General features: G+C 38.8%; 1 protein-coding gene across 6 annotated transcripts; it reads right to left on the bottom strand.

Annotated features, from left to right (window-relative positions):
* Positions 1-123,353: 123,353 nt before the first annotated feature.
* Positions 123,354-250,599, bottom strand: IL15 (interleukin 15). Of its 6 annotated transcripts, XM_065904415.1 has the most exons (9): positions 250,453-250,599; positions 250,101-250,144; positions 187,434-187,555; positions 138,585-138,683; positions 137,357-137,454; positions 135,971-136,055; positions 128,795-128,839; positions 126,687-126,824; positions 123,354-123,758 (listed from the first exon to the last, which is right to left on the bottom strand). In XM_065904415.1, exons 4-9 carry the CDS (start codon positions 138,594-138,596, stop codon positions 123,648-123,650), a joined length of 489 nt encoding a protein of 162 aa, XP_065760487.1. In that variant the 5' UTR covers positions 138,597-138,683; positions 187,434-187,555; positions 250,101-250,144; positions 250,453-250,599; the 3' UTR covers positions 123,354-123,647. The 6 variants fall into 6 exon arrangements, with proteins under 6 accessions (XP_065760487.1, XP_065760485.1, XP_065760484.1 ...); XM_065904413.1 differs by lacking the exons at positions 250,101-250,144; positions 250,453-250,599 and adding an exon at positions 217,541-217,681; XM_065904412.1 differs by lacking the exons at positions 250,101-250,144; positions 250,453-250,599 and adding an exon at positions 217,035-217,230.
* Between the last annotated feature and the right edge of the window lie 37,759 nt (positions 250,600-288,358).

Below are 288,358 nucleotides of genomic sequence, written 5' to 3'. Positions count from 1 at the left end.
TGGTATTGAAACTGTAAATATTTTTCTCTTAGATACAATTCTGTTTAAAAAATAAATAGAAAAAGAGAGAGAGAGCAAGCAAGAAAGCCAAGTTGTGATTACCGCATATTGGTTGCAAAACTCCAAAGGACAAACAGTTGCAAGAGCTCTTTGAATCATATAAGCAAGGAAATGGAAGCTGGTTAAACAAAGTCGTTAAGGCAAATGCCCACTCAAAGCAGACACAGTGAGCCCTGTAATAACTCCACTAAATGTTATCTCTGAAGGAAGTTGTGTTCATTGTATTTAATTTACCTCAATGCTTTTAAGAATAAATTCCCTTGTACTGAGTTTATGGAATGTGGAAAGTAAATAGTCCTTAGAGAGCATATTGGAAGTTGTTATATGATACACATATCATCTTAAACTAAACCTTTAGCATCTGTTTCAGGCTCCAATACAAATGATGAAACTGAAAATAATTTACACTTACTCCATAAAAAGGAAAGGTGGTGATTAAGGACATTGTGTGATCTTTATTCAACACAAATTACATCTGTTGTGTTTTCCCTTCTATCTGGCTGTCTGGAAAACAGGTCGTTGTTCTTCCATAAAGGGGAAGGGGACTCTTGTGCCCTTTGAGATATCTAACTCAACTTCTGTGCTTTCCCACTGCAGCCTAAACCAGATCATTTTCTTTTTTCACCATAGACCATATAAAATCTCTAACAGAAACAGTTTACCATTATTAAAGTTTGAAATGTAGCTCTCCCACACGTGAGAGATTTCTACCTTTTGAGGAAAGATTATCAAAGCCGCTCTATATGTTTCTCAATGTGTCTGCTCACCCCCACCGTATACTGTTCTCCAAATCCAGGGTTTTGCCATTTTTAGGTGAGTTTGAATAACAGTAGTAGCTGAAACCTCTTGCTGTACCTTGGAATCATCTGGAGAGTGAAAAAAAAAAATAATGCCAGTGCCTACATTGCTGAAATTCTGATATAATTTTCTAGGATGCAGTGGGAATAGCAGGTCTTTTCAGAGTAGCTAAGTTCGAAAACTACTGCATATATAGCAACTCCCTGACTTCATTCATGTTGCTCATTTGAGATATTTCAAAAGATATTAATCATTCCACTAACATACCACAGTCTAATTTCAGCCCACTATTATCCTCCCCCTTCTTTGCACTCACTATTACTGTCTAAGTTATGCCTGTGGCAACAGTTGCTTTAATTTACCTGCTGATTGCCTGCACTAGATCTAGTCACCTGAGTAGCATACATTTAGCTGATTTATTGATTGCATAGCATTTACTATTTACAAATGGTTTGGTAAAATTAAATTGTAATAAGATGTCAATCTCAGCATTAGCTAGAGTTTTGGTTTACAAAACATATAATACTACAGATTTTAGGTAAATACAGTCAAAACTTTGGTTAAAAAGAAAGCATGTAAATTATTTTGCAAAGATCCCAATGACTGAAAAGGAAGCCAAAGGAAGGAAAGAATGATGACTCACTGATAAGTTGGTTCAATGAACCAGCCTATGAGTTGGTTCATTAAGTCTTCTGAAAATGTCTTCAATATGAATCATTGCCTTGTGCCTTGATAATGATGAAGAGTCCAATGACACAGAATATATGCTCACATGTTATTTCTAAAATGTACCCATTAAACAGATATTTATTGCTTGTCTTTTATATATAAGACCTGTTTCTAGCTACTTGCTGTGCATGCATGAATAAGATATTTCCCAGGTGCTCAAAATTTGTCAGGAAATATGTGTGCATATGTGTAAGTCTAGCAGGCATTCTAAAGTTAAATCAAAGATTTAACATAATAAGTATGTTGGGAATAGTAGTAGTTTGAAGAGGTTTCAAAAAGCATATGTAATACTGTATCCCATTATATTTGTAAACTTTTAATAAGTTAAATAAAATCTTTATGGTATTGATAGATTGTAAGTATTAAAAGGCCAAGAAAGATTGCTGTAAGATAAATCATAATTATTCATCCAATGGGGTTAAACACAAGATAGAAATCAGAGTAGAAATAGAATGCATTATTTGGGTTACACACAGAAGGGTCAAGCCAAGACGATGTTACAAACTCACCTCATCAATTTTGCCCATCAGTGAAGTTTGATTCTTTGAATAAACATCTAGTAGCTCTTGGTTGATTAGGGTTAAACAGAGCCTATAACTTTCCCCACCCTCTATTACACTACCAGGTGGTATATTAGGATGAAAACAAATCTTAGACTACTGTTGACTATGGCATGTATTGACAAGTAAGGGGACGACAGAGGATGAGATGGTTGGATGGCATCACCAATTCAATGGACATGAGTTTGAGCAAACTCTAAGAGATAAAGGACAGGGAAGCCTGGCATACTGCAGTTCATGGAATTACAAAGAGTTGGACATGACTGAGTGTCTGAAATATAGCAATAAAGCGCAAAAGAGTAATACAGCTTATTCCTAGGACTTAAGCATTGGATAAAAGTTCCACTCTAAAGGAATAAACGTATCTCAACTGTTAGCAGGACTAGTCAGCCCCTGAAAGGTAGATGATCATAAGACCAACTGGGCACTAGAACTTAAACACTGCAGCAATGTGCCAAATTTTTTATTTTATACTATTTTCATCCAAGTACAGTGTGGCCTTTAGAAATTGCATTAATTCACCACCTATCTTGAGATGCATTGATTTCATGGAAAAGAATTGTACTATCCTATAAGTGGCTTCCCTGGTGGCTCAGCAGTAAGGAATCCGCCTGCCCTTGCAGGAGCTGCCGGTTGGATCCCTGGGTCAGGAAGATCCCCTGGAAGAGGGCGTGGCAATTCACTCTAGGATTCTTGCCTCGAGAATTCCATGGACAGAGACACCTGGAAGCTACAGTCCGTGGGATCGCTAAAGAGTTAGACGTGACTGAGCGACTAAACAGCAATTACCTTTCATGCTGATTTACAGACTCTCTGGTATAGACTCAAACAACAACATATGAAGTGCTAAATGTCTACCCCTGTTGTGTCCGTTATTTATTAGGACACTTTAAGATGCTAACTAACCACCCCTATGATATAGATTAAAAAACATATACATCTGTTAACCAAAATTTCAGAAATCAAGACCTGATCAAACTAAAAAAGATGTTTACCTGGGGTTTGTTGAGACTGCAACTCAGGAAACAGATTCAAGAAACACTTGAATTGTGTTCCACCACACTAAAAAGGGAAGACCAACACTTATGAAGACAAAAACTACAAAGTTAGTTACATGAGTTGTTTATCAAGAATTATAATTGGAGCTGGCAAGAAGTGAAGACGCTTGTTAAGTAAAACGTGGTGGAGGTCTGAACTGGTTGCATAGTTACAGGAGAAGACCTGGAGACCTTCAGGTTGCATGCATCCAGCTCGTGTTGTTTTGAATATGTGTGAGTATCCTTGGGTTTCCCAGGTGGCACTAACGGTAAAGAACCTGCCTCCCAAAGCAGGAGACATAAATGATGCAGGTTCTATCCATGGGTGGGGAAGATCCCCTAGAGAAGGACATGGCAACCACTCCAGTATTCTTGCCTGGAGAATCCCATGGACAGAGAGGCCTGATGAGCTACAGTCATTAGGTTGCAAAGAGTCGGACAAAACTGAAGAGATTTAGCACAGAAGAGCACTCACATCTATGTATGACATCTTGGAAAGAAACTGCTATTTGTAGAGACATGGATGGACATAGAGACGGTCTTACAGAGTGAAGTCAGAAAGAGAAAAACAAATATCATGTGTTAACACATATATGTGGAATATAGAAAAATGATATAGATAAACTTATTTACAAAGCAGAAATAGAAACATAGACATAGAGAACAAATGTGCAGACGCCAGTAGGGGAAGGGGAAAAGTACTGTGGGTTGGGAGATTAGAATGAGCTGATGAACACTGGGTTTCCCCGGTGACTCAGGTGGTAAAGAACCTGCCTGCAATGCGCGGGATCTGGGTTTGACCCCTGGGTCAGGAAGATCCCCTGGAGAAGGTAATGACTACCCATTCCAGTATTCTTGCCTGGAGAATTCCATGGACAGAGGAGTCTGGCAGGCTACAGTCCATGGGGTCACAAAGAGTCAGACACAACTGAGCGACTAGCACTTTTACTTTCACTTTATACACACTACTGATGCTATGTGTAAAATATATAAGTAATGGGCACAGGGAACTCTGCTCAATGCTCTGTGGTGATGTAAATGGGAAGGAAATCCGAAGAAGTGGATCTATGTATACATATAGCTGATCACTTTGCTGTACAGAAGAAACTAGCCTAACATTGTAAAGCACCTATGCTTCAACAACAAAAAATTATTTTTAATTTCCTTGTTGTTAGACTACTAATTTTCACAACAGAATGTCAAGCCTATCCTGAAATTTGAGGGTCACTAAACAACACTCAGGGCTTCCCTGGTGGCTCAGTGGTGAAGAACCCGCCTGCCAATGCAGGAGACTGGGGCTCAATCCCTGGGGCGGGAAGATCCCCTGGAGAAAGATGGCAACCCACTCCAGCATCCTTGCTGGGAAATCACATGGTTAGAGGAACCTGGAGGAATATAGTCTATGGAACCTCGAGGAGTCGGAAATGACTGAGCAACTAAATAACAAACAACACTCAACAACATCCCACAAGGGCTGTACTCCAGGTATTCTTCTGAGTACAACCTGGGATTTTCAGCTATTTAATACTTACTTAAGGGTCAGTGAAGGGTGATAATAGTTACAGTTGGTAGATTAGAATTTAATGCATTTGTTTAACTTGACCCACTCCCAGTAAATTTTGTAGCACTTTCCTCTAGGAACTTTAAAATATATCCTTTGATTAAGCCAACAGGGAAAACACTGGATGCCTTCAAGGTGTTTATAGAACTGTGGTTCCTGTCAGGTGTAATACCACTGATCAACACATAGGAACGTAACAAAAAGCCCTAGGAAACGTATTGCTGTATTTATCTTAAGGATATTTTTCATTGTTTTGCAAGGGAACTACTTGCTCAAGCCCTGTAAGAACAAATCCCCTCTGGTCTCAATATCAAGATGAATCACAGTTCTCCTTATTAACTAGATATGTTTTTCCCTTCCAGAAAACTGTGAGTTACTTAGCCAGTAATGTACATCTCTTTGTATTTGCTGCTAGACCATTTAGAACCAAATCTGAGGCCCACTCACGGCAATTGTACAGTTTCACTGGGTATATCTCAAATGGGTATTACTCACTCTTAGCTTCAGCTTATTTTTCCTACTTACATTTCTCTCCATAATGACTCTACATCTATCATTTCTTTGGTAGTAGTATATGTACTTTATGCATGCATGCTCAGCTGCTAAGTCAAGTCTGACTCTTTGTGACACCAAGGACTGTAGCCCACCAGGGTCCTCTGTCCACTGGATTTCCCAGGCAAGAATACTGGAGTGAGTTGCCATTTCCTCCTCCAGTGTATCTTCCCGACTCAGAGATCAAACCTGCATGTCTCCTGCATTGGCAGGTGGATTCTTTTACCACTGAGGCACCTGGGAAGCCCTATTTACTTTATAATTGTCTTTAAATACTTTCTGGAAAAATATCAGGCAAATATATATATATATATATATATATATATATATATGTAGTATTGCTAATTAAGGGTCTGAACTTATTCTTCAAGGCATTGGGGCAGTATCAACTATATTTTTGGTGGACGTTGACGTTCTTAAGTTTGCACTATGGAATGAGTGTTCTGGGAAGAATGGACAGGGAGAGGTGGAGTTAGTAATTTTATAAAATTTATAGTTTGAGATCTTACATCAGCATTTCCTTGGTGTTCAAATTCAAACATTTTTCCCTATTTCAGTTTGAGAACCACTGGAAGTCTTATAGATTCATCAAGAGATCATTTCACGATGCCGTGCAAATAACAGGTGATGAGAATCTGAATAAAGGAAGTAACTGTAACTTTGGAAAAAACATCATTTTTGAGAGATGTTGAGTTCTAAACTAATTGTTTCCCCAAATTCTGAGCCAAGTCCATTGTTGTTGTTCAGTCACTAGTTGTATCTGATTCTTTGCAAATTCTGAGCCAAGTCCGTTGTTGTTGTTCAGTCACTAGTTGTATCTGATTCTTTGCAAAACCCCACGGACTATAGCACACCAGGCTTCCCTGTCCTTCACTGTCTCCCAGTGTTTGCTCAGATTTATGTCATTGAATTGAGTTGGTGATGCTATCCAACCACCTCATCCTCTGCCACCATTCTCTCCTCTTGCCTTCAATCTTTCCCAGCATCAGGGTCTCTTCCAATGAGTCATCTCCTTCTATCAGGTGGCCAAAATATTGGAACTTCAACTTCAGTCCCAGTCCTTCCAATGAATATTTAGTGTTGATTTCCTTTAAGATTGATGGGTTTGATCTCCTTGTTGTCCAAGGAACTCTCAAGAATCTTCTCCAGTACCACAAGAGGTAACTATTTAGGTCTACAGAGCTCAGTCACTCAGTTGGGTTCAACTCTCTGAGATCCCATAGATCGTAGCCCACCAGGGCAGCTTGAAACACTTTGGCAATTGTAATGGTGCATTTAAATAACAAACATGCTATCAGAAAGAAAATAATTCCTTTTCTGAGTTACTCCTTTCCCCTTTGTTTCCATAGAATCCACTCACTGCTGGGTTTGGTTCTGTCTCTTATCTGTCAGAAGCAGAGAGCTAAGGAAAACTGCTAAAACGAGAGAAACTAAACTCTTGGAACAAGCAGTGAAGCCCAGAAGGTTTGAGTTTCTACCAGAAACAATTCACTGTTATCAGAGTAGAACTCTGTTTTTGCCTGGAAGCTACAGAGGATGCCTAAGGCAGTGGGTGAGCTGACTGTGTTAACAGTCTCAGATTTTTGGTGAGATAAAGGCTAGTCACAGATGGGGGAAATACAGACAGGCTTCTGAAAGATCCTGCCCATTTTAATCCTGAAAGATTCTTTTGTAGGAATGACTGGAGTGATTGCTCTTCAAAACCAGTTAGAAAGTTAAGAAATCATTCTTACTCCCACCCGGCCCCCAGGGAGGTCCCTGCAGGATTTTCTTCCTAAGTAACGGGCTTTATTAGTCATGACATTTTCCTTCTTCCCTAGATGTTCTTTCACAACAAGAGATGGTCCAATCTGAATTATAGATAAAGCAAGCTTCTGACACTCCTTTTCTTTTCCCCTTTTATTTTATATATATGCTGCCTACTCACCATGTTTGTGATTAAATAAGCCTCATTCTTGCACTTCTGTAGATTGAATGAATGTTTGAATGGCATAAAGGATATACATTTTTCTTTACTGTAAAAATCTTGAAAGCTGTGTTGGGAGGACTTCCCTGGTGATCGAGTGGCTAAGACTCTCTGCTCCCAAAGCAGGGGGCCTGGGTTCAATCCCTGGTCAAGGAACTCGATCCCACATGCCACAACTCAGACCCAGTGCAGCTAATAAATAAATAAATATTTTTTAAAATCTCATTGAAAAAACTGTCTGATGAAGAAGGAATCAAAATCTTTTTCTACTTAACCTTTGAGAACAATGATTTCCTTCTTCAGATGCCAAAATTTTAAGCTGTTTTTACTTATAAAGGGAGTCTCATTGATTAAAGCCTTTCTCTGTACATGCATAACTGACCAAAAATATCTTTGAAGAATGTCATGTACAATAATATCACATCAGTAAGAAACACAAATTCTCTGTCACAAAGATGTATAAAACTACATCTTACCCCCTGAGTAATGGAACAGTCCTCAGACCTTCTGAGACTGTTTCCTAGGTAATAATTCTCAATTGACTCAAATAAAAATCTCTTTTCTTTCTTCAAAAAACAAGCAAAAAAAAAAACTGTGTCAGTGACTCTCAGAGAAAGAAAATAGAGAGGGGATTGAGAGGGTGTTGGAAGAAGAATTGGTAAAACAAAAGTATTGGTAAAACAAACTATTTTCTTATGAATTCGAGGAAAATTTTGTATAACAAAAGTACTACCGTCTTATGAAGACTTGAAAAAACTTTAGGACTAGAATAACCATTTGTCCATCCATTTGTTTTTCTCTATACTTTCTTAAGGAAAAATATCCAGTTTGAAGTTTACAAAAATTAAAAGCAGAGATGGAAAATAAGTGAAGTCTCTTAGTTTGTGTTTTCTGTTGACTGAATCCAGTGTTGGAGGCTGGAGGGGTATACATCCTCAAAACTGACCAGATGGAGCTAAGTGACCCCTCCAATCAGTATCCAGTAGGTCAGGAAGGACTGCATTCAAAGGACTGGTTTCTGTACCACCAACCCTGAATATTCACTGGAAGGACTGATGCTGAAGCTGAAGCTCCAGTACTTTGGCCACCTGACGCCAAGAGCCTACTCACTGGAAAAGACACTGATGCTGGGAAAGATTGAAGGCAAAAAGAGATGGGCAGCAGAAGATGAGATGCTTAGATAACATCACTGAGTCAATGGACATGACTTTGAGCAAACTCCGGGAGATAATGGAGGACAGAGAAGCCTGGCGTGCTGCAGTCCTTGGGCTCACAAAGTGTTGGACACGACTTAGTGACCGAACAACATCTGGCTCAGGAGACTTGAAGATGGGTTAAGGAGCCAAAGCCCTAAGTGGCCGTTAGAGGGTAAATCACCAGTAGCACAGTGACAGAAAGCCATCTCCTGCTCATAGGCTGACCCTCTTCTAGTCCCTTCAGTAAATGGCTGCACCACCTAACAGAGTACTGCATTTATTTTTTCCAAGAAATAAACCTAAAATTGCCTGCTAATTATTTTCAATCTTTTCAGAATAAACAACAATTTCCCAACTAGTAAGGAACTATTCCTTTGACAAAGAGAACTTGAATTGATTTCCCAAATGAATGACTTCCTAGGTGGAGAGGCCAGTTAACTTTAATTCCAGAATCTGGGAACACAGTTCTACTAGTGGCTAGAATTCTTATCTCAGACTCTGTTCTCGTCCTCACAGGGATCCCTGGATTCTTGCAGTCTGTATGATTGGCATTTAATAAATAAACTAATTTGTGAAATGGTTAACATTTTCTGTCATGTTGGCTTGAGTTGGTAATTCCCAACCTGGGATGTATAAAAGGGACGTGGAGGATCTCTAAATGATTTTCAGTAACAAGGCTCCTACCTAACATTTTGGAGCACTTGCCATGCACCATGCCATATGTTTGTTGCTTTGCGTGCACTTTTCACTGATTGGAAAATAAACTGTAGAAATGTGATGGTTTGTCTCTAATCTAATCAAACTTTCAGTTACATCCTGATCACCTGGAGGGGTTTTGAAAACAACTTGGGACTTTCTAACTCAGTAGGTCTCCAGTGGAGTCTGAAAATATGCATTGCTAAAATATTCCAGGTGATGCTAATGATGCTTGTCTGGGGACCACTCTTTGAGAATGACTGCACTTACATGGGGTTATCCAAATAACATGCCCAGTACAAGCTCCCATAGCGAGCAATGGGAGGAGATGATTCTAATACAAGGTTGTGTACTGAAGAGCTTTAACAAAATAAAAAAAACCTTTGCATTCATCTAAATTGAAAGGACCTCGTGTATGCATATACTAAGTTGCTTCAGTCGTGTCTAACTCTTTGCGACCCTGTGGACCGTAGCCTGCCAGGCTCCTCTGTCCATGGGATTCTCCAGGCAACGATGCTGGAGTGGGTTGCTATGCCTTTCTCCAGGGGATCTCCCCCACCCAGATATTGAACTCAAATACCTCTTGGGCAGGTGGGTTCATAAAGACCTTAAGGTTAACTAAAATAGAGAGTCTCTTTCCTCTGTGTGGGAAAGAAGAGACTATTTCCATCAATAACATGTTAGGTGCAGCTAACCAAAGACTCTTTGATGAATTACATTTGAGGAATGCATGGGTGCTAGGTTGCTTCAGTCCTGTCTGACTCTTTGGGACACCAAGGACAATAGCCCGTCAGGCTCTTCTGTCCATGGAATTTTCCAGGCAAGAAAACTGGAATGGGTTGCCATTCCCTTCTCCAGGAGATCTTCCCAACCCAGTGATTGAACGAACCCATATCTCTTATGTCTCCTGCACTGGCAGTTGGGTTCTTTACCACTAGCGCCACCTGGGGAGTCCTTTTGAGAAATGAGCTTTTATTTAATATATGTCCAGAAAAAAAAAAAAATCCAAACCTGAGGTCCGAGAAAAAGGGGAAAAAAATAGAGGAACTTAGGTAGTGATAATGTTCGAAATTTGTGCCTGGAGGCAGTTTGGGGCCTGTTGCCCTATTAGAGTCCTTTTGAGCTGAAACATATATTTGCCAAGCTGATGTGTTAGGCAATAAATTATTTCTTAAGGAGGAGGTTAGCATTGCCTAGAGACACTCTAAGATATGAGATTCATTAAAATTTAATTCTAATGTTTTTCTGTTGACTACCTTGAGTTTTCTTTTACTTTGGAGTTGACTAGATTTTGGGTTCAAATCTAAAACTCTGGTGACTGATAAATATCTCTTATTAGGAAGAGGTGAGCCAGAAAGTATCTGCATGTCAAAGTCAAAAGAATATTTCTGCAAGACACAAACCTGCCAGTTCAAGGCACTTCAACTCTATATGTGTGTCAAGATAAAGACAGAAACTACATACAAAAATCGAAAAAGACATGCTTGGCTAGAGAGGAGAGGTGTTATTTTTCAATTGCTCCTCTTCCCAGCAGGTGGGATCTGAGGTTTTAATTTCAAATCGTCCGACTGTCTTAAGGCACAGTTCTGAAGAAGTGAAAGACGGACATCCAAATGTCATTGGTGTGCCTAATAATGCCCACTTCAGAGGTGTGTGGTCTTCTATGCTTTCAGAGTCACCCTGTGAGATGGTTATCATATTTCCTTTGCACAAATAGGAAACTGAAGCTCTGGAGGCTGGTGACTGCCAGATAGCACCCTGTTAAATGTGGCAGAGGAGTAATTTGAGGGTATATCTAAGTGACTATAGATCCATGCTTCTGCTTTGATAGCCCATGGACCAGGATCTGTCAGAAATTCCATCCATTTCCCCTGAAGAGGAGGGGTTGAAATGTGCAAGAAGTGTAGACAGCTACTGCAACCCACCCTACTCTACCTTTGCACCTGTCCTAGCTTCCTGCTTTGGTCTACATGGATTCTGTGAATTCTTCAGGAATCACAGGCTTTTGATCGAACTCTATTGACTTCTCTGGCTTTTGCCTTTGCAAAAATTCAATAAAATATTCTTGCTTAAATACCACCAAAATAAAATTAAACATAGAAATGGTTTAAAAAGGAATTCTTAAGATAGATGTGAGAAAGTGAACAAGAATGTTATTAATAAGTAGGAACCTCAAAATACAAAGCTGGCTTAGTAGAACAGTGAAATTGGGGTGCACAGGGCAGAAGAAGAAGAGAAGCGAGGAGATAGAGCAGGAAGGAGAATGGGAAAGTTAAAGTATCTGTGTGGAATTATTAGTTTGTTTTTTTTATGTCACACTAGATAAATCTGTGTGAATATCAGACAAGACACAACATTTGATGGTATGAAAGAATGAACAAGAAGGACAAAAGAGATAAATAAATTGATGGAATCCTTAGAAATAAGGGAAAAAGAAAAGAATTAAAATGAAATAAAGATATACAAGTAAAGTGAAATAAATAAAATCAAGTGAATTAAAGTTCCCTTTAAAGAGGCAGACCAAAATAATATTAAAAAAAAAAAATAAAATAAAAAAAATAAAGAGGCAGACCATAATATTTTTACTTTTTAAAAAAATTACGTTGTTTATGGAAGACAAAGCAGTTTTTCTGAGTTGAAATTAGAGATGTTAAAAGAGATATTATTCAAATGTAGCTGCAACCACCAAAAAAAAGCAGGAGTGGCTGTATTGATATTATATAGGGCAGGTTGCATTCACTTACCAGAATGCAAACTGTAAAAATACTGGAAATTATGTAACTATGAAAAGCAGTGTTTATTTTTAAAAAGCATAAATCTGAATTAATCCTACAGAAATATAAAATTAAAACTGTTTAAAAATTAAGGGGACTTACTATAGGAGATGTTAATATATTTGCTTTAAAATGGAACAGATTTTATAAATAAGAAAGAACACTCAACTCTCAAATTTGCTAGCAATTTATGGAACTTTGGCTTGAGTTAATAGTATTTTGTGTATGTTCACCGAATGTCTAAAAATCTTATTTACTAACTTAAAAACAATAAAGTTTAAACTTTAAAAAGTGTAAATCTTACAAATCAGTTTTCTAATCCAAAGATATAAAGTTTAGGGGGGAGCTCTTATTGCATAAAAATTAAAAAATTCACCTTGAGATAGTGGTTGAATCAAAGAAGCATTTAAACCTAAAAGGAAAAATTATCAAAAAAAATATAAAGGAAGAATGGGGTAGTAGACATATCAAAAGCTCTTCTCAAAGAAAAGTACAAAACATTACGTGTAACTTGCATTCTTAAGCATGAAAGATTAAATATTAAAATAAAACTGGTACTTGTGGCAGTCAAGATTTTAAATGGGAATCATAAAAATTCACAGAATCTACTGTAGAAAATGGAAAATAAATCTATAAAAGCATGATGATTGTTAATTTTTGTTTGTCTATTGATTAGCTGTACTGGGTCTTCACTACTGCTTGGGCCTCTCCCTCACTGCAGGAGCCAGGGCTCCGGTCTAGCTTCAGTGAGCAGGCTTTTCCCTGCAGTGGCTTCTGTCACAGAGCACAAGCTCCAGGGCCCGGGGCTTCAGTAGTTGCGGCTCAAGGGCTCAGTAGTTGTGGTTCCGGGGCTGCAAAGCACAAGCTCAATAGTTGTGGCCCAAGGGAACTGCTCCTCGGCCTGTGGGATCTTCCCGCATCAGGGATCAAGCATGTGTCTCCTGCATTGGCAAGCGGATTCTTTACCACTGAGCCACCAGGGAAGCCCTATCTATGACGGTTAGTTTTATGTGTCAGTTTCACTGGGCCCTGGGGTACCCAGATACTGCGTCAAACATTATTCTGGATATTTTGCTAAAGGTGTTCTTAGATGAGATTAACATTTCAATCAGTAGACTGACTCAAGCAGATTGCCCTTTCCAATGTGAGCGAGCCTCATCTAATTGGCTGAAGGCCAGGATAGACTAAAAGGCTGACTTTCCCAAGAGGGAGAATCCTTTCTCCCTAACTGCCTTTGAACTGGAACACCGATTTATTTGCTGCTTTCAGACTCAAACGGATACACTGGCTCTTTCTGGGTCTTGAGCCTGCTTGAATTACATCATTGAGGCTGGAATCACATGGCTGACTCTTCTAGTTTTTGGACCTTTGCACTCAGATTAGAACAAAACCACTGGCTCTCCTGGGTCTCCAGCTTTCTGACTCACCATACAGATATTGAAACTTGCCACCTTCTATAATCACATGAACTGATTCTTTATCATGAAACTCTTTGTATGTGGAGAACCCAGACTAATATCATTACCCAAACTAACACTATTCCTAGGATAGCTTTGAGAATCTTGAGGAGGTCCAGAGAATCAGGTTTGGAAGATACAAAATCTCATCCTCAAATTACAGTACTGGGCTCTTCCAGCAAAACGCTATACCCTCCGGTGGAGGTGGTGATGGCTGAGTCACTAAGTCAGGTCTGACTCTTGCAAACCCATGGATTATAGCCTGCCAACCTTCTCTTCCTCAGTCCATGGGATTTCTCAGGCAAGAATACTGGAGTGGGTTGCCATTTCCTTATCCAAGGGATCTTCCCCACCCAGGGATTGAACTGTGGCCTCCTGCGGCTCCTGCATTGAAGGTAGATTCCCTACAACTGAGCCAGCAGGGACTAGAAACTCCCAAGCTTAAGCCCAAACTCTTTCACATCTGCTTATGTCGCTGCTCTGTTGGAAAGCTGATGACTCCACTCTAATACTACACAGGTGCTGTCTTGGCCCAGTATTGAAGTTATGGTTAAAAACTCTCAGTTCCTCTTTGTGGGCAGTTTATTAAGCCCCCAACTCCACCACTTCCCTTCTTGAGCTCCCATCTTTTGGGACTACTAGGCACAATTTACCAGTTGCCCCTGGACCAGGTATCATCACTTCTATGCCCCAGAACCTGTGTATTATTAGAATTAGTTGATCCCCAGGAAGTCCAAGAAACCAGGCTATTCTCTTCCCATTCTGTGATAAGTCTGCTCCTATAGTTCCAGCATGCAGTTGCTCTGTCCCCTTGTGTGGCAGCCTTTTCTCATTTGGAACTGTGAATAGCGAAGTGTTCTGCTTTTCATCTCTCCCAGGGTCATTGTCTTTTATCCTGCCATCAAAAGGACCTTCAAATCTTATAAAACAACTGTTCAGGTCATCCTCACCAGGAAGGAGTCCATGACATGGCTGCTTTTAGCATCAGTATCTGCTAATTGAATTCTCCTTTAGGTAATTCTAGCAGATAACGTCTAGCTCATCTGACTGCTCCCTTGCAGCAAGAGGGGCTAGATATGTTACAATTTTAACTCTAATTTGTCTTCTAATTTAGAGACTTCTCAAATATGGCAGTGGTATTAGGCAGATATATAGGTGATAAATACCTATCTGGATATCAACCCGAAATATTTTCATTAGGTAATAAGCAACAAAATAGTAATGCAAAAAAGGAAGGAGGAAATGAAAGTGATAAAACCTGAAATTACTAAGATAGCAAAAGCAGAAATGCGTACATGCTAAGTTGATTCAATCCTGTCTGACTCTTTGCAACCCTATGAACGGTAACCCACTAGGCTCCTCTGTCTATTGAATTTTCCAGGAAAGAATACTAGAGCAGATTGCCACTTCCTACTCCAGGGGATCTTTCCAACCCAGAGATTGAATCCATGTCTCTTCCATCCCCTGCATTGGAAAGAGGATTCTTTACCCCTACTGTCACCTGAGAAGCCGCTTTATGTAACGTATCTGCAGAAATTCTGGTGGCATGGACTTGGCATTTTGAAAGAGAAAAATACTGGGTTGACCAAAAAGTTCATTTAGATTTTTCCTTCAGTTCAGTTCAGTCGCTCAGTTGTGTCCGACCTTTGCGACCCCATTAACTGCGGCATGCCAGGTCTCCCTGACCATCACCAACTCCCGGAGTCCATCCAAACCCATGTCCATCGAGTCGGTGATGCCATCCAACCATCTCATCCTCTGTCGTCCCCCTTCTCCTTCTGCCCTCAATCTTTCCCAGTATCAGAGTCTTTTCAAATGAGTCAGCTCTTCGCATCAGGTGGCCAAAGTATTGGAGTTTCAGCTTCAGCATCAGTCCTAGTGAACACCCAGGACTGGTCTCCTTTAGAATAGACTGGTTGGATCTCCTTGCAGTCCAAGGGACTCTCAAGAGTCTTCTCCAACACCACAGTTCAAAAGCATCAATTCTTTGGCGCTCAGCTTTCTTCACAGTCCAACTCTCACATCCATACATGACCACTGGAAAAACCGTAGCCTTCCTTAAAAGCATATGGGAAAACCCAACCAAACATTTTGGCCAATCCAGTACTTTTCAGAACCAGCCTAACTTGAAACAGCATTATAACAATAGTGAAGAAGAAAACAGTTGTTTAACATTTTCTTTCCAGGTGTCTTATTTGCATAGTTTTACTTATCTATCACAGCCATTTTATATACAGTAATACTATTGTCCTAATTTTACAGATCAGAAAACAGGCTGAAATTGGTCAAGTAACTTATCCAAAGTCATGTAGCCAATATAACAGAGTAAATATTCAAACTCAGTTCTGTGTGGCATCAAGCCACTTTACTGGAGTTGCTGGTTTTACCAAAGTTTGAATTAATTTGGCAAGAAGAGGCTGTCTTTTAGTTTCATCTATAACTATATTCAGATGTTTCCACTGTCAGGGTTTTTTACAGCTTGCTGGGAAAGTTTGCATTGGAGCCCTAAAATTTCACTTCCTGGGACTTGGACTGTGTTTTGTTTTAGTAAATGATTCAAGTGAAAAGCAGTTAAGAGACCAAACTGAGATACAGCCCTAATTCAAAAGAAATTGCTGAGGTCAGTGTAATCATATGAAAATGATTTTCTTCTTTCTGTTTGCACAGACAGCATGGATGGCTTGCCCTAAATCTTTTACTAAATTTATGTACCTTAAAGTAGATTCCATAAATCTGATGGCCTTAGATAGGTATTAGTTGGAATCCTAGCAGGAGTCCTGGCATAACAAATGAAGTGTTAAAAAGATCCGGAGTTTAAGAAATTGGACAAAGGATCTGACTAGATATTTCTCCCCCAAAAAACAGAGTCAATGACGTCCATGAAAAAATGCTCAGCATTATTACCCATCAGGAAAATGTAAATCAAAACATTATATATCCTATTCCATGTATTCACTTATAACATTTACTGTTTAGTATTTTCTTTGGGGAAGGGAATTTAATTTATTTACTGATATGGCTCAAGTGCCTAGAACAGTGCACAAGCAGCAGACATTCCCAATATTTTTTGTAACAAATACAGTTTAGAAAGACTGTAATTTTGTGCTCTGCTCAGTCGCGTCTGACCCTTTGAGACCCACTGGACTGTAGGCCGCCAGGCTCCTGTGCCTATGGAATCTCCAGGTGAGAATATTGGAGCAGTTTGTCATTTTCTACTCCAGGGGATCTTCCCAACCCAGGGATTGATCTAGCATCTCTTGTGTCTCCTGCACTGGCAGGCGGATTATTGCCGCAACATCACTTGGGAAGTCCAAAGTTCAGTGGGTTCAGTCTCTCAGTCGTGTCTGACCCTTTGTGACCCCATGGACTGCAGCACATCAGACCTCCCTGTCCTTCACCAACTCCTGGAGCTTGCTCAAACTCATGTCCATTGAGTCATCCAACCATTTCATCTTCTATTGTCCCCTTCTCCTCCTGTCTTCAATCTTTCCCAGAATCAGGGTCTTTTCAAGTGAGTTAGTTCTTCACACCAGGTGACCAAAGTATTGGAGCTTCAGCACCAGTCCTTCCAATGAATATTTAGCACTGATTTCCTTTAGGATGGACTGATTGGATCTCCTTACAGTTCAAGGGACTCTCAACAGTCTTCTCCAACACCACGGTTCAAAAGCATCAATTCTTTGGTGCTCAACTTTCTTTATAGTCCAACTCTCACCTCCATACATGACTACTGGAAAAACCATATCTTTGACTAGACGGACATTTGTTGGCAAAGTAATGTCTCTGCTTTTTAATATGCTGTCTAGATTGGTCATAGTTTTCCTTCCAAGGAGTAAGCGTCTTTTAATTTCATGGCTGCAATCACCATCTGCAGTGATTTTGGAGCCCCCCAAAATAAAGTCTGTCACTGTTTCTATTGTTTCCCCATCTATTTGCCATAAAGTGACGGGACCAGATGCCATGATCTTAGTTTTCTGAATGTTGAGCTTTAAGCCAACTTTTTCACTCTCCTCTTTCACTTTCATCAAGAGGCTCTTTAGTTCTTCTTTACTTTCTGCCATAAGGGTGGTGTCATCTGCATATCCTCATATCTTTCTCCCAGCAATCTTGATTCTAGCTTGTGCTCCATCCAGCCCAGCATTTCTCATGATGTACTCTGCATAGAAGTTAAATAAGCAGGGTGACAATGTACAGCCTTGATGTACTCCTTTCCCAGTTTTGAACCAGTCTCTTATTCCATGTTCAGTTCTAACTATTGCTTCTTGAACTGCATACAGATTTCTCAGGAGGCAGGTAAGGTGGTCTAATATTCCCATCTCTTGAAGAGATTTCCACAGTTTGGTGTGATCCACACAGTCAAAGGCTTTGGCATAGTCAATAAAGCAGAAGTAGATGTTTTTCTGGAACTCTCTTGCTTTTTCAATGATTCACTGTTAGTCTTGCGCATTCTGGTTTTGTAGTTATATTTAGCTGCCTTTTATTCTTGTGAAACCATGGCTTCTGTTGTCGAAAGCAGGTAGTGTGCCTTTTTTTTTTTTACCTGCCTCTCTAACATGCCTGTGTGTGCTAAGTCACTTCAGTCATGTTCAACTGTTTGTGACCCCATGGACCTTGTGACCTCAGGAGTCCATCGACTGTAACCTGCCAGGTTCTTCTGTTCACAGAATTCTCCAGGCAAGAATACTGGAGGGGGTTGCCATACCATTCAGGGATTGAACCTGTGTGTCTTAAGTCTCCTGCATTGCCAAATGGGTTATTTACCACTAGCCCATCTCTAATATGCTTCCTAACAATTGACATATAGTAGATGTATCAGTTATCTATGCTTGTGTAACAAGTTATCCCCAAACTTAGTACCTTAAAGCAATCCCCACTTATTACTCCTCATGAGTTCTTGGATCTTCTGGGTATTTCTGCTTCTCTTAATTAGGCCCACTTACTTGCCTCCAAGTAGCTATAGGATGGGTGGCACCATACTGATCTTGACTGGGCTCCATTCATCTCTGGGGCCAGGGCTTAGACATCTGGCTGGCTGACTGGTCCATGTGGCCTCTCATCACCCAGCAGGCTAGAATGAGCTCTTTCATAGAATGCATGTTCACAAGACCTCTTGAAGCCCAGGCTCAGACTAGCCGAACTTCTCTTCTGCAGCCGTGTTTTATTGGTCAGAAAGATTGACAAGAGCATCCTGGATTCAAGGGTAGGGGAAATGGGTTCCATATCCTGGCAGGAATTACTGCAAAACCACAATGCACAGAGGCTTAGTACAAGGGAGGAAAATAATTGCAACATTTTTCTAAATAATCTGTCACATTAGGCAAGCAAAAGATTGTCACTGGAAGTAATAATAGCCTTATCTAACAGTGTGGGATTGCTCTCCTCTGAGTCTTATGCTACGTGTTTTATAAGCATCAGTTTATTGCATTCTCTAAAAGTCTCTTGTAAGTATAATAATAATAATATCTCCACATTTCAGGTGAAGAGAACAAGGTTTAGAGAAGCTAAGAGATAAAGATATACTGAAAACCTGCCTGCCAATGTAGGAGACATAAGAGACATGGGTTCAATTCCTGGGTGGGGAAGATCCCCTGAAGAAAGGAAAGGCAACCCACTCCAGTATTCTTGCCTAGAGAAGCCCACAGCAGAGGAGCCTTCTGGGTGACAGTCCCTGGGGTTGTGAAAAGTCAGATATGACTGGAGAGACTTAGCATTCATGCACAAATGAATAACATTTTCCGTTGGGGTGATTCCCCAAAGACCGTATTCGCATATGGTTTAAGTATTTGTAGACCTCAGAACTAGGTAGAACAATGTTTCCCAAACTTGTTCAAACATAAAAGCACCCTGGGGGCACAAGTTCAAGATACAGAACCTCAGCTGTATCCCAGATGTCCTGATTGAGAAGTTCTAGGGAAACTCTAGGAGTCTCTACTTTTAACTAAAACTTGGGTGACTCATAGTGATTAGCAGGTTTGGGAACCACAGAGCCTGAACATTTTCTTAAATAAATAACCCCAGAATGTCAGGAGAAGAAAAGAATATTTCCTCTCTAATTTCTTAATGTACACAAAGAACAATTAACCCCTGGTGCTTTAGTCACCACTCTTCCTGGGTGAGAGCACATCATTTTATTTATGTATATAGACATATGGTAGTGGTGGTGATTTAGTTACTAAGTTGTGTCTGACTGTTGTGATCCCACCGATGTAGCCCCCCAGGCTCCTCTGTCCATGGGATTTCCCAGGCAAGAATCCTGGAGTGGGTTGCATTTCTTTCTCCAGGGGAGCTTCCTCACCCAGGAATTGAACCCTCATCTCATGCATTGACAAGAGGATTCTTCACTGCTGAGCCACGAGGGAAGCCCATATATACATATACACATACCTAAGTATATACATGTATACAGATGTATACGTACATATGAATACATACACACACATAAACACCCTCCCCGCAACGTGAGACTGTTTTGGACCCAACACAGAACAGGACACTTATGAAAAGCAATAGGAGTTCACATTTTCATAATCAGGGTGTCAGGGTGAAGTCAGAGTTGTTGAACCATGCAATGCTTTAATGGAGTGGAAAATAAGGATGTCTGCCAGGGTTTAGATTTAACACAAATTAAAGATATGGAAATCTAAGCTAAATATCTTTCTTCCGTCCCCACAAAACAAGGTCTGCTCTTTGGGGAGTGTAAGACTCTTGCTCAATGATGGGATGAGAGTGTATTGCTGGTAAAGCCTGAAGTAAGACAGTGCAGCTCCTGACCACTTTTCCTAGATGGCTCAGCAGTAGTAGTGCCTAGCCTTTGGAGGGCCTGTATTTAATGGCTTCTGATTTCTCCAAATTTCATTTTTCTCTGCAAAAATGAGGTGGTGCATGGGCAAATTAAACCCTTAGAGGAGTGATTTCCACAGGAGTTCCATGGGTACCATGTGGGCAGGTGACTCTGACCCCCCACAACTTCACTCTTTGTTGCAGGGTGAAATGGCAGCAGACCCTGGAAGCAGAGGATAGAGCTAACCTTGAGGAAAGGGGAGAAATGGAACCAATTTTCCTGAATAACAGAAAGATTGGGAGAAAAGCTCTTTTCTTCATTTTGGTCATTGTCTCCTTCTATATGACGTGTTTTCTCTATAATCACATTCTAGGTAAAATAGCACCTCTGCTTTCATTAATCACAACTCTTCTTTTTATCGTCTTTTTCCTTTTCCATTTTCTTTGGTTGACTCTAGTATTCATTTTCTAAATTCTAAAATATGTCTTAGCACAATTGATTCAAAATATTTCTTCTTTTCTAATAAATAGTTAAGGCCATACATCCCTCTCAAAGGACCACTCTGACCACAACTCGTAGGTTCTGCTGTATAAGCTTCAATTTACCAGCCCTTGGAAATTTTGGAAAGGAACGTGTTGGAAAGTGACTATGTAAAAGTTGTTCTTTTTTTAAATCTGCAGCTCATGGCACAAGGCTTCTCATCTGGCATAAATTTACATTTGATGACAGCTCAACTGGAGCTTTGAGTAGCAGCCGGTGCTGGGACGGGCACTGTTTATCCCTAGGCAATTAGGCAATGTCAGGGGACAAACAAAAGCAGAACTCCAACAGCTCCTTTTTTTGTTTCATTTATTTTTATTAGTTGGAGGCTAATTACTTATCAATATTATAGTGTTTTTTGCCATACATTGATATGAATCAGCCATGGATTTACATGTGTTCCCCATCCTGAACCCCCCTCCCGCCTCCCTCCCCATCCCATCCCTCTGGGTCTTCCCAGTGCACCAGCCCCGAGCACTTGTCTCATGCATCCAACGTGGACTGGAGATCTGTTTCACACTTGATAATATACATGTTTCAATGCTGTTCTCTCAGATCATCCCACCCTTGCCTTCTCCCATAGAATACAAACATCTGTTCTATACATCTGTGTCTCTTTTTCTGTCTTGCATGTAGGGTGATTGTTACCATCTTTCTAAATTCCATATATATGTGTTAGTATACTGTATTGGTGTTTATTTTTCTGGCTTACTTCACTCTGTATAATGGGCTCCAGTTTTATCCATCTCATTAGAACTGATTCAATGCATTCTTTTTAAAGGCTGAGTAATATTCCATTGGAGAGGGTGTGGAGAAAAAGGAACCCTCTCACACTGTTGGTGGGAATGCAAACTAGTACAGCCACAATGGAGAACAGTGTGCAGATTACTTAAAAAACTGGAAATAGAACTGCCATATGACACAGCAATCGCACTCCTGGGCATACATACCGAGGAAACCAGATCTGAAAGAGACACGTGCACCCCAATGTTCATCACAGCACTGTTTACAATAGCCATGACATGGAAGCAACCTAGATGCCCATCAGCAGATAAATGGATAAGAAAGTTGTGGTACATATACACCATGGAATATTACCCAACAGTTCCTTTAAATTGTATCCTCCTAACGTCTCACCTGCCTCTTTCTTTCCCCAGGTAAAAACTGGGAAAACTGGTCAACCATTTGTAAAAAAATGAAACTAGAACACTTCCTAACACCATACACAAATATAAGCTCAAAATGATTTAAAGATCTAAACATAAGACCAGAAACTATAAAATTTCTAGGGGAAAACACAGGCAAAACACTCTGACATAAAGCATAGCAGGATCCTCTATGACCCACCTCCCAGAGTAATGGAAATAAAAGCAAAAATAAACAAATGGGACCTAATTAAACTTAAAAGCTTTTGCACAGTGAAGGAAACCATAAAGTAGGTGAAAAGACAACCTTCAGAATGGGAGAAAATAATAGCAAATTAAGCAACTGACAAAGAATTAATCTCAAAAATATACAAGCAAATCCTGCAGTTCAATTCCAGAAAAAAAGCGACCCAATCTAAAAATGGGCCAAAGAACTAAACAGACATTTCTCCAAAGAAAACATACAGATGGCTAACAAACACATGAAAAGATGCTCAAAGTCACTTATTATCAGAGAAATGCAAATCAAAACCTCAATGAGGTACCACTACACGCCACTCAGAATGGCTACTATCCAAAAGTCTACAAGCAATAAATGCTGGAGAGGATGTGGAGAAAAGGGAACCCTCTTACACTGTTGGTGGGAATGCAAACTAGTACAGCCACTATGGAGAACAGTGTGGAGATTCCTTAAAAAACTGGAAACACTGCCGTACGACCCAGCAAACCCACTGTTGGGCATACACACTGAGGAAACCAGATCTGAAAGAGACACATGCACCCCAATGTTCATCGCAGCACTGTTTATAATAGCCAGGACATGGAAGCAACCTAGATGCCCATCAGCAGACGAATGGATAAGGAAGCTGTGGTACATATACACCATGGAATATTACTCAGCCATTAAAAAGAATGCATTGAATCAGTTCTAATGAGGTGGATACAACTGGAGCCTATTATACGGAACGAATTAAGTCAGAAAGAAAAACACCAATACAGTATGCTGCTGCTGCTAAGTCAATTCAGTTGTGTCCAACTCTGTGCGACCCCATTAACGGCAGCCCACCAGGCTCCCCCGTCCCTGGGATTCTCCAGGCAAGAACACTGGAGTGGGTTGCCATTTCCTTCTCCAATGCATGAAAGAGAAAAGTGAAAGGGAAGTTGCTCAGTCATATCCAACTCTTAGCGACCCCATGGACTACAGCCTACCAGGCTCCTCCATCCATGGGATTTTCCAGGTGAGAATACTGGAGTGGGGTGCCATTGCCTTCTCTGCCAATATAGTAGAGTAACACATATATATGGAATTTGGAAAGATGGCACCAATGACCCTATATGTGAGATAGCAAAAGAGACACAGATGTAAAGAACAGACTTTTGGACCCTGTGGAAGAAGGCGAGGGTGGGATGATTTGAGAGAATAGCATTGAAACATGTATATTACCATACGTGAAACAGATTGCCAGTCCAGGTTTCATGCATGAGTCAGGGTGCTCAGGTCTGGTGCTCTGAGATGACCCTGAGGGATGGAATGGGAGGGAGGTGGGAGGGAGGGTCAGGCTGGGGACACATGTACACCCATGGCTTACTCATGTGAATGTATGGCAAAAACCATCACAATATTGTAAAGTAATTAGCCTCCAATTAAAAAAAAAATGTCAAAAAACCACATCCCTCCACAAGGCTTCAAAACAATCCCTGTCACACCAGGATGTTTTAAATTATTTTCTACATTTTGTTTTCTTTGTCCCCCACCCCAGCCCTGCCCCACATATTTGTTCAGAGATTGACTTTGAGAGACAAAGCAAGCAGTCTTGCTGGTTCAACATTTTAATAGGGTCATGGACTTTGGAAGAGATCTAAAAAATGGAATGTTGCACCATAGTGTTTAAATTAATCTTTTAATTTTGATATGATTGTGTATTCACCTGCAGTTGTTAAGAAATAATACAGAGAGACCCCAAGGGCCCTTTGTCCAGTTTCCCTTTATGCAAACATCTTGCAAACTATAGAACAAATCACAACCAGGAAACTGACATTAATACAATTAAGATCATTACAGTAGAGACATTTGCATCCCCACAAGTAACCCTCAAATTGCAAGTTTGTGATAAAATGAATCTTCATGACTTTTGTTCTGTTTTTAGCCAAATTATTTGATTTTTCACTGTTGTGTTGTTGTTATATTCTAGATATTAATATCATATTGTAGATATTAGCCTTTTGTTTGGTATGGAATTTCCAAATATTTTCTCCCGATCTGTGACTTGTCTTTTTATTTAAAAAAATCTTTGCATAATAGTCATTTACTAAAATGGCCACTAAAACTCAAGAACAACTCTTTTTTTCCCTTTTCATCATAAAGACCTGAGCAACCTATTTGTACAAAATAGTCCACTGATTTTTAGAGATGGGCCTTCAAGATTAAAATTGGTGAAGCTGCAGAGGTTGCATATTAGGGGTCAGAGATGATTTCAGCACTTCAGTGATGAAATAAAAATTTACTCTTGGGAGGCCTTTTGTTTACATTGGAAGGGACCACACTGATAAAATATTTTCTTGGGAAAACTCTGTGCTGGCAAAATAACAAGAAAGGCTGAGCATTAAAGATATTTGAAAGCTGTGAGCCAAACAAAACAACACAAACATTATGCTTCAAACTGAATTGTCGAATATCATAGGCCTGGGACATATCAGAACTGAAAATTGAGGTTAATTTCAATATTTTTATATCTTGGTCTAGGGCCAGATAAGGCTGTTTAGGGCTTTGGGCTAAGAGCTATTCAAAAAGAGGCTTCATTGTTGTTGTTATTTTCCTAGTTTTCAGTTGTGTGAGACATGACTTCCTTGATGATTAGGAATCCATCTGTCAAAGCAGGGGACACAGGTTTGCTCCCTGGTCTGGTAGGATTCCACATGCCATGGGGCAGCTAAATCTGGGCCTGTAATTGCTGAGCACACGTGCCACAACTACTGTAGTCCTTACTCCTAAGGCCCGTGGGTGTTCTGCAACAAGAATAGACACTGCAATGAGAAGCCTGTGCATTGCAACTAGAATAGCCCTCACTCGCTGCACCTAGAGAAAGCCTGTGCAGAGTAACAAAGACCCAGCACAGCCAAAAAAAAAAAAGAGTGATAGAAACTATCAACAAATTAAGGACTGAGAAAAAAGACTCATAGAAAGAAATATTCTAGGAACAAGTATCAATAAAAGATTCCAGAAATATTACTACTTCATACTTAATTTTAAATTTTCCATGTAATCAGTCCATTACTATTATTATGCTCAGTCGCTCAGGCATGTCTGAGTCTTTGCAATCCCGCAGACTGTAGCCCACCAGCCTCCTCTGTCCAAGGGATCCTCCAGGCAAGAGTACTGGAGTGGGTCACAGTTTCTAACTCCAGGGGATATTCCTGACCCAGAGATCAAACTCCAGTCTCTTGCATCCCCTGCATTGTCATGCAGATTCTTTACCACTGAGCTATTAAGCCTTTAACACAGTTTCTTTAAATACTCCAGCTGACATGAGTGATATTTGGGGGAAATTAACATGAGAGTTACTCCCTCAGTGAAGTAAAACTTTGCAGAAGGAAAACAACTGCGCAGAGTTTAGGTCTGGCTTCCTCAGGGTGATCACCAGAGAAGCTTACAGAAAGAGCTGGAACCAGAGAACCATGTAAAGAAGAGTTTATGTTATTCATACTGGCACACAGGTTGTCATTCTGTCCCTGGAATAGAGGGAGGGAAAGTTTCCTAAAAGAACAAAAAGGATTCTCAAGTTATTCCTCCTTTCCTTTATAAGCTGATCTTAGCGTTTTAGCCACTTGGGCCATATCTCACTTCTATTAACCAGTCATAGCAGCTCCCAGAAAACTACAAGCCTTTTTCAAAGGTCACAGCATTGACATAACTGTTCTTTTCCCTATTGAATATTTAAGAGTGAAAAAAGAATTCTAATTGCAAATTAAGACCTCTTTTTAAAGAGTAAAACTTTTCAACTTTTGAGATTAAAAAAAAACAAAAACAAAATAAACCATTGTTTGTCCCCGATTTTAGTTTTCTGCTCTACTCTTGACTTTGGGATTTCTGCCAAATGTTTCCTTCTTGTTATCTTTCCATTAATCAGAACCTGGAATTGTGATTGTGCTACTCTTGAAAACATGCTGGCTTGATGATACGTATAAGAATTATGAGAAAAGTAGCCTCTAATCATTATCAAGGTAAGGGTTTCCTAAGAAATATTCAGTGCTCTTCTGTGAAATATGTAAGGTGAGGCTAGTCCTTAAATAGGCATAGAAATTAACAAGAGTAATATCAATCTCCTGTAGCTAGCTCAATGTAGTACAATGAACTCTTCATTTCACAAGCATGATTCTCTATCATCTGGTACAATGAATGGCAAAGAGTTCTTTTTCTATTTTATTACACTTCAGTTTGTTGAGATGTTATGATAAAGTCAGGGTCATAAATACTAGATGTGCGTTCATGCATGCTAAGTCATTCAGTGGTGCCCGACACTTTGCCACCTATGGACTGTGGCCCACCAGGCTCCTTTCTGTCCGTGGGGATTCTCCAGGTAATAATACTGGAGTGGGTTGCTATTTCCTCCTCCAGGGGATCTTTCCAACCCAGTGATCAAACCTGTGTCGCTTATGTCTCTACATTGTCAGGCTGAATCTTTACCACTAGCACCACCTGGAAAGCCCAAGCAGGATTATAAATGATATTAAAAATCTCTGTTTCTGATTGGATTACAGAAACAAATAAAGTATATATCATTTGTTTTTATTTTTTAAATGCTACCTTATTTCAGTTTTGAGGCCCTGGCTAGAAGCCAGTCAGTTCCCCGGCTTTGAGCAGCTGATTGTCTGCATAGCGACCACTTCCCTTATGGGGCTTTCACACTCCAGGTCACTATACATCTCTCTGGATCACTCTGGGGCCAGGTACCAGAAAACTAGGGACAATTTCTGTGTGCTAAAGGCTGCCAACATTATTCACATTAGCCAACCCGCACGGGAGTCTGTGAAGCCTATGCAACCCCACCGAGCTTGCCATGTTCTTCCCCATATAGCACCAGCCTGCTGTCCCGTGTCCCCAGGTACAGCCTGCGGCGTGGCCCTGCCTGGCGGTGCTCTTCTGTTTGGAATTATAAGTGACAAAGTACTCTCCTTTTCATCTGAGCGTCATTGTGTTGTGCTGTCAAAAGAAAACGTAAGGTTTATGTGAATATTTTAAAGTACAAGAGTTCCCAGGAAAAAAGTATACGCTCTTACTGGGTCCTTCCTTTCTACCAGGGACTAAATCCTGATTCTTGTAGGCATCCTTTGCATGCAATTTCTTAACTTCTTTCTAATGCATTTTGCAGTGGTACTAGCTAAACACTAAACACTAAACACAGACTAAACACTGTCCTTGAGAGAACTGAGAAAATAGTTACTCAGTCTTCTATGTCCTGTGGTTCAAATGAGGAATCCCAGGCTTCTAAAGGGAAAAAGAAAACTTATCTCAGTAAAAAAAAAAAAAAACTTAAATATTTTATATAAAACTTTAAGTTCATTTGCTCAAAATGAACCCTTGGAAAAATGAGATTGGTTGGATATTTGGGGGTTTAGAAACAGTTGTATGTATTTTTCTTGTATTTTGTCAGAGTGAAGTATAAGAACAACAAGTTTTTTAGACTTTGGTTGGTTTTCTCATGAGACTGCTAGTGTGAATGTCCTAAAATTTATACTGGTTTATTGCCCTGATTAACTAATATTCTTCCATATTAATTTTTAAAACATAAAATTATATGTTCAATTAATCAAATTGTAATTTTAGCCAACTTTTAAAATATAGATAATGACTGTTTATCCAATGCAAAGATACATTGTACAACACAAAGAATATAGCCAACATTTCTAATAACTATAAATGGAATATAACCTCTAAAAATTGTGAATCACTATGTTGTACACCAGAAACTTATCAACTATAACTTAGTTTTTTAAAAGGGAAAAATAAATAAATAAACACACAAAAAAACCAAATTGTTGCCAATTTTTTTTTTTTCGGTCAACATAAACAGAATTTCCAAGAGCTTGGTTAAATTTAAGACTTTGACTAATATCAGAATTAATTAATAGAACTTTTATTTGTAGGCATAGATTATAAGTAATAGAACAGTAAAAATTTTATTATCAAGGGTAAGTTTTATTTTTAAATATTATAATGTCTATACCTTTGAGATGTTTTAGTTAGCATATTTATTCTTGTCACTATAAAAGTATAAAAGCATGTGATTTTAGAGTTTATAATGTGTGTTCACAAACTTCTCTGGTCTGCCAAAATGCTTATATAAGACAGTTCCCAATTACCTACCTCTCAATTTTTGCTGTGAAGCAGAACTTGGTACTTCGGTTAAAAGTGGTAGTTAACATGTATGGATTAGACTCTATGCAGAAAAATAACAGAAAATAAATACAACTTGTGTATACAAGTCAATGGAATGTGTTTTTATATTTTTGAAAGGAACTAGAGAATAGTTTATCTTAAAATAAAGTGTCAGGTCATTTTAGAATATAAAAGAAAATAATGGATGACAAAATTTGAATGACTATATCAAGTTAAGGAAAGTGAATGTTCTTTGACTTGGATCATAATACCCAAAAGGATGTGTCTAAAAAGAAACAATGCAATGTGTCGACACAGTTTCAATGGGTTTGTTCACAAGTGGAAAAGAAGACTTGTGAATTCTTTACTGTCAAAGATTATACTAATGCAATGCTAGAATCTGGACTTTCTCTCTGCCAAACTGATCTCAAAGTATTCAACTCCTCTTAATAAGAAATAATAAAAAAGGTTACTCTTTATGTTCTGTGTAATTTTTTAGACAGCAGAGACTCTGTGTGTCATCAGAATAATTTTTTGGTTTGTTCTGCTGTCTTTATAATGCCCTTGATTATTTAAAAAAAAAAATCTGAAGAATAAGAGTTACTTCTGAAAGAGGGAAGGGATCTTACAATTAGGGTACCTATTGCTATAGGTTTTAAAATATTTTTTGACATTGTATTTGCTAGGTAGTCAGGTTATAATCATTTTTTTAGGCACTTCTGTTCCTCTCAATTCAGTGTCTAATCTCCTCTGATGATTCTTTTGACTTTGCCCTTCTAAAATAAGTTTCTAGATTCAGAAAAATTGTTTTCAGGTATCTTTAACATGTAAATAATGTGTGGAGTTTTTCAGAGGTCCTGGGGACCTACAGGTTCATATTTCATCTTATTAAAGAAGGAATACCAGTAATAATTAGGTTGTTTAATGTTCTCAGCATTTCTTAATTAGCTAAACACTATTATAAGAGCTTCTTGAGAAGAGATGTCAAATCCAGAGAAACTATACCTTCCCTAAGTTAGTTTTGTACAGGAAACTATTATTAATACAAATATGAGTCAAGGGTTATCCAAATTCCAGAGAGAATCGGAAGGCTCCAGGATTGAGGCAAGAGCCTTCTTGTTCACAGTCTGACTCACAGGGGAAACCTGGACTAAATCCATCCTTAAGATGTCACTTATGCATTATTGACCCAACAGAGACCCAACAGAGATTCCTGTTGAATCTCCTAGGGTTCTGCTTTAATAAACTGGGGCTTCCCTAGTGGCGCTGGTGGTAAAGGATCTACCTGCCAACGCAAGAGACACAAGGGGCAGTTTGATCCCCGGATGGATAAGATCCCCTGGAGTAGAAAAGGGCAACCCATGCCAGTATTCTTGTCTGGACAATCCCGTGGACAAAGGAGCCCGAAGGGCTACAGTCCCTGGGATCACAGAGAGTCAGACACAACTGAGCATGTCCATGTGCATGTACACACACAGACAGACACACACACACCCCTAATAAATCAATCAATGTCATTTAGTCTTGTCATCAACAGATGGTTTATACTTTTCTCTCATGTTTGTCCAAAGTCTCATTATAAGCTACAGTCTAGAAATGTGATCTTCAATAAAGAAGCATGTTCTTAGCACTGCAAAGAAACACTGTACTATGACACTTCAAGGGAAAGACTTTTGAGCAAAGGCTTCTAAGCCAACATCATTTAGACTGGGGACAGATTCACTCAAGATTTCAAGAGCTCTTTTTCATCAAGAAGCATGTGTTATAAAAGCAGGCTGCTGGTCAAGATCCAATGGGAAATTTGATTAGGACTGATGAGGACAATTTAATTGTGGTTATTCATTTTTAAAAATATGCTATATGTATATAGTATTATATATATAATATTTTGTATATGTAATATTTTATATATAATATTGTTCAATATACTGATTTCTGATGGCTATATGAGCAACAATTTCTATTTAATGTTTTTGCAAATTGAAATGAAATTTTTTTAAATGTTCTCTTTTTCTCACTTTTCAGTGGACAGGAGCAGATACTGAATCTCTATTGTTCATGGCAATGTAATTATTTACATAGATCTGTTGAGGTTCTGTTCTCTTTCCTTTAACCAAAATATAATTAAGTAAATCAGTTGTACAATCAAAGACATGGCTAGAGTGTCATGTTTCAGACTAAATCTTATTTGTTTACACATTAAAAGTACGAATGGCCATTAAAACTAAGTAATGGCACATTAAAAGTAAGTATGACCCACAATTAAGTAAAAAGTGCCATAGCTTATATATGACCAATGTCTATACAGCCCTTCCAGGGACTAAAAAATAGGGTCTTTGCCTTACAGATATCAAGGAAGGTCATTTTCTGATAGTCCAGGAACCTCAGTAGATTTTTTAATTGCAGTATAATTGCTTTACAGTGTTGTGTTAGCTTCTGCTGCACAACAATGTCAATCAGCTACATGTACACATATCTCCTTCCTCCTGAGCCTCCCTCCAACCTCACAGGCCACCCTTCTAGGCCATCATAGAACACTGAGCCCTCAGCAGATTTTGAAAACCACAAGGAGAAAGGAATTAACCAACATGACATGTACTGCAAGCAAGATTTAGGGGAGATTAACCGTTTTTGTTTTGTTTTTGTTTTTGTTTTTTTGAGTCATATACTGAATAAGAAGGGTAAACAATGGAAGCTTTTTAAAAGTTGATTCTTCATGAAATCTCCACACATTTGAATTCTGTGAGGTTAGTAGTTCTTGTATAACTTTGTGTAACTCTAGATTAGAAGACCAAAGGACATGTACATATGTTACTTAAAGTCTCTTTCTAAATCTATACAGATGAAACATGAGACCAAACTTCCATGATAAACAATATAACTTCTGATGGCTATTTAGGATCATAAGGAAAGTTTGTTAAAAAAAAAAAAAACTACCCTTATATTTGTAAATAACAGAAAAGCATGCCTTTTCAATATCACACTGGAAATTGTCTAATAGACTTACCCCCAAATTGCTTCTCTATATGATGTGCTTATGGAGAAGGAAATGGCAACCCACTCCAGTATTCTTGCCTGGAAAATCCCATGAACGGAGGAGCCTGGCAGGCTACAGTCCATGGGGTTGGAAGGGTCAGACACGACTGAGCAACTAAACCACCATGACCATGGTATAGTTAAGTTGATTCACTACTTAACTCAAGATCAGTCTTGTGCAATTATATGTTTAACAAGATTTTAGTCAACAATTGTGTCTGTTGTCAGAGAGCTTCTGTTAGTGGTGCAAATGACTGCTAACTGTTAGAAAAGTTTACTATTTTATTGTCCTGTAAGATATTAACCAGTCTTGCATCTAACTTCCATTTCCACATACCATTCTTAGTTGACCATATAAATATTTTTTTTGCTTTTGCCTTTTAACAGGGGTATAATTGTTTTACAATGTTGTACTTTCTCCTATACAATGAAGTATACCAGCTCTGTGTTTACATACATCCCCTCCCTCTTGGGCCTGTCTGTCACAACCCTATCTATCCCTCTAAGTCATCACAGAGCACCATGCGTCAACCATAGTCCAAAAGTAAATGGAAAATTCCAGAGATAAGCAATTCATAAATTTTAAACTGTGCACCATTTCAATTATCAGCTGCTGCTGCTAAGTTGCTTCAGTCGTGTCCGACTCTGTGCGACCCCATAGACGGCAGCCCACCAGGCTCCCCCATCCCTGGGATTCTCCAGGCAAGAACACAGGACTGGATTGCCATTTCCTTTTCCAATGCATGAAAGTGAAACGTGAAAGTGAAGTCGTTCAGTCATGTCCGACTCTTGGCAACTGATTACCAGATCAACTATCAAACATACCCTGAACTTCCTGTGCTTTATAACAAGTATTCACTAGCTATTTTATACTTTTTGATGTAGCTTAATTGTTCTAGCGGTTCCTTCATTAATGACTTAAGTATATATGATGTGTTCTTACTATATATTTAGGTGATTCATGATTTGAACTTTTTAAAAATTATACTTTGAGTAACATATTAGTTTGCAAATGTAACAATGCAGACATAGTTATTAGTTCCTAAATATATTTGTAATTTAAGTAAGATGTCATCTAGTATACCGGAAACAGCCCTTGATTGTTTTTAAATTTTTTGTATCTATGTAGACATCTTTATTGAAGTTGCCAAGCACATCACTCACCAATATATTTGGAATCTGTGCAATATTTGATAAAAGACAAATACTTACTGCTAACTTAATGCCCTAAATATCTTCTCTCTGGTTTATTACCAACATCACCATCATAGAAAAACTCTACATTTATTTATCATATTCTTCCAATGAAGAATTATTCTCTACAAATTCTTTCTTTTGTGTAAAGTCCCATTAAAAAGACTTGGGGCTATTTTTGTCTCTGTTCTTTTTTACATTCTCTGGTTTACTTTTCTAGATGTTATCTGTTTTTCAAAACTCAGTTCAAAGCTCTGGGTCTATGAAACCAATACTGAATCTTTTTTAAAAAGTTACTTGCTATATAGCTCTAATCATATACCTCTATATGATTGATTAGCAGTTCTATTGAAATTTTTTCTTCATGTGTTTTCCCTAATTAATCTTGGGTATCAAGATGGTAACTGTGTTTAGTAACACAGAAAAATTTGACCTATTTCACAAAACCTACTAAATTGAGTTAATCACTGCCTTTCCAAAGTATTCTATAATAATGAAAGCCTCCTCAATTATATTATTAACCATATCCTACCTTATGATAGCTACTAGATTTTTCTCTTTCCCTAATTTTTAAATCATATAGAGTCATTTAGCTTACCCCCCTTTTCTTTTCAAATAAACTTTAAGTTCATTAAAGGCAAAGTATGGGACTTCCATTTGATTTTTGTACTCCAAGACATAATCACATTGCTTTTCAAAATGTGATACTCAGTATCAGTAAATGCAGATACTCAGTAAATGTTAGTTCATTTGATTTTGTCTTTTGAACACTGTTAATTTTGATTTTTGCCAAATTTAAGTAGAATGTAACTTTATAAATTGCTCATAAATATTTTTATGGGACATGTACATTGTCCTGAATATAAAGATGGTTTCTCAGTGTTTTATATTTATGTTTTCTAACTTTAAAACTTTTCATTTTGTATCGGGTTATAAGCAATTAACAATACTATGGTAGTTTCAGGTGAACGGTGAAGGAACTCAGCCATGCATATACATGGATCCATTCTCCCCCAAACTCCACTCCCAGTGTTTTTCTCTGTGACTGTTTTATTTACCGCTTTTTAAAATTAATTTTTATTGGAGTATAGTTGACTTACAATGTTATATACATTTCTACTGTACAGAAAAGTGAATCAGTTATACAAACACATATATCCACTCTTTTTAACATTCTTTTCCCAAACAGGTTATCACAGAGTATTGAGTAGCATTCTCTGTGCTATACAGTCGATTCTTATTAGTTATCTGTTTTATTTATAATAGTGTTCTTGGTTTTTCTAAAAGTATGCAGAGATGTCAATATAACGCTTTGCTGGCTATAATCTCAACTTTCAAACACAACTCAGTCTCGGAAAAGCTTAAAATGCTGCTTCAAGCCAATCTCAGTAGGTTAATTTTCCTCCACACCCCGTGCTGATATTAGACCCTGCTTCATCCCAAAGAATATAAACAGAACTCTTTGACCAACATATGTCAGCAGTGTGAATTCTAGTACAGTTTTGTCTTGTTTTCCCAGACAGCAGTTTCATATATACTTCATCTTTTCTCCCAGCATGTTCCTAGCTGGTGGATGACAATTAATATTTATCACTTGCAGTGATTGTTTATTTTCCACTTACAATATTTTGTAGCCTACCTTCTGACACTTTTTAAATGATTTTGAGTTAATAAATTGTAACTAGTCATGAAGTTTCATATTTAAAATCTCTTTAAAATAGTTTCTAATTGGTCTTTCATCCTTACTATTCTACCAAAGCTGTTTTAGCAAAGTCACCAATTTCCTACCATGTGCTAAATCCCATGATCAATTTGTCATCCTTGTCAAACTTGACCAAGGAGCAGCATTTGCTGCATGCAATCCCTTCTCCTCTTCACTTTGGCATACTTTAGCTTTTTGTCCTACTTCCCTGGCTCACACATCTTCATCATCTCTCTTCTCTGTTAATGTATCAATGTCCCCAGGGAACTGGCTAATTTCTACTTACCATTTAGGTAATTTCACCTCATTTAGTATCACAGTTTTAAATGTCATCCATGGACCAAAAATTCTGTTCCTCTCCCCAAACAGTTTTCATCCATGTGTATGTATCTTCAGTTTAAAATGTCCAAAACTACCCTTGAGATTTTCCTTCTAAGTGCACACCCCTTACAATCTTTCCCCTCTCTGTTATCGGCAATGTTACACTTCCAGTTGCTATAGTTTCTCTTTTCTATGGTTGCATTTTCTGTGATTTCAGTTACCATGGTCAACCGCAGTCCAAAAGTAAATGAAAAATTCCAGAAATAAACAATTCATGAATTTTAAACTGTGCACCATGCTGAGTAGCATGATAAAACCTCCTGCCCTCCTACTCTGCCCCACCTGGAACGTGAGTCATCCCACATTCAGGGTATTAATCACTTAGTCACCACCTCAGCTTCCGTGGTGGCTCAGACAGTAAAGAATCTGCCTGCAATGCAGAAGACTTGGGTTCAATCCCTGGGTCAGGAAGACCCCCTAGAGAATGGAATGGCAACCCACTCCAGTATTCTTGCCTGGAGAATTCCATGGACAGAGGAGGCTGGTGGGCTACAGTCCATGGGGTCACAAAGAGTCAGATATGACTGAGCCACAAATACTTTCAGTTGCCATCTTGATTATCAGATCAACTGTCAAAGTGTTAGTTCACAGTGCTTCTGTTCAATTGGCCTTCATTTTACTTAATAATGGCTCCACAGCATATGAGTAGTGATGCTGGCAATTTAGATAATCCCAAGAGAAGCTATGTGCTTCCTTAAGTGAAAAAAAGGGAAAGTTCTCAACTGAACAAGGAAAGAAAAAAAAAGTATGCTGAGACTGCTGAGGTCTATGATAAGAAGCCTTCTATCTGTGAAATTGTGAAGAAGGACAAAGAAATTTGTGCTAACCTTGCTGTTGTACCTCAAACTGCCAATGTAACAGTCACAGTGCTTATAAGTGCTTAGTTAAGGTGAAAAAGGCATTACATTTGTACAGTGACATCTTGAGAGAGAGAGAGAACCATATTCACACAACTTTTATTACCATATGTTGTTCTATTTTGTTATTTATTGTTATTAATCTCTTTACTGTGCCTAATCTGTAAAGTAAATTTTCTCATAGGTATGTACATCTAGAAAAAAAACATTGCATACATAGAGTTTGTTAGCCTTATCCCTTCACTAAACTGTAAGCTCCCTAAAGTCAAGGCTATTGAATTTTTTTTTTTTTTTTTGGTGCTCTATTTCCAATATCAAGTACCCAGCATATAGAGTGTATCGAGATGTGTTTATAGGACTGTGTGCTCAATCACTCAGTTGTGCCTGATTCTTTGCAACCCCATGGACTGTAGCCCACCAGGCTCCTCTGTCCTTGGAATTTTTCCAGGCAAGAACACTGGAGTGGGTTGCTATTTCTTACTCGAGGGAATCTTCCTGACCCAGGGATTTAACTTGTGTTGAGTGGATCTCCTGCATTGGCAAGTGGATTCTTTACTACTGTGCCACCTGGGAAGCCCTGTTTATGGATCACCTAGGTAAGTAGTAAAAAGAAGAAAAAAGAAATCACATAGGACCAAATGACAGCAAGCTTTGATATAAATATATCTGTGTTTTCGATACCGATATGGTGACATTTGGAAATAGTGAGAAACCATCAAAAATTATGGCATATTTGTATATGACATTATATTTAACCTAAACTGTGTTTATCTTATTTCTATTATATATGCTTCAATTTGCAAAAGATTTGTAACAGTGGTTTCAATTTGGTAGTTGACAGGTATTTGAATAAATCTTAAATTGTGGAGAAAACTATGGGTTCATCCTCTATATTGTCATCTGGTCATGCAAGAAGCATACAATCAGCAGGACATCTATTTCAATTTCAAATGATCTCTGTGGAAAATTATCTCTACAATGGCATTCACTTGAATGTCATTATGTTTTCAGAAATTTCTTTTTCAGATACTAAATTGAAATCTCCAATATTTTGTTAATATTCATTTCCTCTTGCCCTGGACTCATTGAGGAACAACAATTGGTCATCATTCACATTTTAAGAGAGTTAATGACTATCAGTAGATGTATTTTTGCTGTTGTTCCTCTTAAAGCTAATATATATGTATAAGATACATACACACACACACACACACACACACACACACACATAGAATGGCTACCCATTCCAGTGCTCCTGCCTGGAGAATTCCATGGATAGAGGAAACTGGCAGGCTACAGTCCATGGGGTCAGAAAGAATCAGACGTGACTGAGCAACTAATATTTACACACGCATATACATTAATACATATATATCCAGTTGTACTTATATTTTGTACTTAAATCCTCAAAATAATCAACTGCTCTGCAAAAGTCTTTCTCCTCCAAGCATCAAATATTGCTCTAATATTTAGAGAAGGTATTAAAACAAAAAGAAAATGCTCAGTGATTCCTCAGAATATTAGACCCCATCATTAATGGATATAAAGATTTGTTTTCCCTTCAGATCTTTGAAAGTTTTGCTGCATGACTCTCCAGCATCAGTGTTACTGATAAGAAGTGAAGTGGAAGTCGCTCAGTCGTGTCCGACTCTTTGTGACCCCATGGGCTATACAGTCCATGGGTAGCCTATCCCTTCTCCAGTGGATCTTCCCAGCCCATGAATTGACCAGTGTCTCCCACATTGCAGGCGGATTCTTTACCAGCTGGCTGTTTTCCTAGTTGTGAGAGTAATTACAGTTGTCTGTAAAATGACCCCAATTATAATTGCAGGAACATAAAACTTACTAGACTTTTTCTCAGTGTTCCCTTTGTTGGCTGAAATCATAGAATCTTAGAATTGGAAGACACCTTAAAGTTACCTAATTCAATGTGTGAATGTTTGTATTGGATGGTTTAAATGATTCTGTCAGTTTGTGCCAAGCTGATACAAAGGAAAGTGACAACAGGGAAGAGATGTCACACAAATAGCTCGTCTTTGGAGAACAGCTATCATGCCCTGGATAAAAGATGTCCTTTTAAGCTTTGTCCCTGTCTGAGAGCAGAGAGAGAAAATTCAAGCAGAAATTCACATCACCTTGTATTACTGTCAGAAGAAGAAGGGTAGTTTTGTCCCTTCATACTTTAACCCAACTCGAAGCTTATTTGAATTGTACTCAGTTTTCTACTTCTTCCTGGATAATAACAGATCCCAATCAGCAAAATCAGCCCAACAGACACACCAAAAACAAAAAATCATAGTTGCAACTGCACAGAGGAACAAAGGAGATCCAACACTTCAAATACCACCGTGTTTGCTCGTCCCTTACAGGCTTATACACGGCTCTTGATGATCAAATGTGCCTAACAAAAGCCCAAGGAGCTTAGGGACGTCATCTCACTTTTAGACACCGGGGAATGTTACACCTTTAACACTCATATGTTCACTTTCATGTTTCACAACAAATTTAATGATGGTGATGAATTATCTCTGCCAGACCAAGTTCTAAGTACTCTTCAATATTAACCCATTAGTCCTCCCAACACTCATAAGAGAGCAGTGTTATTGTTAATTCCCATTTTTCAGACAAGGAAACTTAAGCAGGGGGAGATTTGAAATTTGATAAGACCAGAAGATTCAGATGAACATTTACATAACTTTTTCCAACACTTGAGTGCACAGAATTCCTCTTCTTTGAAATTATAACACAGAAATATTTTTATTCATTTGATTCACTGACTAATCTTTTCTCTCTTTTAATTCTTTAAACATGTGTTTCTATGGACCAGAGGTTTTGACTGGAGTCTTTTCTGTTTCTAAGCAGATAGATATTACCCCAAAGCTAATTTTCTTTTAAAAATAAACTTTCTTTTATTTTTTTAAACTTAAAAAATTATTTATCTACTTATATTGAAATATACTTGATTTACAGTGTTGTGTCTTTTAAGATTTTTTTTTCATTTATTTTTATTAGTTGGAGGCTAATTACTTTACAATATTGTAGTGGTTTTTGCCATACATTGACATGAATCAGTCATGGATTTACATGTGTTCCCCATCCTGAACCCCCCTCCCACCTCCCGCCCCATCCCATCCCCCTGGGTCTTCCCAGGGCAGCAGTCCCGAGCACTTGTTTCATGCATCCAACCTGGACTGGCGATCTATTTCACACTTGATAATATACATGTTTCGATGCTGTTCTCTCAGATCATCCCACCCTCGCCTTCTCTCATAGAGTCCAAAAGTCTGTTCTATACATCTGTGTCTCTTTTTCTGTCTTGCATATAGGGTTATTGTTACCATCTTTCTAAATTCCATATATATGCGTTAGTATACTGTATTGGTCTTTATCTTTCAGCTTACTTCACTCTGTATAATAGGCTCCAGTTTTATCCATCTCATTAGAACTGATTAAAATGTATTCTTTTTAATGGCTGAGTAATATTCCGTGGTGTATATATGTACCACAGCTTCCTTATCCATTCATCTGCTGATGGGCATCTAGGCTGCTTCCATGTCCTGGCTATTATAAACAGCGCTGCGATGAACATTGGGGTGCACGTGTCTCTTTCAGATCTGGCTTCCTCGGTGTGTATGCCCAGGAGTGGGATTGCTGGGTCATATGGCAATTCTATTTCCAGTTTTTTAAGGAATCTCCACACTGTTTTCCATAGTGACTATACTAGTTTGCATTCCCACCAACAGTGTAAGAGGGTTCCCTTTTCTCCACACCCTCTCCAGCATTTATTGCTTGTAGACTTTTGGATAGCAGCCATCCTGACTGGCGTGTAATGGTACCTCATTGTGGTTTTGATTTGCATTTCTCTGATAATGAGTGATGTTGAGCATCTTTTCATGTGTTTGTTAGCCATCTGTATGTCTTCTTTGGAGAAATGTCTGTTTAGTTCTTTGGCGCATTTTTTGATTGGGTCATTTATCTTTCTGGAATTGAGCTTCAGGAGTTGCCTGTATATTTTTGAGATTAATCCTTTGTCCATTTCTTCGTTTGCTATTATTTTCTCCCATCCTGAAAGTTATCTTAATATTCTGGGAGGTGGGTCATAGAGGATCTTGCTGTGATTTATGTCGGAGAGTGTTTTGCCTATGTTCTCCTCTAGGAGTCTTATAGTTTCTGGTCTTACATTTAGATCTTTAATCCATTTTGAGTTTATAAAATAAACTTTCTTTTAAAGAATTCTGTTCCATCGATCTATTTTTGCCTGCCAGTAATAAACTATTTTGATTACTTTGAAATCACAGAGTGTCATAGTTCAAACTTTGTTCTTTCTCAAGATAGCTTTGGCTATTTGGGGTCTTTTGTGTTTCTATAAAAATTTTAAAATTACTTGTTCTAGTTCTGTGAAAAATACCATTAGTATTTTCATAGGGTTTGCACTGAATCTGTACACTGCATTGGGTAATTCATTTTAACAGTATTAATTCTTCAGTGCATAATCACTATAAGTCTTTCCATTTGTCTGTGTCATCTTCAGTTTTTTTCATCAGTGCCTTATAGTTTTCAGAGTACGAGTCTTTTACTTCCTTGCTTAGATTTATTCCTAGGTATATGTTTTTCTTTTTAACACACATGTAAAGAGGATTTTTTCCTTAATTTATATTTCTAATAGATCATTATTACTGTATGAAGCACAGCGGATTTCTGTATTCTGTGACTTCACTCAATTCCTGGATGAGTGCTAATGCTATTTTGGTGGAGTTCACAGGGTTTTTTATATAGAGTATCAAGTCTTCTGCAATCAGTGATAATTTTACTTCTTATTTTTCAATTTGAATTACTTGTATTTATTTATTTTTGTCTTTGGCTAGGACTTTCAGTACTATGTTGAATAAAAGCAGTGAAAGTAGGCATTTTTGTTTTATTCCTAATGTTAGAGGGAATGCTTTCAGCTTTTCACCATAGAGTATGGTGTTGGCTGTGCGTTGGTCATATATGCTTTTTATTACACTGAGATATGTTCTCTCTATACCCACTTCGTTGAGAGTTTTTATCATAAATGAATGTTGAATTTTATCAAATGTTTCTTTCTGCTTCCATTGAGATAATCGTATAATTTTTATTCCTTTCTATTCTTTATGTTCATGTATATGGTGTATTACATTGATAAATTTGCAGATACTGAACAATCCTTGCAGCCCTGGGGTCAGCCCCACTTGATCATAGTGTATAGTCCTTTTAATTTATTGTTGGATCCAGTTCACTAGCATTTTGTTAAGGATTATTGCATCTAATTTCCTTGATGTTATTAGTCTAAAATTTTCTTTTTTGTTTGATACAATTTGCCTGATTTGGTGTCAGGATGAGACTTTATGGATGCTGGCTTTATGGAATAACTTTGAATATTTTTAGAATAGCTTGAGAAGGATAGATGTTAACTCTTCTTAAAATGTTCGGTAGAATTCATCTGTGAAACTTTGTGGTACTGTATTTTCATTTGTTGGGAGTTTTTTATTATTTATTTAAGTTGATTATTGGAAAAACATCTGTTCATAGTTTCTGCTTCTTCCTGATTCAGTCTTGAAAAACTGTATATCCCTGTAAATCTAGTTTGTCCATTTTATTGATAATATGATTACTCATATTAATTTCTTATGATCCTTTGTATTTCTGTGGTATTACATGTAACTGCTCTTCTTTCATTTCTTATTAGATTTATTTGAGCTCTCTCTCTCTGAATCTGGTTAAAGGTTTATCAATTTTATTCTTTCAGAGAACCATCCCTTAGTTTCATGGATCACTTCTATTGTTTTTTTGGCCTCTGTTTTATTTATTTCCACTCTGATCTTTAATATTTGCTTCCTCTACAAACTCTAGGCTTTATTTTTCTCTTTCTGGTTTCATTAGCTGTTTGTTTTTTCTTGTTTCCTAGCTCAGGCTTACATCACTATAGAATTCCCTCTTAGAGTTGCTTTTGCTGTGTCCCGTAGCTTCAGGATCATTGTGTTTCTGTCTTCACTGTTCCCAGGTATTTTTGGGTTTCCTCTTTGATTATTCAGTGACCCATTTGTTGTTTAGTTTCGTGTTGTTTAGCCTCTATGTGTTTTTTGCTTTCTTCCCTTATAGTTGATTATGTATGAAATAAAATCTTGAAATTATCTTTGATTCCTTTCTTATCCTCAATGTCTACATCCAATTTGACAAAGATTAGATTCCTGTAGTAATTGTGTTTCCTGTCATGTAATGGAATGATCTCCTTCCCAGCTTTGCTTAAACACCAAGTTCAGACTTCATTAGGTTTTACCTTGGTTTTACAGTTGCCTTCTCACTCTCCAGTGATTCCAATTTTAAATTAATCTTTCTAAATGCAACTCTGATCATTTTATTACCTGTAATTAATTTTCTCAAAAACCATCCCCAAATCCCTTTTGGGTATGAAAGTAAATGCACCTTCCTCTGCTCTGAATCTGGTGTTTTCAGTGTGAGAAAACCCCTCTTTCCCATCTTTTTTCCTTCAGTTCTTGAATTCACATGGTTCATCCAAAGTGAGCTGCTATGAGTTCCACCTCACAGTTCCCTGCCTCCATTTCTGAAAGTCTCTTTTGGCTTTACAGATCTTTCTTTTCCCTCAGCTTTCATCTCACATTTTCCATTGACTATCTATCCCCTTTCCTTCATCTCCAAATTGATGAGAATTTCTGTTTCTTTGAACTCCTATAAAATGAGTTATAGCTCAAAAGCTATAATTTTCTCTCTTGCTTTAGATATATGTTTCACCCGAGGTTTCATTCTTGTGTTCCTCAGTCATTATCTGCATGTACTTGAGAACAGAAACTGGCTAATATTCATTGTCATATCACTTAAAGTTCTCAGCACTCTTTCTGACACTGAATATTTATTTATGTGGGTGTATTTGAGTTTAATATATGCACATTTCATCTCTCTTTTCTAGTTAAGTTACATAGAATGTTCATTTGGAGTGGCAAATAGAGAGATAGTCTTAAATATCACATGATATCACTTATATGTGGAATCTTGGTTCCAAATAGGGAAAGGAGTACGTCAAGGCTGTATATTGTCACCCTGCTTATTTAACTTCTATGCAGAGTACATCATGAGAAACTCTGGGCTGGAAGAAGCACAAGCTGGAATCAAGGTTGCTGGGAGAAATATCAATAACCTCAGATATGCAGGTGACACCACCCTTATGGCAGAAAGCGAAGAGGAACTAAAAAGCCTCTTGATGAAAGTGAAAGAGGAGAGTGAAAAAGTTGGTCTAAAGCTCAACATTCAGAAAACTAAGATCATGGCATCTGGTCTCATTACTTCATGGGAAATAGATGGTAAGACAGTGGAAACAGTGTCAGACTTTATATTTTTGGGCTCCAAAATCACTGCAGATGGTGATTGCAGCCATGAAATTAAAAGGTGCTTATTCCTTGGAAGGAAAGTTATGACCAACCTAGATAGCATATTAAAAAGCAGAGACATTACTTTGCCAACAAAGGTCCATCTAGTCAAGGCTATGGTTTTTCCAGTGGTCATGTATGGATGTGAGAGTTGGACTGTGAAGAAAGCTGAGCGCCAAAAAATTATACTTTTGAAGTGTGGTGTTGGAGAAGACTGTTGAGAGTCCCTTGGACTGCAAGGAGATCCAGCCAGTCCATCCTAGGGGAGATCAGTCCTGGGTGTTCATTGGAAGGACTGACACTGAAGCTGAAACTCCAATACTTTGGCCACCTCATGCGAAGAGTTGACTCATTAGAAAAGACCCTGAAGCTTGGAGGGATTGGGGGCAGGAGGAGAAGGAGACGACAAAGGACAAGATGGCTGGATGGCATCACCCAGTCAATGGGCAAGAGTTTGAGTAAACTCCAGGAGTTGGTGATGGACAGGGAGGCCTGGCGTGCTGCGATTCATGGGGTCTCAGAGAGTCGGACACGACTGAGCGATTAAACTGAACTGAACTGACTGAAAAAAAAGAAAAGATACAAATGAACTTATTTATAAAACTGAAATAGACGCACAGACATAAAAGGCAAACTTATGGTTATCAAGCTTATGACAAACTTACAGACAAAGCTGGATGAAGCACAAGCTGGAATCAAGATTTCCAGGAGAAATATCAACAACCTCAGATATGCAGATGACAGCAGCCTTATGGCAGAAAGTGAAGAAGAACTGAAAAGCCTCTTCATGAAAGTGAAAGAGGAGAGTGAAAAAGCTGGCTTAAAACTCAGCATTCAAAAAACAAAGATCATGGCATCTGGTTTCATCACTTAATAGCAAATAGATGGGGAAACAATGGAAACAGTGACTTTCTTTTCTTGAGCTCCAAAATCACTGCAGATGGTGACTGCAGCCATGAAACTAAAAGACACTTGCTCCTTCGAAGAAAAACTATGACCAACTAGACAACATATTAAAAAGCAGAAACATTACTTTTCCCACAAAGGTCAGTCTAGTCAAAGGTATGGTTTCTCTAGTAATCATTTATTGATGTGAGAATTGGACTATAAAGAAAGCTGAGAGCCAAAGAATTGATGCTTTTGAACTGTGGTGTTGGAGAAGACTCTTGAGAGTCCCTTGGACAGCATGGAGATCCAACCAGTCCATCCTAAAGATAATCAGTCCTGAATATTCATTGGAAGGACTAATGCTGAAGCTGAAACTCCAATACTGTGGCCTGATGCAAAGAACTGACTCATTTGAAAAGACCCTGATGCTGGGAAATATTGAAGGTGGGAGGAGAAGGGGACGACAGAGGATGAGATAGTTGGATGGCATCACCAACTCGATAGACATGAGTTTGAGCAAGCTCTGGGAGCTTGTGATGGACAGGAAAGCCTGGTGCGCTGCAGTCCATGGGATCGCAAAGAGTTAGATATGACTGAGCAACTGAACTGACTGAACTGATGATTATCAAAAGGAAAAGAGGAGGAGGGATAAAGTAGGAGTTTCGGATTACCATATACACACTACTATATATGAAATAAACCCACAAAGACTTACTGTATACCACAGGGAATTGTAGTCAATATTTTGTAATAACCTATACAGAAAAGGAATCTAAAAAATATATATCTGGATCAATTAATACATTTTAAATCAACTATGTTTCAATTTTTAAAAGTTAAAGACAAAAATGAAAATTTATAGACAAGCAAACACAATTCATATGTTTTTATGCACCTTTTAAAATGTTGTTTTAATTAAATTATGATCCCACTATATCTGACAAAAGAAACACAGTCTTTAAACTTTAAATATTTGTTCTAGTTTTAATTCAGAAAAAGAGTTTGACAGCTTCGTAATGAGTTAAACAACAAGTCTGATCTTGAGGACTCTCTAATAAAAGCAGGTAATGGCTGGATATTAAAATTTCTAAGGTCTCAGAGGCTAGCAAATCCATATGTTGTGGTATGCCCAATGGTAGGTCTTAATACTGTAGCTTCAAAATGGATAATTACATATAACAAGGCTGCTGAAATTGTTTGTTTGCTTCAAAATTAAATGCCAGCTCTGGCTCAAATTCATTAAGAAGCATTTTCTCTTGGGTGTTTCATTATGAGAAAGGGTCTTTGTGCCAATAAACTTCTCATGTGATTGATGCTGGAATGCAGGGCTCTGATGGCCTTGGGAACCGTTATTGCCAAGCCTACACTTTAATATCCTGGAAAATCACTGATGCCTGAAATGTAACTTCAGAGTGAAAAAACAAACAAGTGAAAGAGCATTGTATTCCAAGGTAACACTTCAGGGGCTAATTGTGGCCTTGAGGAAAGCAAAGCGTCTTCTAACCTCCTCTAAAATGTAGTGTATGTCTCCATCAGATATTTGGACTCTTCAACTGAAGGGTCTAAGAACTATCTTCACTTTGGAAGTTTTTGTTATTAAAAAAATGTGAATGGGACTTCCTTGGCAGTCCAGTAGGTACGATTTCATCTTCCAATGCAGTGGCTGTGGGTTCAATCCTTGGCTAAGGAGCTAAGATCCTACATGCCATACAGCCAAAAAAAACCCAAAATATAAAATAGAAACAATATTGTAGCATATTAAATAAAAGACTTTAAATGTGGTTCATATTAAAAAAAATTTTGAAAATGTAAATATTTGTAAAAAAAAAAATTGTAAATGTAAATGCTAGGATTTTGGTTTTATTTTTCTTTAGTAATTTACATTCATAGTGATGCTCAGGCCCCTAGATTACAGTTTTTCTTAATACATTAGCGATATAAAAAAAAAAATCCTATTTTTTTAAAATCTTTTTGTAATCATTCATCTTTGAACACTAGTCTGAAAGGAGAAACTTCTTTGGCCCCATTAAATAAACTTAAAAAAAGAACCAAAAAAAACAGCACAGTTTTCCTATCATTTTATTACATTTCTAAGATCCCTTTCATTCCTTTTTTTTTTTCTTCATTCCTTGTTTCCACGCTTTCTCATATGGGCCATTAATCAAAAAATATATTTTTGTGTCAGGCACATACAAAGATGAATTAGATTCTCAGCCTATAAGGAGATTACAGTCTACAAGAAGGAAAGAGACACTTGAAGAAATAAATTCAGTAGTGTATTATGGGTTCTCTAATCCAAGTAAACATTTGAGTACAAAGGTGATCCAAAGGAATTATTGAACAGTTTGACCTGGATTTAGAGAGAATGTAACACATGAGTTGAGTCTTCAGTGCTGAGCGCATGCTTCCTAAGTAGACAGATAGGGTTGAGGAAGCAATGTCAACAATAGCCTGGCCATCTCAACATGGTCCTTCAAGGCACCATACATCATTACATACAATCAAGAAGACTGTAGCAAGGATAAGTTACTCAATGTCTGCGTTACTCAATGTCTGATCTCTCTTAAGAGCAAACTGGCATTTTCTCTTTGGTTTCAGGTACTTTCAGCTCTTCTCTTTCATATTGATGGTTTCATATTGGGAAGGTATACTCTGGTGGTTTAGTTGCTAAGTCATGTCCAACTCTTGCAACCCATGGAGTATAGCCTGCCAGGCTCCTCTGTCAATGGGATTCTCCAAGAAGAATACTAGAGTGGGTTGCCATTTCCTTCTCCAGGGGCTCTTCCAGACCCAAGAACTGAACTCAGGTCTCCTGCATTGCAGACAGATTCTTTACTGACTGAGCTATGAGGGAACTCTGACCTTCAATGAACTTACCAGTTTATCCACAACACTTTTCTCTTTACTATTTAATTCTTATCTGCTCTAGTTAAATTATCTACAGCTTGTCCTCTTTTGAAAAGTTTCTATCCTCAAACATCTTTATGAGATGCATGAAATTTCAGAAGAAAATTTAATATCCATACTCTGGACCACATTGTTCTTGGGTACCAGTGACGCCAAGTACACAAAGTATTGTCAGTATGTTAGAGAGAGGTAGAAGAGCAAGCACCCGTGTCGATCACTGTTATCTCCGATGTAAGTGACAAGAAGCTTATATCTACCTACTAATCTGTTACTACCTTCCCCAAAAATGGCTAGATGGGTTTTGACCAATTTGGCCTGACCTGAAACACAGAACACAAGTTGTCCTGACATCACTCAAAGAGCGGAAGAGTAATAAAGAAGTAGACTTTCCTTTTCTCATGAAAATATTGTGAGGGTTGATGTAGTTATTAATCAAGATAAAAATGCCATGCTGTTAAAATAAAACATGCAGGGGAAAGAAACGGTCTTCAAATCACAAGTGATGAGAGGCGATGCTTTGAATCCCAAACCATGATTTTTCAACCAAACTATTTCTCACATGGGAAACTCTAATTAACTGCTCTAGAGTGAGTTGAGTAGAAATGCATATAGTTACTTATTTATGCTTTCTTGGCCATCTGTCTATCAAAAGCTATATCTCTCCCAAACAATGAGGGATAGGCCAAAATTTCTACCATTTATTTAAAGACTAATCACAATGTTTTAGGCATAGAATGTAGGCTCTGTACTTACATATTGGTTTCTCATTTGAGTATTCCTATAGCCTTGTGCATTGGTAGTGTCACAAGCAATATGGCCTAAGTCACATCATATGGAGAGGGTTGTCGTGCTTTCCTCCAGGGGATCTTCCCGACCCAGGGATCAAACCCACATCTCTTATAACTCCTGCATTGACAGGTGGGTCCTTCACCGCTAGCACCACCTGGGAAGCCCAAGCAGATTTGGTATCTGGCTCCAAATTCCAAGTCTGTTAGTGAGCTAGATAATTCTGTTCAAAAGAGGGTTAAAGCATAATGCTGCTTACATGTAGCAGAGATAATCCACTCTGAATCTGGAGGAGTCAACCTTCTGGAAACAAAACTCTGATTCTGGCACTGAGTTAGCAAGACGTCCAGGATTTGCATTTATACACACAAGAGCCCTGTGCTTCGATCCATTGATATTCTTGTGCCTGTGAAATCAAGATTCTCATGAGTGCAGAAAAAAATTTTTTAGACTATTCTTAGGATAAACATCATTTTCTCACTTTTGCCCCTCATTTGCTGTATAACTAACTTAATCTAAGATCCCCTCACTCATCCTAGGAATTTAAATTTCACCAAAATTTTAAGTAATATTGGTGGCCATCTGAAGAATTTATGAAGGATTTCCACACCATCTGATACAACCACCTAAAGCTTATAATTCTTTACATCAGACAACACACACAAAAAATTTCCTAGGCATGTTATAGCTTCTGGTATCTATTTTCTCAGATAAAATATTTTTATTTATATTTTTCAGAGAATTCAACTCGCTCTTCTCCAGAAAAATAATTAAGTCAAAACCCCAAGTCATTTTGTGTGGCACTCCAGAAACTAATGGGTTACTGAGAGAATAATTGTTTCATATGATAACTTTACAAATAAAAGCTGCCACAATATCTGAATAGAGTACAGTACACTATTATGGAATAGCTAAATATAGAATCAATAATGATGCCTTATATTCAAGTTTACATTGGAAGAGATAAAAAAATCATAATATTGTATTTGAGTTGCTTTAGAGGTTATCTTAAGTGATAACAAATGATAACAGGGTAGAGCTTAAGACTTTAAAGCCTCGGTGAAAAGGGTAGTGATCATCCTTTTTTAAAAGATTTTTATCAGAGTGTAGTTGTTTTACAATGGTGTGTTAGTTTCTTCTGCACAGCAAAAATAAATCAGTCGTACTTTTACATGCATACATATACCCCCTCTTTTTTTTATTTCCCTCTCACCTAGGTCACCAGAGAGCAGTGAGTAGAGTTCTCTGAGTAGGTTCTCATTAGTTATCTATTTTCCACATATATGCTACTACAAACATAGTAGTGTATATGTCAATCCCTATCTCCCAGTTCATCTCCCCCTCCACCTACACCGTGGTGTCTGTAAGTTGGTTCTTTATCTCTGTCTCAATTTCTGCTTTGCAAATAGTTTCATCTGTGGCATTTTTCTAGATTTCACATACAATGCGTTAATATGGAATATTTGTTCTTCTCTTTCTGACTTCACTCTGTATGAGAGCATCCTTTTGGTGACACATTGTGTGGTGAGGAATCCCCAAGGTCACCCTCAGTTTTGATGATTCATCAGGAGGACTCATAGGTCTCAGGACTCAGCAAATAGTTATGTTCATGGTTGTGATTTAGACGCAAGAGTACTAAGTTGCTTCGGTCTTGTCTGACTCTTTGTGACCCCATGGACTGTAGCCCACCAGGCTCCTCTGTCCATGCTGTTCTCTGGACAAGAATACTGGAATGGGTTGTCATGCCCTCCTCCAGGAGATCTGGATCCCACTGGTCACACCTGCATCTCTTACGTCTCCTGCATTGACAGGTGGGTTCTTTACCACCAGGGCCATCTGAGAAGCCCCTGTGATTACCATGAAAGGACACAAAGCAAAATCAGCAAAGGATAAGGTACACGGGACAACATCTGGAGGAAAGCAGATGTAAGCTTCCAGGGGATCTCTCCTAGGAGACTCACATATGATTCACTTAATTCTTCCAGCAGCATATGTGAAACGTTGTCTACCAGTGAAACTCATTAGAAACTCAGCACCCAAGGCGTTCACTGGGGGTTGGTCACATGGCACCCTCTGTCAAGCACATGCCAAAATTTCAGACTCCCAGAAGCACAGAAGGTGTCCAGCATAATCCACGTTATTTATACAAACACTGCTGGTGCAGTTTGGGGAAGTGTGGGAAATCCTTCCAAAATCCAAAGTCTCAGATGTCAGCCAAGGGGCAACCTTTCAAGTCAGTCCAGCTTGCCATCCTGTCTAAGGACAGTAGCAGTCTCGAACCTGCTGTGTTCACTGCTCCTGAACACCTTGCTTGCTTGAAAGGAACACCTCTTCCGGCCCCTGTGACTCATCCACTGGCCCAAGCAGAATCTAGACAGAGAAACTGAAATTGGTAGGGAAAGAAAGGAGGAGAGAAGCAGGCTCCTCAAAGGAACACCTGGAAGTGATCATTCCTGAAATGCTTCGGCAGAGAGGCCTGAGCCTCCAGACAGCTACTGCCTCCTCACGAGGCCTTTACATCTAGAGTGGAGGTAATGATAAGCCCTGAAAAGTGAGGGGTGCTGACCTGTCTCAAGTGCATCTGAGCTTGAAAATAATAATTAATTATAAAAGATTCAGATCAGCGTGCTAATGTCATTTGGCATGAAATTACCCTTCTCTTGATCGGAACCTGAATGACAGTCATTTTTTCAGTTCTCAGGAGAATCACTAGGTACCTCTTGGTTCGCTGCCTGGCTTCACTGTTCCTGGGTAGCTCAAGCTCTAAGATCAGCAAGGATAAATTCCAATTGGCCGACCTCAGACCCTCGGCTCAGAGATAATAGGAACTAATTTAGTTCTTCATGATGATATGATAATACTCCTTCTCTGGGGTATGAAATGGAAATCAGTTCCCGTGTGAAATACAGAGGGAGAAAACCATGGAACCGGAAAATAAGTTTGGCTCTTTGAGGCTAAATTTTGCTCTTTTTCTATAAACCTGAATACTGTATTTGCATGAGGCTGGGATGAGAAGTCAGCAGGAAAAGGTAAAGGCAAAAGAATGCGTGCAATTACCACTGTGACAGTTCTCTGTTTTTCCCTGGGGGCCAGTGCAGAAGAAGAGGAAAATGGATGACAATTTGCTAATTGTTCTGAAGTGTTTCAGAAGGGTCTGATTTTACGCTAAAGAACACAATTAAATTCTCGGAAATCCTCTCTCCAGCACAGGAGCTTCTCCCTGGGGAGCCTAGGAATAAAGGAGAAAGGATTTAAGTGTGAGTTTCTGCAAATTGTTCTTATAATCTCCATGCCTACCTTATAGGCTTTGACAAAAAAGCAGAGGATAATTTGTGGGAAAATGAAAACATGAATCAGTAGATAGCTTGTCAAGTACTTTACAGAGACTTTAACCTTGCTCTTTTAAATAAGATTCTGATTTATAAGCAATGTCCCTTGCTTTCTTTGCCTTTCACCCCAAGCAATAAAAAATAAATAAACAATATTTTATAAAGATCTAACACAATATCAAAATTTTGTATGCTCATCTGTTCATGCAATCTAAAGCATTAAAGGAGTGTTGGTCATTAACTGTGTGAGAGGAACTCTATGTTGACATTATTTTTTTAAAGATGGAATTCCTGCAAAGGGTTGTTATCCATATGACTATGTAGGTACTTCTCACTTCACAGCTGCAGCTATTTTTCTTCTGATCCCGATGCCATTGTAGATGCTTCCCTCAGACTTACTTTTATGGTGTCAATAACATCTCTCCTTCAAAAGAAATATTTCATAGCTGGGGATGGCACTAGGTACCCTTGATGTGTTACCATCCTTCCACTGAAAACTCTAAGAAAGATATTTTCACCAGTCTTAATTTTTACAAAGACATAATAAAACACTATTTTCACTTAGAATCAAGATTTGTATTTATTCCTTTTATAACTGTTCCTGTCAGTGGCAAAAACAATGCCTGAAGTGAGGAGGAGCATGGATGCAGTTTATTTCAGGTTAATCTGTAGCACTGCAACTCGTGTATGAAACTAAGCACTTTAGACAGCACTGTTTTAGAACAGCTAAACAAAGAATATTGAAAAATCAACAGAGACAGCTAGGTCTAAAGTATTATGTACAGACTTTGACCAGACACAAACTAAGCCTGGTTCAGACTGTTACAGTAAGGGAGACCCTTCCAGGACCCAAGAGTGGGCTCTTGTCTCATATTTGGAAATGAATTGTCCGAGGAGACACACATGCTCCTTCCCAGCTTCATTGGGAAGGAGCTCCTGGGTGGGGAGCAGCAGGACAGAGGAACCCAGAGCAGCTCTGCCACGTGGCTGGGAGTACAGGTTTTACGGTGATGGGGTTAGTTTCTGGGTTGTCTCTGGCCGATTATTCTGACTCAGGATCCTTCCCGGTGGTGCTCAGCCAAGACGGATTTCAGCGAGGAGGATTCTGGGGGGTGGGTAGGACATATGGACTGGCATCTTCTTTTGACTTTTCCTGAATTCTTCCAGTTGGTGATGGCTTGTTAGTACTCTGTTCCTCACTAGGATCTTCAATCATAAAATTACTCATGCAAGTGGTTACTATGGTGCCTGGCCAGGGTGGGCAGGTTTAGTCATTGTTTCCACTAACAAGATTATAGCTATAACATCCAAATCTTCAGTTTCAAAATGTTTCTGAGGTGCCAGCTCTCTAAATATTCTTTTACCAGCCATGCATCTTACTGGGGATCTGAAGATTAGATTTCATTTCATACTTGGTCCAAAGGCATGCCCAATCTAGGATTCTCAAACCTACTTTCTTACCCTGTATTGGCAGATTATTACATTTTTCTCCTCTTAGAAATGAAAGTCCAGAAGACAGTGACAGGTTTAGGCTCAGTATAAGGTAGAAAAAGTTCTTGGGTCAGCAAAGGTTCTTGAGAAAATTGAATTGTGTTCTTTAATTTAAAATGAAAAGTGGTTCCTCTCGTACTGATCAATGCAGTCTAGCCTGAAAATTGTTATTAGTTTTAATTATGTCATTTTACTTATGAAAGATAAAGAATGTAATCCGATAGTGATTCAATCACTTCTTCCTCCGACCCCTGAGCAGTTATCCCTTTCCTGTCTGGGTTTTAGAAAGAAATAAGCCAGTGCAAGTCAATCTTTAATCCTAACCCACCATACAGTATTTCCATAGGAGGAAGACATTAAGTGAAGGCCTATTTCGAATAGATGGGAACTGGGGAAGAACCTAGGGTAAGGGTTGCCCTCAGAACTACTATATAATTTATGGGACTCATTGCAAAATGAAAACACAGAGCATCTTGCTCAAAATTGCTAAGAATTTTAAGTCAGCAATAGCAGAGCCCTAAACCAAGTGTGGGTCTCTCCTGAGGGTGGATCTTTGTGTGTCTCTATTGACTGCACATCCCTGAAGGTGGCCCTGTTTATACGGCATCTGGACACAAATCTGAAACCAATCTTCCTACAGTTTAGGGTCTGGCATAGGGTCTGGCTCTGTGTGTAAAATTCCCTTTTCCTCTTATGGAGATCTCTTTCTCAGGGTCTTCTAAGACTCCTTCTGTAACCTGGTTGATGTTAAATAAAAAAGTCACTTAACCAAATATTTGTCAGCTACAAATTGGCACTCGCTAAAAGCGTTTGCCGGTGACTGAACAAGGGCATTTGCCATCTGCCCCTGAGGAGATTGAACCCTGTGCTGCTGACTTTCAACACCCCTGAGGGGGATCAGAGTGGAGGGCGAGGCGCTCTGTGCTCCAGGGAAATTGGTGGAACAAGTCTTTAGATAGCTGGATATTTTCAGGAGCTGATTTCATGATTCCAATCCTTTCATCTCTTCATATCTAGAAAAATCACTAAATCCCTTCATGGTGACATCAGCTCCTTGTGACTGGCAGAAAACCTTTGTAAAGTAAGCACTTGATTGCACTGAACTCCCCTTTCTCAAAAATCTTATATATTGACCTTCCCCCACTGGTTCTTTGGAGCAGTCTCTCAGAGCTATCTGAGATGCTGTCTCCCAGGATGCAGTCCTGTTTTTGCCCCAAATAAAATTCAACTTGCCACTCTCACATTGCACATCTTATTAGTTAACACACTGAAAGTCTGTTTGTATGTTTCAAGCCTAGTCTAAAACAAAATTCAGATCTTCGTCCTTTTCCCGTTGTAGGGGCCTCTCCACTTTCTATGTAACTCACAGATGTGAGTGAACAAAAAGGAAAGGGGCAGAGGACAGAGCAGGATGATTGAAGATCTCAGACACTAGCTTCTCCAGGAGGCACTCCCAGCCCCCACACTCCCCTGGACTCCTAGACATGCCACACAAGAAGCCATGACACAAATTTGGCATCTCTACAGCAAACTTACTGGCGAGATACAACAAGTCAATCAGTTTGGATGCAATGACTAAGGCAAATATTGCATTGATTCTGTCTTGTAGGTATCCTCAGGAGAAGAATTGTTCTTCCACCTAGCCTTTCCACTCCCTCCTGTCAAGGATATAAATCCTTTCCTACTCCCTCTTTTTTTGCTTAATTATTCAGTCAAGCCTTAATTTGTTAAGAATTATTCACATATTCACATGTAAATTTTAAGTGCCTCTAACTGTGGTGACCGAGAGCCAAATGCACTTCTCAGACAACCCAGTTGAATTTGGTGTTCAGCCCACATCCCTGGATCAGCTTGAACCTCAGCATGTTTCAGAATAACCCCACACTGAGTCATAAATGAGTAATTCAGTATTGCCAACTCCTCTTCCTTTCAAAAACCCAATCAAATCAGGCCACATAAATTCAACTTGACACATTGATAAAGATTTTTGGGGAAAAGTATTGAGAAGGGCAGTGGGAGCTTTTCTCAGCTCCGGTTAAACCAGCTTCATCTCATAAGAATAGTGGCAATCAAATTTGTTCTCCCCTTTCTTAAAAATGTAATTAGAATGCAGAGAGAAGTATATGAAAAGGGATGGGGATTATTTATAAAAGTTTTAGAATAAATCTTTCTGGGTCAGGAGATTTGCCCAGTGGCAAGAATTTAATACATAAGCATAACTCTTTAGAGAGTTGCTGCTCCAGGGAATTTTTTTTTTCCCCAACCAGGGGGAACTTGAGGAAATGAAAAATTTCAAAGAAATGTTAGAAATAGATGGGCGAAACCCAATTTGATCTCCACTGTAATGGTATTATTCCATTTTGCATTAAAGAATAATATCCATAATGTGAAGATTATGCCAAGTACTCTACAAAAGCCTGCAAACCTTGAGGCAGTCATCTCAGACTTGCTTCCAATTGTGCTGGGAACGACACACACAGATATGCTGAGAAGCGCAGTGTCAGCAGAGCTTTGGGGCAGGCAGTTTGGAAAAGTAGGTAGCTGTGTCCTACCTCAAAAATAGAGAAACCCCTTCTGTATGTGAGAAAAAATGTGGTTTAGAAGTTGAAGATCTTGTCTACCAAAAGGGTGTGAGTATAAGGAAAGTATGAAATGATCATTAATTTAGCTTCCTTGATTGAAAAAAAATGTATATTTCATGTGTATGTGTATATATATATACATGTAAATATTTTTCAGCATAATATATATAGAGAGAGTATGTGTATATATATATATAAAAAGAGAGAGAGAAGTCATATAGAGAGTTACTGAAAAAGTAAATAGACTCAGACATAGAAAACAAACAAGGTTACTAAAAGGGAGGATGTGAAATAAATTAGTTCAGGGTTAACATATGCACACTGTTGTATATAAGATAAGTAACTAACAAGAACCTGCTATATAGCACAGAGAACTATATTCAATATCTTGTAATAACCTACAATGGAAAAGAATCTGGAAAAGACTGTATATTGTATGTATATCTTTATACATACATGTGTAAATATCATTGAATCACTTTACTGTACAACTGAAACAAATACAGTATTGCAATTGTATTGCAATTCAACTATATTTTAGTAAAAGTTGTTTTTTTTAAAAAGTTGCTGAAAATGTGTCGATGTCCAGCAGAGCATTCATATGTGAAACCCCAATTTGACTTTGTACCATTTCAAGCTGTTCCTATCCTTATACCCTCGCTTCCATCCACAGAGAAAGGTCAGAGACCGAACCAGAAATAGCAGTTAGGTTTCATCTCATGACACATCCAACCTTGTGTCTGTGTCACGAGATCAGCAGGATTGACTACACTGACTATCTGGCATGTATGTCTATCGTAGCACACAGGGAAAGCTTTACTATAAATTGTTAGTCTCTCTTCTGGACTTAACCAAGTTTGGGGAAATAGAAAGGGGTGGATTTATAGTTTAATGGTGATCAGGGGTGATGGAAGTGGTGTGGTTGTTCTGGAGGTACATGATTTCCCTTCAGGAGTGACCCAGTGGTCGCACACCTTTGGGATCCACTGAAGTGCTCACACACACTTAGGCCATGAGCTACCTGGCTTCTCCCAGCTAATGAATGAGCTTGGGTTCTAAATGCAAATACTTTCTACTTGACACGGGGCTCTTCTAAGCAACCTCTGCCCTGGGGTTCCTCATCGCCCTGGTCTAGACTTTCTGCAAGATGCACTGCAGACTCTTCTTACCCAATCCTTCTTCATTTCCTTGCTCCTTTGACAGTATCATACCTGAACTTCATCCAAGGGCTCTCTCTGCCTTCTGTTCTCTCCCCTCTTCCTCCCCTACCTCTTTCACAGGCACTTTCCTAGACAACATCTTGTACTTCTAATACTGTCTATGGCATTCTAGTCTCAGAAAACAAGAAATGACAACAATTAGGATAAAAATTAACCCTACACTTGGTCAAGTAGCTCAATAAAGTACAATTTATTCCCTTCCTCCCTTCCCCATTTCAATAGAACTTAAGTAATATTGATATCAATTGATGTACAGTTTAACATAGAAGCTTCCATGAACATATCAAACTTTCATGGAAACAAACAAAGATACACGTTCAAGGAATAGTGAATCATCAGTGTTCACCACTAATAATCCAATGATGTGGAATGACTTTGGGCTTGAGGACCATGGATTTCTGGACACTTTACCCAACCTGACTGTTTGTGAGTGGTGAAGCTTTTCCAATAATTAGACTGAGTCCAGAAAAAGGAAACGGGATATATCCTTCACATCCAGTTGGTCCCTGACATTAAACTTTGAATTTTACCTGTATTTATTATGACAGAAATTATTTTTGTTATCTCTTATTGTTGACTTAAAGAGACTTAGTTTTGAATCTGATAAAGCATCTTATTTTTTTTAGCAGGATTTATATCTGAATATGGACTTCCAAGGTAGTTCAGCTGATAAAGAATCCACCTGCAAGGCAGGAGACCCCGGTTCGATTCCTGGATTGGGAAGTTCCCCTGGAGAAGGGATAGGCTACCCATTCCAGTATTCTTGGGCTTTCCAGGTGATTCAGACAGTAAAGAATCCACCTGCAATGCAGGAGACCTGAGTAGGATCCCTGGGCAGGGAAGATCCTCTGGAGTAGAGCAAGGCAACCCACTCCAGTATTCTTGCCTGGAGGATTGCCATGGGCAGAATAGCCTGGCGGGCTACAGTCCATGGGGTCTCAGAGTCGGACATGAACGACTAAGCAGAGCGCAGCACATCAGATCTGAATATGCATTGTGCGTACGGAGCCAGTCGTGTCTGACTCTCTTCAACACCATGGACTGTAGCCCGCCAGGCTCCTCTGTGCATGGAATTTTCTAGGCAAGAATACTAGAGTGGGTTTCCATGCCCTCCTCCCAGCCCAGGGATTGAGCCCTCGTCTCCTGCATCTCCTGCACTGGTAGGTGCGTTCCTTACCAGCTCAGCTACAGATGAAGCCTGAGTCTATATTATATAAACGCAATTCTTGGCAGAGGGCTGAGACAATATCGAGACATAGGGCTGACAAGACTAATCAACCCCAAATAGACAATTTAGCAATAAATAACTCAGTTGACAGCGCAGAGGCTGTACTTTATTTTCTAAGCTCACACTTCACCAGTCATGACCTTTTTGGGTTGGGTTCAGGTTTTTCCATAAGATGTTATAGCAAAATCCAAACAAACTTTTTGGCCAACCCAATATATTAGGCTGGCGAAAAATAGAAGAGAACTTCCTACTTGAATTATTCACATTTTCCCCACTGAGAAATGCCTTCTTGTGGTTGGCCTGTAGTCAACTTCATCCCCACCCTTCCCTTAGGAACTTGCAGGCTTTGCCTGTCACTCCAACAGTATAACCTTATGTGATCTGTTCTGATGACACCACCAGCTCTATTTCTGTATATATAAATGTAGCTGTGAAATGACAAAGTCAAACCCATTATTTTCAGTCAGTTCAGATAACTATGTGTTCAGGGTACTGGAAAAGCTCTTTTGCAGAACACATTGATTTTATAAAGGGACATTTGCCATGTATCCACTTTAAATAGCAAAGACTTTTCACTGAATCTGATATGGGATATCTATTGTAATTTAAATATTCATGAGTATTATGGATTCCTTTTCTTTACACTCTGTCCCTCAGTGTTTACAGTCTTATAAAAACCTCCAGCAAGGAAACTGGGAGAGGCATTCTGAGAAAAAGGGTAGCAAACAGTATCAAGAGAAAAAGCTTAGTCTCTTCTAAACTTGAGCAGATTACATCAGATCTGCTAAAGAAAAAATTGTCTAACTTAGGCATATGTGTTGTAGACAAAGGAATAACTTCACCATCTAGTGGGACACAGCCTAATGATTCATTTCTTAGTTAACAGCAGGATATTTTCCTGTTATGATTTTAAAGCCTGCTCTTTCTTTTTCTAATGAATGATTTTTTTCTTCATTCCTTCCCTATAATTTCAGTTTCTTAGTTAACAGGAGGATATTTTCCTGTTATGATTTTAAAGCCTGCTCTTTCTTTTTCTAATGAATGATTTTTTTCTTCATTCCTTCCCTATAATTTCAGTTCACTGCAGATGCTTCTGAAATGCTTTGCATAGGATTGAATTTCAATCTGCTTCTGGTGAATCCATCTCAGAAATCAGAAAAAAAAAATGAACACTATAAGCTCGGTTTCAGATCATATTTTTGGACTCATCACTAATGTAAAAATACTGGTTAAAAATATACTGGTAAGCGGTTAAAAGGATCCAAACAGATTCCAGGTAAGAGTTGATTTTGTTTTGTAATTAAAGTACAGACAATAGTTTCTATAGGGGAAAAAAAAACAAATTTGGGTAGTTCTGTTCTCTATGTACAATGCACTTCTGGAATTTTGATTTATCTTTCTATATTCATTTGATGAGGTCTCCATTTGGGGTAGATACATCATTTTTCAGGCCACATAATTTTTGAATATTTTTACTTAATTTGACTGTGGCAATTTAATTTTTAAGCTGGATAGGTTCAGTTGTGAAAATCTATGGTTATTATTTAGTTCAATTTATTAGCAGAAGTTTAATTTTACAGGGAACTGCATACATGACCAGGATATCTATAATTACAAAAGTAAAAGGGAAAGTTGCTCAGTCATGTCCGACTCTTTGCGACCTAATAGGCTCTACAGTCCATGGAATTCTCCAGGCCAGAATACTGGAGTGGGTAGACTTTCCCTCCTCCAGGGTATCTTTCCAACCCAGGGATTGAACCCAGGTCTTTCTCATGGCAGGTGGATTCTTTACCAAATGATCTATCGGGGAAGTCCATATGATTACAAAGGATATCAGCAAATTAAATAAGTCTGAGATACAGTCCTTAAAGCTTTGGGTTTGAAATATATGGAAAAATATGGTCATCTATTAAACCAATAATTCAGTTCAGTTCAGCTCAGTCGCTCAGTCATATCCGATTCTTTGCAACCCCATGAACCGCAGCACACCAGGCCTCCCTGTCCATCACCAACTCCTGGAGTTTACTCAAACCCATGTCCATCGAGTCAGTGATGCCATCCAGTCATCTCATCCTCTGTCATCCCCTTCTCCTCCTGCCCCCAATCCCTCCCAGCATCAGGGTCTTTTCTAATGAGTCAACTCTTCACATGAGGTGGCTAAAGTATTGGAGTTTCAAGATCAGCGTCAGTCCTTCCAATGAACACCCAGGACTGACCTCCTAAAGAATGGACTGGTTGGATCTCCTTGCAGTCCAAGGGACTCTCAAGAGTCTTCTCCAACACCACAGTTCAAAAGCATCAATTTTTTGGCACTCAACTTTCTTCACTATTCAACTCTCACATCCATACATGACCACTGGAAAAATCATAGCCTTGACCAGACAGACCTTTGTTGGCAAAGTAACGTCTCTGCTTTTAAATATGCTATCTAGGTTGGTCATAACTTTCCTTCCAAGGAGTAAGCATCTTTTAATTTCATGGCTGCAGTCACCATCTGCAGTGATTTTGGAGCCCATAAAAATAAAGTCTGACACTGTATCCACTGTCTCCCCATCTATTTCCCATGAAGTGATGAGACCAGATGCCATGATCTTAGTTTTCTGAATGTTCAGCTTTAAGCCAACTTTTTCACTCTCCTCTTTCACTTTCATCAAGAGGCTTTTTAGTTCCTCTTCACTTCCTGCCATAAGAGTGGTATCATCTGCATATCTGAGGTTATTAATATTTCTCCCAGAATATCTTGATTCCAGCTTGTGCTTCTTCCAGCCCAGCATTTCTCATGATGTACTCTGCATGGAAGTTAAACAAACAGGGTGACAGTATACAGCCTTGACATAGTCCTTTTCCTATTTGGAACCAGTCTGTTGTTCCATGCCCAGTTCTAACTGTTGCTTCCTGACCTGCATACAGATTTCTCAAGAGGCAGGTCACGTGGTCTGGTATTCCCATCTCTTTCAGGATTTTCCACAGTTTACTGTGATCCACACAGTCGAAGGCTTTGGCATAGTCAACAAAGCAGAAATAGATGTCTTTCTGGAACTCTCTTGCTTTTTCGATGATCCAGCGGGTGTTGACAATTTGATCTCTGGTTCCTCTGCCTTTTCTAAAACCAGCTTGAACATCTGGAAGTTCATGGTTCATGTATTCCTGAAGCCTGGCTTAGAGAATTTTAAGCATTATTTTACTAGCATGCGAGATGAGTGCAATTGTGCATTTAGGTCAACACAAAGCATTGAGTGGAATTCCCTATGTTATCCACTAGGTTCTCATTAGTTATCTACTTTATTCATAGTATCAATAATGAATATATGTCAATCTTAATCTCCCGATTCATCCCACCCCCTCCCTCAGTGTCCATACACTTGTTCTCTACATCTGAAAATACAGTGTTTTGCACCATCCTTTTTTCACTTAAACCTTTGCCTCAGAGATTATTTTATATAATTATATGTAGGTCTGAAAGTGAAAGTGTTAGTTGCTCAGTCATGTTGGACTCTTTGCAATCCCATGGACTTGTAGCCGGGCTCCTCTGTCCATGGAATTCTCCAGGCAAAAATACTGGAGTGGTTAGCCATTCCTTTCTCCAGGTGCTCTTCCTGACCCAGGGTTAGAACCCGCGTCTTTTGCACTGGCAGGCAATTTCTTTACTGTCTGGGCCACCAGGGAAGCCCATATTTAGGTCTACCTCAATTTTTGAAAAAACAACAATAAAAGACCTCATTGTTTTTTTTAATAGACCAACATATGTCTACAACAGTGGTCATGAGACTAAACTCTGAGTTCAAATCCCAGCTCTACCGTTTACTAGCTGCATGCCCCTGGGCAAGTTACTTACTCCTCTGTGTCCCAGTTCCCTCATCTGTAAAAGGAAGATAGTAGTCATCTGAGCTCTCGGTTTTATTGAAAGGAAATAGAAGAATTAGCACAAATAAAACACTTAAAATAGTATCTGATACTTGGTAAGTAGTCAACATTGTTTTAAATTATTTATCCAGTTCCCTCTAAAAAGACATTAGGTTACTTTCAATATTTTGATATTACAAAGAATTCTATAATAAATATCCTCATATAAACTCATTCTGCACTTACACAAGAATATCTGCAGGAAAATTTCTGAAAGTAGAAATCTCCAGGTCAAATGGAATATTCATTTTATATATTCCTGCCTGTTGCCAAGCCATCCTCCGCTCAGACTAATTTATTCTTTACTCCTAGTATGTGCTTTTTACCTCTTTCCACTGCCAATGTGATGGTTAAAAAATCACACTGCAGCATAATTCTAACTTCAATTACCTTTTTATGTTAAGCATTTTTTCATATGTTTCAGAGCCTTTTGCATTTCCGTTTCTCTTTTTTTAGGATCAATTCATTCATATAATTGCCCCATTTTTTATTCCTTTCCTTCATTTAGCTATCACATTTTTCTAAAATGTAAGTGGCCAGCACAGATCTCTGACTCCATCCCCTTTCCACTGAAATTGCAACCTTTGCCTCAGCTTTACTCTCAAGCCTCTGCCTGGAAGTCACCAGTGACCTCCTAATTGCTCCATTTAATTGCATCTTCTCAGTCAGAATTCTTTTTGCAGTTTCAAATGCATTTGTCCATAACCCTTCCTGGGACATTCAGGAGATTTCTGGATCACACACCTCTGCTGCTCTGCAGAGTCCTCCACCTGCTTCCAGCTCTTTGAGGGTGACCATGTAGGGTCAGCTGCCAGTTAAGGGCCACCACATAATTTGCCATCCAATCCAGGATACTTTTTAGACTAAAAGAGATACTTTTAATAATCATTCCAGGGCAACAATTAGAACCAGAAGAATCTGTTTATAACTAGGACATATGCTGACTCTACTCAAGCCTCTTAGAACTTCTCAGGTGGCGCTAGTGGTAAAGAACCCACCTGCCAAGGCAGGAGACCTAAGAGATGTGGGTTCAATGAAGATCCCCTGGAGGAGGGCATGGCTACCACTGCAGTATTCTTGCCTGGAGAATCTCATTGACAGAAAAGCCTGGCAGGCTACAGTCCATGGGGTAGCAAGAAGTCAAACACAACTGAAGCTACTTTAGCATGCAGGCACACACTCAAACCTCTTAACCATCTTTCTGTCAACTGTTTTCTTCCTTCTCAAGTATCCAGAGCTTTCCTTTAAACGTTGGTGACTGAGCTTTGCCAGGTATTTCTGGGAAGTGCATCCTTCTAAGATGAGGTGAGGAGTAGCTTAATTTACCACAGTATCCTGCTTCCCTGCTGTACCTCAAATCAAGCATTGAATCACCTGAGGTTTTAAGACTTGTTCTACTAGGAACTTTCGGGTCTCGGAGAAGGTATATTATCAGTGAATGGAGAGCATGTCCGTATCTGAAACAGGGACCTAGTAGCTAAGTGAACAACTTCCGATGAAGCATGTGAGCAGGGAAGATGAGCTGAGCTCTTAAAGGTGGATGCTCCAGGACCCTCTAGAAACTCAAAGTGGCCACATCTTTCCAACAAATGATATATTTCATTTTAAGCCATGGGAATTTTCTGATATCGTGATTGCTCATTTGTGAAAACCACGGCAGTTGCTTTAAATTTTCTTGACCCAGCGCTCTGGAAGGGATTCCCTCTCTGCCCAGACAAAGAGACACTGCTAGTACGGGTGGCAGAAGGTGAACCTCTGATGGGCACGCAGCACCGTGGGCATGAACTCCTCCCCCTGCTGGGGGGGCAGCCCATCCGTGCCCCACGCCCGTGAGCCATGCAGCTGCTTGGGAGGTTTCACGCAGGCTGGATTGGAGCTACGCCAGTCAGTCTCTGCCTCGCCTCTTTCTACATCCATATATAAGCCTGGCTTATGGGGATAGCCTTGTTGTCTTTGTGTAGCTCATAAAAGGGATTTTTGTGGCTAACAGCAAGAAAGATGTGTTATAAAGGCTGTGTTTATGGACCAGGAATCCACAAGGTGGATAGAGACTCTTCTTTATAAATAAATTTTATGTGGGGGCAATCTAGGGCCTCTGGCTACAAGCCAGTTTCCTCACCCTAATAAAATCCCTCATAGATACCTACCTAAGGGCAGGAGAAATCAGAGGAAATAAATGGAGACAGAGGAAATAAACCTTCAAATGCAAAGTTGATTGTCTCAAGATATAAGGCCATGTCCTTCTATCGTTTGGTGTAAATAAAAATTCTCATTTACTTATATGTAATGAGACTATCCATGGGTTCGCTAAGAGTTGGACACGACTGAGCAACTTCACTCTCACTTTTCACTTTCATGCATTGGAGAAGGAAATGGCACCCCACTCCAGTACTCTTGCCTGGAAAATCCCATGGACAGAGGAGTCTAGTAGGCTGCAGTCCATGGGGTCGCTAAGAGTCGGACACGACTGAGCGACTTCACTCTCACTTTTCACTTTCATGCATTGGAGAAGGAAATGGCAACCCACTCCAGTGTTCTTGCTGGAGAATCCCAGGGACGGGGGAGCCTGGTGGGCTGCCGTCTGTGGGGTCGCACAGAGTCGGACACGACTGAAGTGACTTAGCAGCAGCAGCAGCAATGAGACTATCCCCGACATCAGGCATGTGGATTTGTCGGCAGATCAAGAAAAAGGGGTCTGGAAATTGTAACAGAGAAGAACAAATGAAAGTGAAAGTCAGTAAGTTGTGTCCAACTCTTTGCAACCCCACAGACTATGCAATCCATGAAATTCTCCAGGCCAGAATACTGGAATGGGTAGCCTTTCCCTTCTCCAGAGGATCTTCCCAGCCCAAGGATCAAACCCAGGTCTCCTGCATTACAGGCAGATTCTTTACCAGCTAAACCACAAGGGAAGCCCAAACCTGACCCCATTTTGGATATATTCCTTTAGCTCTAACCCTTGTGCTCTGTTGCCTGTGCTTAGTCATCCAGGCTTTGCTGAACTGCCTTATATACCTTCCATCTTTGCTCATTTTAATCTGTATCCTTTCACTGTAATAAACCATAACCATGACTGTAACAACAGCTGAGTTCTATGAGTCCATCTAGCAAATCACTGAACGTGAGGGTGGTCTGGGACCCCCAGCACAATATTTCTTAGTGGCTTATTTAGAATTAGGGAGAAACTTGAGAGCACCCAGGTTACGCAAAGTGTGGTAAAGGGACAAGTAAAATAATATAGTAATTAGCATTGTATTGACACTTTATACTTTACAGCAAGTTCTCTTTTAATTCTCCCAAAACTCTGTGAAGTGTGTATTATGCTCAGTTTTTTTTTAGATAAAAGATTGTTTGTTGTTGTTGTTGAGTCGCTAAGTCATGTCCAACTCTTTTCGACCCAATAGACTGTAGCCCACCAGGCTTCTCTGTCCATGGAATTTTCTAGGCAAGAATATTGGAGTGAGTTGCCATTTCCTTTTCCAGGGGATCTTCCTGACCCAGGGATCAAACGCACGTCTCCTATGTCTCCTGCATTGGCAGGCTGGTTCTTTTCCACTAACACTACCTGGGAAGCCCAATAAAAGACTGGGCTCAGAAGGTAAAGAATCCACCTGCAATGCATGAGAACTGGGTTCAATCCTGGGTTGGGAAGATCCCCTGGAGGGAGGGCGTGGCAACCCACTCCAGTATTCTTGCCTGGAGAATCCCATGGACAGAGGAGTCTGGTGGGCTACAGTCCATGGGGTCGCAAAGAGTTGGACACGAGTGATTAAGCACACACAGTTAGTAGTTACCGTATAGATAATTACCTAAAAACTTATGGGATTAAAGCAACAAATAAGTATTATCTCACAATTTCTGAGACTCTGGAATCCCACAGTGGCTTAGTTGGATATTTCTGACTTAGGATATTCGAGGATTTGCACTATATTATATAGCCTTGATTGGAATCCCAGGCTCTACTTCTGAGAAGACTCGCCCTAATGGCTATTAGCTGGAACCCTTAAATCCTTGCTGGCTATTGTCTGGAAGCCTGAAGTTTCTTGCATGTAGGCTTCTCCATAGAATCGCCTGAGCAGTAAGACAAGGAAGCAGGTTTCTCCAAAGACACATGCTGCCTGTGGCAGAAGCCACCATCTTTATAACCTAATCTCCAAAGTGATCTTAACATCGCTACTGCCAAACATCATTGGTCGCACAGGTGAAAGCTGGTCCAGTGAGGGAGGGGATTCCACAGGGTTCACTGAGGGTCATCTTGGAGGCTGACTACCACAGGAACTGAGAAGTCAGCATGTAAGCCTAAGATCACTGAACTCCTGTCTCTCGACTCCTCAGAAGTTCCCCCACAATTGACCTATAAGCATTCCCTTTGGTTATAAGAGAAGTAGATGAAAAACTATTTTAATCCTTACAGAAAGTGCAAGCCACTCAGTTGTGTCCGACTGTTTGTGACCCTCTGAACTATACAGTCTATGGGATTTTCCAGGCCAGAATTCTGGAGTGGGCAGCTGTTCCCTTCTCTGGGGGATCGTCCCAACTCAGGGATCGAACTCAAGTCTCCCACATCACAGGTGGATACATTACCAGCTGAACCACCAGGGAAACCCAAGAATTCTGGAGTGGGTAGCTCATCCCTTCTCCAGGGGATCTTCCCAACTCAGGAATTGAACTGGAGTCTGCTGAAATGCAGAAAGATTCTTCACCAACTAAGCTACCAGCATTTTATAGATCAGAATGTTGTTTTAGTGGCTAAGGCATATCAGGCTCTTTCTGAACCCATAGACTTTAGTCCACCAGGCTCCTCTGTCCAAGAGATTCTTCAGGAAAGAATACTGGAGTGGGTTGCAATTTCCTTCTCCAGGGCATCTTCCCCACCCAGGGATCAAACCCATGTTTCCTACTTGGTAGGCAGGTTCTTTACTTCTGAGCCACTTGGGAAGGCCATAGATCAGAAAAAAGGTTCAGAAAACTTACCTTTCCTTTTCCATATTCTATTATTCAAAATTGTCTCTGTATCATGTTATAGGAGCAAAATATAAAATAAACTAACCATTTTGTCCCTTCATTTTTCTACTTGTTATTTTTTACCTAGTCTGAAATAGCAATGATTGTATTACTGGAAAAGAAGAATGCTGCTGATAAAATTATGAAGCAATGATTTAATACATGCACTGTACAATCCATGGATTAGTCACACTAGCCTCTCATTGCCCTGAAATTTCTTCCATCTCTTCTGAGACACTTGTCAATGTCTTCTACTTTCAATTACATTACTTAGAATCTAATGAAACAGTCCTTTATTTTTTCTTAATTTTTAAATTTTATACTAGAGTATAATTGATTTACAAGGTTGTGTAATTTCCGGTGTACAGTGAAGTAACTCAGTTATACATGTACATATATCTATTCTTTTTCAAACTCTTTTCCCATATAGGTTATTAGAGAGGATTGAGCAGAGTCCTCTGTGCTATACAGTAGCACCTTGTTGGTTATCTATTTTAAATATAGTAGTGTGTGCATGTCAGTCCCAAACTCCCAGTTTATTCCCTCCCTCATCTTTCAATCCTTTTGCACACCTCTCATTAGAAAAACATAATATAGCTTCATTACCTGTCAATATTTTATCTCTTAAGTCCTTGGTTTTTGCTCTGCTTAAAAAAAAAATGTAAATTTAGTTATTCCACCAGTGATGAATATTTGTGTCATGAAGAGCAAATCTATGCCCTGCTGTACTGTTTCTGTGTCTTTTCACTTCCATACCAACTCTACCTTCAGTACCAATTAAATTTCATCTGCAGTAGGATACAATGTACATATCAGCAAATTAACGGAAGTGATGACAAAAAAGAATAGTTATCACCAAATTGTCTACATCCACCTGGTGGAAATAATGCTAAGATACCCTTGACCCTATGATGACTGTTGATTTCTAATATGTTGACACACAAAAGCTGTCTTAGAATCGACGAAATTCTGTTTTTCTCCAAGTTTTACTCTAACAATGATAGCTGGAACACAGCCGTTAATTTCAAGTTGCAATTCAATCTAACTGAAGGCAAATCAGGCTTCTTTTACCCCACTTACCATATCCTCAAGCAAAGCTTTATGTTATGTGTCACATCTCTCAAAAATAAGTGAGAAATCAATTCAACATAACACATCTGATGTTTAAAAGAGAACTGGAGAGTCAGCCATCAGAGTAGTTTATTTCAGCATGCAGTGGACCTCCACTGACAGAACCTGACACGTATTATTTGGATAAAATGAAAATCAGAAACAATTGTCTTCGCAAAACAAGGACTTCTGAATCTCTTCTAACCAGTGTTTTCAATAAATGAGAGAAACGCTCAGAAGGAGGTCAGGAATGGTTTCTGAGAACTAATGGAGTGAGATGGATTGAGAGGCAAATGCCACGTGTATTTATGTCACCCTGACAGAGTCACAGCACTTAGGAGACATCCTTCATTTATTCTACAAGCATTTGTTTGCAGTTCAGCTGTGTACATTTTAGATGCAAGTTGTGTTAGTTTTTTATTTGCTGCCATAACTAATTACCATGAGGTAACTGGCTTAAAATAGTACAAATTTCTATCTTACAATTCTAGAGGTCAGAATTCTGACACGAATGTCCCTAGGCTCACATCAGGATGTCAGCAGGACTGTGTTCCTTTTGGGGGGGAGGGGGTCTGAGGAGCAAATGGATCTCCTTGCCTCTTCCAGTTCTTTGGAGTCTCCCATATTCCCTGCTCACAGCTTCATTTTTCCGTCTTGGAAACCAGCAGTGTTGCATCTGTCTGTGACTATGAGACATGACTCAGAATCATGTCTCTCTCTGACTCCATTCATCAACCTTTTCCACTATTAAGGACTCTTGTGAATACACTGGGTCCATCATATAATCCAGAACTTATTTTAAGGTCCTATTTAAAGATGAGCTAATCAGCAACCTTAATTTCCCTTTTCAGTGTAACCTGACATGCTCATGGGGCTTCCCCGGTGGCTTGGCAGTAAAGAAGCTGCCTGCCCCGCAGGAGATGCAGGATTCTCAGGTTTGATCCCTGGGTTAAGAAGATCCCCTGGAGGAGGAAATGACAACCCACTCCAATATTCTTGTGGGGAAAATCCTATGGACATAGAAACCTAATGGGCTACAGTCCATGAGGTCACAAAGTTGGATGCGACTGAGCACACACAACATGTTCATGGGTTAGGTGTTCCACATGGGTACCCCTGAGGGGCCATTATTCTGCCTAACATACTACTTTTTCTCTTAAGGTTGCATATGATTTAATTGACAAAATCATCTCAAAAATTTCAGATTTATCTTAGCATGCTAGAAATTTTAGTCTCATTTATTTTGCAACGTGTATTTTTAGCACTCACTACCATTTTCATGAATGAGACCACCAGGCTGTCTTAAAATAGGGCAGTTTCTTTCCTGTTGTTGACTTTCTGAGGAAATAAACCACTTCACTTTTCTGAATCATAGCTTCCTGTGTTTAGCATGTGCATAGTTGCACATTTCCTATTTATCTCATGGAACTGTGATGGGATGAGCAAATATATGTAAAATATATATTGTCATTGTTATACAAATATAAAGCAACCCATCTATTAGTAATAATGTTGGTTGTAATCATTTAAATTTTCTAGTTGTACTGCTAGTTTCTTATCACAGAAGCTTCAAGGTACTACAGGGAGTTAAAGGCTCATGAGAAAACACCTCCTGTGCTTTCAAAGAAAGAAGTATTGTCTGAGCCTAGTATTTCCTTTACGAGTTGAATGTTTTGGGAGAGCCCTAAAACTCCTGAGATCCCCTGGGTGCTTCATCTTCAGAGGCTCTGGTTTGAAATAGACTGTGTGACAGTTATGATGGGCTCCATCTTCTGCTTTCTGCAGGTGGTACTTGCGTCCCCTTACCCCTGTCCATACCTACAATTTGAGAAAGGAGACCTGCTTGTTTAAGCAAGAAGATGCACACAGGTGGGCCAGGGCCCACGGTCGTCAATTTAAGGGCACACTTTCATTTTCGTTGCAATTAGCTGTCTAATTGAGCATCCAAATTTAGCAGTGCATTTGCATGTGCAATTAATTATGACTTAAAAGCACTCTGAGTTAATGGTTTCTTTTCCATTATCTACAAATGTAATTACTGAAGGGTGGATTGAGTTTGGAAATCATTTGGGAAACTATTTTTGCACCACTGAAGTCCAACACTGTAAGTGGGAACAGCGAAAATCAGAATACCACACCCAGAGGCATAGGGCTGAAAAGGGAGTTATTTGGTGGGAGGGTGGGGGAAGGCTGCAGGATAGGACCAGACTGCTGATTTTGGTGTATGGTAATCTTTTTCTTGCTTACAAGGAATCAGTTGAAATTAGAGTCACCATATGATTTCACTCAGAACCATGATAAAGACTGGCTTTGCAAAAGTAGATTTTTAGAGGGAAAAATACATTAAAAACAAAGAAAACCTAAATGGAGGCAATATCTACAAAATTTTTCATAAGCCACAAAATTAACTTCTGCTCAGCATAGGAACATTGGTATAGTTTTCTTGATTAAAGGAAGTATAAATATAACCTTAAAAAAGAGATAAAATTCAAATTAGGAGCCAATAAAAATTAATAAAGAACAGATTGAAAGCCTAGTCACTGGGGAGAATATAAAAATTTTGAATAAGCAGATTGTGTACTTTCCACCGGTTGAACAATTAAAAAACTCCCCTCTTGTTTCCTGCAGAAAAACACTTAAATGTTATCTAACCTGAGATTTCTGTAAGTGTAATGATTGCAAGTTTGCAGTGAAAGAAGTTCAAGAATTACAGACTCTGAGCTCTTATATTTCGTCCCCAAGGAGCACATAGACCCTGAGGATGGAGTGACACTTGTTTGGGTTTGTCTCCACAAACATTTAAGAGGGAGATTAGGGTTTTCATTGTTTTAAATAAATTGTTTCACATAAATAAATTAGTTAAAACTATGTTTGAAATTATTAGTTTAAGAATTAAATTTTAAGATGATTGTTTAAAATAAATGTTTTAATTACTTAAAATGAGATATAGATATATATATATAAACACACACATATATTTTTTTTTAAAAAAGCAAAAGAGTATAAACAATAAGTAAAAGTTTTCCTTTTCCCTCAGACTCCTGGTTCTTCTCCTCAGAGGTGATCACAGTTAACATTTTTCATGTATTACTCTAAAAAATAGATATACTATCACTTAAAAATGTATACAATTTTTTGTATCACACTATAATTTACCTCTGTTTTGCTCCCTGCTTTTTTCATATTAAAAGTGCTTTGATTTCCTTGCATGTCAAGACATTCAAATCTATCTCATTCCTTCTTATGGCTACTTTAGAAAGCTAATGAACAGGAGTATGATGATAGATTTGACCATTCTCGTATGATGAATATCTGGGCAGTTCTAGTTTTGTCTTTTATACATAATAATGCAAAGAATGTTGATGTAATCACCTTGGCATACTTTGGTGTGAATATATAGAAAAAATTTAGAAATGAAATTTCTGTGTCAGAGGTGAGTTTTAAATTCTGAGAGATCTTGGCAAACACACTTTAGAATAACAATATTCAGCACCACCAATAGTGTCTGAGAATCCTAATTTTTCCAACACTATTCCAATCTATTATCAATATTTTTAGACTTTCCCAAAGCTCATGAAGAAAAGAATATTGTGTTTCAATTTGCATTTTTCCCATAATAACTACTGGTGAAGTACAAGCTGGAATCAAGATTATAGGGAGAAATATCAATAACCTCAGATATGCAGATGACACCACTTTTATGGCAGAAAGAGAAGAGGAACTCAAGAGCCTCTTGATGAAAATGAAAGAGGAGAGTGAAAAAGTTGGCTTAAAACTCAACATTAAAAAAACCAAGATCATGGCACCCAGTCCTGTCACTTAATGGCGAATAGATGGGGAAACAATGGAAACAGTGAGAGACTTTATTTCTAGGGCTCCAAAATTACTGCAGATGGTGACTGCAGCCATGAAATTAAAAGATGCTTGCTCCTTGGAAAATAAGTTATGACCAACCTAGACAGCAGAGACATTACTTTGCCGACAAGTGTCATGTAGTTAAAACTGTGGTTTTTCCAGTAGTCCTGTATGGATGTGAGAGGCGGACCATACTTTTCATCTGCAGTGTTGGAGAAGGCTCTTGAGCGTCCCTTGGACTGCAAGGAGATCAAACCAGTCAATCCTAATGGAAATCAGTCCTGAATATTCACTGGAAGGACTGATGCTGAGGCTGAAGCTCCAATACTTTGGCCACCTGATGCGAAGAGCCAACTCATTTGAAAAGACCCTGATGCTGGGAAAGATAGAAGGCAGGAGGAGAGGGGGATGACAGAGGACGCGATGGTTGGATGGCATCACCGACTCAATGGACATGAGTTTGAGCAAGCTCCGGGAGATGGTTTTCCATTCAATTTTTGTCAGTTGATTCTTGCTCATAAAATCTTGTGTTCTGAAATGCTGAGATGTCGCTCACTTTCTGCTGCTCATTATTCTTAAAAATTATTTGGAGAAGTGATTTGAAGTCAAGGAAAAGAAAGCTGTGTCTGGAGAGGATTTACAAATGTTTTACAAGGTCTCCTAAAGGCTTTACTAGTCAGGACAGTTTTACACCAGTTTCAAGGCTTGAGTTTCCTATTGTCACGAGACTGTGACCATTGGCTTATTTAAGAAGTCCATATTGTTAATTACTGTGGAGGAAGTCAACACTAAAATATACATTATACTCCCCATCTTGTGCATACCATGGATTTTGATGTCTATTTTACCTCTTTAAATTTTATGGACCTAAACACAAATTTTAATTCTTTAGAAATGGTAAACATTCATAAAGCAAAATCACTTCTGGCCTCCGCCTTTACTTCTGGAATCATTGCTTTGTTTTCCCTTTTACTTTTTCTGATAATTTCTCACTAGGTGTCAATTATTTTACACTTTTCAAGAAAATCCATAAAGTAATTTAGTCAACATTTTTAGCTATAAGCAATATGAGGTTTTCTGAGTAATGATTTTCCAGTACCTTAACTGAAAGTCCTCTGCTTTTATCATCGATTCTGCCATTCAACTTGGAAGAGGATGGTGATTTTTCTGCTCCTTTTCTAGTGTTTTAAGACCTAAAGTAATTGTACTTTTCTGAAGGTTTTGTTTTGTTCTCTCGTGAATGCACTTCAGTGTATGATTCTTTCTCTGAGTGTTGCTTTGGCTGCATCTATGTAAGAGACGTGGTTTTGATCCCTGGGTCGGGAAGGTTCCTTGGAGGAGGGCATGGCAACCCACTGCAGTATTCTTGTCTGGAAAATCCCATAGAGGAGCCTGGTGGGCCACAGTCTACAGGGTCTCAGAGAATCGGACATGACTGAAGCAATTTAGCACACACTTACCAGTTTTGATATGTGGTTAATTTTAAATACTTCGTATGATATATAATGATGTATACATGTCATTATAAGTTTGTCCAAACCCACAGAATGTGCAATAACAAGATGAATCCTAGGGTAAATTATGAATTCTTTTGTGATTATGAAGTATCAGTGTAGGTTCATCAGTTGTAACAAATGTACTACTTTGGTGGGATATATTAATAATAGAGAAGGTTATGCATTTCCGGAGAGAGAAGGTATTTGGGAAATCTCTATAGTTTCCTCTCATTTTTTGCTGTGAACATATAACCTTTCTTAAAAAACAACCTTTTGTAAAATGAACAAACAAATACTATCCAGGCTCCACAGAACTGAGAGGTGGATCAGATATTCAGAGTCTTTTTGCCTCAAGGGCATTTGTTTTAGACAGTTACTTGAGTCTAGAGCAAATGTCTGCAAACTTTTTATGTAAAGGCCCAGGTAGTAAATATTTTAGACTTAGAGAGCAACGTACAGTCTGTGGCATACTCTTTTTGTTTTCCTTTTTTTACAACCCTTTAAAAATATTTTAAAATTTTGGAAGTAGTGCTAATAATTTCACAACACTGTGAATATAATCAGTGCCAATGAACTGCATGCTTAAATAGTTAGTTAAACGCGGAACAAGTTTATAAAAGAGGAGACTCCTTGCCTGCTCTTCCCCCTCCTGTCATCCTGAAGCAGCTAGCAGGAGAATCTCAGAAGCCAGGTGCTGAGGATGGCAGAGCAGTAAAAGGGAAGATGCCTGACTGGGTTATCACTAGGAGGTGAGCTCCCTGACAGTCAGGATGGTCTGTTACCGGATTTGACAGGGGAAGTAATTTTCTATCACTTATGGGAATTTATAATTTTAATATGTGTGCTATTATAACTATACGGTATAATTATAACTGCACGTACTATAATTTCCACTACATATGTGTATGTGTGTGTATAAATATGTGCATGTGTGTGTGTATATATATGTATGTATGCATGTACATGAATACAAATAAATGAGAGCTAAGGCTTCCCTTGTGGCTCAGATGGTAAAGAATCTGCCTACAATGCAGGAGATCTGGGTTCAATCCCTGAGTTGGGAAGATCCCCTGGAGGAGGGCATGGCAACCCACTCCAGTATTCTTGCCTGGAGAATTCCATTGACAGAGAAACCTGGTGGGCTATAGTGTGTGGGGTCGCATAGAGTCGGACACGACTGAGCAATTAACACACACACACACACACACACACACACACACACACACACACACACACACACACACACACACACAACAAATGGAAATCCACAGTCCACATTTCAAGAGACTTAAGTCTTGTCCTTGTCAAGACAAGTCTTCTCCAGTGGCTCAGCGGTTAAGAATTCTCCTGCAATGCAGAAGATGCAGGAGACCGGGTTCACCCGGGTTCAATCCCCGGGTCAGGAAGACCCCCTGGAGGGGGGCATGACAACCCACTCCTGTTTTCTTGCCTGGAGAATTCTGTAACAGAAAAACCTGGTGGGCTACAGTCCACGGGGTCACAAAGAATCAGACACAACTGAAATGACTGAGCGCATGAGCAATCTTGTCCTCGTCAAATTAGTGCCTAAACAGAAAGGTTTTGTTTGCAATGTTGATTTTTACATCTTTAAGTTTTGTTTCCTGGGATGAGATATTTAGCCTTTCTGAGCATCATGTTTTTAAGATTATAATGTCTACTTCTTAATCCTGTTTAAAGATTGTAGAAAAATGCCTCTCAAATTTTTCAGTTCAGTTCAGTCGCTCAGTTGTGTCAAACTCTTTGTGACCCCATGAACCGCAGCACACCAGGCTACCCTGTCCATCACCAACTTCAGAAGTTTACTCAAACTCATGTCCAACAAGTTGATGATGCCATCCAACATCTCATCCTCTGTCATCCCCTTCTCCTCCCGCCTTCTATCTTTCCCAACATCAGGGTCTTTTCAAATGAGTCATTTCTTCGCATCAAGTGGCCAAACTATTGGAGTTTCAGCTTCAGCATCAGTCCGTCCAATGAATATTCAGGACTGATTTCTTTTAGCATTGATTGGTTTGATCTCCTTGCAGTCCAAGGGACTCTCAAGAGTCTTTTCCAACACCACAGTTCAAGAGCATCAGTTCTTCAGCACTCAGCTTTCTTTATAGTCCAACTCTCACATCCATACATGGCCACTGGAAAAACCATAGCCTTGACCAGACGGACCTTTGTTGGCAAAGTAATGTCTCTGCTTTTTAATATGCTGTCTAGGTTGGTCATAGCTTTTCTTCCAAGGAGAAAGTATCTTTTAATTTCATGGCTGCAGTCACCATCTACAGTGATTTTGGAGCCCCAAAAATAAAGTCTCTCACTGTTTCTATTTTTTCCCCATCTATTTGCTGTGAAGTGATGGGACCAGATGCCATGATCTTAGTTTTCTGAGTGTTGAGTCCATGAAATTCTCCAGGCTATACAGTCCATGGAATTCTCCAGGCCAGAATACTGGAGTGGGTAGCCTTTCCCCTCTCCAAGGGATCTTCCCAAGTCAGGGATTAAACCCAGGTCTCCTGCATTGCAGCTGAGCCACAAAAGAAGCCCAAGAATACTGGAGTGGGTAGCCTAACCCTTCTCCAGCGGATCTGCCTGACCCAGGGATAGAACCAGGTTCTCCTGCAGTGCAGGCAGATGCTTTACCAACTGAGCTATGAGGGATGTCTTGTAGAGTTTATTTTTGTTTTGTTTTCTATTTTTTGGCTGTGTGACATGTGAGGTCCTAGTTCCCCAACCAGGGATTGAACCTGTGCCCCCTGCAGTGTCTTAACAGGGACCACCAGGGAAGTCCCTCTTAAATTTTACCTGGCACAAAATAGTCCCTCAATGGGTGTTCTCTCTTTTACAGCTTTGTATGCTGCTATAATGTCACCCAAGACCAAAATTACAGCAAAATAAGGAGAGAAACATTTCTTCATTGATGATGTCCTGGTGTAGTTTAATATGGAATTAATACTTTTCCAAAATTAGAAGTGAATCAAAAATCTGTTTGTTCATTGCAGTTCACCATCTCATCTAAATTAGATTAAAACTTTAATTTTCTAAAACAAATGAAGTGTAAACCTACAATTGGAAAAAATATCCATACCTTAATAAAATACATTTCATTAGAATATTCTTTCATTTCCTACTTACTCTCCAGGGCCTCTTAGAATACAGCCAAATTGGAATCTTTAATTTTAAGTAGCCATTTGGAATTGCTTAATCAATGCTGACTTGCAACAGAATGCATTGACAAACCTGATTCTCATAACTACATTCCAAATGAATTCCTAAGTATGTATATTGCAGGGTATCATGGAATCTTTCCTTTTATTTCTCTAGATAGTAGCAACTAAGATGGTTAGAAACAGATCTAAGTGCCTCAAGTATACAGACACACTTTTTAATGAGGAGGGAGAATTTATTTCTAACACAATATTTACCCTAGATGTTTCCAATCTCTTTAGAAACTCTTGTGAGAAGCCCTGAGTTTCTTCATGAAACTCTTCATGAAGCCCTTGAATGAGGACCACAAGAGTATAAATATGACAGTATTATGGTGCCATGAATCTAAAGAATTATACATAATTTTAAAAAGCTTTAAATGATTTTATACCATAGAGATCTAAAGAATGGTCTTACTAAGCAACAGTGAAGAAAACTATACAGTTTGATGATAGTTTCTATCTCTTGTTAGGTTTATTGCCTCTACATAGTGTTATCTGGCAGATGTTGAGAGGTACTGTCTTAGATTGGCAAGCTCCCATAGGGATGTTGAATGAAGTGAATGAAGAGCTCTGTGATTTCCACTCACAAATAAAACCTTTTGTTTAATACTGTTTTCAGTTAAGCCAGACATGATTGTTAGAGTCTGCTTTTTCATAATTTGGGAGCTGAAGTATTCAACTTATGTCCCTAGGCTTGAGAAAAACCAGATAAATTAATAAATCTTTTAATTTATAAGCAAAATCTTTTTAAGACATAGGTATCTTACACATTTCCTTGATTCTTTACAGCAATCTGAATACTGAATTCCTTTCAGATAGCCTTTTTACATATTTTCATAAATTCTTCTTTAGAAAAAGAAAATGTGACTCGGACCAAGATTAAAGGCTTTATTCAGATGATAAGGATCAAGGGAGACATGAAGATGGGTAACTCCCTGAGTGGAAGCGGGTAGGAGTTTTGGAAAGTGAGGACAAGATTGGGACATGACACGTCCCTGTGGTTTGGCTCTGGTGTCAGTTTTGTCTTAACTGCTGCAAAACTTGGAGGTCTCTAGGTTTGGTGCTTCTGCTCAGGACTGCTAGTGGAATTCCATCCCTGTATCTAACGGTACTTTCCCAGAGCTCTTTGTTTGGTTTTTCAGTTTTGTTGATTGAGCAAAATATGAGAGGGAATTTATGGAGGTAACAAAAAACAAGAAAGAAAAAAGAAAGGAAAAACCGAGCACTTTCCGTTATGTCTGTTTTAATCCTTGTATATAATACTGAAGAGGAACATACCTCATTCTACATGTGTCTTTGTTCGTTCTTTCCCTTGTTTTTCTCATCTACAGAAACAGGAAAATATCTTTACCATACAACATGTCTACACTGTGAAAAATTAGACTAATTTTCCAGTTACACTATCACAGTTTCTTATTTTATCCTTCCTACAGACTAGCCATCTTTTGGGGTGTCTCCGAAGTCTCTTTTCTATTTTCTACTTAGTGTTTTTGCCCTGGTTTTTATACCATGCTTAGCTTGACACATTCGTTCTTCCCATAAGAACATTGCTAGTACTTTGAAGCTCTCATAGTCTTCCCTGTGACCTAGAATGCTTCCTGAAATCCTTTGGAATTTAAAAATATCAGGATAACAATATAGAGCTTGACCTTAAAATGGACATTTGAAGAGATATGGCATTTTAAACAGAAACACCGCCTTTCTTATAGTAATACTCACAGAATTTGCATTGTTAAGAGTATCACAAACTCCCTTGAAGCTTTCAACAATGATTGGGCTATCTATATTTAGAAGCTAAAAAATATATATATATATTTAGGGACTTCCCTGGTGGTCCAGTGGTTAAGACTCCGCGTTTCACCAGTGCAGGGGGCACTGATTCAACCCTGGTCAAGGAGCTGAGATCCCATATGCTGTGTAGTGAGGCCCTCCCCTACCGCCCCAGGTTTTTTTTTAACATAGCATTTTTTTTTTTTTTTAAATAAAGGAAGGATTCATGGCTTTGTACACAAAGCTACCTTGGAGCTACTGATTAGCATATTGTCCCTCTTTAGTTCAACCTTCTTTCTAGAAAAATATAACTTACACACATGGGCCCAAATGTGAATGAAAATCAAGAATTATGAGTATTATTTATTTCTTTGGGATTTACAATTTATTGAGTTTTTCTGTACCTTTGAAAAACAAAAATCCCTGAGAGGCGATGCTTTGACAATTTTTGTTTCTTATACTAACAGAGATGCACACATCAGCATTAAAGATTGATTTGTCATTAATTTTCACCGTAAACAGTAAAAGTACCTTATTATAACATTAGATATAAATCATTTTACTCTCCACTCTAGAACACATATGTCTGACTATCAAGCAGATGGACCTAGCATTTAGCCAAAGTCCAACAACTATTCAGTCAATCAGTTCCCTCTTGATGGTTAACCTGCCCAAGAAGGTTGTAAAATATTCATTTCACTCCCTTAAAGTCATTCACAAGAAACTGATGGTTTATATATCCTGTTTCAATGGGGCACCTTGGCATTTACCCACCTGAAGTGAAGAGAGAAGCAGACTTTTGGTAATTGAAATTTAAACCTCAGATGCATGAAAAAAAACCAATTTGTTAGGCCACAATCTGCATCAGATGCATGCCATGAAAGCCCATTATCTGCAGAGTTCTGTTCTCTTCTTTCCATTGTTTATAGCTTGAACATCTTGTGCTGCCATTCATTCAATTCTCATAAACAGAACTGAACCACATTGGTACTGCCATCAAGACTGGCATGGATGACCAAGAAATTGCAGGTGGTTGATGAGTGGGTAGAATAGGGAGTATATACTTTCAGGAAAAATAAAACTATCTGCTATAAGTCAGTTCCTAAGGATTCGTGAGAGTTAAATGATATTTTGTGATCATTTCAACTTTAGCCAATATTTTCCATACTCCAACTTAGAATTGCATGTTCTGACTAAATATTTTCCTGAGGTCCAATTGTTTGGAGTTCATTATTTTAAATTACGAATACTTAAGGAAGGAATAAATTTTTCTGTTTCATTAGAGGGCACCGATTACGTGACTACTGACATGAAAATAAACTGCTTCTCAGTACTTAGAACTAGAACACAGTAAATAATGCCATCAGTGAGATTCATGTTTAGAATTTCAAAGGTAGGGGATATGGACTAGAAGCCCTAAAGCTTTATTTTGGTTTTAGTGACAAAGGAAGGTTTTGGACCATTGGGTTGGAACTGACTTAAAGGTCTCAATGATGTGCCAATAGTATCAAGCAGCAGATGAACACTTTAGTCGTCCTTAATCACTAAGGAGGGAAGGATGGAAGGAGGAACAGACAAAAGGAGAAAAGGGAAAGAAGGAGGGAGGGAGGGAAAAGAAGGAAGGAAAGAAGAAAGTGAGGAAGCGGGAAAGGGGAAAGGAAGGAAGGAAGAGGAAGGAAGGAGAAAAGGAGAGAGGGAGAGAGGTCAACATGTACAAATCAGCTCTATTCTCTAACCTAAGGGTTTAATATTGAGTCTGCATAAATTCACAGAGGATAAACTTCTGTAAGTTTACATCTATGGAGGAAACATATTCTTTCACTTCTCTGCACTTTCCTAAGTAGAAACAGTGTAGTTCATCTTGCAATTCCTCAAGTTCAGTTCCATGAACATGATGCCACCCATTCATCTGTGAATTCACCTGTGTGTCCTTAAGGCACACACAGAACCTCTGGAATTTAAAGAATCATTCCAGTTGCAAAGTACTTACTCTCTGTTCTTGCATTTCTGTCCCTGAATCCAAATACAATTTAGTTCAGAGATAGAATCAAATGGCCTCATTCACATCAGACTGACACTAAAAGATTCAAATGGGAAGGTGAAATCAAGTACATTCATTCTGGACTTTGTGTGTGTGTGTGTGTGTATGTGTGTGTGTGTGGGAGGATGGCTAAAATTTGGTGGTGAACTTAGTCTTCAGAGAAATAAAGTGTACTCTGAACATGATTAATAAAATATTGTCTAAAGGAGCTTAATATTAAGCTGAGGAGATCATCTGGGCTTCAGGGGTCAATGAGGAATTGAGAATTTTAGAAACTTGGAGGGGGGGATGAATACTCCTGCTCCAAAATTCCATTTTGCTTGAAAGTTAACAACCTAAAACGGTTGCACATTTCAAGCTGCTTGCTGAGTCTGAAAGCCTTGTGATTCAGATTAATCCCATGGTAACAGCCTCCACCCCCCATTGTTTTTTTTATTAGGAAGCAAAGATTCCCATATGTTTCCGTGTAAGACAGAATGACTCAGGCGTTCTATATTTAATGCACCCTTGGATGGCTGCTTTAGATTTTATACTGGTACAGAGCACAGCAATTGACTGTGACACCGTCTGTTGATGAAATGTACAGAATGGTCCGGGAGACACAGTTTTATGTTCTAGTTGAAAATATGTGGAAAATCTGAATCTATTCAATGCTAGTGTTTGCCAATATCTCTCAAATAGACTCTTGGTTCTGGCATTAAAGCTAACCAAAGAATAGCAGTGTTGAGATTGATTTGCCAACAGAGGCATTTCTTTGCCAACAAAGGTCTGTCTAGTCAAAGTGATGGTTTTTCCAGTAGTCATATATGGATGTGAGAGTTGGACTATAAAGAAAGCGGAGTGCTGAAGATTTGATGCTTTTGAATTGTGGTGTTGGACAAGACTCCTGAGAGTCCCTTGGACTGCAAGGAGATCCAACCATCCACCCTAAAGGAAATCAGTCCTGAATATTCATTGGAAGGACTGATGCTGAAGCTGAAACTCCAATATTTTGGCCACCTGATGTAAGGAACTGATTCTTTGGAAAAGATCCTGATGCTAGGAAAGATTTAAGGCGGGAGGAGAAGGGAACGACAGAGGATGTGGATGGCATCACTGATTCGATGGACATGAGTTTGAGTAAACTCTGGGAGTTGGTGATGGACAGGGAAGGATGGCGTGTTGCAATTCATGGGGTCGCAAAGAGTCAGACACAACTGATTGACTGAACTGACCAGTGTAGAGGTCAAATGCAAGATGCTTATCCCCAATATGCTTCAACAAACATAAACATACAAAAACTCATGGTTGGCACAGAAAGGACGAACTATGTAAAAAACTTCCATCTTTTAAGATAAGGTCTGCCAAAGTTACCCATCACCACATTCGTTTCCTTGTGGTTTGTGCCTCCAATATGTATAGGGGTCCTTTGAAATATGTAGCTTGCCCAGGCCTCCTGATATTAACCCAGGGAGTTGAAATGGACAAATGCAATTGCCCATCTCCATTTTCATACATGAATTTTTAAAAATGTGCTTCATCAGCAAGTTTTAACACAGTTCGCTAGGTCAAATAGTTTGATTCTTGTCGAAAATTTGAGAATAATTCTCCATTTCATATCTTTAAGAACCCATGGTCCCCAAGTCCTATGGACTCTGTCCTCTAAATGTTTCTTACTTTGGTCTCTTCTTTGACTAATATCTTATTGAAGTCTCAGTGGCTCTGCCTGCTTTATGGACCTAAAAATGGAGCTCCTAAATGTTTTCAGTGGTATTAAATTATCATTTTTTGAGGATAAAATTTTTTTAATTGAAGTATAGTTGATTTACAAAGTTGTGGTAGTTTCAGATATACAGTAAAGTGATATATGCATATATATAAATTCTTTTTCAGGTTCTTTTCTCATAGATTATTACAAAATTATTCATGTTCTTTTGAGAATAGAATTTTAAAAAATAATCAAGTATAATCTGGAACTATATTTGAATAAAGAATATGACTAAGCCAATTTTTAATATCTGTAGTGAGTATTTTTCATGTGATTTTTACCACTAGCCTTTAAGGTTTTAATCAAAAAGCATATCATTTAAGTGAGGATCTAGATCCAAGGACTTACAAGGACAACACTAAATTAGATAAATGAGATTGATATGTTTGTTAGCAAATTAGTCTCAGCACTATATTAGTATTTGCAAAGTGACTCTGGGTAGGGCTACGTCCTCTATGTCTTATAAATGTATGTCAACTAAATATTTTAGAATAACCCATTATTTAAGGCATCCCAGCAAGATAGAAAATAAGTCCCCTAGTTTAAAAATGTTTAACACCTTTGAAACACTATAAAATCATGCTCTGTGTGACAATGAATCCATTAGTTAGGTTTCTTATACTGCTGAGACACTCGCCCACTGTACAGTTGCTTTACACCTGCTAGTGAATGATCTTCACACACTAAGTATGCTTAGTTCAATTTAAAGTTGGGCGCATAGCTGTGAACATGAATTATTTAAATCCCTGAAGTCTTTGGGGGAAAAAGACATTTTAAAACTTTTTAAAATAATAACTTAAATCCAGCCACATTAACTCCACAGAGGGGGAAATGTATCAGGTCATGCCTCTTGAATCAAAAATATGACTGAAAAATTTTTTTAAATATATTTTTGTTGAATATAATTTGCATACAGGGAAATACCAAAATGTTAATTGTATCTGTTAAGGTTTTGACAAATGCATACTAATGCATGCAAGGCACGGAACACTTTCATCACCACAGAAATTTTCCTCTGTACCTTCCCAGTTAAAACCCTGCCTGAAGAAATAGCATAATCGGTTTTGCCTGCTCTAGAGCATTATATAAATAGAATCTTACAATAAGGACTTTGTTGGGTCTCTCTTCTTTCATTCAGCATAGTTCTGGTGAATTTTAGAGCAGCAAATCTCAAGATTCACCCACGTTGTTGGATGTTTCGGCCATTTGTTCCTTTTTATTATTGAGTAGTATTTAACTGTACGACTATACCACATTTTGTTACTCTGCTTTTTTGTTGGTGTACTGCTTTATAGCTGGCTTGGAGTTATTGCAAATAAAAGTTATTGTACCTAGGAGTGCAGTTGCTGAGTTTAGAAGTATGATAAGTATATGCTTAACTTCATAAAACATCGCCAAACTGTTTTCCAGAAGTTTTATACTATTTAAAACACCCAACACTATATTATTTAACACAATGGACTCAGCCATAAAAAAAGAATGAAATAATGCCATTTGCAGCAAGATGAATGGGTCTAGAGATGATAATGCTAAGTGAAGTAAGTCAGACAGAAAAAGACAAATGTATGATATTACCTATACGTGGAATCTTTAAAAATGATACAAATGAATTTATTGACAAAACAGATATAGACTCACAGGCATGGAAAACAACTTATGGTTATCGAAGGGGAAAAGGGAAGAGGTATAAATTAGGAATTTGGGATTAATAGATACACATTACTATGTATAAAATAAAAGCAAGGACCTACTATATAGCACAGGGAACTATATTCAATATCTTGCAATAAACTATAATGTAAAAGAAACTGAAATATATATATATATATAACTGAATCATTCTATTGTATATCTGAAACTAATACTAAGTTGTAAATCAACTATATTTCATTAAAAATTTAAAGAAAAATTCCTTTTAAAATAACATTCCTTCTTGATCTTGTGTGGGAACCACAATGACCCACTATTTTGTACTTATAGATTTGGAGTGTGCAAATTGTCACTAACATGTCATTTAATGTACAGCCCTCTGTTTGAAAAAACCTATATAATTGTGCTTTGAATTCTAATGGACAGAACTGTTCTCAGAGCTTCCTGAGAACCTGTTGCCTGGTTATGATTCTCAATTTGGCTTGAATACAATTTTTCATTTCTTTCTTAGATCAACTGATTAATTTTTCATTGACAGTTTTTTATATATTCTGGCAGAAAAAAAAAATCTTTTTATAACCACATTCTGCATCTTGCATACTCAAGGCCCCTGAAGTAGAAACAAAAATGAAACAAAATGATTAACTGAGGGCCCCCAGGCTTTTGTAGAACAATAGGGAAACCACAGAAACAATTTGCTGACAGCCCACTGAGCTTGCGCAGCTGTATTGAGAAACTTAGAGTGACCACAGTGAACTTTAGATGTCAGAGGCTGAGAGCTCACAGCATGCAACACAATGCAAAAAATATTTCTGAATCTGTACATGTGCTCAACATAAAGTATGATGGACAGTCTCGCCTGCACAAAGAACTCCTGAAATTTAGAATTAGTTTCCACCAATCACTCCCAAGCCTCCTCTCCCTTCTACTCTCTGCTTCCACAATTAATACTGCACTCAGAAAGATGATGGGGAGATATCTGAGCATTGCTGTCTGTCTCCTTGCTTGCCTGGAGAAATGGAAGTATAGCCATTTCTCCTCCTGCAAAAGACTCTTGCCTCTGTATTTATTCTTTCTGTTGTGCAAAGACAAGGTGCCCACTTGCTGGGTTATTCTTTGTTATGTATTTTTGTTGCGAATACTTTCTGTAGCCTGAGTCTTGCGTATTTATTTTCTTAATGGGGAAATTTTATGACCTGAAGATTTAATTTAGTCTTTTTTTTTAAGTCTTTATTGAATTTGTTACAATATCGTTTCTGCTTTTTATGTTTTGGTTTTTTGGCAGTGAGGCAAATGGGATCTTGACTCCCTGACTAGGGATCTCGAATCCAAACCCACACTCCCAGCAGTAGAAGGCAAAGTCTTAACCACTGGAATGCCAGTGAAGTCCCAAGATTTAGTTTTGATGATGTGTGGTTTGTCAATATTTTTCTTGGAAGGTTAATGCCATCTGAGTATTAACCCCAAACTTTGGTATCACTATACTGGCATGAGCGGAGGTGTGTGGTTGAACAGGGGTAAGTGAAAGTACAAAATTTTCATTTACCAGAGAAAAGAGTCAAAAAAACAATCTAGGATTAAAAATTCTGTTCTATTTAGAAATAAAACATAATGTAGCATTTAGAAATGTGAAGAAAAACACTAAAGTGTTAAAATTAATTGATGGTGAATGTTACCTTGGAAAAGGACTCAGACACAAGCATATGTGGCTGCTTTTGCTTTTGTTTTAATTGTGAATCTCTATTCTATTTGGTTTGTGAAATATTATGTACACAGATTATTTTTATTAAAAAAGAGACAAACTTAGTAGAATAGAACCCTCTTTTGTGTCTATCTCATTGTAACTGTTCTTCTTGATAATTTTTATGCTGAAACATAATTTCTCAATTTTGAATATTAGTGAGATTTTAATCCTTTTATTTTTAAGTAAGAGAGGAAAACCATTTGTAGGGCAAAAAATCACATGAATAGATTGAACTGTGCTTTAATTTGTAATACCAACTCTTAAGGTTAGATCATCATGACACAATTTTAAATAAATGGCCCCCTCTTTCTAATATATTGTACAGGTAACACCACCATTAAGGCAACAACTAGAAAAGAAAAGAGGTCACAATGATAGCTGAAAAGGCATACTTACGAGCAGGAACCTCAATCCTTTTTACAAGACTTCATGAGGAAAGAAATTAAATGGTTTGGAAATAATGAGAAAAGAAAGGAGAAGGTGGGATAGTATATGATCTAGCTAGAAACTTTTCAGCATCTTCTGGTACTACTAACCTGCTGCAAAGCACCATTCCTCACCTCAGAGTTTAATACCAAAGAAACACCATGTTTTTTTACCTTCTGTTGTGTAGTCACTAAGTCATGTCCAACTGTTTGCAACCCCATGGACTGTAGCCTGCCAGGCCCCTCTGTCCATGAGATTTTCCAGGCAAGAATACTGGAGTGGGTTGTCATTTCCCTCCCCAGGGGATCTTCCCAACCCAGGGATTGACTCTGAGTCTCCTGCATTGCTGGCAGATTCTTTACCACTCAGCCACCAAGGAAGACCTTATCCTCCTAACAAATCTTTAAAAATATTTCCACATGTATTGGATCACAGAGAAAAATATTTGAGAGACAAGAGTTTTATGAGCCATCTCTTTGAACTAGATGATCTCAAGAAGAAAAGAAACAGATATGCAATGAAATTTCCCCTTTTCTCTTACCTCCTTCCACTTGATGTGTCAAGAACTGCTGAGCAATTAGATCCATTTGTTTGTTTTTCAGGATTTAAAAAGCAAATTAAATAGGATTCTCCTACTGATTGATGCCAACATTTCTTTCTTTGAGTAGTCTACAATTTTTTTTTTTTTTTTTTTAAATTCTTGAGGACCTCTTGGAGCAGATGCAATGCAAGTGGCCTTGACCAAGGATAATTTTCTTGGAGTCTTTTTCTAAGAGGAGTGAATACATTTTTAACTTGAATATTCCTTATTAGGATAAAGAAGTAACATCTATGAGCTCTTATCTTACATTTTCTTTAAAGGAGGGAGTCTTTATTAAAGACTAGACTATAAAGAATAGACTTTATTCTTTATTTTATTTATAGAAATAGAGAAAGTATACTGTTAGGTACCTAAATGGTTTGGTTCAGTTGAGATGAATGTTGAATATCTGATTATTACATAAATTCTGCTGGCTCTGCTTAGAGGAAAACTCTTTTAGAGTTATTGTGTTGCTTCTCTAGGTGCAGACCCAAATCTCAGTGACACCAACATCAATGAGCTCACAAGAGGATGACAGTTTAAAGTTTTACAAGGAGACTTGTATCTGCCATGGGACCAGACACACGCATCCCCAGGCCAGCATCTTCTTTTTCTTTAGGCGAGATAGTAGGAAGCCAGCTTTTATTCAAAGATTTGCTCCTGGAGCAGCAAGTCAGTGAAAAAGGAGCAAATAAAATTTAGTGAAGTTCAGGATCTGAGAAGCTGGTACATGTGTCACAGAAAAAGGAATATAGCCATCTCTGGCAATGAATAATTCAAACCTCAATCAAGGAAGACTTTATGTAGGGAGCAAACACATGAGCCTCCCCAACATCTATTTGCTTCTGGATTCTTCTCTATCTTTTCTCCATTTATGACCAAACCTTCTTATCATGAGCACACTCCTTTCTCAGTTATGGTAGCTCTATCCATTCAGCTATATTCTATTCTTTGCTTTTTTTCCTTTAAGCCTTTGAAAAATTCTGAATTGACCATTTTCTGCAGGGTAAAACTTTTCCCTTATATTTTCTTCCAAATCTAAAGTTTAAAGTCATTTTTCCACATATTGATTTGTTCATTTCACTATTACCAGCAGAATGTTCTTTGTCTGCTCAAATAACAAAAATAACGGATAGATGAAGAATAAAGAGAGTCAAGAAATGGTTGTAAGTATATATGTGGAAGAAAAATATTTAATAAAAAGCAATTGGTTCATTTGACAGGGGATAATTAACAGAGAATCTATCCATCATACTTTGAATTATTTTAAAATTGTTTCAAAAAACTATATCATAACCAGAACCTACCTATAGTAAAGTTACTTTACTTGAATTAGAGCCAAGGAAATCCTTTCCAAGCAAGATGCAATGATTTGAACCATGTATAAAATATTTTTTCTACTTGACCACAACTATATTGACGGAGTTTTGCCAAGAGAACACACTGGTCATAGCAAACACCCTCTTCCACAAGAGAAGACTCTACACATGGACATCACCAGATGGTCAACACCGAAATCAGATTGATTATATTCTTTGCAGCCAAAGATGGAGAAGCTCTATACAGTCAGCAAAAACAAGACCGAGAGCTGACTGTGGCTCAGATCATGAACTCCTTATTGCCAAATTCAGACTTAAACTGAAGAAAGTAGGAAAAACCACTAGACCATTCAGGTATGACCTAAATGAAATCCCTTATGACTATACAGTGGAAGTGAAAAATAGATTTAAGGGACTAGATCTTATAGACAGAGAGTCTGATGAACTATGGATGGAGGTTCATGACATTGTACAGGAGACAGGGATCAAGACCATCCCCATGGAAAAGAAATGCAAAAAGGCAAAATAGTTGTCTCCAGAGGCCTTACATACAGCTGTGAAAAGAAGAGAGGTGAAAAACAAAGAAGAAAAGGAAAGATATTCCCATTTGAATGCAGAGTTCCAAAGAATAGCCAGAAGAGATAAGAAAGCCTTCCTCAGCGATCAATGCAAAGAAATAGATTAAAACAACAGAATGGGAAAGACTAGAGATCTCTTAAAGAAAAATAGAGATACCAAGGGAACATTTCATACAAAGATGGGACCTATAAAGGAAAGAAATGGTATGGACCTAACAGAAGCAGAAGATATTAAGAAGAGGTGGCAAGAATACACAGAAGAACTGTACAAAGTAGATCTGCATGACCCAGATAATCATGATGGTGTGATCACTCACCTAGAGTCAAACATCCTGGAATGTGAAGTCAAGTGGCCCTTAGAAAGCATCACACAAACAAAGCTAGTGGATATGATGGAATTCCAGTTGAGCTATTTCAAACCCTGAAAGTGCTGCAGTCAATATGCCAGCAAATTTGGAAAACTCAGCAGTGGCCAAAGGACTGGAAAAGGTCAGTTTTCATTCCAATCCCTAAGAAAGGCAATCCCAAAGAATGCTCAAACTACTGAACAATTGCACTCATCTCACACGCTAGCAAAGTAATGCTAAAAATTCTTCAAGCCAGGTTTCAGCAATACGTGAACCGAGAACTTCCAGATGCTCAAGTTGGTTTTAGAAAAGGCAGAGGAACCAGAGATCAAATTGCCAACATCCACTGGATCATCAAAAAAGCAAGAGAATTCCAGAAAAACATCTATTTCTGCTTTATTGACTATGCCAAAGCCTTCAACTGTGTGGATCACAATAAACTGTGGAAAATTCTGAAAGAGATGAGAATACCAGACCACCTGACCTGCCTCTTGAGAAACCTGTATGCAGGTCAGGAAGCAACAGTTAGACCTGGACATGGAACAACAGACTGGTTCCAAATAGGAAAAGGAGTATGTCAAGGCTGTATATTGTCACCCTGCTTATTTAACTTATATGCAGAGTACATCATGAGAAATGCTGGGCTGGAAGAAGCACAAGCTGGAATCAAGATATTCTGGGAGAAATATCAATAACCTCAGGTATGCAGATGACACCACCCTTATGGCAGAAAGTGAAGAGGAACTAAAATGCCTCTTGATGAAAGTGAAAGAGGAGAGTGAAAAAGTTGGCTTAAAGCTTAACATTCAGAAAACTAAGATCATAGCATCTGGTCCCATCACTTCATGGCAAATAGATGAGGGAACAGTGGAAACAGTGTCAGACTTTAAATTTTTGGGCTCCAAAATCACTGCAGATGGTGATTGCAGTCCTGAAATTAAAAGATGCTTACTCCTTGGAAGGAAAGTTATGACCAACCTAGATAGCATATTAAAAAGCAGAGACATTACCTTGCTAACAAAGGTCCGTCTGGTCAAGGCTATGGTTTTTCCAGTGGTCATGTATGGATGTGAGAGCTGGACTGTGAAGAAAGCTGAGCACTGAAGAATTGATGCTTTTGAACTGTGGTGTTGGAGAAGACTCTTGAGAGTCCCTTGGACTGCAAGGAGATCCAACCAGTCCATCCTGAAGGAGATCAGTTCTGGGTGTTCATTGGAAGGACTGATGCTGAAGCTGAAACTCCAGTTCTTTGACCACCTCGTGTGAAGAGTTGACTCACTGGAAAAGACCCTGATGCTGGGAGGGATTGGGGGCAGGAGAAGAAGAGGACAACAGACGATGAGATGGTTGGATAGCATCACCGACCCAATGGACATGGGTTTGAGTAAACTCTGGGAGTTGGTGATGGACAGGGAGGCCTGGCGTGCTGTGATTCACGGGGTCACAAAGAGTCAGACATGACTGAGCGACCGAAATGAACTGAACTGAACTGATATTGACATAAAAAATGTCCTATCAAAAACATGAGAAATGTACTTGATAATATGCTCAATATGCTCTGAATTCTTTTTATGCTCACAGCCTTTTTGAAGGAAGTAGGCATAGATTTTTACATTTCAGTACTCACCCACTCTCTTCTCTGCTGCTGCTGCTTCAGTCATGTCCGACTCTGTGCAACCCCATAGATGGCAGTCCACCAGGCTCCCCCGTCCCTGGGATTCTCCAGGCAAGAACACTGGAGTACCATTTCCTTCTCCAAAGCAAGTGATGAGTGAAAGTGCAGTCGTTCAGTCGTGTCCGACTCGTAGCGACCCCATGGACTGCAGCCTACCAGGCTCCTCTGTCCATGGGATTTTCCAGGCAAGAGTACTGGAGTGGGGTGACATTTCCTTCTCCGACTCTCTACTCTAGGTTTCACTAATGAGAGAGAATACACAAAAGAAGTGATAAAAAAAGAGTAAAGTTGTTGGTCTAGTTAATATTTTCCAGTGATTTATACCAACATGCCTTCATCCCCATCACAAACACTGACGCACTTGAACAAGCTGACATCATGGCTTAGACAGGAGTATTAGGTATGACTTCTCTGTTTCTTAACCTCTAACCTTTGAACCTGAGTCTACTCACCCACTAGTCTCAAGAACCTGGAACCAAGACAAAGAATTGTGGTTTCAGCTCACCCACCTACTCAGTCACAATCAGGACAAGGAGAACGAGAGCATGACTGACTCAAAAAACATCTAGACAGATGGTCAGGCCCAGACTTAAATGCAAGGTGCTGGAAGAATGAGATAAGCCACAGTTTTTCCTTTACAGGTCCAAGCTACTAGTGGAAAGAGCCTTCTGATCAATTAGCCATTCTTCCTTCTAAGAGACTGTGGAGAATGAAGTGCAGAAAGGTCAGGTGTATTTCCTCCACCATTTCCCTAAATGAGGAAGCTGGGACATACTCAGTATTTCTTATGGGAATAGGCAGAACTGGGAAAAGAGGAGGGTCACTTTCAACAATACTGCCTCTTTAAACTCATGCATTTTTATTTTTAAAAAATCTTAAAGGAATGATTAAATGTATGCACAAAGATTTGTCTCAAGGATACTCATTGAAGAGAATTTGAAGCAGCAAAAGAATATAACATTACCAATATCCAACAGTAAAATTTTTTAAAAACAGTAGAGTATTTTTAAAAGGGCTTTAAGCAAGAAAATATGTTACATTAATACAATAGATTGTTTTGTGGCCATTAAAGTAAGTTTACAACAAATTAGGTAGCAATAATTCAAAAAATATTATAGATAATATAATTTTATTTTTATATTTAAGAAGTATACATACACAAGAACGAAATCTTCTAAAAATAATTCTTCATAGTGATCATCTCTAAATGGTAGTACTATGTGTGATTTTAATTTTTCTTCATTAAAATCTGAATTGTCTAATCTCCCCATAACAAACATATAGAACTTACACAATATAAGAAAAAATTACTGAAAGAACAGGTGATTGGGCCAATTACAATGAAAGGTGCAATTGTGTTCCTCAATGGAACAAGGTAAACATTTGACTTATGCAGGAGCCACTTCCAAACAATTCAATAATCGATTCAAAAAGCTTGGTTTGGACCATCTATTAGGAATTGCTATGGACATGTCACTTACGTGTGTCTTTTCTTAGGTAAATATTGTCTGGTTTTACCTTTTCCTTTTTGACTTTACGTTATTCACTCTCATCTTCAAATGAACCCTACTGGAGATCTGCAGGTTCACTCATCTATCCAACTAGTCACACATATTTGCAAGTGGAATGAATGCATAATTTACTAGTGCCCTGGGGATGCAAAAAAGAGAAAGACTTCTCCTTAAAGAAACTTGCTGCAAACCTGATGCTTATTTTGGGAAACAAATCATACTTGCTTAGACTAACTTGATTACACACCCAAGATAATATGATAATGTGGCACGATGTATAGTTTTTTTTACTGAGCACCATGAAGAGTGAGATAGATTTGGATGTCCTACAGTATTATAGTAAAATATTCTTGGAGGAGAAGTGGCTTACCCTGAGGAGGCAGAGTACATAGAATTTGGATTTGCAGAAAGGAGGGACTTAGTTATTCCATGATGGTGCAACTGATGAAGTTAGGGGAGGGGAAAAGTTTAGGGAAATAGAGGGGAAAGTTTTTGGAAAATTAAAGTGGGTCCATTGGATCAAAAGTTGCAGAATTCAAGTTGAGGAATTTCTATTTTATTGAAAAATTAAGAAAAAATTTTGAACTGGCCCCATTATTCAAGTTTCCATAGGTGTCCCACAACTGTTCTATGGAGCCCATTTTTGGGGACTCTAAGGGGGCTCAAGGTTGCTGCTCTTCTATTTTACCACTTCTAGGTAATATCAATGCCAACCAATGAGACCACCATACAATATGAACCCTAAACAATCTCCAACCATACAGAAACACCCTAGAAATCCAAGACATAGCAGGGCTAGACTCAAAGATATTTGTTCTAGACCACTGTGATAAGGAGGATTTAAAGTTCTGAGTCATCAAGAATGTATTGTGTGTGTGTGTGTGTGTGTCTAGGGGGTGGGAGGATGTCTTTTTGACTCTCCTTTTCTCTAGAGATTCTCCCCTTCTCATGAAGTTGGTAATGTAAGCCTCCTTAACAATTCTTGGCCTGGATAGCCAAGCTAACTCTCCTCTAGCTAGGGTTTAAGGAAATGTTCCATCCTTTATTTGATTTTTTGGATAGTTTATTTCACTCTCTCAGTCTTGGTAGTGAGCATTGAGACTCAGGGGATGCATACAGTGTCGGGCTTACTATGTAAGTGAGATCATAGTTCCATCATCCAGCATAGCTCACAAAACTTCCATAGTGGGGCTTGGAGGTGGCAAACCCCAATCCAGTGATAGCTGCTAATATAAGTTACTGCCTGCCTTCATTTTTTTGTACTTTCTTTCTCAGACACTTCTTTGAAAGGGTTGGCACCAGCAGTCAGCTCTGAGTCCAGGGTTTCTATGATGACCCTTCAGTATAAAATGTGTCCAACATATATAAACAGCTCACACAACTCAACATCAAAAAACCAAAGAACTTGATCAGAAAATGGGCAGAAAAATGTAATAGCTACTTTTCCAAAGAGGAAATGCAGATGTGCAATGGGCATATGAAAAAATGCTCAATATTGCTAATTATCCAGAGAAATGCAAATCAAAGCCACAATGAGATATCACTTCACATCTGTCAGAATGGCTGTCATCAAAAAGAATACAAATAACAAATGTTGGCAAGGATGCGGAGAAAAAGGAACCCTCATACAACTGTTGGTGGGAATGTAAATGGGTGTAGCCACCATGGAAAACAGTATTGAGGTTTTTCAAAAAACTAAAAATAGAATTACCGTATGACCCAGCAATTCTACTCCTTGGCATATATCCTAAAAAAAAACCAAAAACACTAAATTGAAAAGATAAATGCACCCCAATGTTCACAGCAGCACAATTTACAGTAGTTACGACATGGAAGCAATCTAGGTGTCCATCAAGAGATGAATGAGCAGGAAGATGTGGTACATATATACAATGGAATACTACTTAGCCAGAAAAAAGAATGAAATGTTGCCATTTGCAGCCATATAGATGAACGTGACGGGTAATATGTTAAGTGAAATAAGTCAGAGAAAGACAAGTACTATATGATCTCATACTATATGATCTCACATGTGGAATCTAAAAAGTACAATTAACTAGTGAATTACAGCAAAAAAAGAATCAGACACAGATGCAGAGAATAAACCCCTGGTTACCACTGGGGAGAAGGAGGGGGAGGGGCAATGGGGGCAAAGGGGTTATTACAAGATTATATGAAATCATGAGTGTGAAACGTCTGAAAATTGTAAAGCGTTATAGAATCAAAAGAATTTTCCATTCAATAAAAAAAATCAGTAAATTAAAAGTGTCGTTTATTTTTCTGGAATTGAGCTTCAGGAGTTGCTTGTATATTTTTGAGATTAATCCTTTGTCTGTTTCCTCATTTGTTATTATTTTCTCCCAATCTGAGGGCTGTCTTTTCACCTTACTTATAGTTTCCTTTGTTGTGCAAAAGCTTTTAATTTTCATTAAGTCCCATTTGTTTATTTTTGCTTTTATTTCCAATATTCTGGGAGGTGGGTCATAGAAGATCTTGCTGTGATTTATGTCGGAGAGTGTTTTGCCTATGTTCTCCTCTAGGAGTTTTATAGTTTCTGGTCTTACATTTAGATCTTTAATCCATTTTGAGTTTATTTTTGTGTATGGTGTTAGGAAGTGTTCTAGTTTCATTCTTTTACAAGTGGTTAACCAGTTTTCCCAGCACCACTTGTTAAAGAGATTGTCTTTTTTCCATTGTATATCCTTGCCTCCTTTGTCAAAGATAAGCTGTCCATAGGTTCGTGGATTTATCTCTGGGCTTTCTATTCTGTTCCATTGATCTATATTTCTGTCTTTGTGCCAGTACCATACTGTCTTGATGACTGTGGTTTTGTAGTAGAGTCTGAAGTCAGGCAGGTTGATTCCTCCAGTTCCATTCTTCTTTCTCAAGATTACTTTGGCTATTCGAGGTTTTTTGTATTTCCATACAAATTGTGAAATTATTTGTTCTAATTCTGTGAAAAATACCGTTGGTAGCTTGATAGGGATTGCATTGAATCTATAGATTGCTTTGGGTAGAATAGCCATTTTGACAATATTGATTCTTCCAATCCATGAACACGGTATGTTTCTCCAACTGTTTGTGTCCTCTTTGATTTCTTTCATCAGTGTTTTATAGTTTTCTATGTATAGGTCTTTTGTTTCTTTAGGTAGATATACTCCTAAGTATTTTATTCTTTTTGTTGCAATGGTGAATGGTATTGTTTCCTTAATTTCTCTTTCTGTTTTTTCATTGTTAGTGTATAGGAATGCAAGGGATTTCTGTGTGTTAATTTTATATCCTGCAACTTTACTATATTCATTAATTAGCTCTAGTAATTTTCTGGTAGAGTCTTTAGGGTTTTCTATGTAGAGGATCATGTCATCTGCAAACAGCGAGAGTTTCACTTCTTCTTTTCCTATCTGGATTCCTTTTATGTCTTTTTCTGCTCTGATTGCTGTGGCCAAAACTTCCAACACTATGTTGAATAGTAGTGGTGAGAGTGGGCATCCTTGTCTTGTTCCTGATTTCAGAGGAAATGCTTTCAATTTTTCACCATTGAGGGTGATGCTTGCTATATATATATAAACGACCCAATCAAAAAATGGGCCAAAGAACTAAACAGACATTTCTCCAAAGAAGACATACAGATGGCTAACAAACACATGAAAAGATGCTCAACATCACTCATCATCAGAGAAATGCAAATCAAAACCACAATGAGGTACCATTACACGCCAGTCAGGATGGCTGCTATCCAAAAGTCTACAAGCAATAAATGCTGGAGAGGGTGTGGAGAAAAGGGAACCCTCTTACACTGTTGGTGGGAATGCAAACTAGTACAGCCACTATGGAAAACAGTGTGGAGATTTCTTAAAAAACTGGAAATAGAACTGCCATATGACCCAGCAATACCACTTCTGGGCATACACACTGAGGAATCCAGATCTGAAAGAGACACGTGCACCCCAATGTTCATCGCAGCACTGTTTATAATAGCCAGGACATGGAAGCAACCTAGATGCCCATCAGCAGATGAATGGATAAGGAAGCTGTGGTACATATACACCATGGAATATTACTCAGCCGTTAAAAAGAATTCATTTGAATCAGTTCTAATGAGATGGATGAAACTGGAGCCCATTATACAGAGTGAAGTAAGTCAGAAAGATAAAGAACATTACAGTATACTAACACATATATACGGAATTTAGATAGATGGTGGCGATAACCCTATATGCAAAACAGAAAAAGAGACACAGAAATACAGAACAGACTTTTGAACTCTGGGGGAGAACGTGAGGGTGGGATGTTTTGAAAGAACAGCATGTATATTATCTATGGTGAAACGGACCACCAGCCCAGGTGGGATACATGAGTCAGGTGCTCGGGCCTGGTGCACTGGGAGGACCCTGAGGAGTCGGGTGGGGAGGGAGGTGGGAGGGGGGATCGGGATGGGGAATACATGTAACTATATGGCTGATTCATGTCAATGTATGACAAAACCCACTGAAATGTTGTAAAGTGATTGGCCTCCAACTAATAAAATAATATTAAAAAAAAAAAAAAATAAAAAAATAAAAAAAAAATAAAAGTGTCATGACCTTTCAGTCATGACCTTTTCACAGTCAAATGGCTACAGAGAGTAGGGAGGTACATAGATGTGCAAATCAGGAATGTGATGGGGTCTGTGACGGCAGAGAGCCTATCCAACTGATGCTGGACTAAGTTGAGTGTTTCATAGAGCCACAAGTGGCCTCAAAAAGTCAACAGCATTTTTCAGAAATGTCCGAAATGTCAGGGACACAAGAGAATTTAAGCTACTCTCAAAGACTACCAGAAAAGTCATAGGTCTTGCACTCTTGATCACTTTTCCCAGAATATAGCAGCTGGGTGCTGGAGAAGCCATCCAAATTCCCTGGCAGATTGTTTAGGATCAGCCTCTCTGTGGACCCTGCCTTCCTTTTCAAACACCAATCGTCATTTGGGTTTGATTAATTTTCCTGTGTGTGATTGCTGGTCATTAAAACCAAATCATCTGGAGTAACAATTTTGTCCTTAAGTTATTTGGGGAACAGCTGTACAGAAAAGGGCAAATTATTAGTCCTTGGGGAAAACAATGGTGAGGAAAAAATGAAAAATAATTTTGTATTTGTTCTAACAGAGAACAATCTGTGCAGCTATCTTTTAAGGTCAAAAGATCAGAAAAATTTTACTCCGGTATGAGCTTAGAAAGACAGATGTATACACTGAAAAGGATGCTTGCCTTTTTCCACTCTTCTATAAGAGTAAGGGAGCCTGAAAAAATAATAGGAACAGAGGACAAGTACCTAAGAGAAAGTGATGAGGGCAAAGAGATGACAGATAGAAAATCCTGAGATCAGGGTAAAGGACCTTTGAATGTCCTTCCTCACCAAGTTTTTTGGTCAGGGTCTACTGATCCTTTACATTTTTGATGTTACCTTCTTCAAGAGATGCTTTACCCTCCATCAGGGTCCTTTCAAGACGCTTGAGTTCCTGGGACTTCCCTGGTGGTCCAAGGTTTAAGACTCTGTGCTTCCAGCGCAAGGGGTGTGGGTTTGATCCCTGGCCAGGGAACTAAGACTCCACATTCCACAGCATGTGCCCAAAATTCTTTAAAAATGAAAAAAAACAAAAAACCAAAAAACTTTTGAGTTCCTCTAACATTCCCAGGAGTAAATCTTACAGCGCACTTCCTTAGGACTCTACTGAATTAGAGATAGGTGGAAGTATGACTCTGCATCCTTTTTCCCCATCTCGTCCTCTTTGAAGTCTGGGGAGTTTTGGAAAGTAGAAAACTCAGAGTTATGACACTCTAAGTTCTGTAGTACACATGATAGAGACTCAGGGAGAATGCTGTTGTGATTTTGTATTTGCAAAGTACGCCTAATAGTAGGGTACGTATCTGATGGTAAATTTGCTGTGGGAATTTGTTGGCCATGAAATAAATTCTATTAGCCATTCTAGCAATGATTTCCATAAACTTCAATTATTTATAAAATCAAAGAATATACTGCTGCCCAATCTATGGCTAAGACCAATCACTGGGTTTGTACTTGTTCTCAGAAGGCATAGTGGGCAATTTATATCCTTGCTTTATCAAGGTGATAATTGAATTAGTGAAAAAAATAATATGATACTTGTGTAAGGGTTTTCATTTTTAGAGATTTGTTTCTCAACTTGTTTCTTTGAGGTCCTATCAACAAATTCTACTTTGTTATATTTTCTTTTCTCTAATCACCAATGGCCATGTGTTTTCTAAGTCACTTCAGTTGTGTCTGACTCTTTGCAACCCCGTGGACTGCAGCCCACCAGGCTCCTCTGTCCATGAGATTTCCCAGGCAAGAATACTGGAGTAGGTTGCCTATCTTCCCAACCCAGGGATCCAACTCACATCTCTTAGGTCTCCTGCATTGGCAGGCAGGTTCTTTACTACTCACACCACCTGAGAAGACCAGTGCAGTATTAAAGAAGCTAGTACAGATTTCTTTAATTATATCTTGGCAGTCAATTATCTTGAAAGTTCCTCCCATGGGCTCACACTACTCACTGAAGATAGCCAAAGTCCCTTGGGAACATCAAAACGCCCCACACCACAGAACTAACATCCAGGAACTGCATAATAAGTCATAGCCTCTCTTTTTGACAGAGACTCAAATTAAACAATAGTGCTAGAAACCACAGTTTTTTTTCCCAGATGAATACTCAGAACCTCCTTCAGAAAGGAGGAAGAGAACACGCTGACTCGTGTCACAGAAAAAAGACCTGACCTTTGTGTGGGGGGTGGGATCCATCAAATTGATGGCTGTGGCTTCTAGGGAGCTCTCAGAGGCAACATGCATTGTCATTTATGTACTTGCTAGCTGAGGGGTCCCTGTGGAAAGGGCATTCATTTTGTAGCTAATGTAAATTACAGTGCTTGTCTTTGTATTTCAGTGATTTGAAGTGACATTCTATTAAAGGTGTTCTTGACATAAACAGGATTAGGTGTTAATGGAAGAATTAAACAAGAATTATGCTTGGCTGGTAACCTTGAGCTTAATAGTCTTCAAGAATAATACAATAGTCTTTCTTTCTCTCCATTTTTTGCTTTTTTTTCCACAAGTGGCAACTTAAAAGAGTTGAAAAATTATGAATCAGGATCTCTGTTTTCTACCCCATTTGTTTACTACTAACCTCTCAGAGAGACTTTATCAATGGTGAGAATTTGATAGTAAATTTCCTGTTAATCATTACTTTGTTACTTTGCTAACAAAAAAGTAGCGACCAAATTATCCTGCTTGTGTACCTTAAAGATGAAAGCATGAAATCATTTATTAGCAAGGGCAGTGAACAAAAAAGAATAACCTTGACCGAAAGCATTTAAGGCCCCAGCTTCACCTAGCTCATGGGAGCTGTGATGCAATGCAACTTAGATGTATTTGATTATTGACAATCTGAGATGGACAAAAAAATAAGATGAGTAACCAAGGTTGTACATTAAATCAATAATTAACATAAATAGTATAGACAATTACATTCAGTAGCAGTGAGACAGGTGAAATCTAACAAGTAGAATAGCCTGAAAATGAGTTGGGAGAAAAGATAAGAATTTGAGAATGTTTATTTGTTGAAATAGGTGACAATTAACTAATATAACTGGAGCAAATAGTGTCGAAGTAGAAATAGCAGTAAGAGAAGTGGTCACACTGGCTTAAAGGCAGCACTCCTCAGGCAACAAGTTACTAAGCCAAAACCACAACAAATAAACAATTTGCTTTGGTATTTTACTGTTGAAAGTTGATAGGTAGAAAAAACTAGAATTCTAGTTTTGCTTGAGACCAGGGGGTATTGAAATAGAATGCTTTCAAGGAAATTCTGGTCATATGTAATACTGTACTTATTTTCAACCTGAGGTTATCCTCAGATTTGTTAATTATATAACTCCTAAGTAATTGCCTCACCAGAGTGAAAGGAAACTACAAAGTACTCAGGGGTAGAGGGACAGAAGAAAGTTATTTCCTATCTACTGTGTACCAAGAACTGGAGTCAGCATCTAATTTAATTAACAACCATCCTGGTAGTCGAATAATATCATTATTGCTTTTCAGAAACAAGGAAAGAATTCCAAAGCAGCTAGGCAGCTTGCCAGGGGTCCAGTGACTGAGGCCACACCTGGCTCCATATCTCTCTAGGTGGCGTCCATTCAGTAATGGTGATGGCATTCTGGAAACGCTCAGAGGCAAAAGCTCTCTGATGTCAAACCCTTGTTTCTCAAAGGATGACCCATGCACCAACAGAATTGCATCTCCTGGGAGCTAATGAGTCAGAATTTGCATTTTAACAAGATCCTGAGATGTACATTTAAGTATGAAGGCAAATTTTACAAGATATAAAACCGCCTGACCCTTTGACTTGATAGGGAGAAAAAGGGATTCTTAGAGGGGCATCTTGAAAACTTTGATTCATGGAACACTCTATGAACCTGATGAACACTAAGGACCTGCTCTTGAAAACAATATACACATACGGATACAGACTTAGATTTGGGCTTTCTTGGCAGCTAAGTGGTAAAGAATCTGTCTGCAATGCAGGAGACTTGGGTTCAGTCCCTAGGTTGGGAAAATCCCCTGGAGAAACAAATGGCAACCCACTCCAGTATTCTTGCCTGGGAAATACCATGGACAGAAGAGCCTGGTGGGCTATAACCCCTAGGGTCCAAAAGAGTTGGACATGACTTAGCAACTAAACCACCTTACCGCACTTAGATTTATTTCCTGAGTGTTAGAGACCTCTGAAAACACACTCATGGGCAACCCAGTTATCTGTAGACTCCAAATTCAAGATGCCTTTGAGAGGCAATTAAGATAATGGAGAAATCAAAGCAATAATAAAGCATGCAAAAAGTGAAAAATCAAGACAAAAGAAAAAGTCTACTCTTTCAATCATCAACACTATATACAAACTGAACCACATATACCTTCCTAAAAATTGGCAGAACATTTTCTTTAACTCATTTTAATGTAGACATAATGGATTTTCCTAGATATTTTGTCTCCACTTATTTCTCTCATTACTCACTTCTTCTCAATGAATTTTATCCATAGTTATTTGGAGTTTCAGTCCCAGGGTCAAGATCTTTCATATTGATAAACATTTTTTTCCACTAATGATGTTCAGATACCACATTCTTAGACATTTGGATATAATTTCAATTATGTTTTCAAAAATTAAATTTCAATTGCCTTATAACTATCTAGCTGTTATAAAGCTGAATATTTTGGCTATTGTCTTAACAACGGAAGTCTGCAGCAAAAACAAATACTTTTCTTATTTTGAATATGCTGTCCAAGTGCTCAACCCCTTTCAGCATTTTTTAAATATTTCTAAAGCCATAAAGTCATCAAATGTTGACTCCCTCCTTTGCCCTTTTGCCTTTTCCTTGGACTTCAAAAAAAGTTTGCTTTTATTCTGAAGAGATCCACTTCCCTCCTAACCAGAATAACTCTCAAGTCATCTGAAGTCAGTTCTGGATAGATAAAGATATGAAAGTAGATTATAATCCATCCTCTCTTCTTTAATAAAGTTTTGATCTTGCCCAGGTCTTTCCTAGTGCCTTTGTCTAGTCTTATTTGTCCTTTACCAGTGTCGTTCTCTTCCCTATAAAAAAATATTCTTATTAGTTGGAGGCTAATTACTTTACAATATTGTAGTGGTTTTTGTCATACATTGACATGAATCAGCCATGGATTTACATGTGCTCCACATCCCGATTAAAAAAAAATATATATATTCTTGTTGGTTTTGAATTTTGCTAATGTTTCTTTCCTCTTCCTTACCATCAGTGCCCCTAGAAAAGGATTTACTGTCAATGTAATTTCATGTTGGTTATGGATCCCTCACATAAATTTCTTTACAAAACTGAGGATAACTATGAATCAGTTGCTACTCTCACAAAAAAATACTATAAATAATTATAAATACCTTGAAATGTCTAGGAAAAAAAATCTATAGCTATTAAGTTGATTTAAATCTATATAACTGTTTAGCATTTGATTCTTTATTAACAATCTCATAAAATCACATTTTATGTAAATGTTGACCTTAAAATACAAAAGAGCCAGTTATTTTTCCAGAAAAACATGGGTTTATTTGGGAATGGCAGTGGTAGTGGTTTAGTCACTAAGTCATGTCTGATTCTTGCAACCTCATGGACTGTAACCTACCAGACTCCTCTGTCCATGACATTCTCCAGGCAAGAATACTGGAGTGGGTTGCCATTTTCATCTCCAGGGGATCTTTCCAACTCAGAAATTGAACCAGGGTCTCCTGCATTGCAGGCAGATTTTTTGCCAACTGAGATACGAGAGAAGCCCTTATTTGGGAATAAAGTAATTGCGATTTGGGCCAAGCCAAGTATAGCAAACCATAGGTAAGACTAGGGAGCAGAGGGAAATTAGTTGCTTTTATAGGGGCAAAGGAGGAAGTTGGGAGAGGCTGTTTCAAACAGTTCAGTGATTGCCATTTCTCATTGGCTGAGTATGGCAGTTTCTCATTAGCAGGCCTGCTGGTGGGCAAGGAGAAGTTCTTTCTTTATCCCGCAGAGTCTCATAAAGTAAGCTTCCTCCTGTTTGGGGTCTGAATGAGAGCCCCCTCATCAGGGATCCCTGACTCCATTTATTTTTAATTTTTGAATTGTTTGGCTGTGCAGTGAGGCACGTGTGATATTAGTTCCCCAACAAGGGATTGAACCCATGTGCCTTGCTGTGGAAGTGCAGCGTTAACCACTGGACTGCTAGGAAAGTCCCTCCCGGACTCCGTTAAAATGATGTTTCCTTTATTTATTTTCACATAATTAACTAATAACTAATAAATAAATTTTAATAAAACAAGTGTTTGCAAAAGATACAACTAATGAATCAAACCACAGATGGGACATTTTCTTTTCTTGATTTTTAAAAAAAATTTTAAATGGAATAATTAACAACTCAAAAGTAGGATATTTCAAAGTTAAAGATATTGGTCACATTTAGTAAACTATTTCACGAATCAGTTTGGTGAACTATTACGCTGCATGGCTTGTTATCTTTTTCAGCTTTAAGGGTTAAACACAAATCAAAATTGAGGTAAAATTTTTCTTCTTAATCTTTGCAACCACTGTGTTATCATTATCTATTTCAAACTATTTAAAGAATATGCAAGAGCAGAGTGGTGAAAACATCAACTGTACAAATAAGCCTGAACTCTTTCGAAGTCATGGTCAGCTGAATCCACTTGCTAATCTTCAGGTTTTGTTGTTGTTTAGTCGCTCAGTCATATCCACCGCTTTGCAACCTCATGGACTGTAGCCCACCAGGCTCCTCTGTGCATGGAATTCTCCAGGCAAGAATACTGGAGTGGGTAGCCGTTCCCTTCTCTAGGGGATCTTCCTAACCCAGGGATCAAACCCAGGTCTCCTGCATTGCAGGTAAATTCTTTACCATCTGAGCCACCAGGAAAGCCCAATTCACAGGTTTCATGTGTGTTATTACAATTATAACCTAAGCAATTCTTTGGGCTTCCCTGGTAGTTCAGCTGGTAAAGAAGCCACCGCAACGCAGGAGACCCTGGTTCAATTCCTGGGTCTGGAAGATCCCCTGCAGAAGGGATAGGCTACCCTTTCCAGTATTCTTGGGCTTCCCTGGTGGCTCAGATGGTAAAGAATCTGCCTGCAATGTGGGAGACCTGAGTTTGATTCCTGGGTTGGGAAGATTCCCTGGAGGAGGGCATGGCAACCCACTCCAGTATTCTTGCCTGGAGAATCCCCATGGACAGAGGAGTCTGGCGGGCTACAGTCCATGGGATCGCAAAGAGTTGGACAAGACTGAGTGACTAAGCGTAGCACAGCACAAACAATTCTTTAAGACTTAGATTTCCCCAATTATTTTTCAGGGAAGGGCATCACTGACTCCACGGACATGAGTTTGAGCAAACTCTCAGAGACAGTGAAGGACAGGCAAGCCTGGCGTGCTGCAGTTCATGGGGTCACAAATAGACACGACAGAACAACAACAACAGTTCTTCCACTGTCATTCCATAGAATCACTGGCACATCGTGATCGTAAAGGCAGACAGACTTTCAGTCAGTTCTAATATTTGTTTTTAGTTCTCTAAAGACAATGTAGCCACTTGAAGCCTACCTGTGGGACTTCTATACCTGGCCCTTGGTATAACACTGCTTGCAAATATTCATTCCCTTGAACAGTTTATGTTTGCTGTTGAAGATAAAATAAAGATGACTAAGAAATGAAATGAATCCTTAGACAAGTTGGCTTTATTGAGGGAAAAAACTGACTTGATGACCTCCTGGAAAGGCAAATTCCTTCAAACAGGAAAATTCCAAAGTCCAATCAGATGCTTGGAGAATTATGATCTCATTGTGGTGACAAAGTATTATATTTTGTCTTACTTTTTCTGGCTCAGAGTTCAGAAGACCTTTTCGAGGGAGTAAAATTTTCTCTGCTTTGCAAAACTACACACTCTTAGCTAAAGGAAAAATCCCTTTTACTCTGGCCATATCAAATGTCATTCAACTGAGAAATTAAGAAATAGCATCATTGTGGTCATTTAGATGAGGTGTGTGGCTTCTGTTAGCTTTCTGTTTCCAGGGAGAGCAGTTTTAGCAATATCCACAATCTTAACCTGAGAAACCCTGAAAAATCAGGGCCCAGCCACCAGCAAAGACAGCAACCATTTAAGAGCACTGCTTTATGCCTGCAATTTGAATTCAGTGCCTCTCCTACAGAAAGCATGCTCTTTTTCTTATTATGCTGTAATGTGGATAAGAGGTCTGTGGTTTTTCATTCTCTAATAAACTCTGGGACACCAAGAGCTTACATTGAAGACTGGATTTCTTTTCAGATAAGATGTTTAAAGCAATAATGCTGTGTATAACAGCTGCCTCTATTTATTCATAAATAGAGCATAAACATCTTACTTGTCAAAAGGAGAGGATTTTCTTTTACTATAAAAAGATAATTAATTCAGGCTGAATAAACTTAATGGTGCTTTTGCCATCTGGGCAAAGCAAACAAAACACCAGAATAGAATTGTGTGAAGAAAAAATAATCAAAATATGGAATAAAAATACATGCTTAAACTCTGTTTTGATTTCCTTAACAACAAATAATTTTCCACCCCAAGTATTATGCTCATGACGCTTTGAAAAGAAATGTAAAAGACAATAAGGCATAGAAAAATACACAGTTGAATGTGGACAACAATTTCATGTTCATTTCTTTCCTTCTTTTTGGTCTCTAATATATTACAAACATAAGCAAAATCTTTCATAGGTTCTGCCTCTCTTCACCTTTACCTATGAGGGACAAAAACTCTTATCAAATAAGATAGTAAGATAAAAGTGCTTTGTGAATGTTTAAGCACCATGTATGGATGTAAGAGTTGGACTATAAAGAAAACTGAGTGCTGAAGAATTGATGCTTTTGAACTGTGGTGTTGGAGAAGACTCTTGAGAGTCCCTTGAACTGCAAGGAGATCCAACCTGTCCATCCTAAATGAAATCAGTCCTGGGTGTTCATTGGAAGGACTGATGCTGAAGGTGAAACTCCAATACTTTGTCCACCTGATGCAAAGAGCTGACTCATTTGAAAAGACCCTGATGCTGGGAAAGATTTGGGATGCTGGGAAAGAAGCTGGGAAAGATGTTGGGAAAGAAGGGGACAACAGAGGATGAGATGGTTGGATGGCATCACTGACTCGATGGACATGAGTTTGAGTAAATTCCGGGAGTTGGTGATGGACAGGGAGGCCTGCCGTGCTGTGGTCCATGAGGCCACAAAGAGGTGGACACGACTGAGCGACTGAACTGAACTAAACTGAAAGCACCACGAAAGTGTAAGAGTATCATATTATTTCCAGCAGCATCTGTGTGTCCTAAAGAGAACAGAATCCATAGACCACTGGGGTGAGGGGTCTTTGACTTTATTAAATCAACTCAGAAAAATTGAACCTGGCTGATGACCATGATCTTTAAAACACTTGGAAAGATGATACTTGTCATGTGGAACAATCACTGTCTGACATTCTTGGCTTACCTTTAGGCTCTAAGCTGTCACTAAGATTCAGAAATGTTGCTTCTTTCATGTTATCTCCTTTAAAAAAATCAGTTTTTGTCTCTTCCAAGACACTGTACAGCCTGATCCCATGAGTCCCTTATTGCTGAAATTGTTGCTGAAATTGTGTGTTCAGATTCCTCTCTCTCCACCTGGTCCTGCTGATCTTGTTTCTTTCCACTTCTCATTTTAACTGTGCCCTATTGAGTGCTCTCTTTATATCCTGGTGCCTTCCTCTACCCTATTTTTCTTAATGAGAATGAATGGCCTCCATTCCCTCAAATAGTTTTCATTAAAAAATGATGTAGAAAGTCCTTCTTTCGAGAAGCCTCCCCAGTGTTCATATTTGGACCACACATCAATACTGACTGTCCTGGGATCCCAATGCTAGACTTAGGTGCAAATCCTCATGACACTGGCCTCTCAGGTCAGAGGTACTGCAAACAGCTTTGTTATTTTTGGCAGTGAACAAACAATTACTTGCTAAAGTTGATTTCTATCAGGTGTTGCAAAGAATTCGTTAAATAACTGCAATCATGAGGCCCATGTAAGATGATGGTATTACAAATAATTTTATTAAGCTGAAATTTATTGGTAAGGCAATTTTGACTCTGACTCTTCTTTCAAAGCCAGAAACAATGCTTCATATATTTTTCACATGTGTCAGAATAAGAATCCCCTTTTTTGGAGTATAATGAAAAACTTTATCAGCATCTATGAGACCAGTTGATAACCTATCTTACCAGCTTCTTTCAGTGCTTTCTGTTACTCTAAGCCTTCTGGGCTTCCTTCTGCTCTTTGAACATGCCATCATCCTTCCTGAATGAAGGTTTGTCAGACTGTTTCTCTGATCGATTCTTTATAATTCATAGCAGAGCTCAGATATTAGTGTCTCAAAGAAGCTCTCTGACACCCTGAACACACCTGCTTTTCTCTTCATGTGCCCAACTGGTGCCCTTCCTGGAGCTCAAAATACCTGAATAAACACTTGACTGATTAATTTGATAATATGACTTTCCTGTTGGAATGTAAACTCCATGACAACAGAGATAATGGCTGTCTTATTCACAGATGTAACTGTGATTGTAACCCAGCATAAAGTCCACACACAGTAGGTTTTCAATAAATGGAGTTACAGCGTGATTGATGGAGGGAGCTCCTTAATGATAATGGTGATGAGGACAGACCACCTGGAGACTGACCCTGGATTCTCTGATGATCACTTTCTGGGAGTGTTGATACAATTTGTAAAAATTAAAGGTACAATTTTTAAATCTGCTTCTGTGTAACAATTTTCTTTTTAATTTCTCCAACAGTTAACTTAGTTTGAAATCCAGGATTAAAGTAAAATATAGGACAAAATTGTGACTCCTTATTAATGATTCATTAAGTTTTCTTCTATGTTGCATCCGAGAGATTATACAATTAGGGGAATTCTCAATAAAGCTAAAGTTTACCTTGCATAATAAATTCCTCAGTGAAGATGAAATTTAGTCATCAGATATTCAGAAGCATTGAACCAAATCTCTATGGAAATGGGATTTCTTCTGGGCAAAATATTTATACATGACATGCAAATGTTAATCGTGACTCACATACGAATAGAGAGAGCTTATACTAAGCCTGATATAATGCAGATGAAGGGGAAAATGCATTTTCAGTATATTTGTGTGAGTGGGAAGAGGAGAAGGATCAATCACATTCCTTGATTTTTATATCATATGTCAGTTTGATCTTAGGAGCCATTGACTTTGATGGACAGAAACAGTAACACATCAAAACATATAAGTCTTTCTCACAACATAACAATAGCAACAGCAGCAAAATAAAATAATAGCACAGATTCTCTGTTCTAAGATAAAGAATGAGAGCCTATAAAACTAAACTTGTGATTGGGCTTTAAAATCTCTGGGCTCACAAGTTATGTATTGGTTCTGTTTGTATTCCTTGTCCTCTGTCTTCTAGTCTTTTTTGCTTATTGCCAGGAAGAGTATACAAATAATATTCTCTCATGTATCTTTATCTGAAATTAAGAAAAGGCAAGAATGTAATTTATCAATATGACTTTGGGCTGTAAACCTGATTTTTATTCGACTTGCCTTTAGTATTTGAGATCCTAGGACTATGAATTTATGCTTTCTTTATTTTATGTAACATAAGACAAATACCGTCAGCATTTAAGGCAGGCGAGACATTAGCATTGCATTCCAGTCTAGGCAAATAACATTGGGCTGGTTAATTAAGGAGAACGGCTCAAGAAAGGAAATTTTTGAAACACAAGTGAAAGACTAATTTGGTAAGAATACAAGCGTGAAAAATAAAATTTAGATTGTTTTATGTGATTGCTTTCTTTCTTAAGTTAGCTAAGAATGTTTCAAGAATTTGCACATATATGCTTTGAGTTTCTTAAGATTAACTGAAGTGATCCGTATTAAGTAACTAATGTGGGAGGCATTCTAATTTTGAGCGCTGGAAAATGCCAAATTTTAAACCCACTCTGTGCTTATATAACCAGAATAGATTACTGGTCACCGTAAACTGCTATTGGTAAAGTGACCACCATTATGGTTTTCCTTCCTCCATCCCAACAAGCAGTGAAGGGAGACTAACATTTGTGTAAGGACTGGACTGGAAACTGGCAGTTAAAAATGGCACATTTTTCTATTTTCCATCGATAAGAAGGCTAGGGAAAAAAATTAAACCTTAAAAATGTTTCATCTTATTGAGAGTAGAGTGGAGCAGGCCCTCTCCTTTCATTCAGGCCAGGGAGCTGAGATAGAGCTCCACCCCCCATGGAGAGTGTCCTGATCCCTCCCCGCCCGACCAGAAGGACTGCACACAGCTGGTGGTGCAGACCAGTGGCGCCTGGGCCAAGAGGCAGGTGGGCAGAGCTGACTTTGCCAAATAAAGCGTGTCCCTACTCTGCAGAGAAACTTGGGGGTGTGGGTTAGCTTGAGTTAGGACAAACAGAAAAGAGCTTTACTGACTTTAGTGCTGCTTCTCCCACTGCATCCTGGCAAGGATTCTAGCTGATGGCCCCACTCATTGCTGAATACAGCCTTCAGTCTGTCCTACCAAGAAGCCCTAAGCGGAGCACAGAGGGATGTGCAGAGCCTATTCAACAGCCTATGTTCAGTGGCACTTGGCTTCCCCATCTGCAGAGCAGAACTAGTGGCCTCACCTGATTAGGGAATTCAATGCACACTTTGGCTTGATTTCGGTCCTCAAACAATGAGCTGTGCAGGCCCTGGGTCCCATTCTGCTGCCAGGGTAGGGAAACTAATTTATAACCTCATGTACTACTGACAATGGTACCCATTCTGGACCATCTAGAAAGTGTGACCAGAGGATGTAGGCAACTGCAGAGCCCATTCTATAGCCGCAACTTGGTAGGAAACCGAGTGAGTGGTCCTGTCCAACTGTGCTCAGCCAGTGGCACGTCCCATCAAGCCCCATACTCAAAGTTGCCTTGCTCCAAAACAGACCATAAAAGCAGCTCCTATCTGCACAAGGACATGAGCAGCAGACACATCCAGAAACCCAATCCGAGCTGATTGTTGAAGAACTATCTCTGCCAAAGCAACCTGTGCAATCTGGAAAAGGAACCAGATTACTCAATGCACAGACACTAAATTAAAGAATCAAAGACCACAAAAAATCAGGAAAATATGACACTTCCAAAGGAAACTATTAAAGCTTCAATAAACTCTAAAGAAATGAAGATCTATGAATTATCAAAGAATTCAGAATAATCCTCTTAAGGAAGTTTAGAGACAGGCAAATAAATGAAATTAGGAAAACAGTGCATGAACACAACATTTCTTGTTTAGACAAGGAACTAGTAGCCTTCAAAACACAAATCGAAATCCTAGGTTGAAAAATGCAAAAACTAAACTGAAGAATTCAGTTGAGTTTCAAAAGTAGACTCAGCCATGCAGAAAAAAGAATCACAACCCAGAGGATAGGACATTTGCTATTCCCCAGTCAGAGAAGCAAAAAGAGAAAAGAATGAGAAAGCATGAAGAAATCTTACAGAAATTATGGGATATCATGAAAAGAAACAATACTTGCATTATGGAAATTCCAGAATGAGATGAGAATGAGAAACGAATAGAAAATATATTTAAAGCAATGATGGCTGAAAATTTCCTGAACCTGGGAAAAGAAATGGGCATCCAAATATATGAGGTGGAAAAGATCCTAAGTAGGTTAACCTGATTAGGGCTGCACCAAGATAAACTATAATTAAATTGTCAAAAGTCAAAGACAAAAAAAGAATTTTAATAGAAGCAGAAAAGAAGTTATACACAAGAGAACTCCTATAAGACTAGATGATTTCTCAATAGAAACTTTTCAGGCCAGGAGAGAATGGGATGACATATTCAAAATATTTGAGGTAAATAACTATCAACCAAGATTTCTACACCTGGCAAAGCTGTCTTTCAGATACAAAGGAGAAATAACAAATTTCCCAAACAAACAAAAGCTGAGGCACCTGCCTTATAAGAAATACTAAAGGGAGTTTTTTGAGTGGAAGAAAAAGAATGTTAACATCATGGAAATATAAAAAAACAGTACAGTTCTCACTTATGACAGTAAATTCATAGTCATAGTGAAATTTTGTAATATGGTAATAGTGGTGCATAATTCACTTACAGCTCTAGTTTAAATGTTAAAAAGAAGCCAATGTAGTAAACATAACCATAATTACAATCATCTGTTATTAGTTATAAGATATAAAAACCATATAAATTGTAACAGCAATATCTAAAATATCCGAGGGAGAGGAAAATTGTAAAGTTTATGAGTTATTGAAGTTAGCTTGTCATTGGTTTAAAATAGAGTATATAAGTTTAATATATTTTATGTAAGCCACATAGTTATAACAAGAGAAAGTCCTGTAGTAATTACAAAAATAACAAGATAAAGAAGTCAAAGCATTCTGATACCAAAACATACACATACACAGATAGAAAGATAAGAAACAAGGAAATATGAATATACAATGCAATCAGGAAATGATGAACAAAATCGCAATAGTAAGTCCTTACCAATCAATAATTACCTTAAACATAAACAGGTTAAATTTTCCAATTAAAGGACACAGAATGACTGAAAGGATTTTTTTTTAAAGACGCAAAAATATTCTGCCTACCAAAAACTCACTTTAAAGTTATGCATAAATTGACAGTGAAAGGATGGAAAAATTTATTTCAAGCAAATAGTAGCAACAACAGAAAAGCAGGGCAGAAACCAACACGATATTGTAAAACAATTATCCTTCAATTAAAAATAAATAATTTTTTCTTAAAAAGTAGGCATAGCTATACTTGAAAGACAAAATGGACTTTAAAATCAAAAGTTTCTTAAGACAAAAAAGGGAACACAACATACCAGAACTTGTGGGATGTGGTAAAAGCAGTTCTAAGAAGGAAGTCCAGAGCGATAAACACCTATACCAAGAAGCAAGAATGATTCCAAATAAAAACCTGACTCTATGTCTTAAGGACCTAGAAAAAGAAGCAGCTAAGGCCAATGTTGACCATCTGGTGATGTCCATGTGTAGAGTCTTCTCTTGTGTTGTTGGAAGAGGGTGTTTGCTATGACCAGTGCGTTCTCTTGGCAAAACTCTATTAGTTTTGCCCTGCTTCATTCCGTACTCCAAGGCCAAATTTGCCTGTTAACCAAGATATCTCTTGACTTCCTACTTTTGCATTCCAGTCCCCTATAATGAAAAGGACATCTTTTTGGGGGTGTTAGTTCTAGAAGGTCTTATAGGTCTTCATAGAACCATTCAACTTCAGCTTCTTCAGCATTATGGGTCAGGACATAGACTTGGATTACTGTGATATTGAATGGTTTGCCTTGGAAACGAACAGAGATCATTCTGTCATATTTGAGATTGAATCCAAGTACTGCATTTCAGACTCTTTTGCTGACTATGATGGCTACTACATTTCTTCTAAGGGATTCTTGCCAACAATAGTAGATATAATGGTCATCTGAGTTAAATTCACCCATTCCAGTCCATTTTAGTTCGCTGATTTCCTAAAATGTCAATGTTCACTCTTGCCATCTCCTGTTTGACCACTTCCAATTTGCCTTGATTCATGGACCTAACATTCCAGGTTCCTATGCAATATTGTTCTATACACATCACACTTTACTTCCGTCCCCAGTCACATTCACAACTGGGTGTTGTTTTTGCTTTGGCTCTGTCTCTTCATTCTTCTTGGAGTTATTTCTCCACTGATCTGCAGTAGCTGGCCTGACTGGCCTCCAGTACCGGCCTGGGGAGTTCATCTTTCAGTGTCCTACCTTTTTGCCTTTTCATACTGTTCATGGGGTTCTCACGGCAAGAAAACAAGAATACTGAAGTTGTTTGCCTTTCCCTTCTCCAGTGGACTACGTTTTGTCAGAACCCTCCACCATGATCGTCCATCTTGGGGGGCCTGACAGGGCGTGGCTCATAGTTTCATTGAGACAAGGCTGTGGTCCATGTGATTAGTCTGGTTAGTTTTCTGTGATTGCGATTTTCAGTCTGTCTGCCCTCTGATGGAGAAGGGTAAGAGGCTTATGGAGGCTTCCTGATGGGAGAGACCAGCTGAGGGGGAAACTAGGTCCTGTTCTGATGGGCGGGACCATGTTCAGTAAACCTTTAATCCAATTTTCTGTAGATGGGCGGGGCTGTGTTCCCTCCCTGTTATTTACCAGGGGCCAAACTATGGTGGAGGTAATGAAGATAATGGCGAACTCCTTTACAAGGTCCCGCATGAACTGCTAGCCTCAGTGCCCCTGAGGGAGACCCTAGGGCCTGGACTCCATCTTAGGCCTGTTCAATGCTGGCCATGCTCCACCGCCTTTTCCATGGACTCTGAACTCTCTGCTCAGTGCCTATGGAAACGACATACCAACAGAAGGATAAGACCCCCTCTGGACAAAGGAATCTTGAGAGTCCTACCTAGGTTAGTCATCACCTAAGAGAAAACATATACTAATCACCCCTGTCTCCAGAGAGGTCATAATTTTTTTTTTTCTGTACTTATCAGAGTATAACCTTGGGCTTATTGATTAACGACAAACTGTTTAACTGTTTAAGCACATGACACATGAGTGATGGGGCTATTGTGATTGTATCTACCTTTCTTTGTGTATAAAAGTTTCAAGGAATTTAGGGAGATGGGTTTGAGCATGTACACGTAGTGTATAAAAGATTTTCACAGAAGCTGGTCAGGGTCCTTGGCTAAGAGGAGACTCTGCCTTGGGCCCCCCGGTGTAATAAACCGCACTCCACTATCTGCATCTTCTTTCTGAGTGAGTTTGTTTCCCAGAACTCATGGCTACAACACCCCCAGCCCTGCAGCAGGTCACTGCTGACCAACGCCTCCGCTGGAGACTCCTGGACACTTACAGGCAAGTCTGGGTCAGTCTCTTGTGAGGTCACTTCTCCTTTCTACTGGGTCCTGGTGCATTCTTTGCAGCCAAAGATGGAGAAGCTCTATACAGTTAGCAAAAACAAGACTGGGAGCTGACTGTGACTCATTATTGCCAAATTCAGATTTAAATTGAAGAAAGTAGGGAAAACCACTAGACCATTCAGATATGACCTAAATCAAATCCCTTATGATTATACAGTGGAAGTGATAAATAGATTCAAGGGATTAGATCTGACAGACAAGAGTGCCTGAAGAACTATGGACAGAGGTTCATGACACTGTACAGGAGGAAGGGATCAAGACCATCCCCAAGGAAAAGAAATGCAAAAAGGCAAAATGGTTGTCTGAGGCCTTACAAATGGCTGTGAATAAAAGAGGGGCGAAAGGTAAAGGAAAAAAGGAAAGATAAACCCATTTGAATGCAGAGTTCTAAAAAATAGCAAGGAGATATAAGAAAGCCTTCCTCACCAATCAATGCAAAGAAATATAGGAAAACAATGGAATGAGAAGTCTAGAGATCTCTTCAAGAAAATTAAGAGATATCAAGGGAATATTTCATGCAAAAATGGGCACAATAAATGACAGAAATGGTATGAACCTAACAAAAGCAAAAGATACTAAGAAGAGGTGGCAAGAATACACAGAAGAACTGTACAAAAAAGATTTCACAACCCAGATAATCATGATGGTGTGATCACTCACCTAGAGCCAGACATCCTGCATTGTGAAGTCAAGTGGGCCTTAGGAAATATCACTACAAACAAATCTAGTGGATATGATGAAATTCCAGTTGAGCTATTTCAAATCCTAAAAGATGAGGCTGTGAAAGTGCTACACTCAATATGCCAGCAAATTTGGAAAATTTAGCAGTTGCCACGGGACTGGAAAACTTTAGTTTTCATTCCAATCCCAAAGAAAGGCAATCCCAAAGAATGCTCAAACTACCACACAATTGCACTCCTCTCACATGCTAGTAAAGTAATGCTCAAAATTCTCCAAGCCAGGCTTCAACAGTATGTGAACTGTGAACTTCCAGGTGTTAAAGCTATATTTAGAAAAGGCAGAGGAATCAGAGATCAAATTGCCAACATCTGTTGGATCATGGAAAAAGCAAAAGAGTTCTAAAAAAACATCTACTTCTGCTTTATTGACTATACCAAATCCTTTGACTGTGTGGACCACAGCAAACTCTGGAAAATCTTTAAAGAGATGGGAATAGCAGCCTACCTGACCTGCCTCCTGAGAAATCTGTATACAGGTCAGGAAGCAACAGTTAGAACTGGACATGGAACAATAGACTGGTTCCAGATCGAGAAAGGAGTATGTCAAGGCTGTATATTGTCACCCTGCTTATTTAACTTCTATGCAGAGTACATCATGAGAAACGCTGGGCTGGAAGAAGCATAAGCTGGAATCAAGATTGCTGGGAGAAATATCAATAACCTCAGATATGCAGATGACACCACCTTTATGGCAGAAATCAAAGAACTAAAAAGCCTCTTGATGAAAGTGAAAGAGGAGCATTAAAAAGTTGGCTTAAAGCTCAACATTCAGAAAACTAAGATCATGGCATCTGGTCCCATCACTTCATGGCAAATAGATGGGGAAGCAATGGAAACAGTGACAGACTTTATTTTTGGGGGCTCCAAAATCACTGCAGATGGTGACTGCAGCCATGAAATTAAAAGACACTTGCTCCTTGGAAGAAAAGCTATGACCAACCTAGACAGCATATTAAAAAGCAGAGACATTACTTTCCCAACAAAAGTCTCTCTAGTCAAAGCGATAGTTTTTCCAGTAGTCAGGCATGGATGTGAGAGTTGGACTCTAACAAAACCTGATCACCAAAGAATTGATGTTTTTGAACTGTGGTATTGGAAAAGACTCTTGAGAATCCCTTGGACAGCAAGAAGATCCAACTAGTCCATTCTAAAAGATATCGGCCCAGAATATTCATTGGAAGGACTGATGCTGAAGCTGAAACTCCAATACTTTGGGTACTTGATGGGAAGAATGAACTGACTCATTTGAAAAACCTTGATGCTGGGAAAGATTGAAGGTGGGAGGCGAAGGGGACGACAGAGGATGAGATGGTTGGATGGCATCATGGACTCAATGGACATGAGTTTGAGTAAACTCCGGGAGTTGGTGATGGTCAAGGAGGTCTGACATGCTAAAGTCCATGGGGGTCACAGAATTGGACACAACTGAGTGACTGAACTGAACTGAAAGCCAGAAAAGGACACTCATCAGTGTTAGTCGCTCAGTTATGTCCAACTCTTCGTGACCTCAGGGACTGTAGCCCACCAGGCTCCTCCATCCATGGAGTTTCCCAGGCAAGAATACTGGAGTGCATTGCCATTTCTTTCTCCTGGGGATCTTTCCAACCCAGGAATCGATCCCAGGTGTCCTGCATTGCAGGCAGATTATTTACTGTCTGAGCCACCAGGGAAACCCCAGAAAAGGACACAACTACATAAGAAAACAACAGACCAATATCCCTGATGAGTATAGGTACAAACATTCTCAATAAAATACTGTTAAATAGAATTCAGTATCACATTAAAAGGCTCACATAACACAATCAAGTGAAATTTTTCCCTGGGATGAAAGAATGATTTAACATACACATATACAAATCAATCAATATGATATAGCACATTAATAGAATGAAATAAAAGAACCATATGGCGATTTTAATAAATGTAGGAAATTGGATTAGAAATTTAACATTCATTCATTCATGATTTTTTAAAAAAATCCTAACAAATTATGCATAGAAGGAACATATCTCAACATAATAAAGGCAATATGTGACAAGTCCCCAGTTAACATCATACTCAATGGTAAAAGGTTGAAAGTTTTCCCTCTAAAATCAGGAATAAGACAGGCTGTCCACATTGCCACTCCTATTCAACAGAGTACTAGAAGCCCTAACTAGAGCAATCAGACAAGAAAGAAAAAGTTATCAGAATTGTAAAAGTGAAGTTGCTCACTTGTGTTCAACTCTTTGTGACCTTATGGACTGTAGCCTGCCAGGGTCTTCCATCCACAGGTTTTTCCAGGCAAGAATACTGGAATTGGTTATAATTTCCTTCCAGGGGATCTTCCTGACCTAGGGATTAAATTCAGGTCTCCCACATTGCATGAAGACTCTACCATCTGAACCATGGGGAAGCCCCCCAGAATTGTAAAAGAAGAAGTAAAACTGTCTATGTTTGCAGATGACATGATTTTATATACAGAAAATCCCAAAAACTCAACCAAAAAAGCTGTTAGATCTAATCAATGAGTTCAGTAAAGTTCCGGAATACAAAATTAAAATACAAAAAAAGCACTCTTGTGCTTTAAGAAGTTCTTCACTCTCAGAAGTAAATAATCAATGGCTGAGAGAAATAAAATTATAATCTTTAGTTTGCTGGAAACAGAAAAGCACATTTGGAAAACATTTACTGGAATACAAAGAGGATGGATAAAAATCAATTTTGCCTGTTGTCTAGATAGCTATTTCATTCTTCAGTTGCCAACTTGAGCATAAATTGATACTCAAATTAGAAGTTTGACTTATCATTAATCAGAGAAATAAATACAACTTCATCTTGATGAAGTCTGGTATAAGAAACAAAAATTCAAATAAAAAATCATCCCATATGTGTCATTTTTTTGTAGGACCTTAATATAACTCAGTAAATCATATAATAAATTTCTACAAAGGACACAAGCTTACTTATCCTTATTTTTAATGGAAATTTTTTGAAGAGAAAACATTAGTTTAATGTCACAAAACTGTATTCCCATACCATTGGTAACACTTCTCATGATTCTGTGTTGTTGTTTATTTACTAAGTCATGTTCGACTCTTTTGAGACCCTGTGAACTATAGCCTTTCCAGGCTCCTCTGTCTATGGGATTTTCCAGATAAGACTATTGGAGTGGGTAGTCATTTCCTTCTCCAGGGGATCTTTCCAACCCAGGGATCAAATACATGTCTCCTGCTTGGTAAGCGGATTCTTTACCACTGAGCCCCCTGGGGAGCCCACTTCTCAAAAACTTCACATCTAAATTCAACTTAATTTTAATTTTAAGATAGCAGTTTACATCTGAATTATAAAATTTTCCTTTTATGCATGTAGAAAATGTTTATTAAACTGTCTAGGGGACTAGAACCACTCCAGTTAATTAAGCTATACTACATCCACTGAAATTTTAATATATCAATAAAGGATTTGTTGTTATAGTTCAGTGACTAAGTCGTGTCCAACTCTTTGTGACCCATGAACTGCAGCATGCCAGGCTTCCCTGTCTTTCACTGTCTCCTGGAGTTTGCTCAAACTCATGTCCAATGAGTTGGTGACACCATCCAACTGTCTCATCCTCTGTTGCCCCCTTCTCCTCCTGCCCTCAATCTTCCCTGGCATTAGAGTCTTTGCAATGAGTTGGCTCTTTGCATCAGGTGGCCAAAGTATTGGAGCTTTAGCTTCAGTATCATTCCTTTCAGTGAATATTCGGGTTGATTTCCTATAGGATTGACTGGTTTGATCTTGCTATCCAAGGGACTCTCAAGAGTCTTTTACAGCACCACAGTTTGAAAACACCAGTTCTTTGGCACTCAAAGCTTTCTTTATGGCCCCATTCTCATATTTGTACATGACCACTGGAAAAATCATAGCTTTGACTATATGGATCTTTGTTGGCAAAGTGATGTCTCTGTTTTTTAATACACTGTCTAGGTTTGTCATCGCTTTTCTTCCAAGGAGCAAGTGTCTTTTAATTTCATGGCTGCAATTACTGTCTACAGTGATTTTGGAGCTCAAGGAAATAAAATATATCACTGTTTTCACTTTTCCCCCATCTACTTGCCATGAAGTGATTGGACCAGATGCCATTATCTTAATTTTTCGAATGCTGAATTTTAAGCCAACTTTTTCACTCTCCTCTTTCACCCTTACCAAGAGGGTCTTTAGTTCCTCTTCACTTTCTACAATTAAACTGGTATTATCTGCATATCTGAGATTGTTGATATTTCTCCTTACAATCTTTTTTTTTTAATTTAAAACTTTTTTTTAATTGAAGGATAATTGCTTTACAGAACTGTATGGTTTGCCAAATATCACTATGAATCAATCATATCAGTCTCCTGGCAATCTTGATTCCAGCTTGTGATTCATCCAACCCAGAATTTCACATTATGCACACTGCAAATAAGTTACTTAAGCAGAGTGACAATATATAGCCTTGACATAATCCCTTCCCAATTTTGAACCAGTTTGTTGATCCATGTCTGGTTCTAACTGCTGCTTCTCGACCAGCATACAGGTTTCTCAGAAGGCAGGTAAGGTTGTCTTGTATTCCTATCTCTTTAGGAATCTTCCATAGTTGGTTGTGATCCACACAGTGAAAGGTTTTACTGTGGTCAATGAAGCAGAAGTAGATGTTTTTTTCTGGAATTCCCTTGATTTTTCTATAATCCAACTGATGTTGGCAACTTCCTCTGCCTTTTCTAAATCCAGGTTGCACATCTAGAAGTTCTCAGTTCATGTACTGCTGAAGCCTAGCTTGAGGAATTTTGAGTATTACCTTGCAAGGATATGAAATGAGAGCAATTATAAGGTAGTTTGAACATTCTTTGGCAGTACTCTTCTTTGAGACTGGAATGAAAACTGACCTTTTCCAGTCCTCAGGCCATTGCTAAAATTTCCAAATTTGCTGGCATTTTAGAATTTTAAATAGCTCAGCATTGCATAGGAACCTGGAATGTTAGGTCCAAGAATCAAGGTAAATTGGACATGGTCAAGCAGGAAATGGCAAGAGTGAACATAGACATTTTAGGTATCAGTGAACTAAAATGGACAGGAATGGGTAAATTTAATTCAGATGACTATATATCTATATATCTACTACTATGGGGAAGAATCCCTTAGAAGAAATGGAGTAGCCCTTGTAGTCAATAAAAGATTCTGAAATGCAGTTCTTGGGTGCAGTCTCAAAAATGACAGAATGATAGACTGTGAAAAAAAATCAGTAGTATTATGCACACTAACAACAGATTTGCTGAACAAGAAAGAAATCAATCTCATTCACAATAGACACAAAATACTTAGTAATAAATTCAGCTGAAGAGCTGAAAGTACTCTGTAAACTATAAGACATTGCTGAAAGAAACTGAAGAAGAAACAAATTAATGGAAAGGTATCCTATATTCATGAACTAGAAGAATATTTTTAAAATGGCAATACTACCAAAAGCTATCTATAGACTCAATATAATCCCTCTTAAGATTCCAATGGCTTTTTTTAAAAAATAGAAATAGAAAAAACACTCCTAAAATTTATATGGAATCACAGGATTTTCCAAATAATCAAAGAAATTCAGAGAAAGAAAAACAAAGCAAAAGGCATCACACTTCCTGATTTCAAGTTGTACTATAAAACAATAGTCATCAAAATAAAAGAATACTGGCATAAAAACAATAGGCCAAAGAAACAGAATTGAGAACCCAGAAATAAAACCAGCTAATATCAACTAATATTTGATAATGGAGCCAAGAACACTCAATGGAGAAAAGAAGGTCTTTTCAGTAAATGGTGTTGGGATAGCTGGATATTCACATACAAAAGAACAAAACTGGACCCCTATCTTACACCACTCACAAAAACTAAATAGAATGAATTTAAAACTTCTATGTAAGATATGAAATAATAAAACTTTCAGAAGGAAATATATGAACAAAAGCTACTTTACATGGGGTCCTGGTAATGATTCTTTGGATATGACACCTAATAGACAAGCAACAAAAAAATTAAAAAATAAAAAGATGGGACTACGTCAAAGTAAAAAGCATCTGCACACCAAAAGAAACTATCAACAAACTGAAAAAGCAACCTATAGAATTGGGGAAAATATTTGCAAACTATATATCTGATAGAGTGTTCATATCCAAAATACATAAAGAACTCATCCAACTCAATAAAAAAACAAACACAGTTAATAAATGGGAAAAGGACCTCAATAAACATTTCTCCAAAGAAGATGTACAAAACCAACAGAGATGTTGTACAAAACCAACAAAGATGTGTACAAAACCAACAAAGATGCTCAAATCACTAATAATCAGGGACACCAACTAAAACCATAAGAAATTATATCCACACATATTAGAATGTCTTCTATAAAAAAGATAACAAATATCAAGTGTTGGCAAGGATGTAGTGAAAAGGGAAACCTATGCACTGTTAGTGGGATTCTAAGCTGGTGCAACCATTATGGAGAAGAGTATGGAGGTTTCTCAAAACGTTAAAAATAGATGAACTGCCATATGATCCAGCAATTCTACTTCTAGAAACATATCCAAAGGAAACAAAAAGACTAACTTGAAAATATATATGTGCCCCTATGTTCATACTAGCATTATTTACAATAACCAAGATATGGAAATAACCTAAGAAATGGATGAAGAGAGAGAGAGAGGAACATTATTTAGCCATAAAAATGAGGACATTCCACCATTTGTGACAACATTAGTAGAACCCGAAGACATTATGCTTAGTGAAATAAGTCACACAGAGAAAGACAAATACTGTATAATCTCACTTATTTGTGAAATCTTAAAAGCAAAACAAAATTTAAAAAAAAGAGAGAGAGAGAAAGAGATTAGACTCATAGTTACCAGAGGCAGAATGTAAGGAAGGGAAATAGAAGGAAAGTGGTCAAAAGATACAAACTTCCAGTTACAAGATGAATAATTACTAGGGATGTAATGGACAACATAATTACGATAACTGACATTGCTGTATGTTATACAGGAGCGTTGTTGACAGTAAATCCTGTAAGTTCTCATTTCAAGGAGAAAATTTTCTCCCTGTTTTTTCCTTTCTTTTCTCTTTATTGTATCTATAGGAGAAGGTGACATTAGCTAAACCTATCACGTTAATCATTTTACAATATATGTAAATCAAAATTCATGATTAAACTTCTATAGTGATATATGCCAATTTATTTCTCAATAAAACTGTTAAAAAAAAAAACCCAAACAAAAACCTTCCAGGTGATTTTGATGTCATCCGGCATACTTCAAAAATACTGCCCTAAGTAATATATTTATATTAAAGTAGCTAACAATTGCAATTACCTTTTTGATAGTCACATCAAACTGTCAACTTACACTGAGTTATTAGTGCATAAAAACCCTAAAATCTTTTTTGCTGAATCCAGCTGCATCCTCCTTATTCTTTTCTCCTGCAGTTCATTATTGTGGCCCAAGTTCAGAACTCTTTGTATATCCTTATTAATTTTCATCTTGTTACACTGGCACTCCCTTCTAGCCTGAGGGAACTGTAAATCTTCATTGCATATTCCACAGATTTGATAAAAACACCTTCTATCTTTATCCAAGTCACAGACCAAAATGTACCACAAGATCCAAAATAAAAATCTTAAAACCTGTACGGAGACACAAAAGACCCAAAATAAAACTGGAGGCATGATCATGGCTCTGTTTTACAAATGCCATCATTCCATCTAGAATATTTTCATCTCAGAGAAATATACTATCACGTTTTAGACATTATTATTCACTTCTATGGAGACTCAGCTAAAAACAGAATTCCTATAATGTATTGGGTTTAATGAATGTGGTAAAATTTTCTTAACACATTAAATAATTTGATCTTTAATGAATATCCAAACATCTGTATTTCAACCTTTAAAATTTCTGCTTAATAGCTTTGATACAATAAATAAAACAATTTCCCTGTCCAAAAAAATTCTTTTTCAGATAAAATTAAAAAAAAAAAAAAAAAAAAGCCACAAGCTCAATGGCTGCCAAATATTATTTGTCTGGATTGAGGTCAAGGGATGGACTGAGAGCCAATACATGACTCTTTGAAGGTCAAATGGAATACAGATTTCTCCAAAACTATCTTGAAAGAAAATATTAAGCATACATTGACTGAAAGAATGAGATACATGAGTGTGGATGGGGCATTGGACTGACTACTAAAGAATGATTCAATAGAGAAATGGTTTGCACTATGACACAGAAAGAAATCAAATTCTTAAGATAAATCCCTACTCTTTGATCTCTCAGTAAAGTCTGCCAGAAGTGAACTAAGGGCAAGAAATCTTTGATGAGACGAGCATATTTCATTTCAGTCAGTTCAGTTTCAAGAGAGTTTGAAAATTTTAGACAGTATACTAAAAAATAATAGAAACAATTATTTCATGCCACAGCATGTTAGCTCTGATCAGCAGTTTTTTTATTATAGGAACATGACAAAAACATTGTAGGAAAGTAAAATACTTGTACATGGGGGAAGAATGAAATATAAACATTGTTGCAACCATTAGCTTTTGATACACAATTTCACCTATCAGTAAAGGTTTATTATAGCCACAGTAAAGGTTTATTATAGATGGACTGATGCATGTTTCACACCAAGCACTTGCAAGCTCTCTCATAATAAGAGCTTTACTGGTGACTCAGTGGTAAAGAACCCACCTGCAGTGCAGCAGATGCAGGTTCAATCCCTGGGTCAGGAAGATCCCCTAGAGAAGGAATTGGCAGCTCACTCCAGTATTCTTGCCTGGAAAATCCCCTGGACAGAGGAAACTGGCAGGCTACAGTTTGTTGTTGTTGTTCAGATGCTAAGTTATGTCTGATTCTTTGCAACTTCATGAATTGCAGCACGCTAGGCTTCCTTATCCCTCACCATCTCCTGAAGTTTGCTCAAATTCATGCCCATTGAGTTGATGATGCTATCTGACCATCTCGTCCCCTGCTGCCCTCTTCTCCTTTTGCCTTCAGTCCTTCCCAGCATCAGGGTCTTTTCCAAAGAGTTAGCTCTTCACATCAGGTGGTCAAAGTCCTGGAACTTCAGCTTTAGCATCAGTCCTTCCAATGAATATTCAGGGTTGATTTCCTGTAGGATTGACTGGTTTGATCTCCTTGCTGTTGAAAGCACTCTTAAGAGTTTTCTCTATCACAACAATTCGAAAGCATCAGTTCTTCCGTGATCAGACTTCTTTATGGTCCAACTCTCACATCCATACATGACTACTAGAAAAACCATAGCTTTGACTCTACGGACCTTTTTTGGCAAAGTTATGTCTCTGCTTTTTAATACGCTGTCTAGGTTGGTCATAGCTTTTCTTCCAAGGAGCAAGCGTCTTTTAATTTCATGGCTGCAGTCACTGTCTGGAGTGATTTTGGAGTTCAAGAATATAAAATCTGTCACTGCTTATACTTTTCCCCCTTCTATTTGCCATGAAGTGATGGGACTGGATGCCATGTTCTAGGGCTAAAGACTATGGGGTCGCAAAAAATGTTGGACATGACTTTGCAACTAAACAATAGCAAGAAGAAGGGCTTTATATATCAGTAATGAAATTATTGGTTTCTACCTAGTTCCTCCTTTCTTGTTAGTAGTCAATTCTCCCTCCAAGTGCTACACCTAAAGAAGTAAATGAAGGCTGGTAGTCAATTTCCACATTGGTTGGGGCATCCTTTATGCCTATAGCCATAGTACCAAGTGGTACAGGTTGTTTAATAATTTGACGATCACCCTTGAACCAAACATCCTCTATTTTCTTATAAGATGTAAAATATCAGTGCAATTTCAAAGGATAAAATATGTACACAGTTTTATTCAACATTTTACATTATGCTACAAATATGTACAATTTCAATAATAAATTAAAAATAAATGAACAAAACAAGTCTGTCTTTGGCAGATAATGTGGTCTCAGTGTGATGTTTCAACTTTCACCTTTATGAATCCATCCCAACCAAGATCCTGAGCATCGTTTTGCCAGGAGAATTTGTTTTGGCAGCACATTTTAAATGCTGAGTGCTTTGTTGCCGCTAAGCCGTGGAAAGATGTTTGTTAATAATAGAAATGCAGAAAAGGATCAGCTGCAATCAAGAAGTGTTGATGAACATTTGCACAATATGTACAAAACTCTTCAAAAACTCTTTGATATTTTTTTCCTCCAGTTCCTCACATTCTTTGCATCCCAATTCTGTTTTATTCTGCAAATAAAAAGAAAGGATGAGGTTGGAAAATCTAAAATATGCCTTTCCTGTGAATATCATATCTTTTGAACCACATGGTGAGGTGTCCGAACATAAAATCTTTGGCAGATTAATTACCATATTGGAGTAACTAAGGGAAAAGAGAACTGGGAGATTTGATAAGGCTGATTTTTTCCTAGAGTAAATTAAGGACAATGAAAAATATAATTGAAAAAAAAAAACATCTATTGAACCACAAATTTCCTGCTTAGAGAGGCCTTCAGTAGTTTCAGGTCATCTACCCGAGCATGAAGTCCTTGGTGCCAGCATGGCATGCCGGCTCTCCTTGAGCTATTCCTTACCTATTTCTTTCACTTTTTCTACAGCTCAAAGATTCAGCTCTAGGAACACTGGGCTCATGCCTTTTGGTCCCATGCATACATCAACCTATTAGGTGTTCTGCTGTCTTTGCTTTTCTCTCTTCCTTCCACACTTCTATTTTAGCTACAACCACTCACACTTAAGATCACTCAGGTGCTGTCTCCACTGGGAAGGCTCTTCTGAACCTGGGAGCTCCCGAGGCTAGACTAAATGTCCCATCTCTGCATTCTCAGAACTCCGTGTTTAGGCTCTCTCTCACATCACGTCATGTGTTAGGCTGATATTAAGGAGCTTCACGCTTCTCAGACTACTGTTTGCTCTAAGCTCTTCCAGGAAGTCAAGGCTATGTATTGTTGCTTCGCGTAGGGCCTGACACACAATATTCACCCAATTACTATTGGTTAATTTGAACTATTTTGATGAATACCATAAATTATTGTACTTTAAACACAGTTTCTACAAGTGTAGCAATCCACAAAACAAAGTTTCCAGGGATCATCTGCACTGTGAAAGCTGTTTCAGAAAAAATCAAAATGAGATTTTTACCATCCATTAAGCATTTAAAATTCAAATTCACCAGCGTTTATCAAGCACATACCCTCTGCCAGGTGCTGTCATATTCCATATAATGCTGTCCTATTTGATTCTGAAAATAATCACGTCAGATAGGAAGGCAGAGATATTAAATGACTCATTTAGTTGACATAATCAGTGAAATTCTCCACGTCCAGGTCTTCTGACTGTGCATTCGGGCCACACTATGCCATGCTGAAGGTGACTATAAAAATGCACATTAAAGAGTTCCCCACTGACATTGCTATGAATTATCTGTTGCATGGCTCAGTCTTTCCACCAATAACAGAGAGAGAACATATCACAAGAGTATTTTAAACATTAATATATTCATTTCAGAAACAGATCAGAATTCTAGTGCATGTCAAGCATTGTTCTAGGAGTTGGGACTTAGCACTACAAACAAACAAAAATACAGAAACAAAACCCTGCCCCTCTGAAGCTGAAATTCTAGTAGGAAAAATTAGACAATATCCAGCAAGTAAAATATATAGTATTTAAGATGGTGGGACATATAGAGAAGGGGGTGAGGCATGCTGAGGTGGAGGGGGATCGCAATTGTGAAGAAGTGACATTGCTGTGGGAAGGTGGCATTGGAATGAACACCGAAAGCAGCTTGGTGCTTTAGGGAAAATCAACGGCGTCCAGCCACACTAGCTCAGGGTCTCTGCTCTTTCAGTTGCCTCTGACTGAACATACTTCCCCATGGCATCCTTGAAGCTCATTCTCTCTCATGTTTTTGCCAATTGTCAGCTTTGTAAGCAAATCTTCTCTAGAGTCTCAGTCCCCTTACCCGCCTCTTTTGTGGCCACTACAGTTATTAATAAACACCTGACCTACTATTTATTTGCTTAGTGATTACTACATGCTTCCTCCTTCCGTAAGAGCAGGAACTGTACGTGTGTTTTAATTTCTGACATCCTGAGGGCCTACAATGGGCCCCAAAGAGTATTTGTTAAATGAACAAATTATGATGATGGCTTTGTTGGTTTATGAAGCTTTTTCTGTCCACTTCCCTTTGGCCACTAGTGTTTTGCCATGCTAGCCATAATCTTCTGTTCTTCAGGGCCTTGCACGACTGATGCTCCAGCCTCGCACACGGGTCCCTGTCATTTGCTCTCCAGGAGCCCCATACCGCTCTTGCTACCTCGGAGTATACCTTTTACTGCAAGTATTCAGATTTTTATTATTATCTTTTTGCAACGTTAATCCTTTGGGTAGATAAGAAGGTAGACTCTGGAGAGAAACTGCTTGGGGATTCCTGGCTCCTCATTTTACTAACTGCATGAGAGCCTCAAAACAGAAACAGTGATAACCATATCTTACAGATTGACTGCGAGAATTCAGTGAGTTACCATGTGACCCTGGAAGAACAGTAGCTGGCACAGGGTAATAACCCAAGTATTACTCTATGGATGCTCAACATTTGGGTGTCCCTGCTGGCTCAGACATAAAGAATCTTCCTGCAATGCAGGAGATCCAGGTTCGATCCCTGGGTTGGGAAGATCCCCTGGAGAAGGGAATGGCTACCCACTGCAGTATTCTTGCCTGGAGAATTCCATAGACAGAGGAGTCCACAGGGTCGCAAACAGTTGGACAGGATGGGGTGACTAACACACATGGACACATACACACACGCTCAACATAATTGTTGATCAACAATACCTGGTGATCAACACCTTGAGGTCAGTGACCTGTTTGTCTAGTTCACCTTTGTCATTTCCACACATTTCAGCACACCCCTGTGTGCAATGAAGCACACGCTGTGGAACATGTAGTAAATGTTTGTCGAATGAATAAATCAATAAAAAGTTTAGGATTGTGTGCACATGCGTGATGGTGCAGCTTCTGGCAGCCATTCTGCTGCAATTAACTCCTTTTCCCAAGTGCTCCCTCCAAGGGTCTCCTTGCCCATTCCCACCCAGCTAATGATTTCCTCCAGTCAATCCAAGAGCACCCGATGTAACTCTGGACAACTACTGGATAACTCACCTCCATAGAAGATAAACTGCTGTTTGCTAGCATGGTAAGATTTTCTATTATTTCATAAATGGTGGCATTTTTGGACTCGTGCAAAATAACACGTAACTCCAGTAGAAAGCACCGCATCGCTGTTACTTTGCAATTGGGCTAAAACAGAATTACAAAGAATCATTTTTGAAAACAATTATTTTCCCATTATTTCAGTTTCACACAGATGCAATTCTGATTTTGTAAAAAGTCAATCCAACTATTTTATAAAGAAACACAATAATCCTAAGACATTTTACATAGGAAGCAGCTTGACTTATTTTTCTCTTTTGGCTTTGAAATCAAAACCAAAACAAACTGAGAACAAAACAGTCAGGAAAGATGGGGATACTGTGCAGAAGAAAGAACATAAAACTAGAAAACGTAGAAATAATACACCACTTTCTCCCACTAAGCACATTTCCTCTGTATAAAGGGGTGATAATATTGAACTGGAACTCTCAAAACATGAATAAAGATGGTGCATATGGAAGAATTTTTTAGAATAAGACTGTATTGTTAACATTTTAAATACTGGTAGCTGCTAATCATACTATTCCTGCAAGTTCCAGTGGCACACATAATTCCAAGAAATTTCTTACAAAAATCAAAGCAGGGCTATGGCCTGTGCATAGGGGGGCCAAATCAGAAAGACACTTTTCAGGTCCCATAAAAATACATTTCCCAAGATGATTACTTTAACAAAAACCTAAACTTCAAACCAAAGCATTTAATGAGCTTGTGGGGATTTGACAGAGACTGTCTGACTTCTTGTTCTCGATGCCATGCACAGTGCCTGGAACCCTGCAAGTGCTTGGCAAGTGCTTACTGAATGAATGAAGGAGGGAAGGAGGGGAAGAAGGAATGGACACGGCCACCTGTCTGGCACTGGAAATACTCCTTATCCTCCCACAGCAGCTGCCCTGGATTGAAAGGGTGAATACTGTCATCACGTCAATAAAATAAACAACAACTAAAATACAAATAGTAAAACTGAGGTTCAGAAGTATTTAGTGTCTTCCAAGGCAACAAAGCTAGGAAGTGGCTGAGTCAGGGTTTAAATCTAAATTTCAGTCTCAGCTTCTTGCTAGCTACAAACGCAGGAGCGGCAAGGTTATCTTCTTACAAGAACAGCAATCTCAGGATTCTGAGTGTTGGCGGTTAATTGACGGCTTTCTACTTTGAAGAAAATGCAAAGACAAATGGAAAACATGTTGAAGCCAAAAGAGAAGAGTATTTCTAGTGCAGCGGCACCATCTCCAAGTGATTGATAGAAACCTGCTCTCCACCCCCCACCCTCCCTACCTCCCCGTTTCTGGCTGTGGCTTCTTTCCAACGCTTAAAAAGTCTTGGTAGCGTAAACCTTCTATTTAAGAGAAATTCTAATTAAGGAATAATAGAAGACTCACTGTTGTGAATACACACAACAGAGAGTTTATTTTCCAAGAAGAGAAGATGTCAGGGATTTGTGTCTTGGTTTTAGTAACCAATTCAGACAGAATGGACCAGCAACTCAACAGAAATTCTATATGCCTTAAGCAATGTCAGCATATTAATGAAGCGATTTAAGGTCATTTTTGAATTCTGATAGATTTTATGGGTTGTGTTTGTTTCTTTTCTCACATAAAGAATAACCAGTCAGAATCCTTTTCTGACAACTGTAAAGATTCAGGCAAAATGTAGAACAGGAATATATTTAAACAATTTGCATAAAATGTGATTAAAAGTGATAGCACTGGATAAAATTGATATGTAGGATATTTTTAAATTGACTAACTTGATTCTTGCATCAATTGCATTATGTTTTACTTGCATCACAGAAATATGTACCTTTTTTTGTTTGACATTGATAGAAAAGGCTTTTTTATGTCTCAATTTGACAAAGATGCTATAATGTAAATATTATCTATGTAGCTCTTTCTCCCTAAAGTGCTATAATCTCAACAATTGCATGTAAGATTCATTGATCATATGAACACGCCAAACATTAGATTTTAAAACTATACATGTTTCAGTAAATTTATAAAAATATATCTCCAAGCCTTTGAACACTGAAAAAGACAGCAATGTTGAAAACAAAATATACTCACATGAGCATGACTTTCAGTATATAAAGTGGCATCTATATGTGAAGACTGAAAAGAAACAAAATGAAGCAATATGAGAAACTACTCCCTGCTTTAGATAAATGGGAACAACCTACTGAAAACATTAAATTAAACTGTCTAAATTAAGGTCTTTATTTTAAGATAATTTTATTCATGTGAAGTTATAAGAAAAATACAGCAAGATCCTGTGTGCCCCTTCACCAATTCCCCCAGTGATGATGTTGCATCATCAGTTCAGTTCAGTCACTCAGTCACGGCCGACTCTTTGCGACCCCATGGACTGCAGCATGCCAGGCTTCCCTGTCCATCATCAACTCCTGGAGCTTGCCCAAACTCATGTCCATCAAGTCAGTGATGCCATCTAACCATTTCATCCTCTGTCATCCCCGTCTCCCACCTTCAATCTTTCCCAGCATCAGGGTCTTTTCAAATGAATCCGTTCTTCACATCAGGTGGCCACAGTATCAGAGCTTAAGCTTCAGCATCAGTCCTTCCAGTGAACACCCAGGACTGATCTCCTTTAGGATGGACTGGTTGGCTCTCCTTGCAGTCCAAGGGACTCTCAAGAGTCTTCTCCAACACCACAGTTCAAAAGCATCAATTCTTTAGCACTCAGTTTTCTTTATAGTCCAACTCTCATATCCATACATAACTACTTGGAAAAACCATAGCTTTGACTAGACGGACTTTTGTTGGCAAAGTAATGTCTCTGCTTTTTAATATGCTGTCTAGGTTGGTCATAGTTTTTCTTCCAAGGAGCAACTGTCTTTTGATTTTAAGGCTGCAGTCACCATCTGCAGTGATTTTGGAGCTCCCAAAAATAGTCTGTCACTGTTTCCTTTATTTCCCCACCTATTTGCCATGAAGTGATGGGACCAGATGCCATGATCTTAGTTTTCTGAACATCGGTTTTTAAGCCAACTTTTTAACTCTCCTCTTTTACTTTCATCAAGAGGCTCTTTAGTTCTTTGCTTTCTGCCATAAGGGTGGTGTCATACACATATGTGAGGTTATTGATATTTCTCCCAGAAATCTTGATTCCAGCTTGTGCTTCATCCAGCCTGTATTTCACATGATGTACCCAGGATATAAATTAAATAAGAAGGGTGACAATATACAGTCTTGGCATACTCCTTTCCTGATTTGGAACCAGTCTGTTGTTTCATGTTCAGTTCTAAATGGTGCTTTAAGCCTGCATACAGATTTCTCAGGAGGCAGGTCAGGTGGTCTGGTATTCCCATCTCTTGAAGAATTTCCCATAGTTTGTTGTGATCCACACGGTCAAAGGCTTTGGAGTAGTCAATAAAGCAGTAGATGCTTTTCTGGAACTCTAGTGCTTCTTCAATGATCCAGTGGATGTTGGCAATTTGATCTCTGGTTCCTCTGTCTTTTCTAAAACCAGCTTGAACATCTGGAAGTTCACAGTTCACGTATTGCTGAAGCCTGGCTTGGAGAATTTTGAGCGTTACTTTGCTAGCGTGTGAGATGAGTGCAATTGTGCAGTAGTTTGAGCATTCTTTGGGATTGCCTTTCTTTGGAATTGTAATGAAAACTGACCTTTGGCCTGTGACCACTGCCGAGTACTCCAAATTTGTTGGCTTATTGAGTGCAGTACTTTCATAGCATCATCTTATAGGATTTAAAATAGCTCAACTGGAATTCCATCACCTTCACTAGCTTTGTTCGTAGCAATGCTTCCTAAGGCCAACTTGACTTCACATTCCAGGATGTCTGGCTCTAGGTGAGTGATCACACCATCATGGTTATCTGGGTTGTGAAGATCTTTTTTCTATAGTTTTGTGTGATTCTTGCCACCTCTTCTTAATATCTTCTGCTTCTGTTAGGTCCAGATAATTTCTGTCCTTTATTGTGCTCATCTTTACATGAAATGTTCCCTTGTTATCTCTAATTTTCCTGAAGAGATCTCTAGTCTTTCCCATTCTGTTGTTTTCCCCTATTTCTTTGCATTGATTGGTCAGGAAGGCTTTCTTATCTCTCCTTGATATTCTTTGGAACTCTGGATTCAAATGGTATCTTTTCTTTTCTCCTTTGCTTTTACCTTCTCTTCTTTTCTCAGCTATTTGTAAGGCCTCCTCAGTCAATGATTTTGCCTTTTTGCATTTCTTTTTCTTGGGGATGGTCTTTATCCCTGTCTCCTGTACAATGTCACAAACCTTGATCCATAGTTCTTCAGGCACTCTGTCTATCAGATCTAACTCCTTGAATCTATTTGTCACTTCCACTGTTAAATTGTAAGGGATTTGGTTTAGGTCATACATGAATGGTCCAGTGGTTTTCCCTACTTTCTTCAATTTAAGTCTGAATTTGGCAGAGTTCATGATCTGAGCCACAGTCAGCTCCCGGTCTTGTTTTTGCTGACTATATAGAGCTTCTCCATCTTTGGCTGTAAAGAATATAATCAGTCTGATTTTGATATTGACTATATGTAGATATCCATGTGTAGTCTTCTTTTGTGTTCTTGGAAGAGAGTTTTTGCTATGACCAGTGCATTCTATTGGCAAAACTCTATTAGCCTTGACCTGCTTCGTTTTGTACTCCAAGGCCAGATTTGCCTGTTACCCCAGGTATCTCTTGACTTCCTACTTTTGCATTCCAGTCCCCTCTAAATGAAAGGACATCTTTTTTGGGTGTTAGTTCTAGATGGTCTTGTAGGTCTTCATAGAACCATCCAACTTCAGTTTCTTCAGCATTACTGGTCGGGGCACAGACTTGGATTACTGTGATTGAATGGTTTGCCTTGGAAACAAATAGCGATCATTGTGTCATTTTTGAAATTGCATCCAAGTACTGCATTTCAGACTCTTTTGTTGACTACGATGGCTACTCCGATTCTTCTAAGGGATTCTTGCCCACAATAGTAGATATAATGGTCATCTGAGTTAAATTCACCCATTCCAGTCCATTTTAGTCCATTGCTTCCTAAAATGTTGATGCTCACTCTTGCCATCTCCTGGTTGATCACTTCCAATTTGCCTTGATTCATGGACCTAACATTCCAGGTTCCTAAGCAATACTGGTTTGTTTGTTTGTTTTTTTTTTTTTGCAATACTGTTCTTTACAGCATCAGACTTTACTTCCATCACCAGTCACATTCACAACTGGGTGCTATTTTTGCTTTGGTTCCATCTCTTCATTCTTTCTTGAGTTATTTCTCCACTGATCTCCAGTAGCATATTGGGCACCTACTGACCTGGGGAGTTCAACTTTCAGTGTCCTATCTTTTTGCCTTTTCATACCATTCATGGGGTTCTGAAAGCAAGAATAGTGGTTTGTCATTTCCTTATCCAGTAAACCACATTTTGCCCTGCATAACATGGTACAATATCATAGTGATGAGATTGACATGGATACAGCCCACCCACTTTGTTCAGATTTCACCAGTTTTTGTGTGTATGTGTATAGTTCTTTACAATTTTATCAGATGTGTACATTCATGTAACCACTACCATATTTAAGATACAGAACAATCCATTACCATAAGAAAGCCTCTGTTACTCTTTTATAGCTAAAATCACCTTCCTCCTGAAACATTCATGTCCCCTCATCATCCTTCTATATCCTGTCAACCACTTCTCTGCTCTTCATTCCTATGATATCATTTCAAGAATATTATATAAATGGAATCATACAGTAGGTAACCTTTTGAAACTGACTTATTAAAAAAGTTAATAGACTTTATTTTTTAAGCGGTTGTAGGTTTGCAGTACATGAGCAGAAAAATTCCCATATGGCTCCCAGCCCCTTCCCAAATTCCCCCTATTATCAATATCTTATATTAGGATGGTACATCTATTACACCTGATGAGTCAATACTGATACATTTTCAACTAAAGTCCATAGATTACATTAGGGTTCACTGTTGGTATTGTATACCTATAGTTATTGAAAATGTGTAATGATATGCATTGATCATTATAGTTGCATACAAAATACTTCCACTGCCCCTAAAAATCACCTGTTCTCCAGTCTTTCATCTGTCCCTTTTTCCTAACCACTGGTAATCACTGATGAATTTATTGTATCCAACATTTTCCAGAATGTCATATAGTTGCAATCATATACAGTATGTAGCCTATTTTGATTGGCTTCTTTCACTTAGCAAATGGGTTTTAAGGATCCTCTACGTTTTCATGGCTAAGTAGCTCATTTCTTTTTATCCACTGAGTAACATTCCATTGTATGGATGAACTACAGTTTGTTACCCCGTTGACTTTTTTTTTTACACAGCTGTGTGTGGATTGCCACTGAAACCAGCTGATCTGGAGATTCTCTTTGGGGAGCTTGTATATGGTGAATTCAAAGTATCTAGTAGTTATAGGAGAGTTCACATTATCTATTTGATCTCGGCTACATTTCGATAGGTTGTGGTTTGTGAGAAAATTGTCCATTTCTTCTAAATTATCAAATTTATGATAATCAAGTTGTCCATGGTTTTTCTTTAGTATCCTTTTAATGTTTGTAGGTTCTGTAATAAGACCCCAATTTCAGTCCTGATATTAATGGTATCTGACATCTCTTATCTTTTTCAGGATTTCTAAAGGTTTATAAATTTTATTTATTTTTTCCACAAGTAATGAGCTTTATATTTAGTTGATTTCTCTCTATTGCTTTCCTAACTTGAATTTCATTACTTTTTGTTTTTGTCTTTATTATTTCCTTCCTTCTGCATGGGTTAGATTTATTTTGCTCTTCCTTCCCCAGTTTCTTGAGGCACTAATTTAGATTGGTGATCTGAGATCTTTCCTGTTTTCTAACGTAATCATTTAATTTTATCAGTTTTCCACTCAGTAATGCTATAGCTACATCCCACAGATCTTCCTATGGTGCATGTTTGTCTTCATTCAGTTCTATATTTTAGTATCCTTTGAGACTTGCTCTTTGACCCATGGAATGTTTCTAAGCGTATAATTTAATTTCCAAGTATTTAGAGATCTTCTGTTATATTTATGTAATTGACTTCTACTTGAGTTCACTGTGGTTGGACAACATGTGCTGCATGATTTCAGTTCTGATAAATGTGTTCAAGTTTATTTTATGGCTCAGGATACGTCCAGTTTTGGTGAGTGGTGCCTGAGAAGAATGTTTATTAGCTGTTGTTGTGTGAAGTGTTCTATCCATGACATTAGACATTGTTGGTAGACTGTGCCATCCAGTTCTTCTATATCCTTTCTGATTTTCTGTCCAGTAGTTCTATTTGTCACTAAGAAAGAGCTAAAATCAACTATATGTGTGGATTCATCTGCTTCTCCTTTGGGTTCTATTATTTGTTTTTGCTTCTTAAATTTTGAGGCTCTGCTGTTTGGTGGGTACACATTTAAGATCATTATATTTTCCTGGTGATTAATCTCTTTTACCAAGATGTAATGTCTCTCCTGACTCTAGTAATTTTATCTGCTATTAAGTTTGCATTATCTGATACAAATACAGCCATTTCTAGTTTTTAAAATTATTGTGTGAATGACTGTGTGCATGTGCCTCCATTTCCTAGAGCTTTTGTAGCAAGGTACCCCAAAGTGAGGGCCTTTAAGTAACAATTCATACTCTTACAGTTCAAAGCCAAGGATTCAACTGAGCCTGCTCCCTCTGAAGGTACTAGAGAACTGTCACTCCCTAATGCTCCCAAACGCTTGCTGCATCATGCCAGTCATTCCAGTCTTCCTTGGCTTGTGGCTGTCTGTTCTCACCGGGCCTTTTCCCCTGTGTCTTTGTATCCTGTTCTCTTCTTATAAGGACAATAGTCAAGGATTTAGGGCCCACCTTACCTCACTGTAATCTCATCTTAACTGAGTATATTTGCAAAGACTTCTGAGGTCTAGGTGAATGTGAATTTAGGGGTGGACACTATTCAATCTACTACAATATGACATATTCTTTTCTCTTTCTTAATTTCAATCTACCCACTTGAAGTGAATTCATCGTAGACAGCACAAAGTCAGTTTGTATTTTGTCATCAATTAGGCTGACCTATGTCTTTTTGTTAGTATTCTTTTTCTCCTCTCCTTCTAGGAGGATAATGAAAGGAAGGATGGATCTTTTATTGTCCCCAAAATCCCTGAGGCTTTATTTACTGTTTTTCAATCTGTTTCCTCTCTATTCTACCCTGGAGTTGACTGTCTTTCCTCTGTCATATTCATTCTGCTAATGAGCCTCTTCAGTCTGTTTTATATCTCAGTTATTGTATTTTTTAGTTCTGTAATTTCCACTTGGTGTGTTTTTACATATTGCATTTCTTCGCTAAGACTTTCTGGGTTGTTTTTTGTTTTATTTTCAGTTGTTTGAAGGATATCCACAGTTGCTTGCTGGCACATCTTCGCAATGGCTGCTTTGAAATTCTTGTCAAATAATTCCAACATCTAATCCATCTCGGTTTCAGAGTCTGTTTCAGACTCTCTTCTCATTCAAGTTGTGAATTTCCTGCTTTTTGGTTTGAAAACTGATTTTTCAATATAGTCTGGTATTTAGGATATTATGTAAGGAGACCCTGGTCCTTCTTAAAGTCTTGTAGCTTAGCGTGCAGCCACTCTGTGTAGGCTTAGCACAGACATGCTGACCTATGTCTGTATGCTGTGATTCCAATGACGGTTTAGTTTTCAGAATCTTTCTGGTGCAAATTTGGAAGGTTTGGTACACCTGCTGCCCCTGAGATGCTCACTGGTCCCTCTTGTGTTGCCCACACAATAATACAGCCCTTATTTTTTTCCTCTACAGGTTCTGCCAAAACACCCGGTGTGTCCAGAGGGGGTTTTCTAGTCCATGGAACAGAGAGTCCTTCCCTGGGTCAGCCTATTTCCCCTACAAGGGTCACCAAGTCACCTGGTTTTTCTGCTAACGAGCTCTCTGGTCTGTTTGATATCTGGAGGATATATCTGTTATGTATCTGACAGGAAAAGGGAGTCTCTCTGGCCTGTGGTCACAGAGAGTTCTTCACGCTAGGCCACTCATAAATTGAGGTTTAAAGGTAATTGCCATCTGAAAATTCTAAATAAAAGATTTCATTGGAGGTTCTATGAGGCATACCAATTCTACAGAAACATTATTGTTTCAAGTGAGATTTCATTAAGACTGACAGGAAAATACAGGGAGTAACAGACTCCATAGCAATTATATGAAAGATTTTATGGAAAAATGAGTACTTACTTGAAGAAGATGTCCAACTGTTTTCAAATCATTTATTACATACTGCCAGTTTGCTTCTGTTTTGGGAAGACCTGCACTGATACAGCTGAAAGCAAAACCAAAGAGCAAAGCATTTTGAATCAACATAATACTGTCTTGCTGAATACTACAGGCAAAAGAGCAATCAAGATCTTTTTATTCCAACAAGTGAAAAAATGAGTGCTATCTTTGCCTTTGGGCGTTCCACAGCCTTGTAGATGAATAGAAACACTGAACATATAGTACAATTTTGGTGCTTTACCCTAGCTTGATGACAAACCTGGATTACAGAAAAATCTAATTTGGAGGGATAACTTATAGATAAGTTGGTGCAATTTATCACATCAAAATAAAAACATTGCTTGATGTGCGGCAGTGCCCAGAATATGCTTTTGAATGAATTATTACTTTCCTTTAAGTAGAGGTCCGATCAGACTTTTAAGTCTAATAAATGGGTAAAATTATTAAATAAGCACTCATCTTTTTGATGTAAGCATTTTGACAGTAAATATATGCCCCTTACATGCACCTTATAGCAGCTTTCTCCATAAACATTATGGACTTGAGCCTGGTCACAAAACTAGATCATGCAACTTACGTATTTTTGCAAAATGGAAATTTAATATCAGGACAAAAGATACATACACTGACCAAGTAACTGCAGAATAATTCTTGGAGCTTCAGGGAAAATAGTTGCCCCCTGATGGATCCAGGACAGAAGCATGCAAGTCAAAACTATTCTTTTTTTGAGAGGAGGAGTTACCTGCACAAATCTGTGGTTCCCCATAACATGAAGGCATTAGCAGAATAAAACTGAACTGCAAGTCAGATCGCAAAACTACAAGTTGGGTGAGTGCAGTGTATTAGTTGCATCTAACAGAGAAGGAAAAAGTTAACAGGCATGGGAAAATATGAATGTTTATTAGGAGGAAAATCAAAAGGCCTAAATGAAGAAATAAATGTTTCAAACTGAACTAAGATAGGGCTCAAAGGATAAGAAGAGTCAATGTCAGGGGTAGATAAAACAAAAAAGCAACATGGGTAAGCCCTCAATATCTATTTTCTTACTGGTGTGAAAATCACACAGGATGTTAATAAAGAGTTTCCTTCCAAGTTTAGTCAGATATCAAGAAGTCCAATTTATTTGCAGGATGTAATACTCATTTGGAATTTTATAAGAATATAAAAATTCTCTGTAGGATGTTTACCAAACCTCCTCTCAATCTCCATAATCTGTTATCATACCCCACATACTGAGAACCTAAAGATTTAAGCAAACTGAACATGAACCAATTTAATAGAGAAGATATTGAAGAACAATGATCCTGGTTATTAACACGATGATTCTATGCTGAAAGATAAAATTACCCCCAAATGAAGACATGAATGCCAGCCTCTGTTAAAAAATGACTGTTGAGAAGTAAACAGAAGTAGCATTGGATGGAAGTGCTTCTCAAATATGGTTTCTGAAAAATAAAATCATGGACAAGGTGGTTAAACTTCTCAGTGAAACAATGAGACTCAAAATGATACCTTATCATATTTTTAGGTTCCAAAATGTAAACATATCAAAGTTTCAGAATTCCTTATTGGAATGAATGAAATTAGAATGTATCTTTTTTTGCTTTCTCCCCTACCTTCAATTCTGTCTCCTACATGCAAAGTTCTTTAATACATATTTCCCCAATTGCATTTCGATGATAATAATGTATAAAAAATATGTATATTTACTAATTTACCTATATGGTAATATAATTTGTTTCTATTATCCTTAACTTCCTTCTCATCCTTATTTCCTTTTTTCTTCTTTTTTTTCTTACTTACTTTTCAATTGTCCAACATAGTTCATGTTAGTTATAGGACTTACTAATATAGGTATGCTAGTTATATACTAATTTCACATAACAATATGAAAATTAATTACATATTAATATAATTTGGAGACAAACTGAATAGAAATGGAACCAACCAAAGATACCCTATACTATCTTAAGAGCTGATATATAATAAATTTTCTGGGTGATTTAGGAAGATTACTTATCTCAGAACTTCCTGGAGTTTTTATATTTCTGCCTGCCTCTTTCATGTGGTCAAAGTCTTTATAGTTTCAGAGAACAATGCTTTTTCCATTTTTTGGCCATGTAGCATCATGGGATCTCAGCCCCCCAAGCAGGGATCAAACCCAAACCCCCCTGCATTGGAAGACAGAGTCTTAACCACTGACCTGCCAGGGAGGTCCCAAAAGAGGGGTGTTGACTTAACCTCTAAGAATCTGTGCTCCATGTTATTCACACTGAAAGAATGAATAACAACTAGGCCTTTGTTTTCAAAGACTACACAACTTATTGATTAGACATTTAAAGAACAAAATAGAGTGAGATAAGTGAAAAACAACATGAAGAGTACATCAAGGTGTTAATAGACTTTAAAAACCTAGTTTATTTATTTTCAAAATATAAACAACCCATATGTCAACAGACACCTATGACATCCCAAAATCTTCAGAGGAGAGCCATATAAGTTATTATGAAGTATCTGAGACACAAGTGACCTTTTAAGAAAAGTCCATATACTATCTTCATCTAATTTCTCTTACCAAAATTCTCATTACTCAATGCCAGAGTAAATCCTTCAGTATTGAAGAAGAGCTGGCTATGGCAATGGGTTTCCAGCAGGCATCCATCCAGAATACTTCCTACAATACAACCCAGAGTGAAGACGATCCATTAAAAACACAAGTGGACTAGTAGGGGGAAGGAAAGGGAATGGCATTAACAGTTACTGAGCACCAACGTTTTCACAGTCACCCTATTAGTCATGTGTATCTTATTTAATCATTGGAACAATCCTAAGATGGAGGGCTGGCAACTTTTGGGTGAGCTGCCCAGGCCCCACAGGAAGTACAGGACAGCCATGATTTGAGACCAGGTTTGCCTGATTCCAAAGCCCAAGTCCATACCACTGTATTAGGTTCTTGAACTGACTGAATTCCAAAGACATATTAATGAAAAGCTGAAGCAGCCAAATACCTTAATGCATATAAACTACTGACTATTAATATAATTTACAACAGAAGAAGCTACTTCTATAGACATTGAATAGATATCTTCAGTCTTTATATCACTGCTAACTGAAACATCATTTGAGAATTTCATAAGCAACAAAATCCTGTTTAATTTAAAGTGATGAAGTATATGAAGATTCAGTTCAGTTCAGTTGCTCAGTCATGTCCGACTCTTTGCGACCCCATGAATCGCAGCACGCCAGGCCTCCCTGCCCACCACCAACTTCCGGAGTTTACACAAACTCATGCCCATCGAGTCAGTGATGCCATCCAAACACCTCATCCTCTGTCGCTCCCTTCTCCCAATCCCTCCAGCATCAGGGTCTTTTCTAATGAGTCAACTCTTCGCATGAGGTGGCCAAAGTATTGGAGTTTCAGCTTCAGCATCAGACCTTCCAATGAACACCCAGGACTGATCTCCTTTAGGATGGACTAGTTGGATCTCCTTGCAGTCCAAGGGACTCTCAAGAGTCTTCTCTAACACCACAGTTGAAAAGCATCAATTCTTCGGTGCTCAGCTTTCTTCACAGTCCAACTCACATCCAAACATGACCACTGGAAAAACCATACCCTTGACTAGACAGACCTTTGTTGGCAAAGTAACATCTCTGCTTTTTAATATGCTATCTAAGTTGGTCCTAACTTTCCTTCCAAAGAGTAAGCGTCTTTTAATTTCTTGGCTGCAATCACCATCTGCAGTGATTTTGGAGCCCACAAAAAAAAGTCTGACACTGTTTCCACTGTTTCCCCATCGATTTGCCATGAAGTGACGGGACCAGATGCCATGATCTTAGTTTTCTGAATGTTGAACTTTAAGCCAACTTTTTCACTCTCTTCTTTCACTTTCATCAAGAGGCTTTTTAGTTCATCTTCACTTTCTGCCATAAGAGTGGTGTCATCTGCATATCTGAAGTTATTGATATTTCTCCCGGCAATCTTGATTCCAGCTTGCGCTTCTTCCAGCCCAGCATTTCTCATGATGTACTCTGCATAGAAGTCAAATAAGCAGGGTGACAATATACAGCCTTGACATACTCCTTTTCCTATTTGGAACCAGTCTATTGTTCCATGTCCAGTTCTAACTGTTGCTTCCTGACCTGCATACAGGTTTCTCAAGAGGCAGGTCAGGTGGTCTGGTACGCCCATCTCTTTCAGAATTTTCCACAATTTATTGTGATCCACACAGTCAAAGGCTTTGGCATAGTCAATAAATCAGAAATAGATGTTTTTCTGGAACTCTCTTGCTTTTTCGATGATCCAGCGGATATTGGCAATTTGATCTCTGGTTCCTTTGCCTTTTCTAAAACCAGCTTGAACATCTGGAAGTTCACGGTTCATGTATTGCTGAACCCTGGCTTGGAGAATTTTGAACATTACTTTACTAGCGTGTGAGATGAGTGCAACTGTGCGGTAGTTTGAGCATTCTTTGGGATTGCCTTCCTTTGGGATTGGAATGAAAACAGACCTTTTCCAGTCCTGTGGCCACTGCTGAGTTTTCTAAATTTGCTGGCATATTGAGTGCAGCACTTTCACAGCACGATCTTTCAGGATTTGAAATAGCTCAACTGGAATTCCATCACATCCATTAGCTTTGTTTGTAGTGATGTTTCCTAAGACCCACTTGACTTCACATTCCAGGATGTCTGGCTCTAGGTGAGTGATCACACCATCGTGATTATCTCGGTCGTGAAGATCTTTTTTGTACAGTTCTTCTGTGTATTCTTACCACCTCTTCTTAATATCTTCGGCTTCTGTTAGGTCCATACCATTTCTGTCCTGTATCAAACCAATCTTTGCATGAAATGTTCCCTTGGTATCTCTAATTTTCTTTAAGAGATCTCTAGTCTTTCCCATTCTGTTGTTTTCCAGCCCTCAGGTGTTCCACAAAAGCGCGGAACACAAAGCTGTGCCTGCGTTTTCTCCCTATGCCGCCCGAGCGGCTCAGGCAGCCAGGCGCTTGACGGGCGCTCTCTCCCCGGGTGCGGGGCGTCTTCTGTCCTGCGCGATCCCAGCCTCAGTTTCCGCGGCGCCAGTCGAGTGCGTGCGCCCTCTGCCCTCCGCGTCCCCAGCCCCAATCCCCGCCCGCGCCGGTCGGGTGCGTGTTCCCTGTGTCTAGCCGCGACCCTCCCGGCGGATGTCGACCATCCAGAATCTCGGGAGGTCTTTGATTAGAAGGCGGAGGCCCGTTTGCAGTGTGGCAGGGGATGCGGTCCTTGGGGCAGAGCCTGCCCCCTTCCCCGCCCCCCTGCCTCCTGCCTCCGGCGGGGCTGGACCGGTCTGCAGCCTGCGAGCTCTTCTCAGGACTTTCTCGGTCCCTTTGTTCTGTGAACGGCCAGCAGTGTGTTCCGGCAGGTTAATTTTCTCTCTCTCTTGCTGTCCCACAGTTCAGGCTAGGAACTCACAAAAGCTCCCTCCGATTGTCCTCAGGGCACTCAGGCCCGGACCCTGCCCCAAGCAATGCCGCCCGCTCCTCTCCATTCCGCCCCCACTTGCTGGTTGCGGATGCGGGCGTCTGGGGTACTTTTCTGCTGGGAGTTGCTTTTAGGCTCGTAATCTGTGGGTTTTATTTATTTTTCCCCTCCCAGTCAGGTTGCCCTCCGAGAAACACTTCCCCCAGGCCCGCCAGTGCGAGGGTTTCCCGGTGTCTGGAAACGTCCTCTATTAAGACTCCCTTCCCGGGACGGATCTCCGTCCTTAGCTCTTTTGTCTCTCTTTTTATCTTTTATATTTTGTCCTACCTCCTTTCGAAGACAATGGGCTGCTTTTCTGGGCGCCTGATGACCCAGCTAGGGATCAGAAGTTGTTTTGTGAAGTTTGCTCTGCGTTCAGTTATTCTTTTGATGAATTTGTAGGAGAGAAAGTGGTCTCCTCGTCCTACTCCTCCGCCATCTTGGCTCCTTCGCTGTTTTCCTCTATTTCTTTGCATTGATCGCTGAGGCGGGCTTTATTATCTCTCCTTGCTATTCTTTGGAACTTTGCATTCAAACAACAGAATGATCTCTGTTTGTTTCCAAGGCAAAACATTCACTATCACGGTAATCCAAGCCTATGCCCCAACCAGTAACGCTGAAGAAGCTGAAGTTGAATGATTCCATGAAGACCTACAAGACCTTTTAGAACTAACACCCAAAAAAGATGTCCTTTTCATTATAGGGGACTGGAATGCAAAAGTAGGAAGTCAAGAAACACCTGGAGTAACAGGCAAATTTGGCCTTGGAGTACAGAATGAAGCAGGGCAAAGGCTAATAGAGTTTTGCCAAGAGAACGCACTGGTCATAGCAAACACCCTCTTCCACAAGAGAAGACTCTACACACGGACGTCACCAGATGGTCAACACCGAAATCAGATTGATTATATTATTTGCAGCCAAAGACGAAGAAGCTCTATACAGTAAGCAAAAACAAGACTGGGAGCTGACTGTGACTCAGATCATGAACTCCTTCTTGCCAAATTCAGACTTAAATTGAAGAAAGTAGGGAAAACCACTAGACCATTCAGGTATGACCTAAATCAAATCCCTTATGACTATACAGTGGAAGTGGGAAATAGATTTAAGGGACTAGATCTTATAGACAGAGTGCCTGATGAACTATGGATGGAGGTTCGTGACATTGTACAGGAGACAGGGATCAAGAGCATTCCCATGGAAAAGAAATGCAAAAGGGCAAAATGGTTGTCTGAGGAGGCCTTACAAATAGCTGTGAAAAGAAGAGAAGCAAAAAGCAAAGGAGAAAGGGAAAGATATTTCCATTTGAATGCAGAGTTCCAAAGAATATGAAGATTACACATTCCCATATCCAATTCCACTTTTTAAAAAAAAATTAAAACCAAAATATATGAAATTTAAACAACTATTTTGGCCATCATTCTAAAATAATATGTATTGTTGACTTCCCCTTCAAAAACCAAAATCTGCCATGTCTCTCAACATAAGTATTCACTGCAATTAAGTTTTGTAGACTGAAATAATTATTTTATTTTCAGATATTTTTGAAATGTAAAAATGATTATAATATATGATGTATAACTCTTTAAAAGAAAAACTAGAATTTAAGTATTAAAAAAGATAGTGTAAGTGTATTTCCAATAAAAATGCTGTCTATTTCACAACAAATTATTAAGTCTAATCTTCCTATTACACATAATCTAAACCACCCATTAATCAGTTTAATTACAGCAACGTCGGTTACTCTCATCTTAATCATTCTCTTTGCCTGTGTTATGTCACTGCTCCAAATTATTTGCAAAACTTTACAATTATCTTCACCATTTCACTCAAACTCTTAAATTCCCTACTTCCTTTTTAGTTGTAGGATCCCCCACTCCACATTGTTCAAGAAGCAGGATTTACTAAGCTGGGACCAAGCAGTACGAAGGGTGATCCAATTGTTAATGAGGCCTCAGGAGGCTGCTTGAGTAACAATGAGTATTTCAATCCTGGGCTTTTGCATCAGTGTCTCCACACACGCAGGATGTTAAAATCTTACCAACCAGACTTTCACCGTCCTGCCCAACTACCTGCAGGGTGTCTACCACAGGGTGTAAGTCAAGGACAACTAACAGCTTTAGTCAGAATGCTCCATGCCAAGTATGGTAGAATAAGTAGGAAATGACCTCAAAGACTTCTAACAAGTAATGATAATAAAAACCAGGGTTAACTGAGGATATTTTTACAGCTTTGTTAATTTGGCAAAAGAACTGACGTGGTTTTCTGGCTAACAGAAAGAGAGATTTTCATAACAGCTTTGGAAGTTTCGACAGTTCATACTATGTGGATCAACAACTTTGCTAAGAACGTGAGTGTGTGTAATCCAGGAGTGTAAAGAAGACCCAAAAAGGTAAAATACTCTGTAACTTTCTCTGAGTAAGACTCAGTGTTAACACTTAATACAATTATCACTCATGATGGCAATACTAATTAGAGTAGGAACTGTTTACCAAGTGCTTTTAAGTCTACAAAATTATTTCACATACATTATCATATTCAGTCCTGGCAATATCTTTATATGAGAGATATTACTCTTATTTTCCAGTGAAAAAATTGAGGTTCTGAGAGGTTAAGTGACTTGCTTCGGAAAAATGTCATACACGTGGCTATCAAAATTCTACCTCACAATCCAGGTTGCACAGGTAGAAGAGAGACGCAAGAAATAATAAACTCTGGTTGAGAAGTGGAGGTCCTTACTATGGAAAGCAGCTGATCCATCCCATGTGAATCATAAGAAGCCATTGCTCTCTGATAGTTTACAAAGAGGTCTTTCATTTGTGGTTGCCAGGGGGGAGGGAGGTGGGAGAGGGATGGACTGGGCGTTTGGAATTAATAGATGCAAAATAGTATACACAGAATGGGTAAACAACAAGGTCCTACTGTATAGCACAGGGAACTATATTCAATATCTTCAGGTAAGCCATAATGGAAAAGAATATAAAAAAGAACATATGTGTTTATTTACATACGTGTGTGTGTGTGTGTAACTGAATCACTTTGCTATAGAGCAGAAATTAACAAGATGTTGTAAATTAATTGTACTTCAATAAAAAAACAAACGTGTTTCACACTGTTCTGACGTAAAACGGAATTCGAGTCCTTTCACAAACATCATCTCATTTGTCTCCCACAAAGTACCTGTTAGATACAAGTGGCTGAAACCAGGTTAATTACTTTCTGAGAATACAAGTGTAGTGATGAAATAAATTGTCCACTTCCTTATAATGTCATATTTTTGGAGAACTATGGAAGCAGTGTTTAATCCTGGGACACAGTTTGCATATGGTCATGAAAGGCCCTAACACTCAGCATCTTTGAGGCGTCCTTCATTCACCTGCGTACCTAGATCCAGGAATAAAAAAGACTAAATCCAAGCCCTACTCTCAAAGAGCTATCAGAGTTTAAGCTGATTTTTTTTGGACTCCTGTGACTGGGTCTCACCGCAGGGTACTCCCTGCACTTACGACAGCAATACTATCTGATGTCACTGCCTAAGAGTTAGACATCACGAAAAGCAGACAATCCACACAACGCAGTGGCCCCAGTAGGTTTAATTCTGGAGTGACTTGTGAAAACAATTGTAAGCATTCTGTGTGCTAAATTGCTTCAGTTGTGTCCGACTCTTAGTGACCCTATGGGCTGTAGCTCGCCAGGCTCCTCTGTCCATGGGATTCTCCAGGCAAGAATACTAGAGTGGGTTGCCATGCCGCCAGGGGGCCTTCCCAACCCAGGGACTGCACCCATGTTTCTTAAGTCTCCTGCATTGGCCAGTGGTTTCTCTACCACTAGCACCACCTGGGAAGCCCCTATTCTATACCAAGAGTAGTTTTTTCCAGTGAGGAAAAACAATCTAGCATACTGCTGTTTTCTTTTGCTTGATTCTGTTTAATTATTTACCTGCCTAGTCACACATTTAAAATAAACTTAAATAGACTCTGCAAGAAAAGAAGGGCTATAAGTATTGGTTAATTTGGTACACTCAAAAAAACTAAAACCGAAGGCAGACCAAGGTTGAATACTTATGTGGAATATAAAAAATGTAAGACTATATGGCTGTCCTTAATCCATTTAGTATGCATTTATTGAGTACTTACTACATGCTGGACGTTTCGGCATGACCTAGGCATTCCTGTTCACAAAGCAAATCAGTGAACATAGAAGCACCTTGGTTTCAGGAAGAAAGATGGACTACATATGGTATACATAAGTAAATGGATTATGTATTTCATTAAAGAGTAGTTAAATGATACAGGAAGAAGAAAACAGGTAGGAAGGACAAGGTTGCAACTTTAAGAAGGGTGATGTTCTAGAAGTCAAGTGAGAAAAGTACATTTAGGAAAAGGAAATGAAGACCATGTCGATGTGCTGACAGGTCAAGGAACACAGACTGAGTGCTTAGCAGCGCTCAGCAACATGAGGGTCATGGGTGACACTGCAAAGAGCACTTGGAGGGCCTGGGCGGCAGAGAAAGGTAAAGGATTGTAAGCTGCTAGTGTAGACAGTGTTTTGAAGAACATTGCTCCAAAAGGTGATAAGAGATGGTAGAAAGTGAGGGAAATAACAGCACATTTGTAAGCTGAGGTAAAAACTGATTATGGAAGAGAGGGGAACAATTGTCAGAGGGACACTCTTACATAGGGCTTCCCTGGTGGCTCAGATGGTAAAGAACCTGCCTGCAATGCAGGAGACCCAGGTTCAATCCCTGGGTCAGGAAGATCCTCTGGAGGCTACCCAGATCCTCTGGTGGGTACCCATGGCTACCCACTCCAGTATTCTTGCCTGGAGAATTCCATGGACAGAGGAGCCTGGCGGGCTACAGTACATGCAGTCCCAAAGACTTGGATACAACTGAGCGATTAACACACACACAAGAGAGGGGAACGATTGTCAGAGTGATATTCTTGAATAGGCAAGTGAGGATGACATCTGGGATATTGTGATTTATAATATGTATTTGGTCTTCATTCTCATTTCTGGCCCACAGCTCCTAAAATCCTAGGAATTTCTAGTGTTGAGGGTGATAAGGAATCTTTGAGAGCGATGCGATCTTCTATTATGATAATGAAGTGACTTTTGGACTCCACCCAAGGATGTGGGCTGGTTGCAGGGAGAACCAACTATGTGATTAGAGGGTTGAAACTTTCAGTCCTATTTCTGCCCCCACCTCAGGAGAGGAGCGAGGAACTGGAGATTGAGTTCAAACACCAAGGATCAGCGATTTAAGCAGTCATATCTATGTAATGAAACATACATAAAAAACCAAAAGCGCGGGTCTGGGGGCCAGGTGGAGGTGCCAGGAGAGGCCATGCAGCTCTGTGCCCTTGCTTCACACCTTGTCCTGTTCAGTTCTTCCATCTACCTATTCCTGAGTTATATTCATTTATTAAAAACCAATAAACTGGGGGTGTTGGGGACCCCTGATTTATAGCCAGTTGGTCAGAAGCATAGATAACAACTTAGACTTTCAACAGGCATCTGAAAGCACACGATGGAAGGCTGGGAGGGGGCCAGACTGAACCATCAACCTGTGGGATCTGACCCCTAATTTGGGTAAAAAGTATCTGAATTGAGTTGAATTCTTGGACATCATCCTACTGGTGTCTGAGGATTACCTGTTAGTCGTAGGGCAAATCCACCCTCCTCACGTTGAAACTGAGTGCTCAAAACATCAAAAGAGTATTTTATACACAAAGGGGTCCAAAATTGGTCACCTTTTCAATATGAGCTTGGGAAGGAAGGCTGAGTAGAAGGAAACCTAGACGCACAGGCTGAGAGGCAGGTAGATGTGGTGGTGAAATTTCTTGACATTGCTTCGATTTTCTGTTAACTAGGACTAAAGTCATCAGCAGACAGCCTGGGAAGGAGGTGTTATGGGTTGAAGATAGGAGAATACATGAAATACTTATCAAGGTATAGAGGACAGTGAATAGATGTTAAGTATTTTACAAGAGCCTAGCTTAATGAAAGTTATGGTCATGAATGGCCAGAAAGTAAGATTAGTCAGCACGCTCGTGTTTCCTACAGCCACATTACTACATACAAAGAATAGCTAGGCTTGGAGTAGGTAGAGAAATGGATTTAGTCACGGCTGCGTATGTCAAGCAAGTACAACAAGGAGAAGGGCAAGGGATTTTAGAGTATGTGTAAGGGAGTATAAGGGACATGTGTCTAGGTAATATTGTTTTTAAAAATTGTAATTGTGGAGCTTCATAAAGGAAGGGTTAATGGAATCATGGGGCTTTCCTGATGGCTCAGTGGTAAAGAATCTGATTGCCGAGCAGATGTGGGTTTGATCCCAGGGTTGGGAAGATCCCCTGGAGAAGAAAATGGCAACCCACTCCAGTATTCTTGCCTGGGAAATCCCATGGACAGAGGAGCCTGGCAGGTTCCAGTCCATGGGGTCGCAAAGAGTTGGACAAGACTTCGGAACTAAACACTTCCATTGAATCACATCATGAAGAACAGATAGATTTTAGATCTGAGCAAAAGGAAACAACACTTTAGGTGGAGAAAAGAGCCTGACAAGGACTTGCATATTCTGAGAAAAGTGAGTCCTTTGATAATGGTGTGAAAGCAGTGGTAGGAGACTGTAAACAAAACTTTCACTATTGTATAAAGCAGGAGTCGGTAAACATTCTCCGTAAGGGGTCAGAGAGCAAACGTCATGCTTTGTAAATCTCGTAGTCTCTGTTTAAACTATCTAAGGCTGACATCATGTGAAAACAGCCATATACAACGCATGAGTGAATGGGTGTATCCAATGCAACTTAATCAAAACAGACTGTGAATCTGACCCACAGGCCAGCCTCTGACACTTAGGGATTTCATAATCAGTTCCAATTTCAGTAGAGTTGAGAAAGTGATATCTTTAACATCTTAAGTTGTCCTGTCACTAAGTGTACCGGCATTTTTTCAGTAACTTATTTCAAGCTGTTTTCAACTGACACCAATATTATGAAATTTTCAAATAAGAAATTTCTTAAAACACACAATCTGTGTTCAGCATTAAGGCTAAAAAAATCCAATGTGAACTATGTTATCAAGAGTTACTACTGTGACTTTTAAAAATTACTTCCATTTAAAAACAAGATTTGGTGCACTGGGATGACCCTGAGGGGTGGGATGGGGAGGGAGGTGGGAGGGAGGGTCAGGATGGGGAATACATGTACACCCATCGCTGATTCATGTGAATATATGGCAAAAACCACCACAATATTATAAAGTAATTAGCCTCCATTTAAAATAAATAAATAAATAAATAAAAATAAAAACAAGATTTGAAGTTGGCATTTAACTTTCATGACTCCACACAATGTTATTAAGGCCGATGAATCACAACAGTTTATCAAAACAACAAAAATAAACGATTAAGTAAGATTTTTTAGTATTTAAAAAATGCTACTTCATATAAGACCTATAAAATAATATACATATATATTTTAAATAAAACAACATGAAGTTCTTGGAATACTTAAGACAAATTGCTTAACTATACTGAAATGCTTCCAAACAAATCACAGCCATTTAAAATAAATATCGCATTGCCAAGGACAAAGGTAGTTATAAAGTTTGGATGCCTTAGTTACCATGACAACTCAAAAGGCCTTAACTAGACAGATGGTATTACAGAAAATGAATATAAAAACACCTCAGGTAGTTTATCATCAAAGACAACAATGATGCATGTGTGAGTGTATGCATGTTAGCTGTTCAGTCGTGTCTGACTCTCTGCAACCCCATGGGCTGTAGCCCGCCAGGCACTGCTCATGGGAGTCTCCAGGCAAGAATACTGGAGTGGGTAGCCATTTCCTTCCCCAGACAATGAAGCATACATATATGTAGCTAAGGGGCATATACAAATGATGCTCCTATCACTCTTTGATAATAATTCTACATAGCAATATGTTCATGTGCGTTTTTTACCATTTGATGTAAGTGTTGTTGAAAAATGTTTTGGGTAAATGTTTTTGAGAAAGGCTAACTCTAGGGCAGGTATAAGTAGAGAGCTTCTGCAGAGCAGCACAACTTTAATACTTAACCTACTGTCCAGAAATGGTCAATAAGCTCTATTCCTCTAGCTTAGTTTCCAAAAGCACTTTGTTCCAAAAACTGGTGAAGATGAAATCATAGTACAGAAGGACATTAGTATTTGAGAAAGAGGATAAAGAACATTCTTCTTACCAGACCTCAGAAAATTTAAAATTCACTGAATGTCTGTGAAATAATAACATGAAAATACATTCTAGGAAAACTTTAAAAAAATTATCAAAGAAAAAGAAAAATATGGGATATAAGAAATTATGAAGCACAACACATATAATATTCACACTTCGGTATAACTGTCACTTTTTTTTTTAAGTTTTTTTTTAATAGATCTCACTCATTCATTTAATTTTGCAAAAATGTGAGATTCTTGTGGTTAGAAACCTTATTTATCTTGTTTATTAGTGTACTCCAAAACAAAAAAGCATACCAGGTACACAACGAGCACATATGACATGTTTGTTGGATTTTATTTTTCACTTATTTACAATTACACTGCCCCCATAATACACACACACACACGCGCGCACACACACGCACACACACATGCACACACACATGCACACACACGCACACACACATGCACACACACGCACACACACTCTTAGAACTATCAGACTCTTACCTGCACTTGCTTCCCTATCCAGCAGGTGTCCCAGTCGGCCACTGTAATACTATCCTAAGGAGAATCTAAATCTTCATCCACTAAGTTTTCTCTACATTTCACCTTTCTGATACTTTTAATTTGCCAGTATCCAATTCCAAACTACATAGCATTGTTGGAAAAATGTGCCCTTATAATTTTTTGAGATGCAATCTTTAATGGGCGTTCTCTACATCTTGGTAATGATTTCGGGTTCTTTCTGACATTTCCCACTGTACTTTTAAAATCAATTTTATTGATGTAATTTCAAGGTGATAAAACACACCCATTTTAGGTATATGATATGCAGAGTTTTGACAACTGTATCAGTTCAGTTCAGTCGCTCAGTTGTGTCCAACTCTTTGCAACCCCATGAAACACAGCACGCCAGGCCTCCCTGTCCGTTACCGACTCCCGGAGTTTACTCAAACTCACACCCATAGAGTCGGTGATGCCATCCAGGATCTCATCCTCTGTTGCCCCCTTCTCCTCCTGCCCCCAATCCCTCCCAGCATCAGGGTCTTTTCCAATGAGTCAACTCTTTGCATGAGGTGGCCAAAGTATTGGAGTTTCAGCTTCAGCACCAGTCCTTCCAATGAACACCCAGGACTGATCTCCTTCAGGATGGACTGGTTGGATCTCCTTGCAGTCCAAGGGACTCTCAAGACTCTTCTCCAACACCACAGTTCAAAAGCATCAATTTTTCGGTGCTCAGTTTTCTTCACAGTCCAACTCTCACATCCATACATGACCACTGGAAAAACCATACCCTTGACCATACGGACCTTTGTTGGCAAAGTAACGTCTCTGCTTTTTAATATGCTATCTAGGTTGAGAAACCTGTATGCAGGTCAGGAAGCAACAGATAGAACTGAACATGGAAGAGCAGACTGGTTCCAAATTGGAAAAGGAGTACATACATCAAGCTTATTTACCTTATGTGCAGAGTACATCATGAGAAACACTGGGCTGGAAGAAGCAAAAGCTAGAATCAAGATTGCCGGGAGAAATATTAATAACCTCAGATATGCAGATTACACCACCCTTATGGCAGAGAGTGAAGAGGAACCAAAAAGCCTCTTGATGAAAGTGAAAGAGGAGAGTGAAAAAGTTGAACATTCAGAAAACTAAGATCATGGCATCTGGTCCCATCACCTCATGGGAAATAGATAAGGAGACAGTGGAGACAGTGTCAGACTTCATTTTTTGGGGCTCCAAAATCACTGTGGATGGTGACTGCAGCCATGAGATTAAAAGACGCTTACTCCTTGGAAGGAAAGTTATGACCAACCTAGATAGCATATTAAAAAGCAGAGACGTTACCTTGCCAACAAAGGTCCGTCTGGTCAAGGGTATGGTTTTTCCAGTGGTCATGCATGGATGTGAGAGTTGGACTGTGGAGAAAGCTAAGTGCTGAAAAATTGATGCTTTTGAACTGTGGTGTTGGAGAAGACTCTTGAGAGTCCCTTGGACTGCAAGGAGATCCAACCAGTCCATCCTGAAGGAGATCAGTTCTGGGTGTTCACTGGAAGGACTGATGCTGAAGCTGAAACTCCAGTATGTTGGCTACCTCATGAGAAGTGTTGACTCATTGGAGAAGACCCTGATGCTGGGAGGGATCGGGGACAGGAGGAGAAGGGGCGACAGAGGATGAGATGGCTGGATGGCATCACCGACTCTATGGGCATGAGTTTGAGTAAACTCCGGGAGTTGGTGATGGACAGGGAGGCCTGGCGTGCTGCGATTCATGAGGTCGCAAAGAGTTGGACATGACTGAGCGACTGAACTGAACTGAACTGAACTGAGGTTGGTCCTAACTTTCCTTCCAAGGAATAAGTGCCTTTTAATTTCAGGGCTGCAATCACCATCTGCAGTGATTTTGGAGCCCCCTAAAAATAATGTCAGCCACTGTTTCCACTGTTTCCCCATCTATTTCCCATGAAGTGATGGGACTGGATGCCATGATCTTAGTTTTCTGAGTGTTGAGCTTTAAGCCAACTTTTTCACTCTCCTCCTTCACTTTCATCAAGAGGCTTTTTAGTTCCTCTTCACTTTCTGCCATAAAGGTGGTGTCATCTGCATATCTGAGATTATTGATATTTCTCCCAGCAACCTTAATTCCATGAAATTGCTCCAACAACAACAGAAAACATAGCTATAATCATCAAAATTTCTCCCATGCCCCTTTACAGTCATACCAGTCCCAACTTCAACACCAGGCAACTCCTGATCTAATATGCACTTTTCCAGATAGCAGTGTGGAAGAAAAATCACAGATAGATTCCATGTGGTAAATATTATGAGAAAAGAAGAGGAAAATTCATGCTAAGATTATTACTTTATTTGGTGAATAGGCAGCACATTCATGATGATTAATTGCAGAAATCAAAAGTTCAATACAGAAAAAAGAATCCTGAATATATCATAATTTTCAAGCTTAAAAATAAAATAAAGTAAAATGAGGTAAAGAAAACCTAAGCAAACTAACAGAAGGTTATGGTAAGCATAAAAGGAGAAAATTAAACAAAGAAATCACAATAAGAAGTTCACATATAAAAAGTAATGTAGCAGTAGTAAATCCAAATATACAAGTACATTCACCCATACCTGAAAAGGTGTGATTAAAAACTACATTTGATTACTTGGATTGGGTTTTAAAAATGAGAGGCAGAAAGATAACAGATAATGTTTTTTTAATACGGTATCTATAAAAAATGTAACAAAAATGAAAGGTTACAAAAAGCTTGAAAATAAAAGTACAAGTAAAGATATGCTAAGCAAATATGAGTATAGTAATAATAATACCATAAAATTAGAATTCAAGACAGAAATTCAATTAGAATTCTAAGCAATAGAAAGATAATGGATATGGATGAAAGTTACAATCTGTAAGAGGATATAATAACCATGAAGCTTTATGCTTCTAAGACTATAGTTTCAAATATATAGCAATATAGCTTCAAATTAAATAAAGGAAAATCTAATAGAAAAACAAGGAGCTATTTAAAAATCTTAAACTCTGCTCAGAAATATAAACATAAAAATGAGTAGGGCTGTGGTTTGGGTATGCAAGTTAGCTAATTCTCAAAACAACACCACCACCAACATCATCATCTTGTAGTATTTGCAAATTTCTGTTATGAAAGTACTTCACCATATTTCAAGTCATAGTGTTTTAATAACTGGTTCACAAAATTTCTGCATATTTAACCATTGGCTCTCACAAACCAATTAGAGCTGACTCTAGCACACCACTGCCTGTGGTAAATTTTAAAATACAATGAACAATGTTTTATGTAGTGTATATGTATATTAGATTAACTATAGATAGATGAAACATTCTACCTCATAGATATAGCACATAAAAAATAAACACATGGGACATCCCTAAGAGGCTGTTTATGACATATGCCTAAAGCATCAAAGTGCTAAACCTAATGTCTCAAAAAAAATTACACAAAAATGTGAAATGAGATTCTATATGCCTGCCATAATCACAAATCAATAATATCAATAATATTTGATGATTGAATTAAATAATATTGAATTAAAATAATATCAGTATTGTTGAATTAAAAAACAGTAAAAAAAAAAGCAGTAAAAAATAGAAAATTAAAAAAATTATACACTTGAAAATGTAAATTACCCTTTTAAATAGAAATGGTATAAAAGAAAATCAGTTTGAAAATTACATGTCATTAAAAAAACATTATGGCAAAAGCATAACATATAGAATTTTATAGACTCTCACAGAAAATAATTAGATTGAAATACTTTATTATTTATTAATCTCAAGAATCTATAAAATAATTTTAAGAGGAGAATTAAGTGTTACTAAAGATAAAAAGAGTAATAAAGTAGAAAAGGTAATTAGTATAACTAAGAGATGTATCTTTGAAAAATAAATCCGATCAAAACTATAAAGCAAAATGTCGGATTATATATATATGTATTAAAGCACAAAAAGGCCATTAGTAGTATAATTTTTGCAAATTATATGTTCATGCAAATCTATTTGACTTTCTAAAAAATTACCAAAATGGACTCATGAAAATAAGGAAAACCTAATTAAAGATTAGTCAAAATATATGTCATAAAAGGGGCTTCCTGGTGGCTCAGATGGTAAGGAATCTACCTGCAATGCAGGAGACATGGGTTCAATCTCTAGGTTGGAAAGATCCCCTTGAGAAAGAAATGGCAACCCCAGCGTTCTTGCCTGCAGAATCCAATTGACAGAGGAGCCTAGCGGGCTACAGTCAATGGGATTACAGAGTTGGACATTACTGAGCGACTAACACAGACATGTAATAAGACTCTGAATTCTTTATGAAGGTTTTTACCAAAAATTCAGGAAATTTACAAATCGTTATGGTAATTACAGTATTATTCTAATTTATGGGCACCAAAATCTAACATCAAAACTATGTAATGATAACCCAGAAAAGAAAATCATATAGCAATCTCTTATAGGAACACAGATACTAATTTCCAAAATATTAAATTTTACTAAGTAGAGTGTTAACAGAATAAAACTAAATAATTTTGTTCTTAAAAAGATGGTCAGCATCAGGAAGTTTACTTGTGTGCATGCATGCGTGCTAAGTTGCTTCAGTCATGTCTGACTTTTTGCAACCCTCTGGACTGTTGCCAGCCTGGCTCCCCTCTGTGGGATTCTCCAGATAAGAATACTTGAATGGGTTGCCATGCCCTCCTCCAGTGTATCCTCCGGACCCAGGGATTGAACCTGTGTCTCTTATGTTTCCTGCATTGGCAGACAGATTCTTGACCATGGGTTCTTTCCCAGGGTGCCACCCGGGAAGCCCTTAGTTGTGTATTTACTACATTAACAGATAAAGAGAGAAAAGTCATATGGTTGCCTTTGTAGATGGAAAAAACAATTTGACAAAATTCAGCACAAAATCATTAAAATGTCAAAATAAGATCCAACTGAAAAACAGTGTCTAATACAAACCTGTAGGATTCCTATCTGGGGTCATTTTCACAAAGTACAGGCACTGAATAAGGAGACACATATTCAGGGCTGCCAGTCAACACTGACGTGCTCACAACTCTATGGGTTTGAATCCTCTCATTTACTCTCTAGGTGACTTAAAGACATGCCTTAGTTCTTTTTTTTCCCCTAAATCATCAAAATGGAGATGATCATAGAACATACCTCTTATGATCATTGTGAAGATTACTGTGAAGATTAAAATTTATATTGTGCACAGGCATAGGAAGGACTCACAACATCATCTATGAACATTACATTGGCATCTCATCAACAACCTTTGAGAAAAATATGGCAGGCACCATTATTACCAGTCTCACTTCACAAAGGAAGGGAGTAAAACTCAGAGAAGTTAAATAATTTGCTCAACATTACACATAGTAAGCAGGAACATAACTGGAGTTTATTCCTAGTTCCTTCATTCACTCACACATTCATCAAAAATACATTAAGCCCCAACAATGTGTCAGTCATTATTCCAAGGACTCAGCACTGAAAAAAGAAAAGAAATAACCCAGGAAGTCAGGAATTAAAGTTAAAGGAGCCAATTATAAAGTATGACTGACAAAACAAAATTACCATGGAAAACAATAAATACAGCACTAGTGAAGTTAACCTATATTTTACAAAAGATGGGCAAGAAAGGCCTCACTAATAAGGTGACATTAAATTGAAGCAAAGTTCTAAAGGAAGAGAGTGAGACAGTGTCTGAGGAAACAGTTTTCCAGGCAGAGGTAACAAGGAATACAGAGACCCTTATACGGCAAAAGCTTGCTGGGAAAGGCAAGGAGGCTCTATTTTTAATTCTTTTGACCTTGCTGCATGGCATGTGGGATTTTAATTCCCAGACCAGGGATCGAACTTGTACCTCTACCCCCCTGCAGTGGGAGCATGGAGTCTTAACCACTGGACCACCAGGGAAGTCGCAAAGAGGCTCTAATTCAACCAGAAATTCAGGAGGTCAGGTGAGACGAGAGTAGGGGACATTGGCAAGAGGTATGGACTTGGGGAAGGACTTGAGCTTTCATTGGAAAATCCATTTGAAACATATTGAGCACAAGAAGGATGTAAGCTGGTTTAGATTTTTAAAGCTAGACTCTGGCTACCGTATTGAGAAAGACAGTTTGGGCAAGCACAGGCTTGGGGAAATGTTTGGAATCTTGCTACAGTAATCCAAGATAACAGTAATGGAGAGAGAGAGAATATATAGTTTGAAGATACAGGACTATCTGCTAAATTGGATGTTCAGTATAAAAGAAAGAGAAGTGTCAAGAATGACGTCGAAGATTTGGGCCTGAAATGGCCAGAGCCAGTTTACTGTTTATTAAACTTAGGGAGATGGGGAGAGATGATCTAAGAGAAAATTCAGGAGTTCAGTTTTGAAAAGATTAAGTTTCACAACTGTTAAGTATCCAGTTTTATCAAGATGTTAGGAAGAGAGCGAGAGCTGGATTTCAGGACAAAGACCACAAAAAGAATAATGGGAATGTTGGTAATATACTAAATAAGCTATAAAGTGTGTGTTAGTCACTCAGTCATGTCTGACTCTTTGCAACTCCAAAGACTGTAGCCCACCAGGCTTCTCTGTCCATGGGATCTTCCACCCTAGGGATAGAACTCAAGTGTCCTGCATCTCTGACATTGGCAGGCAGATTCTTCACAACTGAGCCACCAGGAAAGCCTGATATACTTTATGGCAGTTTAAAACCTGGGGGGAAAAATATGCTTGTCACAGAATTCCTGCCGTGGGCTCTCCCAGTGAAGAATACTAGAGTGGGTTGCCATTCCCTTCTTCAGGGGATCTTCCCAACCCAGGGATAGAACCTAGGCCTCCTGCATTGCAGGCAGAGTCTTTAAATAAGTAAATATAAAGGGAACCAGAGAGCTGTTGTCTTCATGCTCCAGTGCGGTTCACCAGACATTTACTGAGCATTCTCTGTGCTTGGCACTAGGGTTACAAAGGTGAAAAATCATAGTCCCTGTCGGTGAAGAAATTACAGACAGAAAACATACTTTCCTTGTTGTTGTTTAGTCACAAAGTCATGTCTGACTCTTTTGCAACCCCATGAACTGTAGCCCACCAGGCTCCTCTGTCCATGGGATTCTCCAGTCAAGAATACTGAAGTGGATTGCCATTTCCTTCTCCAGGCGATCTTCCTGACCCAGGGGTCAAAATCATGTCTTTTGCATTGGCAAGGAGATTTTTTTACTGCTGAGCCACTAAGGAAGTCCAATACTGTAAATGCTAAACCAGCTTGGATATCACAGGTCTGTAGGAAGAGAAAGCATCCTAGTGGAGATGACAAAAATTGATTACCTTAAAGGGTGATTAAAGTTAGCCTATTAAAGTTAGTCAAAGTTTTCTCTGCTTGGAAAGCAGAGGAAAATAATGGGGGAAAGCATGGAGGCAAGAAATATCATGAAGCATTCAGGTAAACTCCAAGCACTTCAATTTTACCAGCACATTAAGTTGGAGAAAGGGAGTAAAAGTGAAAAATTGAAAAAACTGAAAGTGGCTCAGTTGACTCTTTGAGACCCCATGGAGTATACAGTCCATGGAATTCTCCAGGCCAGAATACTGGAGTGGGTAGCCTTTCCCTTCTCCAGGGGACCTTCCCAACCCAGAGATCAGACCCAGGCCTCCCTATTGCAGGCAGATTCTTAACCAGCTGGGCCACAAGGGAAGCCCAAAAGTGGTATGAATGAGGTATGATCAATGATAAATGAGTTGTCATGGAAAACCTTGCTTGATAGAACTTGCTGTTCACTGTGTTCAGAAGTGCAAGGCACAATCAAACTTCCATTTCATTTAGATGTCTTGACCACCCTGAAGAGAATATATTTAAAGGAAGAAAGACTGAAGATAACAAAACAAACCAAACATAATTACAGTACACAGTTCATATACCATAGTACACAGCTCATGTTTGAAGAAGTAGTAATAGGGATTCCAAAGTAGTAACAGTGTTACTTACTGGAGTAACATTTCCCAGAAAAATTGGCAGGTTGCATTGACTGTCAGGTATGTGGAGGGACAAAGTGGAAAGAGGCTAGAATGACTCAGAGGGTTGGGGTTTGGAATGTCAGAGCAGTAGGGCTGCTAATTGAGACTGGACATAAGACAGGGTTGGCTGGAGGGGAAGATGGTTCACTCAGTGGTGAAGTCTGGGAGGGTGGTGGGACAGCAAAGATGATGGTTTGGCAGACAGATTAATACGCAAATTAGAATCTTAAGACATGGAAGGGCTGAAGATACAATGCATGGGCTTAAAACCATGAGTTCGGATCAAGCGAGGAGACCATATAAAGAGAAAACTGCAGTGAGAAATGGGAAAAATAATCTTTAAACTTTCTTCAGATAATAGTTTTGATGAAAGGCTTCTAATTGCTTGGGGTTATTGGTCACACCTAACATGATCATGGGAGAATGGAAACAGTGACAGACTTTATTCACTTGGGTTCCAAAATCACTGCAGATGGTGACTGCAGACGTGAAATTAAAAGATGCTTTCTCATTAGAACTGATTCAAATGAATTCTTTTTAACGGCTGAGTAATATTCCATGGTGTATATGTACCACAGCTTCCTTATCCATTCATCTGCAGATGGGCATCTAGGCTGCTTCCATGTCCTGGCTATTATAAACAGTGCTGCGATGAACATTGGGGTGCACGTGTCTCTTTCAGATCTGGTTTCCTCGGTGTGTATGCCCAGAAGTGGTATTGGAGCCCATTATACAGAGTGAAGTAAGCCAGAAAGATAAAGAACATTACAGCATACTAACACATATATACGGAATTTAGAAAGATGGTAACGATAACCCTACATGCAAAACAGAAAAAGAAACACAGAAGTACAGAACAGACTTTTGAACTCCGTGGGAGAAGGTGAGGGTGGGATGTTTCAAAAGAACAGCATGTATATTATCTATGGTGAATCAGATCACTAGCCCAGGTGGGATGCATGAGACGAGTGCTCGGGCCTGGTGCACTGGGAGGACCCAGAGGAGTCGGGTGGAGAGGGAGGTGGGAGGGGGGATCGGGATGGGGAATACGTGTAACTCAATGGCTGATTCGTGTCAATGTATGACAAAACCCACTGAAATGTTGTGAAGTAATTGGCCTCCAACTAATAAAATAAAATTTAAAAAAAATAAAAAAAATAAATAAATAAAAAACCCCAATAAAACCTTAAGTGTAAATAAAAGATGAAATAAAAAAAAAAAAAAAAAAGATGCTTTCTCCTTGGAAGAAAAGCTATGACAAACTTAGACAGAATATATATATATATATAATAAATAAATAAAAGCAGAGACATTACTTTGCAAACAAAGACCCATATAGTCAAAGCTCTGGTTTTTCCAGTAGTCATGTATGGATGTGAGAGTTGGACCATAAAGAAGGTTGAGTGCCAAAGAACTGATGACTCTTGAGAGTCCCTTGAACTGCAAGGAGATTCAACAAGTCAATCCTACAGGAAATCAATCCTGAATATTCATTGGAAGGACTGATATTGAAGCTGAAGCTCCAATACTTTGGCCACCTCATGCAAAGAGCTGACTCATTAGAAAATATCCTGATGCTGGGAAAGATTGAAGGCAGGAGGAGAAGGGGATGACAGAGGATAAAATGGTTGGATGGCATCACCAACTCAATGGACATGAGTTTGAGCAAGCTCCGAGAGATGGTGATGGACAGGGAAGCCTGGTGTGCTGCAGTCCATGGGGTTGCAAAGAACAGGACATGACTGAGAGACTAAACAACCACCACAACATGATACTGGGCTTTTCTGGTGGCTCAGTGGTAAAAAAAACTCACCTGCTAATGCAGAAGATGTAGGTCCAGTCTCTGGGTAGAGAAGATACTCTGGAGGAGGAAATGGCAACCCACTCGGTATTCTTATCTGAGAAATTCCATGGACAGAGGAGGCTTGCAGGCTAGTCCATGGGGTCACAATAGAGTTGGATGCAATTTAGCAACTGAACAACAAAAACATGATCAGACAGCCAGCAATTACAGCTCTCCTGTGGACTCAGCACAATTTGTTTGAATGTACAAAGCACATTTTTTCAATTCAAACATTTCTGAAATAGGGTCCCATCTTATAAATGATCTCTAATCTCATCTCTAGAACAGCTGATAGTAAAAAGATAGGTGCTTCTTAAAGAAAATGACGGCTCCTCAAGGCAGGTTCTTTGGGAAGGAGACTCTGAAACAGATTTACGTGCAGGATGTATATCGAGAAGTGTCTTTGGGATCGCTCCCTATGGGGTAGGGAAGGAGAAATAAAGCCCAGTAAGGCCCTGTCTCTCTCTCTGGGCTCTGTGGAGCACTGAAGCTGGCCCTTGATGTTGTTGAACTTGCAGAAAACGGGGCTTTTGTAACACTCCCCTCTCTGCAAAGAACACTGGGTGCACAATGCCCCGGGAGTGGCTGTGACCTGGGCAACGAGAGGTTCTCCCAGAGAGGACTGTCCGGCAAGTGGCACTCCCAACCATCGGAACAGCAAAATCATCATTCCTTAAGGAAAATACAGCCACAGCATGGCATGCATTGCAGATGATTCTTAAGAATGAAGGAAATACAGCACTTTTATCTCCATGTGATTTGATCTTAAGATGATCGTGAAGTTTTAAACATAAATGTTCCTTGGAACAAGCCATTTTAAAATCTGTTTTAGTAAAAGGTTAGGTCACCTGGAATCCCACCCTGTTTGGCATAAAGTGGAGAAAGAGAATTGCTCTGGAAAATTTAAAGTAATACATAAGATTTTAAAAAGACATTCATTGCAAAATTTCCAGAGACTGACTGAAACATTATTTGGGACAAAAGACTAAATAACAATGGCTAAGTTCTAACTTTCTGAGCACTTAGAAGGAGGTAGATTTATCATGTAATTAGTAGCTCTGAAGTTCAATGCTCCTATCTTACATGGCAGGGAAGGAACAGCCCCAGCCCGGTAGCAGAGGCATGGAAGGTGACTCCAGATTGAGTCACATTCTACCTCCTAGTCGTCATCTCAGGTTAACAGCAGGTCCTATCAGCAGGCAGGCTGCCAGCACGCCCCTCAATCTACCTTGACTCCAACGACAACCTAACCCCAGCAGAACTCATGGGGAATCCAAACCTTATCCATGACTCTCAAGGACCCCAATGCCAAGCGTGGTGCCTTGGTTTCTCAGGGCTTTCAGCTACTTTATATAGATAACCTATTTGTGTATATGCATGCTAAGCTCCTTCAGTTATGTCTGACTCTTTGCTACCCTAAGGACTGTAGTCTGCCAGGCTCCTCTGTCCTTGGGATTCTCCAGGGAAGAATATTGAAGTGCATTGCCACGCCCTCCTCCAGGGGATCTTCCAGACTCAGGGATCAAACCCATGTCTCTTATGTCTCCTGCACTAGCAGGAGAGTTCTTTACCACTAGTGCCATCTAGGAAACCCAGATGCTCTATTTATATATGTGCTAATGAAGCAACAATTAGAACTGGACATGGAACAACAGACTGGTTCCAAACCAGGAAAGGAGTACATCAAGGCTATATATTGTCACCCTGCTTATTTAACTTATATTCAGAGTACATCATGAGAATCACTGGGCTGGATGAAGCACAAGCTGGAATCAAGATTGCTGGGAGAAATATCAACAACCTCAGATATGCAGATAACACCACCCTTATGGCAGAAAGCGAAGAAGAACTAAAGAGTCTCTTGATGAAAGTGAAAGAGCAGAGTGAAAAAGCTGGCTTAAAACTCAACATTCAGAAAATGAAGATCACGGCATCTGGTCCCATCACTTCATGGGAAATAGATGGGAAAACAGTGGAAACAGTGACAGACTTTATTATTTTGGGGGCTTCAAAATCACTGCAGATGGTGACTGCAGCCACGAAATTAAAAGACACTTGCTCCTTGGAAGAAAAGTTATGACCAACCTAGACAGCACATTAAAAAGCAGAGACATTACTTTACTAACAAAAGTCCGTCTAGTCAAAGCGATGGTTTTTCCAGAGTCATATATGGATATGAGAGTCTGACTATAAAGAAAGCTGAGTGCTGAAGAATTCATGCTTTTGAACTATAGTGTTGTAGATAACTCTTGAGAATCCCCTGGACTGCAAGGAGATCCAACCAGTCCATCCTAAAGGAAATCAGTCCTGAATATTCATTGGAAGGACTGATGCTGAAGCTGAAACTCCAATACTTTCGCCACCTGATGTGAAGAACTAACTCATTGGTAAAGACCCTGATGCTGGGAAAGATTGAAGGCAGAAGGAGAAGGAGACGACAGAGAATGAGATGGTTGGATGGCATCACCAACTCTATGGGCATGAGTTTGAGTAAACTCCGGGAGCTGGTGACGGCCAAGGAAGCCTGGAGTGCTGCAGTCCATGGGGTCACAAAGAGTCAGACAAGACTGAGCGACTGAACTGAACTATTGAGTTTTTCCCCTCTTCTCACAGTTGAACCTTCCCACAAGGGTGGGGATGAGGAGTCAAGAGGAGCAGTGAGGACGTGCCCAGGCTGGACGCACTGGAGAGGCACTGGCTGTCTGAAATCAGACCAAGTGAAACCCAAAAACTGAACTTCACTGAGCCTTACCTCCAAACAAGAGGGACTGCCTGAGTATGAAGCCTTGAAGGAGGTTAAAAATGCACGACTTCTGGTAATGCATTCTGAAGGTAAAGGAATACTTCCTCAACCATTGACCAAAAAAAAAAAAAGAAAAAGAAAAAAAAATTTCAATCTACTCTGCCAGAGGAAAGAATAACTTTTCCTTCTATTCTCTCTATAGAAAACATTAAGAATCATTATCAAATGAAAGAGGAAATCTGAGTGCATGCAGACAAAAACCCAGCTTAGAGTATTATTGTTCTTCCAAGGTGTCTGTTCTTTAGTTGGGTGCTTGTTTCATACAAATTGAAAACATGAGCTCTTTAATCTTTTTTTTTTTCAAATGATCAATGACACCTTTAACATCTTAAAAGCTATGCACTCTCTCCTCAGAAAAATGAATATAAACACATATCCAAAAATTTGGATGAAATCATCTGAAGCTAAAACATTAAATCCTCTAGAGGTTTCAGAATACCTTTTTTCTAGATTGTTGGCTCTGCAAAGTGATTTTTTTTTAAATGCATATATATAACACATACATAAAACACATTCGTTTATCTCCTACAGTGCCTAAAGTTGCAGTTAACATGATGGAAGTTTAATAAATGTTCACTGATTTCAATTACCCAAGAGCTAAACAGCCAACAGAAGACACAGACCATCCTTGTAATTCTTTGCCTGGTCATGTCTGACACTATTTCACAATTTCCTTTTTTAAAAAAAGACATAATTGTTGTGGGTTCAGGTTTAGAGTAGAAGTAAAATAAACATTAAACTACAAACTCAGTATAACTACTTGGATATAACTCTACATGTAATAAAAATTCATGTTTAGGTGAGGAGAGTACCTGTAGCATAGGCAGTACTCAACAAGTATTTGTGGATTGTGAATACATGAATAAATGAATAATAAATAAGACAGGATAAAGGCTGCTGCAAATGGAGGTTTTTTGGGGGGCAATTGAGGTTAGTACTGAAGAGTGAATATAATTTAAATAGGAAGAAGAAGGGTATTCCAGCTAATATAGACCCAGCATAAATTATACCATCCAAGGATGAGAAAACTTAAGAGGAGTCACCAACCGGAAAGTGATAAAGGAAGGCAAAGGAAATACATTTGAATAGGTGAAATGGAATGAGACAGCATACGACCTTCCAAGTCAAAGTGAAGAATCAGATATTTGTTCTGGACAACAGAATACAACTTCAGATTCTTAGACAGTGAAGTTACCTAGCAATTATACTTTATAAGAATTAGTCAGTAATGAAATCCATAACTAAAGAGAAAAAAGATCATCATTTTTTAACATCAGCTAGTATGATACTCAACCAAGTGTTTACTTATTAGACAAACTATTACCTTAATCTGAGTGATAGCTCTTCAACTTTAAAAAAATTAGCTTTCGTTTCCTGGTCATCAACAGTCATCCTTTTTTCCAGGAAAAGAGAGACTGTTGATTTATTTAAGAGTGAAATTTGTAGTTGATGGTATGCTGAACTCACAGGTTAATTATTAGATGGGTAAATAGAGGACTGGGTCATAACTAGTTGAGATCCCAGCATAAAATTTTCCAGCCTCCCCAGCACTATGCCCAATAGGTACTTCCGTCTGGGTTGTGACTGTCGTCTCCCGTAATATACATAATATATATATATATGTACATCATTAGATTTATCAAGTATTCATGGTGTTTCTGCATTTTGAACCTCCCCCCTCTCCAGCCAAAAACCTCATTCTTCCCCTTCAGCACCACCTTCTCCACTGGCAAACAAATATTATTCCAAAGACTGAAAGTAGAAGTAGAGAATGCTGTCCGAATATATTGAAAGGATAAAGGCGAGCCATAAGTTGTTAAATAATTTATGCCAGGTTCCTACCCTTTATCTATGACATCACGGCGTCTCTCTATTCCTTAACTGTCCAGGGAACTTCCCAGTGTTGGCTTGCCATTGTGTGTCTATGTGCATGCATGTGCACACACACACATCTTTCCCATTTCATAGAATCTGATAAAATCTCCGCTTCTATCAACCTTATATACTCTTTGATGTGATTATTTATTATGTAAGTGTACTGTAGCTATGGGGAGCTATATAGCACTGACTTTCTGATGGAAAATTCTAGCTAGTACCTTATACCTTAAATGGTTTTGATCAAAAGTTTGACGGGGAAAAACTTGTAATTAGATAAAATCAAAATTTTTGTGGAATTCATTTATCAATATTTTCCAAGGTTAGACTTGACAGAAAATTCAGATTTCATTAAGCCAAGTTCACCTAGTTGTCAACATTTCTCATGGATCTGAATTTAAGAAGAAAATATAGAGAAGGAGAGCAAAGCTGGATATTATTATTGTAGTCACCTACATAGAAAGATAATAGTTGAACCCTCCTTATGGTTAACATTAATAAGTGTTCAGAAAAAACTCACAATGGACTTCCCTGGTAGCCCAGGGGATAAGAACCTTCCTGCCAATGCAGACCACACAGGCTCAGTCCCTGGTTCAGGAAGATTCTATATGCCATGGAGCAAATAAGCCCTTGCCACAACCACTGAGCCTGTGCTCTAGAGTCCACAAGCTGCAACTAGCGAGCCCACGTGCCCAGAGACTGTGTTCCACAAAAGAGAACCAAAGCAATAAGAAGCCCACGCACCTAAACGAAGAGTAGCCCCTGATCACCACAACTAGAGAAAGCCCACAGAGAGCAACGAAGACCCAGTACAGCCAAAAAATAAAACTAAAGAAATAAATATAGAAAAGAGAAAACGCTCACAGTATATCACAAACTATCCCTGAAGGAAGAAAGTACATTAAAAGAACAAAGCATTGCATTAATAATCTCTGTAGTAGAACATACCGTTCAAATAAATCTAACATATCTAACGTTGGCTTCCCTGGTGGCTCAGAGGTTAAAGCATTTGCCTGCAATGAGGGAGACCCAGGTTTGATCCCTGGGTCAGGAAGATCCTCTGGAGAAGGAAATGGCAACCCACTCCAGTATTCTTGCCTGGAGAATCCCATGGATGGAGGAGCCTGGTGGGCTACAGTCCATGGGGTCGCAAAGAGTTGGACATGACTAAATGACTTCACTTTCTTTCTTTCTTAATAAAAAAAACTGGAGGACTTCCCTGGTGGTCTGTGGTTCAGATTCTGCATTTCCACTGCAGGGTGCATGGGTTCTATCCCTGGTGGGGGAACAAAGATTCTGCATTCTAGATGCATGTCCAAAAAGACTTAAGAAGAGTTCAGAACAAAAGTTCAGAAAGCAACAGTCGAAAAAATTGTTTAAAAAAATTGAAGAACTGTATAGAGAAATTAGTCTTCAGCATAAATTACTTCAACATGAGCTGTAAATTTGTGAATTCTATTGAAATACACAATCTGTATGATGCCAAGAGAAAACAGTAATTCTTGGTCTCAGAAACAACAAAATGGATCACTTGATGTCAGGGAGTTTCATACAACTAATGGAGATTAAGCTCTGCACTAATGATCTCTTATCAAGCAACTAATGACTTAACTTGAGCTCCTGAAGAGCCTGTGGATTATTATCTGAAAAGAAAGAAAGTCCCATAATAGGGTAAAAGGCCATGCAGAGTAATTGCCTTTGGGAAAAAAAAAAAAAAAGCTTTCTCAGTTTCCAACAGAAATACATAAAACATAAATTATATGGGAATGAAAAATATGTTAAAAATCTTGTTTTTTCACTTTGATTCCTTAGGGCACCCATTATCATGCTTGAACTGAATATTTACATCAAATAAACACCATTAGCAGAACAGATGATGAAAGAAAATTCTTTCCCCACTTAGAGCATTTCAACATCTGGGCTACCATAGGTCATTAAGGCACAAGGAAATAGACCCTCTAGACTGCCACCTACCCTTTGATTTTTTTTAAAGGAAAATATGAAGAAATATCTGTATTGTTAAATTCCATTGGGATGCTGGACAACCTGTTTCCAGGCAAAGAAAAGATTACTATGACTTCTATTAACCCTTTAAAAAAATGTCTTCTTATTTTTACTCAGGTTAATTAGACATGAAAACTCTTAAGAAAACAGAAGAAAGAAAGGCACCGTGTTTCACAGTGCATCTCACGTAAGAGTTCTGAGTAAGAATCAAGCGGTATTCTGGGGAAAGAAGGAAAATGCACAGTGAGAGAAACAGGCATTCTCTCAGGCTTGGCTTAATTAAGGTAAAACAAGACCACTTAGAGTCACAGAATTATTGGGAAGGTGTTAAAGCTGAGCTGAGTACCAGAAAAGTCAGCCAGTAAGGATACACAGCCAGGTGATGTAACCACAAAGGGTAAGTGGAGAATGAGAAATTTTAATAAGGAAAAACTGGCATTAAAGTATGCTCATTTCAATGAAAAAAAAAATAATAAAAACACTCAGCCGTTAAAAAGAATTCATTTGAATCAGTTCTAATGAGATGGATGAAACTGGAGCCCATTATACAGAGTGAAGTAAGCCAGAAAGATAAAGAACATTACAGCATACTAACACATATATACGGAATTTAGATAGATGGTAGCGATAACCCTATATGCAAAACAGAAAAAGAGACACAGAAGTACAGAACAGACTTTTGAACTCTGGGGGAGAACGTGAGGGTGGGATGTTTTGAAAGAACAGCATGTATATTATCTATGGTGAAACAGACCACCAGCCCAGGTGGGATGCATGAGTCAAGTGCTCGGGCCTGGTGCACTGGGAGGACCCTGAGGAGTCGGGTGGAGAGGGAGGTGGGAGGGAGGATCGGGATGGGGAACACATGTAAATCCACGGCTGATTCATGTCAATGTATGACAAAACCCACTGAAATGTTGTGAAGTGATTGGCCTCCAACTAATAAAATAATATTTAAAAAAAATAAAATAAAAACAACCTCTCCAAGATGTTTAATTAATGCTCAGAGATGATTCCCTGGTCTGAAGCACTTCTTAGGAGTTATGCCTAGAGTAATAAAAGAGGTGAATTACTGAACATAAATGATGTTCGATCCTTGACAGTGCAAATAGCCAAGGAAAGCACTCCAAAAGCTTGATTCTAATGTATAGCAAGGCTGAGTTGAGCAAGACTATTGAGTCCCCAAAGAAAGGCTGGTGGGACAGATATTTTGTCAGAAGAAGGTGATCAGATGAAGGATGTGTCCAAATACACTGGGCAAACACAGTGCTGAGTTACGAACTTTTTAACAACACAGAGGGCAGAACTCATACAGACAATTTCCAATCAACTTTTATGAGATTTCCTTTACAGCCAAATTGTAAAGCCATCTCCATGCAGGAAGCTTTACTTTCCATCAAGTATGTGACAGAAAGAGAACCATCTGACAAGTCTCTGATACTCAAAGAACAAAAAATAAAAGCAGTGATACAATATTCATTTAGTAGAGTGAACCACATAAAACACAGGAGATAGCTCACTCTGGACATGATATTGGTGGCATTAGGCTTCCTGCCTCTAACGATTGTAGTCACACGCTCCCTCTAGCTATAATAAAATATTGTTATCAAGCTAGAAAATCAACACATTGGCTTCCAAAGCACATGGACTCACTAGTTTTCCTATCAGAATCCTACAGCTTTATGAAGACACGCGCTGACAGAATGGCAGAGTAAAAAGAAAATAAAACCCAAAGAAAAACAGATAAACAGCTGTTTCCCCTTGCACGAAGGCATTGCTGCAAACACACAGTAGTAAAGGTTCTTGCATCGTGAAAAGTCTTTTTGTTCCCTACGTACTGAATGGCAGCATGAACGGTTTTGTTCTGTTTGGGTTGCTATTTTCCAAACTTTATTACCAGAAAAATCATTCCCTAGATGCATGTCGCTCATAATATCCTCCCCTCTAGGGAGAGAAGTTATAGCTCAGACCCCGTTTCTAATTTAACCGTTCACTTAATTTTCTTTAACAGTTTAAAACATCCTGTGGATGCTATGACTTGGGCCATCAATTTGGGGGAGAGCCCTTCAGAATGACATCAGTATTTCATACAACATATTTCACAAAGAAAGACAAAACAACTTTGCTAAGACAATGTGTGATAACTATTCTGGCTCTGGTCTGCTAGTATGATACCTGTTGTCTCAATATTTTGGTAATTTATCCTAGATAGCAGGAATATGGATGTCTCATCAAAGTAAGAATAATCATGCCTAGCTTGTGATCAAATAATCAAATTATCAGTGTAAAAGATATGTCTGGTGAAATGGAGAAAAGGCAAAAAAAGAAAAGAGAAAATGAAACACTTGAGAAGAGCAGAGCATGCAAAACTGGCAGCTAAGAAAGAGTTTCACTGTGTGAAGAAAGAAAAACAATCCTATCACTTGATTAAGTATAGCAGGCCCCATGCACATTCCAATCAATTTTATTATTATAATAGTCACACACCCACTTCCTATGGAAATGGAAATAAAAATAAACAAATGGAACCTAATTAAATTTAAAAGAAATAGTCACACACATTCATCTGCAAATTTTATTCATATGTTTTGTTGAGATCCAACAAACTCAAACCAAAATAAATTAAAAATCTCTAGCAACTTGGAAACTAGCCAAAGTAGGTTGTTCGATTTATAGTTGGGACAATGAGGCTCAGAGATGTCTACTGACTTGTCCCAAATTACTTAATTATTGAGTAAATAATAATTATTATGGAAATCCAGAATGCACACTATTTCACACATAAACTACACTGTTCCTAATATAACCGATCTGGTTCCCACAACTGTGAGGCTGGGTCCTTAGGGGGAAAATAGATTCTGTCATTGTCTTAATGGGGAGAAAAAACAAGATTCAAAAGCAGTCAACAAAGAAATCCATAGTACTCTCAGAAAAAGTTACACTCAATAGCCTAAGTAGTATATATCATATATTCAATATAACACTATGTGCTGTATATGTGTGTGTGTGCACCAGATCAAATATTCTACTCCATGTGATCTCTGGTTAACGGTAGCTTGATATCTTCAAGAGTGGGAATTTTCTTCATTGACTTTATAGTTTTTGCAGTTCCCCTAGCACACTCTTAAAAGAATTACAGTCATTCAATTCAATTACCTCTGAAAAGAATATGAATAAAAAAGAAAAACTACAATTGCACTCTGATTTCCGAAAGAAACTAAAATGAGTTTGACTCAGTTAATCAAGCCTTTAAAGTGCATTTATAAGACAGACAGAGGGGAGACAGGGTACAAGCAGAAACCACAGCTTGAAATACAATAGGGTGGCTTAAACTGACGTTCAGTGCAAATCACGGAAATATGCAGAGCATAACAAAACCTAATTTATGTTACCCTTGACCATCTGGATGTCCTATTTTACAAGACCAGCGCTCATGTAAAGCTTGTACTGGCACCCTCGAATGCAGCATTTTCACAGCAGTATGTAGAACCAACACAGTCTGGCTATGTAGCAATAATGTTGGTTCCCATAATGCCCGAGTATAAAATCAGGCCCTCTGATGAATGTGCTATGGGGACAAAGTTCTGTAGTTCAACCAAATCCAGGCTTGCACTCCAACTCAGTCAATTACTATTTTGAGGAACAGGTCATGGCAAGCAAAATTACACCCTGCCCCCCTACCAAATCCTACCTTAAAATGTGTATATGATGAGGTTATTACACCTGTTATATGGAGTTGTTATGTGATGTTATATGGCACAGCTGACCTTAACAGGGAGATTATATGAGGGGAAGTGGGCAAGGAGGACAGCTAATTAATCACATGAGCTCAGAACTTTTTCTGGAAGGTGGCACAAAGGGAAGCCAGAGAGACTCAAGTCATGAGAAGGACTACACACGCCTTTGCTGGTATCACGATGAAAGGAGTCATGTAAGAAGGAATACTGGAAGAAGGAATTCTAGGACTAGTATGTAGCCCCTGCTGACAGCCAGCAAGGGCTGACAGCCTCACTCGTACAACCACAGGAACTGAATTATGCTCACAATGAATTATGCTGAATTATGCTTGGCAATGGATGTTTTTGGAGTTTCAAAGCCTCCACATAAAAGCCCAGCCTGGAAAACACCTCAATTTCTACCTTGTGAGACCCTGAGTAAAATACCCAGTCAAGCTTGTCTGGACTTCTGATCTACCTAACTGTGATATAATTAATGGATGTTATTTTAAACCACTAAGTTTGTAATGATATGTTACACGGCAAAGGGCAATTTACTTACCTCCCAAAGCTTGTAAAAAACAAAGACGACAAAATAAATCATAAGAAGTTGTAATGAGGAGAACAGAGATGACGCACACAATAAACCTAGCAAGGTAATTAACATGCAATAAGAATTTAAGAAGCAATTACTGTACTTTTAAATATTTTATTTTATGAAATTTCAAAGATATCTGTCACATTTTGGAAGTCAACCATTCTGAAATCCCCTGCAAAATTGTTTGGCTATTATTTCTGCCAAGGTCCCCAATACCTTAAACAGACTTAACAGGTTTGTGTAATTAAAATGAAACGTCATGTGACACAGCACATTAAATTAATCAGATGATTCACAAAATATATTTGAAAATCATTTTGGCTAATTTGCATTTTCATCTTATACATGTTTCAATTCAGTTGAGCATAAAAAATAATAATTTTTTTAAAAAGATATCTTTAAACAAGATTGCTGCTGCTGCTAAGTCACTTCAGTCGTGTCCAACTCTGTGCGATCCCATAGATGGCAGCCCATCAGGTTCCCCAGTCCCTGGGATTCTCCAGGCAAGAACACTGGAGTGGGTTGCCATGTCCTTCTCCAATGCATGAAAGTGAAAAGTGAAAGTGAAGCCGCTCAGTCATGTCTGACTCTTAGCGACCCCATGGACTGCAGGCCACCAGGCTCCTCCATCCATGGGATTTTCCAGCTAAGAGTACTGGAGTAGGTTGCCATTGCCTTCTCTGTAAACAAGATTAGAATCCTGATAAATAAAGTCACAAGTGCTCTAGGTTCTGATTCACTATTACAATAAAGAACAATTGAAGAATTACCTGAAACCTGTGCAAGGCTAATATCAATTTTAGCAAAACTGTCTCAATTCCAGGACCCAAACAGGAAAGATTAAGTGCCTTGTGAATGCTCAACTTGCTTAAATGGTTTGACTAGTCAAAATAATGCATAGTTATGAAAGTGGAAATGTGGCTTGAGAGAAAAGAGCAGAAAATTAATTATGGTGGAATATTAGGAATAGGATAAGAAATGAGAGTACTCTGAAGAAAGATAAACCATGTAATAAAGTTAGAAAGAAACCAGAATACTTTGAAAGAGGATAAACCATATAATAAGATTAAAAAGAAAGTGAATCTATGAGACTGCTATTAGGATGACAGCAAAATATTATATACATATGACACAAATCGACATGAGTTAAGGAAACAACATTAGACAGTGACAAAGGGTCAATCCGACAAGAAGATAAAACATTTGTAAATATTTATGCACCAATATAGGAGCACCTAAATACATAAAGCAAATATTAATATACCCAATGGGAGAAAAGGAAAAAAATTACAATAATAGCAAAGGACTTAACATCCCAATGATATCAGTGGATAGATCATCCAGACAAAAAATCAATAAGGAAACCCTTGATTTAAACTACATGTTAGGTCAGCCATCTGACCTAACAGACACACACAAAACATTCTATCCAAAAGCAGCAGAATATTTAAAAGTCAGAAGATAAGAAATTGTGTTCATCTTCAAGAAAATTAAAAGACATTCCCTATCATGAGAGACTATAATCAATATATATAATTTGTTTTCACTGCCAATAGGAACATATATATCAATAATTACTTTAAGTGTAAATGGATTAAATGGTCCAACCAAAAGACACACACTACCTGAATGGATACAAAAACAAGACATATATATTTGCTGTCTGCAAGAGACATACTTCAGACCTAGAGACACACTTCAGACCTAGAAACTGAAAGTGAGAGGATGGAAAGAGATATTGCATGCAAATGAAAATCAAAAGAAAGCCAAAGTAGCAATTCTCACATAAGACAAAATATACCTTAAAATAAAGAATATTATAAGAGATAAGGAAAGATATTACATAATGATCAAGGGATCAGTACAAGAAGAAGACATAACAATTGTAAACATTTATGAACCAAACATACAAGCATCTCAATACATAAGGCAAACTCTAACAGACATAAAAGGGGAAACAGACAGTAACACAATAATAGTAGGGAAATTTAACACCCCACTTATACCAATGAACAGATCATCAAAACAGAAAACAAAGAAACACAAGCCTTAAATGACATACTACACCTAATTAGATCTAATTGGTATCTTCAGGACATTCCATCCAAACACAGAAGAACACATTTTCTTCTCAGGTGCACACATAATATTCTTTAGGATAGATCACATCTTGGGTCACAAATCAAGCCTTGGTAAATTTAAGAAAAACTGAAGTCAAATCAAGCATCTTTTCTGACCACAACACTATGAGACTAGATATCAATTATAGGGGAAAAAAAAAAAAATATATATATATATATATATAAAATACAAACACATTGAGATTAACCAATGCATTTCTAAATAGCCAACAGGTTACTGAAAAAATAAAATGGGAAACAAAAAAATTTCTAGAAACAAATGATAATGGAAACACAATGATTCAAAACCTATGGGATGCAGCAAAATCTGTTCTATGAAGGAAGTTTATAGCAATACAATCCAACCTCAAGAAACAAGAAAAACGTCAGATAGATGACCTGACCTTACACCTAAAGCAGCTAGAAAAAAAGAACAAAAGAACTCCAAAGTTAGTAGAAGGAAAGAAATCATAAAGGTAAGAGCAGAAATAACTGAAAAAGAAATGAAAGAAACAATAGCAAAGATCAATAAAACTAAAAGCTGGTTCCTTGAGAAGATAAACAAAATTGACAAACCATTAGCCAGACTCAAAGGAAAAAAAAAAGGGAGAAGACTCTAATCAACAAAATTAGGAATAAAAAAGGAGAGATTACAAAAGACAATGCAGAAATACACAGGATCATAAGAGGGGTAGGATGGGATGGGAGGTGGGCGGGGGGTTCAACAGAGAGGGAAGTATGCATACCCATGGCTGATTCATGTTGATGTATGGCAGAAACCAACACTACATTGCAAAGCAATTATCCTTCAATTAAAATTTTTAAAAAGTAAGGAGATTAAACAACTAGAAATGACATTAAAATTACTCAGCTCTGCTCAGTTGCTCAGTCACGGCTGACTCTTTGTGACCCTTCAGGCTATAGCCCACTAGATTTCTCAGTCCAACAGGATTTTTCAGGCAAGAATACAGGAGTGGGTTACCATTCCCATCTCCAGGTTATCTGCCCAACCCAGGGGTCAAACCCAGTCTCCTTCATTGCAGGAAGATTCTTTTACCCACTGAGTCATTGGGGAAGCCATTAAAACTACTAGATTAAAAAATAAAACAAAATTGCTCCCCATCTCCACTCTATTATCTCTAAGCCTTGGTTATACACTGAAATAAAAGGGAAATTGAATTAAAATATATTTATCTTTTTGTTACAAAGTAATAAAAATGACAGCTAGTAAGAGGTAGGATTTCTTTCTATTGGTAAACCACTGAAGATCAACTAATGGGATGTAAAATTCAAATTAGCAGATTCTACTCATATACAGATAGAGTCTTTACTCATAATGAATGCATAAGTCAGAAGAAGCTGCAATATTTCCTTTATCTTATTTCACATAATTATTTACTAGTAATGATTACCAAAATAAAAAAATACAACTGTCAGTCTCTGTATACAGAAAGATTTTATCAAAGGTGAAATGAAAACTCACCATATTGCAAAGATGGCCACGACAACCCCTTCATCCCTGTGCCTTTGTGCAATGTGATGTCACTTCTCCTTCCATAGAGGGATGGACTCTCTTTTCTGTCCCATTAATCTGGGCTGGCCCTATCTCTATAACTTGCTGAGATTGAGAAGACTGGCAAAGATAAAAAGGAATTTCCAGGGTTAGGTTTGTAGGAAGCCATGCCTCTCTGTTTTCGCCATCTTTGAATGCTTCCACTGTCATGAAAGAAAATCCAGCTAGACTGCTAAATGAAATAAACATATAGAGACAAAAACTCAGATCACAGCTAGCCCCGAGGGCCCAGACATGTGAGTGAGGAATCTTGAATAAGTCCAGACAAGACTAACGGAAACTGACCACTCAACAAGCAGAATTGTAAGAAATAATAAAACACTGTGGCTTTAAGTCCAAAAATTTTGGATAATTTGTTACCTAACAATAGATAACTGATTCACCATATACAAATTTCTAAATGATAAGATTTAGAAAATATGAGTTAGTAATCTCTAGTCAATAAATCTCAGCCTATAATGTTAAATCATCTAACTTTCTACAGCACTTTGTAATACTTATCACAACCTAATTTTTCCCCTAACCATAACCTTATGAACTAGTTATTATTATTATCCAGACTTAAAGAAGAGAAAACAAAGGCTGACTAGTTAACTTAGCTAAAACTATGCCCACAAAACTGAATATCCTAACTAGTCTGTGATCTTCTTTAGGTGGGGGATGTCTTACTCATCTTTGAATCTCAAGCATATGCAAGATGACAAACATAAAGAAGGAAATTTTTTAAAGGTTGGCTGGATGGATGGTTGGGTGGATGGATAAATCATGGATAAATGGATGGACGGATCAACCCGTTACTTCCTCTACTCATAAATATTTTAAGAAATCGATATACATGGACCCACCCCCATGCACAGCCCATCCAAAGTCTCTTTGCTAGGTGTTTTGGCTATTTTTCACTTGAGTTTGTAATAGATAGCTTATATTCCTGATTGTCTCCTTGTAAGCAAAACCTAATATATCATTATTTTTCTTAAAACTTAGTACCTAAAAATAAACACAATATTGAATTTATCTAAAACTACTTTCTGTAATCTGAATTCTGCATCTGTAAGAAATCAATACTCTTTGTAAACTTCAAAAGTTTATCTGAAATAGGTATCATGTTAAAGAAAACAAATAAAATAATGTCTTGGTCCTAATGGGATGAGATTGAATCTCTCTAGAAATCTGTTGTAAGAAGCAAAATGCCTTGGTTAAACTTAAGATCAATAAAATTCAGTCAGGAAAATATAATTATTCTCTTGTGATCTACTTGAATTGAGGGAATAAATGGACTCATTAATTTTAGCTAGTTTAAGAGGTTTCTTTAAACTGTGCCATTGATTTTGGTTAATTTAGATAGAATTAAAGAACTCAAGTTGTTTTATTAAATGCTTTTTATAATGCATTTATTTTGGTCAATTTAAAAAGATTATAACACCTTTTAATCCCATAGCTAAAACATAAATAATCCCCAATCCTTGATGCCAAATGCAGCTAGCTACAATTATGTGCTGTTTTGTTCTGTCATTAACCATGATGCTCTCATGGTTAATGTAAGCCAAACTTTACATTAATTTCCTTAGAATTATGAACTTTAGAATTTTCAGAAACTATTATGTTAAATTCTAACCAATTTTTTTTTAAAGTCTATATTAATTTTGGGTTTCCCAGGTGGCAATAGGGGTAAAGAACCAGTGTGCCAATGCAGGAGATGTAAGAGATGTGGGTCTGATCTCTGGGTTGGGAAGATCTCCTTGAGGAGGGCAGGGCAACCCACTTCAGTAATGACTTTTCAAAACATATATGTGCTAAAGATTAGGAAATCTAGATCTCTAGCCCGGACATGTCTGCCATCGTTCTGTTCTCTGACAATAAATTATAGCAGGGGTTTGCAAAATATGGCTTGATGGGGGAAATCAGGTTGAAGCTTCTGTTCTACATTTTAAAATTAGTAAAAGAAGAAATTTAAAAAAGAAGACTATGTTACATAGACAATGGTTGTCCCACAACAATTAAAATATTTGCTACTTGAACCTTTACACAAAGAAGTTTGATGGTCAATGGTATTTCCATCCAAATAGGCTATCACTTTCTCAAACTTCATTAATCTAAAAGCAAAGTTTTTCTGCCGAGACAACACCCTCTGCTAACTTTTCATTCAACTTGCTTAAACCATGACCCCTGGCTCAGAAACACCTATTGCCAGAGCCTCTCTCTGAGCCTGATAACCATTTCTATGCTTTTGTGTATCACCACTGCTATTTTCAACAACTTAGTCTAAACTTGCATCACCTTAAGGCTGAATTCCCATAACTATAATCTGTTTCACTCTTTAATTCTACTGTCTGTGCCTCTCTAATGGGTTAATTTAAAACAACAACTTTATTATCATCATAAATCACTTAAACTGTAACAAGTTTTCCATTGCTTACTATTGTATGTGTAAATTATACAGCATTGTTCGAGTTTATGGTTGCTGAGGGGCAGGGATAGGTAGGGAGCTTGGGATGGTCATGTACACACTGCTATATTTAAAATAGATAACCAACAAAGGACCTATTATTGTATAGCACATGGATCTCTGCTCAATGTTCTGTGGCAGCCTGGATGGGAGGAGGGTTTGTGGGAAGAATGGATACATGTATATGTATGGCTGAGTCCCTTTATTGTTCACTTGAAACTATCACAACATTGTTAACTGGCTATACACCAATATAAAATAAAAAGCTAAAAAAAAAGAGGAAAATAAACCCCAGGTAAAAGTAACCTATTTAGGAGTTGAGATCTTATAGGACAGAGGTACAGCCACAGGAGGAGTTTACAAAGAAGTCTGAATGATTTAGATTTTCTTTAATAAACAGAAAAGTTTCTTTAAAAATAATAAATAAATTATATGGCATTTTCAAAGTCCTACATAATGAGACACCTGCATTTCCAACTTTATTTTCCAATTAAATGGTGGCCAATAAGAAGTTGCAGGGGGTGTAGCTCAGTGGTATATTGCATACTTTGCATGTACAAGGCCCCAGGTTCAACCCCCGCCTCCTCCATCTGTGTATTTTGGACTTGTCTTATGGTTCAGTGGTAAAGAATATGCCAGTAATGCAGGAGACACAGAAGACGAGGTTCAATCATTGGTTGAAAAGATCCCCTGGAGGAGGAAATGGCAACCCACTCCAGTATTCTTGTCTGAAAAATCCCATGGACAGAGGAGCCTGGTGGGCTACAGTACAATGGGTCACAAAGAGTCGGACAAGACTGAGCAACTCAGCACGCACAAATAAGAATTTACTTACCTACCTTCTATTCTACTTATGCTCACCATCTTCAAATATATAAAAAGAAGGATTTTTAAACTATTATTTAAAATCATAATAAAAGAATAATTACTAACAAATATCAAGTACTGACTACTTAGTTACTGTTCTAAGCTATTACATTTACATAGTATAAACCAATTTTTTTGTTACAACAACTTTGTAAGGAAAGGATTGTTATTATCATCATTCTAAAGATAAGAAATCTGAGGAACAGGGATTCCTGGTCCAAAGTTACGCAGCTAGCAACTGTCAGCACCAGGGCAGGAAAGCAGGAAGGCTGGCTTAATTTCTTGCACCATGCCCCTCAGAATTAAACTAATGTCAAATCCTGTTTGGAAAATTCCTACCACTTGGCTTTCCTGAGGCTCCTTGAAAATGAAAGTTTGTCTAAATGGAGTTCCTTTTACAGTAGAAGTAGAAAGAGGCAGGTAGAAAATTCTCAAGATCAGAAAGATGTGATCCAAGTGAATGCTTCAGCCAGGAGGGAGAGAAAGCTAAAACACGTAGGAGACGACAGATGTAAGATAAACTCTCCACTGAGGGATCAGTACCCTTGGTGGAGTGGGTTGAGAGTACATTTGGTGGTAAGGCTTAGTCCTGGCTTATGCTTTGGAATTCCTGATGGATATCAACAAAAAGGGTACCCTCACTAAACAGGCAGCCAAATGTGATAGAAAAATAAAGGTGAGGATTAACTAGGCAGAGAGAAGGACTGAATCAACACACCCAAACCTCCTCACTGGAAGGGATCCAGAAGTTTCTGCCAAAACCCACACAAGATGGTGAGGATGGCTAAGGAGAGAGCCATACTTGTATGCGAGAGGCAGTGGCGAGGTGACATGAAGGAAGATAAGCCAATTAAAGCAGAGAGAGTTTAAAAGCATGGTCTGAATAGGTAGACTGAGGCTCAGAGGATCTGCAGGATCTATCTTGCAAAAGGTTCTCCATTGGACTTTCCTGGTGTCGAGTGGTAAACAACCCACTGGTCAGATCAGGGGACATGGGTTCAATTGCTGGACCAGGAAGATCCCACATGCTAGAGAGCAACTAAGCCCCTGAACCAGAACTACCGAGCCAGCACGCTAGGGCTGGTGCTCCACAGCAAGAGAAGCCACACTAGAGAGAAGCGCCTGCTCGCTGCAGCTAGAGAGAGCCTGTGGGCAGTAACCAAGACCCAGGGTAGCCGAAAGTAAATGAACAAACAAACAAATTTTTAAAAATGCTTTAAATTTAAAAAATCATTAATTAAATTAATTAAAATTAATTAAATTAATTTAAAAAAGGATCCTTCATTCCACAGAAAATACTTCTTGATAAGGATGTGCTTATATTTCCTGGCATATGTAGTACTAAGCATTATCTCTATCACAAAATCAATAATTTAACAAGCTTTAATAAAACCGCAAAGTGTTTTCACCACAATTATACAATATGTATTAATAAAAGGTGTACCTCCTTTCTGGACATTTTCATGCACAAATTATAGTTCTGTAACTTAAGTTTACTACTACTGACAGTAGACAAATCTCCACTGCCTCATAAAAATTGCTGAGATTTCAGATGAGACTTCCACAGAGTATTGAAATAATCACCTGTATAAGAAAATTAGAATTAAGATAAGATAGAAGATAAACAGGGCTTCCCAGGTGACACTAGTTAGTGGTAAAGAACCCGCCTGCCAATACAGGAGACACAAGAGATGCAAGTTCCATCCCTGGGTTAGGAAGATCCCCTGGAGGAGGGGATTGCAACCCACTCCAGTATTCTTGTCTGGAGAAACCCGTGGACAGAAGAGCCTGGCGGGCTACAGTCCCTGGGGTAGTAAAGAGTCAGGTAGGACTGAGCACACATGCAGAAGATGACTAAGTAATTTACTGATAGATAGTATCGGTATCTACTAGTGATAGACTGGCAGTGAGGTTCATGCTTATATACACTGTGACTAGCCCTGCAGATCTGTGGGCAGAGGACTAACCAGTATTTTGTCAGCTTTCGAATATTATGCACATTAGGAAACCAAGACAAAAATAAACACGCTCCACCTTATCACCTACTCACGAGAACTTAAACATCTCAAAAATCAGTATCTAACTCAACTCCACCCTTCCTTCCTGAGTACACAGAGCCTTGAAAAGCAGAAGACAAACTTATTTCTTAATCTTGCTGACTATAAGAAGCAAGGACACTGCTTTTTGAAGGTGAGTGACTAAGAGTGGTGTTCTGAAAAAAACAGGGTATGAATTAAACCATACAACACCTGCTGTGTTCATTTTACAAACGACAAAGCTGACAGCAGCAGTAGCTAGCCTGTGTTGGATACAGTGCTCCTAAGCGCTTGAGCTGGGCTTCAAATTCTAATAGTGTCCCACAATGCATTTCACAAAATTCAGCATCCATTCTCTTAAAAAAATTAATTCTTAATAAGAGGAATAGAATAGTTACTTCTTAACATAATCAAGTCTTCTTTAAATTAATACCGACTTCTAACCTACTAACAAATCAGTGCGTCCCCACTGTATTCAGGAGTAAGAATAAAATACCCTGGTGGTTATACTTTGGAACTTTTTTTGGAATTTCTGATTAATAAAGTAGAAAAAGTAAGAAATTCTAGTTAAAACTACTCAAAAAAATAAGATCATCACTTTTATAAATTCAACAAGTATTTAATACAACAAAGCTAAATACAGTACTTGAGATATCACAAAGACTGAAATGGCAAGTTCTTTAAGATGGTTTGGAGCAAAACAAATGAAAATAAAAACTGAATAACCATAATTTTCATATTCATCATTCTATATTTTAGCAATATGTAGAGGAAATTATATAACTCACATTATTGACAAAAGTGTACAATTAAAATAAACATGATAAAGACTATATTAAACTACATAAAAATAAATAAAGCTAAACTAAAAAGCAAAAAAGACAAATAATTTGAGAAGTATACTTTATTCCTGGATAGAAACACTATGCAATACAGAGATATTTTTCCAAATTATTTCATAGGAAATGAAATTGACATTACAATCTTTACATTCTTCTCGGAAAAATCTACTAGTGAAAACAGTGAGAACAATTTTGAAGTAGAAAAGTAATAAAGAGGAACCAGACCTAATAGATGTGAAGCAAATATATAAAAGCCTGATTTGGGGATAGGATTTAAAGCAATTTTTAAAAAATTCAACAAAATAAAATTGATAGAGTTGACAAAATAAAAATTAATATTTCTATAAGTTACATTAACTTATAAATGTAATAATAAACTTACAATAATAAATGTAAAAACAAACTTACAATAAACCAAATGATAGGGTAAACACTAATAAAAGTGAGAAAAAAGACTAAAATGTGGTTTCTTATATTTTTAAAGGATTATAAAATTTGGTAAGAAAAACAAAAATATCTCTAAATATAAATAACAAAGATCATTGCAGTAAAAATACAAACAACAAATGAACATTTTATGGAATCCAATATCTACAGTAATCAAGAAAGCAAATTAGACTCAAATGCATTTCTTACTTTTTAAATTTGGGGAAAAAGTTACATTTTATTGACTTTAGGAAGTGATCGCTATGTATACAGATGTCAAATTATAATGTACAGCTGAAACTCATGTAATTAAAAAATTACCATTTGTTATATTTTTTATAAAAGTAATGTACATACTTTAAAACAAAAGAAAAAGAAAAGAAAAGATATTCATTTTAGAAACTGTACCTTGATTCCTGTCCCTGTTCACCTGTTTCCCCTCCACCTTGCTGTCTTGATTTAGGCAAACATTTTTAGTCCTTGCAAATACTTAAAAGTTTCCTCATGAAATGCAAGCAAATTTAGTAATACGTGCTTTCATTTCTACATTCCTCAAATAAAATTAAATAACAAGCAGCACTTCACATGAGGTTGAACATATTGTCTATGAATCAAAATGCTATTTGTATTAGTTATTTGACTGTAATGGGTTTTCGCCGTTGAATGGGCTTTTCTCTAGCTGAGGAGGGCAGGGGCTACTCTAGCTGGTTGACGGGCCTCTCACTGCAGCGGCTTCTCTTCTTGCAGGGCTCAGCCTCTAGTGTCCGGGCCTCGGTAGCTGCGGCACGTAGGCTTTAAAATACAGGCTCAATGTGTGTGGCACACGGGCTTAGCTGTCCTGTGGCATGTGGGTCTTCTTGAACCAGGGATGGAACCTGTGTCTCTTGTACTGGCAGGCGGACTCTTTACCATGGAGCCACCAGGGCCGCCCACTATTTGTATTTTTAATGTTCATTTATCTTTGCCTACTCGGCTCAGTTGGTAAAGAATCTGCCTGCGATGGAGACCTGGGTTTGATCCCTGGGTCAGGAGGATCCCCTGGAGGAGGGCAGGGCAACCACTCCAGTACTCTTGCCTGGAGAATCCCATGGACCGAGGAGCCTGGCGGGCTACAGTCCATGGGGTCGCAAAGAGTTGGCCACAACTTAGTGACTTACACACACTGTTTTATTGCTTTGTAATTCTTAACACTCCCACAATTCCTAAAACATATTTACAGAGAAAACTCCTGGTCATTTGAGAGGCAAATATTTTTCCCAGCTTACCAGTCTCCTTTAGAATTTCTCCAGAGTTTTTCTTTTGTTTTGGCTTGCTTTTTGCCAACCAAATGATTTCTTTTAATGAGTCAGAGTTACCTTTTCTCTCTCTCTGTTTTAGTTGCTGGAATTGAGCAATAGAAAATGTTCAGCTAGATTATATTTTTCTTTTTAAGTAATAAGTCATTTACACATAACAGCTTTACTTACACTTTTCTAAATTTCATACCTCAAATTCCTTTGCCTTTTTTGGTTTTGTTAACTAATATCTCTGGTACATCACTAACAGGGGTGAGAGGTAAACACAATTATCTTGCTTGTTTTTGAGTAGAAGTAACAGAAGTAACTCTAGCATTTAGCCATTATTGACAATGTCACTGGACTGAGTCTGTGTATGTGTATGTGTGAACATACAGTTTATTGTTTTGTCATGGTTATAAAATGTTTGACTCTTTCTTTAATGAGGTGTCTCTCTTTTTTAAAACATCCAGAATGCTTGCTAAATTTTATCAAATGAGTAGAAATTAACATATGATTTTTCCCTTAGATCAACTATTATGACAAATATTTAAATAGGCTTCATAATCTTTCATCCCTAGAATGAAATTTACTTCATCAAGAATACATAATTCCTTTGATGAGCTGCAAATAATTTTCTGAAGAGTTTTTCATTGATATTCATAAATAAAATTGAAAACAGTTTCCTTCTTGTGAAATTTTGAGCATGTTTAGGTGTCAACGATAATCTCCCTTCATTAAAACAAGCTGAGTTTATATTCCTCTGGAAGGGTTTAAATCACACTGAAGTACTCTCTTCTTTTAAAAAATCATTAGATAGGGTGTAATATACAAATGATGCATACTGTAATATCTAGGTAACAATTAATATCTTAAGCTACAATTTTAAAAGATACATTTAATATTTAAGGGAAAAATAAAGAGTGAAATAATATTAATTAATAAATTAGTAGAGGAATCCATTAAAAATCCATTAATCCATATAAAGTCAAGAAAGGAAGGATAAAACTACATAAAGAGATGAGTCAAGTGGAAACAAACAGTAGGCTGGTAGATACGATTCCAACTATATCAGTAATTCTATTAAATGAAAATGGACTAAATACTCTATGTAAAAGACTAGGATTGCCAGATTAAGTTAAAAACAAAAATGTAAGACACAGCTACCTCTTGTTACAGGACACACACCTGTAGTATAAGGACAATGTCAGGGTGAAATAGAGGGGAAAATATGTATCATGCAAACACTGAAAAAATATAAGCTGGGCAGCTCTACTAATTTTGGATAAAGCAGACTTGAAGGCCAGTCACTTACTAGAAAGATAGGCGGGCACTTCATACCCAGTAAAAGGTCCATCCACCAGGGGTATATCATGATAAAAAATGCAGCCTCCTAAAAATTAGAGCTTTAAAGTTTATAAAGCAAAGCTAGTAGAACCAGAGAAAAGAGAAAAAGGCAAATTCACCATCATCTGGGTGACTTTAAAATATCTCTCTCCAAAGCTAAGAGAACAACAGAGAAAGAAAATTCATCAACAATAGAGTAGGCCTGAAAAAAAAAACAAACTTGATCTACCTGACATGTATGATGCGTTGCACCTCAAAGTGGAAAAATTCACTCTTCTACTTCTGGAATATTTGCCAAAGGTGACCATGTGCTGGACCACAAAGCAAGTCATTACATTTAAGGAACCAAAATTATTCAATGTTTATTATCTGGCAGAATTCTGGCTGTGAAATCAATAATAAACTCTTAGTTTATTTTCTCAATTCTCAATTGTGTGAAAAATAAACAACAGACTTCTTAGAACTCACGAATCCAAAGAAATTCCAACAGAATTCAAGCAAATAAAAAAGATGTGACATCATCATTAGGCACAGAAAAAGGATTCTAGTAAATACTGCACTTCCAAGAAGGCAAGAGAAGCTAAACATGGGAAAGGGGCAGGACAGGAAGCCCCGAGAAGGGAGTGCCCAGGCGGGCTGGCCATTCTTAAGGGCACAGAGCTACAGAAACGGCACCTCTGCAGTCAACCCCAGGCAGAGGAAGGGGCAAGATTTGCAAGAACGTGTTAATAGCTCCTACATCCCGCTGGGCAAAGATTAGCCAGCCAGCCTGTGAATTTGCCCACATTTTCATCAGGAGGAAACCCCACGCAGGAAATCCAGGATACGATCTGGTACCCGACCCCACCTGTCCCCAAAGGACACAGCCACTTCGTACCAATGCATTTCCCTCCTTTTTGAAAAATGTGCTTTCTGAGATCTGCCACTTATGGGGACAAAGAACCTTTCTCCGTTTCTCCTGGCAACGACTCCCTGCTCAAGCTCAGTCCCCATGCAGAACGGGGCTCTTTCCTTCCCGTTGGTGATTGCTGACAAAGGTCATCACAGGGCCCCCCCAATATTCCATTTCTCTCAGCCCGCAATAGAACTTCCTGTGCAAATACCACCAGCCTCAGGTGCCTTAGTCTACAGCCCACGGGCTTGGATTTTACAGCTTTTCACTTCAGATTTTACAGCTTTTTCACTATCTCTGAGTTTTGCTTTAGACTTAGTTTGTGAGTCTTTCCCCAGACCCATTCTATTAATTTCCAAGGTGAGAATTACATTTGGTCCAATCCACTGCTCATCACGGAACCAGGAAAGATTGCTTTAAAATTGTTAAATGTCAAAAAAAAAAAATTGTTAAATGTCAACATTGAGGAAAATGTAGCGTCACCAAGACTCACAATGGGATGATGAAGATGTAAATCTGTACATATTTTCTGGAATATGTCTTGCATACCATTTATAACTTTAAACATTTGAATTCTCCTAGAAAATTTTCCTAATAAAAATTTCAAAAATCTGGTCAGAGATTTATTAAAAAATATACTTACTGAAGTTTTCTTTTAATAACATTAAATTAATGACATTATAATAGGTTATGATACATTTAAATTGAAGTATTATATACACATGAAAAGTAAGAACAACTTATGTAATATCACAAGGAAATGTCACAGTTTGCTGTTAGACAAAAGTACAAGGCAAATTTTCAATATTTTTTATATCAACCATGTAGAGAAAAATAGCCCTGGAAAGAATCATGTAATAATCTGCCTCTTAGTTATTGCATTACTGCTAATGCTTTTCTCACTTTATACTTTTCTGTACTCTTCACTCTTATGATAGTGAGCACGTTATTTTAATAATCAGAAAGATAACAATAAAACAAAAATCTTGAGACGCTCTCCCACAGATAAGAACAGCTATTGCAGGCCTCCACAAACCATCAAAAGGGTTGTTTTTAAGGACCCCAAAGGAAGCTGCTCTGCATTTTTATTAAGAATCCCTAAACTCAAGAAACCACCTGCTCAAAAACTAGGAATAAAAAATTCCAATAAACAGAAAGTACTTTTGTTATGACTTCAAATCAACTGAGGGGACATTCCTGCTTAATTTCTTGCATATTTCAAGTATGATTTCATTTAATGAAAATTCCCCTGGTTTTTGCCCCAGAATTGATCATAATGGAATTTTTTAATAACATGTTTATTCATTTTCATAAACAGTGACAATTTAGAGCTATGTTGCCGTGACAAAAATGTCCTAGGTTCTATTCCTCAACATCCAAAGGGCTCTCCAACTTCTTCTTTGAGTCTTCAGTGGTAGCTACACATAAAATGTTTATCTCTAAGACTGTCAGTAAGTTGTTTCTCAAGTTTAGGGAATTCTTAATAAAAATTCTATGAAACAGAGCAGTTTCAAAGAAACACATGGAGTTAGAAGATATGTCTTACTTTGTAGGTAATTATAAACAAAGGACATTTTCTTCATTCTTTTTCTTTCAATTTATATTCACTTTATTATCTTAGTAGGCCAGAAATGATTGCATAAGAAAGGAATTACTTTTTTCCTCTTAGGATTCTCGTAAAGGGTTTCACTTTTCATAAACCCCTGTATTTACTCTACTGCATATTCTGATCTAAACACATGGTACTAGAATTTTTCTAACAGAGTTATATATTATAACTGAAAGTAAAATTAAACACAAGTGTTCACTTTATCAAAAAGAAGCTATTTCCTTGGATTTCCATTTCTGTGACTTTATTTTGTTTAGTTCTTGAGACTACTTGATTTTACATTGCTCTTACTTTTCAAAAGTTTCAAATGGTCATTCTAGACCTCTATCTATATTATTCTCTGATCTCCTTACCTTTGTAAAATCATTCAGAGATTGGATCGCTGCATTACCTTTATTATCTAATTCTAAGTACACTAGTTTCTTTAAACTTGACTTAATAACAGCAAAAAGTGAGAGGCACAATTTCTTCAACTAATATGCCAAGGGTTGGCAAACTGACCCACAGGCCAAATTTCACTTGCCATTTGTTTTGGTTAATAAAGTTTTGTTAGGATAAAGCCATGCCCATCTATGTCTATACTTCCCCAATACTTTCAGTATATAGGGGTAGAGTTGAGTAGTTGCAGTGGACATCATTTGGCTGGAAAAGCCTAAAATATTGACTGTCTGGCTTTTTTCAGAAGAAAATTTGCCTACCTCTGTTATGTTGTTTGTCCTGTTATAATGTTTTCTGTCCTCAGAAAAAGCTTTCAACCTTCTACGGCAAATGGCATTTTAGTTTTTACTAAGATGCTCACTTCTTAAAAATCTCAGGCACATATATAATATCTCTTAGTTTGCCACATCATCATTATTGTTAATTACATTATTACATAATGGGTCTGTACTGTATGATGTAATTCTTAAAACTTTACTTACATGACTTCCTATATGCTGTCTATCTGCTAACATTGACTTCTTGGCTTCCTGTGACATCACCAACATGGCACATGATGAGACACTATTTTGAAGAGCCACGTGACCATATGTAGGAATGGATTCTGTAGGAGTCAAAGGCAGGATAAAGAGATTAAAAATTATGTACTGAATAATCTTCCCTTCTTTGAATTTATAATTACTTCTGCATCTGATGATGCTGGAAAAGACAGGAAGACTCATATGGAGAGGGCTTCAGAAGACAATAGGAACTTTTTAAAATTAATTGTCCCTAAAATCTTCAGTCTTCCTCATAATTTAACTCACATCCATGTTGAATATAGCTGCTTTATTTGGGGAAAAAATAATCATACATTATTTAAAAGAAGGATTTTTTTACTCTTGCCCTAGAACTAGTGATAAGAACCAAATACTGGGGGATAAAGAAGCATTAAGCTGCCCTACACTCTAAGGAGAGTTTTGTAGCTATGTCTAGACACCTACTCTAGGGAGAATTCAGAGGCAGGCAAACCCTTACTCTACTTCTCCTACCTCAAAACCATCAACTCCACCCCAAGACCCCATGACTGGTCCATATACAGAAGACTAAAATACTAGCATGGGAAGTGAGAGGCAATGATTGGAATCACCAGTCAGCAACATGACAGGAAGTACTATGGGACTGTACACAAGAGACACTGTGTTATAAACTGAGTTGTTTATAATTATAATTATAAACCGAATTCTTGTGTTGAGGCCCTAGCCCCCATTGTAATGGTATTTGAAGATGGGGTTTGGAAGGTGACTAGGGTTAAACGAGGTTATAAGGGTGGGACCCTCATGATGGGATTAATGTGGAGTTATGAGAAGGGGTATTAGAGCACTTGTTTCCTTCCTCTCTTTACACCTCAGGAGGACACAGCAAGAAGGCAGCCATCTGCAAGCCAGGAAGGGAGGCCTCCCCCAGAGAACTCAATCAGTTGGCATCTTGATCTTGTGCTGTACCCCCAGGGGAGGGATCTGAAAGGGCAGGGAAAGCCCAATTCTGGAACCTCCCACACAGAACACATCAATAACCTGTTCCTGTTAGCCAGGAAGGGAAGCAACAGCTAACAGAGAATAGCCTAGTTAAGTCAGGAGCCATCTGGTATGTCTGACCTTCACCACCCTCTAGGCCCTCAACTTCCAACGCTTAAAACCAGAAGGAGGTAAGAAAGCATGAAGATGTGAACCACACCCTCTTCTCTCGACTGGGCCCACAGGTTTAACTTGAGCTGAGTGAAGAGCTGGAGATGAGACTGGAATTTTAAATGGACTAGACAATTCAATAATCAGAAGTGACCAAGATGCTACCTGATCTGACAATTTTGTGAATGGATAATTACAAATGGATTATGAAAGAAGTTGTACCTGAAACACTGAAGAGTCAGCATACCTAGGTCTTTGATACCATGCGTTATGAAGGAAAAAGGAAGAGGCAATGACTGTTCAAAAAACAGTAACTCATTTTGGATCACTTTAAGGCAAATTCCTATTCTATCATTTCTCCCACTCTCTAGAAGTGACTTTTATAGTTTATTCCTGTTCAAATTCCCTTTTTAACAATCTTTCACCTAATCCTTTACTATTATATAACAATAAGAATAACAAGAATCCTTATGAAGATTTTTGTTGAAAGAAAAAAAGATTTTTGAGAAAAATGTTTATTCAACTTAAAAGTTGATCTTAAGACACAGTCATTAACCAAACCTTTCTCTCTCTCTCTTATTTTTGCTTTCTCCTCTGCATCATGCTCATACAACAGCCAACTCCTTAGTCCTGGTTTATCTTCCTACTTCTATTATCTGTATGCAGGTCAGGAAGCAACAGTTAGAACTGGACATGGAACAACAGACTGGTTCCAAATAGGAAAAGGAGTACGTGAAAGCTGTATATTGTCACCCTGCTTATTTCACTTATATGCAGAGTACATCATGATATGGATGAAGCACAAGCTGGAATCAAGACTGCCAGAAGAAATATCAATAACCTCAGATATGCAGATGACACCACCTTTATGGCAGAAAGTGAAGAAGAACTAAAGAGCCTCTTGATGAAAGTGAAAGAGGAGAGTGAAAAAGTTGGCTTAAAGCTCAACATTCAGAAAACTAAGATCATGGCATCCAGTCCCATCACTTCATATTGCCATAGATGGGGAGACAGTAGAAACAGTGATAGACTTTATTTTGGGGGGCTCCAAAATCACTGCAGATGGTGACTGCAGCCATGAAATTAAAAGATGCTTACTCCTTGGAAGGAAAGTTATGACCAACCTAGATAGCATATTAAAAAGCAGAGACATTACTTTGCCAACAAAGGTCCGTCTAGTCAAGGCTATGGTTTTTCCAGTAGTCATGTATGGCTGTGAGAGTTGGACTATAAAGAAAGCTGAGTGCTGAAGAATTGGTGTTTTTGAACTGCGGTGTTGGAGAAGATTCTTGAGAGTCCCTTGGACTGCAAGGAGATCCAACCAGTCCATCCTAAAGGAGAGCAGTCCTGGGTGTTCATTGGAAGGACTGATGTTGAAGCTGAAACTCCAATACTTTGGCCACCTGATGCGAAGAACTGACTCATTGGAAAAGACCCTGATGCTGGGAAAGATTGAGGGCAGGTGAAGAAGGGGACGACAGAGAATGAGATGGTTGGATGGCATCACCAACTCAATGGACATCAGTTTGAATAAACTCCGGGAGTTGGCAATGGACAGGGAAGCCTGGCATGTTGTAGTCCATGGGGTCACAAAGAGTCGGACACGACTGAGCGACTGAACTGAAATGAACTGATCTCTATTATCTCAGAAGAACTTATTCTTTGAGGTTTTTCTTGGATATTTTCCCATCCACTCTACAAACATTCATCAACTTGATCAGGAGCACCTAAGAGAGATCTCTTCCTTGGGCATTTTCCCTCTGCAACCAAGAAATAAGCTTCCTGGATAGGCACACAACTGAGAATTCCACAGGATGCATGAGAATGAAATCAGCAAATATGCTGAAAGGCACAGGATGAGCACTCAGACCCATCTGATTCTCAAAAGGAAGGATCCTGAGAGTTGCTATGACTTTTTGGCTACCCCCTGGGCTTCCCAGGTAGCAGTAGTGGTAAAGGACCCACCTACCAATGCAAGAGACATAAGAGACGTGGGCTTGATCCCTGGGCCAGGAAGATTCCCCTAGAGAAGTAAATGGCAACCCACTCCAGTATTCTTGCCGGGAGAATCCCATGGATGGAGAAGCCTGGTGGGCTACAGTCCACAGGGTTGCAAAGAGTTGGACACAACTGAAGCAACTTCACACACATGTACGTTTACCCTTTTAAGTTTCAAAAGAGAGGATGAATAAGAGCACCTACACCTCTGATTTAAAGCTAGATAGATCCCTGCCTTTCATGTCCTCTGTTGCCTAATCTTTCAATTATTAGCAACAAGGGCTAATGTTTCTAGAAAATAGGAGGCAAGCTTCTGCAGGAAATACCTAAGAAGGGGTAATAAAAATATTTAAAATCAAATTCAACTCAGCTCTGCTGCCATTTGCCCCAACAACCTGCCTCAACTAATGCAACACACTCTTGAAAATGCCATAACTATGCATGTCCTCCATCTTCACACAGCAGTTAAGGCTGACCGATCCAGATCACTGGCTTCTCTGGGGCCAAATGAATGTTTGGGAAAATTTTTTGTCTCTTACTTTGGACTTCAATTTGTACACACTGAAATGGAATAGAATCAAAGAGTGTTTGATACTCCAAGCAACTTCCATCTAGGCACCCGTATTTCAAAGAGGATAAATGGTTCCCAAAGGAAATGCCTTCCTCTGACCAGCAAAGCCATCTAAGGATTGTTATGCCTTTCCATAAAAGGTGCAAAGATGCTCGGCAGAACTGTAGTGAACATGGAGGCACTCCCTAGCTGAGAGCTCAGAGCTGAGTCTCTGCAGCGATGCCCTCAGTGGTCCCCTCCCTGGAGACCTGGCCTCCTTTCCTGGAGTTGGAGCACTCCTAAAGGGCCATCGAGCTTCAGAGAACTCCTTTTGGGATTGACTGGCTGAGGTCTTTGTTCCAACTGCACTGCAGTTCAACTTGTCCTTCTACCCACTTACTTCCATCCCCCTCATTTCCATCAGGTGTTCCTGAGGACACACCCCGTGAAACTCCTGCATGTACAATTCTGTTTCAGAGTCTGCTTCCCAGGGAAGCCAGTCTACAAAAAGATTATATTCTCTTAGCTGAGAAAACGCATGGCTGAGAAACACTTGGATCAACCCTACATAGATTGGGGTGGGGGAGATCTCCTTTAATTTGACAATGTGCACAGTGAATCGTCAATGAATATCCAGAAGTTATTTAACCACAGAACCCTCTTCTTATATTGAACATCTTCTGAGATCCATACTCTATGGAATATGCTCTGGTAAACATGAATGCAGTTCACTCTAGCTCACATGAGAATATAATTGGTAAAGTTCCTCATGTCAATCCCTCCTGTAATGGCAAAAGAATGTAAATAACAATGGGGGAATGATAAAGAAAACAACAGAGGAATGTTGATATAAATTATGACATTTCATGAAATATTATGAATCCATAGAAAGAAATAAGAAATTCTTTAAGTCCTAGAATGAAAAAGTATCCAAAGTATATATTTTTAGTCCAAACAGCAAGGTTAGGTGACTGTGTGTACTTGTTCTAAAAAAAGGGAAGGATTAAATATATGTGTACATTTTCTCCTGCATGCATAAAATATTTGTAAAGGCATACATTAGAAAATGATAGCACTAGTTGTTTCTATAGAAGAAAATTAAAAGCACTTTGACATTTTAATTTTAAACTATGGAAATAGATGACCTCTTCAAACAATTAAACTATTAAAAATTAAAAGCAAAACACTGCAAAATATTAGATAGCAAATATTTAAACACTTTGTCTAATCATATATGAAGAAACTCTGGAAAATGTATAACATCCTCTACAAAGTTACTTGTACTGTGAGCTCCTTGAAGACAGGAATCATATTTTATTCATTTATTCATAATTCCCAAAGCCCAGTGGAGTGTCTGAACCAGAGGAGATGGTAGATCATTTGTCTGCTTTTTAATTGAATCCTACTGCCTCTATATAGCGATAGATTTAAAGCAGTCCTTCCTGAAAAAAAATTTTTTTTTAAATTTGAGGTCTAGGGAAATTCTAAAAATGGAGAAAGACAAGCACATTCTCTTAATGTATTTTCCTGGTTTAGTTTTCCCCTTATAAGTCTATAGTCAGCAACACTTAAAAGCATCTGAAGTGGCGCTGTCAAATACAATGGCCACTAGCCGCATGTGGCTATTTAAATATAAATGTAAATTAATTAAAATGAAATGCCACTAGAAATTCACATCCCTAGTTGAGCCAGCCACATTTCAAGTGCTCAAAAGTCACACATGGTTAGTGAGTACCATATTGGACACAGCAGACAGAGAACATTTTCATCACTGCAAAAACTTCTGGATAGCACTATTCTAGGTATAGTACAGAAACTGATTTCAGACATAAATGGGTTGGATTCCAACTTAGGCACTTACTAGAAGTACGGTTTAGGGAAAGTTGGTCTCTTAGAGCCTCAGTTTCCTCATTTGGAGAATAGGGAAAATGAGAAAACTTACCTCATTGGGTTATTGTGAGGCTCAAACAAGCTCTTTCATGCAGATTTCACAGGACACAGTGAACAGGTAAAATGTTACCTCTCAGTGACTATCACTACTGTGAATATTACACCTCACCATGAGCCAGTCATCTTGTCCCTCCCAAACAGGCTCTTCCACCCCTCCCACAGGACTGGAAAGTAACAAAGTGGCCTTTAACATTCTAACAGTCTAGGTCAATGCTATTCAAATACCAGTTTATAATGAAGCAAGCATGCACTAAATCTTTCTTCAGAAAAGTCTTGTTAGAGAAAAAAAAGTCAGATGAACTAAATACATGTTAGTGGTATGGTGCATTTACATTCTGGGGCAAGCTCTTCACTGGGCCAAATTTTGTGAATAAACATTTTGATACTTTGGCCTGCAATGGTCTAGTTAGAAACACATAAACCCCTTGATATGATTTTAAAATTCCCACAAAGAAACGGATCGCCAGTCCAGGTTCCATGCATGAGACAGGGTGCTCGAGGCGGGTGCCCTGGGATAACCCAGAGGGATGGGATGGGGTGGGAGCTGGGAGGGGGGTTCAGGATGGGGAACACATGGACACCCGTGGTGGATTCATGTCAATGTATGGCAAACCAATACAATATTGTAAAGTAATTAGACTCCAATTAAAATGAATAAATTTATTAAAAAAATAATAATACTTCCTGGAAAAAAAAAAACAATTCTCACAAAGAGGTCTATTAAACTTTTCCATGAGTAGAGCAAAGTCTAAGACAACAGAATTAAAGAATAAAAGAAAGTTGGGTCAGTCCACATGAAGTTTTTATAGTGGGTAGCCTTGAGCTCATTTTTGAATAACATAAGAATTGTGAGGAGGGAAGAGACAGAAGTAAGAAAAATAACAAAGCAATAATACCAAGAGAAAGGAAACAGAAAGATGGAAGAGAAGACTTTAGCTTTAGCCCTTCAAGAACAAAGCAGTGTTTTCCTTTTATCCCTTAAGCCCAGACATTCCCTTGCTAACTCATGTCTTTCCAAAGAGAAAATCAGATAGACTTGATTTTGGGTGTCCTTAGTCCTATTATGTAGTATCTATCTACCTAGAATAAAAATATGAAATACATAATAATTTTAAACTCTCTAAAGTTATATATGGAAAGCTATTTTGGTGACTTTCTGATCCTTCAAATATTTGCAGTTAAAGATAAATGAGCTCCAAACCAAAAAGCTCCTAAGTACATGTTTCAAGTGAGTGTTCTTCTTTTGCCTTCTTCAGGTTTTATAGAAAACGATCCATATCAAAATTATTCTTCATCATAAAAGTCAGCCAATCATTACTAAACAATTTTCCAGTACTGCCACTACAGATAATTGTTTAACTATTAAAGTGTATGTTGTGATTTATAACTGCCATAATGGCACCAATCTCTACATGATTGCTTGGTGCTGCCGTGGAAGACATACCTCATCTGCTGTGGCATGAAATGCCGTGTGACAATTTATAATGATGTGCATTTCTTATTACCTGCTGATAATAACCTATCAGTGAAAACGGCAGCTTAATTATACAGCGCATCTCCTGCTGGCAAATAACTGGCTTCAAACATTTCTCTTGCTTCTCACTGATCTCTAACAGAAGCAAAAAGGACAATTACCGCAATCCCAGAAACACTTAAAATTAAGAAAAAAAGATCTAAGTCAAACTTGATCTTTCATTAACCACATATGTACTTTAGCCCGATAACTCCTCAGCAACGCATTTCCAGTTCACGAGAGCTGGTTACCATTCTCCTATGGTTTTATATTTTTGCTGATATTAGGCCTCCGATATTTCCCATTCCAAATCTTGGGCTTTTTGTGCAATGGGTGAAATGATTTATCCCAAGCATTGAATCTCTGAATCAACACCATGGCCACAGATTTGCTGTGGTAAGCCCAAAGGTCTTGTTTCTAAGGCATTGCTTGTAGGTTCTTTCCTGCCACGTAGATTAAACTTCTTAAGGCTACAGAGCAAAGCAGTAGCGCTTACAAAACTAGGTGGCTGGATGTTTCTATCAATCAAGTTTATTCAGCTGGCAGCGTGCTTACATTCCCAAGTCCCATGTGGTCCGTGGGGCTGCTGGCCTTCTCCTCCCTGGACTGGGCAGTGGAAATTCCCGACCTTTTCAGCACCGGTAGGTTCCATCTTTTTCACTAGAGTTGTGCGTCATTATCCAGGAACAGTCGACAGGATGGCTGCCCTTCAGTTAGGAGACTTAAAGCAGTTTTAGCTCTCTCCCTCTTCTTTAATCAGTCTCATTCAATATTCTCTTTTTGAATGAATTTTTATTGGAGTATAGCTCCTTTACAATGCTGTATTCGTTTCTACTGTAAACAAAAAGTGAATCAGCTATGCATATACATGTATCTTCTCTATTTGGGGTTTCCTTCCCATGTAGGTCACCAGAAAGGATTAAGTAGAGTTCCTTGAGCTATAGAGTAGGTTCTTATTAGTTATCTATCTTATACATGGTATAAATAGTGTAAATATATCATTCTCAACCTCCCAATTCATCCTACCTTCCCCTTTCCCCCTTGATATGTATATACAATGGAATATTACCCAGTCATGAAAAAGAACAAAACTGGATCATCTGCAGGGACGTGGACGGACCTAGAGACTATCATACAGAGTGAAGTAAGTCAGAAAGAGAAAAATAAATATTGTATATTACTAATACTTATATATGAAATCTAGAAAAATGTTATAGATGATTTTGTTAAAGACACAGACATGAGATTATTAAATATTCTTATTTAATGGCTACTAAAACTACTACTATGAATAGACTGCTATTCCTTTATTCTTTTTTTTTTTTGCTTTTTAATTTTTTTTTACTTTTATTTTTTTTTATTAGTTGGAGGCTAATTACTTCACAACATTTCAGTGGGTTTTATCATACATTGACATGAATCGGCCATAGAATTACACGTATTCCCCATCCTGATCCCCCCTCCCACCTCCCTCTCCAGACCGTCCTTTATTCTTTCTAAACTTTGCTTTCCATTTTTCTCTTCTTTTACTTCAGTTCAGTGCAGTTGATCAGTCGTGTCCAACTCTTTGTGACCTCATGGACTGTAGCATGCCAGGCTTCCCTGTCCATCACCAACTCCTGAAGCTATAGACATCATCAAATATTTACTGTGCCTCCACGGGATTGAAATACTCAATTCCTTCTTTTGGATTATATATTTGTTAGAGTCTTTAACATTTTGACCCTTTCTGCTGGGTGTACTTGTACAAGATGCCCAAGATGGCTTCATTTTTGTAGTTTAAGATGTTAGATTTCTTTTGAGAGCTTTTTTGTTTGTTATCATAAAGGATTACAAAAAGGTAAATGTAGGAGGTTGCTTCTTGTATCAGAGCTATTCCTAAATAACAGAGGCTGCACTATTAACTTCAGTGAACAAAGGAAACTAAAAAGTTTCATAGACTATAGCTACAAGATAGAAAATTATCTTCATTCAGCTATAGGACATAGCCTTCTAAGCAAATAGCACTAAAAGTATCACAACCATGTGCTGGGAGTACAAACATTCATCTTTGTAGAAATAAAACCAGTCTCTTTGGCCTCATGTAAATAATGGTGATGGTCACTATCTTTTCTCTTACTGGACTCCATGCAGATCAGCATCCTTCTATTCTATTTCTCATTAGAACATTATGAACATTGCTCTTATTAGAACACTGATCTTTTCATCATAACTACCAGAGAGCAGGGCACCAATAGCAAAATACTGGGAAGGATATCTGGAAAACAAGGTATTGGAAGAGTACAGAGCCATGGAACTGTTAAATCCAATAAAAAGTCTTCAGAAGAATTGATGCTTCTGAACTGTGGTGCTGGAGATAACTCTTGAGAGTTCCTTGGGCAGCAAGGGGATCAAACCAGTTCATCCAAAAGGAAATCAACCCTGAATATTCATTGCAAGGACAGATATTGAAGTTGAAGCGCCAATACTTTTGCCACCTGATGTAAAGAGTCATTGGAAAAGACCCTGATGCCAGGAAAGATTGAAGGCAAAAGGAGAAAGGGGCAGCAGAGGATGAAATGGTTAGATAGCACCACTGATTCAATGGGCAAGAAACTGAGTAAACTCCAGGAGGCAGTGAAGGACAGGGAAGCCTGGTGTGCTGCAGCCCATAGTGTTGCAAAGAGTCGGACACGACTTAGCAACTCAACAACGACAATGACAACAGAGTGTCTTCAACCTGAAGGGTGCCCCACCCAACACATTTGGAGAACTGTGTCAAGAGCCAAGGGCTTTGTCTTTCAGCTGATAATACTAGGCTAACAAAGATATCAATTTAAGAAATATAATCTTACATGGAACAATATATAGGGAATTTCATAAAAGAGTAACGAAAACTAGAAAGATATATGCCAGATGGGGAAAGCCTAACGGAAGAACTAAGAATTTAAACAAGAATTGTAAAAAATAATAAACACCTTGCAGCGTGTACCTGTCAATCTCAATCTCCCAATTTATCCCTCACCTTCCCCCAGAATGCATCTTTTTTTTTTTTTAAGTTGGGGTATAGTTGCTTTGTACATACTACTATATATAAAATAGATAACTATTAGAACCTACTGTATTGCACAAGGAACTCTACGTAATACTCTATAATGACCCAAATGGGAAAAGAATATAAAAAGACTGAATATGTATATATGTACAACTGATTCATTTGGCTATACAGCTGAAACTAACACAACATTATAAATCAACTATACTCCAACAATTTTTTTTAAAAATAATAAATACTGGAGCAGTAAGAAGGATTTTGGAAACATGAGTTGAGGAAGAAATTGTGAAGAAATAAATGGGTATAAGAAATATTTTAAAAATAAGTGATAAAGTAAGGAATTAGCCAAATAGCTTGAATGAAGGATGAAAACCACTGTGGAGTGAGAGAATGAGCTACACAGTTGGATCAAGCATTGTCCTCAGATGCACTGGACCTAACAATTAGATAAGGAAAAAGAAGGAAGAGTCAAATGACATGGAAGATGAGAGCAGAAATTTCAACTTCTGTCCACTTGTGGTCTGCAAACAAAATAAAAGGACAGAAATGAGAATATAGTAATCAAGATGTTTCTAAAATTGCAAATATAAGACCTCAAAATAAAGAAGATAACAGAGTAGCAGGGAAGATAAATGAAAAACTGAGAGTCAGGAATATTCTAGTGCATTCAAGAATATTCAGGCCAAGGAGGAACCTTGGAAATATTAATTACAGTGAAAGCAGACAAAAGTCAGACAGACATCAGGCTTCTTGAAAGATACACCAGATGCAAGAAGATAATAGAGTCCCCACACTGTTGAAGAAAAATAGCCTTGCACCTAGAATTAAATATCCAGGGAAGCCATTATTTAAATGTGCAGACAAAATGACTACATCCACAGGCATATGAGACCTCTGAAAAATTCACCCTTCATTTACCCTGTTTGAAATAATCTGGGGAGGAAGCAAAAAGATATAGGAAACAAAGATAAGTAAAGAAGAGTCTGTGTCCTACTCTTTGAGATGGTATGGCCCCTCTAGGCTCCTTTGTCCTTGGGACTCACCAGGAAAGAATACTGAAGTTGGTTGCCATGTCCTTCTCCAGGGGATCTTCCCAACCCAGGGATTAAGTCTGCATCTTTTATGTCTCCTGCATTGGCAGGTGGGTTCTTTACCACTAGCACCGCCAGGGAAGACCCTTAAGAGTCTATTAATATTTAAATAAGCAAAACATATAAAGCACTTAAAATATGGCTTAGCACATAGTGAATACTCCATGAAAATGAGTTGTTACTATTATTTTGGTCTTCAGTTCCTGATTAAATAGTTGCATTGAAATCTCTAAAAAGTAAAGAAAATGCTTTTTAAAGTTCTATATATTATGTGTGATGTTTACTAGAGATTTTCTAGTGGATATTGTTAATCCATTCATGTATTTATTTGGATGATCCCATCGAACTTTATCAGCTCTTATTTAAGATAAAATAGATAACTAATGAGAACCTACTGTATAGCTCATTTCAGTTCAGTTCAGTTCAGTTCAGTCACTCAGTCGTGTTCGACTCTGCGACCCCCTGGACTGTAGCATACCAGGCCTCCCTGTCCATTACCAACTCATGGAGTTTACTCAAATTCATATCCGTTTAGTCAGTAATGCCAACCAACCATCTATTCCTCTGTCATCCACTTCTGCTCCCACCTTCAATCTTTCCCAGCATCTGGGTCTTTACCAATGACTCAGTTCTTTGCATCAGGTGGCCAGAGTATTGGAGTTTCAGCTTCAGCATCAGTCCTTCCAATGAATATTCAGGAATGAATTCCTTTAGGATGGACTGGTTGGATCTCCTTGCAGTCCAAGGGACTCTCAAGAGTCCAGCACCACAGTTCAAAAGCGTCAGTTCTTCAGCACTCAGCTTTCTTTATAGTCCAACTCTCACATCCATACATGACTACTGGAAAAATCATAGCTTTGACTAGATGGACCTTTGCAGGCAAAGTAATGTCTCTGCTTTTTAATATGCTGCCTAGGTTGGTCATAACTTTCCTTCCAAGGAGTAACTGTCTTTTAATTTCATGGCTGCAGTCACCATCTGCAGTGATTCTGGAGCCCAAAAAAATAAAGTCTGTCACTGTTTCCATTATTTCCCTACCTATTTGCAATGAAGTGATGGGACCAGATGCTATGATCCTAGTTTTCTGAATGTTGAGTTTTAAGCCAACTTTTTCACTCTCCTCTTTCACTTTCATCAAGAGGCTCTTTAGTTCTTCGCTTTCTGCCATGAGGGTGGTGTCATTTGCATAGGTGAGGTTACTGATATTTCTCCTGGCATTCTTGATTCCAGCTTGTGCTTCATTCAGCCCACCGTTTCACATGATGAACTCTGCATTTAAGTTAAATAAGCAGGGGGACAATATACAGCCTTAACATACTTCTTTCCTTATTTGGAACCATTCTGTTGATCCATGTCCAGTTGTAACTGTTGCTTACTGAGCTGCATGCAGATTTCTCATGAGGCAGGTCAGCTAGGCTGGTATTCCCATCTCTTGAAGAATTTTCCACAGTTTATTGTGATCCACACAGTCAAAGGCATTGCCATAGTCAATAAAGCAGAAGTAGATGTTTTTCTGGAACTGTCTTGCTTTTTCGATGATCCAACAGATGTTGGCAATTTGATCTCCAATTCCTCTGCCTTTTCTCAATCCAGCTTGAAAATCAGGAAGTTCATGGCACACATACTGCTGAAGCCTGGTTTGGAGAAAACTGAGCATTACTTTGCTAGTGTGTGAGATAACTGCAATTCAGTGGTAGTTTGAGCATTCTTTGGCATTTCCTTTTTTGGGATTGGAATGAAAACTGACCTTTTCCAGTCTTGTGGCCTCTGCTGAGTTTTCCAAATTTGCTGGCATATCAAGTGGAGCACTTTCACAGCACCATCTTTCAGGATTTGAAATAGCTCAACTGGAATTCCATCACCTCCACTAGCTTTGTAGTGATGCTCCCTAAGGCCCACTTGACTTTGCAATCCAGAATGTCTAGCTCTAGGTGAGTGATCACATCATCATGATTATCTGGGTCATGATGATCTTTTTTGCATAGTTCTGTGAATTCCTGCCACCTCATCTTAATATCTTCTGCTTCTGTTAGGTCCATACAATTTCTGTCCTTTATTGAGCCCATCTTTGCATGAAATGTTCGCTTGGTGTCTCTAATCTTCTTGAAGAGATCTCTAGTCTTTCCCATTGTATTGTTTTCCTTTATTTCTTTGCATTGATCACTGAGGAATGCTTTCTTATTTCTCCTCCCTATTCCTTGGAACTCTGCATTCAAGTGGATATATCTTTCCTTGTCTCCTTTGCCTTTAGCTTCGCCTTTGCACAGCTATTTTTAAGACTTCCTCAGACAATCATTTTGCCTTTTTGCATTTCTTTTTCTTGGAGATGGTCTTGATCCCTGCTTCCTGTACAATGTCATTAACCTCTGTCCATAGTTGTTCAGGCAGTCCATCTCTCAGATCTAATCCCTTTAATCTATTTCTCACTTTCACTGTATAATCATAAGGAATTTGATTTAGGTCATACCTGAATGGTCTAGTGGTTTTCCCTACTTTCTTTAAGTTTTAATTTGGCAATAAGGAGTTCATGATCTGAGCCACAGTCAGCCCCTGGTCTTGTTTTTGCTGACTGTATAGAGCTTCTTCATCATTGGCTGCAAAGAATATAACCAATCTGATTTTGTATTGATTATCTGGTGATGTCCATGTGTAGAGTCTTTTCTTATGTTCTTGGAAAAGCATGTTTGCTATGACCAGTGCATTCTCTTGGCAAAACTCTATTAGCCATTGCCCTGCTTCATTCTGTACTCCAAGGCCAAATTTGCCTGTTACTCCAGGTATTTCTTGATTTCCTCCTTTTGCATTCCAGTCCCCTATAATGAAAAGGACATCTCTTTTGGGTGTTAGTTCTAGAAGATCTTGTAGGTCTTCATAGAGCCATTCAACTTCAGCTTCTTCAGCATTACTGGTCAGGGCATAGACTTGGATTACTGTGATATTGATTGGTTTGTCTTGGAAATAAACAGAGATCATTCTGTCATTTTTGAGATTGCATCCAAGTACTGCATTTCAAACTTTTGTTGACTATGATGGCCACTCCATTTCTTCTAAGGGATTCTTGCCCACAGTAGTAGATATAACGGTCAACTGAGTTAAAGTCACCCATTCCGGTCCATTTTAGTTCATGGACTCGTAAAATGTCAATGTTCACTCTTGCCATCTCCTGTTTGATCACTTCCAATTTGCCTTGATTCATGGACCTAACATTCCAGCTTCCTATGCAACATTGCTCTTTACAGCATCGGACCTTTTCCATCACCAGGCACATCCACAACTGGGTGTTGTTGTTGCTTTGACTCGGTCTCTTTATTCTTTCTCGAGTTATTCCTCCACTGATTTGCAGTAGCATATTGGGTACCTACCAACCTGGGGAGTTCCTCTTTCAGTGTCCTATCTTTTTGCCTTTTCATACTGTTCATGGGGTTCTCAAGGCAAGACTACTGAAGTGGGTTGTCATTCCCTTCTCCTGTGGACCACATTCTGTCAGACCTCTCCACCATGACCCATCCGTCCTGGGTGTCCCTACACGGCATGGCTCATAGTGTCACTGAGTTAGACAAGGCTGTGGTCCATGTGATCAGATTGATTAGTTTGCTGTGATTGCGGTTTTCATTCCATCGCCCTCTGATGGAGAAGGTTAAGAGACTGTATAGTTAAGGGAACCCTACTCAGTGCTCTGTGGTAACATAAATGGGAAAGAAATCCAAAAAAGAAGGTGTGTATATATATATACACTGAGTCACTTTGCTGCACAGCAGAAATAAACAGAATGTTGTAAAGCAACTATACTCCAATAAAAATTAATTAAAAAGAAAAAGAAAAAATAAGAGTTTGATAAGAACTTTCTCTGCATCCCTTAATATCATATTGATTGATCTTCTAATACTGGGCCATCCAATATAAACATCAAGTAAATTCAGCTTGATTTTGATAGAAGTGTCTTCCTGGTGTGTTGAGTACTTTATTGTTTCTTATGTTAGCTAACATTTTATTTAGTGCTGAAAAATGTTATTGATTTTCCATTATTCCTTTGCCTGACAAACTTGTTGAACTTGCCCACTACTTTTAGTAGGTTGTTAATATTCAGAACTTTCATTTATAAACAATGATAAATTTATCTCCTCCCATTTAATCTTTATATCTCATATTAGTTTTTACACTGAGCAACACCCACTAGGTGAAGAATTCATGCTCTGGAGAGAGATCTGGGTTAAAACTCTTATTCCATCTCACGGTGGAGCCTGGCCAAGTCATCTAAACTCATGCAGCTTCAGTTGCATCACTGGAGAAGTGGTAAGATAAACACCTTAAAGAGCTTGAGAGGGTTACACAAGTGGAAGTGCTTCCCACGTGGCTGACAGTAAATGCTAACCACTGCCCTGTTTCTGTATACACCAGGGGCTAGTCCAAGGAACCCCATGGATACTAATCTTATATAAAATGATGGAATATTGGCTTATAACCTATACACATCTTCTTGTATACTTTGAAGTGTGTTAGCCGCTCAGGCATGCCTGACTCTTTGCAACCCCATGGACTGCAGCCCACCAGGCTCCTCTGTCCATGGGATTCTCCAGGCAAGGACACCAGAGTGGGTTGCCGTTTTCTTCTCCTTTGAACCATCCATAAATTACTTATAATACCTAACTAAATATGAATGCTATGTAAACAGTTGCCAGTGAGCCACAAATTCAAGTTGCTTTATGGAACCTTTTAGAATTTTTTTTTTTTTTTGAGTATTTTTGATCTGCAGTTGGTTGATCCTGAGGTAATGTCACCCAACAGATAGAGAGGGCCAACTGTTCTGAAATACTCATTACATGAAATTAACAATGGGAGATACCTAACCCAGTCTTGGAAACTTGGAAGTATTCCCAGAGAAAACTATATCAAAATGAGACACCTGGACCAGGTAAGTGAGGCAGGACAAAGAGGTGAGGAAGAGATGTTGGATGAAGTATTATCAATGAGGGATGTGCATGTCTGTGCATTCAGCAATGAAAGAAAATATGGATTGTTCAGAGAACGGACAGTGTGTCCTGGGTAACTTGGCTCTTCATGTACAAATATCCATTGCTCCACTAGATAATAAGTTCCCAAAAGCCATCATGTTTGGTTCATGTGTTTATTTCTTACAGCACTTGGTAGACAGCCAAGCACAGAGAAAGTATTCAATAAATCATAAATATCTGCTATTGTCTGGAAGACTTTCTGGTCTGTTGTTATCCTACCTGATTCAAAACCATCCCTACAAGCCAATGCTTTATGAACTACAGAGGCCGAGGCATGTGTCTGGAATTAAGAGAGGTCAAAGTATAGAAGAGAACTATATCAATATTAAATCTAACATGCCAACATAAAACCACATGTCTGAAGTTTTAGAGGTCCTTCACAAAACAATGAACATGAGGATCTTTATTTCTAGAGGTAGAGTTAAAAATATGAAATACAGATTTTTTTTTTTAATCTCACATTTAGAATTACTGCAAATTTTAAAGTGACAAATAGTATTGCTATGACTGCACATTTGTTCTCTTGGCCTCCCAGGGAAAGAGGCATCAAATAAATTAACTATTAATGCTACCACTATTTTTACAAAAGCTTTCTCATTTTTTTTTGTATTATTGAATCTTTTCCCAAAATACTTAGCAAATACTATTGAATTAGGAAAACAAAAGTATTTCTATTTGAAGGAATTTAGAAAATAGGGTGTGGCTTGCTTCTACTTCCTTTCATTTACTGAAGCATTTACTTTGCAATTGATAAAATTATCCTCTCAGATAATAAAACTGGAAAAAGAAATATTAAACAACCCTATTTTTTCAGTCAGTTCTAAAAACCTGCATACTAATCTAAGAAGCTCATCTGTATTATCTAAAAATGAATGTAAAGATTCTATCTGTAGTTTGGCCCAAATGAGACTCTCAGAAAATTCTATCTCCCTTCCTGATTCCGACAATACAAGCATTTGCTGGGACATTCTAACAGCTATGTGATCACTCATGATTTATTTCCAGTCAAACTCCTTTTCTCAGAACCGAGTAGTATTACCTGACCTCTCAGCAACATGTGAAAGATTACTGACAACAAAAGTAACATTATTAGAGTTTTATCATGTACCAGGCAAGTGCCTGGCACATAAAGACACAGTGTTTTCCAAACTTCAGCCCTTCCAGCTCCATCATGATTCTTGTCATCCTTTGCACCACTGGTATCATTTATCTGAGGAGAGGGGTAATAAGAACATGAATCAATATAGAAAATACTGCAGATACTTAGAGAAGCATCCATCAGTGGAGAGAGCACAAAGCAGGATGTGATCAATGTTTCCAGTTGGCTAGAGAGGAGGTAAGCCAATGCAGAAGACATAAAAGATGCAGGCTTAACCCCTGGGTCAGAAGGATCCCCTGAAGCAACCCACTCTTGCCTGGAGAATTTCACAGATAGAGGAGCCTGGCAGGCTGCAGTTCATAGGGTCACGCAGAGTTGGACATGACTGAAGCAACTTAGAATGCATGCACAGAGAGGAGGTAAACTTGAGGTTTTGCCAAGAGAACTGCATAGAGGAAGTAATTCATAGAACACATGGGTGGTTGCCAGAGGTAGAGGCAAAATGTGTGCAGGGGGTCAAAAGGTATAAATTTGTGGTTAGAACATGAGTAAGTCATGGGGATGTAATGTACAGAACGGTGACTATGAGACAGTTGCGCCATGCTCGTCTGTCTAGGTTGTATCCAACTCTTTGCAACTCTATGAGACTGTAGCCCGCCAGGCTCCTCTGTCCATGGCATTCTCCAGGCAGGAACACTGGCATGGGTTTGCCATGCCCATCTCCAAGAGATCTTCCTTACCCAGGGATTGAACTCACGTCTCCTGTGTCTCCTGCACTGCAGGCAGGTTCTTTACCACTGAGCCACTGCGGAAGTCCCTGGGTAACAATACTATAGTGTATAACTGAAAGTTGATATGAGAATAAATCTTAAAAGTTCTCATGATAAGAAAGAAAATGATAACTCTCTATGGTGACACACATGAACTAAACTTATGGTGGTGATCATTTTGCCATATAAACAAAAGTCAAATCATTATGTCATACACCTGAAGCTCATAGAATTTACATGTCAATTATGCTTCAGTTAAAAAAGAAAAGATTTGTCCGTAAGAGTAGGCCTATGGGGGATATGGAATCCATCACAACAGAAGCAGACAGTGTGGATATGACACGCAAGCAAGGGTTAGAAGATGTGAAAATCCTAACATTCTCTTAGACCTGGAAATTGGCCAACTCTTTCTTGAAGATCCTTTCTGACCATTTCCTTTTCTGGAGTGGCCAGCTCAGTAGTGGGCCTCTGGTCTTCTCTGCATACATTTGCCTCCTGCAGAAATATTCCCACAACTGGCTTCAGTCAGTAACTCCTGACAGTGAGCTCATAAACCAACATCTCTTGGACTAATAGCCCACCCAATCTTTAGTGCAGTAGTTCTAATGACTCACCGGACATTTTCGGCTTTCTGTTCCACTTTTTTCTCAATCTTGAGCTTTCCAAAATGAAACTCATCCATTTCCCTGAGTCCCCCTCACATTTTAGCCACAACCCATATCAGTTCCTGCAGTGTTTACTTTTCCTGACTCCCAAGATTAAAATCTGAAAGTCGTCAGGATCCTTCCTGCACTTAGAAACTCTGAATCAAAGCCAGTCAAGGGCTTCGAAGAGTGCCTGGCCCATAGTAGGCACTCAAAATTATTACAAAGAAATTCAATGAACAAATAAAACATATGAGTAAATTAGATCTTCCTTGACATAGCTCTTGTTTTATTCTCCATTACTTTGAACATATCATATTCTTTAGCATTCATTCAGCAAATATTTATGAGGCACTACCATTTGCCAGGCACTAACAGATGATGGTGGAGAAGGCAATGGCACCCCATTCCAATACTCTTGCCTGGAAAATCCCATGGACGGAGAAGTCTGGTAGGCTGCGGTCCATGGGGTCACTAAGAGTCGGACACAACTGAGTGACTTCACTTTCACTTTTCACTTCCATGCATTGGAGAAGGAAATGGCAACCCACTCCAGTGTTCTTGCCTGGAGAATCCCAGGGATGGGGGAGCCTGGTGGGCTGACATCAATGGGGTCACACAGAGTCGGACACGACTAAAGTGACTTAGCAACAGATGATGGGGATATGCCAATAAACAAAATAACAAAAATGCTCTCCTGTAGCTCATGTACAGATGGGGAAAGGTGGGAATTAACAAACATTACTGAATAAAACATGTAAAAGTCCATCATCCCTCATCTGAAAATCTGAAATTGAAAAGACTCTAAGAACTGAAGGTTTTGCTTAATTTATTGGTTAACAAAACATGAACTGGCATAAAACTATTTAGAATCTGTATCTGTTTCACTTTTGAGTAGCTTCCTGAATAAACTTACTATAAACCATAGTTGTCACATGATATATAGCAAAAGCATTATGTCACTACATTAGTCTGATCTTCTAGGGTTGCCATTACAGAATACCATAGATTGGGTGGGTCACACAACAGAAATGTATTTTCTCATAGTTCTGCAGACTGGAAGTACAAGATCAAGGTGCTGGAAGGGTTGGTTTCTGGTGAGGTTTTTCTTCCTGGCTTGCAGGCAGCCGCCTTCTCACTAGGTCTGCACACGGCCTTTCCTCTGTACATGTGAACTCCTAGGGTCTCTTCCTCATCGTATAAAGACAGCAGTTCTAGTCCATTAGGGCCCCACCCTTTTGACCTCACTTACCCTGAATTACTGCTGGAAGCACTGTCTCACTGGAAGTTGAACTGCTATACAAGGGTTTGGTGCGGAGAGGGAGAGACACAACTCAGTCTATCACAATTACCTTTCCAAAAGCTGAAAAAAATTTGAATTCCAAAGACATCTGATCCTAAGTGTTTTGGATAAGGTAGCAGAAACCTGGTGGTATGTCAGGTAGTTATTCGTGTCTGGAGAAATGCTTGAGCTGAGAGAGAGTGCGGGTGGAAATGCAACAGGAAGCACACAGTCCGGGAAAGCCTCCCAGCAACGGGGGTATTCGAGCCAAGCCCCGCACGAGGTAAGGGAGTGGGCCACATCTGGGAGGAAGCATTCTAGGCAGAAGAATAGCAAGTTCAAAGACCCAGAGACAAGAACAGAGTAGTACATGTGATGAATAGAAACAAATGCCATATATGAATGCATATATATGGAATCTAGAAAGATGGGACTGATGAACCTATCTGCAGGGCAGCAACGGAGACACAGACCTAGAGAACGGACTTGTGGACACAGAAGGGGAAGAAGAGGGCGGGGCGAGTGGAGAGAGCATGGAAACACACACATTACCGTATTTGCTGTATGACTCAGGAAACATGCACATTACCGTATTTTCTGTATGACTCAGGAACTGGTGCTCAGTGACAAACTAGAGGTGTGGGATGGGGTCAGAGATGGGAATGAGGTTCAAGAGGGAGGGGACACATGCATACTTATGGCTGATTCATGTTGATAGATGGCAGAAACCAATACAATATTGTAAAGCAATTATCCTTCCACTGAAAATAAATAAATAATTTTTAAAAAGAAAGGTTGTCAGAGTTACCAAAGCCCTGAGCTAAAAGAGGAGGAGAAGATGAGGTAACAGAGGAACAAACCACCAAGGGCCTTGCTGACTACCATAATGGAATTTGGCTTTTACTGAACTAAAATGAGACGGCAGTGGAGAGTTCTAAATAGAGGAGTGGCATGACCAGATCAAGGCTTTAACAGAATCACAACATGTGACAGATGATCTCCAAGATGGTGGCCACTAATCAACATCTTCCTTCTATGAATAAGCGTAGCATACAGCCCAGCAAGAGGCTGAGTCTATGTCCTCTCTTCTTGAATCGAGATGACCTCTGGACTTGCTTTTCCTGATAAAATGAGACAAATGGGACAGTCTGGGAATTTCAGACCTAGGCTTCCTAAGCCTTGGCAGTTTCCACTTCCTCTTTTATAGAACCTGGATACTGCGTGAGGAGTCTGACAACCCCAAGACCACCATGTTGTGAATGAGTCCAATCTAGTCACATAGAAAAAGTCAAGTGGAGAAGAACAAAGGAACCCAGACAACAGGCAGAACTGAGGCCTCACATATGACCCAATTTCTTGTACAATCTCAGACAATCCTGGACCTTTGGAGTCGTAACAACTGAGATCACACACATTCTGACATAGAGACAAGCCATTGCCGTGGGGTCCTGTCCAAATTTCTACACTTGGAACATCAAAAATATACAATAATTCTTATCTTACACTACTAAATTTCGGGGTAGTTAAATACAGAGTAGTTAATAATTGACTGAAATTAGCATGAGGTCAGGTGAGGAGGAGACACCTGAGGAGTATGTAGCAAGGATACTCACTGTTAGTTAGCCTAGAAAGGGTGTGATGAAATCATTATTAGAGACTGCAGAGAAGGTAACCCATGTTGCATAACTGCCTACAATAATATGGACAAAAGAAAATGTATCTAATAAAAACTTGTGGACCTGACTAAGAAAATTTCTGAATGTGATAACTGGCTTTACTCTGTGACCTAGGATTACTTACAGGAAGAGAAAGAGGAACTAAAATGTTCAAGTTGTATTTAGAGGAAATCATTCAAACTAGGACTTGTTAGGTTGGAAAACAAAAATTACTATCTTTCTTGCCTCTTGAGGCAACACAAGATTCTCAAAGAAGCAGTCTTAGGGCAAAGGTCAAATCCAGGGTCTATTAGTACAGTGTCCTCTGAGGTTAAAGATTAAATCAAGCATGTGGCTGGAAGATGTCTCATTAAAACCTAGAAGAGATTTAAGGTGGCACCCCATAGACCCTGTCCATGAGAAAAAGCAGTTTCTAAAGACCTTGAAGGTTTCTCCTACAGCATTCTGACTCACAGTCAAGGTCAACTGTAGCCTGTCTCAAGAGTTTTCTGGGGATGTCTTTTCCAATGGACCAACCCTTAATAGACCAAATGGAAGCCTCCAAGGTTTATAAGAAAATTGTACCCCCCCCAAAAAAGCACCACTAGCTAAACAAAAAGAAGGACACAGAAAGTCTCTAGATCCCTAACTCTCTAAAGAAATGGCGTGCTCAACCGCTAATAAGAACTATTTCTTATGGAAAAGGAAGAATCAAAGGAGGTGCCTTTAATTTCATAGCCAGTCCAGTGCTACCATAGACACCAGGCGCTAGATCCACCTGGGTGTGTGGCAGGAAGATGAAGAAATCTTCCTTGGTGTGTCACTCCCAGTAGCCTGAGAGGAGCTGCATGTAGCCCAAATTGCGGAATCATGGCAAATAACATGTTACTGTTTTTTTAAGCCACAGCATACTGGAGTGGTTTTCACTTGTTTGTAGGTAAGTAAAACGTAAGTTAAAAACAGGTAACTGAAACCTTCGTGGGGGAAGGGGAGGGACAAGAGTTGCAAAAGAGAGACCCACTCTTGCCACTATACCACGAGCTAGGATAATAGTGACCTGGACCCGGGAGGCACCAGTGAAGGTGGTAAGCAGGTCAGAGGCGGGATCTATTCTGAAGGCACAGCTAAGTGATTCAGCAGATTAAATGGCGGGGTGTGAGAAAAGGGGAAGAAAGGAACACTCCACGATTAATAGGTTGATTGGTGATCTGTGCAATTACAAGAACGGACTTGTCATGGGCGTCGCAATTTTGGGGGTAAAGTCAGGAATCCAGGTCTTTACCATCTGGTGGCTCAAACAGCAAAGAACACCTGCCTGCAATGCAGGAGATTCGGGTTTGATCCCTGGGTCAGGAAGATCCCCTGGAGAAGGGCATGGCAACCTACTGCAGTATTCTCACCTGGGAAATCCCATGGACAGAGGAGCTTGACAGGTTACAGTCCACGGGGTCCCAAATGGGCAACTTTCACTTCACAAGAATCCAATGAGCACTAGATATCCGGTCGGGGGTGTGAAGGGACTTTTATGCATAACTCTGGATTTCAGAGAGGGCTCATGACTAACAGATACACTGATGAATCATCATTTAGGAAGGTTTTGAAAGCCAAGAGACTAAGATCACCAAGGGAGTGAGCACAGATAGAGAGAAGGCCGTGAACTGAGCCCTCAGATGCCTATATTCAGAGGTTAAGAAAGCAAGGTGGCAAAGGAGACTAAATTTGGTGCTGGTGAGGAAAAAGGCCAATGAGGAGGGGGGATTCCCTGGAAGTCATACAAAGAACTTTCCGGTTCTGCTAATGTGGCACCTAGGAAGAGAACCAAGCACAAGTTACTGGATTTCTCATGGGTTCCTGGTACCTCTGACAAGTGCATTTTTCACGGGGTGGTGGGGATGCCCGTCTGGCTGGGTCAAGAGAGGATGAGAAAGACACGCTGGATACAGACCAGAGTTGTTCTGTCAAGGTTGTCCTATAAAATGGGACAGAAAAACCAGGCGGTAGCTGGAGAGAAACATGAGCTCAAGAGTCTTTCTGGTTTCCCTTTTTAATGGGAAAAATGATAGCGACGCTGCATGGTGAAGGAAAGACTCATTAGAGACAGAAGAAAAACTGATGACGAACTTTAAAAAAAGAAGAATGATTAGCATTAGCTCCAGTTTTCCAGGTGGTACTAGTAATAATGACCCTGTCTGCCAATGCAGGAGATGTGGGAGACCTGAGTTGGGAAGATCCCGTGGAGGAGGACATGGCAACTCACTCCAGTATTCTTGTCTGGAGAATCCCATGGACAGAGGAACCTGGTCTAAAGGATCCCAAAGAGTCAGACATGACTGAAGCGACTTCGCAGGCAAAATGACACATGCAGGTCCTTGAGTAGATGATAGAGACTATATCCCTGAATGGATTTCTGGCTGGTTTCCTTAGCTCCAATTCTTTCTTTTTTTCAATAAATCCTATCCTACACTAATTTTCCTAAAATATTGCCTATATTATAATGTTCCAGCAACGTGTTTCGCTGTGTTGCTTAAGTTCCCTACCTGTTTTATATGCCTCTGCTTAGCTGTTAAACTGTTCAATGATCACTGAGGTCAATACAAGTCAACTATGTCCAACCCCTGCCTGGGGACATGGGACACACTGTCCTGTCTTTACTCAGAATGTAAGTGTAGAGACAGACACATAATAAGATAAATTCACAGAGAGAAAAGCTAGTCCTGGAGAATGATCTTGTGCATGCTAAGTCACTTCAATTATGTCCAACTCTTTGCGACCCTATGGCCTGTAGCCTGCCAGGCTCCTCTCTCCATGGGATTTTCCAGGCAAGAACACTGGAGTAGGTTGCCATGCCCTCCTTCACGGGATCTTCCTGACCCAGGGAGTGAACCTGCATCTCTTATGTCTCCTGCATTGGCAGGCAGGTTCTTTACACCAGTGCCATCTGGGAAGCCCATAGAGGCATGTAGACAGCACCAAATAAATTCATAGAAGGGAGAGAATAATTCTTCCTGGGCAGTAGAAAGGGGCAGCCAAAGTTAGGGAGGGTGGGCTTTGTGAGCAGGACACTTGAAGGCTGACAAGGAATGATGAGGAACATGTATGGCAAGTGTGTCTGGAGCACAGAAGAGGTGACTGGAAATGAAGCTGCAAAGGCTGTCTAAGCCTGACTAGAACCTACTCTTCAATCCTATCATTGGGAAGACTCTATCACAGCCAGATTCCCTCTTTTACTGCCTGCCCCACAAGGTGCAATCATGCGTGTGTGTAAACAACACACACACACACACACACACTTGCTTTGAAGCGCAGTGAGTCCTGGCAGTCCAGAACCATGGGAAGGGACTGTTGGGGATAAGGCTGAACTAGATGAGAGCACGTCAGGGAACCTCCATGACTTTCCAAGGTCTGCACGACCACAGAGAGTTCTAAAGAAACGAATTTCCAGATCCACTACTTCCATAGGAGCCCCTTTTTATGAATGATATGCCTGAAATGAACCTGAAGCAAGCAGATTTCTAGCAAGTTCTCTTTTCCCACCTCCTCTTTCATAACGATGCTTGTCCCATTTTGCAAAAGAAAAGTGGACCTCGCCCCCACTCAGAATCCTACTTTGTGCCTTGCCTGTCCAGGGTATCAAACATAGGGGAAAGGGGGGAAATTGCTATTAGAGACACTTTCTTTAGTCAAAGCAGTGATATCCACACTGTCCACACCTACTCTGAGATATATTTCTAGTACAGTTTAGTTCTATGCTAATAACTAGAGAGAGAAGCCAATGGCAACCCACTCCAGTACTCTTGCCTGGAAAATTCCATGGACGGAGGAGCCTGGTGGGTTGCAGTCCATGGGGTCTTGAGGAGTCGGACACGACTGAGCGACTTCACTTTCACTTTTCACTTTCATGCATTGGACAAAGACATGGCAACCCACTCCAGGGTTCTTGCCTGGAGAATTCCAGGGATGGGGGAGCCTGGGGGTCTGCCATCTATGGGGTCGCAGAGGGTCGGACACGACTGAAGCGACTTAGCTGCAACAGCAGCAGCAATAATTACTTATCAAAAGTGAATGGATTATTTTGGTTAGTTGTGTACTAATAACTAGGCTTAAAATAACATAAATAATAATTTTCACAATATAAATATTAATATTTATTTTAAAAATGAAATCTCAAAGCACATGCTTCTTTTTGGTGCTGAGGTGTATTTGTGTGTGCTTAGCTGCATCTGACTCTGTGCAGCTCCATGAACAGTGTGTGAGGCTCCTCTGTCCATGGAATTTTCCAGGGAAAAGTACTGGAATGGGTTGCCATTTCCTACTCCAGAGGATCTTCCCGACCCAGGGATGGAACCTGTGTCTCCTGCATTGGCAGGTGAATTCTTTACCACTGTGTGATCTGGGAAGCCCGCCGAGGGGTAAGGAGAGCAAACGAGTTGGAAAAATATATGGCTAAATATCTAACTAAAACGTTCAATTAGAAAATATTTTGAAAATGTTAGCAGTCAGTGCTAAAAGTGTGCAAACAAAAAAAAAGTGTGCAAATGATACAGGTGACACTGGAATAACGCAGGGTTGGGGTGCCAACACTCCACTCTGGAAAATCTGCTGTAACTTATAGCAAGCCCTAGGGACCACAGTCCCTCAGTGTCCATGGTTCTGCATCACAGAGTCAACCAACCACGGATACTGTAGCGCTGTGGGATTTACTGTGCAAAAAAAGTCTCATATAAGTAGATCTCACAGTTTAAACTTCTGTCATTCAAGGGCCAATGTATTTCCTCTGCCAAAGTTGCGTCAGAAGGCATATGAGCAAGAGAGCCAGTAAGGGGACTTCAGTGGTGCAGGTTTCACTGACTATGTCGCTGGGCTAGCGTGTCACGAAGATCATTAGAATCCCCACCCCCAACCTTAGAGTCATCATATTTTCCTCTTCTGGGATCAGTTTCAGTTTCAGATCCTTTACTTAACCAAACACTTTCTGTCACTCTCCTTCAGCACTGAGAAAAGATATGACTTGTAACACGGCCACCTAATAGGCATTCTGACTTTTTTTTAATTCATTTTCACATGGTCCATATACAGTCCTCTACGCTTCCAAAGATGACCTGCCATGCACCAATAGATTTTCAGTGGGATAAAACTGTATACATACTCTGCCTCCAGATATAGAATATGTACAAATACTACCACAGGATTAAGCTGAGGTCAAAGAGGATTTTATTTCCTATTTCTGATTCTAGCGCTGAATAACTTAAAAAAGGGTAACATTCCCTGACATACAGCAAGTTAGTAAGTAATAACATATACGAAGTTGACTGTAGCTATTTTAGTAAAATTCACCGTAATGTTCTCTCAACTTTCTTGGGATGTTTCCACCCAATCCATAAAGTAGGATACCAGCCAGCACATAAACAATGCTCAACTCAACAAATAATCTGTAATCACTGGATCAATAAATATAAGAGCTAATATTGAGCTAAAGAAAGAAGCTGGCTTCTTGCCAACCCTCAGACCATAAATATCTTCTGAAAAGGAGACTTCTCCTACAGTTGACTAAACCCATCTCCCTGTGTTATGTGAGTGTCTTCTGAAGACTCCCTCAATCCCAGCCTTCTACTTGGATGAATGGATATAGGTAGATAGCTAGATACAGACATACATCAATCCACATTTGCCTACTATTTGTCAAGCTCTATTAGCAAAAACTAGGTGAAATGGACAAGTGTTTTCATTCAGAAACCATAAAGGTTTTCTTCAAGGACCAAACTCATATAGACATCCATGTGATGTGACTACCATTTGCTCCTAAAGGTAATCTTTGAATATATAATTAATAATGTCAGTATGAAAGTACCATATAAGTGTTACTATAAAACCAGTGTTCCATCATTACCTCACTGTACATTGCAATGAAATCATGGCTGACTGTCACTGTCAAATTGTGAGAAATATTTCTATGGAAATAATAGCCTTCATAAATACTGGTGTTCTTAAATCTCTACCACTTTCTCACTCTGTGGCTTTGGGAAAGTTATTTAATTACTCTATGTTTCAATATCTCCAGTTATAAAATACAGTCCCTACCACCACAAAAGCTTACGATTATATTTTTTTAAAAATACACACATATTTAGAACAACGTCTGGGACATAATAAGAAGTCAGCAAGTGTTAGCTATGAGTCATATTATTTCCCATAGTTCAAGCTGTGAACCTGAAACAGTCCTCTCTGCATTATCACTAACTAACCTGCAAAGGAACTGTTACATAATGAATAAAACTTAGTATACTCAATGGGAGACAGGCAGAAAGGGCAGTTTTGTAAGTTTTCAAAATGTTTTTCAAACTATTTTGTGTTCGACATTCATTTAAAAAGATCATTAGAGTTATGGCTATTTTGCTCAGAAAAAGTCCCTTTATTCACAGCCTTCCTGAAGTCCAGGTTTGATAGCAAACTTGGGATGGAGAACCTTCTAGGATTTAAATTCGTCAATTATCAAGCTTTAGACCACTACTTTCCCCCATCCTCCAAAGAAATTTATAAACAAGTATTTCACTGACAAACATTATGTCCTGAAATACAGCTGTTGACATTTACATATTAATTTCATGGATTAAAAGAAGAAGCATCAAATTGTTTTTCTTGAACCCACCAGTAAGCTGTAGGAAAATTCCTAATTCCAGAAACTGTAGCTTCAAATCAGGTTCTGGAGTTCCCATTCCAAATCAGCAGAAAACAATGAACATTCTGCCTATCAGAAGTCCAGGCCAACACCCAACCTAACCCTTCCGTCACCCTGTCCTAGAGCAGACAATCCAGCTGGGAAGGCCATTCTGAGCATTATCAAAACTCTGAGAGGAGAAAACTGAGGAAGAAATACAAGGATGTGCCTTTTCTGCCTACCAGAACAAAGCTTCACAGTCTTCTAGACTTCTTACCTTTGTTAAGTAAAATTTTAATCGTTTCATCACTTTTTAACTCTAAAATGGCTACTGCTTTGTGATCAGTCCTTTCCTTTCTATATCTTTATGTTCTTCTCTTTATATCTGCTCCCTCTTGTCTATCGTGCCCATCGCACTGCTTTCCAATAAAATGACAGGAGTTTAGTGTATATGGTACCTTGATGCATTTCATAGAACATCCACCTCTGCAGAGTAGGATGCTGTAACCACCTAGTTCTTATCTGTTTATTCAATCAAGTCAACTAAGCCGCTTTAAACACACTGACAAAATGAGAATGCCTATCAGTTACAAGGATATGCCATCACCAGTTTCATAACATCAGACAGTAGTTTTTAAAAACATAATGGAAATCGCTAGTGACAACCACTGTACTTCCAGTTTTGAAACTTCTGACTCACCCTATTTAAAAATCTATTATAAGCATCATTTAAAAATTAACCTTGCTTTACGTATACTTTGATGTTAACAAACTTTTAAATGCATAGAAAATCAAGTTAAATTCAATACATTATAAGCTAAATTCAAATACATTGTATATGCTTGCAACATCTCAACAACACTTGGAAAAATTAACTGGATTTTCATTTAAAGTCCCTTTGAGTAAGGAGTTCAGGGCAGTACAAGTCTCCTGCGTTTCTTTGAAGTCTCTAGCACTGATTTTCTGGAAATAGTATAAAGCCAGGCCTGACTGTCAAAAGTTAACCATTCTGTAAATTCCTCTTCCAAGGCAGATGAGTGTCCTGATCAAAAAAGAGGAGGTCAATTTGACTGACAGAGTCAGACGTGCAAGCTCACACACGAGTTGGCACCGGTCGGTGGGGAGTTTGGGAGGGGTAGGGAAGAAGCGGGGGACTGCAGTACCTTACTTGAACTTTCTGAGCTGGATGAGGTGCAGAACTCAGCGCTCTGGGCGGCGGGACTTCCCTTTCTCCGAACCCCGCAGCTCGGCGCGGGCAGCCGGGCGCGCTTCCCTCGCTCTCCGCCTCCCGGCGCTGAGTAGGTGGAGCGCACGGCAGCAGGCGACGTGGAGAGAGGGGAGCGCACCGCCGGGCCGCGGGAGACCCGCAAGTGGACGAGCGGTCTGTGCTCGGCTGGAAGCGGAGGATGGCGAGGAGAGCCCGCGACGGGAAATAAAGGGTCAGAAGGGGGAAAACCTCTGCGCCTAGCGCCACCGAAAACCGAAGTCGCGGTCAAGTGTTTCCCCCGTAAGAGGGCGGAGCGGCCCGGCTGGCAGCTGCTCGGCGAGGAGACGGGTGGGTCCGCCAGTGCTGGGAGGGGACCGAGACGAAGGCTTTCGGGGAAAATTCCCTTGCCCTTTCCAGCCACCAGCGCCTCCCCTCCCGAAGCAGAGAAGCCAAGCTCTGTACCTCCATCGACTCCGGGCTGCAGGGTCAGGGGCGGCAGGCAGTGCAGCGGGGCGGGCGCAGTCACCCGGCTCCCTTCCCGGGCGTATGGCCTCTGCGGCCACAAACAAATCAGCTGGGTTTTCCCTGGGCGCCTGGAACCCAGGGAGTCCCAACCCCCAACGAAAAGAAAAGTGAAAGAGAAAAGAGCGAGGAGGAACGGCGAAGATAAACACCCCCAGCGGAGGCTGGGGGAGGGGCGGGTGGCGGCAGCTCTTGGCCGGGTGCCCCAGGTGTCTCGGCTCCGTGCGCCCTAGGAGGTGTCCTCCGGCGCCAAGCCCGGGGGCGCAGAACCTGGAGGGCAGGGGGGAGGAAGGCAGGCTAGGCGCTCCAGCCCCGCCTCCTGGGACGCTGGCCCTGGCCTTGGCCTATCCCTCCCTCGTGGGACACATGCAGGGAAGGAGCTAGAAGGTGACCCGAAGTCCATCTGCCGCATCCACGGGTCCCATGGCACGCGAGGCTGTCCCAGCTGCGACTGAGACCTGGGCACGGCGCAGGTCCCAGGCGTCCGCAGGAGAGGGAAAATGTGTTGGGTCGGGATGGGCGGCCACTCCAGACCTTGACCCTCCCTGTAGGCTGGAAGAAGGCAGGCTCTGAAGTCCTACTAAAGAAACCATGGAAGGAAGACACTTGGGCGACTACTTTGTCCAAGGCAGTTGGCACGGAGGGTGAATGAACTTGAAGGGAGCCTGTCTGCGGGCCACTTTCCCAGTCTAGTACATAGTCCGGTGTGACACATTGCAATAGGACCGTGTGAAATGTTGTTATTGTAGGGTGTTACTGCTGAAAGAACCAAGTTCCTTGAGGCTAAGGGATTCCAATGCCTCAAAGCCTGCAGAAAAGGTTTCAGTTTTTTTGGAGGCACTTTGGAGAACCTTGCACGCATTGTGAATCACTAAAAATCCCTAAGGGAAGGGTGCTTCCCCAAATTTTTCAGAGTTATGTCATAGGAAAAATAAGGCTCCCTGGAGCTTGGTAAAACGTTTAACTTTCTTTTGCATTACACACAAGTTAAAAATAAAACAGAAACAGAAGTGATTTGAATATTAAATGTACCTAAAGTTCCATATAAAATCACTTCACTTTTTATGAAAAGCTTGCGCTCTAGGTAGTCACTGTCAGCAAAATGAGATGAAAATGTAAATACTCTTTTACAACCATTCAAAATTTTACCATAGTTGGAAATTATAGTTAAAGAAATAAAGCAGTTATTCTTTTCTGTTCAAGACAATGTAATACTGATTTTTCCTGTGATAATGCCAGTGATTTAAAATCCAATCAGACTTGTCCATGGCAAAGTTAAATTCCCTACATACAAACTTTCAAGTTGCAAACTTTCAACGATGCTAATGTGCGTTCACATGTCCAGTCATATGGCTGAGCTCATTTGTCTGGCATACATTGTCATGTATGTGCATTGTCTACACATACAGCACTGTATAGAGTAGAGTAGCTCAGTATATTTCAAGTCCAGCATCTCCGGAAGCAAGGTAAAAGTAACGATGATGTCGTTGGTACTGATGCATGCTACTGTACTTTTCAAGGTGCTGCACTATAAGATTTAAAATGTTTGTTTTTTGCATTTGTTATGTATTATTTGAATGGAAAGTTTTATAAAGCTATTAGGGTACAGTACTATATAACTGACTCTGTTAGTTGGGCACCTAGGCTAACTTTGTTGGACTTAAGGAATGTGCTCTTGGAATGGAACTCATTTGTATGCAAGGGACTAACCATACACTGAAGCTCTGATCTGCAGAATGAACATGCATCCTGAGATCAGGCTTGCACAGGATTGGATTCTGTTACAGTAGACATAGCAGCCCCAAAGGCAAAGCATGTGTATATGTGAATATGGAAACTAATGATGGAGAAGTGGATCTGTGTCTGCTCATCGACTTGAACTGCCCCAGTCTTTCTTAGCTCCTGCAAGATGAACTCCCATACCTCCTTCAGCTCCCCTACAGAAGCTGTGTGATCTGCAGCTGATGGCTGAAGCAGCTGTCCAGATAATAAGGCCCCTGTTTGGCCTCACTCAGCAACAACTAGCAGAAGGAAATATCACTGCCACCAGAGGTCAGGTCATCACCTGCTGCACTTGGCTGCCTAAGAGCACTTTGAAAAAGTTACTGTTAGCTGGAGTTCACTAGCCTGGTGGCTCTGGCTGACCCCAGGACTGAGAGACATCAGTGTCTGACAGCACACTTTTAATATGTGGTCGTCATGTATTTTCTGAGCTACTGCAGAAGTTTTCACCGTGCTGTGAAACTGATGGGAATTTTCTTCATATAGCCAAACTAAAATACAATCAGTATAAATGGTCTCTGGATATTGATTGAGCTTCTAATACATGTAAGCTCTAGAACAGGATGGACTGAATGAAATATAAAGCATTTAGTCAGGAGATAAAATAACACAAATGACAAGAAAGTTGAGAAATGGAATATCCTGCGCTATGGCTCAGTGGTAAAGAATCTGCCTGCCAATGCAGGAGACACATCGTAAGCAGGTTGATCCCTTGGTCAGGAAGACCCCCTGGAGTAGGAAATGGCAACCTACTCCAGTATTCTTGCCTGGAAAATTCCAGAGAAAGAGAAGCCTGGCATCCACAGCCAATGGGGTTATAAAGAGTCAGGCACAACTGAGCACACACACGTGTCACGTCATCAGTGAACAAGGATGTCACAATCATCAGTGATTGCAACCCTCCAGTGCGAGCCGGTGAACCCTAAGGACACTCAGGAAGGAGAAGAATACCTGTTAGCTAGCAACACAGCCACTCCCTATGGTGAGCCCTGAGGAAAGGAAGCTCAGAATGTGAAAAACACAGGAAACGCTCCCAGACAGCTGAGATGCAGAAGAAAGGAATGATTTCAGTGAGCTTATTAGACTCTTGCATCTTCCCATACATAGAAAGCTCTAAATTCCTTAACTTGGGATATCTGGTTTTCTTTAATTAACAGCAATCCTGTGACTGTGACGTTCAGAGTACCTGCCCTTTGTTGCAAAACTTGTATATAACCTGGACTGTGACTGTGATGTTCAGAGTACCTGCCCTTTGTTGCAAAACTTGTATATAACCTGGCTCCTCCCCTTGCCTCCCCAGCGCAGTTCTCTCAGCGTCACTTGAGATGCTGTCTCCCAGGCTCAAAGGTCTAAAAATTCCCACTGAAAAAACATAACTCTTAACTCTTAGGTTGTGAATATTTTTTAAGTTGACAAAGTGAAATTGAAACTGATGATGGCCATAGGAGAGACTTTGCTCAACTATATACTTGCCTTCTGAGCATGTAGGTCAAATTTGTTTTCTCAATTACACACAAAAATGTATATTTGAACTGGTTATATAAATTCGTGCAATTCAATGAGGTTGGGTTTTCAGCATGTTTTTGTTGCAGTGCCTCAAAAAGAGAAATCTAATGTATGCAACTTGTATTTTCAGTTGCCACAGGCTGTTTGGCAGGGTATTAAAAATTGCTCACACCAATGAACAAGTAAATCCCAGTGTATAAATTAAAAGCAAAGGCCAAGATTGATGAAATTGCCTAAAGGTAACTAATAAAAGTACCATGTGGAAAGAAGTAAAAATTAACTAAATCTCACAGAAGTGACGATAATAATCTTTCTTTGAATTAAAAAAGTAATAAAATCATAATGGAATAAATGTTAGTATCTGATTTTTCATTTGAAAGACAATATTACCTAATCGGCTAGTTTTCTTCAAAATAAATGGCTAACGAATGTTTTCTGTAGCTTTGGCAACTATGTGGAAGCAGTTGAAAGTTAGCTCATCTGACTTAGTGTTCAAAGTCCATGATTGTGACCTTATTTATGGTTCTCCTAAGGAGCAGATTACAGGACAAGAAAAAGCTGACCTTCTGGTCTTTGTAAAACATAGACTGGGACCCCTCAAGGTGCCATTTTGGTTAAAACTTTACCTTGAGGTTGATTCCCACCTCAGTCTTTCTGGTGGTCCTGACAACCAAGAGCAACATTCTTCCTCTTAAAGAAAGTTTTTAAGAGCTTCTTAAATTATTGCTTCCTCAGAGGTGGAGCAATGCTAGCTACTATTTCTGTAGTTCCTAGAAGTGTGCCTACTAAGACAAATGTTAGCTCATTAAATCCTCATGATAATGCTATGAAATATGAACAACTATTACCTCTGTTTTATTGATGGAGAAACCAAGGCCACAAGAAATTTCACAAGTGGCCTGCAATTCACAGGCAACTGGGTGGTCCCCTGCAAGGGTCTGATCTCGGGTGGTCTAGCTTGGGTCTACCCCTAACCCCTGCCACCTCTAAACTGACCCACCCTCCACAGCTTCTGAGAAAAGAAGCCTTTGCTCTCAGGCAGTATCTGACGGTCATATTTTGTTTGCTTTAGAGTAATTTTAGCCGCCACCAGGGAGGAAACTCATCCGTTCCCTTGAATTTCTGCTTCCTGATCTCCTTGTGTTTCTGTAATGAAACTGCCATGAGGTTTGTAACTTCTTTATGAAATAGATTATTTGAATAAAATCACTGACAACAGGCTGGCAGAGCTCTGCTGCAGGTCATAAACAGAAGAACTAGTGACTGATACCTTCTGTCAGATGCCCATTAAAGATGGTGATTTTGTTTGGACTACAGAGTCAAAGGGTGCCCCCGGCAAAGAAGGAGAAAGGGCAGCTAGTGTCAAGCTGTAAATGAATTTAAAATAATTAAATAATGACATGATACTTAATGTGATTAAAAGTATATAGTATCTTAAATGTTTTGTTATGTAGTAAGAAGAACAAGGGGTTTAAATAGAACCAAGAGATAATTTAATGTGCTAATACTACTACTCTGAACAGTCTTAAAAGACTGATCTTATCAATCACAGTCTAGTTCAAAATACATTAATTATCTTACTTAGATTTATGACAGTGTACTATAAATGTACACAGTATGACTGGGTCTTTTTGGCATTTATTTCAATGACTAATTATAAAAGGGATTTCATTTTCATCACATATACTTGCTGAGGATGGAAAAGACACATTACTTGAGTTAGTCCTCTAATTTAAATGAAGTACTTTTTACAATATGTCATAATTTTAATGAAAGGGTGTGAACCAAAGTCAACACCAATAATATCTACATCAGCACGTTAAACTGACATTGATTTTGATTTTGATCATATTGCTAGCAAATACGCCCTACATAAATATTTGAGTTTATTTATGTTAAAAAATAGTTTCATCTGTCATTTATTGGTTTTAAATTCTTGTTAAAATCAAAACTTTGAGAACATATAGATATGTGTGTATGTATGTATATAAATACTGCTGCTGCTGCTAAGTCGCTTCAGTCGTGACTGACTCTGTGCGACCCCACAGACGGCAGCCCATCAGGCTCTGCCATCCCTGGGATTCTCCAGGCAAGAACACTGGAGTGGGTTGCCATTTCCTTCTCCAACGCATGAAAGTGAAAAGTGAAAGTGAAGTCACTCAGTAGTGTCCGACTCTTAGCGACCCCATGGACTACAGCCTACCAGGGTCCTCCGTCCATGGGATTTTCCAGGCAAGAGTACTAGAGTGGGGTGCCATTGCCTTCTCCATATATAAATATATATGTACACATACACATATTGTACATACATATGTGTATGTATACATTTAATACATACACAAAAGAAGAGAAGTTAAAAGCAAGAGAGAAAAGACAGATATACCCAACTGAATGCAGAGTTCCAGAGAACAGCAAGGAGAGATGAGAAGGTCTTCTTAAATGAACAATGTAAAGAAATAGAGGAAAACAATAGAATGGGAAAGCCTAGAGATCTCTCCAAGAAAATTGGAGATCAAGGGAACATTTCATGCAAGGATGGGCACAATAAAGATCATAAACAGTAAAGACCTAACAGAAGCAGAAGAGATTAAGAAAACGTGGCAAGAATACCCAGAAGAACTATTAAAAAAAAAAAAAAAAAGAGGCGGGGGGGCCTTAATGACCTGGAAAACTATGATGGTGTGGAGTTTGAAGTCAAGTGGGCCTTAGGAAGCATCACTATGAACAAAGCTAGTGAAGGTGATGGAATTCCAGCTGAGCTATTTCAAATCCTAAAATATGATGCTGTTAAAGTGCTGCACTCAATATACCAACAAATTTGGAAAACTCAGCATGGAATGGTCAGTTCCAGAAATGGAAAAGGTCAGTTTTCATCCCAATACCAAAGAAGCGCAATGCCAAAGAATGTTCAAACTACTGTATGATTGCACTCACTTCACATGATAGCAAAGTAATGCTCAAAATCCTTCAAACTAGGCTTCAGCAGTACATGCACCAAAAACTTCTAGATGTATAACCTGGATTTAGAAAAGGCAGAGGAACCAGAGATCAAATTGCCAACATTCATTGGATAATAGAGAAAGCAAGAGAATTCCAGAAAAAAACATCTGCTTCATTGACTATGCTAAAGACTTTTACTGTGTGGATCACAACAAACTGGAAAATTCTTAATGAGAATACCAGACCAGCTTGCATGCCTCCTGAGAAACTTGTATGCAGGTCAAGATGCAACAGTTAGATCCAGAAATGGAACAATGGACTGGTTTCAAATTGGGAAAGGAATATGTCAAGGCTGTATATTGTCACCTTGGTTATTTAACTTACATGCAGAGAGCATCATGGAAAATGCCAGGCTGGATGAATTACAAGCTGAAATCAAGATTACTGGGAGGAGTATCAACAACCTCAGAAATAGCAGAAAGTGAAGAGGAACTAAACAACCTCTTGATGAAGGTGAAAAAGCAGAGTGAAAAAGCTGGCTTAAAACTCAACATTCATAAAACTAAAATCATGGCATCTGGTCCCATCACTTCATAGCAAATAGAAGGGGAAAAAATGGAAACAGTGACAGACTTTATTTTCTTGGCTCCATAATCACTGCAGACCGTACTGGAGTCATGAAATTAAAAGATGCTTGCTCCTTGGAAGAAAAGCTGTGGTAAACATAGACAGCATATTAAAAAGCAGAGACATCACTTTGCCGACAAAAGTCCATCTAGTCAAAGCCAAGTTTTCTCCAGTTGTCACATACAGATATGAGAGTTGGACCATAAAAAAATTTGAGTGCCGAAGAATCGATGCTTTCGAACTACGGTGCTGGAGAAAACTCTTGAGAGTCCCTTGGACTGCAAGGAGATCAATCCAGTCAATCCTACAGGAAATCAACCCTGAATATTCATTGGAAGGACTGTTGCTGAAGCTGAAGCTCCAATACTTTGGCCACCTGATTCGAAGAGCCAACTCCTTGGAAAAGATCCTGATGCTAAGAAAGACTGAGGGCAGGAAAAGGGGGTGAAAGAGGATGAGATGCTTGATGGCATCATCGACTTAATGGACATGAATTTGAGCAAACTCCAGGAGATAGTGAAAGGCAGAGAAGTCTGGCATGCTGCAGTCCATGGAGTCGCAAATGTCAGACACAACTGAGCAATTGAACAACAGCAATAACAACAACATCATTTGTGAAAATTAACACAAATGGTTCATAGCCCTAAATGGGAAAGTTAAAAATACATAAACTTTCTAGAAGAAAGCATAGAAAAAAATGCTTCACAATCTAGATGTAGGTAAAGATTTCTTAGCAGACAAAAAGTACTATGAATGAAACAAAGTGAAATAATTGGATGTCATCAAATTATAAACTGTTTTTCTCCTTTTAAGGTCCACAATGACTACCAGTATACTAAAGGCTCTAGAGACTCCTGCAATAGTCTGTTTGATACTGTTTAGCTTATTTCTCAAATTTATTGGTTAAAAAAACCATTTTGCAGTAGAACCCCAGTTAATGAGCAGAACTTGTTTTCCAGAAAACACACTTGCAAAGTGCTATTGAAGAGACATCACTTTCTCCTAGAATAAACTCCATTATCAATGCTAATTGAGGGAGAGGAGCCATAACAGCCAAATAACTATTTTCACCACCAGATATGCTCTGCATTTGATTCACTTACACTTTAGTGTGATGCTTTGAATGTTTAGGAGTTATATACATGCCTCTATGGCAATAAACATCCAGTAATTGTAATAATTGTACAACTTAATTGACTATTCACCTACTAATAGCCATTTACAACTTGATTTATTTTTGTTAAAATTTAAAAGTCCTCATATACAATTTGACTGGAGAATCTGAAATTTAAACTGAAGTCTAACTCACTCTGGTTAAAGGAGTCTAAGAAACATTATTGCCAGGAATGGCTTTAGTTCTACAAAATCTTAAAAAGAAAATTCCCTGGCAGTCCAGTAGTTAGGACTCAGCTCTTTAGCTGAGGGGGCCTGGGTTTGACCCCTGAACCAGGAACTAAGATCCCAGACACTGCCACTGCCCCCCAAAAGAAAAAAGCAGAGAGAAACTAGAAAGATGATTCACACTTTGTGAAATATGCAAGTAATGGCAGAGCTCAGAACAGATCCCTGAAGGTCATTAGAATCTGTCACCCCCAAATATGCCTCAGGCATAGGGATTATCTTGAGCTGGTTATTTATAAGAAACAGCAGACAGAGGGAACGCTCTGAAAACCAAGTAATTATCCTTTTCTAAGAGAACTATACATTTATAAGAGAAAGCTTGATTTTAAGGGTGTCTTCATCTCTGTGCCAAGAAGCAGATGAGAAAGAATTCTCTGGAAACACTTATGACTGGAGAAGGCAGGGACTTAAATCTGTATAAGCATCATACCCTTGTCTATTATACTTTTCCTGGTAACCTCTCATAACTGCCCCCCCACCATACCACACTACAACAGCATTCTTTTTTCTTTAACTGGAGATGATATTTAAGATAGTCGCTGGGCAACTTCAGAGAGTTACCCTGTTTTCTTGGATGTCTCCCATGTATACAGGAGGTGTACATTTTATTAAACTGCTGCTTATGGGTCTCAGCCAAGAACCTAGAGGGTTGAGGGAAAATCATCTTTCCTCCCCTACATGCCTTAAGAAGCGACAAGGCTATCACTAAAATTCCTCACCTATAGATCTTAAATTAAAAAAGACAATAATGATGATTACATTCCATAATGTCCCTAAGAAGAACGCATCAAAAATCAGCACTGGTTCAGTGTAAGAAACTGTTGTCGATAAACACTGTGTTAATTAAATCATGGAAGGAACCCCTCTTATGTAGTTGAAACAGCAAAGTAAAATTTAGGTGGGTTTAATATAATACCAGTACTGTTGCCTGGAAAATCCCATGGACCGAGGAGCCTAGTAGGCTACAGTCCATGGGGTCGCAAAGAGTCGGACAAGACTGAGCGACTTCACTTCACTCAATATAATACCTGGGCTTTCCAGGTGTCTCAATGGTAAAGAATCCGCCTGCCAATGCAGGAGACACAAAGAGATGCAGGTTTGATCACTGGGTCCGGAAGATCCTCTAGAGAACGAAATGGCAACCCACTCCAGTATTCTTGCCTAGAAAATCCCATGGACAGAGGAGCCTGGAGAGTTACTCTCCACGGGATTGCAAAGAGTCGGACGTGACTTAGCGACTAAGCAGTAGCAGCAATATAATACCTGTTTGAATTCTTGTCCAATATAGCACACGGAAAATAAGCTGTATTCCAAGAAACCATGTCATAGTTTACTGTTTGACTGCAGAAACTCACAAAAACATTGAATGAGCACTTCCTTGAAAAATGGCTTTCAAAAAGGGAGGTTTGGTGTTTTTTGTTGTTTTTGAAACATGAATAAGAAATGAGGTTCTAGTGCAGGCAAAAGAAAATCTTATGTTTGTAAAATCAACTTTTATGCTCAAACATAGCATAGAAGTGTTGGAAATAATTATGCATAGTATTTGAAGGTACTTTCATCTCTACATGAATAAATAATTATGGTATGTAAATTGTGTTACAAGTCTTGCTGCTACATTTGCTGGTCTCACCCCTCAGATACAAACCTTCCCTTTAAAATCCACATTGGTTTGCATTTATACCTAAGTGCTTCCCTGGTGGCTCAGTGGTAAAGGATCTGCCTACAATGTAGGAAACCCAGGTTCAATCCCTGGGTGGGGAAGATCCTCTGGAGAAGGAAATGGCAACCCACTCCAGTATTCTTGCCTGGAGAATCCCATGGACAGAAGAGCCTAGTGGGCTACAGTCCATGGGGTCACAGAAAGTCAGACACAGCTAAACGACTAACATCCCTAAGTCTACTGTGAGAAATCTAAGATCTGAATATTCAAAATCAGCTGGGATAGACCTAAAACTAATGTTATCAAACCAGTCTATCATGAGCATTTATTTATTGCTAACTCTGCACTCAGAATCTTCTACATACCACAGATTATACAGAAGTAATATAAGGTACAGTTCTTCCTTTCCAAAAGGAAAATACATGACCTAATTGCTATCATTGAGAAGTTTACAATATGTTGTGGTTGATTTTTGTATGTTGGCATAACCACAAACAGTGGCTTGCAGATAACCCTATCTGTTCAAATTTTTTATCATAATTACTTTGAAGTAATATCACAATGTCATTTCAGTTGACTAGCTTTTTTCCCCCGATGATAGTTTACTGAGAATTTTGATGTCAGGTGTATGCTAATTCTTGTGCACTCAAAAGGGGAGAGAAAAGCAAACCTGTAATTGAAGGCTTAAAGTCTGAACTATTCAAACAAGTATCATTAGTCATACAGATTTATCTCCCAGATGTCCATTCACTGAGATTAGATGTTGTGATGTCAGCATGATATAATACGGAGAATATTGATTTGTTAAGATTTATAATATGAGCCTAGTTTTAAATCTGTCTGGCCCAAGTGGACACTATTCATTTAGAAACTAAAAGTCTAAGATAAAGTTGTCTAGGATCACACAGAAATTAAGTGGTAAATGCAATATTTGAACCAATCTCTATTAGCAAAGCTTCACCTTCTCTGATAGAAGAAGTACCTTCTGGGTGCAAAAGACCTGGGTTTGATTCCTGGGTCAGGAAGATCCTCTGGAGAAGAGATAGGCTACCCACTCCAGTATTCTTGGGCTTCCCTTGTGACTTAGGTGGTAAAGAATCCACCTGCAATGTGGGAGACCTGGGTTTGATCCCTGGGTTGGGAAGATCCTCTGGAGAAGGGAATGGCTACCCACTCCAGTATTCTGGCCTGGAGAAGTCCAATGACTGTATAGTCCATGGGGTCACAAAGAGTTGGAAATGACTGACTGACTTTCACTTTCACCTCTAACATACTGCAAGCTAGTTGAGTATTGGCCCATAAATGATTAACAATTGCTATGTTACTCACTACCTACCTTATGTTAGCAATACCCTTGCAGCTTAATATCCATCTTTAAAAAAATTATTTATGTATTTGGCTATGCCAAGTCTTAGTTGAAGCACTCGGAATCTTTAGTTGTGGCATGTGGGATCAGTTCTCTGACCAGGGGTTGAATCCCAGCCTCCTGCCGTGGGAGCTCAGGGTCTTAGGTACTGAACCATCATGCATCATTTTTAATCCTAAAACTAAAGTCAACAAGATAGAGGTTATCATCTCCAGTTTACATATGGTAAAACTGGATTTCAAAGAGATTAATGTACCAAAGGTCATATAGCTGGAGAAATATATAATAAGTTCCATTTCCTTAATTCCAGCTATGTTTCAATAAAACACACACAGATTTACATACACTTGGAAACTGAATCCAAAACAACCACAGGGAAAAGAAAACTAGCCAATTAAAATAATCTTGTGATATTACTTCAACCTAATTGTGAAAATAGCATTATTTTCTGGAAACCTATGGAGCAGGAAACATGTGCAGGTTTCTAGTGCTTTCCATCAGAGAAGGAAATGGCAACTCACTCCAGTACCCTTGCCTGGAAAATCCCATGGACAGAGGAGCCTGGTAGGCTACAGTCCATGGGCTCGCAAAGAGTCAGACACAACTGAGCGACTTCACTTTCCTTTCACTTTATGGAGCTTTCAGCTTTGTCACTGAGCCATCTGATCTTGTTGTATAGTCTGAATTCAGTAGTCTTCTATATATGGAGGGGAAAAAAAATCACATCTACAACAGAGTTGCAACAAAATGTCTCAAAATAAGCAATAAAATATTCATTTTTACTGGATATCTTTTTGAGTTAACAGAGAGAAGTAGAGGATAAAGTGTTATTTTGATGTGCAAAGTCAAAAAAAAAGTCAAACACCATTTTTACAATACAGACAGCAATCAGAGCTGAACTTTAAGGTAATTGCCTATAAAAATCAGATACTAACTTCTCAGGCCAGAATTTGTAAAAGTCTCCCATTAACTGATCCACTGAGTTCCATCTCTCTTTACAGTTTTGTACAATTATATTTACCCTAAAGAACACACTAGTTTTGCTGCCTCCTACTCCTATCCCTTCAGGTGTGTGTTTCTATTACTCTTTTTTCTGGTTAATATTTGACACAGTAAGCCAAACCTTTTCTCACAGGCTGCCTCAAGAGAGTTCCCCGTCAAGAAGCTTTCCATATTAACTTCAGTTCACACTAAATATTCCTTTGCACTTGAGCAAATTTTTTTGTGAATTTCACGTTTGCTCTCATATTGTTTCCTCGCTGAGATGGTTAGTGGTCAGCTTTGTAATGATTAGCCTCTCAAAAATCAGATAAATAAATGTCTTAAAGTTGGAGCAGATTGAAGAGAACACGGGTGTTGTTTGTTTAATAATCCCTGCCTTGTGCTGCTAGTTTGGGGATTAGAGATGAGTGTCTTCCACATGCCAGACAGTAAATATACACTAGGGAGCATGGGCAGAGGGAGGGAGAGAGAGGGACCTACCTGGGTTCAAATACCAGCTTCACCAGGTCATTTTTGTATGATCCTGGACAAGTCCATTATCTACAGTTTCATTTACAAAATGATGATATGCATATCATACTTTCCAAGCTGTATGAAAATTAACTCCAGATAATTTACATGACGAAGTTTTCATTTGCATCAACAAGTTGAGGTCAGGCTGTCCCAAGGAGAGGCCAGCTGTTGGATTGTCAGGAGCCCCATCATAATAAATTCAGCAAATTTAATATGGTCCAGACCTAGGGTGTGGCTCAGATGGTAAGAATTTGCCTGCAATGTGGGAGACCTGGGTTCAATCCCTGGGTTGGGAAAATCCTCAGGAGGAGGGAATGGCAACTCACTCGAGGGTTCTTGCCTGGGAAACTCCCATGGGCAGAGGAGCCTGCTAGGCTACAGTCAGTCCATGGGGTCACAAAGAGTCAGACACGACCAAGTGACTAAGCACAGACTTCCGTTACATAATTTGATGCTTAATAGCCTTTAGATCTTAGGATTTTATAATATCACGCACCCTGATTCTCAATAGCCTGATGAACTAACCATGCTATCTTATCAAGACACTTTTCCCTAGAGAGTGCCTGAACTGACCACACCAAAAGGTCCTCCCTTTTGTCTGCTTCTAGCACCCAGCAACCTTCCATCATTAACACTTTATTCCTTTCTGATGGTATGATGGAATCAAATATAGCCAGGTCTGGGAAGTGATTCATTTTTCTCTCCTCTTCTCCCTTCTCCTCCCATCCCCACTCTCACCTCCCTTCTCCTTTCTCCACCCACATCCTACCTCCTATTTGACTTGAATATAGAAACACATAATATATACATAATACCTAAAGAAGGGCATGAAAATCACCTGTAATCTTACCATTAAAAGCTAAGAAATGTTAAGGATAGCACCAGTCTTTTCCTTTAACGTGATCATACTGTATATAGAGGGTCTTTAAACCCACTACAATATTGTAAAGTAATTAGCCTCCAACTAATAAAAATAAATGAAAAAAAATTTTATTTTCAAATTAAATTCTTCAGAGTATAAAAATAATGTATACCTTTTGCACCTAACCTGTTTACATTCCATGTCATTTGACATCTATCAAAACCCAAGTTTAATGAATGTGTAGTACAATGCTTTAATCATTCTTTAGTTGGACATAGAAACATTGCAATTTTGCAATGCTAATAATTAACGTTATAATGCACTCGTGCATGCTAAGTCACTTTAGTCATCTCCAACTCTTTGGAACCCTACAGACTGTAGCCTGTCAGGCTCCTCTGTCCTAGGGATTCTCCAGTCAAGAATACTGGGGTGGGTTGCCATGCTGTCCTCCAGGGGATCTTCCCAACCCAGGGATCGAACCTACATCTTTTATGTCTCCTGCATTGGCAGGCAGGTTCTTTACCGCTAGTGCCACCTGGGAAGCCCTAACATTTTAGTAATCAGCTTTAAACATACATAATTTGCATGCTTCTGGTTATGTTTAGAACAGAATTCTAGCTCTAACCCTAAAGTTAAAGTCTCTAACTTTAAAACACTGTTTTGTTTTTTTTCAGAAATTTACCTATCATGAGCACAAAAGGCACCTGTTTCACTGCACAGATATTCAGATATACAAAAATACAGAATATTTTTTGTATGTTCAGAAATACAAAACATTCTAATTAGTGGAATTAGAAGTTTTTTTTTGCAATTAATAATCTGCATATAATCATAAATCTGTACCCTTTCCAGAACTATATTTCTTAACACTTATATCAATATTTATTGAATTGGTGACAATTACAGAATCATTTAAAATAAATATGGGTGACTTGCTTCATTATTTTATTGGAATAATTTTAGTATCTTAACCTTAAGTATAATTTTCCTGATAGCTAAAAAAAATTCTTTGTTATACAAATGAAGTAAGTATATTCTTATTTAATAAGTTTTTTTATTATAGATATGAAAGTGAAATGAAAGTCACTGTTGTGTCTGACTCTTTGTGACCCCATGGACTTTACAGTCCATGGGATTCTCCAGGCCAGAACACTTGAGTGGGTTGCCATGCCCTCCTCCATACGATCTTCCCAACCCAGGGATCGAACCCAGGTCTCCCACATTGCTGGTGGATTCTTTACCATCTGAGCCACCAGGAAAACTTTTTACTATAGATAGAGGCATTTTAAAGTTATTACATGTCTTTAGGGTATAACTGATATTACCTTGTAATTGAACTTTGGTTTATGTGAATGATAAGTCACAATACATTTTCTCCTTTGACATATTTAGATGGTATATAAAATGTATCCTAAGATTAAACTGTACTTGCAACTTTTATTTCTTTGCAATTCTGCTGAGTTCAATAGTTCTTCATTTGATTTTAGAGATATGCATTCACGCTCATAGATTATACTGGTGTCCTTACTCATTTTCTCTTTTAATCTATAGGATATATTTATGTATGTGTATATTTAATTTTTCTGTACTATATTATTTGGAATATTAATTTTTAATATTGTTTTAGCCTCATTGATTTTTAAAAATTTTTCATTGAAGTATATTAATTTTTGCTGTATAGCAAAGTGATTCACATATATATTCATTTTTATATGCTCTTCCATTAAAGGTTATTAGAAGATATTTAGTATAGTTCCCTGTGCTATACAGTAGGATCTTGTTTATCCATTCTATTTAAAATAGTTTGTATCTGCTAATCCCAAACTGCCGCTCCAACCCACCCCCATCCCCTCTATCGCTTGGCAACCACAATCCTGTGTTCTGTGTCTTAGCCTCACTGATATTTTATCTCTCATGAGTAACAATTAACTCTTCTCAAAGTAAGTTAACTTGAATTCTAAGTGTTTAGATAATATTGAAAAAAAAATAAAGGTTCAAACATTTGAATGAGGAAAACCCAGGTTCAAATTCCAAGTCTTCCAGGGCTTCTTTGAAGCCAAATCTCCTCTTCTGTGGGCTTCCCTGGTGGCTCAGATGGTCAAGAATCTTCCTGCAATGTGGGCGACCTGGGCTCGATCCCTGGGTCAGGAAGATCCCCCTGGAGGAGGGCATGGCAACCCACTCCAGTGTTCTTGCCTGGAGAATGCCCCTGGTCAGAGGAGCCTAGCAGGCTGCAGTCCATTGGGTTGCAAAGAGTCAGACACGACTGAGCGGCTAATCACACACTCCTCTTTCGTGAAGAGGGAGATCACGCTAAGCTCAGATGTTAGCACTCAGGAAGGGTTCCAACATGTACCTGTGAGCCCATGGCCTGGTATAGGAGGGGCCAGCAAGCCTGGTGTCAGTGTTCCTACCATCTACTTTCCTCCTCATCACTGTCTATACTTTCTTCAGTTGTCTACTATTCTTCATCATCTCCTTCACCTTTTTTATTCCTTATTCTAAGACAGCTTTGAAGTTGTCTTCAGTGCACCCATGAAAATTTTCTGCATCAGTGTTTTAACAGGGCCTGTTCTGCTATTGCCTTTGTATTATCAGTTATCTTTCCATCCACCTCCCTTTTATCCCCAGCTTATTTTTGCACAGCATCCAGTTGTCTCCTCAGCGTGTTCCTTACATATGCCAGGTATTCATATTTGTTAGAAATGACAACTTCTTGAATCCTGTTTAGACAAGCTAAACAGTTGTCTAGAAGTTTCTTTTGCTTCCTCTCATAAATCACTTTTCCCTGAAATGTAATTTTCCTGAATTTTCAGGATAATATATTCCTCTTCTTTTATGCTACTGTTTTTTTTTTTTTTTACCCCTATGGGGACCATATGATGTTTTTCATCAATTTTTGACACTATTGAACACTTGGTACATAAAAGAACATGTGCAGCATAATAATAGAGTTAGCAAGGTAACACAATAATAGAGTAAGTAACAATATAACAAAAGAATAATATTACCAGGACTGCTGAAGTGTCCTGGAAACCCTCTCCAATTACCTCCCTTTGGGCCCCAGTTTTTAATACATCTCAGACCTTTTACCTAGCATCCTTTCCCTTCTTCCTGAAGTATATCCTTCAGATGAGAATTTGTTGCGGTTGAGTGCTTAGTACATAAAAATGTCTAATTTGGCTTTCTTTGAAAGGTGTCTTTGCTGCATATGATTCCAGGTTGAAAGAAACTTCCAGCATTTTGAAAATGTTATTCTAGTGCCTTCTGGCCGCTGTTGAGAAGGCAAATGTTAACCTAGTTGCCATTTCTTTGTTCATAATCCATCTCTTCTCTCTACTTTTCTAAAAATTTGCTATATTATTTGGCGCTCTGCAGTTTTTCTGATTTTGTACCTACAAGTGATAGTATATTCTATTTGGGATTTGTTGGTATTCCTCAGAATGAATTCATTAGGGCTCATGAAATTCTTATTATCTATTACCAATTTAAATATTCCTTCTGTTTAACGTAGTATTTCTTCAGAGCTCTCACTAGATACATTGCTGGACTCATTCATTCTCTCTTCCATGTCTCTTAATCTCTCTTTTGTACTTTTCCATCATTCTGTAGGTACCAGTTATACGATTTCTTAATTAATATCTTCTGGCTTCACTAATTCTCCCTTAATGTATCATTCTGTAAACTTAGCTTTCATTTCACTGACTGTATTTTTCATTTCTAAAAGTTCAATTTTGCTTTTTCTCGGCCACGCTTGCTGGTTTTGACAGATGCAGAATTGTACCGTTATTTTTGCTTCTGTCCCATGGTAGATGTGGGGAGAAAGGGAGGGGAAAATCTCCCTTTAGAAGACCACTGAGACAGCAGAGTAGAGGAAAATGCACATAAAATACATAGATAAATTCTTCAAGATTTTAGAAAGAGAGTCTTAGATTTCTCTTGGGATACTGTTGTTTTTCCTTGGGGTGCCTAGTTGCTTTCTCTTTCTGGGCTCTCATGCCAGTGACGTCATGCCAAGAACACGTGATTATTCTGGTCCATTACTATTGTTTTCCAGGTTCCTGTGCTTATGAGTTTTCACACAGTGCGACCAGTGTCTCCTGTCTTCTCTATCTGGGGTGATCCCTTCACTATAATTTCACAGTCCCTGCCCTCCAGGATCAACAGAAGCTGCTACTGAGCTGCTGACTGGCCCTGGTCCAGCACTTTGTGGTAACCCTTTAGAGTCTACGAAGTCAGAGTTTGTAGGGACACTTTTTCCGGTAAATGTATGTCTCACAGCTGCAAAGATTGTCAAACATGATTAATAACCTACTCTTTCAGTCAGATCTGAAACTTACCTAGTAATTATGACTTGACTGAAACTCTTAAACTCTCAACTCTTCAACCAGAGCACAACCATCACAAATGATTTGCAAACTGATAAAAATACGAAAAGCCAGTATAACAAGTTTTCTCATTTCCTCCTGATGTGTCTGTAATATTGGTGTAGGCTGATTCTCTCTCTCTCTCATTCTCTCCCTCTCCACATTCTGCTCTGCTTTCAGAAAGGAAAATTTTGTTATAAAATGCCTTCGTTTTCAAGACTTTTTCAGAATTTCCTTGATCTTGAAGGGTTGCTGGAAACCACCGACCTCATAAGAAGATCTTAACATTGTCAGTGTGTTTTCCATTGCTCAGGCTGAAAGAGAAATGCCAGGTTGGTTCTGTTCAGTTCCACTGCAGTTAGGAGGAGAGATTTCTTTTTATACCTTCATCCCCACTTAAGACATTTCTACACTTAGGTGTGCATACAAGAGTCTAGGATTGCTGCAAAGCAAGTGGGACACAGTCAGTTTTTCTCATGATTTGTAAAAATGGATATTAAGTTGTGAGATTATAACTATTTATTAATTTATTTGGACCTAGTGACTTACAAAAGGGATCTGTAAGTTACTTCTTTCAGTCCAGGGGTGACACAGAAAAATTACCGAAACACTAAGACTACCATGCCTAAAAAAAATTTGGGGAACCTCGGATCTAGCTCAATATTCCATCTAATATGTGAGGCAGATTCTGAACATATTCACAGACTTACAGATGACATAGACCTATAACAAAGACAGAAATAAACTATCACATATAAAACAGAAAATGTTGGAGTGACTAAACTACTCCCAAATCATGCTTTAGTTTAAAAACTACCAAGCACAGCATGTATCAAAGACTTCATCGCTTCTTAAATTCACCCTGCCTCATCTCAGTTCAGTTCAGTCGCTCAGTCGTGTCCGACTCTTTGCGACCCCATGAATCGCAGCATGCCAGGCCTCCCTGTCCATCACCAACTCCCGGAGTTTACTCAAACTCATGCCCATCGAGTCAGTGATGCCATCCAGCCATCTCATCCTCTGTCGTCCCCTCCTCCTCCTGCCCCCAATCCCTCCCAGCATCAGGGTCTTTTCCAATGAGTCAACTCTTCGCATGAGGTGGCCATAGTACTGGAGTTTCAGCTCCAGCATCAGTCCTTCCAATGAACACCCAGGGCTGATCTCCTCTAGGATGGACTGGTTGGATCTCCTTGCAGTCCAAGAGACTCTCAAGAGTCTTCTCCAACACCACAGTTCAAAAGCATCAATTTTTCAGTGCTCAGCTTTCTTCATAGTCCAACTCTCACATCCATACATGACCACTGGAAAAACCATAGCCTTGACCAGACGGACCTTTGTTGGCAAAGTAACATCTCTGCTTTTTAATATGCTATCTAGGTTGGTCATAACTTTCCTTCCAAGGAGTAAGTGTCTTTTAATTTCATGGCTGCAGTCACCATCTGCAGTGATTTTGGAGCCCCCAAAAAATAAAGTCTGACACTGTTTCCACTGTCTCCCCATCTATTTCCCATGAGGTGATCGGACCAGATGCCATGATCTTAGTTTTCTGAATGTTAAGCTTTTAAGCCAACTTTTTCACTCTCCTCTTTCACTTTCATCAAGAGGCTTTTTAGTTTCTCTTCACTCTCTGCCATAAGGGTAGTGTCATCTGTGTATCTGAGGTTATTGATGTTTCTCCCGGCAATCCTGATTCCAGCTTGTGCTTCCTCCAGCCCAGTGTTTCTCATGATGTACTCTGCATATAAGTTAAATAAGCAGGGTGACAATATACAGCCTTAACGTACTCCTTTTCCTATTTAGAACCAATCTGATGTTCCATGTCCAGTTCTAACTGTTGCTTCCTGACCTGCATACAGGTTTCTCAAGAGGCAGGTCAGGTGGTCTGGTATTCCCATCTCTTTCAGAATTTTCCACAGTTTATTGTGATTCACACAGTCGAAGGCTTTGGCATAGCCAAATCACCCTGCCTATACCTGCTCAATTCAGGACTAGGCCATTTTACATTTCTGCTAACATCAAGAAAAATCTCCCATTTGTTTTATCTCCTATCTTATTCCAAAGTCCGTAACAAACAAGTTTTGGGAAATCCATGGAGGTGAGAAACACATATAAAAAATATTGTAGGTTTCCTTTTACATGCAAGTTAATAACAGTATACATTGTTGTCATTCTTGTTGTGTGTGTAGTCTCTAAGGGCTTATTAATTCATTCAACAAGTTTTTCTTGAGTGCACACCAGATAATCATTATATTAAGCTATTGTTAAATGTTCCATAATGACAGACATTTTATTTAGCATAGATGTTAATCATCTTGAATCCTGTTCTTTAAAAAAAGCAAATTTTAAGTGAATTAAAAAATAAAATTTTATTTTTCTTTACATAGCTCATGGGTCAAGTTGTCTTTAAAAATTAGATGACTGGTAGTTTACAGATCGAATTAGAATTATATTTTGTTGAATATTTAATAAATGAATATTTAGCTATAAAAATACTCAAAGTGAAAGTGAAGTTGCTCAGTTGTGTTCTACTCTTTGCGACCCCGTGGACTATAGCCTACCAGGTTCTTCCATCCAAGGGATTTTCCAGGCAAGAATACTGGAGTGGGTTGCCATTTCCTTCTCCAGGAGATCTTCCCAACCCAGGGATTGAACCTGGGTCTCCCGCATTGTAGGCAGACACTTTACCATCTGAGCCACCATGGACAGTGATAAATGTATAAGTCCCATTTAGTAAACTTCCTCACCTTTAACATCCAAATCCTATTTTCTGCCTAAGAAGTCACTCTTGCCTACATTGTGGGGTGCATCTTTCCATTATTCTAGGCATTTAAAGACACACAGAGTGGGATCATATTATAAAATATATATATATATATATATATATATATATATATATAGGACTTCTCTGCTGGCTCAGCAGTAAAGAATCTGCCTGCAATGCAGGAGATGAGAGTTTGATTCCTAGGTTGGGAAGATCCCCTGCAGGAGGGCATGGCAACACACTCCAGTATTCTTGCCTGGAAAATTCCATAGACAGAGGAGCCTGCCAGGCTACTCTCCCTAAGTTCACAAAGAGTCAGACACGAGAAGCAGCTGAGCACACACATGTACATATACATATGTGTGTGTGTGTGTGTGTATATAATTCTACTCTCTACTGCCATTTGCTTATTTCTGCTCATTTATAACTTCTGAGGCATTTTATGTATATATTATATATATATATATATATATATATATATATATATATATATATATAACTTATTTATTTTCCCAAGTTTTACTAAGTTATATTGACATAAACATTGTATTAATTGAAGATGCACAATATAATTATTTGATATATTATTTGACATATATATTGTTAAATGATCACCATAATAAATTAATATTCATCACCTCACAGTTATAAATACATATATATATACATACATATGTATGTATATACACATACACACATCTTTTTAATGAATTCAGTTTTCCATGGTTGGATTCCATAATTTAGCCAATTTCCTAACTGTGATTTTTATTATATCACTATATTGATATAATGATGTCTTATAGAGTATCTTCATTCATATATCCTTGTGCACATATGGGAGTGATTTTGTTGAATATATTCCTAAAAGCAAAGTTCTTTGGGACAAAATATATGCATGTTTTAAATCTTGATCAATAAAGTCAAATTGCCTTACAAAGTGGCTATAACCACTTGTATTAATATTATCAGTGGTACAGCAGAATGCTACTTTCCCTGTAAAGATTTATGGAGAAATGTTTACAATTTTATGTGTGGTCCAAACATTGTGACTGTTCAATCAATAATAGAGCACTATTTTTTTAGATTTAATGTCCAATATTATTAACAAAATTAGCCAGATTACACATATTTATTTATTTTTTTCTCAGTCAACAGCCAATTTTTCAGAGTGCTGTGTTAAAGGATGCAACTAGGATTATGCCTTTGTCAGGTACTTAAATTTCTAACAGCTTTTTCTTTATTTTAAAGTTATGATGTCAGGGGCATAAAAGATTCATGAGATATACTGGTAGGTTGTACCTTTATAACAATATATAAGGCTGTCACATTAAATTTCTTTTGTCTGACTGGGAATATTTGTTTCTTGATAGTACCATAAAAAATTTATTTCACTTAGTTGTGTGTATCCATTCTTTAGCCTTGAGACTATTGGTTTCATATTGTTTTATGGGTGCCTCTTTACAAAGCCCTAACAACTAGAATTTGAATTCTTGTTTTTAAATTTTATTTTATGTCACTTAATCTGGAAACTTCTATCTTTTGAAAGGAATTAGATGGAATTATTGATATATTTTGATTTATCTATTTTATGCTTTCTACTTTTATTTTATTTGTTCCTTTTTGTTATATCATTGACTTGATGAATTAGTTTTCTTTGTTTTGGAATTCCATATTGCATTTTTATTCATCGAGTGTCTATATTTTTGTTATATATTAAAGTATAATTTACATATAAATGAGGTACAAAGACCTTGCATGTACAGTTTGATCAGTTTTGAAAATGTACTTTTTTGCAAATGACAATTGTCCCTTTTAAAATATTACATTAGAAAAGGCAAATTCAGGACAAGGAAATGTATGAATGACACAAACCTTGACTGTTGAAGATACATTCCTGTCAAGATAGCCATCACCTAAGAAATCTCCCTCTTGTATTATCCCAATCAATCTCATTCTTTCAGAAACAAGCATGGTTCTCATCTCTATAACCATTAGTTAGTTATGCTAATCCAGAATGTCATGTAAATGGAAGTATACAGAATGTGCTGTTTCATGTCTGCCTTATTTTAGTCAGCATATGCCAAAAATTTTTGTCCATGTTATTGTGAGCATCAGCAATTCATTTCTTTATTTTGCTAAGTAGTATTCCATTGTATGGGGCTTCCCTGATAGCTCAGTTGGTAAAGAATCCACCTGCAACACAGGAGACTTCAGTTCAGTTCCTGGGTCAGGAAGAACTGCTGAAGAAGGGATAGGCTACCCACTCCAGTATGGAATACCAGAAATTGTTTATTCATTGATCTACTGTTGGATGTTTTGTTCATTTCCAAATGTCTGTTATTATGAATTAAACTACAATAAACATTCTTGTATAAGTTTTTCTTTGTGGATGTAACAAAAGAACTGTAAGGTGTCTGGGATTTTACCCTTTTGAAACCCAAAAAGTTTGCTTGGCATAGTTTCATGAAGTCTGGCATACATCAAAAGACTACTGAGTCAAAGACCAACAACTCTGTACCTTGAGGCACAAAGCAGCTTGAGCATCTACATATTTGCATCCGTTCCCCTTGCCTCCGAGTCTTATGAGATGACATGGTGGGACTGAAGTGGGTGTTATGCATGCAGTAGGTTTGTGACGGACGAAATGCTGACAACACCAAACGCTGGTAAAGACATGGACTAACACGAGCTCTCACTCATTGTTGGTGGGGCTGCTGAATGGTCCAACCACTTTGCAAGACAACCTGACTCTTTCTTACAAAGCTAAACATGTGATCCAGCAATTGCACTCCTAGGTATCTATCAAAATGAACTGAAATTTTGTTGTTGTTGTTTTTTCAGTCACTAAGTTGTGTTTGACTCTACAACCCCATGGACTGCAGCACAACCGTCTTCCTTGTCCTTCCCTAGGTCCCAGAGTTTGCTCAAACTCATGTCCATTGAGTCAGTGATGCTCTCTAAGCATCGCACCCTCTGCCGCCCTCTTCTCCTTTTGCCTTCAGTTTTTCCCAGCATCAGAGTCTTTTCCAATGAGTCAGCTCTTCGCATCAGGTGGCCAAAGCTTTATGTCCACACAAAAACCAACATGTGAACGTTTATATCAGTTGTATTCAAAATTGCCAACATTTGCAATCAACCAAGATGTCCTGCAATAGGTGAATGATTAAATAAGTGACAGGACATTCATACAATGGAATATTATTCAATGATGAAAAGAAACGTGCTACTAAGACTTGTAAGACATAGTGGAACATCAAATGTGTACTGCTAAAGAAATCAGTCTGAAAAGGGTATATGCTGCATGAATCCAGATATGTGACCTTCTGGAAAAGGCAAAAATATACAGAAAGCAAAAGGAAGAGAGATTGCCAGAGGTTTAGTGGACAGGGGAGAGGAATGAACAGGTGAAGCGCAGGACATCTGTAAGGCAGTGAAGTCATTCTCTATGATACCGGAATGATGGATAGGTGACATTAGACATTTGTCTAAACCCACAGACTTGTGTAATATAGCAAATTCAGGGACTTCCCTGAGGGTCCAGTGGTTAAGACTTTGCTTTACAATGCTGAATGTACAGGTTCAGTCCCTGGTCAGCGAGCTAAGATCCCACATGCCCCAGGGCCAAAAATACCCAAAAAACACAAAAAACAGAAACAATACTGTAACAAATTCAATGAACACTTTAAAAAAAAAGTCCCCATAAAAGAATCCTTTTTAAAAAAAAGTGAACTTTAATGTAGACTAAGGGCTTTAATTAGTTAATAGTAACTCATCAATATTGATTCATCAATTGTAACAAGTAATAAGTGTAACCACACTAATGTAAACTGACAATAAAAGGGGAAGCTATGTGTGGTAGGCTAGTAATGGAAGATGGTAGGCAATATATGGAACTTTCTATACTTGCTGTGTAATTTTTCCATACCCCTAAAACTGTTCAAAATATAAAGTGTACTTAAAAGAAAATATACACACCTACTATGACAAAGGAGGCAAGGATATAAAATGGAGAAAAGACAATCTCTTCAGCAAGTATGCTAGGAAGGCTAGTAGCCACATGTAAATCAATGATGTTGGAACACACCCTCAAAGCACACACAAAAATAAACTCAAAATAGCTTAAATACCTAAGTATAAGATGTGATGCCATAAAACTCCTAGAAGAGAACATAGACAAAACATTTCTCTGGCGTAAATTGTACCAATATTTTCCTAGATCAGTCACCCCAGGCAAGAGAAATAAAAGCAAAAATAGACAAATGGGACCTAATCAAGCTTAGAAGCTTTTGCAAAGCAAAGGAAACCATAAACAAAACAAAAAGACAGCCTACGAACTGGGAGAAAATAGTTGCGAAAGATGTGACTGACAAGAGCTCAATTTCCAAAATATATGAAGAGCTCATATAACTCAATAACAAAAACCCAAATAACCCAAACAAAAAATGGGCAGAAGATCTTAATAGACATTTCTCCAAGAAGCTATACAGATAGCCAACAGGCACATGAAAAAGATACTCATCATCACTAGTTATGAGAGAAATGCAAATTAAAACTACAATGAGATACCATATGACACCCATCAAGATTGCCATCATTAAAATGTCTACAAGGAACAAATGCTGAAGAGGATTGGAGAAAAGGGAACCTGCCTACACTGTTGGTGGGAATGTAAATTGGTGCAGCCACTACAGAGAACAGTATGCAGGTTCTGCAAAAAATTAAAATTAAACGGAAAAGAATATGAAAAAGAATGTGTGTGTGTGTATATACATATATATGCATATGTGTGTGTGTGTGTGTGTGTGTGTGTGTGTGTGTGAGAATCACTTTGCCATATAGTAGAAACAAGCAACAATGTAAATCAATTATTCTTCAATAAAATAAATTTAAAAAAAAACAGAAGAGAACAAATAAACACATCCCTTGAAAAGATATTTTGGAACTAAGATTGTTAGTGTCTCTGGTCACACAGCACACAGGAACACTTAACCTATAGGGAATTATCCACAACCATATGATCCCCTGCTTTTTATGCCATATTGATTTCTGGTAAATTTTCCTATGAGTATAACACCCTGTTTGTTACTCTGATTAATCTGACAAGAAGAAGGTTAGAACAAAATATATTTATTGGTCTTGTATAACATTTAATAAAGTTACTGTCAACAGAACTCCAAACCCCAGAATAAGGTCAGTGTACGTACTGACCACCATGCTCTCCCTTCCATGGTTTGAGCCTAGCCAACTGAACAAATGTCATAAACCATGAGGGCATATCTTGAAAATCCAGTATTTTTTTACATATCTGTACTGATATTTCTACTTGGCCCAGATATGGCTTGATGTATTAGCAATTACATAGCTTCTGTCTTAGCCTGCAAGGAAGAGGTGTAAGGTAATTCTACCCATCCATCATAACCCTGGCCAGTGAATTGAGGCAAACTTGAATCCCTTCCAGATCCAAAGTGGTGCCATTGATTACTTCAGTTAAAATCAAAGACAAATATCACATAAGTTGGAATTGAATGACTCTCACCATGGGGATAAATAACTAGACAGATCTCCTCTGGAGAAACTCTCCCAAATAACCAAAGATAGGCTCATTTCGGAGAGGTCTCTATAGCCATCTGAGAGATACATGATCTACTTGTCATGTTTCCTTAATTACGTGCATCCTGAGGTACAAATTTTCAAGATTTTAAGAGGGAGGCAAGTTAATATCTGGCTTCCAGACACAAAATATCATTTCAGGGGCATATATTTTACCTAAAAAGACAAGGTTGCTTTCAAATTTGAGGGCCATCCAAATGGGACCTATACAAGTCAAGAAGGTTGACAGTGTCATCAATGTGGTCTTCTAGTTGACTGGTGGGTCCTAGGGTTCCCACTTCAGCTTCAATAGTTGACTCACTTCCTAATTTTTTTTTTGAAAGGACTCAAGACAGACAGTTCAATCTGTGCTGTTTGTCCACACCACCTTCTGGGAAACATCTGTCTGCTCCACAGAAGTGACTGAGAAAGTTAGTGGAAAGATATCTAGATGTGATGATGAGTGTTTTTCTTGGGAAGTAGAGGGCTGGGGATCATTCCCTGCTATTTCTAATATACTTTATAATACAAATAAGGGAAATGGCAATCAAATTATGGCCAGAACTATCTGGTAACCATTGGCAGACTCTGCCATTGGTTAACTTCAAGGCATTTGCAACAGTTTGGTAGAGCTGGAGCAGGGCATTTTCCTTCATGAAGAAAGTTCCAAGAGTAGTTTTAAAAAAGAAGCATTATTAATATCCTGATTTCCTCCATACCACCCTTCATCTATCTAATATTCCTTCTCCAGGTGCTGAGAATGTTACTCTCCCCCAGTCATTACAAAATTGGTATGTCCCATTCTGGTAGCTATAGTTTCACTTTTTTTCCTGTCCCCAATCATCTCTTACTCTCACCCGTATTTTCCATAGAGAAGGTCGAGTGCTAGAGGAACAAGGGTATTTTAATAAACCTGATAGAAACCCATTATGCACCCCGTGTGGCCTGCATGGGCCATAGTAGGGGGCTCAGCGAGCAGTACTCTCAACCAAGTGGTTATTATCTTTAGGATCTAAAACACTGGCAGTTCAACAAGTGAATCCAGGTGTCTGAAGCAGAATCAAGTTTGAATCCCTTAGATTCCCTTTTCATTGGTTTGCCACCACAATGATATACTGTGTGTGTGTGTGTGTGTTTGTATATATCAAGTCTATGTATATGTATACATAATAATTGATTTACAATAAGGAAGAAAAAGAAGCATCATATTTGGCGATGTTCACAGCAGAATCCCAAATATTCAAAATCATTTTCCATGAACTCTCACCTCTTTTGTGGGACCTATACAAGCCAAGAAGGTTGGCAGTGCCTCCTATGTGGTCTTCTAGTTGGCTGGGTAGATCTTAGGGTTCCCACTTCACCTCAAAAGGTAACTGAGAGAGAACTACCTCTTTCTGGGAACCAAACTACCCACTAAAGTTTGTGAACAAGGAAGGAATGATAAAGGTAGAGCCAGAAATATTTTTGAGACTATTTTTGAGGAGCCATTCCAATACTCGAATATACTAGATGTCTCTGGATGGTGGGAAGTATCGAAAGTCCATTGACTATCCTGATCATTACCCTTGTTGAGTGGCCCTTGTGATAAAAGATATGTTCTCTCCCAACTGCAAATGATCCAGAAGTAAAAAACATGACATAGATTAGATTGAAAGGACAAAATAATGTGGCTAGAATTGACTGATGCAACTGGAAGAATAACACTATCACCTGAAAAGTGTCAAGAGCAGTGAGGCACTACCAGTAGCCCTAGAAGGGTTCAAAGATCTAATATAATCTTCTGGGAAGAGCAGGGGCAATGCCCTGTGTGACGCAGTCTTCTCCACTGCAAGACAAACAGAGCAACTTAGGGGAGGAGACACAGGTCTGGTAGTGGTGCTCTCTGGATCAAAACCCAAGAGTCCTTCACTTTGTGCCAAGTCTCTGATGGCACATACGTTGTTCTGTCTGGTACAGTGGTGAATTCAGCAGCAGTGGTGGCATCTAAGTAGAGAATCCCCAACTGGTACCTTAATTTCATGCAGTCTCATCAGAAAACAGGCCCTTGCTATGGGCATCTACATGTGTGACTCAGTATCATCATTAACCATGATTTTATTCCTATAGTTTATGGCTCGGAAGAGATCTGTCTTTTAATCTGCCACCTGTGGTTTTCTAAATGGCAGATCAAACAGGTAAACCACTGACAAAAGTCAAAGAGTCAATAAAATACAATAAGGTTTATTGAGTGGCATACTGGACAAAGATATTTGAAATGCCTTGAGTCCTCAGTTGAGCAAAGTAACTGTCTATTTTTGTCATGCATAGCTGGGACTGAGGCTGGACTGTGGCTGTAATCCAGTAGACTCTGTCAGATTTTAGCTTGGGTAAGTCGTAAGTGAACAAGGCCCAGGCATTTAAGTGAATCTCCTTGAATCAAGAAAATTCAAAAAAGAAAAGAAAATTCAGTGGCTTTGCTTTAGGCAATATAGTAAGGATAGAATGTTTCTCCCAATGAGATAGCTGCCACTTTTTCTTGTAGAAATGTTATTGCTTTTAATTCCTAATTTAATGTTATATCAGTCAACATATTGTGTATCATTTTAATACTTTTAAATTTATTGATATATGCTTTATGATTCAGCATTTAATCTGTTGTTTGTCTGCCAGTAAGCTCATCCAAAGATATTTTCATCTTTTTATTATAATTTTTCAGCATTTCCACTTGACTTTTGTAATCCATCTCTCTGATAAAATTCTCTATCTATAGTGGGGAGAATAATGTCCCCCCAAAGATGTCTGTGTCCTAATTCCTAATACTTGTGAATGGTATGTGATATGACAAAGGGGAATAAACATTTCATTTAAGATTAACACTGCCAAGCATCTGACTTTAAGATGATGAGATTATCCTGGGTTATCCAGGTAGTCTCATTGTAGGCCCTGGCCTCTCTTGATGAATCACAGGAAGGACATGGAGAAACAAAGTTGGATGCAGAGGAGGCCATTGAGGTTGATCATTCTAATGATTTGGACATGTTTTAGTACATTTTGAGGAATAAACCTTTCTAAGATAACATTGTAATAAACCATTTCTACTGAGATTATTTTACTTTGCACTGATAAACACAAAAATCTGGAGAGAATTGTTACTTTGTTTTAAATAAAATTGAATATGTGTGAGATGAATGTGATAACATTTAAAACTTTCTCATGTCTGACAAAATATTTAAAAGTATATAGTGGAAGATTTAATTTCTTAATCTGTTGCATGTGCTAATTATTACTAGTTGATCAATTTTGTCCAAGTCATTTTAACATGCTGTTTAAAAGTTTTTCTGATTTATCTTTACAATGAACTATGATTGGTTTCAAAACATTCCATTAAAAGGTCCTATTAAGACATAAATTGTTAAAACTATTACAAATGCATTCAAATTTAGTTTTTCTATGTTTTAAGAACTCTTAGGCTTTTAATGATAGAAACTAAAAATAGGTTTATACTAGTGGCTCTTCCCACTTATGTGTTTGTTCCGAAGTAAATAAACATCAGACTCTTTTCAAAGAAGTATCGGTTCATAACTTTAACTTTGTTTTTGACTTATTAGTTACTTTGGTCGTATATTTAAATACTAAATATAATCCATATGTGCATAATTGCAATGACATTTAAAAAATTCCCAGTGGTGGCCTGCCTAAGACAGTTTTACCTTATGTTAAGGAAGTTACGTATTAAAAATGTTTCTTCTGCATGATGTTTAAAATTATTCATTTTTATTTAAGAAAATAAAGGTAGTTTACTTAAGGTGTCCCAAGAGTTGACTACAGTTTACAGAGTAAGCAAAAATTTGTAGGAAGCAGTTATTATCTATTATTTGCAATAATGTACTTGAAGTCTTTCAGTAATTTTTGAAACAGGTAATCATTGAAGTTGGATCTAAGCAGGGAAGGAAGAGGAAAATGGTTATTGGTTACATTTTATTCATAAAGAATGCAGAAATAAAATTATAATTCTGGAAGTCAAAAAAAAAAAAAAAAAAAAACACAAAGTTCTAAGACGTGAAAGAGGGAGGCAGGGGAATTAGTGTTGGAATTAAAGAGAGCCTTTGAAAATGCTGTCCTGCTGGTTTGGATGATGTGGGAAGGGGCCATAAGCCAAGGGAGGCAGGCAGCCTTTAGAAGCTGGAGAAAGCAAGGAAACTTATTCTCCCCTGGATCAAAGGCAGCCCTGCTGATATCCAATTTTAGCCCATAAACCCCATTTCAATGTTCTGACCTTCAGAACTTGAAGATAATGAATTTCTATTTTGTAAGCCATTAAATTTATGGTAATTTGTTGCAGCAACAATAAGAAATGAATACACCATCAGTCCACCAACCACAGGTTAGCCATCTCTCTCTACTACTATTTTTCATTTATATTTTAACATCCCTGTCTGATAACTTCAATATTTAATAACCTCTAGTCCTGGTTCCAGTGACTATTACTTATTGATAATTGGTCATTAATTCTTGCTTCTTTGCATGTCTCAATTTTTTTTTTCTCAGTAAAATGCTGGACATTGTGAGTAAATAAACAGTAGAGACTGAGTAAACAATTTTATTCCTAGAAAAGGGAACCCCATCTCTTTCAGGCTGCTAAGGTGGATTTGGACTGATCCTAAGCTTTGTTGTTGTTTTCATTAGACTCTATTTGCAACAGGCTTCAAATTATTTGATACTGGATCAGAGCCCTCTTTTTAGCAGAGATGGGGGATCTGAGTCCCTGGAAGGTTTATCTCAGTTGTCTCGTGCCCACTCTCTACCTTTGAAAGCCCCATACATCCAGAGATGGGTCTCTATCAGCTTTCCAGACCTCCTTAGAATCATAGAAGCCACTACCTTGAATTTAGCATGGGACTTCCCTGGTGTCTCAGACAGTAAAGAATCTGCATGCACTGCAAGAGACCTGGGTTTGAACTCTGGGATGGGAAGATCTTCTGGAGAAGGGAATGGCAACCTACTTCAGTATTCTTGCCTGGAAAATTCCATGGACAGAGGCGTCTGGAAGGCTATCATCCATGGGGTTGCAAAGAGTCAGACCAGACTGAGCAATTAACACTAGTGTAACTATAGGGTTTCTTTCTGTGCCCATGTCTTGCACCTGACTTCAGCAGGTTCCATATATTTGGTCCTCAGGAAGAGGTAAGGGATGTCCCTTTGTTTTGCTGTAAGTTTATTTTTGTTTTAGGTTTAAATGATTCAACAACAAAAGAAATCGCTAGTTATACATACTTAAACAATTTCAATTTTTATAGAATATTATTTGACAATTTCAGTATACAGTCATTAAAAGAAAAGGAATAGAAACAATAGAGTACAGTAACAGCACATACATCACTAAATTGGAATGATCAACATCCAGACTTAAACAGCACAAGGAAGGCCCTCATTAATAGCAATCCGGAGTCCCGACTGGGATAGGGTGAGTCTACCCAATAGGTGCGACTTAAAATTGTGGCTTGGGGGCTCCTGTTTATCATCCCAGGCCACAAACTGAAATCATCGTCAGTAGTTGGTATGCAAAAATGCAACTCTGGTTTTCTTTTAACCTTTTTACAATGCTGTTTGCTTCGCCTGAGTCATAGGATTTTGTGAGACCTGGGAGCGGGGCGGGAAGGGTGGGTGGGAGGTGAGGGGCATGAGAGGGTTGGCCAGATCTCCAGGGGCTCAAAAATTCCAAGACTCACTCCCTTTCTCATCTAAAGCACCTCCTGACTTGCTGCGCTTGCTGGCAGCCATGGAATTCAGGCAGTATCCAGGCAGGTCAGAGGCCTGCTCTCCTGTCTCTGAAGTCTGAACAAGACCTCCTCTATTTTAAGTTCCCTAACACCCTCCCAGCTCTCTGGGAAGACAACCTCTCTCTCCTCCTGTGTCTGATGACCAGGATACCTGTCAAGGACCTACCTCAGCCCTCGTGCTGTCTTTAATCCACTGGTCCCCTTCTTTTTAGCACCAGGGACTGGTTTTGTAGAAGACAATTTTTCCACAGACTGATGCAGCTGGAGGATGGTTTCAGGATGATTCAAGCATATTATGTTTATTGTACACTTTATTTCTATTATTATTACATTGCGATATATAATGAAATAATTATACAACTCACCATAATGCAGAATCAGTGAGCTCCTTGAGCTTGTTTTCCTGCAACTAGAAGATTACATCTGGAGGTTATGGGAAAGCAATGGACAACAGCTATAAATATAGACGAGGCTTTGCTCATTGGCTCACCACTCACCTCCTCCTATGCGACCTGGTTGTTAACAGGCCACAAACCTGTACTGGCTCATGGCCTGGGTGTTGGGGAGGTCTGCTTTAATCTTTTCACAAACATTCAGCAAAAGTCCATGGGAAAGAGCTGACAGACTCTCTCTGTGACTGGCTTCCAGTCATTGAGATTGCCACACAGCCCACACTGAGACTTTTAAATATTCAGTAAAAGTTTCTGTTCTTCTTACCTATGTTTATGGGTGCTCCTTCCTCCTCTCTCTCCCCTGCAAAAGATGGAGTTAACCATTGTTGTTGCCGTTGTTCAGTCGCCAAGTTGTGAGTTAACCATACACCTCTTCTTTCCTAGGAGGAGGGTGGATTTCTTTCACCTTATTAGATTGCCTTGTGATCTTAGCTCTGAGATGAGCTCAAACAGCAAAGCTATGACTTTTGTTGGTTATCCAGCTTCTTCTCATCCTCATGGTGGGAATGATGGTCCCATATAGCTTTCTACATCCTATATAAAAGAGAAAAATTACACTTAAAATTTAACTCATTCATTTTAATCATCACATTTTCTATCACTCACTATCAATGGTCCACCATAATACCCACAAGATTTTGAGAATATTGAACTTCTTCCCTCCCTCTACATCATTGCCAAGTCCCAAGGTTTGCTGAAAAATAGAAAATTCTGTGCCTCTCCTTTGTTCTTTTGGACATCACTACTTAACAATTTTCTGAATCTTTGTAATTAGGCTGTCAGCTATTATTTAGGTTTCACTATAAATTTCACTGACTTCTTTATTCTGCTTTCTTATATATTTTACTGCCCTTTGGCCTAGATTCAACTTTACTTAAGCCCTACTTTCAAAAATATTTTTTTAAGATAGTAAACTTTCTTTGTATAGTCCCCCTTTTCAATATCATTTTGACTATGTAATTTAAGGTTTATAATTATTTTCCCTAGAAGATCTTAAAACAGAATTAAAGACAAAAAAAGCATAAAATGTTAAATTATATCCAAAGAATGTGCTTATGCTAGAGCATGTTTCTAAGAAAGTACAAATAAATATTGAATTCTCATGCCATTTCTAACACCTCTACATCACTTAACAAAACATTTTGTCAATAAAGGTCTATTGAAATCTTTCCGTATGCCAGAGATATTGCATAGTACTAGAGAGCCCAAGATGAGCAGATAATTCCTGCCCTCAAATTGTTTGAAAGCAAATGAATGATTACAATATAAAGTGTTTTTGTTAGAGATAAATTCAGGATGCAGAACTTACAAGTAGAAGCTATGGCAAAGCTAAACTGGTTGAACTTTCTAGGTGGGTTGTTCCTTAGCTGAGTCTTGGTATAAATAATACTTGGTTTAGAAAAAGAAAAGATGGGAATGTTTGTCCCAAAAAAAAAAGGGAGCTGTAAGTTCAAAGACCCAGAAGCTAAACAGAACTTAATGGGATCTAGAAACTTCAAGCACTGCATTTCATGTAGTATATGGCACATATACAATGTGTGTTTTTTACATATATATGTGTGTGTGTGTGTGTGTGTTATATAATACATATCTATATATGTTTAAAGAAGACATGCCCTTGCCAAAAGTAATTCCAAGAAGTTATTTTGAAATACTTATATTGCTAAAAATAATAACATTAAGACATACTGTGAGCCAAATTTAGCAACAGGCTGTGAATTTGCAGTGGCTGGTTTTGAGGTTTAGAGAGTAAGCATGAAACGTTGTGTCAGACTCTTGTGGCTGAGTCATGTGACCAGAGACAGAGAACTAGACTTCTCTGAGAGTTACTTCAGCTGTAAAACTCTGATAATGAAGCTATAACAATACTAAACACCTCGACCTGGTTCCACTGTCATGATTTTGAGGCTAAAGGCGCACCCCAAACCAGTCAACAGGAAGATCAAAACTCAAGGCACACTCCCCTCATTTTCCATAACATTTTGATGGCATTTATTTTACCAGGTATTGTATTATTTTTGTGCCATAGTCTCTTACTAGAATGTAAGCCTCAAGAGACCAGAAATGAATTTTTTCCATCTTAATAGATCCTATAGCATTTCACCAGTGTCTCACAACAAGTAGGTAATCACAAATAAAAGGTCAAGGAAAACTTTAAAATTTAAAAGGAGAAATATTTAACTTTTGAAGACAAAATTGCATGCATTTTTTAATCTTGAAAAGATGGAAAACAGAGCTTTCCTAAAGCAATCTTTCATTATCAAAACCAAACCATAACCAAGAAAAGGAACAAACAAACAAGCAAACAAGAAACAAGAAAGGCCAAAAATGGTTTGTTTTCCTCCTGTGGCCCAAAGTCAAATGTCTTGAATTGGCAAGAAATGATTTTCCTTTCTTGTAAAGGATGTTGACAGTTTCTGTCCTTCGGTTACAATATACATGAATCACAATACTTTCTCTCAATTACATCATCTTTCACCAATGAAATAGCCCTATTTTAGCAGGAGTACAACCATGTTGCCTAAGATATAACTACTCCTGAGTACTTAGAGTTGAGCTCTCTTCATCATCCCATAATGCCTTGCTCATACCATTATTATAGAACTAATTATGTAAAATCCTGGTTAGGTCTTTATACAGCTCTCTCTGCCTTGAGGCTAGAAACTCCTCTAGGGCAGAAATATTATCTTATTAATCTTCATAGTTAAGATTGTAACAAGTACATGGCATATATTTCAGGTAATGGTAGTAATAAAAAGTAGGTGTGAAATTTTCATATCTGGTTAAATTATAGATTGCAATGCTCTGTGGATTCCAACCTACTGAAGAAACAGTGGGCATTTTTTCTAAGGGAGAGGCAGTAGAAACTGGAACAACAAAGTCATTTCTCAACTTTGACATCAAATAGGATTTCTGAGCCCCAACCAAGACAATAGCCTTTAAAGACTGGTCAGATTGAAAAAAAAAAAAAAATCAAATTCTTTTCATTCCTCATGACGAAGTTAAAGTTCCCACCTTGAACTATTAGGCAAAGGAAAAGACTGCAGTCTTAGCCAACATCAAACTGCAATCAAAGGAGGCGCTGAGCATGAGCTACTTTTCTCAGTCCTCCCCAAATTTCTTATCCCCAAAGTCCAGAGAGAAATATAAGGTTTTGTTTTTTTTTTAACTAGTTATTTTGGAGGTGATTTATTATGCCTTAAAAAATAACTGTAGTTGATCATGATTTGAAAAATATATATATATATGGGCAAGATGAAGCAGCTAAGTATTTTAGTTAAGAGCTTTTTAACTATGTTTGTTAGTGAAATAAAATTATACTTTTCTGTTTTAATTTGTCCTAATCTTGAAGTATTTCCTGGACTTTTCTTATTTGAAAACTCTAGTTGTTTTCAATCTAGTAATCATATGGCAAGACTCCCTTGTTAGGTTTTTTTTTGTTTGTTTTTTGGCCATACCTCAGGGCATGTAGGACCTTAGTTCCCCGACCAAGGACTGAACTCATGCCCTCTGCAGTAGAAGCATGGAGTCCTAACCACTGGACAGCCAGGCAAGTCCCCTGAATTAGTTTTTATTGCTGTATAACAAGGTACTATAAACTTAAAAGCTAAAAGCAACCTTAATTCGTTATCTCATAATTTCAATGGGTTAGATATTTGCAACAGCATCTGGGTCCATCTGGCTGAAAGCAAGATGTTGGCTGGGCTGAGTTCTTGTCTGGAGTTTTCTGGGGAAAAATCCACTTCAAGTTCATTCTGGGTGTTGGCTAGTCCTAGAATCTAGAATCAAGAATCTAGTTCTTGCTGATATTGACCAAAGGGCCATTCTCAGTTCCTACAGGCAGCCTCCCACTTCCTGCCATGTCATTCTCTCCCAAACTTGGCCATTACTTCTTCAAGTACAGTGGGAGAATACCTCTGCTATTTCAAATCTCTGAATCTCCTGGTCTCTGACCGCTAGATCTAGACTTAAAGCACTCCTATGTTTAGAAAAGGCCCACAAAGGCAATTTCTTTCTCTACGTCAACTGTGTCACCTAATGTAGCTTCATCACAGGAGTAAAAGTCATCATATTTGTAGTCCAGGGGATTCTGTGGGTATGTACACACAGCACAGGATCCTACAGGGGCGCGGGGGCTGTGGAGCATGTTAAATTCTGCTTACCACAACTGCTAAGGCTAATTCATCTTTACATTTATTTGGATCTCTTCCTTTCTATTTGTATAATTTCAAAGGAAGCTAGGAAAGGAATTATCCAGAATATTCACTGTTATATTCCAGGCTCTTCTAGACAAGGAATTGAGGGCAGGGGAGCTGAGTAGTCTAATAGTGTTTGCTAAAGAAACTACTAGCAAGATGATACAGGCATTGAGGAATTATTATCTTCATTTTAGAAGTGGGAAACTTAGAGTTACTATGTGTTATACTGAATAGTATAACCATTAAAAAATAAAATTTCATGCAGCCTCTGAGCAAGAAATCAGTCTGGAAAGATCTCAAAAGACCCACTGAGCTTTGGTGAAACTATGTAGAGATTTAGAGCTCTCTCTCTCTCTCTCAGTGACAGGCTCCTATGAATGGAACACTCAAGACTGACATATCAACAGGAGAGCTACTTATTCAATTATTAAGTGACATTTAATTTTCACATGCACTTAAACAGGTATACTTATAGAACCAGTGTATTCTTTTTCTAGAGGGAGTCCTAAAGTGGAAAAACAAGTCTAAATCAGAAGGTGGCTTTTTGAGTACAGAATCGAGAAAGGGGATCAACCTGCAAATCAGGTGACTGGGTTGACTCAACACTGGGGCCACGGAACTTACAGGCTGCTCACGAAGGTTTCTTTTTGTGGATAGCGCTTCAACAGGCACTAACAATGTTCTTCCAGCCCCCAGTCCCAGGCTTTCAGGCCTACAGACACCATTTTGAGGCATCTCATCAGGAAACACTCAAGTCCTCCTATCTGGAAAGTTCTGCGATTTTAGGTAATGTCCAGACCTTTGAGTTTATGCTACAGTCGAATCACCAGGAGAGGATCATGTGTCTCTATCATTTCCATGTTCTTGGTGGTGAGTTGGCCGCTCAGTGTTCTCCAAGTTCTGAAAACTGGTATAGACATTTTTTTTAATCACTTGTTTTTCTTCTACTGAAATTCCTGTAAGTAATGCATTTTAAAATTGTGCCTTTCCTCTCTAATTTTTGTTGCTCACTTCATTATGAGCACACAGTAAGCTTAGCAAAATTAAAATAGCTATTAAACCTCAATCATTTTTTTCTAGTAAAAAGAGTAAAATTAAAACTTTACAATAATACTTAATCTTTTCTAGAAGCTCCCCCATCCCAAATAGCCCTCTTCATTTCAAATACATTGTCTCATGTTAGAAAAAAATTATTAGATAAGAAAAGCTTATAATGTTGTATTCATGGTTACATTCAACCAGATAGTCTCAGGTGACTGAAGAATCAGGAAGATGAAAAAAGACTATTATTTGTAACATACTTTACTACTTCAATACTACTTTAAACTTGTAACTATAATTCTTCAAAAAGATACGGTATTATCGCAAACACACTCTCAAAGTCTTTATTTAAAGAAATTGACATTTGTATGAAACATAAACATATTCATTTTAAAAAAGAATAGTTTTGCATTTTTCCCCTTAGGAAACATTTAAGTGATAGTTCTACATAAAAAGCAAAGACAATGTGGAGAAAATATGCTTCGGTGGTATGGTTTGTAGAAATGAACATTTCACTGGAATTATCTAAAAATTGTTTCAATGCACCATTCAACTTCACATGTGGGGCACATTCTTGCTGTTCCAAACTTTCATCAATTAATATTATCATGACAGTTTAATGAGAAAATGCTATATCCAGAATACACTGGCAACAGAAACGCAGTGATATGTCTCCTACCTGTAGGCCTAGAATTCCTTCATTCATCAGTTTTGAAGAATATACACTACGACTTCATGGGAGGAAAAAAGATTTAATGACATTTACAACATTGTTATATTAACACTTTCGAGCATTTGTACATGAAATGATCTTAAGAATTATTTGACTTGTCAATGAGCCTATGTAACAATGAAGAAAAGATCACAGTGACTTTTATGGTAAGATTGGGAATTCCTTCACATTCATATGTGAAGAGGAATTGGGATTTATTTTTCTTTCAGCTGATCTGTTGTTTCTCACTAGGCTCCATGAAAATGGGTGGAAAGTTGCTGTGTGGGTGTAGATACCAAATTCAGTGCCACCTCATAGATTTTATCCAGTGGCAACATACAAATAGTCAAGTTGAGTTCCGGCTCACTTGTTATGCCAGCCCCAGGCCTTTGACTGGGCTTCCCCTGTGGCTCAACTGGTAAAGAATCCGCCTGCAATGTGGGAGACCTGGGTTCGATCCCTGGGTTGGGAAGATCCCCTGGAGAAAGGAAAGGCTACTCACTGCAGTATTCTGGTCTGGAGAATTCCATGGACTGTATAGTCCCTGGAGTCACAAAAAGTCGGACACGACCGAGTGACTTTCAGTCCTATAACTGCACCCGGGAGTTGGCCATGCCCTCATGAGCTTGTCCCCTAGATTGGACGGGGGAGATGAGAACGTTTTCCTGCTTTACTCCTATCTCTTATCTTCCCATTTTCTTTCTTTCTTTTTTTTATTAGTTGGAGACTAATTACTTCACAACATTTCAGTGGGTTTTGTCATACATTGACATGAATCAGCCAAGGAGTTACATGTATTCCCCATTCTTTGAGTACAGAGAGATTGCTTTCTCTTTCGTTACCTCTCTATTTGCATTTTTCAAATTGCTGATCATTACCCCAAACTCACCAGGACGAGACATTAATTTGATAGGTAGTTGTTATTTTTTTTAATAATGGAAAAGAATGAAAGATATCAAAATATACTGCAAAGTGGAGAGGTGCATGTGTATTGTTTGGGGTACTTCGTGTGTGTGTGTGTGTGTGTGTGTGTGTGTGTGTGTGTGTGTGTGTGTGTGGTTTTTCAAACTTTTCACACACTGCAACTGATACCTTTGTAAGGACAGAATATAGTGCACACCCAGATAGCACTAGAGCTTCAGACGAGTGGCTGAAACAGCTAACTCCCTCTCCACACGGCTGGCGATGTGAGAGGCTGGAGTGCTGTATTCCATGTTGCGGCCCCAAACAGCCACTTGGTGTCCCACCTAGTTGTGTTGGCTATGTATAGCAGCCTGCAGGATTCATAAAACCTTCAGCTACCATGTCCCCAGTACCTGTGTGCTCTTGGACAGTTTTTCATAGCTTTGGAAGCTTTTCATAGTTTTGGAAACTGGGATAATTATCTTGCAGAGCATTTGTGAAGAAATGAAGGTACAGTACTAAACCACTGAAGTACTGGGTTGGCCAAAACATTCATTTGGATTTTTCCAGAAGATGGTATGGAAAATCCAGAATGACCTTTTTTGTCAACCAAACACAGTATATGACAGCAATTGTTGATAAATAAATTGTGTATTTGCTGCCTTCATTGCTATTTTATATGCTGTCAGTTGACCATCTCCTCTACCTAAATGGACTCTCAGTTTTCTTTTAATCACTTTGTGCATTAGGTGCAAATAGGTTAGGTATCCTTGACTTGCTTCCTCAGAAAGTCAATATTCTTCCAGTATCTTTCTTTTTATACAGGCAATATTCCAGCCTCTAGCAGAACTGACCTTAGAAGTGGTATTACAGTCCCACTGTCTGATTTGACTGAACTAGATAGAGTTCTTTGTCTCCAAATAACTCTCTTCCCATTTGTATAATATTAAAACTAATCCACTGTTACAATTGGAATCTTGAATTTTGGTCTTAAGGGTATTTAGAATTTTAATAACAATATTGGGTTGTGCAGGCTTTCCAACAGACTATTAAACAGATGAGGAAACAAAAACCCAAAAAAGTTAGGTAACTTTCCCAAGCTTATACATTTCAATTCCTATACCATTACTTTTATAGATCAGGAAATGGAAATGGGGAGAGGTGAAATAGCTCAGGTCTTGTATCAGAATGTGAATATATGCGGAACAAACTATGAATCAAGCAATAAAATCCACAGCCTGAAGTAAAATCTGTACCTGAAGTTGGAAGTAAAACCTAATGGGAGTGTATTTTGTAAATATTAAGCTGATGCATTTTTATTTCTCCATTAAATCATGTTTACTGGCAGCCTTAAATTTCCAAAGTGAGGCTCAAAGCTTATTTCTCAAGGGAAGAAGAGCAAGGATACAGACCAAAGCAAAGAGCCCAGTAGTCACCTTTGCGATTGAAATCTGAGTTTCTCAGTCTCTCCAGCAATACCTTAGTCATGCAAGCCAGATGTCAGAAAAGAAAAAGAATTTTCTAAGTTATTTTGTTTCACACTTTCATAACTAAGGAGGCTTGTTTGATGGACTTGATTATACACTACTGTGTAAGGGAGAACATATCCAGATCAAAAGAGGAAGTGGAGGAAGCCGGATCCTTAGGGTCCTGGTGAACAGTGTAAAACTGAGGCATTGGAAGCAAAGCAGAAAAGTCAAGCACCAAGGCCCTGCTTTGCCCTCACTTAACTCCAAATGCAGGAGGAGAAGGGGACGACAGAGGATGAGATGGCTGGATGGCATCACCGACTCGATAGTCATGAGTTTGAGTAAACTCTGGGAGTTGGTGATGGACAGGGAGGCCTGGCATGCTGCAATTCATGGGGTCACAAAGAGTCGGACACGACTGAGCAACTGAACTGAACTGAACTCCAAATGTGTCTGGTACCAAGAAGGGGGAAATTGCATCATTTGACTGCATTACCTCATTTCTTCCTGAATCTGTACCTTTTGCTGTGTAACACTGCAGTGCCTGCTCTAGTGGACAGTATGCTTCTTTTTTAAAAAAAATTAATTTTTATTGGAGTTTAGTTGCTTTATAATGTTCTATGTTAGTTTCTACTGTACAAGAAAATGGATCAGTCATCCATATAAATATAACCTCCCTCCCTCTTCTTGGATTTCCTTCCCACTCAGGTCAGTACAGTGCACTAGGCAGAGCTCCTAGTTGTTATACAATGTGTTCTTATCAGTAATCTATTTTATATACTGAATCAATAGTGTATATGTGTCAATCCCAGTCCAAACCCAACCCCTGACTTGCTTTGCCCAGCAGAGTGAGGCAAACACAGCAGCGAGCCGGTTCAGAGCCTAAACTTTAAGGAGCCTTCCTGCCCCTGCTTATCTCTTGTGCCTCTCCGATTGCCATGAGCACATGCTCAGGCCAGCCTACTGGAGGATGAGAAACATGAGGAACAAAGCTGAGTTGCCTTGCACCAGTCAAAACAGCTTAGAGCAGTGACCACCAGGTATCCCCCACCCAGGCAAGTGAGGTCAGCCATGATCAGCAGAGCTGCCGAGCCGATCTCCAGCTGACTCTAGACACGTGAACAGTAAATATCTAACTCATGTGCCTCTGAAAGTGAAAGTGTTAGTCTCTCAGTCATATCCACGAACTGTAGCCCATCAGGTTCCTCTGGCCACGGGATTTCCAGGCAAGAACACTGGAATGAGTTGCCATTCCCTTCTCCAGGGCATCTTCTCGACCCAGGAATCCAACCTGGGTCTTCTGCATTGCAGGCAGATTCTTTATTGTCTGAGTCACGAGGGGAGCCCATGTGCCTTTAAGCCTCTTTGATTATTTGTTACACAGCTTTATTTTAGTAAAAGCTAACTGGTATATGGTTTTAAAACATGAAAATAGGTACAAAAGAAGTGGAATGCTTTCTCAGGAGTAATAGGGAGAGGAGGTTAACCTAGAGAAGTTACCCAACATGGTTTGGGGCAATGGGAGCAGCTGGACAAGTGATGTAGACAAGTCTGATTCAGATCTCGTGGTTCCTTATTGCCTGCATGTGACATGCAAAGGCTGGGGTGTGCCCAAATGCCATGGTGGGGGGAAGCAGAAGTGGCAAGAGGGCCAGTGGACCTGAGGGATCTTCAGGAGCAGCACAGGGAAACCAACATAGTGTTTAGCAAGTCAGACTCATCCAGGTGCATGCAGCATCATGGCACCAGTCTAGGGAGGACTTCAAAGATCCATTGGGAGTTTCTCAAACGAGTTTGAACTTTCCAGGATCTCTACCTCAAAGCAGCATAAAGTGATTATCAGATTGTTAATGAAAAGAGCTGTTTACCTTCTCATCTACAACTTCAGTTGGCAAAAGCAGTCTTAACCCAATATGCTGTCTGAATTCTTTTCAGGTCCCCCCACGGGATAATGATGGTACTGCTGAGGGCATCTCTACACTCCCCATCTCAACTGCCCCTCCCTTTAAAATCCATCACTAGAGAAAGACTTTCATTCTATAATTTGAAATAAGAAAACAAAAATCTTCTGAAACAGGGGTTACAAAAAGGTATGATATAACATAGCCAGAAAAAGGAAATGGAGGTAGAGAAAACAAACTTTTAACTTATTCACGAATTTGTCTCTTACCCTTAGATTGTGTGTGTGCTAAGACATTTCAGTCATGTTCAACTCTTTGCAATCCTATAGACTATAGCCCACCAGGCTCCTCTGTCCACAGGATTTTTCAGACAAGAATACTGGAGTGAGTTTCTATTTCCTTCTTCAGGGGATCTTCCTGAACCCTGGGGAAGGAATCAAACTCATGTCTCTTGGGTCTCCTGCATTGGCAAGTAGGTTCTTTACCTGCACCACCTGGGAAGTCCACCTTTAGATTATCTTTTCCTAAATTGTGTTCAAGAAGGAGACTGCATCATGAATATAAAACAAGTAAAACAGTAAACCAAACTCCTTACAGCCAAACAATATGGAACTCCACCATACGGTGTGAAATGTGTCTCTTGAAATTTACATCGTAAAGACCATCAGATGCTTTGCTATTTTTCTAAATCTATTTAATTTTAAATATCTTATTTCAAGAAAGAATTGTCTTTTCATAAAACAAAAGCACTCATTAAAAGTCCATACAGCCTGTCTTAGGAACTTTGCCTTGATGGATCTACATTGTCCTAAGAGTCTGGCCTATTTGCTATATACTTTACTAATAAATCTATACTATGTCCATCTCTCTGGAAGAAGCAGAGTTATTTGAAATAATGGATTCTCTACCTTTCACTCAAGATCAGTAGGTCAGAGTATAAACTATAATCCTCTCTTGGTCAATGACTAATGAAAACAGGATTAAAAAAGGTGCTAAAGTTTCAGTTCAGCTCAGTCCAGTCGCTCAGCCCTGTCCAACTCTTTGCAACCCCACGGACTGCAGCATGCCAGGCCTCCCTGTCCATTGCCAACTCCCAGAGTTTACTCAAACTCATGTCCATTGAGTCAGTGATGCCATCCAACCATCTCATCCTCTGTCGTCCCCTTCTCCTCCTGCTTTCAATCTTTCCCAGCATCAGGGTCTTTTCTAGTGAGTCAGTTCTTCGCATCAGGTGACCAAAGTACTGGAGTTTCAGCTTCAGCATCAGTCTTTCCAGTGAATAACCAGGACTGATCTCCTTTAGGATGGACTGGTTGGATCTCCTTGCAGTCCAAGGGACTCTCAAGAGTCTTCTCCAACACCACAGTTCAAAAGCATCCATTCTTCAGTGCTCAGCTTTCTTTATGGTCCAACTCTCACATCCATACATGACTACTGGAAAAGCCAGAGCTTTGACTAGACAGACATTTTTTGGCAAAGTAATGTCTCTGTTTTTTAATATGCTGTCTAGGTTGGTCATAACTTTTCTTCCAAAGAGTAACCGTCTTTTAATTTCATGGCCGCAGTCATCGTCTGCGGTGATTCTGGAGCCCAAGAAAAGAAAGTCTATCACTGTTTCCACTGTTTCTCCATCTATTTGCCATGAATTGATGGGACCAGATGCCATGCTCTTAGTTTTCTGAATGTTGTGTTTTAAGCGACCTTTTTCACTTTCATCTTTCTCTTTCATCAAGAGGCTCTTTAGTTCTTCTTCACTTTCGGCCATAAGGGTGGTGTCATCTGCATATCTGAGGTTATTGATATTTCTCCTGGCAATCTTGATTCCAGCTTGTGCTTCACCCAGCCCAGCATTTCTCATGATGTACTCTGCATATAAATTAAGTAAGCAGGGTGACAGTATACAACCTTGACATACTCCTTTCCCTATTTGGAACCAGTCTGATGTTCCATGTCCAGTTCTAACTGTTGCTTCCTGACCTGCATACAGATTTCTCAAGAGGCATGTCAGGTGATCTGGTATTCCCATCTATTTAAGAATTTTCCAGAGTTTGTTGTAGTCCACACAGTCAAAGGCTTTGGCAAGGTCAATAAAGCAGAAGTAGATGTTTTTCTGGAAACCTCTTACTTTTTCTATGATCCAATGGATGTTGGCAATTTGATCTAAATGCTAAAGTTTAAATGGCTGTTTAGAATTGTTTTAATGACACTTTTTTTTCTTTAAGCCTTCTTGGCATTATTTCCACCTTTTAAATTGCTTCTGACTTTTAAAGGAGAAATCAAGCTAAGAAACAAAATAATTAAAGTGATACTTTAGAATTCTGATACAAGAATGGTCCTTTATTGTACTTAATCAATTAAATCTGCAAGCTCTGCTTTCTGGAGTTGCCATACGCAAAGTTGGATTAGAAAACATTTCATAAGTGCTGTAAATCTTTTATAGTAAGGAAATGATTTTTGTAGGGGAAAAGTAGAAGGAAAAGAAGGAAGCGAAGATCCTGTATTTTTCTGGTCTGTAGTATTAGTCCTCAGTTGTGTCCCAACTATAGAGACCTTATGGACTGGAGTCCGCCAGGTTGTTCCATCCATGGGATTTTCCAGGCAAGAATACTACAGTGAGTTCCCATGCCCTCCTCCAGGACATCTTCCTGATCCAGGGATCGAACTCAGGCCTCCTGCATTGCAGGCAGGTTCTTTACCATCTTGAGCCACTAGAAAGTGAACGTGAAAGTGAAGTCGTATGGAGCTCCTACAGCAAATGTGTCTAACTCCCTTCCTCAATGATGGCCCTTTCTATGAAGGAGAGATGAGGAATACATAGTTGTGGAAAGTTTTGATAGTAGAAGGGCTTCCCTGATAGCTCAGTTGGTAAAGAATCCGCCTGCAATGCAGGAGACCCTGGTTCAATCCCTGGGCTGGGAAGATCCCCTGGAGAAGGGAAAGGCTACCCACTCCAGTATTCTAGCCTGGAGAATTCCATGGACTGTATAATCCATGGGGTTGCAAAGAGTTGGACATGACTGAGCAACTTTCACTTCACTTCAATTGATAGTAGAGGGTAACTACATCTTTGGGGAAAATTCTTTTCTTGGCTTTATTATGTAAACAAATCATTTACTGTGATCAAGTTTACATTACTTTTTAATATTTTGAAATAACCACAGCTCTGACCAGCAATTATCTTAAGATGCAATCATAGTTTTATTTTTGGAATAACATTTCTTTTTTAAAGTTTGACTTCTGTGTTCTGGTTTTTAAAATAAAGTTTTTTAAAAAGTGTGCTAGAGAATTTCCCTTCTTTAATGAGGTGAACAAAACTATTTTTTTAATTAAAAGCTTTTAATAATGATCAAATGACTAAAAGTGGTTAGTCAGGAAAAAAAATAAAACAACAGTTCTGCACAGAGTAAAGAAATATTGTTCAGCCACAAATCACTGCAACCCCCAAAAACACTAGACACCAAGTCAAGAAATTTTCTGAATATCTTCAGTGAGACCCTCCACATTTTGAGAAAAGCAACTGAGGAGAATCCTGGTCTTTCTATTCTACTGGTAAAAAGTTGACTAAATGGCTGCTGAGGAGGATTATTTTAAAATGTGGGTGAGTCTGCACTTAATAGGGCTGCAGAGCCCCTTCCTGAAGTGGGAGAAAATTCACAGAGTGGGGATAATCCCTGTGAGAACAGAAATCACTCCATACACCATCCTCAAGTCTATGGCCTGAATCTGGGCACGGGAAGTTTGAGAAATCTCAGGTGAGCAGAGCTTGGGTGTCAAAGTATGACGTGTCCATTATCCCTTCAGCTGAGCTCTTCTCACCCTTATTCTCTCAAGCTTTAGGAAAGTAGCTAAAAGATGAAATAAGTAGATTTTAAACTACAATTTGGAAGGGACCCCCAAAAGCCTGGTCTCAGTTACGGAGGGAAGAGAACCTAGCAGGACCACTCTAAAGCATACTTACATCAATTAGGTTACAGAGCTCCCATGAAGAGATGCAGCACCATGAACTGTGGTGATCCAATCATAAACCTTATCCCAACCAATCATGAACAAATAACATTAGTAATAATTAATAATAATAATCAACCTCAGTTGCCTCTTGGACCAGATGCCCTGTGCAATAACCAAGCTGTACGAAGATATCTGGTAGCTCTGGAGTCAAAAGGGCAGCTGCATATATCAGAGCTAATATGATGACTTTGTGCAGAAAATCCACCTAACTATGAGCTGGATAAATAGGAAATGTGTGACACCAATGTATGCATAATGTGACAAAGATGAAAGACAAGAACAGTTTGCAAGATTCAGACTGATAATTCAACCTAGAAGAAAACCACAAGTAGAAGAACATTTCACAAAATTGCATTACATTATGGGGCTTCCCCGGTGGCTCAGATGGTAAAGAATTTGCCTGCAATGCAGAAGACCCAGGTTCAATCCCTGGGTTGAGAAGAAAACCAAAAATAGAAGAAAATTTCACAAAGTTGCTTTACACTATAGAAACACGTACCAAAACCATGAACTTAATAAAATAAGAATTCAAACACAAGATTAGAATATAACAGAATAAAATGATAAGAGAAATTGCATACTGAAGGAAATGAATTGAGGACAAAAATGACATCATTATGGAAGAAGTGAAGTTGCTCAGTCGTGTCCGACTCTTTGTGATCCCATGGACTGTAGCCTACCAGGTTCCCCATCCAGGAGATTTTCCAAGCAAGAGTACTGGAGTGGATTGCCATTTCCTTCTCCAGAGGATATTCCCAACTCAGGGATCGAACCCGGGTCTCCCATACTATAGGCAGATGCTTTACCGTCTAAGCTACCAGGGAAGTATATCATTATGGAACTAATACATAAATTACAATCAGAAAGGGGATGGAGCAGACTGATAGGAATCATAGAGATGGTCTATAAAACCTGGAGAATCACTGACAGAGGAAAGAACAGGACCAAGGACTGCTTACCTGTAGCACTCCAAACACAGAAGTGAGAAAGAGACAAAACTAAGAAAAGAGGCTGAGAAGAAGTGATGTGTGATTTAGCAGAAAAATCTAAAGGTGTGTTGAGCTAGTGAGCAGCAGGGAGGGAACAACTGTGTTAGTTCCTACTGAAAGGCCCCCAAAGAAGAAACCTGAGAACTGATCCTTCAGTTCAGTGATGTGGAGGTCACAGGTGGTGGCGTTAGCTTTGGTTTCCTCAGCAGCAGATTCTAAACAAAAACCAGAGAGGACAGTGTTCATTTGAGAGGGGCAGGAATGCTGATAGTGGAGCAGGGACACGGCGTAAAGGAAAGGGGAAGCAGCCAAGCAGTGAGCATTACTGAGCAATATGTGACACCTGGAGCTCCACTCCACAAGAAGACTCGGGGGAAGAGTGTAAAACACAGCTCAGAATCATTCCATCCAGGAGGCAGGTGGTTATGGTATTTTATACCCACCATGGGCTTCCCTGGTGACTCAGTGGTAAAGAATCTGCCTGCAGTGCTGGAGACGTGGGTTCCATCCCTGATTCGGGAAGATTCCCTGGAGAAGGAAATGGCAATCCACTCCAGTATTCTTGCCTGGGAAATCCCATGGACAGATGAGCCTGGTGGGCTATAGTCCATGGTGTTGCAAAGAGTCTGACTGGATTTGGCGACTAAACCAGCAAACCACCCCCAAGAATTCGATAACACTGTGGGGGAGGAGTGGGGGGAGTATGGACGATGTTAATTTCCTGATGTTTCTCACCTCCTTCTCACATACATGTGACTTTCTGAGCATCTGGGAAGACTCTCAGGCAGAGATGCTGGTCCTGGGAGCTTTGGGGCTGACCTTCAGCGCAGGGAAATGATTAAGATCTGAAGGGTGTGAGTGGGGCACTACTGTGGCTGTGATGAGCACTCTTGGTAGAGTGGAGATGATGGTAAAAGCCTGACAGGAGTGGTTCGAGAGACAGTGGCAGGAGGAGAAACTGATGACATGAGTACAGGCAACTCTTTCAAGAGTAATTCTGCTGAAAAGGGAACAAAAGAATGGTGGGGCTGAGAGAAGCTTTCACAAAATAATACCAATTATAACACTTCAACAGATGGTATTGATCTAGTAGAAAGCAAGAAACTGATGCTGTAGAAAAGAGTGGGGAGAATTACAGGAGTGATGATGAGTAAAACAGAGGATGGACTCTGGCCCACAGAGGCAGGCACTGGTCGTAGACAGGAGCAGACAGGAAGGTGGAGGAAGAGAATTCAGATGCTTGGAGGTGGGTCTTGGGATGGAGGAAGTCTGTAGCGCTTCTTATCTGATTGCTTTACTTTTCATTTTTTAGTGAACAGAGGGAGGCCATCAGCTGAGAGGGAAAATGGGAAAGTAATAGTTTGGGGTTTGGGAGAAAGGAAAAGGTTATAGTTATCGAGAGCAATGGGAATGTGAACTGAGTAGGAATGTATCGTATGTCTGCCTGGCAAATTAGGGACCATTTGTGATTCATGGTAATGAAGTAAGATGAATTGACAACTATATATATATATATATATATATATATATATATTTTTTTTCCCAGAATGATCATTTTCCAGCACGAGCAGTTATCAGAACGAAAAAGCAGGAATAGAAGAGCTAATGGTACTAATGTGCTGGAACTGACTGACGCTTGAGCTAATGTTGAAAGCTTGAAATTGACCGTGGTGAGATTATTTACAACAGAGACATTGGCAAATGTTCCATATCAGTGTTTTTTGTTTTATTTTGCTTTGCTTTTGTTTTTCCCCGGATACCTGGTTATTAAATATTTATCAGCACACTTTGCTTAGAGGTTATATATAAGACCCATTCTGTGCTTTCTTTTTGTTTACCCTTAAGATAAATTTTCTTAAGAATTAATACCCAGAGGTATAGACAGTTTGTACTCAGTAAACTCCTATTTAGTGATACACAATCAGAATCAAGAAAAATTTTGTTAAAAATTTCAATGCCCTAAAATTTCATATATTAGGTCTTACTCCTTCAGTTCTTTGTGGCAGAGACAGAACCACAGGAATATTCATGCAAGTGTGTCTGGCAAGAAATGATGTTCTGTACTTGAAACCAAACAGAAGGGGACATTCTAAGGAACCCTTCGTCTTACTTTGTTGTTGTTTAGTTGCTAAGTTCTGTTCGACTCTCTTGTAACCCCCTGGACTGTAGCCTGCCAGGCACCTCTGTCTATGGGATTTCCCAAGGCAAAAATACTGGAGTGGGTTGCATTTCCTTCTCCAGGGAATCTTCCCAACCCAGGGACTGAACCTGCGTCTCTTACCTCTCCTGCATTGGCTGGCAGATTCTTTGCCATTGAGCCATTGTCTTATCTATTTTTTCTTAATTTTCTCAGTCTCCTAGCCATTCTACAATCCTTAGGGTGGCAGGGAATCTTTGTTGATGATAGCTGGACACCCCAGTTCAGTTCAGTACAGTTCAGCTGCTCAGTCATGTCCAACACTTTGCAACCCAATGGACTGCAGCATGCTAGGCCTCACCATTCATCACCAACCTGGACTTTACCCAAACTCATGTCCATTGCATCAGTAATGCCATCCACATCTCATCCTCTGTTGTCCCCTTCTCCTCCTATCCTCAATCTGTCCCATGATCAGGGTCTTTTCAAATGAGTCAGTTCTTCACATCAGGTGGCCAAAGTATTGGAGTTTCAGCTTCAGCAACAGTCCATCCAATGAACACTCAGGACTGATTTCCTTTAGGATAGACTGGTTGGATCTCCTTGCAGTCCAAGGGACTCTCAAGAGTCTTCACCAACACCACAGTTCAAAAGCATTGATTCTTTGGCACTCAGCTTTCTTTATAGTCCAACTCTCACATCCATACATGACTACTGGAAACACCATAGCCTTGACCAGATGGACCTTTGTTGGCAAAGAAATGTCTCTGCTTTTTAATATGCTATCTAGGTTGTTCATAACTTTCCTTCCAAGGAGCAAGCATATTTTAATTTCATGGCTGCAGTCACTGTCTGCAGGGATTTTGGACCTCAATAAAATAAAGTCAGCCACTTTTTCCATGGTTTCCCCATCTATTTGCCATGAAGTGATAGGATCTGATGCCATGATTTTAGTTTTCTGAACGTTGAGCTTTAACCCAACTTTTTCACTCTCCTCTTTCACTTTTATCAAAAGGTTCTTTAGTTCTTCACTTTCTGCCATAAGGGTGGTATCATCTGCATATCTGAGGTTATTGATATTTCTCCCAGCAATCTTGATTCCAGTTTGTGCTTCATCCAGCCCAGCATCTCTACATATAAGTTAAATAAGCAAGGTGACCATATACAGCCTTGAGGTACTCTTTTTCCTATTTGGAACCAGTCTGTTGTTCCATGTCCAGTTCTAACTGTTCCTTCCTGACCTGCATACAGATTTCTCAAGAGCCAGGTCAGGTGGTCTGGTATTCCCATCTCTTTCAGAATTTTCCAGTTTATTGTGATCCACAGAGTCAAAGGCTTTGGCATAGTCAGTAAAGCAGAAATAGATGTTTTTCTGGAATTCTCTTGCTTTTTCGATGATCCAGCTGATGTTGGCAATTTGACCTCTGGTTCCTCTGCTTTTTCTAAAACCAGCTTGAACATCTGGAAGTTCACAGTTCACTTACTGCTGAAGCCTGGCTTGGAGAATTTTGAGCATTACTTTGTTAGCATGTGAGATGAGTGCAACTGTGCGGTAATTTCTTTGAAATTGCCTTTCTTTGGGATTGGAATGAAAACTGACTTTTTCCAGTCCTGTGGCCCCTGCTGCATTTTCCAAATTTGCTGACATATTGAGTGCAGTGCTATCACAGCATCATCTTTTAGGATTTGAAATAGCTCAACTGGAATCCCATCACCTCCACTTGCTTTGTTCTTAGTGTTGCTTCCTAAGGCCCACTTAACTTCACATTCCAGGATGTCTGGCTCTTGGTGAGTGATCACACCATCGTGATTATCTAGGTCGTGAAGATCTTTTTTGTATAGTTCTTCTGTGTATTCTTGCCACCTCTTCTTAATATCTTCTGCTTCTGTTAGGTCCATACCATTTCTTTCCTTTATTGAGGAAATATTCCCTTGGTATCTCTAATTTTCTTGAAGAGATTTCTAGTCTTTCTCATTCTGCTGATTTCCTCTATTTCTTTGCACTGATCGCTGAGGTGGGCTTTCTTATCTCTCCTGGCTATTCTTTGGAACTCTGCATTCAAATGTGTATATCTTTCCTTTTCTCCTTTGCTTTTCACTTCTCTTCTTTTCATAGCTATTTGTAAGGCCTCCTCAGACAGCCATTTTGCTTTTTTGCATTTCTATTTTTGGGGGATGGTCTTGATCGCTGCCTCTTGTACAATGTCACGAACCTCTGTCCATAGTTCATCAGGCATTCTGTCTATCAGATCTAGTCCCTTGAATCTATTTGTCACTTCTACTATATAATCATAAGGGATTTGATTTAGGTCATACCTGAATGGTCTAGTGGTTTTCCCTACTTTCTTCAATTTAAGTCTGAATTTGGCAAGAAGGAGTTCATGATCTGAGCCACAGTCAGCTACCAGTCTTGTTTTTGCTGACTGTATAGAGCTTCTCCATCTTTGGCTGCAAATAATATAATCAATCTGATTCAGGGTTGGCCATCTAGTGATGTCCATGTGTAGAATCTTCTCTTGTGTTGTTGGAAGAGTGTGTTTGCTATGATCAGTGCATTCTCTTGGCAAAACTCTATCAGCCAATTAAAATTAATTTAAAAATTGAAAAAAAAAAAAAAAAAAAAAAAAAACAACTCTATCAGCCTTTGCCCTGCTTCATTCCATACTCCAAGGCCAAATTTGCCTGTTACTCCGGGTGTTTCTTGACTTCCTACTTTTGCATTCCAGTCCCCTGTCAGGAAAAGGACATCTTTTTGGGATGTTAGTTCTAAAATGTCTTATAGGTCTTCATAGTACCATTCAACTTCAGCTTCTTCAGCTTTACTGGCGGGGCAGACTTAGATTAATGTGATAACGAATGGTTTTCCTTGGAAACGAACAGAGATCATTCTGTCATTTTTGAGACTGCATCCAAGTACAGCATTTCAGACTCTTTTGTTGACTACGATGGCTACCTCATTTCTTCTAAGGGATTCCTGCCCACAGTAGTAGATATATGGTTATCTGAGTTAAATTCATCCATTCCAGTCCATTTTAGTTTGCTGGTTCCTAAAATGTTGATGTTTACTCTTGCCGTCTCCTGTTTGACCACTTCCAATTTATCCTCATTCATGGACCTAATATTCCAGTTTCCTATGCAATATTGCTCTTTACAGCATCAGACTTTACTTCCATCACCAGTCACATCCACAACTGGGTGTTGTTTTTGCTTAGGCTCTGTCCCTTCATTCTTTCTGGAGTTATTTCTCCACTGATCTCCAGTAGCATATTGGGCACCTGCCCACCTGGCAAGTTCATCTTTCAGTGTCTTATCTTTTTGCTTTTTCATACTGTTCATGGGATTCTCAAGGCAAGTCTACTGAAATTGTTTGCCATTCCCTCCTGCAGTGGACCACATTTTGTCAGAACTCTACACCATGACCTGTATGTCTTGGGTGGCCCTACACAGCATGGCTTAGTTTCACTGAGTTAGACAAGGCTGTGGTCCATGTGGTTAGATTGGCTAGTTTTCTGTGATTATGGTTTCAGTCTGCCCTCTGATGCCCTCTCTTAGAGACTGCCATTTAGTGGGTTTTCTTTTACCTTGGACGTGGGCTATCTCTTCATGGCTGCTCCACCAAAGTGCAATGCGCTGTAATTCACAAACATTCCCACTGAAGAAAGTATGCAGTAAAATAAGGAAGCCGGCAGGTGTTACTACAGGGATAACCAAGAATCCACTCTCCTCTGTAATGCAACTAATTTGAGTAACTTTGTTGTTGACAATTTACTTGATCCCAAACCAAAAGTGTATCCACTGGAGCTGAGAATCATTGCTTTAGTGTCATTTTCATGTCAAGATCATCAGTGTGAATTCTGTTTTTGTAAATTTATTTTATTGAAGTATAGTTGATTTACTGGTCTGAGTTTTTAAATGCCTTGAAGGGGCATTTGTGCATAGCGAAAACTATGTTCAATTACTTAGCTTTCTGATTAATTGAACTTTTATTAAAATTGTAATTAAAAAGGAAACTAGCTTCTTTTAGGCTTTTAATTTATCTACCGAATCTTATTCTACTAGTTATAAAACTAATAAGTAAAGAGCAATTATTTTCTTTTTCTTTGATGAATGTTCAATTAATTCAAATTGAATAGACTAAATTACTTTAAATAATTAATTCCATTGAAAATTTAATAAATTACATTTTCTAGAATATTTTAGACTGTGTTTAGAAATTTAATGATGTTTTTATTTTTAAGTAGTTTATATACTTCCTAATAGCTCAATATCAAAACTGTCACAAAGAAAATTTTCCTATACATTTAAGACAGTCCTGTGAATATAATAATATAGGATTGAAAATAAAGTGCATCTCCAGTTTTTGGATTTTTTACAAAATTAGTCATCTTCTCAGATATAGTTTTAGTTTAAAAGCACAATTTCAAAATTGTATGTTTTAATTTCTACTCAAATCCTTTCACTTACCAGGTTCAATTAAACATTGTAAATCCTTTAGACATCAAATCTGAGCTTTAAAGCTAACCCCATAATAAAAAAAATTATTCCAGACCTTGAACTCAAGATATAGATGATGTGGGGTTAATATACTTCCTTATCTATTTAACTTAAAACTTCCTGTGGTTGATAAACTTCATAATTATCAAAAGAAGCATATTTACCATTTCAGAGGAGTGAGGATAACAAGTCATGATAATAATATGATTACTTAAGGGTCAGAAAGCAGGAACAAAAGGTGAGGATATCACACAGGGTGACCATGTGAACCTCAAATCAACATGTTTAGTTCCTTTTCAGAGTCACTAAATAATCAGGGGCTTTAAGTCCACACTCCCATCTAATTATTTCACCAGATTTGCATGGTCTAAAATCTGTATACATAACCTCCATCTCATTACAGCTAGATCAAATTCTATTTTCAAATTTAGGGGATGCATGAGGCTTGAGATATGAAGTTGTATTGCTATGTTTATCTCATCTTTCTCTGCCCAGACATTTTCTTCTTATTCCATAGAGCTCTCAGAATTTCCCACAACATAATCTAGTGTTTTGAATATGTTATTTCATGAACTCAATATCCACCAGAGAGATGGCTTCATAAACTCTAATTCGCAAATTTTTTAACAATTATGTTTTTATTGTGGTAAAATATATAATATTTTGGATGTGAGAGTTGAACTATAAAGAAAGCTGAGCACCGAAGAATTGATGCTTTTGAACTGTGGTGTTGGAGAAGACTCTTGAGAATCCCTTGGACTGCAAGGAGATCCAACCAGTCCATCCTAAAGGAGATCAGTCCTGGGTATTCATTAGAAGGACTGATGCTGAAGCTGAAACTCCAATACTTTGGCCACCTGATGCGAAGAGCTGACTCATTTGAAAAGACGCTGATGCTGGGAAAGATTGAAGGTGAGAGGAGAAGGGGGTGACAGAGGATGAGATGGTTGGATGGCATCACCAACTCAATGGACATAAGCTTGAGTAAACTCCGGGAGTTGGAGATGGACAGGGAGGCCTGGCGTGCTGCAGTCCATGAGATCGCAAAGAGTCAGATACGTCTGAGCGACTGAACTAAACAGATATAATATTTTAACCATTTTAAAATATACAGTTCTGTTGCATTGACTATGTTCACAATACTGTGCAACCAATCACCACTATTTATTTCCAGAATATTTTCATTTTCCCAAAGAGAAACTCTCTACTCCTTAAACAAGTTCACTGTTTTCTTCACCACCATCCCCAGAATACCGTAACTATTCTCCTGTCTATCTCTACTCCTATTCTAAGTATTTATTTATGTGGAATCATATGCTATTTATAATTTTGTATCTGCTTTGTTTCACTTAGTTTAATGTCTCCAATATTCACCCATATTGTAGCAGGTATCATCACTTTATTAATTTTTAAGGTTGAATAATTTTCCATTGTATGCATATAGTACATTTTGTTTAAACTTTTATCTATTGATGGATGTGGGATTGTTTTTTACCTTTGCCTATAGTGCTTCTATGGACATTAGTATAAAGTCCCTGCTTTCAACTGAGTCCTTGCTTTCAGTTCTTCATAGGGAATATCCAGAAGGGGAATTATTGGATCTTGCGATAATTCTGGGATTTGACTTTTTGAGTAACTGCTATTCTGTTTTTCCACAATGGCTGTATCATTTTACATTTCTGCCAGCAATGCATAAGAGTTCTAACTTTTCACATTTTTGTCAACACTTGTTATTTTCTGTTTTCTGTTTGTTTGTTTTTATAATAGCCATTCTAATGGGTGTGAAGTGCTGTATCACTATAGTTTTAATTTGTATTCCCATGACTAGTGATGAACATATTTTCATGTGCTTCAACAATTATATTTGACATAAAAATGAGTACGATGACAGGGAAAGATAATGATATATGGAATCCATATGTCAAAAGACACAGGTTAGAATTTGAAGTGAAATAATTGTCACTATAGGGCTTCCCCGGGGTGGCTCAGTGGTAGAGAGTCCTCCTGACAATGCAGGAGATGCAGAAGAGATAGGTTGGATCCCTGGGTTGGGAAGATCCCCTGCAGAAGGAAATGGCAACCCACTCCAGTATTCTTGCCAGGAAAATCCCATGGACAGAGTAGCTTGGTGGGCTACAGTCCATAGAGTCATAAAGAGTCCAACACAACTTAGTGACTGAACACAAGCCACAGAGCAATTACCAGTCTATGACTTGGAATAATGTATTTAAACTCTTTGAGCAAGAGTGTCTTCACTCAGAACATGAGAGAAATCATACTTATTTTTCAGACATTGAGGCATGCACTCAAATAATGTCATTATGGTTGGGGTTATATAAGAAAATAAATTTAATATTTCATATCAGGATGCTAGATAGACTGAAAAATTCCATATGAAATTTTCAATTTTTCTGATAGTGAAGAAAATCTATTTCCCAAGTCATTTAACATCATTAAGGTAGAAGTAAACAGAAGATAGTACTTAAAATAATATGACTAATGATCATAAAATTGAATTTTAATGTATAAAAGCTAAAGTGAAATAAAACATTTAATGTTATTTTTCTTAAATAAAACACATCCGACATTTTTGCCCTCTTCAATACTCCCAAGAACTTTTGCTTGGTTAAAGTTTGAGTTAAACAACAAAAGAAATTCTAGGCTTCCTGCAATGGCGGCTTGAACAAACTCATAAATCTCTAGCTACTGGCATTTTTCAGTAGCAGACAAAAGGGAGAGGTTTTATTTGTTTAACAGAGGGGGAGATTAGGTCTGGTTGTGCTGTCTGGGCATAGTGATAGATCTAATTCCCAGAGCTATCTAAATGAGGACCATTATTTTGAATAAATTCTTCTCCCATGTCAGAGAAAATGGAGCCCAACCTCCTGTAATATAGACAAAGGAGGGGAAGAACATGGGACTGTCCACTCCTTTTCGGACAGAGATCTGTCACAGGTGAATGGAGGATTGATTAAAACATCCATTTTCTGACTTTCTGCCAAGTTATATCACTTGTAGATAAGGAGAACTGGCCAGAAAAGTAATCCAGCTGCAGCCATTAATCATGCATTGCTGCCTCCCCTTTGGTGTTTAAGAACTCCCCTTTAGCGGAAGAGATTGATGGCTATGTAGATTCATGGTACATCTCTTAAAGCAATCAAGTATCAGAAACATAAAAATTCTGTACTCATAATACACTGAGCATATAAGACAGTCACTGAACTAGTCCTTGAAGGAATTAAAAAATACTCTGCAGCCTTTCTGGTTGAGGACAGTCTCTAGGTCTCTCAAGAAAAAAATGAGTGAGCATTCATGGATCCCACTGAAATGCTGAGGTTAATGATAATGGTCATCTGTTCTTGTGTCTTCCTAATGGAACAGCACATAAGGTAGAAACGATCTTTTTTTTTACAAAAATGACTCAAGCCTGGAGTCTAATCTTCGAACTACCACTTCATATCTGTGGGCGACCTGGAAAAATATACTTAATTTCAGTGACTTTTGATTTCCTTACGGCTAAAATGGAGATAATACTACCAGCCTCACAGGACTGTTGATATCCGGAAATGTGATAAAGCTAGGGAATGTACCCAGCACCATGCCAGACTAGCAGGTATTCAAAATGAGTTTGTTTTCCATATTTTCTAACCTTTGTATTTCTTATTATTATTTATAAACTTCCCCTATGTGTGTGTCCTCAGTCACTCAGTAGTGTCTGACTTTGCAACCCTATGGACTGTAGCCCACCTCTCTCCATGGGATTTCCCAGGCCAGAATACAGGAGTGGGTTACCATTTTCTCCTCCAGGGGATCTTCCTGACCCAGAGATACAACCCACTTCTGCAACGGCAGGCGGATTAGTTACCACTGAGCCACCTGGGAAGCCCAACTTCCCATACATACGTCACTCATTTCTCTAACCTTATATATAAGCTACTCAAGGATAGAAAAATCATGTCTCCTTTTCTTTTATACTAATACAGGGCACTGCATGTAGTAAACCAATATAGCATGTCTTCTTTTCTAATTATAAAAATAATACATGCTCATTTCAAATAACCTAGAAAGTACTGAGACTGTAAAGAAAAAATTTAAAATTTCTCATAATACAACAGCACAGAGAGCCATTCATAGCTAATTTTGGCATATTTCCTGCTTATCTTTTCCCTCATGTATGTTTTTAAAAATTAGGATCATTTCATATAGGTCTGTCATCTACTGTTCAATTAACTTTATACAATGAACATTTTTCATATCAGTATTTTTCAAAAATGTGAATTCTTAAAACTTCATAGTTGTCCACCAGCTGAATGGTCACACTTTATTTTACTTTCCTTTTGCACATTTGTTTTCAAATTTTCACTATTATAAATAACAATTCATGAAAACGTGTATGCAAATCCTTGTGTGGATTTCTTATTATTCCCTTAAAAATTTTTATGAGTGGAATTTAAAGATCAAAAATAAAGCATATTTTTAAGACTCACCTTTCTCCTCTCTGGGCTTCCTTGATAGCTCAGTTGGTAAAGAATCTGCCTGTAATGCAGGAGACCCCGGTTTGAATCCTGGGTCGGGAAGATTCACTGGAGAAGGGATAGACTACCCACTCCAGTATTCTTGGGCTTCTCTTGTGGCTCAGCTGGCAAAGAATCTGCCTGCAATGTGGGAGACCTGGGTTTGGTCCCTGGGTTGGGAAGGTCCCTTGGAGAAGGGGATGGCTATCCACTTCAGTATTCTGGCCTGGAAAATTCCATGGAATGTATAGTCCATGGGATCACAAAGAGTTGGACACAACTGAGTGACTTTCACTCTTCTCTTCTCTTTAATTAATAATACTGAATGATTTTTCTAATTTATAAAGGACTCATTATAGAAGAGTCAGGTATTACAAATATCATTATTTCTTTTCCTAGGTGAGGGAAGCTTTCCAGCTATTACGTTTTCAAACAAGATTTCTGCCCCTTTCTCTCTCTCTTCTCCTCTAGGATCTCTATAAAAAGATGTTAGTCTATTTGATGTTGTCCCATAAGCTCCTTTATACTCTCTTCAATTTTTCATTCTTTTTTCCTCTTGCTACTCTGATTGTGTTCAGGGTGAAACACTGATTATAACAGTCCCATGGGACCCGGAAGGCAGTCACCCCTAGCCTCTGGAGTCAGGCTGTCAACAAGTCCCCCTAGGCTGCGACCACAGAGATGCCTGGAGAGGACAGAGTTCATCTCCCTTCTGGGAGATGGTGGTACCCACCAGTCTCCATTCTGAGAGTGTTCCAGCAGGTTCCTAGATGTGTGTGTTAAATTAAATGCCTGCCCATCAGAAAGTGAAAGTGAAAGTCGCTCAGTCGTGTGTGACACTTTGCGACCCCATGGACTGTAGTCCATGGACTTTTCCAGACCAGAATACTAGAGTGGGTAGCCTTTCCGTTCTCCAGGGGATCTTCCCAACCCAGGGATCAAACCCACGTCTCCCGCATTGCAGGTGGATTCTTTACCAGTTGAGCCACAAGGGAAGACCAAGTATCCTGGAGTGGGTAGCCTATCCCCTCTCCAGGGGATCTTCCCGATCCAGGAATTGAACTGGGGTCTCCTGTATTGCAGGCAGATTCTTTACTCATCAGGCCAACACCTTAATATAAGCAAGTAAGCCTTCTTCACTTTAAGACTGGGCACAAAATTTCCTTATGGGTTTCAAAGACCTATTCAGTCAGCAAACTGTATGCTGACTTCATTTTATGCTGTGAACTAAGGGATGGAATGCCAAGATGAACTGGAAATGAATACATTTTCTCAAGGGATTCATGCTCTACTAGACCTAGAAAAATTACAATTATAGCATGGTATCAATAATAATAATGCTGACAAAAGCCCGAGAGGAACTATAAAGTCAAACAGTAGAATAAGTGAAGTATGTTTTCCATATGTAAAGAGAAATTTTTAAAATTATTGTTTAAAAAAATATTTATTTACCTTTTACATTGTAATTGAACAGGTGGGGGGAAAAAAATTCCCTACATGAGTCTTATGGAGTAGAGAACAAGGCCATTAACAACAGAATCACACATATTAATACACGATTACAAATAGTGCTAAGTATTTTGAAAGAAAACTATTTTTCTATACGTTATGGTAGGCTGTACAAAGGATACAATGGAGACTGGAGGACCAGGAGAAAGACAGTTAAGCCAAGACATTAAGGATAAGTAGAGTAGGCAGGAAAAGAGCACAGCTGGGGCATTCCCAGCAGAAAGAACAGTTTAAATAAAAACACAATGTGGAAAGAAGTTGACATATTTATGTGGCTACCAAGGAGATATCCGATGAGATAATATACACTAAAGCACTTTGGAAGCTATAAATCCCTAAATTATTCAAAATGTTAATCAAAATTGGCAAAACAATTCACAAGGATAGTTATATATTTATATGGTGCTCTGCAACTTATATATTGATCTCATAAATAACATGTTACTTGATCCCCAGCATGACTCAAGAAGCCCTAAGATATGAATATGGTGTCCAATTATTTTTTCCTCTGAAATTTCTATAAGAGAAAATTTTATCATCTCTGTTATGTATCATTTCTTGTTCATTCCAGAAAAGTGGAAGCAAAAATGACTTCTCTTTCTCATTAAACATGTACCATCACTCACCAAGTTCTACTGATTATAGCACAAAAATAATATTCAAATCTGTCCACACATTTCTATTTTCACCTATATTAATACAAATTTTGAGCTGATAATTTCATCCCTGGGCTTCAGGAGCCCCTTCGCATACCCTTTCAATCCCCGCCATCATCCTTAGTCTATGTGGTCATGTAAGTTATACTTGTGAAACAAATTATAGTACCTTCTCATTTAAAAATCTACAGATTAAGGAGCACAACTGAGTTTGTCAATCCTCTTTATACATAGGACATCAGAGAAGCAATCTAGGTATTTACTTTACAAGCAAGTAAGAAGAGGAGAAAGGAGCTGAGGCTCTAGATTAGAGATGGATGAAGACCTGTATATATAGTGAATTAGCCAGAGGCTAAGTTACTAAGATCATGGCATCTGGTCCCATCACTTCAAGACAAATAGATGGGGAAACAGTGGCTGACTTTATTTTTCTGGGCTCTAAAATCACTGAAGATGGTGATTGCAGCCATGAAATTAAAAGACACTTACTCCTTGGAAGGAAAGTTATGACCAACCTAGACAGCATATTAAAAAGCAGAGACATTACTTTGCCAACAAAGGTCCGTCTGGTCAAGGCTATAGTTTTTCCAGTGGTCATGTATGGATGTGAGAGTTGGACAGTGAAGAAAGCTGAGCGCCAAAGAATTGATGCTTCTGAACTGTGGTGTTGGAAAAGATTCTTGAGAGTCCCTTGGACTGCAAGGAGATCCAATCAGTCCATCCTGAAGGAGATTAGTCCTGGGTGTTCATTGGAAGGACTGATACTGAAGCTGAAACTCCAATACTTTGGCCACCTGATGCGAAGTGCTGACTCATTTGAAAAGACCCTGATGCTGGGAAAGATTGAGGGCAGGAGAAGGGGATGACAGAAGATGAGATGGCTGGATGGCATCACCAACTCGATGGACATGGCTTTGAGTGTACTCTGGGAATGGACAGGGAGGCCTGGCATGCTGCAGTTCATGGAGTCACAAAGAGTCAGACACAACTGAGCAACTGAACTGAACTGAACTGAACTGAACTGAAGTTACTCAGCAGGTTTGCCTTTGGATGTTCAAATCTAATCTATTTTCAAAAAATTCACACTGAATATTTATTTTTCACATTTTAAATTTCTCTTTAAATGGCAAAACAACATCTTCTGTAAAACATCTGTGTGATGATAATAAGAGGTATTTTCCTCATAGTATCATCAAATTTGTACATGTTACCTTTGTTGATAAAACACGTTTTCTTTCCCTGTGCTTATCTCAGGAACACAGAAAATAATTTTCCAAACACTTTCCTAGGCTTTTTTAAACACCTCAATCCCATTCAGGATTCATGTGACTAAATGTAACATCTACTAGCTTTTACAAAAATTGTCCAAGCATTTTAAACCAAACTTTATACCGATAGCTATCTGCCTTCATGTTGAAATTTTTTTCTGAATATGACATGGATTTGGCTATGGTTGGGGACAGACACCTGCCTACTCCATGTTGATACGTTTATTTGACTTTCTAGAAATAAACACTGGGACAAAAGGATCTAATTCCATATATTTTATTCTTCTTTGTTCATGGAAACACGGGCCGATAGTCATTGATGCCAAATAGATATCGAATACCATCACCAATTTTCTTTTGAAAAGGTTTAGTAAGGAGGCAAGAAAGACTGAAATTGAAAGGCTAGAACTTCTCACCAGGACTAGAGATATTTTTTTCTATCTTTACTAATGAGCATTAGGAAACGCTGCTCCTAGAGTGAGATGAAGCAGAGGTCTAAAAGTTTTCAAAGTCATTGTCACTGCTTAAATCCAAGAAACAGATGATGATAGTAGAAGCTTTCCTAACTTAAAGCTCTTTTGAAATCCTCATTTAACTTGCACACAGACCAGATAAACTTCTTCCATATTTGGGGCATGCAAAGTAAGACTCCTGCCAATAACAGAAATGCCATAAAATCCACATTATCTAATAGCTTGGCCTTTAGGTAGTTATATTTCTTGTCAATGAACTGAAAGAAAGACTGTTATTCTTTGCTTTTAAAGCTCTGTCAAGCAATAATGGATCCAGCAATGTCTTTTGAAACTCTTGATAGCCCAAGATGGACAGTTAAAATAGTGTCTTACTGTCATGCATTCCCTATCAATATCTTTCAGATCATTTTACCTCTCCTTACAAATCTAACTACGATTTGCCATAAACTGAACTGTAACCTGGGAATCCAGCTGTATTCTGTAGACTCATAAATCATCAACTATCTCAAATAACAGCATGTCTGAACTCAGGGGGCAATTCTGTAGATATATGAGACAGAATGGAGCACAGCGTATTCTTTCGCTGTTATATTGAGTTTGCTGTATGACAGTAGCAAGAACACGATTTTTTTTCTTAAACAGCCAGGTATTGGAAAGTACAAGAGAGGGAAAATGTAATTTTCATGACTACATTGACACTTTAATATGCCACGAGGAAGAGAGTATAATTATGGAAATAATTCTATTATTGGACTTGTAAATATTATATTTTAAATAATCATTCATTTACTGCACTGTTACAAAATTTTTAAGTTGAGAGTAATGATTATAAGAAAGCAGCCACTAGAGATTTAAGAAACTTAGTATAATGTAGCAATCTTACCAATTTTCAGATTACTAAATTATGACTGCTTGCAAAAATGATTCTAGGATAATCTATTACTCAAGAAAGATCAGACGAGCCATGCATCTGCTGGAGATGTACCCACAGTAAGGGGAAGTTTGCTGCTACTTAATAAAGTTTGAAGGAATGGTGAAAGATAAAAATGCTTTGATTATAAAAATAGAATTAGTATGTAAGGCTTCATAAGCAGTCTGAGGTTGAGGGACAGACACATTGAATATGGAGTACACTGTAAATGTTTGATATGTGTTGCTTCCTTCGATTTTGCCAGTAACCCTATGAAATAAGGTCTGTTGCTGTCCCTCTCATTTTTCCTTCTACGTCCTGCTTCAGTGCACACTGTCCAGCTTCTGATCTCCAGCAAATGTATTTCTTCGACCAGTACCCAAGGGCTTTCTCTGCCTTCCACAACCCCCAGTTTTCGTAGCTCGTGTGACAACTAGTAGGCTGGCAGGGAATTAACTCCCAGTGGAGCAGCCGGCTCCAAACACTGACAAGAGCTGGTACCTTGCCTCTCACAACCACAGCCCCCAGCCTTGTAGGGTAAGAGCGCCGATTCCCAAAATTTCCCCTTGTGAGTTTCAGCTCCAAGTCTCACATGCTAACCTCCCCCAAACTCACATTTTGTTGGCTGCCTTCTCCTCCCTGTCTCAGTTTTACTCACTCCTCCCTCTACACTTTTTTTTTTTGTCCTTTGTCTAATTTTCAAATAAAGTTCTTGCACTCAAATTCCTGTTTCAAAGTCAGCTTCTAGGAGAACTCAAGGTAAGACATTTCCATCTTACGGAAGGGGAAACCAAGGTTTATAAAAGTTACTTCCCTACATTCACACAGTTACTCCCAGAATGTAGACCCAGAAGATTGTCTTCAAGTTCCAGCACTTACTCATTAGATATAGAGCATGCATTTGGTAAAGTAGAGAGTTTTCAACTTCACCTTCAACAATGCACTTCCTAAGCACTCACTTTTCAATTATTAGAGTTTTATTAAACTCTGTCCACTCAAGCATCTCATGTTTGATGAAAGCTGAGAAACATCTTTAGGAAAACAAAATATAGTCAAAATAATCCAAGATCCAAATTTATTTCAAAAATAAAATTTAAACAGCCCAAATGTGTGGGGGTGGGGGAAGGGGAAATTGGGTGAAGGCAGTCAAAAGGACAGACTTAGAGCTATAAAAAAAATCAGTACTAGGGATGCAATGTACAACATGATAAATATAATTAACACTGTTGTATGGTCAGGAAGATTCTCTGGAGAAGGAAATGGCAGCCTGGGGAAAACCATGGACAGAGGAGCCTGGCAGGGGTCCATGTGGTCACAAAAGAGTTCAACACCACTTGACTAAGTAACAATAACAAAAGCAATAGTTCCCATATAGAAAGTTGTTTAGAAAGTAAATCTTAAGAGTGCTTATCACAAGAAAAATTTCTTTTCTTTTTCTTTTCTTATGTACCTATGAGATAATTAATGCTCACAAAATTTATTGTGATAATCATTTTATGATGTAAGTCAAATCATTATGCTGTATACTTTAAACTTATACAGTGATGTGTGTCAACTATATATCAATAACACTAAAAGACCTTAAATTCTCACTGCTCAAACATAAAAGACTGGATAAAACATGCTACTTGAACTTGAAATGTAGGTGATTTATTTTAAGAATTAAAACACAAGTCTTAATGCCTATTCTATCATAGCCAACTTCTATTTTAGAAATAGAAATGCTCAGTATGGTTAAGTACCCAGCTCATAGCAAGCTGTCAACAGATTTGCTTAGGATTCCTTATCCTTCTTCTCCTCCAGCTTTGGTGCCTCCATTGTAAAGGGAGTGGTTCTCTCCCATGCATCAGAATCACCAGGAGCTTTTGAACTCCTCTCCATGAAATCTGGACTCAACATATTTAGAAAGGTGTATTTTTAAAAGCTCCAGATGAGGTTCTGGAATAAAGATACAGGGTCGTCACCAGTACATGTGTCATAGCCAGGGTAGAAAGAAGCTTGGTGCGCCAACCTGCCTGATCAGTTCTGGTTTCAAGGACTAAAGGGGCTAAAGAAAACAGATACTGTTGAAAGCCAATCTGCTCATCTCAGGTTTTTCTTAAGGAATCAGCCCTTGAAAATACTCAGATGTTTTAATATGCTGATCAGGAATCTCTGGAAATTCTTGAATTTTCCCATAAAATTTAAATATCCCTGCTATAATTTTGAGATGTCATCTTTTCTCTGCATGTAAGCAAATTTTAAGTGTGACTTTATTAGTAGGATTTTATTCAACATTATGGATTTGGGTTAGCAGGATTTGGGTTAATAGATTTTATGCTGAGAATGGTTTATTTAACAAAAGCTGCTCTAGCATCAAAATAATTGTGTTTCTTAAGTTCCAGACTAACTTGTAGTATGATTAAATTATGTGACATTTAGAGAAAAGCAAAAATATTGCAGAATTAAATAAAATTCAAGAATTTTTAAACTATGATTTCTAAAGCAAAAGAGCAAATTTGAGTACTGTATCACGACTAATTCAAGAATGATTTATTAAAAGATCATGTTTAGCTATAGCTCAGCTAGAGATATATGATCTGGTCTTTAAAATATTTGTTTTTCCTGGTCAGGAGGTACCCTGAAGAGATGATCCAGTACTGGTTCAGCTTTAGAATTCAGAAATGCTTAGCATCTAGGAACCTGATTGCTTTTGATTTCCATCTATTATTCTATTTCTATTGTCTCAAATTGACTATTTATGAAACAAGTTCTTGATACCAGGGATATAGCATGCTAAAAATGTCACACTGATTCTAGGCTATCAAAATGTCAGTGTAGAGCCTCCCTGCTGGCTCAGGGGTAAAGAATCCACCTACCAATGCAGGAGACACAGGTCTGATCCCTGGTCTGGGAAGATCCCACATGCCTCAGAGCAACTAAGCTCGTGGGCTGCAACTATTAAGCCTGTGCTCTGCTCATCTCAACTAAGGAAAGCCCGTGTAGCAACAAAGACCCAGAACAGCAAAAAATAAATAAATGAATTATTTTTAAAAACTTCAGTGTAGATTTGGGTAGAGGCAAACTAAAATCATTTTTAAAAGGAAAAACCTGCTGTAATGTTAATGAAAGAGTGCTAAGGTTCCGAGTTTAGAGATGCCAATCTGACCAAGTTTCTGTTATGAGCTTCGAGGAAGCTTACAGTCAGTGAGAAAGGCATTAGCTGGATTCCCTAAGCTTTGAAAAGGGCCACCCCAGGAATTCACACTGCACACCTGAATGGCTATAAAAACAAGAAATGACTAAAGAGTGCTTAGATGCTCAGCGTGTCTGACTCTTTGTGACCCTCCTGTAGCCTGCCAGGTTCCTCTGTCCATGAGATTTCTCAGGCAAGAATACTGGCGTGCGTTGCCATTTCCTTACCTAAAGAATATTCTAAGCTAAATTCTATAGCAGAAAAAAAGGTAGGTTGTGTTGTGGATAATAGCTAGATATAATAAAAAAAAAATAGCAACTGCTCTAACACAAAAACCAGTTAGAACTGAAACTAGAAGTTAGACTGTACTGGTACACAGGAGGTGAAACTTATAATTTCATATTAACTGGCTAAAAAGTCAAAATGATAGAAAAGATAGGCTGAAAGACATTGCACGGCAAAGAAGATTTTAGAGTATAGTTAATAAATTTCAGCATGTGAAATATAAAGAGAGATTTTTCTGATTAAACATGGAAGGCTAAATACAATACCTTCCTAAATCAACTTTATTAGGTAGTTAGAGTCCAAACTCTATTTGGACTCTAAAAGGAGTCCAAAATGGTGGCTAAAAGAGAAAGAAAGGGAAATACCTGTGAAAATGGAACAAAAGAAGATCCATGGACTGGAGTGAGAACTTCAGGTGAAACAAACATGCCCCCTTCTTGGCTAGCCCAATTTGCATAGGGCAGGCTCAGTGGGGAGCAGACAAAAACATATAAAAAGAGGAAGCCAAGATGGATTGAGGCCACTACTTTTAGGGTCAGCCCACCCTCACGCCTCAAGGGTGTATTATCCTTTGCTGGCCAAAATAAAATTGAGTTGTAACTAAGCTGTAACAGTGGTCTACCATTTCAAATCTTTGCTGCAGCGAGACAGGACTGAGGAAATTACAGACTCCCATGACAATAATGAATTAGTTTCCATTGCTGTTGGGATAAATTACCAAAAATTTAGCTGCTTAAGAAGCACAAATTTCTTCCTTTCTGAAGGCTTTAGGGGATAATCTATTTTCTTATCTCTTTCAGCTCCTAGAGGATCTAGAGGAGGGGTCCCCACCTCCCAGGGCTACAGACCAGTACCAGTCCATGGCCTGTGAGGAACTGGGCCGCACAGCAGGAGGTGAGTGGCAAGTGGGCAAGCCGAGCTTCATCTGTATTTACAGGCTCTCCCATCTCTCTCATTAGCATCTGAGTTCCACCTCCTGTCAGATCAGTGGCAGCAGTATATTCTTGTAGGAGTAGGAACTCTACTGAAAACTGTGCATGAGAAGGATCTAGTTTGCAGGCTCCTCGTGAGAATCATCCCAAAGCCACCCCCCACCCCCACCTCGGTCCGTGGAAAATTTGTCTTTCACAAAACCAGTGCCTGGTGCCAAAAAGGACGGGGGTTGCTGATCTAGAGGTTACTCACCTTCCTTGACTCATGGCCCCCTTCTTATACCTTCCAAGCCAGCATCATTGCATCTCTCTGATCATTCTTGCATAGTTCCCTCTGACTGTTTTCTGCTGCCTCCCTCTTCCACTTTAAGGATCCTTTGATTACATTTGTCCCATCATATAATCCAGAATACCTCCCTACCTTAAATTCAACTGGTTTGCAACCTTGATTCCTTTTGCTGTATAATCTAGCACATTCACATACGCCAAGGATTAGATTATAGAACTCTTAATGGTGGACTATTATTCTGCCTGCCCTAGACAATCAAAGGATGAAAGAAGGGAGGGGGTGTGAATCAATTAACAAATCCAAAGTGAAAGAGGACTTCCCTGTAGCTCAAGTGGTAAAGAATCTGCCTGCGATGCAGGAGACCAGGGTTCAATCCCTGGGCTGGGAAGATCCTCTGGAGAAGGGAATGCAATCCACTCCAGTATTCTTGCCTGGAGAATTCCATGGACAGAGAAGCTTGGCAGGCTACAGTTCATGGTGTCGCAAAGAGTCACACACGACTGAGTAATTAACACACAAAGTGAAAGGGTGGAGAGGTGATAGTAGCACAAATAAGTAAACTGAGAATTGTGGTTACTGACTCAGCAGGCCAGAGAATGCTACCATCTTCATCAACAAGTGGGAAAGTACAGAAGCAGGCTGATTCCCATCCTGTAACCATAACATGTAGGAGAGTAGGCGGAGGGGGGAATGTATATATGACATAAGATTTGCTAAACCTCCAGCTCCTCTCCTCAACTTTCAGCTTCCTTGATACTGTCTCTTCAGAATGCCTTCAGAAACTAAATTCATCTCTTGAGACGATGAATCAGAAAGACTTACGACTCAGGGATTCTGAGCACAGCTGGACAATGAAATATCACACTGAGGCTGGTGGATGAAATACAAGTCTAAGTGTTGAATACTGAAAACCCCAGACTCCTTTCCTTTCCCTACTCGTCTTGAGAATACTGGTAGATTATAAATCCATTTCTGGGGGAATAAGCTAAGCCCTAAATAAAGAACCACAGTATTTGTTGGAAGCCAAACTATTAATAAAATTGTGTTTTCTTCACTTCATCATCCTACAGTGAAGCCCATAGTTACCACTAGTCAAAGTTTAGCACGTACTCAGAGAACTTCCAATTAACTGCTTTTACTGCAATATGATTCATCCTTTACAATGTACAATTCAGTAGTTTCTAGTATAGTCACAGTGCTGTGCAACCACCATCATCTAATTTTAAGCATGTTCATCACCCCTAAAAGAAGCCCCTCACTCAGCAGTTATTCCCCATTCTTCCCTAACCCCAACCCCTATTTTCTGTCTCTATGCATTTGACTATTCTGATCATTTCATGTACATGGCTATCTATGTCTGGCTTCTTTCATCTATCATAATGTTTTCTGGGTTTATTCCTTATGCAGTGTGTATCAGTACTTCATTCCTTTTTGGGGTTGGCCAATTCTCTGCTTTTATGGATACACCACATTTTGTTTATCTGTTTATCATTTGATGGACATTTGTATTGTTTCCATTTTTTTGGTTGAATAATACCACTATTAACAGTCATATACAGGTTTTTACGTAAAATAATACAATGGCTCACCATTTTTACATTCCCATCAGCCATAAATGAAAATTTCATTTCTCCACCACCTGACATTTTTTATTTGGACTCCTAATACATAAGTGGTTTCTCACTGCAGTTTTTTCCTGGTCATTTTTGGAATAGCTAAGGATGTAGAGCATTTTTTCAGGTGCTCATGTCCAAATCTTCATTCCTTCCTTTCTTCATTTAAAAATATTTATTGAGAACTTACAGAATTATTATTTAGTCTGGCTTTTCTATTCTTGGAGTGTAAAGTCTATGCCTAACTCATTTTTTAGTTGCATAATTCCATAGCACCATGTAAACTATAAAAGAATTAGTGCATCTAAGTCTATTGAATTGTTGTAACTAAGTAAAGTGGATAGAACTATAATCATCTGAATGATTCACTCACCAATCAAACATTTGTCCATTTATCAAACAATTACTATTTGCCAGTCACTGCTAAGTGGTAAGTGATATGGAAATGGTCCTTGGTGGAGGTCTCAATTTACTGGAATAAGGACACTGTAGACAATTTTTTAAAAAAGAATTTATGGAATGCCAGGAACTCTTTCTATGCAGAAGGTAAGAGCATGTGCTAAGTATCTGAGGTGGGAATAAGCCTGGCATGCTTGAGAAATGATGGCTAATGTAGTTTGAATGCAGAAGGTACGGGAGAGGGCCATATAGGGAGGTGGGTGGTAAACAGATCAGTTCTAAAGTTTTAAGCCAT

This window comes from Muntiacus reevesi, chromosome 13 (assembly GCF_963930625.1).
Source record: "Muntiacus reevesi chromosome 13, mMunRee1.1, whole genome shotgun sequence".
Taxonomy (NCBI): domain Eukaryota; kingdom Metazoa; phylum Chordata; class Mammalia; order Artiodactyla; family Cervidae; genus Muntiacus; species Muntiacus reevesi.
The sequence above is the reverse complement of the archived record's forward strand: the minus strand, read 5'-3'. Positions and strand labels throughout refer to the sequence as shown.

Bases quoted from the DNA above. Each gene is read 5' to 3' on its own strand.
- IL15 (XM_065904415.1), bottom strand. The intron at 126,825-128,794 runs GTGAGTATATTT...ATTCTGTTTTAG, and splicing joins ATACTGAAAGTCATGCTCAT to CCCAATTGCAAAGTAACAGC. The intron at 123,759-126,686 runs GTGAGTTATCCA...TTTTATTTGCAG, and splicing joins GCAGTTTATCTTCTATGGAG to AATAAAACAGAATTGGGATG.